This window comes from Marmota flaviventris, chromosome 4 (genome assembly GCF_047511675.1).
Source record: "Marmota flaviventris isolate mMarFla1 chromosome 4, mMarFla1.hap1, whole genome shotgun sequence".
NCBI classification, from domain to species: Eukaryota; Metazoa; Chordata; class Mammalia; order Rodentia; family Sciuridae; genus Marmota; species Marmota flaviventris.
This window is the reverse complement of record NC_092501.1, coordinates 154,152,317-154,440,674: the sequence shown is the minus strand read 5'-3', so window position 1 is coordinate 154,440,674 and position 288,358 is coordinate 154,152,317. Positions and strand designations below refer to the sequence as shown.

General features: G+C 40.8%; 2 protein-coding genes across 6 annotated transcripts; both read right to left on the bottom strand.

Moving 5' to 3' along the window:
- Nucleotides 1-60,797: 60,797 nt before the first annotated feature.
- Nucleotides 60,798-97,810, bottom strand: Rap2a (RAP2A, member of RAS oncogene family). Its single transcript, XM_027938948.2, has 2 exons — nucleotides 97,227-97,810; nucleotides 60,798-64,554 (listed from the first exon to the last, which is right to left on the bottom strand). Exons 1-2 carry the CDS (start codon nucleotides 97,538-97,540, stop codon nucleotides 64,317-64,319), a joined length of 552 nt encoding a protein of 183 aa, XP_027794749.1. The 5' UTR covers nucleotides 97,541-97,810; the 3' UTR covers nucleotides 60,798-64,316.
- Nucleotides 97,811-132,283: 34,473 nt separating this feature from the next.
- Nucleotides 132,284-283,638, bottom strand: Mbnl2 (muscleblind like splicing regulator 2). Of its 5 annotated transcripts, XM_071611598.1 has the most exons (10): nucleotides 283,398-283,638; nucleotides 235,110-235,861; nucleotides 184,027-184,191; nucleotides 176,593-176,793; nucleotides 173,524-173,787; nucleotides 166,820-166,873; nucleotides 166,022-166,175; nucleotides 159,175-159,210; nucleotides 157,821-157,915; nucleotides 134,979-135,081 (listed from the first exon to the last, which is right to left on the bottom strand). In XM_071611598.1, the coding sequence occupies exons 2-10, from the start codon at nucleotides 235,281-235,283 to the stop codon at nucleotides 135,067-135,069; spliced, it is 1,158 nt and encodes a 385-aa protein (XP_071467699.1). In that variant the 5' UTR covers nucleotides 235,284-235,861; nucleotides 283,398-283,638; the 3' UTR covers nucleotides 134,979-135,066. The 5 variants fall into 5 exon arrangements, with proteins under 5 accessions (XP_071467697.1, XP_027794676.1, XP_071467698.1 ...); XM_071611597.1 differs by lacking the exon at nucleotides 159,175-159,210 and having other exon boundaries at nucleotides 134,928-135,081; XM_071611596.1 differs by lacking the exons at nucleotides 157,821-157,915; nucleotides 159,175-159,210 and having other exon boundaries at nucleotides 132,284-135,081.
- Between the last annotated feature and the right edge of the window lie 4,720 nt (nucleotides 283,639-288,358).

Sequence of the window (288,358 nt, the reverse complement as noted above, 5' to 3'; positions counted from 1 at the left end):
GTTTTCTGGGAGTTCCCTGCTCCACGAAGAGGTGCACAGCAGGCAGCTCCAATGACGGGGACCAGTCAGAGGATGCCCCACTTGGTGGTGCACGGAGGTGCTCATAAGTCAGTGATGAGAGCAAGGACTGGGCTCCAATGAGCAGGAATGATGTAGGGACATTGATAAAGGTATAGGAACAAAGGCCAGGAAGAAATGAGCTAAGTTGAATAAGAAATTCAATTGTAGGTGGGAAAACTTAAACCCTGGACCACGGGGCCAATCTGCCTGAGCCCTGCCTGTTAGGAGTTATGTGATCCTGAGCAAGTTTAATTTCCCATGCTGTAGATTGTCTCTTCACAGGGGGAATAATAATAGGGGCTACCTTCAGAGAGTTGAACAACTTCTTATTCATCAAGTGCTTGGAATAGTGCCTTCACATCGTAAGCACTGCATGGTTAACAAGGACATGTGCGATGGCTTGAAATAAAACCCAACATCTCATTCTCTTTTGATCATGTCAGTAGCCTTCATGCTAGTATTCAGGGTGCTGCACAGTGTTTCCCTGCGTTTACAATGAGAGGGTGTACATCTTTAAGCTGTTGAGCAAAACCTTAAAAAAAAAAATGAGCAAAAGGGAAACAGCTGCTTTGCTTTGAAAAGATTTGCCAAGCTCACTTAGTTAAATTTAATGGTTGGGTGTTTTAAACCCTGGAGAACAATGTAATTTGTGTCATTACAGCTACAAAGGATGACTCTTTGGTGAGCATTTCATCTTAGTTGCCTAAAACCTATCTTGGATAAAGGAAACAAAAACAGTAATGGAAAAACGAATTTGGCTTTGAGGGGAGATTGTCCAGCTCTGTCACATCTTCACAGAGCAGGATAAAAACAACATTGATGCCACCTGCAAAGTTATCTTTCTAAGCAAATATTTTAATTTTTTAAGTAATGATTTGTGAGGAGTGCTTATGATTCTAGGAAGTGGAAGACTGATGAGAGAAGGGGGAGGAATGGAAACCAATGTTTGGGTATCTGTTCTGGGCTTTGCTAACAATATCTTTTACACTTCCCCAACTTTATAGAAGAGGTATTTTACAGTTTTATAAGACAAAACTGAGGCATAAGCAGATTAAATAACGTAGCTTTATTAGGGCTCTCTAGAGGAACCATATGTATACTGTGTATATTCATATATGTATGTGATTATAAAATATATATACAATTATTTAAAAAGGGACTTATTAGATTGGTGATTGGCTTACAGGATCAGAAACCAGATAGCCCCACAATGGCTGTCTGTAGGCTGGAGAGCTGGAGAAACCAGTAACTGCTCAGTCCAAGAAGCTGAAGCCTCAGAAGAAGAGGAACCAATGATACAGCCTCAGTCGAGACTGATGGCCTAGGTACTCCTTGGGGAGTTGCTGGTCGGTGTCCACTTTGGAAGGAGCTGGAGTCCCATAGTATTAACAGTTCCAGCATTAATTGTATATCCAAGTCCAAAGTCTCATCTGAGACTCAAGGCAAACTCTTTGCTGTGAGCACCTGTAAAAGTAAAAAACAAACAAACAAACAAACAAACAACAACAACAAAAAAAACAAGTTACATATATCCAATCTACAATGGCACAGGGTGAACATTCCCATTCCAAAAGGGAAAAATAGGGGAACAGAAAGAAGAGATGAGGGCCAGGGCAAAGGCTCATGCCTCTAATCCCTGTGACTTGGGAGGCTGAGGCAAGTTCGAGGGCAACCTTGGCAACTTAGAGAGACCCACAACAAATTAGTGAGACTCTCAGCAACTTAGCAAGACCCAACCTAAAAAAACAAAAACCCCACAGGCTGGAGATGTAGCTCAGTGGTAGAGCACCCTTGGATTCAATCCCCAGTATCCCACCCCCACATGAAAGATAAAGGAAAGATGGTAGGAAGGAAGGGAGGGAGGGAGGAAGGAAGGGAGGGAGGAAGGAAGAAAGAACCCAAAGCAAGACTGAAACTCAGCTGTGCAAATAGGTCCCCTAACTCTTCTAAGAGCATCTGGGACACATGACCATGAGACATTAGGTTCCAAAGGGCTTGCTCCTTCGGCCTTGCTGGTTGCAGATTTGCAGCACATATGGAATTTCCTTAGCCTGGCTCTCCCCACAGTGAGCAGTTTTTCCTGGCAGACAATCCACATTACTGACACCTCTTAATTACTGGGGTCTCCACTCCAGCTTTCATTCTTCACAGCTTCATGCTCACTTTCTCAGGGGCAGCCCACAGAGACTCCGACCCTGCTATGTTTTTCCTGCCTTCCTTTGGATTCTTGATGGAAGCTTCCATTATCCTTCAACTCTAGCATGTGGCATTCCTGCAGAACCAGCACCATATGGATGAGGCCGAGGTCTGCTACCAGCTCAAACAGAACCTGGGCCCTCGGGGCTCATGGCTTCAGTTGCTGCTGAATACTTACGTGGCTCAGAATGGTGAAATGACCCTCAAGGGTCCCTGTGTGAGCATGGGGCCCCCTGGAGCCTATAGGGGATATGGTCTTGCAAATTCCTGAGATGCCCTCAAGCCGTCTTTCTTTTTACATCTGTGCAAAGTACTTAGTATCTCTTTAGGGGTTGTGAACTCTTCAATGAAAACTGCTTCCTCAGCCCCAACTTTATATATGCTTTTCTGACTAAACTGTAAGTTTTTAAAGTCCTATAGGTCTGATGTGTGCTTTTGTCTTTTACAGTTAACCTGGCTAAAAGCTGCCAGTAACTTCCATGCCACTGCCTGAATGCTGTGCTGCCTTGAAATTTCCTCCATCAGAGTAATTAGTCCATCATTTTAAAATTCAGCCTCACACAAATTCTTAGGGCATGGAAAAATGTAGCCAGGTTCTTTGCTAGAATATAACACGAGTGACCTCTAGTCCAATTCCCAAGAGTCTTCACCTCCCTCTGAAACCTCAGGAGCACAGTCCACATTCCTTTCAGAAGTCTGGTCTTTTGAATTCCCAACAGAGTAGCCCATTAAGCTCTGTTTACAACATTCCAAAGCTTTTCCAGCCTGCATCTTTAAGTTTTTCAAAATTCCTTACACAAACATTTCTAAAGGCTTTTGAACCACGTGGTGAGGTCAGTCACAACACTGATCCCAATTCTTGATACCAGTTTTTGTTTTAGTTAGCTTTTGAACTGATGTGATCAAAATACCCAACAAGAAAAATTTAGAGGAGGAAATGTTTATTTGGGGCTCACAGTGCTGTCAGTCCACATGCAGCAGACTCCTTTGCTGTGGCCCAAGGTCAAAGCAGCACATCATGGGAGAGAGAGCCAGTGGAGGAAACTGCTCAGCTCATGGTGGGATCAGGAAGAGGGGGAGGGGACACAGGGAAGATGCACCTTTTCAGGGAACACCCCAGTGACCCACCTCCTCCAGTCATGCCCACCTGCCTACAGTTACCATCCATCAGTCTATTCAAACTAGGATATCCATGCATTAACAAGAGGTTTGGGGGACATCTCACATCCAAACCATAATAATAACCAAGTTCATACAATCAGTAAGTTACAGTACTAGAATTTGTGACTCTATATCTTATATCCCGCTCAAAGTTCTGGATGTTTTTAAATGGGATTAAATCATGTATATTTGAATCTCTTCCATGAGTTTCTAAGAACCAAATATTAAATGCTTGTGAAGTTCAGCTGTATCTAATGCCTTATTTTTCCTCACATAAGACAAAAATTTTGCTTCAATGTTATTCATGCATTTTGGTAGAAATCATGGAAAAGAACTTGATGATAATGGTAATGATGACAGCCACAGTGGCAATAATGACAAGAATGGCAGGTGACCACAGAGGATAAGACAACAACAAACAGCTTGCATTGGAATCTGCAATGGTCAGTCCAACAACTTCATCTTGCATTTCCACATGTTAGTACAATAAATCCAAAATCCTTGACAAAAATCAGTATCTGGTGATCAAATTCAACAGAGACAGTGATGACTAAGATTGTCACCCACTCACAAGGAGAGATAAGGCCTGTGGTACTTTTATGTAAGATAAGTAATTCTCACCAGCTGATAGCCAACTGGAAAGGGCTTGTTTAACTAGGAATATACTCTTCGTAGCATGAGTTTCCTGTTACTATTGCTCTCTAGGTCAAGAAATCACTCCAGAGAAGAAGATCCTTGACCTTCTCTAAAGAGTATCCTTGGACCCAAGGCTACGTATGCCTCTTACAGTTATTATTTCAGAGAGTTTCATGGTATATTAAAAAAGGAATTGTTCTAAGTTCAGAAAATCTGAGGAATAGCCTGATATTAACATGGTCACCCCTGCTGTGTGTCTTTGAACAAATTATTGGGAGGATGAGGTAAATTAATGCATTTGAAAATAGCTTATTAACTGAAAAAGAGCTATATAATAGCTAATGTACATAAACAGGTCGGGATGTGCAGTAGTAAATCTCCCCTGGAGTGCTTTTGTTTTTTGCTCTGTCCTTTTCCCACCAAAGCTTTTGCCATGCTTCTCCAAACACCAAGGAAAACACAGAATGAAGTTTCCTGGATAATTCGGATCTCCCTGTGGTAAATCATATCTGGATAATGGGACTAAAGTTAGTTAAATTTGCTTCAGTAGACACGTTTTTGGAGATGAAAAATGAGAAAGATGTTAGTTGGTTCGGCTGGAAATAAAATCATGACTATGCTGAATGGTGTCACCATTTGGGCTGCTCGGCTTTCTCCTCTTCCTAATGGATCCTCACAATTTCCATGAGATACCTTACAAATCCTCTCTTTTTCCCTCTAAGCTCCTTCCCTACCTCCTCAAATACATTCTCAGCAGATGCCTGGACCTCCTAGCTCTTATTGAAAATAGAAGCCATTGGATAAATGTCCCCTAACTTCCAAACAAACTGTCCTACATCCACCCATCACTTCCTTCTCAGAATAAAGATACAACGAAGAGTCCTTCTTCCTCCAAGTTTCTGGACTCCATCCTTTCACCTCCCCAAAGAACCTCCTTATAGCTGTTATTCTTCTCTCATCTCATCCTCAGCCCTTCACCCTTAACACGTCGTTTCCATCAGCATCTGGTTGTTGGGTGCTAAAAAATGTTATTGAATGGAAATGGGAAGAGTGTGCGTGTGCGTGTGCGTGTGCGTGTGTGTGTGTGTGTGTTTATTATATCTGAAAGGAAAGACAATACAATAAATCGCCCCATCGACAGCGTGATCCCCAGCAGCTGTTGCCTTAGCTCTCTCCCCTCCTTCCAGCCAAATTTCTTGGCAGGGTTGTTCTCTGCTCAGCTCTGCCACCCACACACCACCGTGCTCCGCTCTTTGGCTTCTGTTTCCAACACTCCACTAAAACTGCGCTTACTTCGGTCACTGATGTTCTTTCTGATAAGTTTCTTAGAGTATGTAAAATACTTACCTTACTTGAACCCCAGCTACTTTGGGTACCATCAGCTCCTGGTTGAAACATATCTGTCCTTGTGTTTTGTGACACTGGACTCTGTGTTTGTCTTCTACTGCTCCAGCTACCCAAGCTCAGGATCCTTTGAGGACTCAGGTCCCTCCCTTAAGCTCTTCATTCCTCACCCCCATCTCACCCAAACCCTTGGCTGCTGTTGTCATTGTCACCTGAATGGCGGTAACTCCCAGATTCTTGTGTCAAGCCCAGCTCTCTTCTGTACACCCCCTGGACCCAGCTGCTGGTGGACACTACTCAACAGGCCTGAAACAAAACTCATTCTTCTTTCCCCCAAACTGCTTCTCTATTCCCGTGACAACCCGAGCTCACTGCAGGAACGCTTCCAGTGCTGTCCGGACACTTTCAAAGTGAAACCCAGGCTCTGGGTGATTTTCCAGGAAGCTGTGGGGTCTGTGGACCTGAAGAGTCAGGCCATTGACCCTGGTGTTCCTTAAGCTGTGGCACTTGGTACTCTGGCCATTTTGACTCATTACAGTGTCCCCAGTACCTCCTTTTCTTCTTCTGTGCCTTTGCACAGGCCAGTTCTGCTGCTGGAACTCTCTTCCCAAACCCAGACTTCTTCTGTCGCATTCTCCTACTCATCCCTGGGTTTCTTCCAAGACCTGCATAGAAACCTCTTCTTGACTCTCTGAACTCTCCCTCATAAACCATCATCAACGGGGGCACTACCCGCAGTTACAGACCAGGTGTTCCCTGGCATCTTCCTCATCCCCCTCCCATTCTCCCATGCTGGACTGGGGTCTCCCCAGGCTTCTGTGGCACTTACCACATTCTACTTCATACATCCTTTGCTACTTGTCTCCATCTAGACCACGAGTGTCTGAGTCCATTTTATGTTATAGCAACTGAATAACAGACTGGGAAATTCAAACAGAAAATAAATCTGTTTGGATCACGGCTCTGTAGGCCGGAGTCCAAGGGCACGGTGCTGGCGTCCGCTCAACACCTGGCGAGCACCCTCTTGCTGTGTGGTCACACCGCGTGGCCCATCATATGGTGAGCAGACAAGAGGCAGGGAAAGAGTCCACTTTAATAACACGGCTGCTCTGTGAGCACGAGCCCACCCCTGAGTGAGACACAAGGCTGAGGATGTCTCCCTGGGTGAGCTGGTGAAGGGCCTCTGGTGCCTTGGGCACACACACTCATCTGCAGGAAAATCAGGAGTGAGTGAAGGGTGAGCAGCAAGGGGCTCACACCTAGCAGAGACTGGGCTGCAAGGCCTGGCATCAGACTGTGGCGTTGGTGTTCTGGAACTGGTGGGTCCTAGCTCTGCTTAGGGTAAGTTCTTAATCCCTGAAAGCCCAAATTTTCAGTTTTATAAAACAATGTAATGAGCATCTGTTAGTCAGCTTTTTGTTAGCATGACAAAAAAACTGAGATAATCAACTGATAAAAGAGAAAAGGTTCATTTTGGCTCACTCTGGGGATCAAGCCTTTAATACATGGGTCTTGGAGACATTTAAGATCCAAACCATAGCCAAGTGTATCTGTTTCACCGATTTATTATAAGCGTTAAATGAGATGGTGACTGAAAACACTGAGTCAGCATTATTATCATCATTTCTTTACTTCCATTGTCATTTAAGGCAGAAGACAGTTTTAAAAGAGAGGTAGGAGAATAAACAACCAGTTAAGGATGTATTGTGATGTCTAGATGAGAGGTGGCCAAGACAATGGCAGGAGAAATGATGAAGAAAAAGCTAATATGAGAAACAGGAAGCAGAGTCAATTTTTCTTAATGACTCTAAAGAGAGAAGATCAGAGGACGACTTTCACTATCTGATTTAGAAGACGGGGAGAGGGGAACCGTGTTACCATGGTAAGTAAATAAGAATGAAGGGAAAATAAATGTTTTTAAAAGGCTTGTCAGAGAAGTAATCATAACAATAACAATAGCTAACATTTTCCGCAGCCCTCACCCCTAGTGGGAGCTCCTTAGGTCACTGGGGGCATGCCCTCCAGGGGGCCATGCACTGGTTTCAGTGCTTCCCGTATAGCAACCCATTTATTGTACCTAAAACCAACTGCAGCAGGAAAGATTTGACTATTCCAATTTCCCAGTTGAGGAAATGGAAGCCCAGAAAGGCTAAGTAACATATTCCACAGCCAGTTGAGGATAGAGTGGTGTTTTGAGCACAGGCAGCTCTTTATGTTTATAATACACTAAAAATGTGGAGGAAAAGTGTTGGGCAGAGGAACTTGAGGACCCAAGAATACAGGAGAGTGCCATCGCACAGCCCAGAGGCCCCAGCCTGGGAACTTTCTTACTACTGACATTGGTAAGGGGGAAGGCAGCCAGATCCTCCATCGCCTATCAATTCTCCATCCACAGAAAGGCCCCGGGCTAGATTTGTATCATTCTCACTGAAGAAATCCACACCCATTGACCTGAGTAGGAAAAGACAATAATAAATCAGGCCAATGAATGTACAAACTTGAACAACTAGATTAAATAGGTCTTGTCAATGTAGAACTAGTGAAAAAGGAATGTTAATAAAAATATAATGAAAAGTCTTAAGGAGATAAAATAAGAGAATATAAAAAGATTTCTGGAATATTTTTTTTTTGAAAGCCAGTCAGTTTTGAAGTTTAAAGTTAAGGAAATCAACTTAAAAAGAGAGCTTTCAATTAAAATAAAATTGGTTATCTTAAATTCAAGTAGAGATGATAGCCCACAATGCAGACACAGATATGAAGTAATGGAAGCTATACGTGAAAAGAAGATAAAGAAGACATGAAAGACACAGGTAATAAGAAATTCGGAAAAAAGTCAAGACCACATAGAAGACAAGGAGTGATTAAGTAAATCATGATGAAGGTAAAGGGATGCTTTCTTTATTAAAAGAGAACTTCTGAATGCTCATAGGTTCTAGCTATATGTTGCTTTAAAATTCAACTAAAATAAAATAATAAAGAACAATGGAAAGTAATGGAATGATACGAAGATATTTTAAGCAAAATAGAAAAAGAAAGAAAAGGAAGGGCAGCCAGTCAGTATTAAATCAGAATAACACCAGATGAAGGTGCATCTGGGGTGAGAGACAGGAAAGCAACAAAAGTGCACACTGCAAGGAAGAGATAATAATAATAATAATAATATTTATATCTCCAAATAACATACAGTTAAATAAGGCACAACAAATAAAAACTGAAAATACAAAGAAAACTTATAAAAGCCCAAATCATAGCAGACTATATAATACTTTTTTCTTTCAAAAAAATCACTGAGCAAGAAGGAAGAATATAGATATTTCAAATAATAACAATCAACAAACCTGTTCTAAAGGTATGTGTGTAGATAATTTCGTGTGCCACGGACAAAAATATGTATTCTTTACTATAGCCAGCAGCCACTTGTGGAAATAAATCATTTATCTGCCTACAAAGCAGGAAAAAAAAAAGACTTCAGAAATTCCCAAAGAACATTTTTGGCCATATTTTCTGATGTAAAGCGATAAACTAGAAGTCATTTACAAACAAATAATACTATTAATTGCTTGTAAATTAATGATCAGACTTCTAAATTGGTCCAACTGGGAATAGCACTCCAGGCACCTGGAAAGAGCAAATGCAAATCCTCCGTAGAGAAATGAATCCTTAATGGAGGACCCATGAGATTTTCACACATATGATCCCAGTAAAAATGAGTTCACAACAAAAATTCTTAAAGCCCACAAGAAGTTCTGCTTCTGCCAGTGCTGACTCAACAGTTGCCTGATACTGTTATCAAAGCACATGAATTTTTGCATCTGTCTGGGTTCAGATCTTATCCTCCTTTTTAAAATATTTGAGTGGAAGTCTTATGGGGCATCAAGCTGATGCATCAAGAGTCTATAAATATCAGGAGCTAAAAATGTCAAAATGAAAAAGTAAAAGAAAAAAATACATTTCATCCCCAAAGTTAATAGTATTTAGATATGAATGCTGTTTTTGAAAATATTTTATGTCATACTTGGAGATAAAGGAAGATTCTTTTATGAACATACAAAGATCCCTCCTACTCTCTGCAACTCATTTGACAGTGTGACATGTCACAGACTTCAGTGTTTGTTCTGCTTTTCTCAATTTGGTCTCATAGACCTCCAGTCCTACGGCATGCTGTGTGTCCTCCACTGCAAAGATGCATTCATCTTAACAAAGATTATCAGGCTCAAGTCACCAAAGTTAACTTGATCCAAAGTTTTATAGACTGTAGGGACACAGAGCTCACGTGAGGGAGTCCGGGATCCATCCTATTGAACATAATTATTGGTCCATGTTTTCAGGTGTCAAATACTGAGATTAGACTCTACTTAATGTCTGTTTCTAAAATTTCCCAAACCTACTCTTATACCAAAAATGAATTCTTTTCAATGAAAGAGTCAGGTTTTTTTCCCCTACCTGGGTTGACTTCAGTCCTATAGTCACAGAGAGCATAAACACATGACATGACAGATGTGACCATAAAAGAAGCTATCTCCCTGCTGGAGACTGAATGTTTGTGTCCTCCTCCCCAAGTCCATGTGTTGAAACCCTAACCCCAAATGTGATGGTATTCAGAGATGAGGCCTTTGGATTTGGTTAGGTGGGGTCCTTAGGATGGAGTCAGTGGCCAAGATCTTCCATGGGTCCAGGAGCCACAGGTTAATAATCCCAAAACACAGAATAAAAAGGCTCAACTAAGGTTCAACGAAGTTAAATGGTTTTCCCAAGGTTGCTTAACTGGCTCATGACAAAATCCAACCATCAATCCAAAGCTTTGATGATAAAACTCAGACTCTTTAGGTAGAGTTTAACCCAACAGGAGGAGGAGGTGGACTCCCTCCTATGTACAGTTGTTTGCTGTCATTGATCTCATTATTTGCTGTGTTTTGAATCATTGCCAGGAAACTGGCAGTGACTAAGAACCAAGATTCTCTTTGACTCCCAAGCACCATGTTGGCATTACCAGAGAAGACTTAATTAGCCTCAGTTTATAATGACGACAGCAAGCAAGCAGTCACCAGAGTGCATGACACTCTGTTGAGAAAACTGTACAACTATAGAACACATATAGTGCAAAAATCCAGACAGGGAAAACTGTTATGTGATCAAACAATCACATAAGCTTGGCCTCTGAGCAGTCAGTAAAACACAGCAAGAAGCTCAAATAGATTCTCCAAGTTGCAACAGAAAAATGTGAAATACACGGGTAAGCTCTGTGAGCTGAAAAGGACCAGATTTTGGGTGAACAGAGTGTGCCAAGAAAAAAAAATTCAAACTTTAATTGAAGTCACGATTGTTACTTAAAATACCATGAAACCATTTGAAGCTCATCGAAAGTTAATTGATTTCACCTGGTAATGCATTGAAGCCTAGCAAGAGATTTGGACCCTGAGTGAACACCATGATCCAAACAAGAGGGATTTTACTTTGGGATAAACCCTTGGAACCTAAGTGAAATTTTTTAGAAACAGAAAGAAAGGCCTGAGTAGCACCAGCCAATAAATGCAGCACGTTTTCATGGAAACGGGACGAGGAGATGTGTCAGGGGACAGCGGTGCTACAAGGCCAGGTGGTTACAGACTTAAGTCATACAGGCAGAGGCAGGATAACTTGTTGTTACTGTGAAGAACTTTTCTCCAGCTTAAAGGCTAACAAAAAAATTAGGAAGGAAAAGAAAAACAAGAACTTTACGTAATTTTTGAGACAGAGATGTTAGAATCTTCTCAAGGAACAATACTGCCGTGTGAACATGAATGTGAGAATGAAGAAGGAGGTATACAGCAGGCGCCCCATGCGATGCCTCCTGCCACCTTTCACTGGGAGAAAGAGGAGGCTCACACTGTAGGCTGACGCTCTAATCCATGCCTAGGCCTCACGTCTGTTTTGGCCATATTAAGAAAATTACACCAGCTCTCTTTCAGTTTGTGTGTGTATGGCTTCTTTTCTTTTCTGTTTTTTTTTGGGGGGGGTGGGGCACCAGGGATTGAACTCGGGGGCACTCGTCCCGAGCCCTATTTTGTATTTTATTTAGAGGCAGGATCTCACTGAGTTGCTTAGCGCCTCACAGTTACTGAGGCTGGCTTTGAACTCGCTATCCTCCTGCCTCAGCCTCCTGAGCCGCTGGGATTACAGGCGTGTGCCACCGCATCTGGCTATCTGGTTTATCTCCTTCCTTCCAACCTCAATCTCTGGTGTATTTCAGAGCAACTTTTTTTTTTTTAATTTACTTTCTATTAGAACATTATAGTCAAACATGGCAATTTGATAAAATCATACATGCATGAGATTTGATTTCAATTCCTCCCCCTCCCTCCTACCCATTATCCCTCCTCTACTCTTCTGATCTTCCTTTTGCTCCTTTGTTTTTTAATTTTTGCTTTGTGCTATCTTCATATACACAAAGGTGAAATTCCCATTGGTTCGCTTATATATACCTATAACATGATTTTGTTAAAGTCACTCCATGTTTCTTTCCCTTTCCTGCCCCCCTCCTCCCTCCTCAATCTCCTCCTTCTGCTCCACTGATCTTCCCCATATCTTTGTGCTGATTCTCCTTTCCTTATTTCCCTTATTGCTCCAGCTTCCTTCCACATAGGAGGGAAACATTCGATCATTGACTTTCTGGTCTGGCTTTTTTCACTTAGCATGATGCTCTCCAGTTCCATCCATTCCAGCAAATGCCACAATGTCATTCTTCCCTGTGGCTGAGTAAACTCCACCGTGTACATAGACCACATTTTCTTTGATCCAATCACCTTTTGATGGGCATCTGGGCTGGTTCTATAATTTGACTCTTGTGAATTGTGAGCAGCTCTGCTTTATAAACACATCCTGAGAGTCCTTTGCCTTGTAACTGAAGAATTAAGTCCATTTACATTTGGTCTAGCTCCTGGATTTACAAATTAGATTGATTTTTTTTAAAACCAGTCTTTGTGTTTTTTTTTCCTCCCTATTCTATGCTTTATTTCTTCTATCTTCTCATCTTCTTTTAGACTAATTATTATTTTTTCTTCTGTTATGGAAATTATATAAATCAGTATTTTTATCCTTATCTCCTAAAGCACAGGAAACTCAGAATATTACTCACTTCGCACTTATACCCCATTGCCAACTATTTTAGTTCTAGTTTGCTCTTACAACTCCATTAAATATTTTAATTATGCTTCATTCCATCAATATTAACTTTGACTTTTTACCCACATTTGCCCATATCCTTTGTTCTTTATTCCATTGTTCACCTCAGATTTCTATCTTTTCCACTTTATTCTTCCTGAAAAATAGCCTTCCCAATTTTCCTTAATGAATAGCTAAATGTGACAAACTATCTGATTGGGGTTATTTGAAAATACCCTTTTCCTTTTCTCTCTCATTCCTGAGAGATGTTGTGTCTGGGTTTTGACTTCTACATCCAGAATTTCCCCTCAGTCCTTATCTGCTCTTTGCAGGTTTCCATGGTGGCCGTTAGGAGGTGAGCAAACCAGCCCACCATCTTGAGATGTAATGGGCCTTCCCTCCACGGGACCTGAGAATCTTCTCATAGCTCCTAGTTTTCATTTTGCTGTGTTCAAGCAAGGGATTTATTTGTACTTTTTCTACAATATATTTATGGTTGGGTTTTCTGAACCTGTAAATGAATGCTCTAAAAACTCAGTTATTCTGTCTTTGAATATTGTCTCTGCCTGGTTCTTCCTCTTTCTGAGCATTTCCCATAGTTCTTTTTCCCCAAAACCTTTTTAAGTTGGTGAATTATAATTGTACATACTGATGGGGTTTGCTGTTACATATTCATACATGTACACAATATAACCATAGAGTTTGGCCAACCCTCCCCAGCACTTCTCCCCTCCCTCCCTCCCTCCCTCCTTACCATCCCTTTCCTCTGCAGACCTCACTTTGATTTTCATTAGATATGCCCCCATCTTTATCTTTTCCTGTGTAACTTCCAGTTATGAGATAAAACATACAAACAACCTTGACCTTCTGAGTTTGACTCATTTTTCTTAACATAATGATCTCTAGCTCCATTCATTTTCCTACAAATGACATAATTTCATTTTTCTTTATGGCTGAATAAAACTCCATTGTGTTTATATGTCACTTTTTCTTTATCCATTCATCCATTTGATGGATACCTAGGCTGCTTCCATGGTTTGGCTACTGTGAAGTGCTCTGCTATAAACATGGGTATGCATGTATTACCCTAGTAAGGTAATTCTTCAGGATAGACACTGAGTGGTGGTAGAGCTGGGTCATCTAGTGGTTTCATGCCTTGGCTTTTGATGAAGTGCCATACTGATTTCCACAGTGATTGCACAAATTGACAACCCCACCAACAGTGTAAAAGTGTTCCTTTTTCTCCACCTCCTCTTCAGCATTTATTATTATTTGTATTCTTGATGACTGCCATTCTGCCTGGTGTGCGATGAAATCTCAGTATAGTTTTAATTTGCGTTTTCCTAATTGCTAATGATGTTGAATGTTTTGTCATGTATTCTTGGCCATTTGTGTCTCTTCTTTTGAGAAGTGTCTATGTAATTCATTTGCTCATTTATTAATTGAGTTATTTGACATTTTAGTGTGAAGTTTTTTGAGTGTGTTGTATATTACAGATATTAATCCTCTGTCAGAAGAATAGCTAGCAAAGATTTTCTCCCATTCTGTTGGTTCTGTCTTCACGTGTTCATTGTTTCCTTTGCTGTGCAGAAGCTCTTTAATTTCACGACAACCATTTATTAATGCTTGTTGTTATTTCCTGAGCTTTAAGGGTCCTGAACCTATTTGCTGGAGTGTTGAACCTATGTTTTATTCTAGGAGTTACATAGTTTCTGGTCTAATTCCAAGGTCTTTGCTTCACTTTCAGTTGATTTTTGTGCTAGGTGAGAGATAAGGGTCTAGTTTAATTCTATATTTGGATAATCAGTTTTTCCTGCACCTTTTATTTAAAAAGCTGTATTTTCTCTGATGTATGTTTTTGGCACCTTTGTCAAGGAGTAGATGACTCTAGATGTGTAGGTTAGTCTCTGTATCTTTTATTCTGTTCATTGGTATGTGTGTCTGTTTTTATGAAAGTATCATGCAGGTTTTGGTACTGTAGCTCTGTGGTGTACTTTGAAGTCAGGTATTGTGATGCCTACAGGATTGCTTTCTTGGCTTACAATTGCTTTGGCTATTGTGGGTCTTGTATTATTTCAAATTAATTTTGGGACTGTTTGTTCTAGTTTTGTGAAGAATGTCATTGCTATTGTGATGGGGATTGCATTGAGTCTGCATATTACTTTGGATAGTATGGCCTTTTAAACAATATTAATTCTGCCTGTCCCTGCACATGGGATGTCTTTTATTTCTTCCTTCAATGTTCTCATTTTTATTATACAGATCTTCCACCTCCTTGATTATATTTATTCCTAGGGGTAAGTAATTTTCTGAAACTCTTGAATGGAATTGTTTTTCTGATTTATTTTTCAGTAGATTTGTTGTGATATATAGAAACTTATTGATTTTTTGCATGTTGATTTTTAACCTGCTAATTTGCCAAATTTGTTATTGGTGGAGTTCTTTGGATCTTGCAGGTATAGGATCATATCATATGCCAAAAAATGATCATTTGACTTCTTCCTTTCCTATTTTTATCCATTTTATTTCCTTCTCTTACCTAATTGCTCTGGCCAGAATTTCGAGCACTATATTAAATAGCAGTGGTAAGAGTGCACCTCCTTGTCTTATTCCAGATGTTAAAGGAAATGCTTTAGCTTTTCCCCATTTAGTATGAGGTTGGTTTGGGGTTTTTCATACATAGCCCTTATGCTGTTGAGGTAGGTTCCTTCTATCCCTGGTTTCTTCAGTGTTTTTTATCATGAATGGGTGTTGAATTTTGTGGAAGGCCTTCTCTGCATCTATTGAGATGATTAAGTGATTTTTGTTTTTATTTCTGTTTATGTGATGAATCACTCTTATTGATTTGCATATATTGAACCATCCTTGTATCTCTGGAGTAAAACCAACTTGCTTGTGGTTTATAATATGTTGTTCCTAATATGTTGTTGAACACAATTTGATAATAATTTTTTTAAGTATTTTTATGTCAAACTTCATCAGGGATATTGGTCTGTAGCTTTCTTTCCTTGATGTGTTCTTATCTGGTTTTGGTATGAGTGTGATACTGGCTTGAAGGAAGGAATTTGGAAATTTTCATTCATTTTTATTTCATGGAATAATTTGAGGAGTATTGACATTAGTTCTTTAAAGGTTTTGTAGAACTCATCTCAGAATCCATCAGGTCCTGAGTTTTTTTTTTTTTTTTATTGGAAGCATTTTTATTTCTCTCTCTATCCTATTGGTATTTATTGGTCTCTGAGGTTTTCAATGTTCTCTTGATTCAGTTTTGTCAGATTGTATTTGTCTTGAAATGTATCCATTTCTTCTAGGTTATACAATTCATTGGAGTATAAATTTTCAGAATAGCTCCTAATGATCTGCTGGATGTCTGTGGTGATTTCTCTTTTAATTTTATTCATTTGCATTTTCTCTTTTTCTTCTGGTTATTTTGGCTAAGGGCTTATAAGTCTTGTTTATCTTTTCAAAGAAATAACTCTTTGTTTCATTGATTCTTTGTATTTTTTTAATTCTCAATTTTATTGATTTTGGCTCTGATCTTAATTATTTCTTTTTCTCTGTTTGTTTTGGAATTGGTTTGTTCTTTTTCAAGGGCCTTGGGGTACATCATTAATTTGTTTACTTAGGATCTTTCTGATTTTATGGATGCACTCATTGCTATGTTTTCCTTTTAGTACTACCTTCATAGTGTCCCAGATGTTTTGCTTTGCTGTATCACTATGCTCATTGAGTCAAAAATTATTAAAATTTCTTCTTTGATTTCTTTTATTACCCGTTCAGGATTCAAACGTATGTTGTTCAATATCCATGTGTCTATATAGTTTTTGTAGGGTTTTGTTGATTTCTAATTTCATGTGATTATCATCTGATAAGAGGTAAGAAGTTATATAAATTTTTCTTATATTTGCTAAGAGTAGCTTTGTGACCTAAACTTTTATTTTGGAGAAATTTCATGAGCTATTGAGAAGAAAGTATATTTAGCTCTTGTTGGATGAAATATAGATGCCTGTTAAGTCCATTTGATTTATAATATTTTGGGGGTCCAAAGAATCTTTATCAAATATATGTCTGGATGAGACATGGTGAGAGGTGTGTTGAAATCACCCAGTATTATGGTACTTGGGTATATCTGGGTCCTCAATTTTGGTAGTGTCTTTTTTATGTAATTAGTTGCACCCATGTTTGGGGCATAAATATGAATTATTTATTTGCATATATTGAACCATCCTTGTATCTCTTTTCGTGTGGCATATCTTCTTGGATTATTTCCTTTACCAGTATGAAGTTACCTTCTTTGTCTCTTATGATTAATTTTGGTTTGAAGTCTGCTTTGTCAGCTATGAGAATAGCTACTCCTGCTTGTTTGGGGGTTCCATTTGCATTTTATGTCAATTTCTATCCCTTCACTTTTAGCCTGTAGCTATCTTTGCCTAAAAGGCACATCTCTTGAAAACAACATATAGTTGGGTCTTGTTTTTTCATCCCTTCTGCCAGCTTACGTTTCTTAATTGGAAAATTGAGATTATTTACATTCAGTGTTATTACAGGTAGATGTTTATTAATTTTTATCATTTCAACTTATTTATAATGCTTAATTTGGCCCTGTTTCTTATTTGCTTAGCTACTCTTCAAATGAGATTTGTTCATTTGTGAACTCTGGGTTTGTTTTTGGTTTCCTCTGTATGGAGTATTTCATTAAGTAAATTCTGTAGTGCCAGTATAGTTGTCATGAATTATTTTAGTTTCTGCTTATCTTGGAAGGTTTTTTATTTCTCTTTCAACTTTTAATGATAGCTTTACTGGATAAAGTAGTCTTGGTTGACAGTTATTTTCTTTCAGGACTTGAAACACGTCATTCCAATCCCTTTTGGCCTTTAGAGCTTGTGCTGATAAATCAGAAGTTATTCTGATAATCTTGCCTTTAAATATGACCTCATGTTTTTCTGTTGAGGCTTTTAAAATTTCATCCTTGTTTTGAATGTTAGGCATTTTTAATTATAATATGTCATGGAGAGGTTCTTTTTTGGTGTTGCTTATTTGGGGTTCTGAATGCCTCCTGTATCTAGATGTGTATCTCATTCTCAAGGTTTGTAAATTTTTTTTGTTGATGTTGTTATTTCCCTAAAGAGGTTATCAGTTCTCTTATCCTGCTCTCACAACCCTCCTCAATTCCAGTGATTTTAAAATTTGGTCTCTTAATGTTGTCCCAGAGTACATTTCGATCATAGTTATTTATTTTCTTTTCCTTAATGCTGTCTAAATGTTCAAGGCTGTTCACTTTGTCTTCCAGGTCTCGGATTCTCTCTTCAGAATGGTCTACTCTATTAGAGAGACTTTCAACTAAACATTGTATTTTGATTTATTGTCTTTCATCTCCAAGATATCTGTTTAGCTCTTTTTCAATATTTCTATATCCTTATTGAATTTCTCATTCCTGTCCTGTACTGACTTCCTTGATTTATTTAGTTATTTTTCTGTGTTCCCTTGGAATTTATTGATCATTTTTATGATGAATATTTTGAATTCTTTTATCTGATATTTCATCCATTTCAATATCTTTGGGATCAGTTGCTGGTGGACTATGAACTTTATGAGATATTGTGTTACCTTGTTTTTTTCATATTTCTTGTATTTCTATGTTGGGTTTTATGCATCTGTTCAGAGATACTTCTCTTCTACTCTTGTGTGTGCCTTTTTAGGGGACAGTCTTTACTTGCCAAGTGTCTTAGGGTGATCTAGATTGAGACACCCTTTTAGTGTGGCATCCACAGCCTTTGTGTTCTCTGTTTTTGCTGGAACAGGGGATGCCCATAGGTGGGACCTGGGGGCCCACCCTTATTCATATACTTGGGGCCTGATCATTAATGTAAGTTTTGTATTTAAGTATAGCTGAAAATTCAGTGTCATTAGTTTGTGTGGGGAGCAAGGTGTGCTGTGCTTTGGTTGACTTTAGTTCAACAGCAGAGTCTCCACCCTGTGAGCTGTAGTGTCCCTGTAGTTTCCCAGTTCCTCACAGAGTAGGGCAAAACAAAAAATAGAAACAACTGACACAAACTATACATAGCATTAAAAGAAATACCCAGTTCCTACTATGACATCTACAACATTACCACAAAAAACAGGAAGGGTGGGGTCAGCAACTGTCAACAGTAAACAATAACCATGAACTAGATCTGGCTTTAAAGCAAACAGCACATGTCAACTGTCCTCCACAGAAGCAATAATTCATCAGGATTAATGGTATGGGCAGGAGTTCCATAAATCAATTCTAAAGGTGACAAAAACACAGTTAATTAAGAGTAAAGAAAATATGCTGGTAAGGTAGAAAAGAGTTTACAATTTCAAAAAGTGAACAGAAAGAATGCAGAAGAGATGTAGCAGGTGATGGTTATAAGGAAGAAAGCAAAAATAGGAGAAATGAAATCAAGGGAAAAGAGAGAACAATAGAATTTGACTGTTACTAGGAAAAGAGAGAAAGAAACAAATCAATGAAAACAAAACCAAAATATACAAACCCAAAAAACCTTAACCCTCAAAAGACAAAAGAAAATGTCTATATTTTTAAAAATGTAAAAATGAGAAAAAAGAAACAAATATGTATATGCATATATGTCCCTGGACCAATCAGCACATCAAGAAAACACACACATACACACACACACGAGAGAGAGAGAGAGAGAGAGAGAGAGAGAGAGAGAGAGAAGGGTTCTTAATAAAAATGACAGAATTATCTCCACTGAGGTGTTCAAAATAGTTGACAAGAATGAATGGTCACTGACTGTGCCAACTGTCTTTCTTTCCAATTCCTTTTTATTTATTTACTGAGAGCAAGAGCCAGGCCTGGGGGTTGTTAACCCTCTCCTCTTTTTGTGTGGCTCTCTGAGTTGCCAGTTGGAGCTGCCTAACACTGAAGCCAATTGAAATAATTCTCAGCTTCCGTTCTCACCAGTATGAGGTAGGACGAGGGGGGTCACTGTCAGTTGGGGTTTCGTAGGCACAGACCAGATCAGTGCACTTCCAGGGGCGGAGCTGCTACAGAGTTCTATTAGGGGAGTTCCTGTGTGTGGACAGTTGGTCTAATCAGGCCTCCAAGGCTTGGTTGGGCAGTGACTGCTCTGGAGAGATCAGATCAACACACCCCTTGGGCCTGTCAGTTGCTCATCTCTGTCAGGGGTCTGGATGTCACGAACCTCCAAAAAATTCTCGTGGGGTAGGAGAGCCATCCCCCACACCCTCTGCTGCCCAAGAATACAGCCCTCCCAGGCTTTTATTTCACACCTGTCTATTCAGATTCTGGACCCACTTCAGGTGGTCACATGAGCTGCCAGACTCAAAGGAGAAGCAAGTCATCCTCCCCTTTGCTTTTCCAACTTGAATCCCCCTGGTAAAATCTCCTCTGTGCCCTTTTCACTTATGTTAGGCTTGGTGCACCCCAGGTGCCTGCTGGGATAGAGGATGGCAGTGTTTGCTACAATCCCCTGGCTCCACAGCAGTAGGGGCAGCATGGCTGCCTCAAGATGGCTCCTGTCTCCATGGACAGGTGGGAAACAGCACTTTTCAGGCACCAGTGCACAGCGTAGCCTCTGGATCAGCTAAATTTAAGCCTATTTTTGGATCTCAGGTTTTCCATACCAAATCTGTGTTTCTCCCTGAGCTCTCCCTCCCTCTGTGATGAGCCAGCACATTGCAGCTACTGTAACTGGCTCAGCTCCAGTGTGGCCCAGCTCTTTCTTCTTTGTTTAATACACCAAAAGTTCTCAGTCTCTAAGACACTCTGACTATCCAAAATTGATTTTTAGTGAAATCCCTCTTTCACCCACGTCACTCAGGAGAAGTACTGCCGTTGCTTGAATCCCAGCCTTCCTGTATTTAAACTGCCATCTTGAATCTCCTCTAATTTTCCATGATTCTTGACCTCTCCTATTTCCTGTGTCTTTCTCTCTGTTCTTTTACTCTGAGTAGTTCAGTCAGCTTCGTCTTCAAATTCACTATTCTCTTTTTAGTCCACATCTCACCTTCTGCTTCTAAGATGAAGGTAGTTCTTCCAGAAAAGAATTATATTTGGTTTTGACACCTCACCAGTACTACCACCAGTCTGAGATCAATTTTTGGGTTAACTCTTTTTAACAATATAAGTTTGTGAATTTCATTTGCAAACCATACAAAGGTCAGTATGTGGTCACAAATTCTCAGGGAGATTTTTCCCTTTAAACTCAGTGACTCTGGGGAGCTCATATCCTTGCTGTCCCCTGTGGGAGGGGCAGAAAGCAGGTTTATTTCTAAGGTCTACCCTAAGAATATAGGTTTTGGGGTTTATGGAGGAACTTTCTATTAAATCACATCTGGATTGAGCCTGGTCCTAGTATCTTCTGAATTCTGCAAGACTTTGGACACTCAGGCTCAGTACATGGCAATTATAAATGTTGTCTCTGCTTTGATTCTGGGTGCCTGTCATCACCAAGCTTTTAATCTGAGTATTCCTTAATTGTCAGTTTATAAATGGATTTAAGACATTTTTTTTTTTTGCTTTCATTTTATCCAACATTTTAAATTAATTCCAATAAAAACTAGCCAAACCATACATATAACCCATTCTATTTCTTTAAATTGACAGGTACGATTTTTTAAAAATTCCAAAAATTTGGGCAGTGGATGAAGCTATGACAGACCCACATGTGCCTCTACTAGGATGTCTGCGGTTGCTGAGAAAGCCAGCTGAATAGCTGGCAGTCACCAAAGGAAGACACCAGGAGGAATGTTGATCAGTCGGTCATCAGGTTATGAAAACACAGGCATCTTGCATTATGATTGGCAAGTGTGTGTATATGATATCTGAAAGACCTACTCTAAATTAGAGCTGTTCAATATTTTATTCAGCATCATTTAGTAGATGTCCACACCACTTGGAGCTCCAGAACCTTGGTAAACATTCAACAAATTCTCTTGAATTTGCAGAGCTATGAGAAAACCAGCCAAGTGTATAGGCTTGATTAATTGATCACCCATGTTGTGTATTCCAAAATTTTAAAAAATGCAATAAAGTCTGACACAGCTTTAAATCATTTCTCCACACACAAGGAGGACCAAATTTGTTACAAGTTTCCATCAATCTTTGATCTTCCAAAGATGGAGCTTTTCCACTGACAGGGGATTTTTATTACCCCCGTGATTCAATTTCTTCTCTGCTTTAGCTATAAGCCGTTTTACACACTCTCCCAACAAAACATGCCACTGAGTTGTTCTTATCAATGTCAATAGGAAATATTTGGGCAGATTCAATGTCCTCCTAGATCTGAGGCGTCACAGAAGTGGGATTCCTGGTTTTGATGGTGAGCTTGGATGCCTCTGAGGATGATCTGAGTGTTGCTGTGAGTTTCTCCACTAGATCCTGAACCCAGTTGTAGAGTGTACCTGTTCTGGTGGCTTAGGCACTAGCTAGTCTGTAGGAATTGCCACCTTTCTGTTCAGATGTCTCTATATGACATTTCTTCAAGTTATCTGTCTCATGGTTTTCTTTTCAAAAGTGGTGACTGCTTCAACTTTTAGGAATTTCCCTAATGGTTCCTCCAAATGCTGACAGCCTTTAGGAATTTGTGGATGAGGATTTGTTTACTTCTTTTATGTCTCTTCCTTCCTCTTTCTTCTTTTCTCCTTTCTGACTGATTTCCTCTTCCTTCTCTCCCCCCCCCCCCCCATTTCTTCTCTTTTCCCTGTTACTATTAAAAAAATAATGACTATTTTGGTCATCCTTTAAGATTTACATCTCTTTTTCTTTGACTGAATTTTGATCTTATACACTCATCTCAATTGTTTATCTTCTGCACATAAAATCATCATTCTACATTTAAACTTCTTTAATCCAAAATGGTTGTGACCACTGAGTTTACAAAATCAACTATTTTGGCTGATTTGGTTAATGATTATAGAGTATTTTAAAAATTATTATTCATTCGGGTGCTTTTTGGTAAACGTGATGGAAGAAAGGGCAAAGATATATTTATCTGAATGAATTTATTGTTTAGTTGAATTGAACTGTAGTTTTCTGTTAATTTTTCTGGGTTTGATTGAGTTAATTTTTGTGCTTTATTTCATTTGAGGTTCTCTATTTGCCCTCTCCCTGTTGTTGACTGTCTTCTCCTTACCATGAAGTTTGATTCTAGGTCTTCATTGTTTAATGTAAATTTAAGTTACTAAATTTGCAATTCAGTTCATGGATCACACCAGCCACATTTCAAGGGCTCAGTAGCTACCTACCACACACAGATGCCCTACTTGGTAGTACAGACTACAATTCAGAAAGTTCTGTTGGAAAGCACAACTCTATATTCCTCCCAGCTCTTCCTTCTACCAAAGAGGTTAAAGTGTTAAAGCCAATGGAGACTAAAACTTCCCTGTGTACTTATCTGCACTAGTCTGTTTTTCATTACTGTAATGGAATACTTGAGGCTGGGCAACTTTATTAATAAAACTCACAGAGAGGATTAAGCTTCAATGCAGGAACCTTTGGAGGCAACCTCATATCACATCCAGAGCATCACACCATCCTATATACTCTTCTGAGATCCAAGGCAGAATGCTCTTCCTCTTGTTTTCTGTCAAAGACAATGACTTTATGCATGGAAATGCCTGCAAGATCAGATCACAGATATTAACACAGATATTAACCCACATGCCATATGATAGTAAAAAGAGCAAGAGGGACAGCACATGATGCCGAAGGCCTGGAGAGGAGCTTTATTCCCAAATCTGTCACTGATGAAAAAGCAGAGGACTGGTTAAACACTTAGGGGTTTGCCTATGGGGAGAGCCCTGGAAGCCACGGGCCAGAGCACCCATTCGCTGAGGCCCAGAGGTAGATTGACCAGTTCCTGTGTTGTGTGACGTGTGCTTCGGGTCCCAGGGACATTTCAAATTTAAGCAAAGTGGTGTATTAGTTTCATAAGGATGCCATTAAAAAATGACACAAATAAGGTGGCTTAAAACAGTAGAAATTCATCACCTGACCACTCAGTAGGATAGACATCCAAAACGAAGTCTGGAGTCAAGAGCCACGCACCCTCTAACGTCTCTGGGAAGATCCTCCGCCTGTCCTTCCAGCTTTTGGGAGTTACCAGCGTCCTTGGTCTCCCTGGCAGCTGAGTCACTCCAACCCCTGCCTCTGAGGTCACGTAACATGGTCCCTGTGTGTCGAGGAGAGAAGTCATTGGATTAAGGTCCACCCTAACTCGATATGCTTCATCTTAACTAGATTCCGTCCATAAAGATGCTGCTGGTTCTCCGTGACATAGATTGGAAGTGAAAACCACACACACATTTCATATTACACAGGACAGGCCATCAACCCCAATAAACTAAAGGGGTATTAATATAGGGCTCCGGAAGGGAGGCTGCTTCTCCCTTTAACCCACTCTGGATACTAAAATGTTAAGTATAATAAGCAGGTAGGAGCAATTCTATTAAATCTCCCAATCTCTTTCTCTGTATATTTAGATGATAGATTATAGAGATAGATAGATCTATCTAGATATGATTTATATATTTACATACACAAACAGAATTTTTAAACAGTGCTTCATGAAAATATCAAAATAATTATTTGTTTTGGAATGGGAATTACTTTATATTTAACTACGAATACATGCAGACTCACAATATAATATAAACACATATACATTTACACACACACATATAAACATATCTCTGGTTGTCATGTAGAGTTGAATTATTATATAAGCCTTCAGTGTTTATGAAGAACCTATGGAGACCTTTTACCCTGTGTTTCTTTGGGGGAAGCATCTTTATTCTGGTATAGCATGGATTTCTTTCTTTCCTTCTTTTTTTTGGGTGGTTTATATACATGAGAATAGGATCTATTTTGACATAGCATACAGATGCAAGGTGCACTCCATTACAGTTTTGATCCCATTCTTGTGGTTGAAAATGATGTGGAATAACACTTGTCATGTAATCATACACGAGCATCGGAAAGTTATTTCCAACTCATTCTACTGTTTTTTTTTTTATTCCCACCCCCTCTCTTCCCTTCATTCCCCTTTATCTAATCCAATAAACTTCTATACTTCCCCTTCATACCCTCCACTGTTATGGGTTAGCATCCACATATCAGAGAGAACCTTTGGTTTTTTGGGATTGGCTTATTTCACTTAGCATGATAGTCTCCAGTTCCACCCATTACCTACAAATTCCATATTTTATTCTTCTTTATAGCTGAGTAATATTCCATTCTGTACATACACCACATTTTCTTTATCCTTTAATCTGTTGAAGAGCACCTGAAGGTTGGTTCCAAAGATTGGCTATTGTAAATTGCGCTGCTATAAATATTGATGTGGCCATGTCACTGGAGTATGCTGATTTTAATTCATTTGGGTATGTGTCAAAGAATGGGTTAACTGGGTCAAATGGTTCTCTGGTAGGGTTTCAAGGACTATGTTGACTAGAAGTGGTGAAAGAGGGCATTCCGAGTTTTTTGAAGAATCTCCATCCTGCTTTCCAGGATGAGTGCACCAGTTTGCAGTACTACCAGCAATGTGTGAGTGAAACTTTGTTCCCCATATCTTTGCCAACATTCATCCATAGTTGTATTCTTGATAATTGACATTTTTGACTGGAGTGAGATGGAATCTCAGTGTGGTTTTAATTTATATTTCTCTAATTGCTAGAGATGTTGAATGTTTTTTCATATATTTGCTGACTGATTTTATATCTTTTCCCATGAGATGCCTGTTCAGTTTCTTTGCCCATTTATTGATTCTTTTGTGTTTGTTTTGTTTTTGAGTTCTTTCTATCCTGGAGATTAATGCTCTATCTGAGGTGTAGGTGGTAAAGGTTTTCTCCCATTCTGTAGGATCTCAGTTCATATTCTTGATGGTTTCCTTTGCTATAAAGAAGCTGCTTTTTAGTTTGATAATATCCCACTTATTGATCCTTGATTTTACTTCCTGTGCTTTAGGAGTCTTGTTGAGAAAGTCTATTCCTGAGCTGAAATGATGGAGAGTTGGGCCTACTTTTTCTTCTAGTAGGTGCAGGATCATTGGTCTAATGCCCAGGTCCTTAATTTACTTTGAGTTGAGTTTTGTGAAGGGTGAGTTATGGGGGTTCAATTTCATTCTAGTACATATGGATTTCCAGTTTTACCAGCACCATTTGTTGAAGAGGCTATCTTTTCTCCAATGTATGTTTATGGCACCTGTTTCTAGTATGAGATCAACGTATTTATGTGGTTATGTCTCTGTGTCTTGTGTTCTGTTCCATGGTCTTCAATTCTATTTTTGTGCTGTTTTTGTTACTATAGCCCTGTAGTGTAATTTTAAGTTTTGGTATTCCAATGCCTCCTGCTTCACTTTTCTTTCTGAGGATTGCTTTGGGTATTCTGGGCCTCTTATTTTTCCAAATAAATTACATGACTGCTTTTTCTATTCCTGTGAAGAACATCATTGGAATTTTAATGGGAATTGCATTAAATCTGTATAGTGCTTTTGTTAGTATGGCCATTTTGACAATATTCATTCTGCCTATCCAAGAACATGGGAGATCTTTCCATCTTCTAAGGTCTTCTTCGATTTCTTTCTTTGGTGTTCAGTAGTTTTCATTGTAGAGGTCTTTCACCTCTTTTGTTAAATTGATTCCCAAGTATGTTTGTTTGTTCGAGACTATTGTGAATGGAATAGTTTTCTTGATTTCTCTTTCAACTGATTTGTCATTGATGTATAGGAATTCAATTGATTTATGTGTGTTAATTTTATATCCTACTACTTTACTCAATTTGTTTATGAGTACAAGAAGTTTTTTGGTGGAACTTTTTGGGTCTTCTTAATATAGAATCATCTCACTGGCCAATAAGGATAATTTGAGCTCTTCTTTTCCTATTAATATCCCTTTAATTTATTTCTTTTGTATAATTGCTCTGGTAGGGTTTCAAGGACTATGTTGACTAGAAGTGGTGAAAGAGGGCCTCCCTTGTTCTATTCCAGTTTTCAGAGGGAATGCTTCCATTTTTTTCCATTTAGAATGATATTGGCCTTGGGGTTAGTGTGAGACTACTTGGGGTTACTGTTGAGATATGTTTCTATTATTCCTAGATTTTCTAGTTTTGAATATGAATGGATGCTGAATTTTATCAAATGCTTTTTCACATCTGTTGAGAAAATCATGTGGTTCTTGTCTTTAAGTGTGTTGATATAATGAATCACATTTATCAGCTTCCATTTGTTGAACCAACTTTGCCTACCTGGAATGAACTCCCTTGATCATGGTGCACTGTATTTTTAATATGTTTTTGTATGTGATGTGCCAGGATTTTATTAAGAATTTTTGCATCTATGATCATCAGGGATATTGGTCTGAGATTTTCTTTCCTTGATATGCCTTTGCCTGGTTTTGGTGTCAGGGTGATACTAGCTTCATAGAATGGGTTTGGAAGGGTTCCCTCATTTTCTATTTCATGGAATAATTTGAGGAGTATTGGTTTAAGTTCTTTGAAGTTCTGGTTGAACTTGGCTGAGAATCTGTCTTGTCTTGGGCTTTTCTTTGTTGGTAGACTTTTGATAATCTGGATATCTTTTCTTCTCGCACTATTGAAGTTCCACCAATTCTCTTTCATGGGTCTCATGACACCTTGTCTGTGTCCGTCTGCACAAGGATGGGACTTTATACATTGTAATTTGTGTGATATCAGCATGTTTAGATTTCACATAATTGAGAGCATGCAATATTTTTTTGTGCCTGTTGTGTGCTTATTTCACTTAACATAATGCTCTTCAGGTTAATCCATGTTTCCATAAATTACAGGGTTCCCTTCTTTTTATGGCTAAATAGTATTCCGTTGTTTATGTACTGGGCTTTCTTTACCCACTCATCAGTTGACTGAACACTTGGGTTGATTCCATATCTTGGCTATTATATATAGCCAAGGAGTATACATAATTTTTTCGATATAGTGATTTTATTTTCTTTGGATATATATGTAGAAGGGTGATCACTGGATCATATGGTAGTTTTTTAAAATATTTATTTATTTTTATTGGTGCCCCACCCACAGTTCTTTCTTCCACACTGCTGGTCTCCCTTCTATTTTTATTATTTTTTATTTGGGTACTAGGGATTGAACTCAACACCACTGCACCACATCCCCAGCTCTACTTTTTTTTTAATTTTGTTTAGAGACAGGGTCTAATTTGAGTTGCTTAGCACCTCACTTTTGCTGAGGCTGGCTTTGAACTTGCAATCCTCCTGCCTCAGCCTCCCAAGATGCTGGGATTATAGGCACTCGGCGATATGGTAGTTCTATTTTTTTTAAATTTTTTGAGTAATGTCTGTGTTATTTTCTATGATGGCTGTGCTAAGATACATTCCCACCAATGGTACAAAGATTCCCCTTTCTCCACACCCTTCATAACACTTGCTTTCTCCTGTGTTTGTGATAGTAGCCATTCTAACAGTGTTATCTCATTGTGCTTTGATTTGCGTTTCTGGGGACTGCTGACCAAGAAGAGCTCGATGGGTAACAAAGGCCAGAAGAGGAAGGGAGGGGAGGAGGGGGAGGTGCTGTATAGTGAGACAGGAGGGATACATTTCAAGAGTCTATCATAGGGAGATGCCTATAGTCAATGATATATTGTATTCTTGAAAAATGTAAAAGAGAGTGGTTGTTAACTGCTATCATCCTAAAGATGATAATTGAAGTAATGGATTTGTTAATTATTAGATTTAGCCATTTTACAATGTGAATTTATTTCAAAACATTGTACAATGATAAAACGTACGATGTCATCTGTTGATGTTTTCCAAATTAGGACGGTCCCCACCGAAGGAGGTTGTGATGGAGTGCACATGCCTTCCTCCACCCTCTAAAAGTGCTGTGCCTTCTATTCATATTAGTCAAAGGCATGTCACTTGGCTCTTTCCTTCGCTGTAAGTTTCTCTTTCAGGTGAGCATCAAATCTTGTTTGCGTTCTCTCTGCCGTCTCCGTCTCAGATCTGCATTCTGTACTGAGCTGGTGATAAGAACCACTTCCTGCTTTGAATGTGGGCTAAAGCATGCAGAGCTCACTTGGACCATTTCATGCTCAATTTCTTCAAGGCTACATGGGAGATATTGTTAAATGCTCTCAGACTGAGAAGGACCATCTTCTGTCACAGAGGCAGTCAGGTATGTGTTTGTCCACAACCATTCTTGTCACCAGATTCATCATTCTGAAGTTCTTTAATTCAAGGATTGTATTTTTCATTCCCATAGAAGAAACCTACTGGAACTCTGTTCCTGAGAAGAATCTCTTACTTAAACCAGCATTCCATTAAGTCCTTTAATATTAGTAGATTAGAAATAAGCTATATAGAACAAATGTTAAGAGGAAAAAAAATCATTCTTGGTGCTTCTTTTTCAGTGTAAGTCGAATTACTTGCATAGACCAGGAGAAACTTGTTTATTTCGTGGTTGCTCCCCACATTCCACTCTGGACTAATCGTCTTTTCAAGGATTTCAAAGGACTGATGTAACCTCTCCCTGAACCAAAAAGAAGTGCCACAAGTTGGTGTCTTAATTGAAGTCACAGTTAAGTTCAAAGGCTAAGGTGATAAGACCATGATCCATAGGTAGGGAATTTATAAATTCAACATTCCCCATTAATAAGAGTTTTCTTTGAATCAATCTTTGGTTTGACAAGAGTACCTTCTACGTAAGTGTGGGTTGAGTGCATGTGGTCTGATGGCTAGTTTTCAGTCAATAACATTTTTTGAAATGGTGTTTCAATCAGGTTGATTTTTCTCTCATTTTCACCAATAGGATAGAAATGAGAATGTTATATGTAATTGAGAATTATAGATGCAGCAAAGAATTTCTAAGAATTGCTCATCATTTGACATCCTAGTTCATGGACAGCACGAAAATAAACAGAATGGGAAATAAAATGTACAGTCTTAGTATCTTAGTTAAATAGCTACCTTAGTTTAATATGACTAAATTACTTCACAGAAACATGGCACCCTGAAAGAAGGAGTCTGAACTTACTGATGGAAGACTTAGGCTGCAAATCCAACTGACTCTCCCCATTTGAGATTTGATCACCAAAGTGAAAATTGGAAAATCAGCATTCAATTTTGTCAACGTGATTTGACATCTTTACTCATAGAACTTTGAGAGAACTGTGTCAGTGGAGAAATGGGATTGACAGTCCCAGACTTTATGGTATGAACCCTGAGTGACCTGAGAAGCTGGTCCACATATGGGGAAATGAAATAGAGTGACCAGAAGCCTGAAGTTTAGAGTCAGGCAAATCCACCTTCATGCTCTAGCCCTATTACTTCTTGTTAAATGGGAAGTCTTAATATTTTCTTAGTTAAACAAAATCTTCAGGTGATTTGGTTATGAGCTGGTGTCCACATTTTATGAAAGTCTTGCAACAAGGGGAAAACGATCTTACAGGCCAAGTAGGAGTCACTTTGGGTACAGAAGACAAAGTGGAGCTTATCATTGTTAAACTGATTTTCAAAAGAAAAATAAGGCATTAGGAAAGGTCACTAGACTCTGATTGATTCACCAGCATGGGGTGGGAGGTGATTTCCCAGACCAAGTCTTAATCCTGTTCATGTCAATCAGAAAACTGCTTAAAGGGGTTATCAGGAAAATCCTAATGACTTTTCTAAAGCAGGTTATAATTTATAGCACACGGAGCTGGTTCAGGACAATTTTTTTCCCATTATGACCCTATCGCCTTGTGAAAACTGAATGAGATGTCACATGAATGGTACCCTTGCCTGGTGCCTGCTCCTTAGTGCTTGGGGAATGTTTTGCTGGTGTTATTGCTTAGGAATACCTTCCCTCACTCCACTCCCATGCCCTGGACAAAGCCACACCCTGATTTTCCAATTCTGATGATTCCAGTGACAGAATCCCCAGTGGGCTCCATTGGTCTGATTTGAAGCCCGTCTCAGAATCTGATGCTGGTTTACTTGATTACTTCCTGTTTGCTACAGAAAGAGACCCTGGATAGAAAGTCTTTTGTTAAGCAGGGTCTCTTCCATGTAATTTCTGACATATTTTTAAAGGTAAGTTCTAAAGCTTACTTTGAGGAGATAGGAAATTTAGCATTAAAGAAGTACAGGGATTTTAGGATTGAAGACTGGTAGCTAGAAAAGAGAAGGGAGAGTGTTGGAGAGGTCAGAGAGGCAGGAAGGAAGGAATCTCAGGCCTGAGGGTCTATGTGGCCCTGAGAAAAGGCCTCTGCTGGAGAATGGCTGCCTAATCCTGGGAACAAATACTTGGCATCAAATATTTTGTTTGTGATTTTTGCCTGTCCTGAGTTTTTCTTGGGCAGTAATCCTCTTTTGTTATCACACAGCATGAGGGAGAGGCTGCCTCATTTACCCCGATTTGTCAGTGCATACCGCTGGACGGTGTGGCCTCTCGAGTGGCCTGGGCTGTGTGAAGCCCCGGAGAGGTGCCCCATAGCAGGACCAACACTCTCGGAGGAAAATCACTGGAGGACATCTTGAAGGACTGTCCTGTTGGGGAAGTAGGTGTGGGCTCCTGGTACGTATCGGACCTTGAATGAACCAGAGTTTTCCCAGACCCAGTGTGGAAGACATGTGTTTGCTTTTTATTTTTTTAAATAAGAGGATTTGTTTGAAAATAAAATCAATCAGTAAAGGAATGATTAATATTGTAAAAGTCCCTATTCTTCCCAATATACTCAATCCTACTTCCTAGGAAAACAGATGGGTGTCTTTTCAAATGTTTTCTGTGCCTTTGTAAACATGTGTCTATTATACATAATTCATGTGTATTTTGTATACAATGAGATTATTTACGTAGTCTTTTATACTACATTTTTGGACATTTTATTGTCACAACTGCAGCATATTAACAGCTGGAAATCTTGAGATGCACTTTTCTTTGTTTTATTGGTCAACACGTTTTTGTATTTGCCTTACTTGATTCTGAGTGAAAATCAAAATTAGAGCAGTAGACAATCAAACTTAAAACAAAGGAAACAAAAGCATGAGTGAATGTCCATCGGAGGAACAATTAGTCCCTCTGGAGTGGACCAGGAGGCAGGACTTGAAGGACAAGATAACTTTCTTAGGAAAGGAGCCAGTGGAAGAAGGTTGGAGCCCATGGAGTAGCTCATCACCATCTGGAGGCACAAGCTACGGAGGTGCTGCCCCAGCACCATTCTGAAGGGGATTCACAGTCCACCAGGATAAGCATTTGCTAGGTGACCCATGACGTCCTCACGTGATGCACAGTTTGCTTAAGGTCTCATTTAACATATTGAGTTTTCTCTACTTGTTCCTAAACTTGATCTTCAGCACATGTGAGGGTGAAGTGAACGTGGGCAGAGAATGAACTCAGGGAAGTTTCCATTGGAGGTGATTTTAATCTCTGCCAATGGTTCTGGGAGAAAGAGAGAGAGAGAGAGAGAGAGAGAGAGAGAGAGAGAGAGAGAGAGAGAGAGAGAGAGAGAGAGAGAGAGAGAAAGAAAGAAAGAAAGAAAGAAAGAAAGAAAAAGAGGAGGAGGAGGAGGAGGAGGAGGAGGAGGAGGAAAGGAAGGAAGGAAGGAAGGAAGGAAGGAAGGAAGGAAGGAAGGCCCGCCCAAAGGCATGCATATAGGAGGTTCCAAACTGAAGTATTTCAAATTTCCTCCTTTTATTCCAAAGCAATGCTGGGCTGTCAGTGACCCAATCACTTTTCCCTGGAATTTTACCTCCCGCTGAAAGCCGTGGCGATTCTCTGGCAGGAAAATCTTGACAAGCTCATCTGTTCATTCAAACATGCCTCAGCCCACCCCACCACTAAACAAATGACTTCTGTCTCCCTTATGCTGGCGCTTAATTTTTATTTCTTTTAATGTTATTTAGTTAGGCTATATTTTTCTACAACTGTGTATTTAAGGATATCTATTATACAGTAAGTTTGAATTTCATAATGGTTTTAATTGTTAGCTATTTCTTAACCTAAGTATGTGGCAACTTCCTATCATTCCACCTAACTTATTTAACTGTATTGTTTCTGGTTGATTAAAATTGAGGTTAATCAGCACATTATTTCTTACTGACTTTCTCAGCCTTTCCTTTATGGTTAATTTAAATGAATTTTAACGAACATCTTCCAAGTCTATTCCAAGTCCCTTCTTTCCACTTTATTGTTATTCAGGATCTGCCCACATCTCTGACACAGATACTGCATGAGTTTACCTGGCTTTCAGTCTCCTGAAAAACATGTTCCAGTTTTTCTTGTGGTCATTTAATCTTCCCAAAGCACCACCCTGGGTGCCCTAAAACTTAAGACCAGGCACCGAGGTTCCAGGGGAATTCTGAGTTCACTTTTGGTCCCTTAGCTACTGAGTGTGTGCTGCCTGGCGTTAGAGTACTTCCAAAAGCCTGTGGCATCTAGCAAAGTGTTCGCCGTACATGACCAGACAAGTTTTGGACTGTACAACTGTGGAATGGCCATTCTTAGGAACTGGCTCATGAACAACCCCACCCGAGAGCCGTAGGATGAGATGGCCACGTTTAGCACATACACCCAGCAGGTCCTCCATAGGTAGTCGCAGGACTCGGCTGAAACTCCGATCCAGGCATGAGAATCTTTTGAAGCTCTTAAATCTCTCTAATTTGGAATGTCACTTTGACCTCAAGTTCTGAGGAACAGGTAACACTTACAGTATCGCCACCTAGTTCAGAAAGGGTTTGCATCCTCAAGCAAACGTTGGCCACAGTCTTTCAGAGACTCGAGAATGGCGCCAGCCCTTGGCTCCTCCCGAGGAAGAGGGTTCCCTCGCTCCTCCGCTCTGCACTGGTGATCCCTTTGCTGATGTTCTGTACCATGGGGTGGCTCAAGACCTGCCCAGGGTGCCAAAGGGAAGCTGAGAACTTCAGCAGTTATTTCACTGGTTTATTCTGATGGTTGATGTGGTGATTGTTAATTAGCTAGTTATATCCTCTGACTCTGCTCCTCTTTCTCCTCCAGTAAAGAATAAATGCTATAGAACAGTTCCCTGACTGTGTGTGTGTGTGTGTGTGTGTGAACATCAGTGACTTCCTGTAGTATATTGTCCTTTGGTCCCTGTTCCCCTGGTTGTGACACTTCATGAATAACTGGGAAACATGACCTGGAAAGTAATTATTGACTTTGAAAGTGGGATGAGCTTTGTGTTGCATGGCCAGCCCTACAGGGAGCCCTTGGAACTGATGTCCAGAAAATGATTGAGTTTGAACCTAGAAGCGATTAAAACATAACGGGGTCTGATTGGTTTTTGGAGATGTTTCTTATGTGTGAAGAGGAGTCCTGGATAAGGCAATAGCTCAGATTTACCAAGCAAATGAGAAAAGGAGACGCCATTGAGCAAGCTATACAAGGAGGAAGAGGATGTGGGCCCTGCTGTTGCAGCCAAGCTGGGAGCAGAGTGCACAGAGCTGCAAACACTGGGGGAGTATCACCAGCTTTTAGGATTGCACACTTAACTGTAAAGTTTCCTGTGGGAAAAATAAGCAAATATGCAAAACATTAGAAAGAAAATGCCATGGGGAATTTCAACCCTTCTTAAATACAGCGTGTCTTGGCGGAAGTACAAGGAGAGGGCTGGAGTTACTTCAGTTCCCAAGCAGGGCAACTGCGGCCCAAATGATCCACTCAGGCAGAGGTCACATCCACACTGCGTAACGGGGGGGAGCAAGGGGGTGATTTTGTTTGTATATAACGTTAAAAATCCGAAGAGCAATCTGAGGTAGCCTGTATTTAAATCTAGAATGAGAATGAAGAGAAATGAGGAAGAAGCAAAGCTAAGAATGCAAAGACTGAGTGTGTGTGTGTGTGTGTGTGTGTGTGTGTGTGTGTACAGTGTGGGAAAGGGCAGCAGAGCCCTGAGAGGCAGCAGGAGCGTCAGGCAGTTGGATGGCTCTGAGGGTGTGCTCTGGGACCAGCTCCACCCAGGGATCTCCGTGGAGGCTGCAGGAAATTCTGCACTTACACTTGTCAGGACTGTGGGTCCAGCCTGGGGAGCCCCCACTTCCATTCCACTGTATGGAGACCGTGGCTCCCAGGCAAAAGTGGAGGCTGCAAGAAGAGGGCCATCCATTGCAGGGAAGAGGCTGTAGGAAGCACGTCTTCAGCCAGACGTCCCCCCCCCAACACTGTCGGAACCAGTTTAGCTCCATCCTGCAGAGAGTGTCCCCAGGAGCATCAGGGAACTTTCTCTGGCTCTTCCCCAGCTTCACCTCCCTCCTCGCTCAGCACACACCTGGGGAGACTGGAGAGTGGGTCCCCTGGCCCCTTCCCCCTGATGAGGAAAGTTTGGTTTCCTTTCATCAGATACTGAAAGCGCTTCTCCTTATTCAGGGGAGTGGTGTTTTGATCCTTACACCGCGTCCTCAGTCTCTGCACAATGCTTCTTAGAAGTGGTTTTGTGAATGATTTTATCTAATTGGCCAAGCCAATTAAATTAAGTGTTCAAGAGGATCACTCTCTGTGGTTTTCAGTGTGTTTAAGGCCTCGTTTCTGAACTTGGCTCGCTGGGGCTGCTGGCGTGCAAGCACATAGGTTCATATGTGACCACCCAAGTGTTCCAAAATGTCTGTTCAGAAAAATGCCTAATGTGGTGAAGACAGTGTGAAGGATAGTTCCTTGACTTGTAGAAGTTTCTAGACCTGATAAGAAACACCAGTTGGCCTCTCTCCAAATGGTCAGCCTTGGTCAATGTTTGTGTTGTATCCTTGTTTTCTTGGAGGATTGAGGTGCTATTTCTGCTTGGTCAGGTGTGTTGTATCAAAGATGCACACAGGAAGTCAGGGAAGGGGGAAGGAATGGCCTCTGTAGCAGGGCTAACAGTTTCAAACCCCAGCAAAATAGAGTGGTTTTGTTGTTGTTGTTTTTGTTTTGGTACAGGGATTGAACCCAGGGGCACCTAACCACAGAAACATTGAGCCACATCCCCAGCCCTTTTTTTTATTTTTTTATTTGAGACAGGATCTCACTAAGTTGCTTAGGGCCTTGCTTAGTTGCTGAGGCTGCCTTTGAACTTGAGATCTTCCTGCCTCAGTCTCCCAAGTCACTGGGATTACATGTGTGCACCTCGGTGCCTGGCTCCAAAGGGGAGTCTTCAATAAATGACTTTTCTCACTTTCCTCTTGACACAAGAATCAAATTGCCAATGATTTTTTCCAGGGCAACGGTGATGTAATGCTGAATCCTAAGCAAGCAAAGGCTCCTGTACCCGCTACCTTGAGAGCTGACAGGCACTCTAGATTCAGTTATCAATAGACCTTTTCAACACATGGAAGATAATCTACTTAAAATTCCCCCACATTTCCAGCCCCACACTTTTCAGCACCTGTCCATCCGACATGCTACAAGTTCAACTTCTTTTAAATAAAAACTTTGCCTTTCTTCCACACACTCACACACACACACACATGCACACACACCCCAGAATATAAGTTCACAAGAGCAGGAACTTTATTTTTGTCTCTTTTGCTCACAGCTATATCTCCCACACTTAGAAAAATGCTTGACACAGAATATGCACTTAAATATTTGTTGCATGATAATGCCTGCCTCGATCGGGTTTCCTCTGAAGTCAACATTTGACCTTCTCTCCCACCTTACCCAGCTGGAAGCAGATCACTTGCCTGGCTCGGAGATCTCACACTCTGTCCAACAAAGGCCAGGAAAGATCTGACCAATAGCATGTGCAGGGGTGAGGGCTGGGGACCACTCAGCCACCTCTGGGCAACCCCAGGCTCCTCGGAGATAGATTTCACTGGCTTATTTTGATGACTACAGGAAAAAGACAAACTAGTTGGTTATGTTTTCTGACTGGTGCACGCATCTCCCCACAAATAAAGAAAAAATGCTGTAAAATGATCCTCTGGCGTGTTCTACCTGGGGTTTTTCTATGTCAGCAACTTCTAGTTATTGTCATTGAGTCCCCATTTCCTCTTGTTGTGATGCCTCGCGTTTACCTGGGAAATGTGATGAGAAAACAGACTGGTCATAAACTTAATTTCCTTCATGCACATTGGACAGTCATCCCTTCCTTTCTCCTTTTTTTCAAACAGTTCAAATCAAAGTTTTCAACTGAAGTGAAGGAGAAAGATAAAGCCTGGAACCCCAAAGAAAGCCAGTCATGGAAAAATGCTATCAGATTCTGTGGTAAGGAAAGTTCCTTTACGGAGACGGCGGCGTTGGGTCTGACTTCCCTAAATGTGTATAGGCTCTGCACAGAAGAACGTTCACTCCTTTATTCAACAAGCACTCAGCGGCACCCATTCTGTGCCAGGCCTGTGCTAGCCACTGGGGACTGAGCTATGAACAAGACAGACCCATTGGCTGCCTTCCTAGTTTGAGCTTAGTGGTCGTTACTAACACAGTCACCTGAAGGTTACTGCACATCTCAATCCACTGTAGACATGTGCAAAGGGCCAGCTAGTAAATAAATGCTGTAGGCTTTGTGGGCCACATGGTCTTGACACAACCCAACTCTGCTGCCTTAGCCAGAGAGAAGCCATAGGCAATTCACTAGTGGATGACTGTGACTATATGCCAATTAAAACTTTATTTACAAAAACAGAAGAACAAACAGTCTTCTCTTTGCCCACCATGCTCTGCTTTGACCTGTTACATTCAGATGCTAGGGATGTGACTCAGGCAAAACTTTTTTTTTGGTCTCAAACTTCCACATAGTTTTTATCTGAAGGTTTATGAAAGTTACACTCTGTTAAGACTCTTTCAGGTAGCATTTCAATCAGGGTGAAGAGTACAGGCTATACTGCAGCTCTGTCTCTCTGATCATAAATGTCAAATCTGCGTGTTGTCCCTGTCCCGACAGAGACAGCTTTGTTCTGACTCCAGAAGTTTCCTACACACCATTTAGTACAATGACCCACTGACCCCAACCACAGACTCTTATGACCTTCGGCTTGCAGTTGTGAGATGGAGAGAGAGCAAGGCCACACTGCTGTGGTGTTTGCTCTGATGTCCCCACATCTCACTTTGAATTTCTTCCGAGTACCGCTGATGTGGGCTCTGTCTGAGCTCCATTCTATTCATATTCTTGCCCAGTGTCAGATATTTTTGGTTTCTCTCTCGGATCCCTCTCCCCCATCCCTCTGCTCTCTCCCCGGGAAGGTCGACTTGTATGGACAACATCAAAGGAATCCCAATCTCCCTTGCTTCCTTTTGGGTCTAGCTGAGGAGGATTCCTGGTAGGAGCATGGCAGGAGGGAGGATTCTGATTCTCCTCCCGTCAGGCCACCTCAGCCGGATGCATCCCCTCTCAGAAGCCTGGTGCTCCTCACAAACACCAGCTGGCTCCCGCCTTCCACACGTGGCAGCCACTCGCTCTCCTTGTTTTCTCAGGTGTAGGGTTGGCAACAGTTCGTTAGCCCCAGTTCATGTTCCTTTTACCCCTTTACTTCTCCTATACCCCATCCACATCTTTGAAATTTAGCCACTTGGTAAGCAAACCCTTCCTGGATTATTTCTGGTTTTTCTTGTGCCCTCTGTTCCTGTGGGGACCCTGACGGATACAGTGGTTTAAGTTCATGGTTGCACTATCACTGTGTCCTCTGACAGAGTACAGAAACTATGGATTGATTTCTAGAAGTTTCTCCCTAAAACTCCCTCCAACATGGCATCTTAATTGTCAAGTTATCCAAACATTGAATCTCCCCAAAGGTAGGATGTTGCTAGTGAGAGAAGAGGAGCAGAGCTTTAACCTAGATATCAGTAGATCCCTGGGGTCGGACTGATACGGCTGTGGGTGGGACTGGACCAACCAGGCCCAGAGACTCTGCCCGAGGCAGCCTCCACCAGCTTTGGCAACTCAACCTAGCTGAACCTCAGGGCCATGCACAATCCTTAAGCAACTTTGTAGACCTCAGTCACAGAAGGTAGACTGGAGAGTAGTCTCTGGACACAACAAGCAGAATTTAAAGTAGCTGGAAGAACTCTTTGTCATGCATGCTTTAGAGGTGCCTTGTGAGGTAGTTAGGGACCCTCTGTGGAGCCAGCTGTGTGATCCCACCCAGCTCTGTGTGATGTGACCTTGAAAAAAGTGACTTAACCATCCTGGGTCTCAGCATCCTCATCTCTAAAATAGGGCTAATAATAGGGCCTGCTCTGGAAATTAAATTAGCTCACATTTGCAAATATTTTGAACAGTGCTTTGTATGAAGTAGAAGAAGTATTGGCCATTTTTGAAGGAGATGCTGTACGGTCTGTTGTGCTGGATTCTGCTTGGTTGCTCTGGGAAGACCTTCCACCCCAGACAAGTTCTTCTCCTTCTCCCTTCTCTTCTTCCTCTTTTTCGGATAAAAGGACTTATTACAAGGCACAATGCCCTGGTATGCTCTGAGCTGATTTTTATATGGGCCTTAATTTCCAAAGAGGGTTTAGTCCAAGTCCCAGTCAGTAAGTGTAGAATGTGCCCCTCCTCGGTGTGTGCCGGGCATACCAGATGCAGGGGACACAGCACTGAGCCAGAAGCCCAATCCTCACCTCTGTGAAAGGGCTACAGAAAGAGACAGCTCAGGCTGGAGACATGTCATCCCAGCCACATTTAATTTAAAATCAATCCACTTGAGGAAATTCAGCTGCAAGCCTGGCCTGCTCCCATCTCCCCGAGTGCAGGCAGCAAGCTGCAGGCTGTCACTAACTCATGCTCTTCCCGTCAAGACCCTCACGTCCCACCCTAAGCTCCTTGACAGGAGCACAGGCCCCTGGCCCCGCTGTTCTAATGAGTCTTCTGGCAGCATGAACAGATTCCCAGTTTTAAGTAGTTGAAATAAAGAGAAAAAGCCTTCTTCTCACATTTTTACAATGAAAATGCTCTGTTTGGGGAGTGTAACTGATAACATTTTTAACTTTAAAGACGTTTACTTGCAATATAGAGTATCTTTGTTAAAGTCTTGACAGGTACATTATAAATAAAATACATCAGACAATAACACTAAGTTCTGAAAACAAGTGGGAGAGCACTGCTGTGTGCACCAATTAAAAACATTAAAAATCTCCAAGATAGTGTGTTAAGTGGACGAGGCAAATTACAGGATAGTGTGCACAGCAGGCTATCTTTTCTGTATAAAAAGAAGAAAATTAAAAACACACATCTGTATTTACTTCTAGATGCATTCTTAAGACTCTGAATGCTATACCTAACACTAATGGCAATATTGTTATCTGGGTGCATGTGCAGTAGGTGAGGGTACTGGGCTGTTTATATATAGGCATACATATGATTTTTGAACGATGAGAATGTATTACCTCTTCAATAAATTTAGTTAAAAAATAAGTCGGAAAATTCTGAAGCATTTGTGTTCCTTTTTTAGCTTTAAGTTAAGAAACAGGGGCCCCATGATGAAGACGTGGACCATCCCAGGCCTAACAGGCAGGTACATGGCCAGCCACACAGTAAGGACACCTTCAAGAGAGTCACATGTACCAGAAAAAAATACATTTACCTGAGAATCAACCAGTAAGACCTGCAGAAAATGCAGCTATAATTGCCTGACAGCATCCCTCTCCCCTTGCATAGAGAAAGTTAACTCAGACACTTACAATCTAGGTAAGCTTGCTTCTTTCTCCTTCAACTTTACTTTCCGGCACGAGAGAGAGTTCCTTCTTCTACTAAAGAGACTGGTGGCTCATGCTTGATTTTTCTGAATCTCCTGGGCCACCTTTTCCCCTCTTGTCCAAGGTTCTTAAAGATCATGAACCAATTAGGAATGGATTTATTTGCTAAAGCAAAACAAACAAACAAACAAAAAATTTCAGGAAAACTTAAAACTCATTTAACCAGTTAGAGCTCTAATTTTCTTGCCAGAAACCTGTGCAATGGTGGTAGGGGTTGGGGAAGCAGTTCGTGAATTTACCTCTGTATTTCAAAGGGAAAAAAAAAACAAAACAAAACAAGAGAGGGGATTTCAGCTGAGTCTGTTCCATTTCTTGAAGGAAACATAATCCCTACCCCTAAGACTTGAAGTTCATGCACTTGGCTGGCTGTAGTTTTCTAACATGGTTACCCCCTAGCTACAGTGGAGGTTAGAAAGAGAAGTTGTTGGTGGCAGTTAGATCAGCTAGTATTTATCACTGAGCTGAACAGGATTTTTTGTGGCCCTAGTCTAATCCTTTTGGTTTTAATAAATCAAATAAAATTGGTTTAAGGAATATTCATGGTCCTGTGATGGTTTCCTATTGCTATAGGTGTAGAAGTCTAGATCCTGATCTTTATCTCTATGGCCCTGAATAGTCTACCTCACACTGCCTTCCAAGTTCACCCCTGTCACCTCTGGTTTCCTGATATCCAGCCACACCCAGTTCCTCTTACCCTTAGGGTGCTTTGTGATCTTCCTCGTCTTTGCTCCTTTGCACAGGCAATTCCCTCTGTCTGGAATTCTCTGCCATCTAGATCTAGGTGTCTAGGTGTCCTAAAGCTCTCACTTCAGACCTCTTTGGGGAGACTTCTTCACTTTCTAGAGTAGAAAATATTCCCCTGATTTTACAATATCCCATGCTTTTCTTTCATTGAGCTTCTAGCAGTTATTAGGTGTGTAATTGTGTTCATGTTTGTCTCCCCTCTATGCCAGAAGCTCTGAGGGGGAGGTTACCTCATCAGATCATGAATGCAACCCAAGATCTGAGGACAGTTGTAGCCACCTCAGAAGAGCTCCAAAATATTGGCGGAATTAAGGAGGACTAAACTTACAGCAGAAAGTAAACAGTAAACATAAATGTCTGTTTCATAGTCTATTCTTACTCATCTTAGAACATTTGAGCTTGTTGTAGTTACTTCAATGCCATTAGCTGTGTGTGAATGTGTGTGCGTGTGTGTGTGTGTGTGCGCGCACACATTTAATGGATATAGGATAAATGAAGTTCTTGGTGGTCAGAAATGAAGTCTCTCTTTTTTAATGTTGAATGAACAGTCCAAGACATTATGATATAGCAGTATAAATGGGAGAGGTTACCACAATTGAGGAAATTAATTTAATGTCAAGTGGAATTAATGAAATAACACTAAATGAAATAATATTGAAGAAATAAAGACTAGAGTGTGGTAGGAGAGCCCTAGAATTGGGTTATATTCAAATGTCACAAACAGTTCATTTTGTTCATGGATTAGGTACTAGCAAGTGCTTTGCACTGGCAGTAAAGCATTTAGCAAGATCCATTTCCTGTCTCTAGGAGGCTTGCTAGCGGAAGAGATGGCTATTACAGTGGAGATAAGTGAGGGCACTGTGAGGACACAGAGGAAAGGCGAGACCCCTCTCTGTGGAGGCTTTGAGTTGAATCATGTGAGGAAGCTGCAAGAGGAACAAGAGGAGGAGGACCCACTTGCGCGCTAGGGAGATGGACGGGGCTATGCAAAGCTATGCAGACTCAAGAGCATTCCATGTTTCCTGAACCTGCAGAGTCAAGAATGACCAGAGGCCAAGTATGCAGGGGAAATTGTGGGAGACAAGAATGGACAACAGAGAGGAGCTAAGCTGAAGAGAGATGTCCTTCCAAACCTAGGAGATACGGGTTCTAGAACAGCACTGAGGACCATCCAGCAATGGAGCAATACCATCTTGTTTGCATTTTATAAATAGCCTCTGGCACAGTGTGGAGGGCACAGTGGAGCAAGGAGCAGAGTGGAGGATGAAGGAAATGACCTACTGAGCTATGGGACAGCCCCAGCGTGAGGGTGTGCAGAGAAGCACAGCGATTGGAGAACTCAGCTTAGTGGTCTAGCTGTCTCTTTGCCTTTGTGGCAGCTCTCTTTAAGCCAGAGCTATCTTTCTATAACATAGCTCTGCTCAGGCTCTCTCTTACCTACACCCTCAGCATTGACTCATATAGGAAATCTGCATCTGTTAAGAGTTCAGGCACAGGGTAGAAAGCAATCTAGCTTCTCAGGGAGCTTGGGGTTTACTAACCGTAACAAGCACCCTTGAGGTAAACTTCCAGGAAGGACACCCAAACAAGACCAAAATGGACATGCTACCATTTTTGTTATCACCAGGAGTCAGGGATTCATGGCCATGGCAGCAGCCAGGAACAAAGGATTAGGTAGCTGCCACTATGAAGGGGGTCCCAAGCCTATATGCAATGCCAACAAAATGAGTAGCTTACATACCCTCTCTCAGGGCTTCCTGAAACAGACACAGCAGAATCTGCCTCATTCCATTCAACAGATTCTCTGAGTGTGGTTATTCTGCCAAGTATGACCCCGAGATGTAAAGGGAGTCAGAAAAACAACTTTTGGTTTTCTACCTTTTTGTATGAAATAAAGCAGACTAAGTCATTCAGTGACTTCTGTTTTGGTATCCATATATACCAAAGTATGTTCCAGGGAACTTAATCACAGAGCTACATCCCCAGCCATTTTTAAAATTTGGAGACAAGTTCTCACTAAGTTGCTCAGAGCCTTGATAATTTGCTGAGGCTGGCTTTGAAAAATAGTTCAAATCTGGTGTCAACTACAGATCCATGTATCCAAGAAGCTCAACCAATTTCAAGCACAAAATTCTTGAAGGTGATTATACTAAGGCACATCATTATTGAATTGCACTAAACCAGTTAAAAAGAGAAAAATCTAAAGAAGGCAAAGGGGAATAAAATATGTTAAATATTGCTATGGATTAAATATGGTTTGTCCCCTCCAAAAGTCATCTTTAAATTGAATTCTCATTATGAGATATTAAGAGGTGAGCCCAGGTAAAACTTCAAGGGGCGATTAGGTATCTGCCTTCATGAGCAGATTAAACTATTGATACAATTAATTAATTAATGTGCTAATGGGCCAATGGGTTATCTGGAGAGTGTGTCTGCTATAAAAGCCTGATTTGCTTCAGTCTCTCAAGGGCTCCCTGTCTTTCACCATGTGACACCCTATGATGCCTCCAGATTCTGCCAGCAAGAAGGTCAACAGAAGATGTGGACCCTCAACTTTAGACAAGGACCATGAGCCAAGATAAACCTCTTTATTTCTCCAGACTGTGGCATTGTTAATAGTAACAGAAAACAGTACCAAGTACAGAAGAATAAATATAAGAATTTCAGCAGATGTCTCATCAGAAATAATGTAAGTAAGAAGACAATGGTACATCTGGGGGGAAAGATTGTCAATCTAGAATTCTTTATTCTTCTTATTATTATTTGTTCTACTTAGTTGTACATGACAACAGAATGCATTTTAATTCATCATACACAAATGGAGTGCAACATTTCAATTCTCTGGTTGTACATGGTGTAGAGACACACCATTTGTGCCATCATATGTGTACCTAGGGAAATGATGTCCATCTCATTCCACCATCTTTCCTATCCTCATGACCCTAGAATTCTTTATATAGTGACAACATCATTATTTTTAAATATTTATTTTTAAGCATACAAAAGCTGAAAAAATTTATACTCTGCAGTCCTGCATTATGAGAATGTTAAAGGAAATCCTTCAAGTGGAAGAAAAATGAGACCAGAGGGCAATATGGATCTATACCAGAAATCTGGAGAGCCAGGTAGCACCTATATGAATAACTATAAAAACCTCAAAAATAACCAGTACGATCAAAAATAATAGTGTACTAGGGGTTTATAATAATGGCAAAATAATTTAAAAAATAAAGTGAATGACAACATTTGCAGAAAGGCAGGGAGTGGAGCAAGGTACTGTGGTCAAATCTTATTTATGCTATCCCTAAATAGAGCCAAATCAAGGGCATGTTTCCCTTGGGCACAAAATTTAAGGGTAAATCTCAGTGACAAATACTGATTTGACACAGTATTTTAAAATTAGTGGATAGAATATACAAATATTATTTTAAAAACATTGTGCAGTCATTGGAGCTTGAAGCTGAAGGAAAAAATCAGTATACACTCCCCTCTGGAGTGATACATTCCAAGGTCTCAGTGGATATCAGAGTCTGCAGAAAGTATCAAATCCTACATACATTATATTTTTTCCTCTACATACATACCTATAATGAAGTTTAATTTATAAATCCGCACAGTAATAGATTTCAACAATAACTAAAATAAAATGGAACAATGAGTGCACACCTGTAATCTCAGTGGCTCAGGAGGATTGCAGGTTCAAAGCCAGCCTCAGCAACAGCAAGGCACTAAGCAACTTAGGGAGACCCTGTCTCTAAATAAAATACAAAATAGAGCTGGGGATGTGGCTCAGTGGTGAATGTCCCTGAGTTCAGTTCCTAGTATCCCCCTGCAAAAATAATTGAACAATTATAATAATATACTCTAATCATAAATTACCAGCATCACTCTTCTTGCACTTTGGGACCATTATTAAATAAAATTACAGTTACTTGAACACAAGCATTATGACATTTTCCCAGTTGATATGATAACTACTAAATGCTACTAAATGATCAATAGGCAGGTAGCGTATATGGATACAATAGACAAAGGGATGAGTCATGTCCTGGGATGACCTAGCAGTACAGCTTATTTTAGTTTACAAAAATGTGCCGTATCAGTTCCTAGTGGCCCTGCATATGCTACCTGGTGCCCAAACAACCTTTCATGAATTAGGAACATGTAATGTCCCCCATGGAATTTGGATAGATGAACAGTATATGCTTATGATAGAGAAACATTGGAGAGTTGTAAGCATTAATAAACTTGTATTTTTGAATGAACATCCTGTTTACCAGTCTGAATCAATCAATCTATCTCTATATCTAGATATCTATATCTATGAATATATTTAGTTTATGTCAAACATTTCAATCTACTGTTATCACTCTAACAAGAAAAATAATGTTTTTGATGAACAAAAAGACAAAGTGACACAAGAAGAAGAATTAAGGAAGGGGGCAGGAGATGGGGCGCCCTGGGAAGTCTGCAAGCAATCTGGTTGTAGTCCAGAGAAGGGGTTTGAGAGGGCAGAGCTGCAGGTGAGAGAGAAGGCTGTGGGCATAATCCAGGTGGGAGGCTGGCCTGCCCACCCCTCTCCCCTGTTCCCTTGGGAAAACTCTACAGACCTTTTGGATCTTAATTGCAAAGGTAGTTCTCCAAAGTATTCTTGACTGCACCCTAAGCTGAATTTGTTGTTCTAAAATTCAATAAAATTATTTCTTTCACTAATCCATGCTTACTAGCATACATTCTTTGTTTCTTCGGTTAGACCCTGAGTCTAGAGAACAGAGAGTATATTCCACTTAGTCTTTATGTACAAAGAATGTAATAAAGTCTTTGCATAGTCAATGCCAAATCAATGGTTTATAGACAAAAGGATGGATGGATGGATGATTGAGATGATATAATTTGAGGTAAGGAAAGAGTATAAAGTATTTGCTAAATTATCAGGGTGGATAAATAGGAGGATTCTGCCACTACCAATTAAAGTGGAAGGTGTAAGAAAAGCAAGATTTTGGTGGCCCACAGTTGGCTCAGTTTGGGCTGTGAAGCCCTGGGGAGTGTACAGAACATCTATGAGTCTTGGGCAGTTGTAACATGGGTTTCAGTATCCTCTTTGATAAAACCAAGGGTTTGGATAAATTGATCTCCAGTTTTTCTTCAAGTTCTATGATACTAAGTATAATACTTAAGGATAAATAAGAGTACAATTTATCAAGATTTAACATTGATTTTAAAAGGTGAGAATGCTCTAGTTGATCAAGACCACAATGGGGTGCTTGTCTTTTTTTTTTTTTTTAAGTGTTTGGTTTTCTGACAGCTTCCTCCACTTTTCAAAGTGACTCATAACATTTGAATGAAAGTGATTTCAAATAGACTCATGGTTGGCAGACAATTATTGTTTCTGGAAGTTATTCTTTTTATCCCTGCTGATGAAATCTAAGAGAGGTTGGGGGTGGCTTCAGAGACCAGGACAGGCCACAGGGGTGAGTGGCTAATTGTCACTTACCTACTAACAAGGATGAACAAGATGGTTTCTCAGTTCTCTTTCAGTCCTTAGATGCTCTGTTTTCAGTCTCCTGCTCTTTCCTTGAGCCAATATTTTCACGTCCGGGCCTAATAGTTTGCAAACCCTGAAACTCTTTCTGCCAAATCCAAATGCTTCTCTTTCCACCCTTAGTGATGAACTCATACAGCCTTGGACCAAAATACACTCCCATCTGCCAGAAGTCAATATTCTAGCTCCTCCTCTATCAAGATTGTCCCTCTGCCCTGAGCTGAAAGGTCAGGAAGATCAGTGCCAGACTGTATCATACTTTTCATATTGATTCTCCTTCTCAAAATTAAACTCTTTACAGACTCATGAATATTTTATTTGTATCATGTATTTCTTTTTCCTCTTGGGTTCTCACTTCAGCTGCTTTTCAACATTTTTAAATGGTTTAAAGACAATGGATCTGTATATATACAATACGTTCTGCTGTATTCTATTGCTTTTCCCAGCCCCAGAGATTTTTAATTTCCAAAAGTTGATGTGTGTGTGAACTTACAGCACAAATACCCACAAACAAAAATACCCACAAATAAAAATGCCACGGTACTTAATCTGTATTCACTTTTCAAGGCAACTGCTTTAAACAGAATAGCTTTAAATATTTGAGTCCTCTGTGTATATCCACACAATCACTGGGTTCAGAAACATCTGACCCAATTTGTTTCTGATCCAATATAGGAGATTCCCAATGTATTATGATTTATCTTTTCTCAATAGCTATAATTATAACAATATATTGTCACAAACTCCTATTTAGAAATGACACAGAAACCCATAAATTAACAAGAGCTTTATTTACCATGTTTTGCAAATGATGCTTCAGTGGACAACTCTGTAAAATCTTGAACTAATATTTTAATCTACAGAGATTTGGATATAATTCGTGATTTGCAATCTATGAATAGGCTTCAGAAGAAGTGCATTTTTATTAAGTTATAGCTATTTGGGAATGGGGAGGCTGTTTTTTGGCATTTATGGTAATATTGGAGAGTCAGAATATTCAGTTTACCAGAAAATTCAATTTCTAACTATCTCAGCTCTACAAGAAGAAAGAGGCAGAGCAGGGTGGGATGACCTGGGGAATCCATTAAGCTTCTGTGTAGTACAAAGACCAGCAGAGGCCAGTCTAGAAAATCTAGCTCCAAACACACTCTCTGGACTTTGAGTCCAATTTTAACCACTTGCTTTTTGTGAGCTCTGTTCTGGACTCAGTTTGTCTGTGTTGCTGTAGATTGAATTGTGTTGCTCTCTTTTCAATATAACACATTTTCAAATTGCACATTGTGTTTTAATTCTCTGTTTAAAACGTTATCCCCTAAATTTAGTTTTCTGTGGAAAAGCCTGAATTTTCCAATTCTAGCCACAGCAATGTCAGGAATAATCTTAAAACAACTCAGGATTTCACTATTTCGTAGCTGAGTAATAGCGTGGCAGAGGTAAAATAATGTGACAATATCATACAGTTAGGAAGAAAACTGGAATTTCCACCAAGATTTGCATGTCTCAAGGGCAATATTTGTTTCCTCAATAATAAACAAAATTATTCTATGTGCATAGGCACTCTATAATTTTCATTAAAGAGTCTCCATGAATAAGAATTCAAATAACTGTGATCATCAATTATTTTTAATTGAATTTCTTTTTGTAGGAGAAATATAAAAAAAAATTACAAAACAGTTACATTGTTTGCAGCAATTAAAACAAACATTTATAGATATGATTCCAGGGATAATCCTGTCATTCCCCTAAAAACACATTAGGTCTATTAGTCTATTCTTTAATATTATAAGTACTATAGAATAATTAACATTTTCAAAGAGGACTATAGGTCTTTTAAATAACCCAAATCAATGTCAAAAATATTAGTTTAAGTTGATTAAATCACATTGAGGCAGGAAGTAGACATATATTATATTTTATTTAAAAAAATGTTCATATATATATTTTTTAAATTTCTTGGTTTTTGGCAGTCTGTTTGAGATATGTTATTTTATTTTATTTTAAAATTATTTATATTTTTTTAGTTGTTGATGGACCTTTATTTTATTTATTTATTTATATGCAGTGCTGAGAATCAACCTAGTGCCTTACACATGCTAGGCAAGCACTCTACCACTGAGCCACAACCACAGCCCAAGATATGATACTTTAAGTAACATGTTTTCTACTATAAAACAAGAAATATCTTATTGTAGAATATTTGAAAATATAGGAAAGCATAAAGAAATTCAATAATCCCCAAATAATATACTATATTTTCTTTTGATCATATATAAATATCTATATGGCTTTAATTTGTAAAATTGGGATATTACAGTACATACATTCTTTATCCTTTTCTAATTATTTTACTATGTCACTTATAATTAGTTGCATAAATATCTATAGCCTAAAATACTCTGATGTGGATAGATCATGTTTTACTTAATGGTTTTCCTGTCAAATATTTGAGTTGTCATACAGCAATTAATACATTTATTCCTATCTCGTTTTTCCTTGTGTTAGATTCTTAGAAATAGGATTACTTTGTTAAGTGATAAAAACTCTTGGCAGGTATTGTTGAATTCTCTCCAGTAATTTTCAGCATTTGACACCCTAGATCACCTCAATACACCATGCCCAGAATGGGTCTTATTGCAGAATGAATTTATTAATAATATGACTTCATTGTAAATTATTTGCTTTATCGGTTTTCAAAAAAAATGTCCCTCTTTTGGCTTACGGAACTATAATTGGCACTGATTTGTGTATATTTATGTGTGTTTCTTTTTAGTTATACTAGTTTTCTAACCAACTTTCTTAGGCTTTCCAAATAATTGTGTATCTGTCTATAATATTTTAAAAAAAATTTTACTATGTCTTATCTCTATTTTGTATCTTTCTCGTTTTATTGAATTGGATAAAATTTCGCGAACAGTGTTGAATATTGACAGCATGGTAATTATAAGGGACATTCTTTTTTGTTGTTTACCATATCAGAATTATCACTAGAATTTTTCCATTAATGTGTGTGTGTGTGTGTTCACTGTTATAATTATAGGAATAAAGCAATCAGTGTAAATTCCACCTTTGCTCCGTCACTGTCGGTTTCCAGTAATGTCATGAGCATTTTAATGGGGAATTGGAAACAAGTATATGGTCCCTCAAAGTTACAGCTATTTTAACTCTGAAATTGAACACATAAATTTTAAAAAGATTTTCAACAAATGGTGCAATATATTATTGCCCAATTAACTTTAAAATTCAATTCATTTCCCTAAGCATCTCAGTCTTCTGAGATGAGATTATAATTGGCTTTTCCTAATTAGATTTATCCCACACTCCATTATTTTCCATTATACTTGCTATTTCCACCTCCCACTAGAATTTATAACATTCCTGACCAGGACCCAAGAAAGTCAAACTTGGAGTTAAGGAACAAACTCTTGAGCTGAATGCGCCACCCCTTTATGCCCTTGGCTTGGAACCCATTGATTGCTACCGTGGAACAGGAGGCCTTGACTCTGACCTTGTGTCCTGAACATGTGCTCCCTGGGTATAGAAACTTCATGCTTAAACCTAGCTAGAGGACTAAAGGGGCTGGGATTTCCTGAGGATAAAAATATATGGGCTTAGAGTGGTAGATACATGTCATTGTAGAGTTGTCAAAACCCCTGGACAACATAATGCCAAGAGCGAACCCTAACGTAAAATACGGACTTTAGGTGACAGTGACATCTACTGTGGGCCATTTGATTGTAGCAAAGGTCTTGCTTGGTGCAGGCTGCAGATAGTGGGAAGTCATGGGTACAGGACAGGGGCATATGAAAACTCATCTATTTTTGTGAACCTAAAGCTGCTCTGAAAAGTTAAGTTGACTTAAACATACACTTAGCATTAGGTTCCCAACTATTACCCTGCTTTCACCCCCAGAGAGGCCTGGGATTCGTCTCTGCTTCTGTTGAATCCGTCTAGCACCTTCCCGTGTGACACCCTTGTGTCATTGTTTAGGACCCTACCTGTTACGGGTCTAATTTCTTAGGACTGCTCTCTGCTCCCCAATCTGGCCCCCTCCCTTCCCATTTCTTTTATCGACTTGTATCCCATGCCACGTTCCCCGCAGTGAGAGATGGAGGGGTGCCCTGATGTAAAAGAACTCTGAGTCTCTTCCTCATTCTCTACATTGCAAAAAGTTCAATTACCACAGTTGATATCATCACTGGGCCTGCATCAGGAACAAACTAAAATGCTCATCTCCCTGGACTGCTCTGGTTAGCCTAACTCCGCTCCTTTACAGAAAAGTCAGAAAATCATTCTATGAACATTGAACATTGATAAGAACAGTTTAGTGAATAAATAAGTAACAGATCACAAGACTAACAACAGCACAGTCCCACTTTGTAGCCGATGGTATCATTTGCTTTGTCACACAGGGTGCCCTGCCCTCTGGGGCATCCAGCAGAACATCTACCTAGAATCTCCAGAATTCTTTATTTTTATCCCAAGAACACCATCTACACATCACTATCATAAACATACAAAGTAATAATTAACAAAAAGACTCGGGTCACAGAGTGAAACGTTAAGAGGTTACTTTGGTGTGATAGGAGGTGTTATTTACTTTCCAAATGTTCTTCAATTAACATATAATTAATAAAAATAAGCCCTTTAAAAAGAAAAAAAAAAGAACACCATCTATAGTATAGTTTTGTTTTCCTCTTGGCTTTGACTGCCAGGAAACTCAAAACCAAACATGAAGAGCTCAGTTTTCAAAAATCAGGACCATTTGGTGTGCTTTCTGTAAAATAACTTTAAGCCCTCCCCCCGCCTTTATTTTCCCACAATATATCGCCTTTGCCCTTATTTGCAAGTCAATTTACACAGAATAAATTTTTGCAAGTTCCATACCCCCCCCATATTGAAACATTAGAATTCTTTTTATATGACATTTCAGTTCTCAGCATGAGTGTCTTGGGCTTTGCAAATTTTCAGTGGTCAGTCTAAGCATGTGCTGCCTTCCTCTGCCATTTGAAACATATCTGCATCATATAAACTCAGGAAGTGCAACACTAACGCACGTGTTAGTTTAGCTCAAATATAATTGGGAATCAAAATTTTCAGAAAAGCACATCACACAATGAATTCACAAGACAGATGGAAACAACCTTGGTTATTAATTATAGCATTTTTCTAATATGATTATTATCTGCATTATTATGACTTTCTTTTTCTGATTGGAATATATTTTTGAAATATGTTCTTCTTCATAGTGTAGCCCAGGAATCAGCTGGATTTGTTGCACATATTTCTTGTTCTGTTTGAATGTGATCATGGGATCATGGAGAGTAGCCAATAAATGTTTGACGCTCGGGCTGCCTTTGGTTTAACTGTCCTCCTGTATCTGTTGTTAATGTTGGGTTAATTGCAGCACGGATTTACCAGATGGCGACAATAGGCGTGTGCCCCATAATTTTTCATTCAGACTTTTAACAGCGTCTTGTCTATAATAACGCTTCAGACCTGTTGAACGAATGGTTGCGAGAATGAAAGAATGGATGAAGAATAAGACAAATCAGATTCAAACTTAAAGATAAGCTCTGATCAGGCTGCAGAAGGGAGAGGAATTCCACTGTGGACAAGTCAGATCCACATTAGGAAGCATCTGTTAAGAGAACCTGGATCTTCCCTCAATAGAGGAGTGGCCAGGATACTGTTGTGGGCTTTTATCAATCCTGGGAACAGATGTTACTTAAAACTGAATCCCCAGTGAGGCCCTCTGTCAAACTGGCCTGAAGGATTCCAGGCACCTGAACTGCATCCTTGTGCCAACGGTTCTTCCTTATTCTCTAAAGAAAGGGCACTGGGAAAGAAGCGATGGCAGAGAGAATCCAGGAGTTCGACAGCCACGTTCCACCCCACGTGCAGGACCTGCTACATCAGTCATAATGTAGACCCATATTTGGGGTCCCTTGTTCAGATCTGAATTTCAGCATTGCAACAGTTAAATGGAATACGGCTTCCTTCTAAGCTCAGGACCACTTTGGACTGCACCTTGGCAGATCTTTAAAGCTAGCTCCAGAGGCAGATGAGTTCTTAGTCTCCTATTGTTTCTGAACAAATAAAGTTGCCGCAGTCTGGCTGGGCACAATCAGAAGCCACTTGTCAAAAGAAACTAACTTTATTTTTAGAACCAAACACGCCAAACAAAACAGCCTCTCAGGAAAAATCCTCAGAGCCTCAACTGCCACCACCGGCTTTCCACAAGCCTGTCTCTCCCCCCACAAGCTTCTTTTCACCTCCCACAATCCTCCTGCTCTTGAGGCCGATTGGCTGGGTCACGTGGGCAGAGCCAAAAAGTCCCCCAGTGAGCAGCTCCGTGGTATGAAAGGGCAGGGAAACAGTCCAATGAGCATCACAGAGGAGCCAATCAGCTAGATGTTGCTGGGGCCGCTGTGAGCCAATCATCAGCCAGCAGCTGGATTGCTGGCAGCTGGAAGTTTGCTGGGGCCCCTTCGGCTGTGGCTCTCAACAGATGAGTTCTTAGTCTCCTATTGTTTCTGAACAAATAAAGTTGAATAGCTCTGATGCACACCAATTTTTATTAGAATGTGGAATTTTTAATAGAATTTTCTGTCATGATGGAAGCAAGCTAAATCTGTGCTCTCCAATACATAGCCACTGCCTATAGCCATTGAGCTCTGGAAAATGTCTAATGGGACTTGAAATCTGGCTAGTAGTATTGAATAGTTGTATTTTAATTTCATTTTAATTAATATAAATAACTATGTGTGATGCGGCCAATGACTGCCATATTGAACAGAGCCATTTAATACTCCACAAAACTACAGACAATAAAGAAAATAGTTCCATATAGACAGAATCCATAACAAAGAAAAGCAAAAGCAAACAATACCTTTTTTGGGGGGGAGAGAGGTACCAGGGGTTGAACTCAGGAGCACTCGACCACTAGCCCCATCCCCAGCCCTATTTTGTATTTTCTTTAGAGACAGGGTCTCACTGAGTTGCTTAGCACCTTGCTTTTGCTGAGGCTGGCTTTGAACTCAGGATCCTTCTCAGCCTCCCCAGCTGCTGTGATTACAGGCTTGTGTCACAGAACCCAACAATGTCTTATGTTAATGGTTTGAGAATTGACAACAGCTAAGTTTGCATGTTCTCCTGGCAGAAAGTAGCAGAGGTGCTGAGAGCCATAGCCAAGTAGGAATGACGCATGGCAATTTCCTTGTCAGCCTACCCAATGTTGCTTAGAGGGAGGACTCTCCATTGTGGAAATGGGCTTGCCTTGGACCCAGGTCATTTGCAGTGACATTGCATGAATGTTTGAGAAAGGCGACCCTGCTCAAGGACCAGGGTGGATCTGGGTTTAGGGTGGATCCTGCTGCCTCAGGTGCCCGCTCCTTGAGTTCCCATTGAGTTCTCGCGGGATTCAGAGAGTATTTGGTATGCAGAGCCCGGTGGAGGGTGTAAATTTTCCCAGAACGTGCGTGTACAGTGCCGGTGAGAGTTCGGGAATAAAGAATTGCTGTTTGAATCTACAAGGCGGTGTGGTGGCCCGGTTATTTTGTGCCCAGCCAGACTGCGGCACAGAGCTGCTTCTAAACTCAAACAGGGGGCTGGGGATGTGGCTCAAGTGGTAGCACACTCGCCTGGCATGCGTGCGGCCCGGGTTCGATCCTCAGCACCACATACAAACAAAGATGTTGTGTCCACCAAGAACTAATAAATAAATATTTAAAAAAAAAAATAAAAAAAAAATAAATAAACTCAAACAGAACAAGAAATTTCTTTAAGGCATGAAACTATGAAACTTGGAGGAAATCCCTGCCTCTGAAATTTCCAAAGGATAGAGTTTCCATGGCAATAGACTTTAACTAAATGTAATTACAAGCAACTAACTAGGGTATCTATATTGTTCCCTTCTAGCACATTTTACCTTTAATTATATTTTTCGAAGCCACTGGTGTACTAATATGTCAGACAACATTCGTTCAGGACTGAGGCTGACAAGTCATTGTAAGGAGAAAGAAAAGAGAACGCTATCATTTTCAAGGAACATTAAGAACTTTGCAGATCGAATGGAACAAGAAGAAAAGATGTATTCTTTGACTATTAGTTGAAATTCCTATGCATAGTGAGAAAATGAGCTGTTATTTTATGTTTTCCACTTAGGATCACATTTCCTGCCAGGCCTTATCCTCAAAGGACTCTCCCCTCAGGTCCCTTCCAAGAAGTCCCTGCCCTGGCTCCCCAGTCCTTCCTGCCTGCTCTTCCCCCCTCAGCCCTCCAGCCCTAGGCCATAGCCAAGGGCAGCTTTGAGTGGTCCCAACCAGGAGTCCTGACAGACACCATGAAACAGTAACAATCATCCCAATGGTCATCCTGGCTTAAAGTCAATGCCAAGCAATTAATCAGCTTTGTTGAATATGATATTTATGGAGAAGATGGTCATTATTTAAAAAAAGATTTTGTATGATGATTACTGCTGGTATGTGTGAATAAGAATTTGAAAGCATTTTTCCCCCTGCATTTTATTTCATTTTGTTTTAGTTACAAGTCAAATGTCCCTGGGTGTTAGAGAGAAATGCAGGGGCTGGCTGAAGCCAGCTGCTCAAGTGAGCTAATTCCCCTCCCAGAAAATCTTTATTGCAAGACATCCAACCAGAGCGACCACCAGACCAGCGTCATTCTCGGTGGAGACAGAATTAATGACTTAAGGAGCAACTGAGATTAGGATGTGGAGGAAATCCAGCAGCGGGGGGCTACGTAGGGTCCTCATGACAAAGGAGCCGCAGGAAGGAATGAAAGGAGGGAAGGCGTGGGAAGGAAGAGGAAAAGGAAACCAAACTGGTGTCTACCAGTTAAGTCTTGTCTATCTTAATCTTCACTCAAGATGTCTAGGTACATTCTCCAGGTGTTTATTTGCACTTGCCTTTGTCCCAGGGACGCACTACCCTGGGCTTCTTTAGTTGGTATGGGCCACCTACAGGCCACAAAAAATCAGAAATCCTGCTAGGTGGGCAGTGAGTATCCCGAGCATCACTTGTGTTCAAGGAAAGCCCTAACTTTCCTCAGCAGGAACGAGGACAGCAGGCAGAGTCCTGGAGCAGAGAAAGATGAGCCACACAGATTTGGATGCATTCCCCTAGGAGCGGGACCCCGTTCTCTCTTTTGAGAGTCTAATATGACAGAGGTTTACCTATAATGCACGTGTGAAAGACTGGGGAGCAGGAAAAACGTTAAGAGGCATTGTTTCCATTGTTTTTTAAATAGTTGTTTAATTTGATGATACCTAGAATAGTTCCTTTTGCATCGACCATTTTGTCTTTGAACACACTGACTTTTTGAAGTATCCAAAACTATCATGTGCATTTGTCCAATTTCATCCCCATGTCTACGTTCAGGTTAAGAATGCCACACAGATGACATGGGTGCTTCCCTTTATGTCACAGAGGTGGGTTTTGTCCTGTTGTTGGCGGAGCTGGGTTGTTCACTAGGTTCAGCCAGGTCTTGCCGCTCTTTCCCTTAGCAAATAAAAAGAAGCATATGTGAAGAGACACTGAGACCATGTGACTCTTCTTTCCGCCCAGTGGTCTCAGCATTGCTGATTCCTGTCTGAATCATTTTTGTGGGGGATGTGAAACGATGACTTCTTGATTTTATCAGTCCTTCTAATCTATTAGCTAATATTCTTCTGTAAATGGCTAATCCTTAGTATGTTTTAATATCATTATGAATTCGTGGATTCAGATTTTTCTTAACCTTTTTTCTGCCAGACATTATACCTTTTTTCTTGAGATATTTACCAAACTGTGCAATAATAATCCTCTGAGGAGCCAGACAAATAATTTGGGGTATGTAATGTTTCTATCATCTCTCTTGAGATTACCTAATCCATAAGAGGCCATGGAAGACTCCAAGAACCTACTTGACTTTGTTTAACTGGGTGTCTCTCAAATTTATTTGACTGTGGAATCTTTTTTCCTATTCAACACAGACTTAGTATTTAATGAAATGCATGTGGGGAACTCTGGCCAAGAGCAAAACCTGTCAGTTAAATGTTTAAATATTTCATCAATAATATGAAACAAAGACTGTTTAATGATGATAGGTGTGTCACTGTTCAACAAATTCTATGATTAAATGAGTTATTCTACCATTATTCTCCTCACAAGGTCAACTCAGCATACCACTGGGGTCAGGAACAATCCTAAAGTAGGTATGATTTCTTAAAAAGAACACAAAAACAACTAACCATCAAAGAAAATATGAATCCATTAAAATTAAGAACTTCTTTTGATCAGAATACACTAATAGGAGCAGGAAAAGGCAAACTTCAGTCTAGGATGGTATATTTAAAAACATGCATCCAGAAGATAAATTTAAATAACTCCTACAAATATACAAGAAAAAGACCAAATAATTCTTCTTGAGTTTTTAAACTCAACTAAAAGGGCAAAAAACACAAACAGGTGCTTCACAAAAGGGGATAACCAATAACCATCAAGCAGATGAATGTTAATGACCTTAGAAAAATACAAAGTAAAATTCAATAACATGCCACTAGACAACCCCCAGCATGACTAACTTGATTGACAGCCCTAGGTGAGGGTGGGAGGTGGGGGTTCTGTGAGGCACTACCTAGAGCTCCCTCAAAGGGCGATTGTTGGCCCAGCTCCAGAGAGTGCTGGAGGATCACTCTGATCCTTTAGAGACTGCCTTGGCTACATCTTGTCCAGGTCACAGTGACAGATGGAGGAAGAGTACAAGGTCTAGCCATCTTGGCCCAACTCAGGATAATTCTGAGAGGCCATCCTAGTTCCCCCTCCCCCACTGCCAGGTTGTCATTGGCCCTACCACAGCTCAGCTTCTCCATCTGCCCAATCTCCTCTTACCACTCGCCCCAGGAGTCAGTCACAGGACTCTGTAGTGAACATTCTGCAGAGTAAGCTCCACATCAGCAGGACTGGAATTCTCACGTCTTGGAGGGTGGTTAACAACCACTCAGAGAAAACTATCCAAGTCTACTAAAACCCAACAAGCATACCTGACCCAGAAGTCTCACTCCTCAATCGATATTGACCTACAAGAGGGCAATGTCTCCACCAAATGTCACGTTTGAGAATGGTCATAGCAGCTTTCTTCATAGCAGACCTAATTGAAAACAACTCAAATGTCCACCAACTGTAGGTTGCCCCCTCCCCCCCTTCCATTCTCTCTCCCTCCCCCCTCATCCTTCACCTCCCTCTTGAGACCAGAGGGGCAGCCCTAGGCTTATTGACCCAGGTCAGCTGGACAGAGTTTCCACAGCAGGGTTTGGAGGCCAAATACCGAACAGCAGCATTTTCCAAATTTTGCTTCACAGCACATCCCTATGTCTTATCTGAAGACAACACCCTGAGGTCAGGTTAGTTTTGGAAGATCACTGGAATTTATCTCATTTTTTTTTTTTTTCAAGATGTGAGATGTACTAGACAGGGTTTCCCAAACTGACTTGATTCTAGAATCATTTTTCTGCAAAACGTCTCAAGGCATAAGGCCTCTTTAGTGCACACTTGGGATAATAACTGAGATAAACAATGTTCGCTGGCTGGAACATCTTGTTGGCAGATCTTCCCCTGGAAGCCAGATTCACAGATTCTGAGTCAAGGCTATTTCACTTTCTCACCCTGTGGGGATGACCAACAAAGGACTTTTACATGAATCCCCTAGTAGCTTTTGTTCACAAAAGTGTCATGTCTTACCTAGCCTTACTCATATTTTGGGACTCTCCATAAAAATGCCATTGTTCTTCCATTAGTAGTATTTAATTTCTTGGGTTTAGTTCTCCACCAAACAATAATTTATCTAAATTGCTGTAAATATCTGTGAAACACTCACCCCTCATTCATAAGAGGAAGTTAGAAAGCTTTCTCATCTTGACATTTTGAATTAAAATTTTCACTAAAATCTAGTGGCAAAATTTAACTGTAGACATGGATCTAGCATTTTTCTTGAAGGCAGGGTCTGACACACAGATTCCTTGTCCTTCTTCAGCTTTGCTGCTGTTCCCAAAGTGGCTCGGGGCCTTTCTCATAGATCCTATTAGCCTAAATTCTTCCTCAGGAAGTAGACCTGTAGCCCTACCCACCACTAGACACCCCAAGCTCTCAGCATGGACTAGCTCAGGTTGTGACATGATCCTTGGAAAGAAAGGGGGTATAGCAGCAGTCTTTCTATAATTAAGAAAGGTACAAGCCATTTCTTGCCAGTAGGCTAAATTTGTATCTGCCTCGAGAGACAAAGGAGAGACAGATAAGACTAGGATGTTCTTGCTCTCAGGGGTTGTATGTGCCCATGTCTGCTGCACAGGGTGGATGCAGGGGTAACCCTCCAGTAACGAGAGCTGGATGAACCTGGAAAGAGCAAATTCCATCTGCTCAAAGAATCAGCAGTGGGGAAAGGTGGTTCAGAAGCTTGGCTCTGCGCCTCACCTTCACTATGCTGACAGCTGTATCACCTCTGGATCTTAGTACTCACGGCCACTGTTTCTCCTGCGTTATCAGCAGTCCCTCTGTCCTTCTAGCCAGGTGTGTGCATCTGCACTTGCATATGTACCTATGCGCAGAAACATGCCGAGAGGGATTTGCATCCAAGGCTAAGGTGGTTGTTCTGGGGCTTTGGAAATGGGGGTGATATTTCCCTTTTTTCTGTGAGCTTTTCACTGTCTTTTTTAAAGGCTAAAAAAATAATAAAATTTGGTCATTATAAGATCATCAATGTAGAACATAATGTAGAACATAATTTTTGATACATTTTTGAAATAAGAGGGTCTTATAAGAAAATCCCCATCAACCAGACCAAGAATCATTGCTTCAATTCCTTTTCCTAATCCACTGACACCGAATAGTCTCTTTGTATTTAATCTTTCACGGCAGACTGACCTCTACCATTTCCTCTGCTGAAGAGGTCTGGAGAAGTCCTTAGACAGTAAAATGGAGACTATTTATTCTAAAAAAAACATAGAAAGAAGTAATACATCACTATACCTAGAAGAGAGGCAAATCTTTTGAAACAATACTTCACATGTGTGCAGGTGAGAACAAAAACCCTTCAGCTAATACTGAAAAAACACCATGCTCTGTATCATTAGTATTTACATGGCAATAGAGCTATCTTAAATTAAGAAATGAGGTCAAGAGCCTTTCAAGTGCTTCTGTGACAATATCTTTTGCTTCACAGGTCTTAGAGGTCAGCTGGGTTCCTAACAGGGTGACACTTCATTCTGTCAGCTACTTAGATTTTCATTCATGGAACTCTAACAAACTATAAATGTAAAACTTGAGAGAATTTCAAAATATTATTTCTCAGGCTGAGCACAGAGGCACATGCCTGTGATCCCAGGCAACTAGGAACCTGTCTCAATATAAAATGAAAAGGGTTGGGGATGTAGTTCAGTGGTAAAGTACCACTGGGTTCAATCTCTAGTATTGAAAACAAAACAAAATACTATTTTTCAGCTTTAAAGACATTTTCTCAATTGAAATTATAATTAGATAAGTTTAAAATATTATTCTTTGATAGTTATAAATACTTTATGAAAACTTCAAATGAGATTATGAAGCTAACCAGCAGATATTAACTACTAAAATAGAGGCACATTTTCTTTTAAATATCTGAGATTCTGTCTACAGTGCCTCTGTTATATTCATTCAGATTATTCTTATATTCTAAAACAATGAAGCTTCTCAACTGGTGGAATGTTGCCAGGGCATTTGACAGAGTCTGAAGGCAACATAACCAAAAGGCATCATTTAAATTGGCTGAGGGAATGAATGGGAGCCTTATCGCAGCAGCTGAAGGCCGCATACAATTAACATCTGTCAACTTTCACAGGGCCCCATATAGAACAGGCGGCCTACAGCCCTGCAGAGCCAGCAGCCCCAGCCTCTGGCCCTGCAGACCCACATGACCTGTTACAGCCTCTGGTTGTCACTAGAACACTGAAACATTTTGGTGATGTAGGCATGATCATAAACCAACTGCGAATTAATGTTAATTATCTAGAAAAATTCTGTTAACTTTAGCATTAGGCAATCATAAAAAAATCACTTATAAAGGTACATTTATATTCATTCAAAATGACTCATTTAAAAATTTTCCTCCTGTTACTTTTATTTTTCAAGGTTATAGAAATGGCCAACCATTATTTGATGAATTCTCAACTTAATTCAGCTTAAATATTTCCGTAGGAAGAGTACTAAATTCATTACATGACAAATTCGTAGTTGTTTCTGCATGAAATAAATAATTTCACTCATGAGCATGTTCAAAACAAAAAAACAAAACCAAGAGTTTCATTAAATAAATTTATTTGTTAAAATAATTTAACTCCAAATACAACTGTTGAATTTGCATTGAGTTATAACTACAATTCATGTTTTAATTGAAATGTCAAGGTTTAACAACTGACATTGTTACAAAACAATAAACTGTTGTTCAATTTTAAATGGTCAGTTGTATTAGAGTTGAACAATTAACTGTGAACTATATCTCTGGGAAACCCCAAATCAATAATGACAAGTCTGTTTTCAAAACCTACTGCAGTCATTCTTGAAACCCTGATCAAGATTTAATAGATGCACAATGACAAGTTAAAAAAAGAACAAAGAAAAAGACCCCCATAGTCTTTAACATCTGATTGGCTAAAGAGACAATTAAAGCTTAACCAGCGCTAACACAGGACTATTGATAAGAATAAAATCCAAAAAAATAAAAAATAAAAACCCAACAGCAACAGACAAAACAAAACACTTTCACATTCAGATACTGACAACATTCACACTGGAAAATCCACCCTTGAAAACAAACACCAGACGTTCTTAGGCAACATTCTTTTATACCGAAAAGCAAATATCAGTAGTTTTACCACAGAAAAAATGATGGCAACTGCAAAAGTTCAGTCCTAATCTACAAACCGAAGGGGAAAATCATCAAAGCACCTTTCAATAGTTTAAGGGAAGATTTTTATGTAATACTTCTGATCAGATGCTGGCTTGTTTTGTGTAAGCTGAACAAAATGAAAGGCATCAGTTACCATCACTATCACAGCTTAAAGGAACCCCAAAGTTGCAACATTAAAAGAAAAAGAACTTAAAAATATGCTGCCTTTGAATCAAAGTCAAAAACAAAAGAAAACCTTATCACAAGAGCTAAAGAAAAAGTGGGTCTTTGGATCAAACCATAATATTTTTAAGGCATGTTAGAAAAACTTCCACTTAAGTAGTTGCTAGTCTGATCAGGGCATAAAATAAATAGTGACCCACAGTCACCAACTCTCCTCTGTAGCCACTATTTTTTTCTTCATGTGCCAACAAGTGTAATCTTTCTGTTCTTGAGCTTTTTATTCCCATCTCAGCAAACACATTCATTCAGGCCGAGCTGGATTCCTGCCAGAGGAAGGCTGACAGGGTAGAGGAGGGACTCCCGCTCAGGGACCACTTATGCTCTGTCACTCCCACAGAGGGCTGCGTGGCAACACTGGTCAGGGAGCCGAATCAGCTTTTAGTAATATCCTTATGGTAAAAGTCCACCTGGTCTGACAAACCCTTCTCAGGAAGCCCCAAATTTTCACCTTTTCCACCTAACATGTTGCCAGACCTCTCATTTTCTCACCTATTTTTCACATCTGCATAGCAATCCATGATAGAAAACGTGGAATCTGTACAGCTGATTCTAATATGTAGTCTTAGTTATCATAAATTGCTATGAATTATGAAATTCTAAGAAAATGATCATTACTAGAAGTTAGAGGCTTCAAAACTCAACCAATTCATTAATAAATATTTCTACTTCAGTAGATAAACCATCCTTGTTGAATCTTTGATTTCTCTATGTGTTTGAGTTAAATCAATTTTTACACAGTGAAATCTGTTTCAAGAAAATTGATTAAAACTTTTTGCCCTATAAACAAGGTGCTTCACAATCGAAGGTTATAAAAAATTATACTGAAGAATGTAAATATTCACAATTCAAAGATTTCTCTAACAACCACGGCCTGGTTTCACCCACATTATTTCTTCAGTTTTCTTCTCTATGAAAAATACTATCAACCTTTATTTCTATCTGTAAGCTTAATGCCAGTTACTAAACACTCGGGGGCTACCCACGATTTCAATGATGTATAAAAGATACTTAAATAATTTCAAAGAAAAAAATGTTCTCAATACACTATATTCTGCAGTATAGATTCTCAGTATAGGCAATTATCTCCGACTTGTGCCAAATTCTTAGGAACGATAAACACACATGCACACACAAACACACACTCTTCCCTCAGTTACACACATAAGACCAGAGGTTACTTGCACAAGACTGAAACCAAGAAAATGTGGGGTGGTAGGTATATTGCAGGCTCAGTGATATTGCAGTTCTGAAGGCCAAATTTATCTCCAGAGGGCGGGCTCGAGATAATCTCTTCAGCATTTCTAACTCTGAAGTGAGGTGAAAACCCTTCTACACTTGATTGTAAAACTCCGGAATAGGTTTTTCCTGTGCCATTACTCATGCAAATGATAAATACTTCACGGCTATGGAAACCAAAAATTCAGACCTTGAGCACCTTTTCAAAACAAAATATTCACTCTAGCTTTATTTGCCACTTCAGTAATCAGGGCAAAATTGTTATAAGAAAACCTTTATAGAATTCTCCAGGCAAATTAAAGATAAAAGGCTTTTTGTCCCTAACCTTCCACTCTATAATTTATGTTCTACTTTTAAGCCCAAATTATTTCACATGGTTATTCAATTTTTTAAATGCCTGCAATAAAGCTCTGCTACAGCAAACTGGATTTCCAGAGCAGGTTAGCCAAGGTCACATCATAACCAGAGCCCTTAAAGGCAAGGAGGAATTGGCTGCTTTAACGAACGTAAAAATGCCAGATATCTGTGCTGTCCTGTGCGGTTTCTGCGAACGGGAACCTGTGGCTGCAACATGGCTTCATTTTCCTCTCGTGGTGGTGCTAGTCATCTACTCAGTGCTGCTGTTAGTAAGGCTAGGCATCTCCCCCTCAGCTGCTTCCTTCTTGTTCAGTAAGGAAAGACCAGCCCTGCTCGGGCAACGGAGGCTGGGCTGGGAGTTTTCACTCGGATCCAACCCTCGTGACGGCCTCCATTTCCGTGGCCAAGCAGGTGACTGAACGGTTTCTAGAGCCAGACTGGATTTCCACACAACCTTGTTCTGACTTTTTCTCTATCAAGGATTGATGCACGAGTTAGTTCCATGTCACAAATTAGGAGAACATCTATAATTAAGCGTCAACTTTGAGAGACAGAAACGTGTCAGCTGAGCAAGGCTTCCCTGCGACGCTGTGGGCAGGCCAGCTGTTCTCTCACTCGATGGAATTCACTGTTAGAGACTCCATCCCGATTCCTGAAATTCAGTACTCTCGTAGGAAAATATTTCTCCTTTACTTATTTTTTTTTAAAGAAGACAAAATATTTTAATTGTTAAGTGGTCGTAGGAATTCTTCTGTTTTCTCCCTCATAATTATTTTAAATTTATACAACAGGTGCTTCTGTCAACTCGGCGACAACGCCGTCAACGTTTTCAAACTAGATCACCCTGTAGATGGATGGGCTATGCCTTCAAGTTGCAGATGCACAAAGGAGACTGAGGACGATGGTGAAAACTGTAGGTACTGAACCCAAATGTACTCAGAGACATCGGCTGACAGTCACTGCTCGTTTGTGAATAGAGCTGCAGTGCACTGGAGATTCACACTATGCATCCTGCCAACTCTGTGATGGAGTAGACGAAGTTTCTATCGCCTACGATACCGGGCAAATCCTGACCAGGACAGCCAGAGTTGGATGCTATTGTATGTTACATGCAGAACAGCATGGATCATCTTTGTCAGGCTGAGCAGCATAGTTCATCTGCCTCACGATTTCTGCAAAGAGTTCGTCCACCATTGTTTTACTCTTGGCAGAAGTCTCCATAAAGGGGCAGCCCCATTCTTCCGCAAGGGCTCGGCCTTCATTGGAGGACACTTCTCTCTCACTCTCCAGGTCCACTTTATTCCCAACCAAGATGACTGGCACTTTCTCATACCTACAAAACAAACAAAACACACATAACGTAGCAGTTAGCATGAAGTTACACAGGTAGAATTAATTTTCTCTTTTCCCACCAAATTCCACCATGGTCTCTTCAGTTGCATGAAAAAGTATTTGCACTACTTGGCTTGACACCTACCTGAGGGCATTTTGAAGATGCTCTCAGAATGGATCATAAAATGAGTTTTTCAAAATGATGTTTTTAATTAATCAATTAAACATCCTTTAAAAGTCAAGTTACCTTTCCAGATATAGTTGGGAAATCATTCTCAGAATCTCAGACTAACTCCTCTTAGATTAATCTGAAATATTTTCTGTTCTAAGAGATGCTCACTCAAAATTTCAGTGATCATGTAATAATTAGCTTTAGTGAGTAAACAAACAATTTATAATTGTCAGCATTTTACTATATTCTGTAAGTATTCAAAACCAATAATGTTCTAAGAGTCCCTAAATAATAAACCAAAATAAATGGAAATCATTAAGATGAAAACCACCAAATATGACAATATCTCATCTCTTTATTAAAAGACTGTTACAAATTAGTTAATTGAAAGAGAAACAATTATGGTTCTTTTTAGACTGACAAGTATTAAACATTTCAATCATTAGCCTTATTCAATGTTATTTATCTCTTTCCTTTTTAACTAGAGTGTCTCTGAGTAACTATGTTTGGAAAAAGTTAAATTGATAAAGCTGGTGATAAGAACAAAGAAAAGAGGTCCTAAATTATTTTGAGACATAAAGATGATTATCTTTACAATGGCTGCTCCAGATGTCATAGTGTGGAAAATACCTGGTGCTGATCTGCACATTTACTGTGCATCATCTAAGAAATGCAGCTAATGTATTTTCGTAAGACCACTGTTTTCACCTTAAAGGTCATTTCAAAAGGGTTTTCTGTGTGTGTGTGCTTTTTGTGATTTCTAGTACAAATGGGGGGGGGGCACTGGGGAGGGCACGCACCCATGTGTGTTCCCCTAAGCAGAATGCATCTCTGATTTATAGGGGAATAGCAAAACTGCACACTAGTGATACCAAATGTGACCAGACACAGTTCATCTGTAAGAAGAGGAAACTACCACATAGTCAAGACTTTACTGAGGCAGGATTCATCAGTTTTCATTGTTCAGGAAACTGAATAATAGGCAGATAGTTACTGTTTGCTATAGTACTTGAACAATTTTATCATCCTATCAAGATGGTTCTGTACTCACTCTAATTTGCTAAACCAAACATATTCCCAACAGAATCTCACTTTCTCTTTGGCACTAGATCAGACTAAGAATGGCCTCAACAAGAGGGCATACTGCAGGCAGTGTGCCATTTAGCAATTTAAAACAACAACAGCTTAAAAATGAGTGGGAGTAATATCAAGGGTAAATCTCGAATTTGGATATGATCATTTTGTAGGAAATAGATCTGGACAACTCCAATTTCCAGCAAAGGACTCTGAATTTACAGTCTATCAACTGTACCTTGTGATTTCTGGTCTTAGATCATGCTGAGAGCTCTGAACACATGACACAAGGACATTGAACATCTTCTAGGACTCTTACATATAAATGATTGTGTGGACCTCTTGGCCTCTGGAAGGACAATTGGCAGAGAGAATGAAGCTGCGCTACAGAGCACCACCCATCAGCTACTCTGCAAATAAGCCCTCTTGACTGACCTGTGCTGCAGAGAAGCTGGAGGAGCTCCGCTGCAGCACCGTCACAATGTCAGTTCTCATGTGTTTACTTGCAAAGATATAACTGTATGTCCTTCTCCTATGGAAGCTCACATGGCTCAGCATGCTTTACACACTTTCCTCATCAGTGAAGTAACTTATAAACATTAATACAATAAAGGAAAATGTATTGGTTGAATTTAAGTTAAAAAATAATTTCAATTTCTGTTAATAATAATTAATAATAAAGAGGAAGGAGATATGATATTACTTTCTATTTTAGTTAAGAAACAAATACTTTAAGAAATACTTCTGGGTTGAAATGCAGTATTAGACCATGTTTTATACTGAAAGAGAAAATATTTCTTATACTCTTAGTTTAAATGCACAGGATTCATTACAATATGCAGATTGTCAAAACTTGCAAAAATATCAAATTATTAAGTTGTATGATACAACTTTAATATACAAACGTGTGTAAACACCAAGTTTTAAACCAAGATACAACTTTTTTAAACCAAGAATTTGAGTAAACTTTACCAGTAGTCTTATTCTCAAAAGGACCACCACAACATTGCAAACACAGGTCCACATAATAACATTTAATAATGTAGATGAAAACCCAGTCAGTATCAGAGAACCTGTCTATTCTATATACAACTTAGCTGTCAATGGTCTTTTCTAAAATCAAGATGCTAAAGACACTATAAAAATGCAGATTAATATCCTCAGAAGATTTTTAAAACTGAGTACAATCTTTAGGGGAAAAATTATGTAGATTTCAGAATACCAGATGGTGATAAATTTTGTCTCTCTTTCTGTTAACATTAAAATTTGGGACAGCAGAAAATATTTTAAACTATGATTTGAAGGCTCTGCTCCCAGCCCTGCCAATGAGAGGTGGCAAGACTAAGCAAATCATTTCCTCCACTTATCTGTATTCCATTTCTTCATCAATGAAAAAGGAAGGAGAGTATCTGTTCCCACTTAACACACAAGGTTACTATGAAGGTCAAATGAGATGATGCTAAGAAATGAAGTACTAGACAAAAGCAGGGTGGTGTTTCTTTCTTTCTTTCTTTTTTTTTTTTCAGGGGATGTTTCTTTACTCTCAAGAAATGAGAAATGGCAAAGGGTTAGGAAGCCAGCGAAACTGATCAAAGGTGGTAAAGTTCCTGAGGAGGAGCTAAGCAAGTCAGGGAACTGGAATGAGGTAAACTAGGCAAGAGAGACGGAGTTCAAAGCAATACCAAAGCACCTGACACTGGCCGGTCCCTTCTCTCTCACACCTGTTGAGCCTCATGGTAATGAGGAAAAAGAAGAGCAGAAAAGCATTATCAAAACACTGGGGACTTAGGAAAGACAACACTGACACTTACGGGGAGGGAGCTCAGAAGTCTTCGGGTTGGCATGACAGATAAGGTCTGGTTGGGAAGTAAGATCTGGAAGAACCTGGATCCTCCCTAAGAAAGGGGGTGAGAAGAGGCAAAGCCACCTGCTGAAACAACAGAGGAAACTGGTGTTGCTGCAGCAACATGGTGTTTCCTTAAAACCCCCAAATAAGACCAGGACCTCTAGCTCGCGCTGTGAATTTAGATTAACTTAATCTCTTGGTGCCTCAGTGTCTTACAGTCTAAAAGGAGCTGGACTAGATCCTTTCCAAGATGGGCTGAAACTCTGAGGTTAAAAATCACTACAGACATGGGGGCCACACCTACAATCAACACCTATCATTTACCAGCTTAATGGCTGAGGGCTGGGTCCTGTTCTAAGAACAACATCCAACAGGCTCATCTTTAGAAGAGATAAGTGCACAGGAGCGAAGCCAAAATTTAGGGAACCCTCCTGAGCTCTTGTGGGGCCAAAGCGTTTTCGATTCTACCAGTAAAGCAGCTGCTGCCAGGGCACTCCGACTCACAGGCAGGAGTCAGAGATGTACCAGCACCTGAGCCGCCATGCTTCCCTGACAAGGTCACTCTAACACAATTATGGGAGATGTTTATAATTAAGTGAATACCCAAGGCCACACTGAAAACTGACTGATGTGACATACCTAACTGGCGGTAAGCACTCAATGAATCATACACTTATTCTTCTATTTAACACATACCTATTTGTTAAGAGCCTACTATGTGCTAGTACCATTGTCCCCACTTACAACATGTCACACTGATTATAGTCTAGCAGAGGACACAGACACCAACAATAAACATAAGTAAATTACGGGTTTACTAAAAGGTAAAAGGAAAAAGAAAACAGAAATGCAGATCAGGGAGCATGCTGGGGGCACAGGCCCCACTGGGAATGTGGCATGTGAGTTAGGAAATGAAGGGTGTGAGAAGTAGGGACCAGGGAGAACACTCCAAGTGGGCTGTGGCTCCGACTCTGTGCGAGCTGGTGCTCATGCCTGGTGATTCAAGGAAGGGCAAACCAGCCTGTGAGATGATGTGAAGAGCCCCTCACAACTCCTGCAGGGCTCCTGTGGTATGGGAAACATGTTCAGGATGGAGGATCTGGGCACTAAAAGTGGCCTCAGAAGACAAATATGACATAGAGGGCAGGGCCTGCTCTTATTATTTAGGAAGACTGGGCACTTAGCAGCGATGGCAGTTCTTTGCACTTCATGTTCTACTTTCATTAACAAGTTTGTGGCCTGTTTTTATTTCCCTGCTCTTTCTAAACTTTCTGGAGATGAAACCGAAAATGTAAAATTCCCAAACTACTCAAATCAATGTCTTATCGATAACCTGGTCGTGAGCAGGATCCATCTTGCCTGCATATTGAGCATTAGCAGGTGTCTCAACAATGGCATATTGTCCTTGGTGGTGCCCTCAAGAGCAAGACCAGGGTCAGACAGTGGCTGTCCAAATCATGAACAAATAATTCTGTTCATGGTCTGTGGACAAACATTTGTTTTATTGACATGAATCTCTATACTGTTTATTGTATTCATGAGCATGAATAAATAAAAACAGTTCTTTTAATGGGTGCTTAACGGGTTGAATGAAACCCCACTTAGTTGTAGAACTGATGGTCCTCTCTGTGCACAGCTTTGTAAATATCAATACCTCAAAAGCATCTGATGTGTCATCAATGGACTTGATTTTCTCACATCTCATTCCTGTCCTGATGTGTGTGTGCATATGTATACTGGTAGTATCTAAACCTGGCTGATCATCAAAACAACCTAAAATTAAAGAATAATACTGATTCCTGGGCCCCACTCTGGAGTTACTAAATCTGAAGGATCAAGAAATATAATACACACATGCTCTGAAGACTGATTCTGAGCTTCAGAAAGTTTAGGAATCACTGGTCCCATCTATGACCTTGTGACCTCAAACATTGCATGTGTAAAGCTTATGGCTTTAAATTGTGGCAACTGCAGAATGGATCCCTCCTCATTCATTCACCAGTGATCAACTGTAGTCAGATGCCACCACTGTCAGCTCTCCCTTTAAAGGCATGAGACATGTTAAAAGGCTGAGGCAGAAAGCCAGCCTCAGCGAGGTGCTAAGCAACTCAGTGAGACCCTGTCTCTAAATAAAATTTAAAAAGGGCTGGGGATGAGGCTCAGTGCTTAAGTGCCCCTGGGTTCAAACCCCTGTACCAAAAAACGAAACAAAACAAAAAAAGAATGCTATCCTTCGTGAGAATTGCGTCCTGCTGCTGTATTCTTCGTCATATGCAGGCTGAAGTACAATTCTCTTTGAATTGAGAAATGAGAATCAGAAAGGCTTTTCCAAGTCCCCTTGTTCAACTTTCCACCCAGTGTTAAAACCTCAGATTAGGAGAAAAGTCAAAACGCCTGATGCTTCAATCACTTTCATGACAACCTTGCCTAAAGGCAACCTGCTTTGTCCTTTCTTCCAGTTTTGTTAAATGTTAGTAATAAAAGTCAGAGTTTCAACTTTGCCCCTGAGTAAGGAGATGTGGTCTGTGACACCCTGTCCCTGCTCATGCGTCCTAGTTCTTTTGCCCTCTAGTAGAAAACTTTTCTTTTCTTTTTTTGTGCAAGATTAAAAAAAAAAATAAGAAGAATGGTTAGAGAAGAGCCACCTGCATGGTCAGGTTTGGCCTAGACCACAGTTGAAACCTTTTCTTTACCCCAAAATAAAAACAGGTTTTCTTCTTTCTTTTCTCTGCACAAATTAAACAACATTATCATGATTAAAAAAAAAAATCCTAGCAATATTTACATAGGAAAACAATCTCAATTTCACTTTTGTGAGAATGATTGCTATAAATTTTTTGTTGTATATCCTTTCAGACTATTTTCCTACACACATCTATATAAATTCAGATATGCATTTTATAAAAAAAATATTGCAATTACTTTGATAACTTCAATTTTTACTCAATATTATGGAGTTTTCCATTTCAATAAATGGCATATACTATCTTAATGGCTGAATAGTATTCCAATTTATAGAATCCATAACTGTACCATAATTTAGTTATTCTTTCCCTTTTAGTGTCATATAAAGCTTCTCTAACCACTTTTTGTCTAATATAAACAGCAATCTGATGAACTTACCTAAAAGTATGACTTCTATCTCAAAGACATGAAAAATGTATGTGTATATATACATATATATGTAACTTCTGCATACTCTGTGAACCAGAAAAACCACATTTCTAGGTGAGTGCATCAAATTGTCCACACACACAGCTTCAGTGGACATCCAGAAATGTATACTACAACTAAGAGTGCTTAAGTTTTCAGAGCTGTTTCTCCACCTTCAGGATTGATATTTTTCAATCTTCCCAGAAAACATTATGGGAGATCTGAAGAGAGGACTGCTTCTGGCTAGCACTCGAATGCTTCTACCACAGCTTGCTAGCAGAAACATCAATACTCTTTTTAAGAGTAGAAAACATGCACTAAATAAGGCTGGCCTCTTCTTCCAAACTTGTTTTGAAGTGACTACATACTCCACTGAAATAGGGCTGTTTGAGTAACTGAATAATGGAAAGAGTCTTTTGCTCTTTCTCTTTGTTCCAGAATGCATGCTGAAGAGGAACCAAGAGAAATTTGTAAATGTTATGTAAAAATTATGTGCCAGGAGTAATAATACCAAGAAAATATTCAAAGATATTAGAGATATCACACCAGTGTAAAATAATCTGCTTTCATAGAAATTACTACAGTTGATATTGTACCAAAGCAGATTCCTACCAGTTTGATTGACATGGACCAACTGATGATAGAAATGCATCTCACAGGCACATTAAATGCTGCATTAAAAAGCCACTTGAGGTCTATGGCCAAAATGGCAGAAGTCCACTAAAGTCTTTATCTCTGGCTGATTTCAAATAAAAATTCAGAACAAAATACTAAAATCAAATAAAAAAGAAATCTGTTTTTCTGACAAATGAAACTGGGAAAGGGCTCCCTAAATTTCACAGGGTATTTTCCCCCTTCTCTTTCTCCTTCCCCTCCCCCCCATTTTGCCTAGAAGATGAGCCCACTTGTGGGACCATATGGCAGTGCAGAAAGCTAAAACTCTGAAAGAAACACCACATTTTTGGCTAGAAGGGCAGGAAAATGAGCCTCTGCGGTCTGAAGCATGTGGGAGGAATCTAAGAGAGGACAGAGGTAGAGAAAGAGATTCTTAATTCTGTGTTAATCAACATGAGCTCAAATGATTTTTGTATGAGTGGGATAGACTAAAGGGAGTATAATAAAGGTTTTGAGGACTGAACCGCAATTTAAACCACTGCTTGAGTCTCAAATTAGCTCCAGAGTGGTGCATGCACAAGACACAACAGTGAAGGTTTTGAAAACAAGACTGACACGAGAATATTCTCCTGAAGGAGAGCTTGAGTTTGCACTCTGAACTGAAGTGTGTTGGTTATCTGCTAAAAAACCCAAAATTTTCCAGAAGACTGCCACAGGACCAAGAGTCTAAGCAACATAATACTAAAAAATGTCTAATAGGATCTAAAATCACCAAACATACAAAGAACCAAGAAAACATCACTAATTCTCAAAGGTAAAGACAATCAATAGATGTGACATAACATAGAGGTTTACATCCTAGATCTTAAAGAAGCCAGTACAGTTTGAGCATCCCTAATCCAAAAATATGAAATCCAAAATTCTCTAACATTTGAAAATCTTTGGACAACAGTGGAGTATTTTTTATTTTGGGTTAGGAATGTTCAACCAGTAAAGCCTATGCAAATATTCCAAAACCAACAACAAAAACACCCTCTGAAGTGTGAAATATTTCTGGTTCCCATCATTCAGATAAGGGACACTCAACTGGAATAACTATGTTCCTTGAGGTAAAGTCAAACACTCTTGAAAGGAACAGAAAGATAAGATGTTCTCAGCAGAAAGTGTAAACAAGAACCAAATGACAATTATAAAACTGAAAATTATAGTATTTGAAATAAATCATTACTGGACGGGAGGAATGGGGTAGACAGAAAGAGCTGGTGAACTTAAAAATAGAGAATAAAAATTATCTGATTGAAAAATAGAGACAAAAGATTGAAAAATAGACAAAATGGGCAGAACATCAGGAATCTGTGGGAAAATATAAAACATTTAATACGCATGCCATTGAAGACGATAGAAAGAAATAGACTGGTTCAGGAAAAAGAAAAAAAACAATGAAAAGAAATAATGGCTGGAAACTTTTCAAACTTAGTGAAAAGGATAATTTTACAAATTATTGAAGATCAGTGAGTCCCAAACAAGATTAATTAAAAGAAAACCACTGTGAGGCACAGCATAATCAAACTACTAAAACCAAAGATAAGATAAAATCTTGAAAGCAGCCAAAGAAAAGAAATGTATTGCTTATGGAAGAACAAACAAAATAATCAAAGAGTTCTTATCAGAAACCACAGATGCCAGAAGACAGTGGAACAATACCTTTAAAATACCAAAAGAATAAACAAAAACCTTATCAACAGAATATTGTATCAGTAAAAATATTCTTCAAAACTCAAGGGAAAATAAGAACATTCTCAGATAAAGGAAAAATAAGAGAATTTATCACTAGCAAATCTGTTCTAAAATAAATGCTAAAGAAAGCTATTCAGGCTAAAAAAAAAAGTGATATCAAAGGAAAAATGAAATTTCTGAAAAAAATTAACATCATTCAGGAATGGTAAATATCTGGGTAAGTATAACATTTTTCTCCTCTTAAGTTTCTTTAAAATATGCATAAATGCTTAAAGCAAAAATGATAACATAGTCTTTTGGTGGGGGTTGATGTAGGCAGATATAAATGAAAACTACCATTCAGGGCTTTGGTCAAATTTTGTCTTTAAAATCATCCCTTATTCTCCATACTTGGTTCATTTGTCTGAGCTTAGATATATATGAGATAATTCACACATATATATTCATATACACACACATGCACACACACACACACACACACATATATACACACACACATATACACCTATCTTTTGTGGGGGCGGTGTACTGGGCACTGAACCCAAGGGCACTTTACCACTGAGCTATATCCCTAGCCATTTTTTTTTTTGATACTCCCCAGTACCAATATTGAACCCAGGGGTGCTTTATCACTGAGCCACATCCTCAGCCTTTTTTTAAAATATGTATTTCTATTTGTTGATGGGCTTTATTTTATCTGTTTATTTATATGCAGTGCTGAGACTTGAACCTGGTGCCTCACATATGCTGGGCAAACGCTTTACTACTGAGCCACAACTCTAGTCCAGAAATTATTATTTTTTTTGGTACTGTGGATTGAACTCAGGGGTACTTCATCACTGAGCCACATCCCCAGCCCTATTTTGTATTTTATTTAGAGACAGAGTCTCACTCAGTTGCTTAGCACCTCGTCATTGCTGAGTCTGGATTTGAACTCGCAATTCTTCTGTCTCAGCCTCCTGAGCCACTGGGATTACAGTGTGCGCATGCGCACAGTGCCCAGCCCAGTCCTTTTTAATTTTTTATTTTGAATAGAATCTTGCTAAGTTGCTTAGGGCCTCACTAAGTTGCTGAGGCTGGCTTTGAGCTTGCTATCCTCCTGCCTTAGTCTTCTAAGCTGCTTGGATCACAGGCATGCACTTCCATGCCCAGCTTATTCATATTTTATGTTACAAATTTGGTGTTCACGGGTTTTCATGAATTAATTTCCTAGTTCTCCATTAATCTACCAGGCAAATAATATAACTAAAGATATGGTAGTCCTTACCAAGAAAATAATGATTAATATATAGTAACATGGATAGGCCAATATTTCATGAAGTGAGCAAAAAATGATTTTTAAAGGAAGTAAATTCTAAGCAGAAACTTGAAGGTTGAGAGTTGAGTTAGCCATAGGAAAAAACTAGGGATGGACTATTTTAGACAAAAGGAAAAGCAAATGTAAAAGGAAAGGAAAGTGCTAGGTTTATTCAATAAGAAAAAGGAGAACAGCTGGGAGACAGCATGAAGAGCAAGAGAAACAGAAAGGATAATGGAAGAAAGAATGTGTAGTCTCACTGACTAAAGTAAGGCACAGATTCTGAGAACAGGAGAAAGCTACTGCAGGTCTTTAAGCACGGAAGATACATGGCATGTGTGACAAGAGGTCACTGCGGTTAATGAGAAAAAATGGATTTTAGATGCACAAGAGTAGAAGCAGTAGGACAGGCGATGATGCAGTGTTCTAGGTAAGAGATGATGGGGACTGGAATTGGCATGATGACCAATGACTGTGGAAAGAAGTACAATAGAGTCACATGTCTCTCAGTGATGGGGACTTGTTCAGAGAAATGAGTTGCTGGGTGATTTCATCACCGAATGCACCTAGATGGTACAGCTAACTACTCACTTGCGCTTTATGGTATACTCCATCCTCTATGTGGTTTATCACTGACCAAAACGTTGTTATGGGATGTGTGACCACAGATTTTGGAGGCAGCACAAAGATATGATAATGGACTGGTTAAGGGATACAGAGTAGGGAGTGGTTTAGACCACACACACACACACACACACACACACACAGAATAAAAAATGATTCATAGGTAATTATCAATTTTACAAGTATAGCTTTATCTCAGGACTAAAAATGTTAGACTACCAAGGGGAAATACTACATGCCTCTTATTACCTGCTGTTTCAAATGCACTGTGATCGTATTTGAAAACTGTATTTGTTATACAAATCACAACTTACAAAGAAATAGTGTATCATGGAGTTCTTAATAAGTACGCTAAAAATAACCTGTACTAGCTTAAACTTCACAAAATAATTACTTTCTTATAGAAGTGGCTATTTCCTTTCTTGGGTGAATAATCTATAAAAGTTTAATTTTTCACTTGTGCTAATAAATTGGTCAACTTACTTCATATAGACCTTAAGACTATTTCTGGATTTCTCCAGCTGTCTGTACTGATTATCTGGGAGTCTTTTTAAAGATGTCTGCTGTTTTAAGATAGAAACTTTTTATTGTGTAAGATAAAAATCATTTGCCGGTACAGTGGCTCACACATGTAGCTCGGCAGGTTGAGGCAGGAGGATTCCAGTAGAAGCAGTAAGACAGGCTTTTTTTTTGAAAAAAAGTCAAAGTCAGCCTCAGCAACTTAGTGAGACATCACATGAGCAGTCCCCAAAGGAGATCCTTGGGCTATAGTTTCCCATCAGGGACTGGCAAGCGCTATACCCCACTTCCAGGAGCTCGGCCCCTAAGACCAATCCTCCCACCCGATAACCTTCACCACCCTGAGGGTGGAGATATCAACAAACATCAGACAACCCACCTATTAGATAATAAAAGTAAATAATACAATAAAAAGTAAAAACGGTTTGGGATATGGCTTAGTAGTTAAGCGCTCTGGGTTCAATCCCTGATACCAAAAAAAAAAAAAAAAAAAAAAAAAAAATCATTTACTTCTCAAATTTTGTCTTGTTGAAAGCTTTTTTTTTTCCCCCACAAATTTCTACTAATAGAAAGAGAACAGGATTTTAACCTTCAACTTTTACCAAACATTTGGGCATTTCTTTCATTTCTAAAAGTTAGTTTAAAAAAATAATTAATTAATTAATAGTAAAATTAATAATAAAAAATAAATTATCTTTTTAATGTTATTTCAGAATTATTATTTTGATTAAGTCTTCAGAAATCTTGGGAAAATATTATATTGATCAACAAAGAGCCTCAAATCTTTTTTAATAGAAGGGATAATATAAGAAAATAAAAACTTCAACACTTTCTTTTTAGGCCCTCTTAAGAAAGAAAAAGTAATTATTGTGGTATATTTCACTATGGGCCCTTTCAAAATTATGTTCTCCTCAGGCCAAGCATTCAAATTTAAAAAGGAGAGTTTAGAAAATTTGGGTGTTTGAGAAGCAGGGTTCGGAAGAGGAGAGGGCAGTAAATTGGTAAGTGCAATATCATCATCCTGGTGTGAGCTAGAGAACAGGTGTTCAGTACCCTACCTGACCAAGTAGGGTTTATTTTAGGGATGCAAATCTGGTTTAAAAGAAACAAAATCAAAGAATCTACCAGATGAACAGGCTAAAGAAGAAAACTCACGATTGTATTGATTGACACTGAAAAACATGATAAAACACCATACCTGTTCACAAAGCTCTTCGAGAAATAGAATAGCAGGGAACTTCCCCAGTTTGATAAGAACATCTACTATCATTCTTAGTGGTGAAAGACCATTTTCCCCTTAAGACCAGGGACAGGGCAAGGACATGCACTAGCATCACTCTTACTCTCCACAGCATGGGGAGCCCTAGCCAATTCCACAAGCAGAAACTCAAGGAAAGAAAATAAAGACATATGAGCCAGATAAAAAAAAGTGAAACTGTATTTCCAGATGACATTGACTATCTATTTGGAAAACCCCAAGGAATCTACCACAAAACAAAAATAAAACCTCTCCTAGAACTAACATGTGAGTTCAGATTGAAATGAACACACAAAAATCAAAAATATTCTTGCAGAGTAGCAATATAAACATGTACAATGAAATTAAAAATGATACCACTGACAACAACTCCAAAATCATACAGGCATAACTCTAAACACCATGTGCTGATCTTGTATGCCAAAACTATACAATTCCTGAGAAAAGAAATTAAAGACCTAAATAAATGGAAAGACATATTATGCTCACGGACTGGAAGATCTGACATAGGAAATAAGTCAATTCTCCCACAAACTGATATATAAGCTTAACACAATTCCAACAAGGTTTTAATTTTTTTTAGATAAAAGCAAGAATTTTCTTAAATTTACATGAAAGGCAATTTTGAAAAGGAAGAATAAAATGGGTAAAATCACTACACCACTTTCAACACATTTTATATACTGCTCAGTAATCAAGACTGTGAGGTATTGGCTGAAGGACAGACATTGATCTATGAAACAGAAAAGAACCCAGAAATAAACCTATGCAAATATGAAAATTAACATTCAATAAAATTGCAAAAATAATTAAATGAAGGAAGAATAGCCTTTTCAACAAATGCATGGAACAATTAGTCAAGTTAAACTAACTATACAAATGTCAACTCAAAATGGATCATGACTTAAACATAAAATGTAAGATGATGATACTTTTGGAGAAAAACAAGAGAAAATTTTCTTGAGCTAAGGCTAGACAAAGAATTCTTACACTTGAGATTAAAAACAATCTATAAAATGAAAATCTGATAAATTTGATTTGATCAAAATCAAAACTGCTCTGAAAGAACAAGATGCAGACTGGGACAAACTATTTCAAGCTACACATCTGACAAAGGACTAATATCTAGAATACATAAAGAACTCTTAAAACTCAACAGTGAAAGCAAACAATCCAATTAGAAAATGGGAAAAAGGAATGAATAGACATTTCACTAAAGAGCAATTAAATGGAAAATAAGCTCCTAAAATATGTTAAAATATGTTAGGGAATTAGGGGAAATGTAAATTAAAAGCACAATGAGATATTTTGACCCATTGAATATGTAAAATAAAAAACAGAGACAACACCAAAATGACAGCAAGGCTGGAAAGAATGTAGACCACTCCTACATCACTGGTGGAGTGTAACAGAGAAGAGCCACTTTAGAAAACAGTCTGGCAGGTTTAAAATTAAACCTGTAATTATCATATGAATGAGAAATTATACCCCTGAGCATTTATTTCAGAAGACTTCTGTTCACATAAAATCTTTATTCATGACAGCCCCAAATCAGAAATAACCAAGGTATCCTTCAACAAGTGCAAAACTGGCAAATCCATCTGAGGAACGCTACTTGGCAATAAAAAGGGATGAACTATTAGCACATGTAACAGTTGGACAAATCTCCATGGATTTAGCTGATAGAAAAAAGCCAGTCCCTGAATGTTACATTTCTATATGATTCCAATTATAAAACTTTCTGAAATGGCAAAATTACAGAAAAGAAAAACAAATGGTTGGCAGAAGTTAAGGATGGGGAGAGGAGACAGAGCTGGGCTTGGGATGGGGTTAGAATGGCTGCAAGAGGGAAACCTGAGTGACCCTGTGGAGAAGCAAATGTCCTAGATCAATGTCAGTATTCCATGATGTTGTACTACTGTTTTGCAAAATGTTACCACTGGAGAAAATTGGGCAAATGGTACATGGAATACATTATTTCTTACAGTTGCATGTGAATCTACAATTATACAAGCTTAATTTTAAAAAGGTATGATAATCATGTAAATTATGCTTTATAATAATAAAGACTTAAGTATAAAAGGAGGAAATTTTACAATTAAGTTTCCAGTTAGTGCAAAAAGGTAAAAACAAAACAACGTGGCTATAAATTTTCTTTCTTTTAATGTGTGTGTGTGTGTGTGTGTGTGTTGCTGGACTTCGTTAAAATTAAGAATTTACTCACTAAAAGAAACCACTAAGCTGGGGCTGGGTTGTGGCTCAGTGGCAGAGCACTTGCCTCGCACATGTGAGGCACTGGGTTCGATCCTTAGCACCATATAAATAAACAACAACAACAACAACAACAACAACAAAAAATATATATATATAAAGAAACCACTAAGCAAGTGAAAAGGTAAGGTAAGCCAATGAGTGGGGAAAGGTGATTGCAATATATATACATATGCAAATACACACACACACACACACACACACACATGATAAAGGATGTATCTAGAAATATAAGGAATGTCTACAAATCATAAAAAAACACAATCCAATTTTTCAGATGGGCAAAAGATGACACCCAAATAACCATTAGCATATGAAAAGGTGCTCAACATTTTTACACCCAGGGGCAACAACATCTAAAATCACAATGAAATATCTAGAATCCCACCAGATTAGCCAAAGCTAAAAGACTGACAATATCCATGTTGGTCAGGATGTGGAGCAACTTTAACTTTTACTAGTGGGAAAGCAAACTGGTTACAACTACTTTGGAAAACCATTTAGTAGTATTTACTAATACTGGACATATGTATTTATGAACTAATAATCCTATTCCTATATATATGGCCAGAGTGTACATGCATTCACCAAAAGACATGTACTAAGATGTTCACAGCAGGTTTACTTATAGTAACCCCCATCTAGAAACTACCCAAATGCCCATCAAAGGAACAATCATAGTGCGTTCACATGAGGGGCATACCGCCCCTCAATTAAAGAAAATTAATTACCACTACTCACAACAACATGGGTAAATCTCAAAAGGAGGACTTGAAAGATAGGAGTTCAATAATAGGTAAAACTAATCTATGATGGTCTCTGCATATGAAAGTAACTGGAAGGGAACATGAGGGAGCCTGCTGTGTTGCTTGAAATGTCCTACGTCTTCATCTAGGATTTGGTTACACAGCTAGATGCACACTGTGTAACTAAATCTCAAGATTTGTGCTCCAGAGGATAAAAGTTATACCTCAATTAAAAAATTGAAAAAAAAATCAGAAAGATAAGTAAATAAAAAATTTCCTCATTTAAGCAGAATAAACTTCAAGACAAACTGGGGGCATTTACATGAGAGTAATGGTGGTTAAGCTGTGTAAGCTGCATGATCAGGCTGATCAGTTTATTACTCTCCAACAATGCCAATCAATTTTAAATTCTGACCAAGTCTTGCACTACTTAATTTATATCAAACAGTGGCTAAAGATTAAAAGCATAAAGAATACTAACATTAAAGGACAGCATGTTACTGGAAATAAAAATGATAATAATTTGAAACATTTTCACCACTTTCAGATCTATAAACTGCGTTCACAATTCCTTTCATGAGTATCAAAATACCACAGCACTCCAAAAGTCTGTTAAAAAGAGAAAATATAATGATGATTACATTTAATTTGGTCTTTTATTATTAGAAGCAAACACAACCCATGCAGAAATGTGTTATTTGTAAAGAAGTGTTTGCAACTAGAAGCCTAAAACCTTGTCATTTAGAAACCAAATGCACGAACTGTCTAAATAAACTAGCTGATAGTCTCTCTCTCTCTCTCTCTCAAAATACATAATATTTAAGATATCCAAAGTACGATGGCAGAAAGCAGTTGTTGATCTATATTTGGTACCTACATGTGTAGCTAAAATCGACATTTTAATGACTTTCAGTCACCAAATCAAAAACACATCATTTAAAAATCTGCCAACAAAGCATGCTGCTTCTTATCTAAACAGCAGGGGAAACCCAAGCTTGGGCACATACACAAGGAAGAGCAAATAGCTTTCATCTATCCAAAGGAAGAAGGTGTTCAGAAGGTGTTCAGAGTAAGACATGCATTAATCTTCAGTGAGAGCTGAAATCTGAAACCTGTGCATTCAAAAACAGGCTTGACTACTATTGAGTTATGGGTTTAGGAACATGCAAGCCATTTGAACTGTTAACCTAAATTTATATCTGGATTAGACTATAGTACATATCTTCTCAGAACCCTTCATTTCAGAATCCTTGACAAAAATGTTTATGAAAAAATTCACATGTTGGCCTGTCATGGTGGTGCATGCCTATAATCCCAATGGCTCAGAGGGCTGTGAAAGAAGGATTGCAAGTTCAAAGTCAGCCTCAGCAATTTAGCAAGACACTGTCTCAAAATTTAAAAAATAAAAAAATGGACTGGGGATGTAGTATCCCTGGGTTTAATCCTTGGTACAAAAAAGAAAAAAAGAAAATCACATGCATAGGGTACACATTTAAGATTCAATTACATTTACTTTTTTTTTTTTTTAAGCTATCCCTAAATGAAGAAGACTTAAAGATGTTTCAAAATTGGAAGAGCTAAGACTTTCAGTAACTTTTAAATTACAAACAGAAAAATATTTATCTGGGAGACTTATTGTACTGTTACAACAGAATCTCAAAATATGCATTTCCAAATCATTAAGAACAAATAGCACCAAATGAAACTCCTTAAAAAGCCTCAACATTGAATTTCTATAATACAGCTTTCTGGAAAACTAAAGTTATGACACCAATGCAGTTAACATTCTTCTTTACAGTGATAAACTCAGAAGAGGAAGAAGAGCACATCAATTTATACATGACATGTTGTACTTGGCTGGGTCACTGGCATGAGATTCACTGGTGGTGTCTATTAAAAAGGTCTTTAGACTTAAACCAGAACTATCAGGCTACAGATGGCAAAAGCAAGCAAATGCACAGGGGAGAAAGGAGAGAGTATGGCCCTTGAGGGCAGTCAAAAGAGAGTGGCAGGTTACCAATATTCTGGCACAGTTCAAGCCAACACTATAGTCAAAGAAGTTAGAAACAGTGTGGGACAAGGGAGAGTGGGTGGGAAGCCAAGGCTCCAACAGCCTCTAATCGCCATCAGGTATGTGATGGGAGAAGCTGTAAGGACAGGTCTAACTGGGCAGTGATTACAGGGGAGGGCAGAGCAGGAATTACTGGATGTGAGAAACTCTCGCTTCATTTTCAAACTCATTACAAAAAGCTTTTCATTTCCAAAATAACTCAAACCCAACGTACTGCAAGTTTTCTAACTGGTCTCATCTCCATTTCTCAACCCTCTTTCCTTATATGCCACTTTCACAATAATTATCTCAAAATACTGCTTATATGCCCCCCACCCCCACACCTACCCTGTGAAACTATGTGGTGGGTCTCCAATGCCGAGGTAAGGGCCCACCCCTAGGTCATGGCCAAAATCAAGATACAGTGCACTACAAGCCAGTGAGAACAGGATTTGGATTTGGAGAACCTAGAAGTCCCAGCTCTGCTTCCATGAGTCTGTGATCTGACCTTTGTGAGTTTCAGTCTTCTTATATTTGAAAAAAAAATATTAATATATTAAGAAAGAGGATGATAATAACATTACTAATAACAGCTAGGATATATAGAGGGCCTGGTATGTGCCAGACTCCGAGCCAACCAGTTTATATGAATTATCCATTAAAGTATTATGGATACTGTAAAATACTACAGAAATGCTAATTATTCTTTTCTAAATTTTCTCAAACCATCTGTTAGCAAGTCAGTTCTAGAATCTTAATTGTAGTGATACAAGCTATAAAAATGTACCAAAACTGTTACTTAGTATTTTATCTCCTGTATCTGGCTTCCATTCCCCAGCCAAGTATGGAAACCAAATATGAAAGCCATTAATCCCTGTGGAAGACTTGAGAAAAGAAAATAGGTAGCATTCCCCTCTAATATTATAAGTTGACAATTTATATATTCTCCAAATACAAGTCTCTCTCCTTATTCCATTGATCTTTCTGCTCCAAAAGTTGCTCAGTCACTAGATAGGAACTATAGCTGTTAAATTACTAGACAGAACCATAGCTGTAAAGTGCTAGTAAGACCATGTGGGGTAAAAAAGAGGGAAAAAATGAAAAAAAAAAAAAAAAACAAAGAAAGAAAGACAGACCGACCACCACAACTCTATACAGTATTAGGAGTTCTGAGTTTAAGTCTTATTTCTGCCATAAACAAGCTGTGCTGCCTTTTGAGTTACATCTGAGACTAAGGATGGTGAGACACATGAATGTTTCATATGTTGCTATGTCCCCATGCTGGAACTGCTTCTTGATGCTTATAGACACACAAAATAGACAGAGATAACGAGTCTTCTAGTGTGACAAGTTTTTTCATGTAGTCCACAGTGTTTCAAGTAACATGCAAAACTTATCCAAAGGTCACCAGGCCAGTGCTATCCAGAATGCTTTATTCATTTTCATTATTCCTTGCATTAGATGCTGGAATGCTCAAATTGATTTGAGGTGTAAAGAATCTCCCGAGATTTAGAGGTGGGGGGATGGTCAAAAGACAGAACCCAGTGACCTGAAGGGAACTTTGTTCATAAATTCAACAAATATTAACTGGTGTTTTCTATGTTTCAGGTGCTGAATGCCAAAATTAGAGCAGAGTATCACCAAATACATAGGTTTTTGTTGTGGTTGTTGACATAAATGGAATATGTCAACTACTTTTTTAAAAAAATTTTTTTGTAGTTGTAGATGGACAGAATGCTTTGTTTATTTTTATGTGGTGCTAAGTATCAAACCCAGTGCCTCGTACATGCTAGGTAAGTACTCTGCCACCTAGCTACAGCCCCAGCCCTGTCAACTATTGTCATAAACAATATACATAATGGGTGAAGAGGGAGAAGGCAATACAAACTATTATAAGCAGTTGCAAAGGGCATACATAACCTTAATATGTTATCTTCTTCATAAAATTAAATGTGACCTTCAAATCATAGTCGTGTGGGCAAGAGCAGAACAACATTAGATATATAAATTGCAGGGGCAGAACACAGGTGACACCTTTTAAGAGTTAAGATACATTCATTCAAGTATCACTTATTCATCTTCAACAAATATTTTTGTAAAGATCTTTAAGAGGAAATTCAGAGAGTCAATAGTACTCTTTCACCAAAACAATTTCTAAAATATCAACATGTTTACTGAAAAAATAACCCAAACTAATAAATGCTGCATTAAAAACTACCCCAAAAGCTAATGGCTTCAAATAATAATTTTTCTGTTTCATAATGTTGTGGGTCATGAATTTGGGCAGAATTTAGTTGGTCGAGTTTCTGTTCCACATCATACTAACTGGGGTCACCCAGAGGTTCAGTTAGGGGGAGTGGGGCTCCGCTGAAGGCTCAAAGTTGGCTCTACCTCAGGCTTAGCACAATGGCAGAAACATCCAGAAGGCGTCTCCCTCCCCCTAGCACGTATTCCCAGGGGAGCTGGCCTTCTTACAAGTCATCTCAGGCTTACACATAGGTGGACACTGCTAGTTCTTTTAGAGGGCAGGTCCCAAACTGGCTTCGCATCACTTCTGCCAGACTCTTTTGTTCGAAGTAGACACAAAAGAGGGAGAAAATACTTTCTGCTTCTCAATGGAAGTTGTATCACAGAACCTGTGGCCACTTTTAATCCAGCACACTTAGTGAAAGATGTTCCCTTTCAAAACTGAGCAGAATTTCCAGTTCATGAGGACTAACAAATTAACAAAAGCAGTAGAGGTTCTGACAAGGTCAAAGAAATTGTTTATTTAGACTAGTTAACACAAAATCATATGGGAAAATGAAATTTTCTGTCAAGATTCTAAAAACAGAATTTAAGGTAAGAGTAAAGAGTGAACATATAATTTTTCATCCAAAAAAAAATTATCATCCAAACTGAGATATTTTTGAGATGGAAAGGGGTACTGTAGATGCATGTGGAGGACAACAGGCATAACTCTGAACAGTCCCAAGTAAAAGAGACATACGGTTACTTTAAAGAAAAATAAACATGACACTTACTCAGGGGCCACTCGTGGGATTGTCAGAAGCCACTGGGCATGGTCTACGAAGAAAAGCTTTAGAACCAGGATATGCTGATGACAGCAACAGAAGAAACCTCCTTCCCCAAGTAAGTAGTCCCTACCTCCAAAAATATACCATATTTCTTTCAATAAAGTCAGATGATGTGCTCTTGGTGGTCTTAGGAATACGCATTTTCTGTCATCAAAAACAGCATTTAAAAATGTCATTGGGAGGCATCTGTCATAATTAAGATACTGGTTTGTTAGGCAGCACTCTGGCTGCCTCTCTTAGGGTAAATACTGTGTGGGTTCCAGAGCTCTCTGTGAGCCCACACACAGCGCCAGAGGATCCTCCAAGCCTAGAGCATCGGTAGATGACACTCCACTTACATCCTTCCTCAAAAAAGGTCACAGCACTCCAAGCCATTGAGAACAAGAGCAGATAGACAATTTACACAAATATTACTGTTCCTTAATGCCAGACTTCTGAAAACAATGGAATTACCCATTGAGAAATTCTTTTCTCATTTCCTCTTAAAAAATAAACTAAAATATTAAATCTTGTTAATTCTCTAGCTTTCATATATGTACATATTAACTTTCTAGTGAGCTTTTCTCATGTATGTATGTATATATGTATTTCTAGCTAGCTTTCAAACGTGTATATATTGAACTACTTAACAAACAGCATCTGGTCCTTCACTTTACCAAACAATATTGCTCATAGCCAAAGTTTGTTTGGATTACTGGTTCCAAAAGCAGAAAAAGAAACAGAATAAATGTTTGTTGGTCATCTGTGGAAGAGGAAAACTATATTTTGGATAGGAAGGAAAATGTACTAAATATACTACTATGTTCTGAATATTTGTCACTCCAAAATTCCTATGTTGAAACTTAATCCCAAGGACACAGAATTAAGAGGTGGGAACTTTAGGATATGATTAGGTCACAACAGTTCTGTTCTTATGAAAGAGATTAATGGTTTTATGAAAGAGGCTTGAGGGAATCATTTTGCCCCTTCCATCATAAGATGATGCAGCAATAGGTCATCTGTGATACTGAATGTGCTAGCACCTTGATTTGGACATTCCAGCATCCAGAACTGTTGGCAAAAGATTTCTATTGTTATAAATTATCCAATCTAAGGTATTTTATTACAACAGCCTGAAGAGACTAATACATATACCAAACTAAAGATCTGATTGTCATTAATCCTTTAGACTAATTTCTGACCTTCCATAATGAGTTAGAATGAATGAAAAATTCCTTAGAAAAGGTGGCCTAGAAAAGGCAGTGTCTTTGGTGGAAAAATATTTTTAATCTTAGAAATCAAATTATTTTAAAAACTGTATTTCTTACAAGTCAACATTGTCAAATATATATTCATCAATAGTACATTTTGGCATATCAAGTGGATAAAGATAGTATCTTGTACTTATTTTGTATAATGCCCAGGGCAATGTTATGCAAATGAGGTGGCTTAAACCATATTTTTTGATGTTGACAATGATGATTTTTATTCAAAAAGATAAAACTTTTTCTGAAACTGATTTATTAAAAAGCTGTCAACACTTAACTATATATAACTAGTCAGAGAGATTACTAAAATTATCTTCATTCCATGCAGTTTTTAGTATTCATAAAAGGATCTACTGCCATTATCAACTTTTTAAAAAAAGAAAAACATTTAATAAATACTAATGTGCTGATTACTTTTCTCATAGTGTTTTATATTTAAAATACATGTACTAAAAATCAGTGCCATCACATTTGATGCTAGCACTTAAAACAGAGAACAACAGAAAAAATGGAAATGTGGTGACAGGTTAGGTATATAATTTGTCTAGATACAATAAAGCTATTAAGTCTTATTCCTAAGAAATTATGTGGCAGCACAATGTTTTATATATAAAGAATCCAGTCACAGAGGTGAACGCCAGTAATCCCAACTACCCAGGAGGCTGTGGAAGGAGGATCACAAGTTTGAGGTCAGTCTGGACAATTTAGCCAGGTCCTAGTCTACAGGACACAGCTCAGTGGTAAGTCGATTTCCTAGTAAGTGCAAGGCCATGGGTTAAAATCCCATTGGGGCGTGGAGAGATAAATGCTTGTTTGTATGTTTTTTTTCTATTTCTGTAATTTTTGTTGAAACCTTATTGTTGATATTTTAGGGTTACTATGTAAAGAAACACTTTATGTTCACTATCTCATTAGTTATTATATCATACCCATATTACAGATTAGGAAATTAAAATGCAGAGAATGTTAACTTGCTTCTAATTACACAATTAATAAGTGTCAGATCTCAGCTTTAACAATATTAACACTGCCTTTAAAGATGAGACCAACATGTACAATAAAATACTGTATTAGAGAATTACATACAATAGTTGTTAAGTTCATTGGAAACCTGAAGATAGACATATTTAGAATTCTCCAATTACAGAGGAAAACACTCTAAGATTTCATTTAGAAATAGCAATAAAGACATCTAGTAAAGAAGAAAACACTAATATGTATTGAATTATTAATATGATGTAGGAATTCCACATTTGAATTATTAATTTTAAGGGGATGGAATGCATGAAAAATAACACTCCTAAATGTTTTAAGTAGAGGTTTATAATGTTTCTCTTGGGCAATTTTATGAAATGACTTTAAGATATCTATAATCATGATCTTCATTTATTTTACAGAATCAATACCATCTTGGACCAATGCACCAGACTTTCCCAATCCTCCTCACAAGTAGTTCTGATAACGGACAATCCTGCAATCACACATTTAAGCCTGGGTACTAATTACAGGTTGCATATTTCTTACCCCAAATGTTTGGGACCTGAAGTGTTTCAGATTTTTGAACTTAGCATATGGTATCCTGGGACAGAACTCAAATCTAAACATGAAATTCACTCATGTTTCATATACACCTTATACATATAGCCTGAAGGTAATTGTATATAATATTTTTAGAGCATCTGCATTTTGACTGTAATTAGTCACATGGAGTTAGGTGTGGAATTTTACACTTGTGGTGTCACATTAGTGCTTAAAAGTTTCAGATTTGGGGGCATTTCAAATTTTGGATTTTGGGGTCAGGAGTGCTCAACCTATAACCACATCCCTTAACGTTTCCACAATGTATGGGCTATTCTGAATGAACAAGATTACATGAGAAATTCATCCTCATATTTCTAATATGCACAACAAAGAACATGCTAAATGCTTCCTCAAAAGACATACTTTGTGTATCTTTAGTGATTAATTCTACCTTTCCTCTGGTACCACCTGCTAACTGATACCAGGAGCAGTTTCATTTTCAAATTCTTACATAGCATAGTAGGATATTGCAAAAGCAGGAGGGAGAAGATAAGAATTGTTCCAAAATATTAAACAACTCTATTTAGTGTTCTCCGAGGAAAAGGATACAGGATAGTAGCTTCCAAATTATGTGTGATGAGATCACTTTGATGGTAACTTAAAAACAGTGAATAAGAGGAAAATGCAATACAAGCAATATAGCAAGTTTAACTACTGTTTCATGAAACAATGGTTTCAGCTATATAGATTTATACTTGCATGAACACTGTATCACCATATCAAAAGTATTTCCCACCAAGGGCCCTGATAAGGAGATGTGAAAGCCATTGCTGAGTGGACAACACAGGTAGGCAGAGTTTTTAAAATATTTTGATTTTGACACATAACATTTAAAACATGAAAATCACCAATTAACCTATTGTCCCTAAAATATCATTTTTGTTTTAAAAATGTAAATATATTAGAGCAATCAACAAGTAAAAACTCCACATATCCAATTCTACCAGTGAATACGTTCCAGCAACATGAATAAGAATGTATAAAATTGTGCTTACTTTACCAGCTGTAATTCATTTTAAACAGCTTATTCAGAGAGTTTTCAACCATGTATGATTAGCAGTAAATTTCCAACATTAAGTAAATGTATCAAACTTCCAAAAACTTCCAATAATGATCTGCTATTAGTCTTCCCAAACCATGACTTCAATATGATAAGCCACTGATAATTCAGATACCCAATAACTTGTTCTGATCACAAGCTTAAAAATCTTATTTCGTATCATTAGCCTTCAATTTAAACTAAAATTTATTAAAAATCTGGCTAATGTGTTTTTCTAAATTTCTTTTCTTATAAGAAAAAAAACAGTGAAGTAGTTAGAATATTAGGCCCAATATTCCCAGAGAGATTTCAATCTTTTAGAAATACAAACCTAACTCTATTTAGTGTTAAGAATATACCATAAGATCTTCGCAACTTGAAACATTCTTTTTCAGATATTTTGATTTCTTTAAACTTTACCAACATACTTACACACTTTAATGAAAGGCAGTTGTCTAAAACCATAATGTTACCATTACTGATATCATTCTACCAAAGGGCTCAGTTTGATTTGGTAAAGCATTAAAAAATGTTAAGAAACTAAATCTCTCTGTGTCACACTGAGAATAATTTTTTAATGAAACAAACCACAACTGTGCCAAGTAAATACAAAGGCAAAAATATATAATAGATGGCATATATTTACACACCATTAAAATCTCATGATAGGGGTTAGGGTTGTAGCTCAGTAGTAGAGTGCTTGCCTTGCATGTGCGAGGCACTGGATTCAATCCTCAGCAACACATATAAATATATAAAGGTACTATGTCCATCTACAACTAAAGAAAATATTTTATGATAGAGATTTCCTACAAAATACTATGTCTATAGATCTATAACTATTCAGTTTCTGTAAGTTTTATCGTGTTTGAAAGTCGACTCATATTCAAACTCTAATAATTTCCCCAAAATGATTTAAAGAGTTTTTAATTTTTCATATGCTATAGGCCTGAAAAATAAATGTAAGAAACAGTAGGTAAGAATAGATAGGAACAGATAACAAGACAAAACAGAAGCAAAGAAAACCCTAGAGTGAAGTCTCACATTCTTCCCTAAGGGAATTCTGAAGATAATAACTAAAAGAAAAACTGTGAAAATAAAAAATATCCTTGAACAAATTCCCTGAAATCAAGTACAATGTAGATGGTTTTAGGTAATGATCCTTGCTTCTTAGAAATACGTGTAAATGTGTGATATATGCACTTTAATGTGTCCTACACACTTTCCTAGAAGTTCCCTACAGCAATGAAGCCACTCAGTTGTTCTGCTCCTGGGAAACAGGCAAATGAAAAGACTCCAACAGTGTGCCCTTTCTGCTGGTTGTCTCTAGGCTCTTTTTCCTTCATCAGTTCCCCTGCCTCCTACTTAATGTTTATTTCTCATCTAACTTTTCCTAAAAGAAAGCCAGAAATTCAACAGCATCCACTTGCTGGTGGCCTGAATATTTCTTTCAGTGGACAGTCAATGTCACCTTTCAAAACATCCATTTGTTCTTCTTACCAGAGGATCTATCAATATGCGGGGAGATTGATATCTTTGGTTCATGTGGGAGAATGGTTGGCTATTTTTGCTTATTTCCACTTAATGATTCCTCTGGTTATAGATTTTGTTGATAGAATTATCATTAAATCTTAACTAGGCAAGACTTGCAGGTCACAAGCTGAAAATGAATGGGGGGTCATTATTTAAGGGTTCATTTATTTAAGATTATAAACTTTACTCCTTCCCTCATAACCTCAACAAGAAGGGCTCTCACAGAATGTTAGAGCTGAAGGGAGATCATTTCCCCAATCTGCAAAGTGAAATTTTCAATATTCCAATCCTGGGATGGCAAATAGAAAACTACTAAATTATATGTGTTAATTTTATAAAGCAGCAAAATAAAAGCTCCATTTCAGAAAAAAAAAACAAACTTTGTGGACCATAAAAAGCAACTCATTGTATGAAATCTTAGTTATGCAATACAAATAAGTCCTAGGGCCCTACTGTACCATGTTAGCATGGCATGTATGGTTAACAATAGGGTACTCTGTACTTAAAAATTGCTAAGAGGATAAACCTTATGTTAAGTGTTCTTACTACAAAACACAAAAAAGAATGAATGAATAAATGATTCTATGACTACAGTGGGAGGAACATTTTGCAGGCAATGGACAGGCTCATGGTATAGATTAGGGTGATAGTTTCATGGGTGTATGCTTATCTCCAAAAAAATCATATTGCATACATTAAGCCCGAACAGTTTTGTGCATGTCAATCATAGTTCAATAAAATGGTTTTAAAGTTTATGAAAAACATCAAGCTCTTGAAATTCTTGAAACAAATTTCATTTTTGACCATGTGAATTCTTCTAGTAAAAGATGAGGAACTGAACATTCATATTCTCTCCTCTTCCTATTATTTTATTTTATATTGTCAATGTTTTAAACACGAATATTCTATTTTGTAATCACAATTGTCTTTAAATCTTAGTTCTGTATTTAGATGGATACAGCTCCTACCATTAGTCCTACCCTCTATACTCAAAATCTTGGTTATATGATTGACTGTCAGGAATTAGTCATCAATTTTTCATGGAATACATTTATTAATGCTAAAAAAGTGACTCACAGCTATTAGGTTCTGTACCTTGGAGGCTCAGCTTTGGATTAAACTTTGGTGCCTGAGGAAGGAGATGTCTATGGAAGAAAAAGGAATGGTAGCAGAGGTCCAGAAATTTCACTTACTTGGGACAAACATCATTTGATATATTCTCTGGTTTTAGCTCTCCACCCAACTGGTCGTGGGCCAACGATCTATGCGTAGCAACTGGCAACATGCTTTTGTTTTAGAGTAAGTTTTTACTATTACTCATTGTAAGAAGAAAAGTAAAATCAGCTAGATCACTTAAAAGATGTGAAAATAACAATTTTTATAAAGTAATAACTTCCTTTGGGGAGTGCGAATCAATCCCTTTCCCCTAATTTTACAACACCTCTCGCCTTCAGCCTGTGCAATATTATCAAGCCTACAGCTCTCAAGTTCTTTCCTTGACTATGCTCATTTCTCGTTTCTATTCCTAGCTATTCACTCATTTCTACTCTCTACTGAGTAGGTTTTATCTACTCTCAACTTGAACTATGTATGTGACACTGGGTCTTTATATTCATATATAATCTGATCATGGGGGCTTTCATTCAAATATTCTAACTACTTATTAGGCACAGCTATCTATATGATTATGATCACCATCTCCCAAACTGAAATAATCTCTCCCAGCTATTCCTCTCTAATCTTATTCATTCATGTTCAAAATGTCAAGGTTACTTTTGACCTTTCTTCCTCTCCCAGTTTGATTAACTCATTCTTTATAATATTACTTACATCTTCCCTTCTGATCCTTCAGACACCATGCTAATTCAGAATCTTTATACTTCAAATAGATAACCACAATATGTACAATGATTCCTCCTGTTATAAAACAGAGCTATTTCCATGAAGCCATCTATTAGATTAACTCCCTACTACTATTTCTCTAATATTTTGAGTATAGTCCTTGACAACAGGATTGAGTCTAAAGTCTTTAACCTTCTATAATTTAACTTTAAAAAATTTCCCCTTACCTCCCCTCACACTTCTATGAAAATTTCTAGTTTAGCCAATCTGGTCTATTTATCATCCAAATAACATAGTCTATGCATTTCCCGTGCCATATCTTCCATCTGGAAGACATCATGCTCCTGATTCTTGGAAGTTCACCTTAAACTTTCCTATTCCCTTGCTGCCCAACTAGAAGTACTCTCCAGGAAAGTTAGCTAAGAAAGATCAACTCCTCCAGCTGCAAAATCAACTTCAAAAAACCATCCCCTCCACCTATACCACTAAAACATTTGGGGGAAACTGAGACCAAAGGACAATACAAACACTCTTCTTTCCAAACATTCTTTTCCAACATATTTATCTTGATCGTTTCCTACATGCTAGAAGCTGTGCTAGCCACATGCACTTAAGTGTTTTGTGAGAAAGACTGACAGTATATAAATCATCACATCAGTACATAAGTAAATGTTGAGGAGTACACAAAAAAAGGTGGGGGGAGGACAGGGTGCACTGATATTTAAAGTCTGTGTGGCTGAGGGAAGGGTGAGGTGTGAAGTTAGTCTAGTGTGGGAAGACAGGAAAGGGATTAATTCAGTTTGGGAAGCAACAGAAGGCTTCTTTAAATGGGGGAACCTGTTAAGCAGGGGTGAAAAAATGATTAGGAATTAACTCTGCAAAGAGGTGGAAGAGTTCTACAGGAAGGAGAGCCAAGAGAAAGACACTTTCAAGGATAAGGTCAAGGTGCTAGAGTACAATGAAAACTGTAAGAGGTGTGGCTGCAAAGGCCAGGAGGGACAGGAGCATGCTGGGCTTTAAAGGTCCTACTGAAGGTTTCTAGGGTTTATCCTAAGAACAGCCCTTGAATAGAATGTCCCAAGATTTTAAATTAGATCCATGGCTGACCCTGGGATGAGTAATGAAGAAGTAATTCTGAACTCAGAAAGAATTCTAATTTTATTACAATTAAAACACTTTTGCACCCCATCACTCTTCTTTGTGTGTGTGATCTCACCTCAAGTCAAGTTTAAAAAGCATATGAATTTATACATATGGCCATTTTCAGCTGGTCAACCTGGCTTTGCCAAGAGATCATGTACACACACACACACACACACACGTATGTGTATGCACCTTTAATACTTAAGGAAGTGTGGGCCAGTTTTATTTTTTTAAAAGCAAAATATTCCAATTAATAACAATCCAATGAAAAGCTCCATTTCACTGTCTGGCTATGTTAAATGTTCATTCTCTTGCCTTTTTTCATAGGATCCCTCATAAGGCAATATAAGTTTTAAAGAGAATACCAACAAAATTCTTGCCAAAGATTGTTTTAATTCTAATTGTTTTTATCCTCACCTGTCTATACTGGTGAGGATTTGGAAAGAAGATTGTTTGTATTGTCCTTTGGTCTCTGTTTCCCCCAAATATTTTAGGGTATAGTAGGTGCCTGCTATTCTACATTTCAAAATGCAATTACAAGTTTAAGTTATTTCTTCTAAAATTACAATTACATCATAGAAAAAAAGTTAAAGAAGTTCGGGTAACAAAGTAAGTAACAAAAAGACAGCTAGCATTTTTTGAGCAATTTCTGTATACCAAGTAGTTTATTAAGCACCTTAGTACACATTATCTCATTTAATTCTGAGAGGTGCCTGCTATTCTACATTTCATAAACACAGAAACTGGGGCTTATAGAAATATGCAAGCATTTCTCCATAATATATATACCTTAGACTTGTGCTATGCAGACTGGCCTGTGGTCACATGAGGCAACTAAACATTTGAAAAGAGGCTAGTTTTATCAAGTTGAGCTATAAGTATCACCATATTTCAAAGACTTAGTATTTAAAGATATCTTTAATAAATTTTTGAATATTAATAATACGTTAATATCACCATATTTTGGATATAGTGTGTTAAATAAAATGATTATTAAGATTAGTTTTACCTAGGTTTTTAATCAACTACTAGAAATTTTTAGATTACCTATGTGGTTCACATTGTGTTTTTATCAAACAGTGCTGACCTAGAGACCAAAGGTTAGGAGCTGATTTGGCCAGCAGACACCAAGTTGAAAGACAAATTAACACAGAAAAGGATACATTGATTCATAAAGATACTGGTTTTAATCTCCTTTCCATCAGTGAGTGGTCTTAGACAAGTTACCAAATCTCTTGGCACTTCAGTTACATCATCTGCATTATGGTGATATTAAATGTCCTCTAACAACTACTTCATATAGTATGTAAAGCAGCTAGCTGGTACACAATGAGCAAAGGAAGCAATTACTGAATACCTACTATAGCAATTGGGAAGTTTAAAAATTGGCTCGCAAAAGAATACAAAATTCACCCATTTGAAAATCATGTTTTATTCTTTTTCAGTGAGAGGAGTTAGAGAACGCTAGCTAGCTTAATATATGCCTTACTTTTAGATTGTATTAGAATATAAATCATTTATAGCCAATCCTCTCTCCCATTAAATTGTTTCTAAGATGGGTACAGCAGCACATGCCCATAATCCCAGGGACTAGGTTGTGGGGACATGGTGCTGAAGCTTTAGGATCACAAGTTCAAAGACAACCTGGATAACTTAGGGAGAACCTGTCTCAAAATAAAAAATAAGGACTGAGGATGTAGCTCAGTGATAGAGTGCCCATGGTTCAATCTCCAGAACCCAAAAAATAAAGCTTCTAAAATGTTAGATTGAGAAGCCACAAGATGAGGTTAGGGAAGGTATAAAAAAGAGGACATAGAAGTAAGGGCCTGAGTGTTCTTGAGTATACAGTAGTTAAATTCCAGTGAAAACAGTTTTGAACTCTAATTCAGCTACTCAATGGCCTTTTAAACATAACGAACTAAGACTAGTGAGTAAAGTGGCATCTGGGAAGTAAATTTTACTCTATTTTCTTTTCCTGGATCACAGTGCAAATTATTCCAGGATACAGACTATTTCATTATTACAACTGAGAAAAGTAATTTGCGCTATATTACAAGAAACCCAAAATACAAGGACCATGCGATCTAACACTTTGCCATATTCTTTGCCCTAGGCTTCTGCCAAGTTAGCCCTGTATCCAGGTTGTACATGCACTTTATAATGTATTATGTATGCACTTAAATGTGAAGGGTGGGATAGCTAGAGCATTCACTGGGATTATTTGATATATGTATCTGGTCTAAATTGACCTGAGACAATGAATGAGACTACCTATTTTTGAGTCTGCTTTCTTTTTAATTGAGTGCTACTGGGGTAAGGGGATAATAATTAAGGATTTGAGTTACTTAAATGTAGCTCCTTTAAATCATATACATAGATACCAAAATTGTTCATCTAACTACAAAACAACTTTAAGATAATAAGACTGGAGAAATAAAAAGCTATTGGATGCACAGATTTGAAAACAAAATAGAGACCGTGAAATAGTCACTGTTTTAATTTGGAATTTAACACAAGAATTTACATACAAAATTTTAGTTTTGCTGTTAAGAGTGTATACTCAATAAGTTGCGGGTGGAGTAATGAGAAAGGACCTTCCCTTTAATCTCATATGTAGCACTATCCATCACTTGCAATGAATTGTAAGCATCCCCTGAATATGAGTGACTTGGCCCTGGCTCTTTCAAATTAATAGATTCACACTGACTTATAATGTGATTGTGTCTATAGCACACCTATCTTTCAGTAAATGTCTTCACATTTAGAACTATGGGTAGAATAAGCCAGGAAAAAAAAAAAAGACGACACTAAAATTGTTGGCAACATTAATAATGACCAGATGAAACAGTAACATGTAATTAAATAATAATTAGAAAAAAATTACCAAAACTCTACAATAATATGTTATTACATTTCTGATGCTTAAATTATAGAGAAAAATATTCAGTAAATTTAAGAGAAAACAAACATTTTAAACCATTTGGTCAACAGTATTTCCAAAACACTTTAGGAATTTAACAGGAAAGAATTTATTTGCATAAACTTTAAATTAGCTAATACTTCAGTCGCACTTTTGAAGACACTTCTATTTTGTTTTGAGAAATGCTTTTATCCCTCCATTCTGACCCTCACCCCATCCCACTGCCTGAGGATAAAAGTGAATAGATTAAATAAGGAAAAAGTTAAGATGCATTATTTTACTGTGAATGGCATATTTGTACTATCATATGCAAATAATCTCGCAACCCCACTGAGCTGTTAGGATGTCTTCAAATAATTTGATAATCTGTCTTTAAAGTTTCGCATTAAATTAGAGTTCATTTTTGCAAAACGCCTGGCAGCATTAAATCTTTTCTGAAAAGATAAAGGTCTCCTTCTTCTCGAACTGACATCATTACAGGATACATTTGTGAAAATTTTGCTGTCAAACATTGCAAAGGTAGGGGTGCGTGTGTGTGTGTGTGTGTGTGTGTGTGTGTTATCTGCAGACGTCTCACCTACACTCGCACAGCTCTCCTCTCCCCGACGCACTTACCCACCCCTCTCCCCCCCCCCCGGCAAGTTTCAAACTTTGTTTCCTTTGGGGTTCTGCACCCGCACTACCAACAACATCCAAAAGACAAAGGGCTCTGCCGTGGGTTAAAGGAATGCCAAATTTTAGTAGTGAGACAAAGCACTCAAATTTGAGCTTCAGGCGGAGCGGAGAATGCTAAAGCCCAAAGCTCGACGCCCTCTCCCTACACAGCTCCCTCCCCGCGGCCCGCGCGGGGAGCTCAGGCCGCCGGACTGCGACTCCGAGCTGCAGCCGCCAAGCCCCCAGCACCCTGTGGGGCCACCCGGCCGGCTCACCGCTTCACTCGGATGATCTGGTCCCGCATGGGCTTGATGTCCTGGAAGCTCTGCTGGTTGACCAGGCTGTACACGAGGATGAAGCCCTGGCCGTTTTTGATGTACAGGTCCCGCATGGACGCGAACTGCTCGGTGCCCGCGGTGTCCAGGATCTCCAGCACCGACGGCGACGAGTCCACCTCGATCTCCTTGCGGTAGAAGTCCTCGATCGTGGGGTCGTATTTCTCGATGAAGGTGCCGGTCACGAACTGCACGGTCAGGGCGGATTTGCCTACCCCGCCCGAGCCCAGCACCACCACTTTGTACTCGCGCATCGTCCCTCCGCGGCTGCCGCCGCCGTCGCCGCCCGCGACATAGACCTCCGCCCGCCGCGCTGCGCCCCGGACCCTGCCCCGCGGCCGGCCCCGCCGCCTTCCGCGGCCGCCCCCACCTCACGGCCGCGGCGGACCCCCGGGCCCCGGCGGCGGGCCCGCAGCTGAGAGAGCAGCGGCCCTGGGCATGGGCCGAGCCGGGCAGCGAAGCGACCCCGCGGGCGCCGGCAGAGACTGAGGGCGAGCTGGAGCGAGAGCCGCCGGAGCCGCCCGAGCCGCGGGCCCGCAGTGCCGCCCGCCCAGCCCCGCCCCTCGCGCCTCCACGCCCAGCTCCCCGCCCGCTGCCGCTTCCCCCGGCGCGCGCGCCCGAGCACAGCCGCAGCGCTGCCGGAGGCGGGGTCGGCGGCCGGGGCGGAGCCACGACACAGCCCCGCCCCCAATCCCTGTCGCCTAGGCAACCGGCCGCGCGCGCTCCCGGGAGGCCCTGCACCGCGCAGAAGCGTAGTCCCGCCCTGGAATAAACAAGCTTCACGTCCGCTCGGCAACACCCAACCCCGCACACCCGCGGCAAACCCTAGCGCCTGCGAAATGCGCGTGCGCGCTTCCCGCTTGCGGCAGGGGTAAAGTCCATTTGAGACTCCCACGCTCAGAATTTGGCAGAGAAGATGAGGTAGAGGGGCCATGGGAACTTCCAGGGTGGAAGGTGAGAAGACTAGATGCGCGATGTCCAAAGGGAGTCACTGAGTGCCCCTGCCCTATACCACCCAGAGTATTCCGGGGGTCTTCGTTCTTGTATAAACAGAACGATGTGAACCTTTGTTTAAGGAGAGAAGCGCCTCCAGGTCTCTGCCTGAGGCTGGTGAAACAATGAGCTGTAGCTTGGTTTCAAACGCCCAGACACTGAGGAAAGGAAGAGCCGGCCCTTCGGCCCTACGCCCTAGAGCTAGTCAGGGGCGCCCAGACACCACGTAAACCAGGTCCACGCCCGATGACGTCCTCCAGACCCGCCCCTTTTCGGTGCCCTCAAGTCGAGCTCTTCCCACGCCCTGACAGACATCGGCGCACGGAAAACCTGGAAAACGGAGCTCCCACCGGCAGCGGGAAGGCTCGGCGATACCTCATAGCAACAGCCTGCTGGGGGCATCTAGTAGGAAGCTGGGATTCGTTCTAACCAATTAGATCACGCCTCTGCACCCCATGGTACCACTCACAACCAATAGAGAGATGTTTGGTGCTATGTGTCCCCCCCCCACGAACCAACTTCAACCAATGGGGAAAACCCTAGTCTAGACTCAGCCAACCCACCTCCCAGAGCCTCACCAGGCTGGGCATTTGCTCTTGCGCACGCTCTGCCAACCAATCATAGGTGAGCTGATGAATGACGGAGGTTTGGGCTGAGCCAACCAGGACTCGCAATTCCCTTGCCTCCGAGGGCTGGTGGTATGGAGACCGGGCCAACGCTGGCTGAGTCTGGGAGGGGCGGAGATGGAAGGGCTCGTTGCGGTGCTCTGTTCTGGCAAAGGAACTGGGTGCGTTGGCAGGCGAGAGTGATGAATTCTGCTTTTAACGTCGTCTCCGTGGCATTCTGCCTGAAAGATGGGCATGGAAGTGGTGCTGAGGGATGTGGGCTGAATCGAGAAAACAGGGACTTTTGTCTTTAGGGTGAGAAATTTTCCGGTCCTTAGGAGGCACCGTGCTGCAGTCGCATTGGTCTTCCATGCGTGCCTTCTAAAACATTTCTTTTTTCTTTCACTACTAAAAATTTAGCACTGTGTCTTTGATATTAGAACTTAGTTGCACACCTTCTCCCATATGATCATATTTAAGAAGCTTTACATCTTCAATCATCCTCGACTGTGGGGTTTTTTTTTTTTTTGGAATCACTGATTGCTGTATTTAGCTTTTCTAAAACATTTCCTTCTCGAACAGGTCTCCCCGTGTCCATTGCTATCTCACATTTCTTGAGAACAATACATTTCTGTAGTTCTAATGTTAGATCCTAGTATACCTACCCACCATTCTTCTTTCCCACAAGGTCATCCTAGAGAGGATTTTGATCTGAGTTTCTCTAAAAAACAGATGTTCCCCACCTTTTCTATCAACTATCAAATTACTATAAAGGTGTACTCGGATTTTTCAATGTCCTCCTGCTCTGATAGCTCCATTATACGATTATGTTAGTGGATAACTAACTATGTTTGCATTACCTTGCTGTAGTATAACACGCACCAAGTTTTTGTTTAAAATAATTGAGGACAAATATCCTGTCAAACTTAAAATATAAATTGCAATTGTTCCTCAGTAAAATACAGCTGTCTCTGATACCCAGAAGATTGTTTTCAGAAAGGATACCCACACACATATCCCAAAATCTGCAGATTACATAACATGGTATATTTGCATATAATCTATACACATCTTTCTCTATACTTTGTCATTTCTAGACTGCTTATAATGCCTAATAGAATGTAAATGCTATGCAAATAATTGCTATATTGTATGGTTTAGGGCATAAAGACTAGGGGGGAAAGGCAGTACATGTTGGGTACAGATGCAGAATTTGATCTGTGATTGGTTAAATCCGTGGTTGCAGAACCCATGGATATGAGAACTGGCAGTATAATTCAGTTATTACTTCTTGGTTACATATTGACAAACTATGAGAAGTTAAATCTGAACTACCAGAATCGTGGTGAAAGCACTCAGAAAAATAAAATATCAGAAATGTTTTAAGGGAATGTAAACTGACAAGAATCATATCTCAATCTAATCTAGTAATGTAAAGAAGTAAATTTAAACATAGAGCTTACATGGATATGTCATACCTGAGCAACAATGGCTATAATTCAAGAGGATCATATAGGTAAATAAAATGTTCACCTAGCTTTATAGAAGTCTCATATTTTGTGTAAAACTGATATGTGTTTTTATGATTAGTAGCAGCTTCATTTTTCTGAGGACAGACTGTCTCTTGTAGGCTGCAAATTGTGCATCTTGATGATGAGAAGTTCCTATGCTTGCTGAGGATTAAGTTGAGTGAAGAATCATCAAACTCTGTCTGTAAAGGTCATGACAGCCCATGTTGTACCTTGCATTACAGTAGTACTGACAATTCATTCACTTTGCAAGGGATAAAGGTACCATGATGTTTCTTTTTTTGAAAATTTTGCATTGGGGTTATGGATACTCAAGGTAAATTTAGGCATCTGTTTTCATTATTCCTAGGTCCCCAAAGTTGGGAAACTCTAGATTGTAGTGCATCTAATAGCAGTTGTTACAAAAATAGTGAGGGGCAACCTAGCACCCCACTTAGAATAATAGCTTTTTGACATTCCTCAAGCTGTTTTCCCTGACCTTTCATCATGTTGACTTTTTCAATAGGGAGAAGTGTAGAAACTGCAGCCCATGGAGTGATTGTGACCATTTATGTTTCTCATATGACAGGCCTCAGTTTTCATTCCCATTCATTGCCATAAAGCAAAAGAAACACAATGGGTAGTAGCTTATTTTTTGTATCTACTTTGGCTTGGATATTGGTGGTATGGAGACCAGGCCGATGCTGGCGGAGTCTGGGACAGGCAGAGATGGAAGGGCTCCTTTGATTTGTGGCTGTATGTAGCATAGTGGTTAAAAGGTTAGCTGCTGTAAGAAGGATGTGAGGACATTTAGAGAATTTGAAGATTTGGGTGGGAGATGGGTGTCTATTTCCTGATCCCTTGATCATGTTCATTTATGTGTCTGTATAACCTTTATTCCAGGCTTGATTTTAGAAATAAAAATATATATCTTCATTTTTTTGTAGGAAAGAAAACAAAAAAGAGATAAGGTGAAAATGATTTTTTCCCCAAGAGCAGTAAATCTTTATGACAGTAGAAACTCAACACTATACACTGACACTGTGGGGTCCCTGCAGTTTCAGAAGTATGTTTCTGTGAGAAAAGAGAGGGAGAGGGAGAGAGAGAGGGAGAGGGAGAGGGAGAGGGAGAGGGAGAGGGAGAGGGAGAGAGAGAGAGAGAGAGAGAGAGAGAGAGAGAAACTTCATTTCTTTTCTCCCCACTGGATCTGAAAGGGAGTTATCTCACCTATATCCAGATACCCTCAATTGTCACACATGTGTTACCATAGAAACCTAGCTTCTTTCTTCCTTTCTGTGAAAGATGTTGGAAAAGGTGGAACAAAGTGGGAAATAAAATACACTGTGTTCTGGGACTTCCTGATGCGCACAAGAAGCAAATACATAAAGAAATTTAGTACAAATAAGTTAATAGAAGATGTTTGTAATATGACCGGTACTTATTGGCTCTAAAACCCTGATTCAAATTGCTTCCTTTTAATACGTGCATGTCTCTGATTAATCATAAAGAGAAAGGACATATAAAGTACATTCAGCACCTGTGAAGGGCTGCTGGCAATTATAAAAGGAACAGATGAAATTTTCCTAGCCTCTGAGGCTCCTAATACATTGAGAAACAAGTCCACATGAGGAGTGGAAAGGAAGGGGCAAATAAGCTTGCTCTTCTTTTGAAAATGTGACATGTCTTAGTGCTTTCGGAAAGAAAAAGAATTAGAGTACAGACACTGAATGCATATGTAAACAAGTCAATGAGGAAACTTGTTTGTTAAGAAAGCAAATGTTTCAAAAGACAACTTTAATCGGAAAACATTTCTAAAAGAAACTGCTTAATGATTAAAATGTAGGGAAGAAAACCAAAAAAACCCTGAAGAATCTAAAGAGCTCAAGGGTTCTGAGGGAAGATGGGAAGAACCTAGATCCTGGTTGAGGACATTGAACCTCAAGCCCACCCTGGAAATGCTCTCCTGTGGCTCATGGCTAAGTAAACATCCAGTGTCCTTTGCTGTAAGTCTGTATTAGATTCTCTGTACCCTGTAGTCAGATACATCTCAACTCTTACAGAAATTGGGAGGAATTCCAGACAAAATGGTGTTTTAAAAAATTCAGCAAGCATTTGTGACTACTTTCATTCTCTTGAATGAAATGATGAATGATGTGATAAAGATATTTATTAAACAGTATGTATATTTTTCTGAGTTCTGAACAGTAAATGAATAGCCAAATGAGCTTGTGTTCTAGCAGGAGAGAAATACATTAATAAACCAATCGCATTATGTAAAATTAATGCCAATAAGGGAAAATGAGAGAGTTTAAAGGGTGTGTAATAAAATATAGATAAATAATAAAAGAAAACATAATTAAAGAAGGGAACAAAATTATCGATGCAAATGCTTCCTAAGAACATGATAATATAATGTCTACTTTGTACATGAATTCCTAGAGGGCAAGAGAAACAGGAAGGAAACCTGAATGAGATAGTCAAGGAAAGCTGAGGCCAATTCATACTGGAAACACCTTTTGAAGGAGGTGGACAAAGGAAAGGCTAGATGGGACAGATGGGGGGATGCAAGGATCCAGAAGAGCAAAGGAAGAAAGCAGGGATTGAGTCGGAGCAAGATGAGGGAGATTCCAAATCACTGGATCCCTAATCCCCCTCACAGTAGCGTTACAGGGATGCCACTTGGGAAATATCAGAAGTTAGAACTCTCAACGCAAGATTATAAAAGGTGCAAAACTAATGTAAGGAAAAATAATACAGGAGAAAAAGTGGGAGTACAGAGTGCATTTGAAATTAAGGCATTATTCAAAATAATGAATAATTTGAAATGTGGGCGTCATCAAAGAATTGTCATGAGAAGTAATCATGGACTCAAGGGCACTGAGGAGCAATTCAAACTTTCACAAATAAAAGAAAAATGAAGAGTAGAAAAGAAAGTACAGACAGGTAGGATAAAAGTCTTGCTTATGGTTATTTTTTATGGTAGTGATTATTGACGTGCATTATGTAAAAATGGATTTGATTGAAAGATGCATTTCATTAGCCTAGTAATATGTAAAGGTGGTCTTTTTGGTAAATAATGTAATTTAAAGTGTTTTCCTTGGATTTTTTCTTTTTTGTAACTTGCTGTGGAAAAGTCTTTTCAGTAACAAAACCATAAAGAACAATAATTTACATGTAAGTGAAGCATTTGGGCAATAAAAAGAAAAATAATGTAGATGTGCCAGATGTAATAGTAGAGCAATAATAATAATAAATACTTGTAGTGAAAATCAGAATTTTGTTAGGCATAATGTGGTTTATGGTCGAGTATAGCTAAGAAAATTTTCTGGGGGGAAAAAAAACAAAAACAAGCTACAGTGGCCAATGAACACCTTGATGTTACTGGAGGTAGAATTTACCGTTCACATTTGTGACCCCAGGTGTCACCTGAACAGATATCGGTCTTTACACCAATAGCACATTGAGTAAATTGGACAAATCCTCTACATGATTCTGATTTGCCCTGGGGTTAAAAATCAACAATATTATTAAATATTCATTCTACATTTTCTGAAGTAAAAAATCACACTTAAAGTCAATGGTGATCCTGAAAATGTCTACGAGGATACAGAATAACAAGATTACATACTTCAAATCCAGAATTTAACTTAAATTCTTCCTCCCCATTTGTCCCTTACACATGAATTAATCTCTCACCAGATTCCCCACTTTATACCTCTCTTCTCATGCGTACCACAGTTTATCTTGTATTATATTTATCTCCATCTGTCATTTTAGCTGGTTTGGGGACCCATGAAAGTTGGGGGAGGGGGTAGAAGCTATAATGTTTCTGTCTTTCTAATCTCTATACTGCTCTAGCTAGTCAATGGTATATATTTAATAAGTATTGATTGAATTAGATTGAATATAAAATATTAAATGGCATTACAGTTATAATAAATTTCCATGTTATTGAATTATTGCATTCTGTCTATTAAAGGATATTATTTCTAGTTTCATAATACTTAAAGATCAATGCTATTTTTCAGCTTTGAACTTAAACTCTAAATGAAGGAAAACTGTAACGGTGAAATTTCAAATAGCTGTAATTCCTCAAAGAGCAGTGACATAGGCTTAATACAGAACAATTACAGCTGGGCCACATCCTTTAGTCAGTCATTTGTTTTTCTTACCAAATCCTTCTATTAAGACAAACAAATTCTGGATCTGACTGAAGAGTAGGAAATGTAGAAAGCCTTTCATTTTTATGTGAAATGAAAATAAAATTTTCATTGCATGAAATTTCATTGCATGTGAAATTACACTTTAAAATAATCACATCAACTTCTGTTTCAATAAAAAATTATTTCAATTAGATAAAAAATAACAATAATAAAACAAATCACCAAGGCAAATAACTTTTAAAAGATAAAAGTCATTGGGGTTAAAGAATATTAAGCTAATTTATAAAAACATAAACATACCCTTGCTATAGTTTTTTGTCTTGTGTCTCCTTAAAATTTCAGGAGTGTTTCTTGCTTAGAAATCAAGGATGTCTGAGTGGCAGGACTTGGACCGGCTGCGAAGGAAATATTTATGTTTTTAATTCCCTTATTAAGGATCCTGTCTTTCATTCCAGCCTCAGGCCTGGTGTAGGCAGGACAGGAAAGCTCAGAGATGGTGGGTGGGTACAGAAACTTCAAGACTAGTCAGATGCAGCAGACAGGGTGGAGCACTGAGGACACCAGCCTTGTGAGTCCCCAGTGGCTGCCTTGGTTAGGGACCCTGGGCATGATGCTTACTAACTACACAATCCAATCTACTCCCGTACAGATTTTAGAAGCACAGTTGAATGTGCTAAAATGGAATTCCTACCTACTCAGAACATTATACTTCTGTGTGCCCATATGCCCAACTTATTTCCAAATGTATTTGGGAAAAATAAAATATGGATTCCTGGTACTAAAGAGATAGAATATAGTGCATGTGACCATTTATTTTTGTAGTTTCCTTTGGGGTTTTTGTTATACTCTAGAGGACTTGTGTTGGTGGCACATGTGTTCCCTGTTCTAGGCATTGGTACATCATGCCTTGCTCATGGGCCAGTCAGGTCTGTTTCCTCTTGAATTTAGAACTGGCATCCAGAGGGATGGGCGTTCAAACTAGAAAGTATGAGAAAGCTGCACTGAGCCTTCATCATTAGAGAATGACAATCTACAGGAAATGTCAACAAAGTAGATTCTTAGAATCAAGAGAAAAGCAGTGGTGACTCACCTAGTTCAGAGGTGGTGTTTCACTTAGCTCTGGAGACCATTTCTCTTTAGGAGGAAACCAAAGTACATGTTCCACTGTTGGCATGTGAGATCCCTCCTCCATGCCAATCTTCTATGAAATTTTCCATTAAGTTGATATCAGTGGGCTTCTGCCACTCACAACTAGATTCCTCACAAAGGCAAGTTTGTTCCATTGGAATGTGTTTCCTCACACCCCCAATAGCTTTGCATTGGAAACCAATGGCATTCTATAGTCAGTGTTAATCAGGTATTATGGCCCAAGTATTTCTCAGAACCTAATTGCACATGATAATAATGGCACATGGTAATAATTGCATTGATAACAATGGCTTCTGGAACTGCTATGTGACAGTGTGTCACAGAGGGTTCTGCCAGGTAGTTTGTCCTTTCTGCAATGAAGGAAATACTTTCTCTCATGCAGATTTAATAACAAAATGCAGTGCACGAGCTACAGATAATAGCCAGGTCTTGCAATGTAAAGCCTGGGCTGCAGCCTAGCTCACAGATCCAGGCATAGAGCCCAGTGCCAGCCCTCCAAAGAGTGGGCAATCCAGGAGCATTTGAGTTTTTCCTGTAGCTATTCAACAAATACACAAGGAGGTGTTCTGCTTTGGCTTACCATTTATTGTAGTTCTTATGCAGCGATAGTTTTCTAGTTGTCTTCTGTAGAAACTGAAAAGTCATACAGAATCATTTAGTTCCTCTTTCAGACAGTACCTGACTTGCCCAGAAACAGGTGGAGCTTCTCCTATAAATACAAGGCCTTCTTTCTTGCCTTGACTGCAGTGAGGGAGATTTGGCGCTTCTGGTTGATAGTCACATTTGTAAACTTGCAGTCTTCTCTAAGATAGCTTTACACTTAAATTTCAAATCAATTGAAAATGAAACTCTTGACCATCTTTTTCATCATCTAGATTTGGATACCCTTGAGAGCAAAGAGGAATGCTATTAATAATAAAGACAGGACAACAGGCCTCGGGACTGACCCAGGCAAACTAGATGATGCTGTCAGCCTGCCCTCAGGTTCCACGCATGGTTTCTGAGTAACTTGCATACTGAGAAGCCTAAGGATTCTTGGTGTCATTTTTGACCTACCATCATTCTCAGGCTCTGGACTCTCACTGGGTCCTGTAGTCCTGTTGACAGCTTCAGCCTCAATTCATACTTTCCACTCTAGGTTTGAATTTTTTCTCTGCTTTTGTACACAGTGATTTCCCATTCTATCACATAATCTTGGCTTTGAGGTAACTACATTTGATATATTATATCCAGCATTTTATAAGTGTTTGGAATTGGACCAAGGCCCCTTCTTCATCAAATTATTTTCCAGATTTCATTATAAATGAGGATTTGACTTTCCCTGAATTTCACATACCCAGAATGCCATTTCTGATGTTTGTCATGAGCAGAATTGACACACAGGAAAGCACAGCCAAAATCTAAATCTGAGTTCATCACAAGGCAGAAAGATTGTCTAAAAAGAAAAATAAAACTGTCTTCTACCCTAAAATATTTAATATTTGAACTAAAGTCAGTCCTCTGATACTCTGATGGCAGTGTGGCTACAAGTTTTAAACTTGGGGGAGGAACTGGGATTATTTGTTTTACCATTTTTTTTCAGCCAGCTTTCTGTCACTATAAGAAAATACCAGAGAGACACAACTTAAAACAGGAAAATTTTCTTTTGTCTCATGGTTTCAGACCATAGTTGGCTGATTCCATTGCTTTTGAGCCTGTGGCAAGGCAGAATATCATGACAGGAAGCATTTGGTGGAGCAGTGGTGCTCTCCTCATGGTGGCCAGGAAGCATGAGAGAGAGAAGGGGCTGGGGTCCCAGTGTCCCTTCAAGGCCACACCTCCAGTGACCTATCTTCCTTCTACTTGTCTCCAACTCTTGACTGTCCCATCACCTTCCAATAAGTACCACAGATTGAGTACCAAGCCTTTAGCTTTAGTGACAAAAGGTTAGGTGTTATTTGTGGACTGCTCATTTTTGAGTAAGAATTTGGGGGTCACCGCATGACACTGGCCACTGAATGGAGCCTCCAGGAATGTGGAGCACGTGCCAGGAAGCTGACGTCCACATGCCTTGCAGGGGCGGGGACCGTCAGTGGGCACACTTCTCAGTTCTCAGGTTCCACTGTCTTCAAGCAAGTCTCTTACCCAGTAACCTCGGTTACAGGACTTGATGCCTTAGCTCGGAGGCTTGGTGGCAGTGCTGCAGCAGTCTGCACAGGGCTGGGCTCTGACAGGGACTGCTGAGGCCCCGGGGAGCAGGGATGTGCACAGACTCACCATGTTATTTTTTCTTTTGGCATTTGAAAAGTGTCAGATTATATTGTGGACTGATCCACACTGGAAGGTTATTAAAGTAAATAAGCAGAAGGCTGCCAAACACATAAGATAGCCTTTCTCAGGTTTCCTAAAGGAAAACTGGCTGGGGATTGTTGGAGGATGCTGGATTTACATCTCAAGAATCGAGCTCTCTCTGTTCTGCAAGTAAACCCCTCACACATGTCCACTGTCCCTTCTCACCATAACTCTCAGCACTGCTTTGTCCAAGGGCAAGTTCAAACCAATCCAAGCGTCCACCAACAGGAGAATGAATAGGCAGCATGGTGTACTGTATAACTATATGGTGAAATATTACTCAGCCATAGAAAAAAGGGCATGCTGATGCATATTACTATGTAGATAACCTGGACAATGTGGAAAGTGAAATAAGTCAATCACAATGGACAAGTTCTGCATGATTCCATTTGCATGAAATATCTAGAACAGGCAAATTCATAGACATAGAAAGTAGACTCAAGGTTACCAGGGGCTGGGGTGGAGGAGGGAGTGGGAATTAGCATTAAATGGATATAGAATTCTACTTAAGGTAATCAAAACATTCTGAGCTGCATGGTGGTGAGGTTGTGAAAGTACTTAGTGCCACTGAACTGTACACTTAACCTGGTTAACCCAGCAGATTTTATGTTACATGTACTTTAACACACACAAAAGAAAGAGGGAGAGAGAGAGACAGAAAGAGAGAGAGGCACACACTCCCACTTCTGGAGAAATGGAGTGGACATACTTTTCCCCATTTATTCTGCTAAGTACAGCGAAAGCTCTGCACATGGCAAACCCAAGAAGTGACCCACCTGTGAGTTTCCCGGGTTTTCTTTTTGCCTCTTACACCCCAGGTGTGGGGCCAAGAAGTCAGCCACCTGCAGGCAACAACAGTTGCTGGGAAGACGAAGAAGAAAGAAGCCCTGGGGCGCGGGCTTGGCACTGAAGGTGCTGGTTTCAGATTTGATGGGTGATGAAGGATCTGCCATAGGGGGAACCTGTCTTTGGGTCTGGGGATAGGGTGACCCCGTCTTTGGGTCTGGGAGCAGCTCCAGATTGGTGGATGCAAAGCTTCTGGTGGGTCTCAAAGCCACCCACAACTCCTCTAAACTCTCCAAATACAAAGCCTATGCTGGGATCTAAATGTGACCTCTTGACTCATTTCTAATCCTCACTGGAAATTTTCAAAGACCAATTGGATCCCCTAGGTGGGGTCACTTTGATTATGTAACTCATTATTGTGACTGCAGAAGCCACCCAATCTCAGGCAATTGTTTCCAAATAAACAGAGTTACTCAGGAGAACTCATGCCCAGACCTGTCATTGTTCCAACACTTTTATACAAGAACTGAGTTTCTAAAATTCAAACTCTTATCCCTAGTAAAGATTAGTTAACTGTTAATCCTGTGAGAAAAGCAAAATTTAACACAAAAAGGAACCCCAGTGGCAAGTCTCTCTGCTTCCTTGTAAACATCAAGATAAAGAGTGAGGTAAAGGCTGGAGGTGAAATTTCATTTTCATCCCTCACTTTCTTTGCTGTGCTGAAAAAAATACTCAGCAAAACTCTCTGTGCTTTTGTTTTCTTATCTGTAAAATTGGAGTAATGCTAATAATAAAGAATCTAAAAATTATTAAAAAGTTCACTGCGTACAATTTTCATCACAAATTCATAAATCTTGGAACGCAGGGACTCTCTTCATCTTTAGAACATTCCAGAAAAACCTAGTCTGCTTGCTGCCTTATAGACATGCTCAGGGAGGGCTTAACTGACCAAAGCTCTGTATCCATGGCTGAGTATTCAAGTCCGCTGGAGCTGCAGGGGACATACACAATCTCATCTTTGCATCCCTGGGGCTGAAGAACTATGTCCCGGGGGCCACAGGTCCTGTTCTGGATGGCTTAGAAATCTACCCACTTCCTAATCCTGGGCTGGAATGTCTCAGTGGCAGGGCTGATGGGTACAGTCCTTCATTAGAAGTTCTGAGAAACAGTCATCTCTCGTTTATATATCTTCCTCAGAGTTTCAGCCTTATCTTGGCTTCCTCAAATCTAACTAATCTAGCCACAAAGCTACTCGATAAAGAAGTGGAATTTTTAATTCCTAGGTTGCAAATTAAGAAACCTGTGCCTGTGGGGAGCAGGTTAAGTGGTTATGTCACTGGAAAGCATTCAATTTTTTGGTGGTGCTGGGGATTGAACCCAGGGCCTTATGCATGCCAGGCAAGCATTCTACCAACTGAGCTATATCTCCAGCCCCTAAAGCATTCAAATTTAAGTATATAAAAAGTATAAATAAAGTTCAACACTTACTTCATATTTTATCCATTTGGTTCTATTTGTCAGTCACCAAAAGAGAAGGATTTGACATTCATATCCTTTGCCTGTATTTCCTCTTCCTGAATGATCTGTGTAACTTTAATTTTCTAAATCACAAGGTGGTAGGTTAACTTTAGTGTAAGAAAAATGTAGATCTGGAGATCACTTTTTGAGAAGTCTGTCTAGATATTTAATTAAGAAAGTCTCTCATTAAGAAAACAGGTAACAGAATTTTTAAATTTTTACCTCAGTCTCAAGTAGTCAATTATTAGTTAAAATGCATTTACAGGATATCCTAAGTCAAGGGTTAATGAAATTTGTCATTTATTTCACCTTCTGTAAGAGGATTACCACAAACTTTATTCTTGGGTGTCTTGCTTATTATTTACATGAATTATTTATCTTATGTCTTGAAATTTAATACATGTCATAGAGCTGCAAATTACACGATCCATCTTGGGTTTTGTAGTTTGCTGTCTAAATGGGTAATCAATCTCAGCTATTAGTTTTATTTATTAAGCCCAGCTGGAGAAGTAGAAGTTTGACCCCATCTTACATTATGCTAAAAACAGGAATGGTTCGTCCAGAATGTTAAAGGCAGTGCAGCTAAAGGCAAAACCAATTTAAGTGAAAGGTAAATTAATAAATACTGGGCCAATCCTTTGTGTCAGGATTATAGGAGGAGATTAATATATTGTCCCTGCCAAGACAGAAACCAGAGTATGCTGGCCAACAACAACAACAACAACAAAAAAAAACAACACTGAATTATATCATGGTTTCAAGAGTCATTCTGAATCAGTAAAACAAACTTTGGAAAGTTTAAGAAATAAACTCTCAGATGGCAAGACTTACCAGTTTCCTCTTGTTTAATTTTTTTCCCATACTATTGGTCTATCCTAAGACCTTCAAGCAAATTGGATCAGAATGGTCTAAGAGCCATCTAGGAATAGTAATGCTGAGAAAAACTGATAGTGAGATCAGTTTTTCTGAGTTACTCTTTGTCTGGCTGCCTTTCATTTGAGAGTACAGAACAGAGGAAGATTTAGGCACTGTGACCAGGCCTCTCGGCTTGGGGGGTTTGAGGGGAAGGAGGATGGGTTACAGAATAAGAAACTAAACTCAAAATTTTCAGCACAAACTCTGCTATTCTCATGTTTTTTTCTTTACCTCATATTAAAACTTATATTTATCACCCAAATTCTTAACCCAGTTTTTACTTTTAGACTTTCTAAACAGCTAAATACTTAGCTTTTTTATGAACTAGAAGAGTATGCAGAATCCCAGAACTTTGGCTACTAAAAAATACTGCAGAAAGAGAATGTGGCGTGCTGTGGTCGTGATGACTGAGTCTTAAACACTGTGTGTGAATATCATTTCTCCGGCAGCGGGGTCTCTGTGAGTCCTTTTTTCTCTGCTAGAACGTTGTCCTCCCTCACCCTGCTGTGTTGTACAGGCAGCCTCTAACTCAGTGTCCCAGTTATTTGGGGGAAGTTTTCTAAGTCTTCAGAGGAACCCAGGTCCTCCTCTGTTCTGGAATCTCCTATCCTGTCCAAGGACTAACTTTGATGGCAGGAAAATTGACATTACTTGATTGGTGTCTGTCTCTCCCAAGGGAAAGGGGCCCCTGGGGTCAAGGGCCTTGCCACCTTTCCTCCTCAGTTTGCCTCCAGCTCTTAGCGCAGCACTTGGAGCTTAGCAGACCTCCATTAATACTTGTTGAATCAATGACTGAGAAGTGAGAGCATTTTGCTTTTGAATTGGTGAGAAAAGGGATGGGAAACACAACTTTTGTGCCTTCCCAAACCATCATGGAACGTGTATTCCTGAAACCACAAGGAAGGACGATTTCTCCCAGGGTTTATAAGTGCAGGTCTGACTATGTTCAGCGCTGGATGAACTGGAAATTACTAAAAATGGTGCTGAAAGCTTCTCTGTTGTGCAACAAATGTATAACTGGCTTTAAAATTGACATCGATTTTCTATCTTGCAGTGGGAAGAAGGAAGAAGGAGACAACTGAGATGAACCTCACCTGTATATTGTTGGGTCACTCCTGCTTCTCCCACTCCTGCAGCGTCTGCGCAGCTTCCGGGACATGTTTTCTTGCTCCAATTCAACAGGAGAGATCAACAACTGGACCCAGTTTGTGGAGACTGGAAAACAGGATTTCCTTTTGTTTTATGACCTCAGTTTCCACCTCCTCCACCTCTGTAGCCTCTAGTTCCTCTTTCCTTTGTCAGGGAAGGTGTCACCTATGGGTTTCCTCCTCAAAATTGCAAAGGAAATTCAAGATATAGTTCCTTTCAGTCTGCATCTTGGCTTCGTGACAAAACTCAGCTATTGTTTTGAAGAGAAATATGAAATGGAATAGTAAAAATTGAGATCTATGCAAGAAGTTCCCTCTAGTTCATTTTCATCTTGTCTTCAATTAGCTCAACAATATGTGTATTGCACATTTTGAAACAGAGGCACTGTGGTATGTGTTAGCTAATAAAAAACATTCAGTCTGTAGGTAGCGATATAAGACAGACAGTGGTAAGTATGAAAATAAAAATACCAAGACAATGCTATTGGAGGACAGAGAATTGATTGATTGATTCCAGTTTCAGTATTTAGAAGACGTTGAGAAGGTTCTGAACCTTGAAAGACAGACCTTTAATTAACGTGGAAGATTTCAATCAGAGGGAGAAGAGAGACTTCCAGGCAGAAGAAACAAGGGAAAGCTAGACAAGAGGGTGGGAGAAAAGAGATGTGCTAGAGATATTGGATAATACTATGCAGCTAGAGTTACTAATGTCTGGACAAATAATGAGAAATAAGATTATAAAGGTGGATTGCATCTGATAGAGGAGGACTCGAATGCAATGCAGGCCAGCTGGACTTTGTTTGCAGATGGGATCTGCTCAGGAAAGGTTACATTTATTTGACTTTTAGTAAGTTGTGTTTGGTGTGTTAGTAAGAAAGCTAGAATTCTATTCTGGTGAAACAGAGATTAACAGGGAGGCTATCCAAGTTTCTAGTACCCTTATGTCTTGCCCTGTTACTTCCTAGGGGTTTGGGCTTGAATCTGCTTGTGTGGAGACATGGGCTTTGTTGGCCAGAAGGGGGTTGAAAGACACTCAGTTTGCATGAAAACATACCTGCAGAAGAGGCTGGTTGCCCTGTGCCTTGCTGGTAATGACTCTGGGTCCTTAGCCTGTGGGGGACAGTGAAGGAGGGGCAGGGTGTCTTCCTGCTCCCTGCAGGCTGGCAGGAGCTCTTTCCAAGATTCCATGTGTGATTCAGTATCACCCCAGGATGTTTATGTTCATTTCAGCTTTGTGAATTTAATTGGTGGCATTTCCTCCTATATTCTGGCAATCAAGTACTTGATAGTCCTTATTTTCATTCTTTTTTCCCCTTCTTTGTGTCATATACATTTTTGTGTAAAGCTGAGGAAGGTTGAATCTTGGGCTGCTATCCAAATCATCTTAGACCACAAATAAGCACATGATATTTTGAAGTTCCTTTTGGTAATTTCATGGTACAATGATAATAGAAATAATAATAATTAAAAACTCATGAAATATTTCATGTCCATGATTATTTTAAAGTCAGGCAAGACTTAAAGAAGATTGGAAGATCATCTGGGCTACTTCTACAGTCAGATGGGGAAGGGGACAGAGGACCAGGACCTAGGCCATCCTAGTGCAAGAGAAGAGAGTTCGGACATGATAGGGCCAAAGGGTAGAATGTGTAGAGGTTTACTGTTGATTGGAGGTGATCATTGGGGGAAACGATAAATTTGCAATGTTATTCAAGTTTCTGGCTTCTGGAAGGAAGGAAGGAAGGAAGGAAGGAAGGAAGGAAGGAAGGAATCAGAGGGAAGAGCTGGAGACTGCTGAAGCCAAGGAAGGAAGGGAAAGAGAGGGAAGAAGAGTTCTTTTAGGAATGGTTGCATGAACTGGACAGAGAAATACATACTCTTTATATTTAGACACATGAAAATGGTAGTTTATTTTAAAATATACATTTTACCAAATACCTAGCAGAATTATCTGGAATACTCTATGGTTGCCAGAATGAGGAGGGAGCTCAGCTAAAAAAGTGAGCAGAAATTGACACAACAGCTATTACTATTTATCCCAAAGATGTGAATTGATTTCCTAAGGGTAAGCATGTTGAATAGGAATATGAGAGAGTCAGGGCTGCCTCAAGGCATCCATTCTGCTCTTAGGACAGGAAACACCTTAATGATTAGGGTTCCGAATCCCACCTGGAGCCAGAGTCTGGAATTCCCATGTGTACTGGGGAGCCAGGAGCCAGTAAAGCGGGTATCTTATCCCAGGAAAACTCCACCCATTATCATAAAGTGACTTTAATGGCTTCTTGTACCTTGGACACTGGGCTGGGAGAGGATCTTCTGAGTGCAGAACACAGAGATACCACAGCAGTTGGTGATGCAAGGATATGCTCAGAGGAAGAAGCCCGCTCAGAGGAAGAAGGCCCTGGGGAGACTCGCCTGCATGCAAAACACTTCAACACTAAATGACGCTGCCTCTAACGGGCTCCAAAATAAATGTTTAAGATGTTCAGAGGGATAAAAGAAGGCACAGGGTCACTACTATAAAACTTGGTTTTTGAGGGTGGAGAAAGAACATTGCAAAATTGAGAAGAAAATCAGAGAGATTTTAAGCAATGAAAATTGAAGTCATTAAAATATAGCTGGAACAATAGAGTAGATGTGGATGAAGAGGAAATGAGTGAAATGTGAAGTCTATCTGATAAAACTATATGGGAGGCACCCCAGCGAGTAGGAGAGGGGTAGAGGGAAAAAGATGAGGTGACATGGGGAGTGGACAGAGCTTCGACATCCAGCTCATAGAAGTTTCCGGAGGAGGAAGCAAGGCATCTGTCAGTGAAACGTGGAAAAGAATTACTGTAAAACATTTAGAAGTTAAAAAAAACCCTAAATTTGAGAAGGGATAAAGAATTCCAAGCAAGATAAATTAAAAAATCTGCATCAAGGAACCTTGTATTAAAATTGTGGAACCTCAAAGATAAAGGAGAAGCATAAAGGGATGGGGGATAAGGTGATGGATAAAGGAGCAAGTCAACTCGGTAGTGAACTTTTCAGGTATGTCCTCTGTGGCCATAGAGACCAGAAGACACACATCTTCAAAATGCTGAGGAAATTGTGTATCCACTTTAATGTCATGCAAGAAAAGGCAAATACTTCCATGCGTTTCTAAGAAAGATTGCTGTTCACTGACTCTTCTGGCAAGAGCTGCTAAGGAATTCAATAGACCATTCAGTAAATGGTGCTGGGGCATTTCGCTGTTCTCAGGAGGAAAGCAAAATGAAATTGGGCCCTTGCTTCCCTCTCTATATGAAAGTCAATCCTCAATGAAATAATTTGAAAGGTAAAATTTCTATAGATGAAAACATCTTTATGACCTTAGGGGAAAGAAGACTTTATTAAGCAATAAAGAAAATGTTTGATCTATTTGGTGATGTTAAAAGTTAAAAAAAAAAAAGAAAGAAAGAAAGCAAACAAGCAAGAAAGGAAGCAAGAGAAAAAGAAGAGTGGGGGAGGGGGAGAGGGAAAACTCCAAAAGGAAAAAATAATAATAAAAGGATTGATATATAAAACACCCTTCAGAAGAGAAAACTCAGATGGCCAGAAACTGGCAGGAAAGAAGCTTAATTGTACTAGTGATTAGAGAAAAGTGAATCAAATTGCAATGGACTAGCAGACTTGCAAAAATGTAAATATACAATATCACAGGTTGGAGAGGATGTGGCATATAAAACTGGAGACAGCGAATGTCCATGCACATTATTGAAAGAATATTTACAGTAGTTCCTAAACCAGAGTGTAAGTTACAGCACGCTCACACCGCAGAACTCTATGCAGCAGTGAAGATGAACAAACCTAAACTATATACCTGGGCATGGATGATTCTCTCTCACGTAATGCTGACTAAATCAAGTTTCAGAAGAATTTGTGTTCTAGGATGCCATTTAGGTAAAGTTTAAGAATTCAAAATAATATTCCATATGGCTTAAGGATACACATGTAAAATTATATACATTTTATGAAGATACACTTCATAAAGTTATGAGGCAGTTGCCTGGGAATGGTACAGTGCAAATTCAGGAGGAAGATTCATGTGATCAGGAAGCATTGGTGGGATTTTGCCTGTGTTTAAACATGTTAAAAATTGGGCTATGAGGTAGGAATTCATTTGTTGTTTTATTCTGTAAACTTTTCTGTGTCTTAAATATTGCAAAATGGTCTTCCAAACAGATCAATTTCAAGCAAGGAAATAGAGGACACCATCAGAAGCCTACCAACCAAGAAAAGCTCAGGACTGGATGGATACACAGTTGAGTTCTACAAGACCTTTAAAGAAGAACTAACACCAATACTTTTCAAACTATTTCATGAAATAGAAGAAGAGGGAACACTTCCAAACACATTCTATGAGGCCAATATCACCCTGATTCCCAAACCAGACAGAGACACATCAAAGAAAGAAAACTTCAAACCAATATCTTTAATAAATATAGATGCAAAAATTCTCAATAAAATTCTGTCAAATCAAATACAAAAACATATCAAAAAGATAGTGCACCATGATCAAGTAGGGTACATCCCAGGATGCAAGGATGGTTCAACATATGGAAATCAATAAATGTAATTCATCATATCAATAGACTCAAAGATAAAAATCATATGATCATCTCAATAGATGCAGAGAAAGCAATTGATAAAATATAGCATTGCTTTATGTTCAAAACGCTAGAAAACCTAGGGATATCAGGAACATACGTCAACATGGTAAAGGCTATCTATGAAAGAGTAAATTAGAGATGAGGAAATGGAGATGTCAAGAGAGCACTGTGCTTTCCACCTATATTTTACTGGGAAGGGAAGAAGAAAACAGAATGCATGGTATTTCTTAACTGCGCATGATTTGGAAGACTTCAAAATTTGGTGCACTTTTGTAGGTAAATCAACATTTAAAATTAGAATTATTAAACTCAATATATTTAACTTAGTGAATAATCTTTACTATTTGGATTATGCCAGACACGGGTTCTGAATCATGACACATACAATTTGGAATTCTGTTGAATCAGATCAAGAGGAAACAAAAAGCTTTAAATGACGTTTTCTTCATATTCCTTCTCATCTCTCACTAATCTCACTTTGGGGAAAGAACTGATCATATGTCTACAGAAAAGCCATCAAAGTTGAAACTATTGAATTGTCTAAAATATTTATAAGGAACATTCAAGCCAACAAGCAAAAATTTGATGATATGAAGTTTTCTTAAAACCTGAAGTCCAAGTGTAGACAGTTCGCGGTTGAATAGTTTTTTGTTTATTGTTTTCAACCCTAGTCACCAAGCTACATTTATTCACCATAAAACTTTCAAAATGAAAGTGCTCACCAACATCTATGTGTCTTGAGTGATATGGCGTAGGTATTTTTAAATGTGTTTTAACAGTTATATGCTTTAATTGTCTCCCCTTTAAAATTAGATCAGTCATTTTCTGAGTAGGGTACAGTGTGTTCTGTACTGAAGGAAAATCCCTGCTTGGAACAAAGGTGTTGCTGAATAGTTCTGCCAGAGACCTTTGAAAGGCAGAATTTTATTTCACAGGAAATGTGAATCTGAAAGTATTTTACTAGTAATTACCTTTTAAAATAGTATAAACTTATTCATTTCCTCCATTTATGCTTGGAAGCTGGACACGGAATTTGTGTGGGTTTTTTTTTTTTCTTCCTAATTTGTGTGAAGTTGTTAGGAACAGGCCATAGTCTAGCTAAGAAATAAAGATACTTTGAGTGTGGCCTTCACCTGGGGTTGTTGCCTCCAGAACATTCCTGAGGAGACAGTAAAAGCAGATGACAGGTGGACTCTAAGTGTTCTGAGTGGGGTCCGTTCCAGGATGGGCCACCCTTGCCCCTATCTACTTTCATCCTCGTCTCCAGTGTCATTTTCTTTGAATTAGTAATCATAGTGGCACTCACTAAATGTTCAATCTTATTGTCCCCATTCATGGATGGGGGCTAAGGGTCTTGCTCAGGGTTCACAGGTAAGTGGCTGGAGACAACGTTGGAGCCCAGGCACTCTAACCTTAAAGGCACTCACTTAACCACCCTGCCACTCCTCTTCCCATGTTTGAAGACACTGAACAAGAACATTGGTGTGAGTTAGTGATTGACAGAGGCAGATTGTATCACATTTCCTGTTATCACTCCTACTGCAGGTATCATTGGTAAGTTGGGGCCTAGATCTCTACCTGAGATTTCAGCCCATGTGCATACTCAGTTTTAGTAGATAATGTTGTTTTCCAAAGTGATGCTACTGATTTAAACTCCCAACAATACTATATCAGGGTCCTTCTTGTCCATCATTTAAATTTTTTGTTGATCTGGTAGGTGTGAAATGGTATTTCATTCATTGTGACTTTAAATTAGATTTTTGGGGGGTTATTAATGAAGAATTTTTCACATTTGAGGGCCATTTCTATTTTCTCTTTTATGGAATGCCTGTTCATGTTTGTCACCCATTTTATATTGGCCAATTGTCTTTTTCATATTGATTTACAGAAGTCCTTCACATAATCAAATACTAATCTTTTACATCATATGAATATATTAAGTATCTTCTCTTAGCTGGTGTCTTCTCATCTTTTATAGCCAGTAGATAACTTTCTCAATTTTAAGGGAGTTAAATGTCTCAATTTTCTTCCTTAAGAATCTGAGCTTCTTTTAAAATATTTCATATATATTGCTCTGCCTCCAAGATGTTATATAATTTGCCCTTCTCTTTTAACCCTTTAATCTAATGAGTATTGATGATTTTCCTGTATGGTAGGAGGTAGTGATCCAACTTAATATTGTTTTTATCCATTGGATGGCTAAATGCCCTGATACTGTTTATTATATAATTTCTCTACTCCCATTGGTCTTCAATGTCCATTCGTCACTGTGTTGTGAATCAAGTTTTTTTTTTTAATTGTGTGGACTGACTTTTTAATTTTGTTCCATTGGTTGACATTGTCTAACACTACATCAGTTCCACACTGCCTTATTTACTACTGTTTTATTACTGAGTCCTGAAAAGGGTTAAGAAAGTCCTTGACTTTTTTCTCCTGTAGAGGTGTTTCAGATATTTTAAGCCCTTCAATTTTCCATATACATTTTAGAATCAGTTTGTCTGGTACCATAAGTGATTTTGTTACTATTTTGATTGGATTGCATTAAAGCTATAGATCAATATGAAAAGAAGTTAGATCTCCATAACATTGTTTTATTTCCCATTTGTGTATATTTGGTTCTTTCAAAAAGTTGAAAATTTTTTCAAAGATCATTCCCACATCTTTTGTCATATTAATTCCTCGATGTGTAATACTTTCATTGCCATTGTTGTTCGTAATTTGTAAAAGAACTGATTTTTAAGTTGCTGTTAGGCATATGATTTTTGTTGATTATGTGGCAGAGACAATCTTGCTTTTCATAAGCAGCTTTCCCTTTCTCCCCAAACATATGCTTTCTTCTCAGCCTTTCTTTCAATTAGGCACCATCATGGGACTGACATCGGAAAAAGAGAAGGTGAGCCAATGTCATATCCACCACATTGAGTTCTGACTGATGAAAACCTCCTCTACAGTCCTACTCACTCCTTCCCTATATGCTGCTGGATGGTCATGCCTGAAAGCCTGTGGAGGTCACACAATGAATGAGGTACATCTCTGTCAGTTGAGTTCCCAAGTGACTTTGTGGAGGAGGGCCCCTCTTACACATTCCACCTATTAAGTTAGCCTTATCTACTGAGAAACCAATTTTTCTTTTGTTAAGTCATTGAGATGTGTCTATTATAACAAATAGGATTATCTTAATGAATGCATATTAATTTAAATTCTGGCAATTTGATAAGCACATGTTATCAATCTAATATCTGTCGATTCTTTGGTGTTTTCTGAGTAAAACATCATATCATCAAGAAATAATAAGCTTTGCATATTTTCTTTCCTATTTTTATACATTTTTTCTTGTACCACATTACTAGCTAAGAGATGCTGTGCAATACTGGATAAAAACAACTATGGTTTATAAGGTACCTTGCTTCTGATATTAAAGAAAATTCTAATACTGTTAATTGTTATGCTTGTGTAGGTATTTTTGTATATATCTTTTATGAGGATATGGAAGTTCCCTTCTTGTTACTAGTTCATAAAGAGATTTTATCATAGATGGATATTAACTTATTTAGTGACATGTCTTTGGGGAAATAATGTTTCCTCTTCCCATTATAGTGATAATGCTTTGCTGGATCTATTTTCTAGAGTGACATTGACCCATAAGTTGACTCCCCTTGCCAATGTTGCAAGTCAATAAATAGCAACATCCTATCTTTGTTTACGATTTTGTTATTTTATTCATCATGGACTTCTTCATTCATTTTGATTTTTAAAATACTGCACTAAAACTCTTTGCGTTCTGGGTTTTGGGTGCTCTCTTAAAAATTATACCAGAGACAAGCTGGTGAGCACTGACACACCCCTGCAGACAGAGTAGTCCTTTGGGGCTCAGGCTGCAGTCCCCTTCCTCTGTCAGCCTCTCTGCCCGGGACAGGCTGAATTCTTCGGTCTCTTGTGCCACACAGAGTCTCTAATTTACCAGAGTTGGGCAGATGCCACTAGGCAGAAGGTAGATTTGGTGCTAGTTTATGTTAAAGAATCACCCTTTTGTTTCCAGCCTCTGAGCATTTCTTCCTTTCTTGATAGCTCCACAGAGCATTTCAAGAGGGAGTTTTAATATTTTATCCAGCTGTCTTTGTTATTCTCCTCCGGAGACTCATTCAATGTATTTATTCCATTGTGACCCCAGAAATGGTAGTCTGGAATGTTCATTACTGTAGGACATAAATTGCTGAGCTGTCTGCTGAGCTAAGCCAGTGCCTGATGACTGGCCCCTGGTTTAGCTATTCCACTGCAAGGCAATGAGACTAGACGGTCCCGGTTCTCTTTTCCAGGAGTATTGCTGGGAGGTTGTCCTGTTTGGGAATTGACACAGAGACATTCATTTCAAATGGCAAGCCTTTGAAGTTGGATTTGTTTTTCAAAGATAGCTAATTCTATTCCAGGCACAGGTCTAGGAGCTTTATGTATAGTCACTCATTGAATTCCTGCCACTTCCCTGAGTGACGGAAGCCATTTATCATCAGCTCCTTTTGCAGAGAAGGAAGACGAGACTGGGAGCTCACTCACACAGGTGGAAGGCAGAGAGCTAGTACATGAACTCAGTAAGTTGGCCACTAAGTCCATGCCCATGACCACTATGCTACACTGCCTTCACAGGTAGCAGAATGAAGTGAGTTGGTCAGTGTCAGCACAAACCAAGGACCACCTAAGGGCTCCTATGGTAACCCATCCTGTCACCCACATGGCTCCTGTGGGTAGAAATTATAAAAGCTGCAGTTCCCATGTCCTTAGCTAGGCATCGATTCATGCCCTTGGTGTGTTAATTGATTTCTGTAAAGATTTTTACTAGAGCAAAACCACCTAATATGTGGTTTACATTCAAAACATATTGACAACTCTTGTAGGAGTTGGAGTGATCTGAACATTGATTATGTGTGTATGTTTCTTTAATTACTCCTTGCTGCTTGATGGAAGCTTTTTATCAATAGTACATATCAACTATATTCACTCTCAAGTGTGATCCATTTAAACTTGCAAATAATATGTAATTACATAGGGAACCACTTTAGTTAGCTTTGAAATGACACTGATATGTTCTTTCTGTAGACCACATTCTGGAGTTTTATAATCACTTGGATTCTACAACCAAATATGGCTCCCAGATTGTATTTAACAAATGCAATTTGTTTTAATTTTATCTGAAGATACTTGGCTTCCATAAGAACTAATTTGGTATTTTTTTTCTGGTTTCTTTTAAAAGAAACATTGATAATAGGGCTCAGCAACATAAAAGACTGAAAGTAAAAATTTGGACCGTTTTTTAACTTAAAAGTTACAAGTTCTCCTTAAAGTACACAAAAATTTGCCAATTTTTTAAATCCATAGTTAAAAAAATTCAACTTGGACTGTTGTCATTTTCCTTTTTATTCTATGATGAATTTAGTAATACCTTAGGTAAGACACACAGAGTCAAATAATTTTCTTTGCCAACAAAAAAAGAATTAAATTGTGAATTTAAATATATTTTGTGGCTCAGTTCAGAAGGAAGCCAAGTGTTTGAACAATGCGATTGGTAAATGATTGATGACTCTTTGGACACCCTGGGAAGCAGGAGATTAGTATGCAGAAAGTTTACTGAGAGGACCAGAGGACGCCTGGGACCAACCCACAAGGCAGGGAAGGAAGGAAACATGGTCAGGCCGCAGGGGAAGCTGGACTGCAGAGTCCTAACAGAGATCCCAGCATGCCCCACGGGGAACTGTCGTGACCTGATTCCTGGTAAGGCTCTAGGATGTCATACTCATCCTTCAACCAGCTGGACAGGGCCATCCTGAGGGAGGGAAAGGGAGATTTTGGACCTGGCATCTCTCTTTAGACAATGTGATTCCAAAAGAGGGCTGGGAGCCCAGGGTTGCCTGCTGTCACACTCTAGGACTCTGGGGAACAGGTGCTGCATTCTGAAGGAGGATCTGACACACATCCCAGCATCCACTATGCCACACTCTTCCCCCTGTTGAGGCTGTCTTGTAAAAGCTGGTCACTGCTCCTGTTTTTTGTTTGCCTTTCATTCCCTGAGTATAGAACCCCTGTCTATTCACCAACCTAGATGTCCTTCAGTAGATGAAACTTTGGAATATATAAGCAATGGAACATTACTCAGCATTAAGAGAGAATAAAATCATGGCATTTTCAGTAAATGGATGGAGTTGGAGAATATAATACTAAGTAAAGTTAGCCAATACCAAGAAAACAAATGCTGAATGTTTTCTTTGATATGAGGATGTTGACTCATAATGGCGATTGTGAGGGGTCATGGGAGGAATGGAGGAACTTTAGATAGGGCACAGGGGAGGGAGGGGAAAGGAAGGGGCAAGGGGGTAGGAATGATGGTGGAATGAGTCAGACATCATTACCCAAAGTACATGTATAACATATGAATGGTGTGAAAATACTTTGTGTACAGTGTCTTGAAAAATTGTGCTCTATATGTGTTATATGAAATTAATTGCATTCTGCCATCATGTATAACAAATTAGAATATTAAAAAAATGAAAAAAAGAGCTCCTGTTCATTCTAATCACCACCACCCCCCCTTCTGCATTTTTATTCCTCTTGAATCTCATGGCTCTTGCTTTGCCAAAGTCTGTGTTTACTGCTCCTAAAGCTCCATCTCCAGAAACTCCTCCAAAGAGCCTGCGTGACACCTCCCACTCTCACCATCTCCCATAGCACCCTCTGTCTGCTTAGGCATTTGGAGCATATCATGAAATACCTCATATAGATATTATATTTTGTTTTCATTTATTTTTTCTTTCTCTAAGTACCTTTTATCTAAACAATGATGATTTCAGATTGTGTAAAATATAATAAGGAAAAAGCTCTGTTTTTCATGTTTTCTAGCATTTTGTATTACACAAATTAGAAGGTCAAAAATATTTGTCAAATGAGTGAATTTCTGGTGGGCTCCTAAGCCAAGAATATGATTGGGTGTAGACAAAGGAAAAAGAAACCATTTGAGTTTCCTGTTTTTGACCTTTTTTCATGTCTGCTTCTTTTGACAACTGGTGTTTTATCCAACAAATTATTATTATTACTTTTATTATTATTGTGTGAACACTCCTATGTTCCAGACACTGTATTAAGCAAAGAGAATATAATGGTGAGAAGGACAGAGGACCTGGCATCACAGAGCTTAAATTCCAATGGGAGTTGGATCATGCCACAGAAACAGAGGTGAGCAAAATAATTACAAACCATGATGGGCGTCATGAGGCCAATCAATCCATGGTGAGATGGAATGAGCCAGGTGAGATCTGGAGGAGGTGACAGTGTCTTCAGAAGAAAACGATTCTGTCATGACCAGAGAGAAACAGGAATTTCAGGCAGCAGAAACAGGAATTCAGGAGGCAGAGAGGACTCCATGTATTTGACAAACAGAGGAAGACAGAGAAGCGGGACGCTTGTTAGCTCAGGGGAGGATGAGGTTGGAGGTGGTGTTGGCCAGGCAAAGGACCTGAATTTTATCATAGGAAACCAGTGGACAGTGAAAGTTTGTTTGTATGTTTGTTTATTTAAAATTGGGGATAGAAACAAACTTACCATGAAATTAATGAAGCCCAAGCTTCAGGACCTCCCAAGTCCTTGAGTCCTTTCAAGGAGGAACCCCAGCTATGTGTGTATTCCTGCTCACGACTTTATAAAATCTGCAATTATTTAGGACCACTCTCTTTCTACGCTGATTTTCATTCCACCATACTCCTTTTTGTGGAGTGGCATCAAAGCAGCTATGATCATTTGGGGGAATCTGGCTCCAAGGAAGTTGATCAGGGAGATCTTTACGTTGTGTTTAGTGGATCACTGTCACATGGTGCATTCCTGTGTGTGGTTAATGTGGTTGCTAACCATCCCAGTGTAAGTAGTGGCTCACTTGAAATCACATTATGAAGGTGCGGGGCCAGAGGTTTCATTGCATTGGGAGGATATTTTAGCGCTTGGCCCTGGTTAGCAGTATTGAGGAAAAAAAAGATATTGTGGTAGAAACTATGGAAAATTCCTCTAGGCATCAGATGCATAAAATTCTAAGCAGAGAATTTGTTCTTTATTAATTCCTATCTTCATGACAAGAAAGCACAAAGAATTATAAAGTCCCAATATTTATTTTTATCCTTTCCAATGGCAATTTGTACAAAATCCAACCTAGAATCTCTATTTATTTAATAATCAGTGTATATAGGTGTATGTTTGTGTGTGAAGTTGCATATTAACTCATCAATACAAAAATATGGATGTCAAAAAGCAAATTTTAACTAACCACTCTAGAAGAGCGAATTACCTTTCTGTTCTCTGTATAGAAAGCAATATTACAAAAATATTATTGGATGAGATGGTGATAAAGAATATGCATTCAAAAATGTAAACCAAACATTTTTGGGTGTGTGTCAAATGGGTGATTCATAAAATACCATGTTGTTTTTCCTATATATTTTCTTTCACATTAAATTTTTCACTGAGGGAGTCATTTTCTTTAAGAACCCTCTCTTCCTATTTTATAAGCTTCAGTCCCCATAAAACCTAGACCCACTTCTGATCACGGTCGTGCCATGATCTGATCTCTCTTTTGTGACTGCCATGTGGAGAATGGATCAAGAGGAGACAAGGTGTAAAATCAGGGAGATCACAGTTGCCTCCAGTTGCAATTCTTTTGAGTTTGGATGTTGAAGAGGGTCATCCAAATGCTCAGTGGTTTTCACGGATCTTTCTTCATTGTTTTCTAGAGTCAGAGCCTCTGACACCTTGGGCACCACTTGCTACTTCTCTGACTTTAATGTGCATATGAATCACTTGGGACCTGGTTAAAATGCAGATTCTGCTTCAGTACTTCTGGGGTGAGGCTTGGTATTCTGCATTCCTAGTCCCCAGAGAGTGAAATTGCTGGATCAAATGAGGCAGGAAAGCATTGGGTGTCTTTATCACAGCTGCGTGGGTTTGAATTCCCACTTTAGTACAAACTCTGTGACTTTGGTTATTTAACCTTTCCTCTGTTGAGAGCCACAGCCAAAGGGGCCCCAGCAAACTTCCAGCTGCCAGCTGATGATTGGCTCACAGCGGCCCAGCAAACTTCTAGCTGCCAACTTATTGGCTCCTCTGCGGTGATGCTCATTGGGCTGTTTCCCCAGCCTTTCAGACCACGGAGCTGCTCATTGGGGGACTTTTTTTTGGCTCCGCCCATGCGACCCAGCCAATCGGCCTCAAGAGCAGGAGGAGTGGGGGAGGTTGAGAGGCTTGTGGGAAGATGGTGGTGGCAGTTGGGCTCTGAGGGAATTCCTGAAGAGCTGTGTGGTGCCGTGTGTGTTCTAAAAATAAAGTTAGTTTCTTTTGACAAGTGGCTCCTGAATTGTGCCCAGCCAGACTGCGGCACTCCTCCTTAGCTGTTCTTCTATAAATGGGGATGCTCCTAATAGAATCAACCATAGTCATTATAAGGATTAAATGAGACACTTCATATTAAGAGGTTTTCACAGGATGAGAGCACACAAAACTTAGATGTGTTTATTCTTTTGCCATCAGACAGCCCACTTGACTTTCTAAGCCAGGCTTGGCTAGGACTTCTTGTGAGTGACTACTAAAATTTCTCAGGTATATTGAAAGGAAGGAAGGAAGGAAGGGAGGAAGGAAGAAAAAGAAAGGGCCTGTCTCTTCAATACAGACTGAGTAAAATTAGTCATGATAACGAATAAAGAATGAAATAAACTTACAAATAATTTTGTTGAATCTAGTTAAAAATGTGCTGGGTGTTTATGAATGACACAGTGTTGTTATCTTAATAAAAGCAAAACAGGAACACCACAAGGCTTTTCCTGAAGAATTGGAGAGATCATCATATTCCACCACGTGGGTGGTGTCTTCTTACTGAAAAGGCCAGAGAAACCCTATTATTAATACTTTGATAAGTATAGAAAACAATCTTCATTCAAACTCCCTTATTACTTGTTATGGGTTCAATTGTGTCCCTCAAAAACATGTTAAAGTCCTAACCCCTGAGAATGTGGTCTTAATTGGAAAAAGGGTCTTTGCAGATGTTATCAAGTTAAAATGAGATCATTAGGTTGGGCCTTAATCTAACATGATTGGTGTCCTCCTAAGATGATGTGAAGACAGACATAGGAGGAGAGGGCCAAGTGACCACAGAGGCAGTGGCTGGAGCGATTTAGCACCCAGCCAAGGACCACCAGGACTGAGGGCACCACTGTGAGATGGAAGTGCAAGGGGAATTCTACCCAGTCTCAGAGGGATCATGGCCTTGCTGACACCCCAATTCCAGACCTTAGTCTCCAGAGGGCTCAGATAATAATACAGCTCTGTTTTTTGAAGTCAAGTTCACTGTGGTGCTCTGTGGCAGCCCCAGGGAGCTGGCGCAATCCTCCACGTCCCCTTCTCTACTGTTCACAGGTGTATTTACCTTCTTTGGTGGTAAGCAGCTTGAGGGCAGAAAATCGGATTTTGCTCATGTTCCTGTCCCTGGGACAGCTCAGCAGTGCAGAGTCAGGACACAGTGAGCATGTGTTGAGCTCAAATAATTAGACATTTCCCCCAAATAATGCAGCTCATTACTGTTATGAATTTTCTATAATTTACACATCAGCTTTTGGCACTAATTGTCATTGAGGAAATACAAGTGCCTCTTCATTGCCAAGTGACATTTAGATAGAACCAGGAAATAAATACCTGTGGGAAAAGACAGGAGCTTATTTTGATAGTATTCTAGCAGTGGTCACTGAGGCCCACTGAACACTCGCTGAATGACAGGCGATGCTTTGTGTCCTTAGTATGTATCCCTTCTTTGAATCCTCATTATGTCACAGTGCCGGGGAGTTGACTGTTGGACCCAGCTCATTGATGAAAAATAACGATGCTTGCTTAGTGGAGTTGAGAGTTAAACTTGGGCACTGTGATCAGAAACTTTGCTCTTAACCACTAAACAATTATGGCATACAAACTCTGACCTTTTCTTTTTGTGGATCCAAAAAAAGTCCTCCATTTTGAGGTATACAAATGATAATGTGTTTGGATTGCTCTCCATATAAATATGTGTGAGAGAGTGTTGAGTGTGTATTTATTCTGAAGTATAATTGGCATTTCCATATACATCTATTCTATTTGTTCAGGCATATTTAGAAACTTTAGAGCCAGGTTTCCTAAGCTGCCATGCAACTTTGGATATGGATAAAATAAGTGCACATATTTTATGTTCAAATACATGTGTTTCCATCTCTTTACTGCAGGGCTTATTAGGGGCTCTCAGGAATGGGGAGCCCATTATAGTCAGAGAGCTATGCTGCTGTGTGCTCCTGGATCTTTCATTTGAAGGAAGTTTTCCAGCAAAAGAAAAGTTAAGCCAGGCACCATGGCACATACCTGTAATCCCAGCAACTTGACAGGTTGAGGCAGGAGGATTGAAAGTTTAAGGCTAGCCTCAGCAACTTAGTGAGGCCCTCAGCAATTTAGTGAGACCCTGTCTCAAAAGTGAAAAAAAAAAAAAAAAAATAGAAAGGTTTGGGAATGTGGTTCAGTGGTAAAAACATTTCTGAACTCAATCCCTAATAAAAAAAAAAAAAAGTTCAGTTACTCTCATTAACATCACAAGAACTGATATAAATCTCTCTCTTTTTTTCTGCTTATATAAACCAAAATCTTGGAAAGACCCACAGTAAAGTTATGAGAATGGGAAACAGCATCCAACTTCTCAGCCTTTCTAGACACAATTGCATTTTAGGGGAACTTATTCCATATGTGACCTTTATCCAGAAATTCATTCTCTCTGGCTGTTTTCCCCAGACTTTCAAATCACATCTTTTCAGGGCTGCTTTGCTGGGGCTGGCTGTATCATGACCCAATGCCATATCATTATTGGGAAAAATTCAATGATTTTCACTGTGTTTTATTTTAGGAGAACCATATGGAAGCTTGACAGAAAAAAAAAAAAAGAAAGAAAAAAGAACAAAACTGAGTAACACTGGAGAGATGGCATAATGTAACTTTTTTCCTGTTGCCTCTGGTTCTAATACAGAATTAGGCTCTGTCCTAAATCTAGAATTGTACTTTGCAGTTCCTAGCTTCAAAGTATTTTATAAGTCACATATTTTATTTTATTTTTTGCCACAGGGAAGTAAACCCATTTTTCTTAAATAACCTAGTAAAGGATTCTTATTGGAGCTTCACCTAAAACACATTACTATGATTTTTTTTTTTTTTTCGTGGTTCTGAGGATTGAACCTGGGGCACTCTACTAGTGAACTACATCCTCATACTTTGTTATTTTTTAATTTTGAGACTGTATCTCATCAAATGGCAGAGGCTGGCCTTGAACTTTCAATCCTGTCAGAGCCTACCAAGTAGCTGGGATTACATACGTGCACCACCAGGCCCAGTCTACTCTGAATTTTTAATAAAATTTTGACCTGAAGGATGTCATAATACAGCTCTTTGCAACATTACTATAGAGTTAGGACAAGCCAGGGCTTGAAGCTCTGATCTTGAAATAATTGTTTAATTTTTATGCATCTTGATTTCTCATGTGACATTAGAATAGATCCATCATGGTGCTAAAGATTTTGTAAAAGGTATGTGAACCAAACAGGTTACTTATTGTTTGCACACTATCTCATGAAATTAGCTCTATGGGTTTTCACCATACCTAAGGGGATGTCTGAAGTGGTCTTATTAAAATTTAGGTCGGTTAATACATATGAAATTTACATGGTATGTGCTGAAGGGACATCTCAAATTTTCAAAACAGCTGAAACAGAGGAAGAAAGTGAAGTTTTATGCCAGTTGATTATGCAGTCAGGATGTACCAGAGGTAGTTTCTGAGCTGAGCTGTGGCTCTAGTCACCTCTCAAGGTGAGGAGGCAGACCCTGAAGGTAGTATTGATCTAGAATCAAGATACTGCTCACAACAGAATGTGTTCATTGTACCTTGAGTAGGAATCTCTGTGGCAGTTGAGATTTACTTAGCTGTTATCACCGACACAGGATGGGCTCATTAGAAACCTGTGTAGAATATTTAGCGTGGAGTTTGGCACCTCGGTATGTCCCTGGTGAATATTCTCAATTCCACCCATTTCCATCCCTCCATCCACTTCGCCCACCAAGAGCACAGAAGGAAGTCATTTCTGTGCTTCATTCTGTCTGAATCATGTTCACAGTGACTCAGCCATTTCTATGGAGATAGACCAATCCAACAGCTATGATCTCTTAATTTTGCACATACACTAGGGTATTTGTGGGGGAAGAAGAAATCATTCTCTAGAGAATCAGTATTGTCCTCTTATAAATATCAGAATGTTGAATTTTATTTCAGATAGCCTGGCTGTTCTAAAATCTGTGGGGTTGTAAGAAAAAAAGTAGCTTTTGTATTTTCTCAGGTTAAGTTGCATTTTTTAAGTTCTATATAGTACCATAAAAAGTTAGTTTACTGATGAAAACTATATTTGAAAAATTTTAAGTACAATTTGTCTTAGATTTTTCACTTAAAATAGCAACTTGTTTTTAAAGTTGACACTTTGAACTTTCTCTATTAATTGAGTTGTTGGGGTTTTTCTGTTTTTTTGTCTTGCCTTTTTTTTTTTTTTTTGGTGTGTATAAGGAGTGATGAACACAATATCAAGTCTTCTTCCACATTACAATAAGAAAATTGCTCTTCCAAATAGCTATTTTAAAAAGTATATCTACAAAATTGTTACAAGTATTTTTGCCCTTGGAAATTCTGATGGGACAATTTAAAATCATGAGCATGTTTATTTGTATTTGCCTGATATGGTGAATGTTAATTTCCATGTTGGTAAAGGGTCTCAGAGGCACCCAGAAGGCCTGGAGCTTTCCATCAACCATGCCGAGAACATACTCTATGGTGTTCCTGCCCTGGCCCAGGTCATTTCTGGCCACCCCAGCTTGAATGCTCCTACCTGTTAGTTTGAAGATGGTTTGTCCCCTCCTGTACATATGTTGACATTGAATTTGCCAACGTAGCAGTATTGACAGAGTGCAACTTGGAAGGGGGATTAGGTCATTCAATGTGATGAATGCCTCTGGGTTAGCTCTTGGTATGTGAGGGAGATCTCGCTTTCAAAGGAAGGGATTGTTACTGTGAGGAAAAGTTGTTATAAAGTGGGGCTGCCTCTCATGTTTTGTGTTTTCCTCTCTTTTCTATTTTTGTGGTGCTAGGGATGGAACTGGGGGCCTTGCACGTGCTAGGCCAGTGCTCTGCCATGGAGCTGCACCCTAGCTGTGTGCTGTCCCCTTTACACATGCATGCTCGCTTTTCTGCTTGGTCTGCTCGGAGTTGAAGCATGAAGCTTTCACAAGCCAAGTCAATACCAGTGCCATGTTCTTGGACTTCTCAGTTCAGAACTGTTTGCCAAAACAAACCTCTATAAACCACCCAGTCTCAGGTATTGTCCTTGCAACAGAAGTGGACCATGACACCATCCAGGAGGCCAACAGCACTTCCTTGAGCAAGGCCCTTAGAGTAGGAAGGACTGAGAAAGGAAACCTGTGGCTCCTTTTGTCCACACATCAGCTCCTAGAAGGGTGGCTATTGATGGAACAGCAAGGGTCCCTGGCAGGGTACCCTTTCTTTGTTGAACATTGGTTCTTTCATGGTCCACCTGAGCAGGACCTCTGCCCAGATCAGATCCCACCTTTCTGCCTCTCTTCAACCTCAGGTCAAGTCACGTTGCCTACTTGCGCTCTTGCAGAAGGGTACCTTACAGGCTAATGGTCATTTTCTTTTCTGCTAAAGAAACTGCTCTCCTTCCCATTTAGTTTTTTTTTTTTTTAATATTTATTGTTTAGTTTTCAGCGGACACAACATCTTTGTTTGTATGTGGTGCTGAGGATCGAACCCAGGCCGCGTGCATGCCAGGCGAGCGCGCTACCACTTGAGCCACATCCCCAGCCCCATTTAGTTATTGATGCTCATGTCTCTTCATTATCAGTCAGAGTCTTGAGGAAGGCTGAGTGGTGGGATTTATTTTTACTACTACTTTTGAAGAATACTAAAAATACTTCTAAAAGTACCATTTTAAAAAATTCTGTGAAAAAGACAAAGCCCAAAGCAAAAACACTCCGTCTCCTTTTTGAAAACCAGAGTTTGGTCTTCTTTGAAGTCAACTAACAGCATTTGTGTGTATGTAAAAACCTTTTAGTTTGATTATCAGTCTGTTGGCAAAAAAAAAAAAAAAAAAGGAAGACAACGACCACAGAATCCTTTTAAATGCTTCTTTTATTTCGTTGGTTGTACATTGGGTGAGTGAACTGAATATTACAACCAAAACATAGAATTGATACAAATTAGACTCCTGTTTACACTGTAAGATAATGAATGAGGGAAATCTTTAAGTGTTACAGAAAGATTTAGTAGAAATGTTACCAGTGGTATACGGCTGAAAGAATATTTCTGTGAAGTGCTGTTATATCCTGAAAACCAAGAGTGAAATGTAGTTCCCATATAGGTGGAGAGTTAGTCTCTTAACTACAGTATTTGTTGACTTGATATCTTCATGTCTTGGATATTGGTGATTTTGTTTTTGTAATTAAACAAAGCATTTAAGATTTATTCATCATAGTCAGACTTCTGAATATAAACAAACTTTTGGCAAATAATATTTATACAGAAAAATAGTTTTAGATCCTCTCAAATCCCAGAATTATTCTATAAAATTACATTATAAATAAATAAAAAGCAAAATCTGTTGTACATATATTTGTACATCTATGCATTTGCCTTGCCTCCTCCTTATTGTAGATGGCATATTTATGACTCTTTGCATATAATCACAATTCTGGAAAATGGATATCATAGTAAAAAATACAGTCTTCTATATTTGCTCAGGGATACGGGTGATGTTTTTGATGCTCCATTATTAAAGGGCTGAAAATAGTTGTGTGCTAATAATTTTTAAAATCAAAATCATGAAAGGAAAGGAAAAAAAAGACATTGTTATAACAATTAGTCTACAAAAATATTTCAGTGATTCCCGTAATTTACCGTTTAGTAATGTATACTATGTTTTCAATGAGTTTAAATGAATTAATGAAGAAAAGAAACAGAAAAAAAAAAAGTTTGAGTGTTTAGGCAAGTTGTAGCATAACTACATTGTTATAGTTGAGAAACTTACAAATATCAATAACACATAAAGATGAAACTACCAAAGTAATACAAGTAATACAAGTTAGTTACAATATCTTTCCACAAATTAAAACAAATGTAACGATACAAGCACTATGTAAGATTACACTTAGAATGTGATTTTCCTTTGCTAGGGTTATCAGATCTACAATACAAGATAAATAGATAGTAATTAGACTCTGACCAACATGAATTAAAATCCAGATTTCTTTTTTCTCAAACAAAAAAATGATATGGTTGGTGCATCTGGTTTTTAGAACAGGCGATGATGCCCAAATTTAAAATATTTTATATTCAATCTCAAAAGTCAAAATACTTCAATCACTAAAATGTCCACAAAGAAAATGGATGTTTTAAACAATTACACATAATATCCATTTATAACAGCTGTTTTGTTTCTTAAACAATAATTTAAAAACTATGTAGGTACTGTATAGGCTATGTGCAACATATAAAATGTGAAATATGAAATATTTGGTACGATAGTGCTTAAAATAAACTTTAAAACAAACTTTCTGAACAAAATTTAATTGTATCGCTATTAACTTGAAGATCAACCAAGTATTTAAAAAAGTAAACAACATTAAAATATGTTTCATCCATATATAGTATATATATGTATGTGTATATATAATATGTATGTACTTGTATTAAAGTTTTTTATACTTTTGAGACATAAAATATGCTTTAAGGTGAAAGAATTAAAAGAACTATTTTTTCCATGCTGTAGTTAGTTACAACCCTTTAATCCAACTTTTGAAATGCAAAACAGTAATGGATTTTTTAAAAAGTGAAACTATCTACTTTTTTTGTTTACATAGTAATTTAGATTAAAGTCACAGTCCAATTTGCAGTGACTAAACTCAAACTTACTTAAATTAGAATATTATACAGATCTCCTCACCTACAGCTTCCTCGTTTGACTAGGTTTTTAGTTTAGAAGAGTTATTCTGTAACAGGCAACTGGATGGTGAGTTTGAAAGACTAATCCCTTAGATTAGACTGTTGGCATGGGCCTCGCATTCTTGTCAAGCTGGATGAAGTCTGGCAAAATCTAGGCACTTCTACAAAGTCTCTCTTATAAAACAACTTTAAAAATATACTTGTAAAATAATACCTTCAAGACTTTGTTGGGTGGGGTATGAAGCTCATACCGTGCAAAGTTTCTTTTTCATTCTATTTAATGTTATTCTAGAATCACACGATTCAATGCGGCATCTCCAGGCAAACCAAATACCACACTTTGATGTGTCCCCAGTACTTGTGCTTGAACGTCTATTCAGATTTTAGACCTGCAGGACAGGTGTCTGTTTTACTTCACTTCTCGCCTTTGCTGCGGCATTTGTCTCATCAAGAAGTGAAACTTACCCTTTGATCCAGGGAGTCAATGTAATGACAGCAGTCGGAGTTAGAATCGAACCTGCCCTCGGAATAGGAGTTTAAACTAATGCTAATCATTTATTGCTAAATTTGAGATATTCTGAGTCGAAATGAGTACATGGGCCGGACTGTTCTGCATCAGCTATAGTTATGGAGATAAGACAATATTCCTAGGACAGAAACTATGTTGAGAAACCCTTTAAAAGTAAACTTTATCCTTTATGTCTTTAAACATCACAGCTGGTCTCAGGTAGTTAACTATCTTAGGTTGGAATATACTAAGCATACCATATTTAATACTCATATATGATATAGCAGCACTAGCTCCTTAGAGTGGTGGTCTGTCCGGAAGAACTAAATCTTTATTTAGCATGCAGTTTGTGGCAATTCTATTGAGGAGGAAACAGGATAGTATGTACAGTAACAATGTTTAGTTATTCTCAATGCAGATTCTTGGCATTCCATTCCGTTTCTGCTGATTATTTCAGAATTATCTGTTAAAGAAAAAGACAGGCATGATTTAGACCTCCTTCTGCGAGGGAAAACACCGAGTTTAAGTTTTACTCTTTGCAAACAGACATTTGAAAATAGGTGCTTTCTCTAATTTCTCATCATTTTGATGTAGTTATATTCTCGCACAATCCCCACCCTCATGCTGAAAAATTTTACATTTAACCACTTTTGCTCTTTGGCCACTGTCAGGAACATTGACTTAAATGCACAGTGTTTTCTGTAAAACTGTGACAGCATATATGTGGCGTGCAGTCTATTTGGGACTCTCTCTTTTTATAATTTTTGCTTTTTATTTTTTTATTATATAGTTCATGTTACTGTTCAATTAATATTTGCTATGGGGATCAGAAATCAAATCAGAGGATTTGCTTTACTTGAAAAGTCATTTTAAGCTTAAATAGAAAAATTTTAAAATTTATAATCAATCTGGTATTAACTTATATTCAAAATCTATTAACTTATATTCAAAAATACATTCCCATCAAAAGCAATTCTGCTCCTGAGATATAACCACTAGTTTAAAATCAGGTTATGTTTAAATGTAACATATTAAAAGCATTTTAAAATACTCTTAATAAATCCAAAAGCACAGATAAAGAACAAATAAGGCTGAACTATCAAATGCAAACTACTGTCTGTCCTGTCGTTCCATCTCCAAGTTCATTTCCAACTCCATCCCTTTTCACAGGAGAGGAGTTTGGCCTGGGTGCTCTAGTCCATTAAATTGTCAAGCTTAAAAGCCAAGTTTTGAACATATTCTAACAAAAGCATCTTTGTGCAATGTTTGACTAGATTTTGTGTCATTAATAAACAAAATGCTTATTTTAAAACAGTTAAGAGTCTCTGTTTAGGAAATAATTGATAAAAATGCTTTATGGTGAGGATCAACAAACATTCCCACACCCTGGGATTCAATTCAATTCATTTCTACAAATGTAATTACTATCCATATGTCAGAGTTTATACATGTGGATCTTTCCCCAGAGTGGGTCCCCTGTAGTTTATGCACAATAGTTTCAGCACACTCAGATGGTTTCTCTCACAAAATAAACATGCACATTCTTTATTTTACTGAAACATACAGATGTGTATAAAACTGACAAAAATAGAGAAAAAACTTATTTACAGTAAATATTTATACTAAATGGAAGTTCAAGCTTTAGATATTAAGATCATTCTTTGTTTTTTTTTTAAAGTACCTAGGAATTTAAAATTGATTGGGAAAATAACATTCCTTATTTCATATACTGATAGATAATGGACAAAAATAAAGTGATTTTAAATGAAATATTATCACTGTATCTAGAATTTGAACACTATTATCATTATAATTGGGGAATAGCCAGATTCTCCAAATGGTCAATTTATAACTTCATTTTAGGTTTAGATATGTGATTATTAAATGGGAATTTTTTCTACTTCATCCTTGAGCTCCAATGCTATCTATAGCATTCCAAACAAGAATATGCCCCAGGACATCAAATCATGTCCCAGTTTTCTATTTCCTTTTCATAGTAATACATATTCTGGAATATATTTATAGTCCTGCTTACTAACTGAAATCAAAAGGCCTTATAGAATAAAATTCCAAACCACCTGGAAACAAAAGTGTTCTACAGAAAGCCTAGCAACAGGCAAAGCAGCACAGGCCAATCTGCATTACAGAAAAAGTTACGACAGTGCCTGGACCTTGAATTTGACCAAGAGACCTATGTCATGACCACTGAGGTTTAATTGGGCCATAAATCTATTTCCAAGTTAAACTACAAACAGTGACTAGGTTCACCCAGACTACTTTTCCCTCTGCCCCAGCCTACCCATAGCTGTTATATCAACAAAGACACAAATAAAAATGAGCGTCAGGGCTACCAAATTTGCAACCATTGACTGCTGCCTGCATCTGGCCAGAAAACTCTGGCTACCCTGGGCCATGTCTTTGTCTATCTTGTGGAATATATATATATATATATATATATATATATATATATATATATATATATATAGTATAAAAAATAAATTACACTCCTAGCAGCCATGAACTTCAAGAGGTTCAAGGGATTTGATCTTAGGAGTCAAGAAAGCTTTGGGCGTTTCTCCTTAGCCGTTCCGGTTTTCAGTGGCAACATTTTTCTTGAAAATACCATTTATTATTAAGTTATTTTTTTCTTTTTGAGAACTATAGCCTGCTGGTAGAGTGTGAATTAAGTGCACTCTGGGGTGAAATACACCCTAGAAATAGACACAGAATAGAAATTCAGATGAAGAACGGCTGCCGACAGATGCTTCTTATTTAACTGTTGCCCACTGGATTGCTGCTCCTGATGTTAGGGGTTTCAGGACCACACAGGCCCTAGGGAACTAGGGGAGACAGGATGGATCCTGCTGCAAAAGCATCACCAGTACAGGCTGGAGGGAAGAAGAGAGCCAAGCTCTGTGTCTCTGTGGGTGCAGGAGGTGGGGAGCTGCTTAGAGGGAAAGAAAGAGGGATCTTCTATCTGATTTTTAATACAGCTTTTCTTGATTCAGATTATGTTTTTAATTGGCAGTAAAGAAACATAATTCGAAGCTGCCTGCATATTTTAGTATAGGCACAAAACACAAAACATACTTTCTTAAAATAACAGGCTTAACCCTGGAAGACGGATCATGTATCTGATAGGGACAATCCCTCACCCTGAGCTTGTTCATTAACAAAGTGGTGAACTGAAACATAGATCATCAAAGTGAGCTCAACAGACCAAATGTCAGTGGCTTATTTCCTGCCCCACACTTGGTCCAAGTGGAGGTGGATACCCAAAGTTCCTGACACAACCCATGAGGCGTAGCAACCCACGCCTTCTTGGAAGAGGCAACTGAGAATTTTCATGATATCTCATGAGATTTACAGGAGTGTAAGTCAGGGAAACAGCCCCCATGCTAGGGCTCCTGCTACAGCTCTCTTCTCTGAAGCATCATTGTTTTTGTTTTTTAATACACATTCCCTTGATTTTTAGTAGGCCCTTAGAATTTATCTAGGGTCTGATGAGCTAGATATGTATTTTAGTCACATTTTGAAGACATGGAAAAGATAACACAGTTTTCACTGGCAAGCACAAGCCAGATGTCTGCTCAGTCTGCTCCTGGCACAGGAATCCCCTCCAGGACATGGAGGTGATTGTCTGAGATGGGACCAGAGGAAGCAATGATTTCTTGTCTAGACCTCTTCCAGTGCCAACTGAGGAGGGTGCTCAGAAGAACCCCTGTGAGCTCAGAAATCAGGGGAAGGGGAGGCCTTGGGGAAGTACCTAGAGAAAACAGAGCCTGGAACACTAGATGGGGGACAGTGGGGACTGTCTGAGGAGCCAGATGGATAGGAACTGCTGAGTGACCTGTAAGACGGCTGGGCCTGTGTGGCCAATCACATCTTGTCCATGCCCCCTCCCCATGGATGCTACAAACGTTTCTCCTCAGAGCATCAGAAACCCCGACCCAACCACAGCACCACTGCTACAGCTTCCAAGAAACCTTGGCAAGCTATGATGAGAGGACTAAAATCAAATATATTGAACATTTCTGTTTATCTCCCAGGTGGACCAGTCCCTCAAGGAAGTAGGATTTTATGTAATAGAGGACGAGGACGGGAAAAGGAGGTTAACTTCTTAAGATTCTAGCCAATTTTTTATGGCAAATCCAAATGCTGAACTGAAAGCATTATTTCAATTCCTTTTTCCCATTAAAAGGGGAACCTGCAAAAATTGAGAATAGCTGATGCCCAAAAAACCTGCCGTTCTATTTTTAAAACAGAAACACACTTGATCTCAAATCATGAGCAATTTCATGTCTTCAGTGGACCCTCTAGTTATAGCAAGAATATCTGTGATGCAAAAAAATATCAAATGGTTGCAGTAGTCTATTTTTTTTTTTTTTATAAGGACAGGAAATCAGACTAGGTGAATTCAACTATCCCCCCTAAGTGGCTTAATTCTGCTTAATAAACATCCTTGAGTCACCCCCATCTGAACCTGGTCCATGATTAATCTCATACCTATTTACCAAAGATGAAGCATGAATGGCTTCATCGAACATCAAATGAGTTGCTTTTCTATCAATGTTAGCAGCAGCCACTTAATGATTCCTGCATCCTCAATGACATCCTCCCCAATTGACAATGGGGAGCATATTAAAAAGTGGGCTGGGTGAAGTACTAAAGAGTAAGCTTGCTGGAGCCAAGTAGGAAGTGACCACCAACGAATGGGCCAGGTGGGGAGTGTGGCACAGTCACTCAGCTCCAGCCAACTGGAGCTGCAGAAACCCAGGCTTCATGTTCCTGAGCTTCCATTTTCCAAAAGAAGCTGGAAATTCAGCAATTAAGTGATGCTCCAGAAACAACTCTGTATGGGTCAAGTATATCTTGGGGTTGAATTCAGCTACGAGCTGCCATTTCATACTTTCATCAACCTCACTTTCTTGGAGGAGATATCTAAGTCTGGACTGCTGTTTCCTGAGCTGGGCATTAGCCCAGGTGACAGTAACATCAGGGGAGGTAACGCTGGTTGAGAGTGAGCAGGACCAGAAGAGAAGGTCTACTAGAGAATTAATCCTGCAACTTTCAGACACTGGCTTTCACTCTAAGGAATAGGGCACTTGACCAAGAGACAGCCTCTACCTACAAAGAAAATATTATTCCTCCCTTGACTGAGTCACCAGTTATGAAATATGCATGCTGTCTCGTCTCTTCCCTAAAGATGATGGATTTAGGCCAAGCCATTCATCATTCAGAAAAGAGCTGACCAGGATGTGAAATGCATTTGGTTAAAAGCAAAATACTCTGTTCAGAAACTGCAACACTGAACCTGAACTCCTTGGCACCGTGTACTCAACAGCTAAACTAGCCAGTCCTCACACAGGAGAGTGCGAAAGGGGACAGAACAAAGTAGGATTTGTTCAGTGTTTCAGAGGCCCCAAGTCTGAATCCTATTGAGTTTTCTACCCGATTGTCCATCTCTAGGAACTGCACATAAAATTGTAAATGGTGAGCTTCTAGATGACTGTTAGAAATGTTTACACTACTTACATGAAAGTGCTCATTGCAAAGATTCAGGGGTGTCAGATAAGTTATCTTTGAAGACGAGAGCTCACTGTTAAATTCACTAAGAACTCTTTCTGCTTTTCTTAATCCATAGGGAAAACATTTCAGTGAGAGACCAATTATCCCTATGTTCTCAAACCATGAAACAATTAGAAAAAAGGAATACAGGATATTTTAGTTAAATTCTCCTGTGAATAGCTCTCAGATATTATCTTTTAAAGCTGAATTTGAAGAGGTAAATAAAATATACTTTTAAAAAATATTTGTTGGCCTTGGTGAACTAGGAAGGGATTTCGATGGAACTATGATCAACATGGAAATCCAAGTGCACACCTCCTAGCAGTGTGTGTGTATTAACTGAGCCCATGGCAAAGCCAAGCTTCTTAAGGACAGGAGGGATGTCTCATTCATCTTTACATCCCTGGTGTCTAGGATGGGGCTGGACACGGAGATGGCATTTATTAGTTGTTGGTTGCATGAATTAACGAATAAAAAGTCACTGAGGGTTCGATGCCACAATGCTAGCATCAACAGGGGACTGTCAGACCAGTCATGGAACAGAGAGCTATTCAGGAAAAGAGCTCCTGACCCCTTGAGACCACTTAGGGATTCATAAATATCCAAGAAAAATAGACATCCTTCTCCATTCTCCCACTTCCTATTATATACGGATAAAAGGAAAAATACTCCAGGTGGGGGCTAGACTCCCTCATGGAGGAGGGACACATATCTGGCAGAGAAACACAAATCCCCCCTGAAGAAAACTTCCCATATTTAGTATATTTCTTAGAAATCTGTCCCCATGATTACAGGGCCCCTTGTCCTCAGATGGAAATTTTTAAAATATGGATGTTTAAACATTGTCTCTTTAAACAAAATTTAAAATAAATTTTAAAGTGAAAAATTGAATAGATTTTATCGGAAATATGACCAAGCTAAGGAGGATGGCGTGGGCACACCTTCCTGATCTCTTTGTATATATACATTTACTTATTTTTCCAGGGCTGGGATCGAACGCAGGGCCCTGGGCCTGCTAGCCAGTGGGCCACCACTGAGCCACGCCCCCCACTGCTCCTTATCCATGGTTTTTCCTCCTTCTTCCTCTGCACGTCTTCGGTGGTGCACCCTCCACTAGTGCTGCTTCCTCCGTCCACTCTCTGCTCTTCAGTTCCTCCTCTCTCTGCCCTGCTGCTCCACACCTCTTCCCTGTGGCAGCCCCTACTGCTGAGACTCCCTGATCTTGTCCCAAAGGCAAAAGTGGTGGAGCATCATGGTTAGAAGAAGACAGTACCGAGGCAGAGGGGCAGCCAAACACCTGGGGCTCAATATAATTTGCCATTTAATCAGAGTATGGATTACCGAAGTCAAAAGCAAATAAATGTCTTTTGTCTCTTGGTGAGCATATGGTAGCAGATTAAAAAGTAATTAATTACAGCAGTTATAATTATACATGTTAATGAACACACACTTTGAAGAACTTTCTTTGGCTGATTTTATGACTATTTATAAAACTTAATTGTATCAAAAGTTGGGAGGTAATTAGTGGAATATATAAGGACACTTTGAAAACTGGTCTTATTCATTACTTGAGGGTAATATTGTTCTGAAGGAAGGTAGTGTTGTGCCATGTTTGCCTTCTTTTCAATTTTTTTTTATTATTTGTATAGAAAAGGAAAGTGCTAGGGGCTTAGGAGAAAATATGACCGTTTCATCCTTGAGAAGAGCAAACTGAAGTTGGACGGAACATCCGTAACATGAAGTAGCACCTTAAAGACTAATTTTATCAGAATAATTATTGTTTTTCCCTCTGATGACAAAACAGAGTTCACATCCAAAGCTCTAATTTTTCTATGACATCATTTCTGTCCAGTATTTTCGAGTCTGTCATATTTGAACAGAAGATTTTTGTGTACTTTCTAATATATGAAAACATTGTCATTTAAAAGTCCTTATAATTGAGGTACACAGGAGAAGTAGACACTAGCCCCATTAAAGATTGCTGAGCGGGGTCCACACTGACAACCTAGACTGTGTGGATAAAATCCCAAGGTGGAAATTCTCCATTAAGTCAGATTCCACTGCTCACGTGAGCCCATGGCACATGTGGAAAGAGGGAGGCTCTTGAACTGCCCTTAGGCTTAGATCAGGACCTCTCCCCACCCCTGTCCAGCCTCTCTCAGCTCCAACTGCCTGAGCATCATTTCTGTTGCTTTCACTCTGAGGTAGGCCTCTAGATAATCTAAAAGTCCCCAGGTCATCCCAGAGTGACTTTTTGGTTTCTTGGGGGGGGGGGGGCGGGGTGGCAGTCAGGCAATATATTTCTGAGAGTATGTGCAGATTCCCAGACCAGATAGAATTTATCACAAAAACAAAGCAACCACCATGATGTTTACCAAAAGCCATACGAGTGAAATGACTAGACAGTTTTTTTTAAATTAATGTTATTATTTAAACTGTGCTCCTAAAATTATGTCTGTTGGTTGGGGAGTAAGGGGCTTGGATTTATCTGTAAAGGAATCTCTCGCTTTTTTGCATCAGACAAAGCCTCCCCACAGATGGCCCGTCACACGGGCTTGTTCTGCGAAGTCTTCTTGCCTGTCACTGTCAATCTCTCCTGTGGGGCTGGGGACCCACATCCTCCCCATGCACCTTCTGCCTGCCCTTCAAAGGTGGGGGTGCAGGGCTGGCCCATCCACAGAGTGCAAAGGAAGAAAGAATAATGGGGAGTTCTTTATGCTCTTCTCAGAGTTAGGACCCTCTTCTCTACCTCAGTCCCAGTTTCTTTCTATTCCCATCCCCGTGGGAGAATTCTGGGGGTCACCCACCCATGATTTTCACACTGAGATGAGAGGACTGTCCTCAGACCACCTGTCATCCCAGAGGGACTGTTTACTCCAGGTTATAAATGAGGAAGGAGGTAAAGGAATATGAGATGGAAGCTTTTGATTCCTAGTCCTGTGCCCTGGTGTTATGGAAGTGTTTAAAATAAAAATATATTTGAGAATTCGTATGTTTATTCAGAAAGAAAGGAGCTATGAGATCATGTTTGCTTAGCAGTTGCCAGAGAAAGAAAAAAGAAAACCTACGAAATCCTAGATTAGGAGGATGCTATGAGTCAAGGGGTGGGGTGGGGTGGGGGCAGGGAGACGGAACATCAGAAAGATGGCAGGCACAATTCGGTGGCCACCCGGGAGCAAATCTCAGGTTCTGTCTTCCTAGTTTTCACCTGATATTTTTGATTTCACACCTTTTTCACATTCATACTCCACAGACCTTCTCTGATTAATATGGCAGTTACAGAATTCATCATGAATGATGGAAGGCAGAGAAGAGTAAGAAACTTTCCATTAGACCCTGGGCATTTGGCTCAGGCACAGGCTCTCAACATCACTCTTGAATCCCAAAGAAATAGAGACATCCAGGAACATGGATTAATCCTACAACTTTTTGTGCTATAACAGCATTATCCATGGAAAATGTTGTGAGTGCTAAACTAACTATGTATATAGTACACTCGAAGGGCCTTCTGTGGTTATGATGCCTTTGGCAAGCACTTTGGAAACTGAACTAACCTTAAGGTTAAAAGTTTGGTTGTGCTCAATGCACCCAAGAATATCATGCAGAATTCATTCCAGTCACATTCTGATAGTGTTTTGAGGCCCCTGTATCTACTGCATCTCTAGGTGACCTGGAGATCTAGCCATTTGGACCACTGCTTTCTCTGTGGGAAGGCTGAGTTTCAAACCAGTGACCAGGGGACTTTGAACAACTTTTAAAATAAATAAAAATATATGTAAGAAAGTTAAGTTCCTCCACTATATCAAGAAACAATGTATAATATTCGTGTCATGTTATTTAAGAAAATATTTTAAATGTTTAGAATATTTACAGTAAGATGTGTAGGAAGTAAGGCAGATGTTAGGCTAATCCCATCTGAGTCCTTGCACTGAAGGAGACCTCTGGACATGAAGGTGGAATCCAAGAAAACATTTTTTATGACATTTGTTTATATATATGACATTAAGACCCACTTTGTTACATACACTAACAATATTTTTCTTAATATATCTATTATTGCTTATGATTAGTTTTGGCATAGATCTATCTTAAATTGCTTGGAGACTATGAACTGGCAACTTGGGAATGAAAAAGAAATAAAAATTAATAAATATTTAGATTTACCAGTGTCAAGAAAAACTTAGAGCAGCAATGAGTTCTTTTTTAACAGCTTATGCAGCAACTGCAAAGAAATTTCAAAAACATTCATTACAATATAGAGGGTTTTTTTTTTTTTTTTTCCATACGGGATTTTTGCCCACAATGATAAATGGAAGATTTAGGTCAAGAAATAAAAAAGGAAAAAAAAAAAGATCCTTTTAGATTTAACATAAAGTCCCCAATTCTGCTGAATGCCCAGCTTTTGTATCCACCCCCATTATGTTAGACTTAGAATCCTGGACACATTTGGCCTCAGTGTCTGTCCTAACAGTGGAGCAGAATGTGTAATTCAGTCTGCTAAGCACGGGCTTTGAAGGCACCAAAGGCAGAGAAGTAACCAAATGCTAAAATTTAGTTGAAGTAACAGATTCATGTAAGGTGCTGGACGTGGAAGAGCGTCTTTCGGTTGTAATCATCTCCCATGTACTTCCCAAAGCGGTGGGATGACGCTGCCGTCTAACACGTTTTCCAGCAGTTTTTTCTCCCTTAGTTCTTTGTGTGTGTGTGTGTGTGTGTGTGAGAGAGAGAGAGAGAGAGAGAGAGAGAGAGAGAGAGAGAGGAGGGAGGGATAGGGAGAGGGGTTAATGAACCACTCAGTTGTGTGTAAATCAGTGTGTGAAGGCACAGTCACAAGGACTCCTTGAGTGGGATTTCAGGAATTTTGTCTGTGCTTCCAAGCAGGTCTGTGGGCTCTCACTCTGATGGATTACACTAGCTCCTCTGCTGTGTAGTGGGCTGTAAGCCGGGGTCCCATCCATCCTCCCAACAGATCCCAGGAAGGGCCAGAGCGTCCTGGGTCATGGATGGCAAAGTGGAAACCAAGGAAATGGGGCAAGGCAGGCAGGGCAGCCCCTCACTCTTTTCTTTTTCACGATCACAGCTCAGGGCTGGGGCCACCCTTTCAGCATGGCTGTTGACTTTGGGGGTACTCTCTATCACATGGTAATTACCTTGCAGCCGTGTGTGTGTGTGTGTGTGTGTGTGTGTGTGTGTGTGTGTGCGCGCGCGGCCTACTCTGCTCCCTGGCTGAGGCCCATTCGTGGCTATATTCCCACAAGCCCGAGCTGTACATGGCACACGCTGGGCTCCTAATATATATATTTGTTGACAAGAGGTCGGAAGCCAAGTTGCCACGGAGTAGGAGTGGCTTTTGTGAAGGCCTCGCTCTCCAGAAGAGACTCAGCTTCTAACCTGGTCCAAGAGGAGGATTTGCACCTGTCCTCAGATACCTGCCCTATGCCGACAGAACTCGTATTAAAGGCAACGATAAGAAATTTTAAGAAGTGAGCTTTAATAGAACAAGCACTTGGTCCAACTGGACATCTTTCTTCCCACCCCTCATCCCTTCTTTTTTGGAGAAGTGTCCGTTCAGATCTCTCATTCATTTTTAAAAGTGTGGTAATATAGAAATATGGTAAAACGCATCACTTTACCCGTTTTAAGTGTCCAGTTTAGCTGCACTGCTCATTCACTCTGCTGTGCAGTTGTGGCCACCAACAACCTCCAGGCTGTTTCCCCCAAACTAAAACTGCACCCACTAAATTCTAACTACCCACTGCCCTTGCTTGCCCATTTCACTCCCTTCTTCTTTCCCTCCCTCCTGTCCTTCCTCTGATCCTTCCCACTTTGGGATTCGCATAGGGCCTTTTGTTCTATCTGTCTGTGGACCCAAGTCGTCATCCACATCCTGGGTTCACTTTCCAAGTTAGCTCTGGGGCTTTTCAGACAACCAAATTAAGCTTCTAGTCGCTGCCTCTCCCAGTGGTCTCCTGCAGACTGCCGAGGCTCTCACTCTGAATTAGGAATGTTTAGTTAACCCGAAGCTGATGTGAAGTCAGTTCTATGAGGACAGTGGGGAAAAACAGCCTGTGGTTCACGATTAAAAAACAAGAAGGCCTGGATTTGAGGATCCCCTTTGGCAGACTCTTTTCCGCTAGAATTACCTGCCATTTACCACCTTTGAAAGGGGAGGTGGTGTCCTCTTCCTTCTACACTCCAGCTCTTGTTCCCTGGACTACAATGTGATTTCCTTTGTGGATCTCATCAACCAATAATGTTTTCATTTCTGATATTGAACTTGGACTTTGAAAGTTTTTACTTCTACCAGAAGTTTCTTCTTATATGGTTAAACAATGTAAAACCATGAGGTAAACTCAGTAGTTACGAGCTTTTAAGGGAAGCCAAGTAAAGAGGCTCACCCCAATTCTACACTGACCACTCCAGTCTAATTCAAACATGGTGGAGGTACGAGAGAACAGGATCTGCAGGCAGGAGCTACTGAGGTGCAAGCCTCTCCAGCCACCTCCTACCTTCCTGAATCTTAAGCAAATCATTCTCTAAGATGTGTTCTCATCTGAAAAATGGATATGACACTTCACAGAGTTATGATGGGTATTAAATGAAATAATGCATATAAAATGTCTGACACATAATAGTGGTTTCTTGATAAATATTGGTTCCTTTTCCTTATGCTATTACTTTAGGATTCAGAATCCTAAATCCAATTAGGTTGCAGTTTCCATTTAAACAGGCATTCAAATAATGCTATTGTGAATATAAATATATGATTTATACTGCCCTCTTTATCTTGGAAATAAACTTGTGTGTGATAAGTTTAAGATTTTTTAAAAATATAAAATACATTTACTTCTCTTTCTGTACATGTATCACTTGACCTGTCATTGATGACTACTCTAGACAGCATTTCTCTGATTTTTTCTCTAAGTTTTGACTGTCAATTCATATTAATCATTTTTCAAACTAAAATACTTCATTACAAGAGCAGACTGTCACTTGTGTGTGATGATCAGTGTCCCCTGTGAAGGAAGCTAACATCCCAAGAGGCAGACTCTTCCTTTTTTGTTAGAACTGGTTCACACTCAGCTTCCAGGCTTAGTAGATGTGCAAACAAGGGTAAGTCACTCAACATCTTTGATTCTTAGATTTCCTTGTCTTTGTAATGGACTGTCTTTCCCAGTTCATAGGGCATCATAAGGATTAGATACTGGATTTAAGGAGTGTCTGGTGGTAGGAAGCACATAATAAATGCTAACATTAGTATATGGTAATATATGTTTACATTTCCTATTCTAAGACATAAAATGTGAATATTTTGAAAAGACATAGTATTTATTAGCAAGTCTTAGATTACGGTGCTTAGACTAAATGACTTTTGACACTTCTGTGAGTCCAGCCTTGTCTTATACACAACTGTCCAATTTCCAAGCCTTCGCCTCATTCACATAGTACCATCTAAGAAGCAGGAAGTTGGGGGGGGGGGCGGCTTGCCAGCCTAGGTTTCACAAACAAACAAAACCCAACCAACCCTGGGACACCTTTGTCCAAGGCAAAGGGAGATAATGAACTTTTTCTTTGCATTCTTTGCACATGTTTTGGATTTCTCTCTTTTAACTTCCTTCCTTGTTCAAGGCCATCCTTAATGTCGCAGGGGTTAGAGCAGAGTCAACAAGAGAATATGAACAATAGGAATCGATTGGTGCCATGAAGGATTCTCTCCTGAATCTTCATAACTAAAGTGCTTCTCGCCCTTTCAGTGTAACAATGGCAAATATTGAAAGAATGATTAATGGAAGAACAGTGAGGAAATTAATCCTGGAAAAAAGTACTTGGAGAAAAAGAAGGAATCAAGTTGAACTTCTCTGGCTATCTTTTTGATTCCTCAAAAAAAACTTTCTAAATTCTAAGGAGGAAGCAAAGTTATTGATTGCTCAAAAAAGAAAAAAAGAAAAAGGAAGTACCGTTAGCACATTCACGCTGAACCATGGTTGGTAGAGGGAAAGAGGCCATAAGAAGTGGGGAAGGGGTAAGGGTAGGAGACTGAGGTTCTTACCCCTCAGTCAGCTCTGAGTAAGTCACTGAACCTTCCAGGTCCTTCTCTCATTGGAAAATAAAGGATTAGGAGCTTGGAGAAAGTTATGAACCTGGTTCTGCCACTTTATAGGATGATCCTCGGTGAGTTTTTCTGCTTCTTTAACTGAGTTTCCTCATCTATGGAGTGGGATAATAACATCCCTTACAGGGTCATTTGGGGTTTATTGAGATAATTCACACAAAAGGCTGAGCGCCCTGCCTGGCACATGGTAAGCTTCATGATGCATGGTGGCTTGAGTTATGTTTGTGCTGTCCCATGCTCTGAGGTCCTCGGGGCCCTTCCATGATCATTTAAGGCTGCTGGTGAAAGGGAAAAGATTGTTCTAGGCAGGATGCATAACAGGGTTCTCCACCTGGTCTCCTTGCTGTTTATGTGAGTTAGATAAGCCACTTTGCTCACCTGGGCTACTATTCCAATTTATGATGTAACCTGCATCTTAATTTTTTAAAGATGCTGTTGTACAGGTGGTGTGATTGGGATTAATTTGCTGTTATGACTTCCTGCCTTTCATCCCTTGATTCAGTTGATGCTGGTCTTGGGTCAGACCTATAATGCCTGGTGCACCCGTGGCTGGGGGAAATGGGTGACATTTTATAATGATCAGTTTCATGATGTTCCTTCCAGAAATGTCTTGTGGTGAATAGTGAACACCGTCTGCATTTGACTGCGGGAAGCTTATCAAATAAGCTCTGAGATCTGTGATACTACAGAGCAAGGGGATTGATGGTTAGAGTAATATCATTTGACCACTGAAAACAAAACACACAGACCCAAAGGCCCAGCATATTATTCTTGATGCTGAAGCATGATGGATTCTAATTGCTAGAATAGCTATAGTTTTTCATAAGCTGATGTCAGAAAATACATTTTGTCAACAAATTTGTTCCAGTACAAGTCATTTTGTTTTCTTTTTTTTGTTCTAGTGCAAATCAAAGTGAAGACGTATAGACAAGAACCATTCTTTTTATTAAAGTCAGTGGGAGAAATGTCTCAGAGGAAGGTTCTGTGGTGGAGAGGAGGAAGGTGCTGGAATCCACCAGTGCTGTAGGGGCCACCTTGGGGTGAGCAAAGGACAAGACTTAACCTCTCTGGACTTCTGTGGTTCATGATTATTCACACCCCCACCCCCGCGCGCGCACACACACACACACACACACCTGATTTTCTCTGAATCTTGATTTCATCACTTCATCAGAGAAAGAGGTCAAAGAGATAGCTGAGAGCTTCCCTGGAGTGTCTCATTTCCAAGTGTCTCACTGAACACTTCCTGCTTGGTTCTCATGCTGCCATTGGAGGCCCTCAGGAACTCAGCCCCTCCTCACCTCTCAGTGGCACCTTCTGGGGCTGCCCACAGCATCGTCCACCTCTACTGTCCCCCTCACTGCAGCATGGGCCAAAGCAAACCACTGAGCTCACAAGCCCTGATGCCCCTGTTTGGAACTGTGGGAAGCACAGCTGCTCTGTCTGCATGTGTCAGGAGATGAAGTCCGAGACTGATCCTGAAATTCCTTTCTAAACCACACATGCTGCTACGAGAGAAATAAGGTCGGGGGGAAGCACTGACTGTTAGAGTTTGGATCTGGAATGTTCCCCAAAGGCCAGGGTGTTAACGACTTGGGCTTCAGCTTGGTGTTACTGGGAGGTGATGGAACCCAGGGGATGGAAGTTAGGTGGTGAGGAGACTGCAACCCTGGCTCTGCCTCTCTCCCTTTCACTTCCAGGTCACCATGCCATGAACACACCTCCTTCACCATGTGCTCCCGCCATGACAGCTACCTCGCCACAAGCCCCAGTGCAAATGGGCCACCCGACCATGGACTAAAGCTTGCAAACCATGAACCAAAATTAACCTTTCCTCTTTTTATGTTGCTTCCCTCGAGCATTTTGACACACTGATGGAAAGCCAACAAACAACAGACTTAAAGTCAGATGTAGGCTCTACCACTTGTTAAAGCTGTGACTAATGCTGAACTTTAGTTTCTTTACATGCAAAAGGGAAAACAGAGCCCACCTAATAGGGTTACATTCAAAAACATATGCAATGTAGGATGCTGGTGTGAGCTGCCTTTTCCTTTTACCCCAACCTCATCTCTGCTCTTTAAATTTCAAACTGTGTTTACCTATCCTTTATCTAGTTTCCACACACCTCAGAGATCCATCCCTAGCTACCTCAGGGATAAGGCCCAGAATGCAGCTTACTTCCCATGAAGCGACATTTGCATATGGACTAGTTTTTGTTTTCATTTTTCTAAATGATGTGCTCTGACCTCTGATCAACTCATATCTCTTTGGCTGAACAGAGAACCCCTGAAGGTCTTTAGCATCTCCCTCAACTAGGGGACTCTTGGACACGTCTAGCCTTGGAAGTCACTGCCTAGAGCCAAGTCCTGGAGGGAAGGGGCTCAGAGGCCAGATCTAAACCAACTGGTCTGTGGCTGGACATGGGTGGCATCGTATCTGTCAAGTGGAGTCACCTTTGGGTGTGTCTCTTTGCCCCATCACCTGCACAGAAGAGCTGGCCCCTTCCCTGACACACGGGCGGAAGTGCAGAAGGCAGTGGAAGAGTTGGGTAGGTAAAGAAACCGGGAGAAAACATGTTCCTCTGTTCATAGCAGCCCTCGTGAAGAATAAGACCCTGCTCATCAGTCAGCCCCTGAAAATGGGTCCGGATTCCCGCACTGCAGCCTCTCGCTTGCCTTACAAACCTAAAGCTGGAAATCACACACATCGGATGAACTACATATTCCCTCCACTCAAAGGAAGAAAACTAAAATTAGAGAAATGGAGCATGGTTTTACTACCATCAACAAAAGCCAACATACTACGGGGAATGTGACTTTCCATCCAAAAAAATCCCACCCCCCAATTCCATCAAAATGCAAAAGAGGATGGGATTTGAGGTATAATAAATAGGACGATCCATGAGGCAGGGAAGTTCCACAGAAGGACTCTTGACATTTTCTCTTCAGCTGCACAAAATTGGAATGATATTATGTCTTTAGGTGCTATATACAAAAGAATTCTACCCTAGCTTCTCACCATGAGGTGTAAATTATTCATGAAAAATGAAAATGTACTAGCTTGCAAAGCTTACATAACTTAGTCTTTCCTTAGAGAATCTGCAAATACATTTATTAATTGAACCTCATAGTAGACCTGCAAGGCAGCTGCTTCTGAGACAGAAAAATAAAAGGCCTATTGACCCCTTATTTTCTAACTTCTTAGAAAAAAAATCATCTACTTCTATGTTGGTCTCAGACACCTGTGTTCACCTAAGACAGGCAGAGCACCCCACCTTAAAAAAAACAAATAAACAAAAAAAACCCTCGTTTTTTTTGACCATAGGAGCAAGTCTGGGTTCCAATAACCTATTCCTGCTGCACAATGGAATTTAGACTCAAATTGCTAAGCAGGTTAGGTAGTAGCATTAACTGAGTGCAAATACTGCAATTTTTAAAAAATATTTTTCAGTTGTTGATGTACCTTTACTGTTTATTTATTTAATTATTATGTGGTGCTGAAGATCGAACCCAGTGCCTCATACATGTTGGGCAAGCACTCTACCACTGAGCCATAAGCCATAACCTCAGCCCCCAATGATGCAATTTTTATAGTTTTTAAAATAATAGTCTTCAGTCTCAATCTCCTATCTTCTGTGCACACGTGTGCATGTGCACACACACCCAATCCTGTCTTTGCCATAAAATATTTGATGGGACAGTCTGCCTCCTTTGAAGCAACCAGATCCATTCCTGAAACTGAACCCCTTCTCTAAAATCTGGATATAAGCAAAAAGTTCAAGGTGTCTCAACCAAGTTGGCAGTATAATGCTGACCGAGATGCCTCAGCCCAGAGGGCTATTTTGCAAGGGCTAGGTTCTGACAGTTGCTATATCTGCTGTTTTGGAGAACAGCCTATGTGGGGCCCAGCTGCGTTCTGTACTGTGCTCCCAGGAGCCAGCAAACTGTGAGGAAAACGTGTTTCCCAGGCTGATCATCCGCACGGAGAGGGCAGATACTTGGCTGTGTATTTCAGGAGACAAGAGCTGACAGGAGCCCACTCCTCCCACACTGCGGCCTTGCAGAACCAAGATTTTTTTCTTGTGAAACAATCACAGGCCCCCAAAATGGGTCAAGTGGTGAATAGCGGGGAATGTTGAATGCCTCCTACATTTGTCTGAATATAGTCCCAACAGATGGCATTGAATAATAGCTATTTCATAAAACTCTGAGATCCCAGAGAGATGAAGTCAAACATGACCCTACCTTTCTGCATTTCTTGGCTGACACAGGTTAACTCACGTAGCCAAGAATGTGCACACAGTAGCTTTGAGGTTTGTGTTGACATGCGTCAGTGAGGGCGAAGTGGAATGGGAAGCTTTTGAGATTTTCTCTTTGCCCTTTAGTCACTAACAGCAGGCCAGACGAAGCATAATATTGGATTCCGATTATACATAATTATTTTATTTTTTTTTCTAACAAGATTTGTTGAAATTATCATCTATAGCAAACCTGGAAAATGGAATTTTCTAATATATTTAAATATTCCAATAAATAGATGGCTATGAATGTAGGATATATTACCAACTAATTTTCTAAGCAGTTTTTAAGGCCAACTCTCTGTTGGTGGAGTTGATCTTTAGATGAGGGTTCAGAAGATGCGGCAGGCCTTGGGGTTATCATTAAGACGAAGCATCTCTTTTTGGAGATGTGATCAAGTGTCTGTTAATACATTCCCAGACACATCATCTGACTTCATCAGCTTTTAAGCTCCAGAAAGATCTCTCATCTCCAATCTGTTAGAGTTTTTCTTCCTAGTATGGACTCAAATCAGTATGACCTAGATGGACACTGTCCTCACTGTCCACAGAGCTGTCATAGAGACATGGACAGTGTGGACTCTCTCCACATCTAAAGAGATTTTCTTTCAAGAACAGGCCTGGAGACTTTGAACTTTGGTAGCATCCAGATAGGCAGTGGGAAGCCACCTGTCGAGGTGAGCATATGGGAGACATCTGACCAGAGAGGCCACCCGCAAAGTCCTGGGATCAGCTGAGTTCAGGTTCCAAGAAGCAACTACCCGTAGTCTACCTTTCAGTCCATCTGCATCTGTCTTTCTGCCACCTGTCATTTCTTTGGACAGGTTCTGCCACAGTCTGAAATCTTTCTATATTCCTCTTGTGCTAAAAGTAACACTCCCTGTGTAAATGGGCAAAGGCAAAGACAGAATGGGCCACTTGCCAGCTACCACTGCCCTGGCTCAGGTTCTTGTTAAAATCACTTAATGGTCTCTGCAGACGCTCCTGCCTCAGATCCATCTGCTCTGTCTTTTAAGATACTATTTCCATCACTATTATGGCTTGAAAACCCTTCAGCAGCCAAACAGGGGCCGAACCCTTTAGCCTGGCATTAAAGAGTCTACGGTACCTAGAGCCAGCCACTCCTGCAAGCTGCACTCTGCACCATCAGATCGCTGGTTCTCCTGGTACACTCTGCCGTCCCTCACAGCACTTGCCTTCCTTTTATCTCTTGATAATGCTTTAGAGATATCCAAAGTCACAGAATTCAGAGGGTAGAAAAAGCATTTTTAGATGAGGCAGGGGGTTCCCGGAAGACAGAGTACAGCCTCTATTTTAATTGGACCTTTCAGGATGTTACTAGAGGAACTGTATAACCTCTGTATATAAACGAGGAAGCTAAAACTTGAAATACATTCATTTGGAAATTATTTTCTACCCCTGCTTTGAAAAGGGAGAATAATTCTTGAATAAAAAATACAAAGGCATTTTATTTGGGGTTATGTATTTATAATCATGGAGAGAGACAGTAGACCATGGTAGTTAAGAGCAAGACTTTGGAGCATAATCATTCCAGTTACAGAAATTTTAATCTGCATTCTCATTTTATTAAATAAAATTTTCTATCATATGAATAAAGCTAGGTAATCCACACACTAAGCTGTTTATCTCTACCTCTTTTCATGTACACTCTTAAATCTGTTTCAATATAGGCATCTACAAATTTGCACATTCTGGTCCCTTGTTAGTGGACTGAAATTGACTAATTTACATGTTATCATCATTTTCTTTTGAGATTTTGCTTATTGCCGAGCTGCGTGTGAAGCTGGAAGAGGCTAGGAGTGGAGTCTATGACAAAAGAAACCCATGAATCTGCTTCACCAAGATTAATGACTAATTCGTTTTATCTTCTATAGAAATTATTGGTAGTTTTCACTGACTATAATATCACATAGAATTAATGGGATCAACTCTACGGTCTTTAAACATGACCTGACTATTACATAACCAGCTGGAAGACTTGCTTAAATTCAGTTAATCTCCCCAGTTTTGCTGCTTCTTAGTTTGAGCTGAATGAGCAAGGCTACTTCATTTTCCCGAAGAGTAATGGAATTCGTTGCTTCTGAGTCTCACTTGACATTTTATTTGGGGTTATGTATTTATTATCATCGAGCGAGACAGTATATACCATGGTGGTTAAGAGCAAGACCTTGGAGCCAGATTGCTTAGGCTCTGGCAAGACCCTTTCTGTGCCATTTGAGTTAATGTAGTTGACTTCTGTTTCAGTTTTACCATCCACAAAAGGTGATCTGACCTGAGGATGGGACTTATGGATTGGCCCTTCCTTGTGGCTCACTAAGGGGTGACATGGAAAGATCACTGGACATGGGAAGTGTCAGTCCAGCTTCTTTGCCCTGTGAATGGCCTCTATCTAGTTACAGGTACCTAAGAGATATGAAATACTCAATGACAATCTGAATCGGTCAAATTAACTGAAAAAAATGTCCTAATCGACTTGCGTTTCGTGTTAAAGACAGATGGCTCCAGGAAGGACAGGAGCAGGTGATGGTTGGCACATGAACTCTGCAGTGCCTGGCTCCTCCTCCCGTTCTGCCTTGTTTACTGTGTGATCTCAGAGTCAGGAATCTCGGAGGCCACAGGGTTCTACTCTTCCTTTCCCACACCAGAAAGCTGAGGTTCATTATGTTTAAAAGACATCTGTAATCACATGGACCTGGCTTGCTTTGAGTTTAAAGAGTAAAATCTTAACAGGATGATAACTTGATATTTCACACTCATTAACAATCTCAGTTTCCTATTCTTAGGTGCTAAGAGAATGTCTAAGCTCTTTTTGTAGGTGTTTTGCTCTTTGAAACTTGTTGAAAAATACATAAAGAATATCATATCTGAGAATTTATGTTTACAATGATATATTTTTCTGTGGTTTTCATGTGTAAGCAGAGCCTCATCAAGAATTGCTAAAGATGGGGGGACACACGCCTGTAATCACAGCTACTTGGGAGGCTGAGGCAGGAGGATCACAGGTTTGAGGCCACCCTGGGCAATTTAGCGAGACCCTGTCTCAAAAGTAAAATTAAAAAAGAAGGGCTGTGGAGGTAGCTCAGAGGTAGAGCAATTGCCTGGCATGTGAAAGGCCCAGGGTTTAATCCCTAGTGTGTTTGCACACACACACATGCACACACACAAAATTTGTAAAGGATTTCACTTAATCATTTAAATAAAATTGAATAGCAACTATCACATCTGACAAACTGCAAAACCAAGAATCTAGTATTCTTGAAGCTAGTGAGTATTCCTTTAATTATGATTCTTTGATTAAATTGGAAGTAAACTTATTAGTTCCTCTACCAATCACACCTTGCTTTAAAACAATACATTTTAGCTTCTAATAGTCCACAGGCTTCCCACCCCATCTCATTACACATATACAAATCTACACATGTCTCAATCTCTTTATGTCTTTTTTTCCATAAAACAAGGCAAACATATCATCAGACTACAAATCATATATGCGACACATGGCCATATATTTATAATATATAATTTATCCTGAAACTCCAAAGTATTTCCTTATGTTAGCCTCTTTTCCTAGAAAAGATCTTTAAGAGTCAGAAATAGTCAACTTGCCATAAAAGTCAAAATTTTCCGATAGCAAACACTACTTCAGTATTGTACTTCAAACCTGTTTCCTTAGGATGGTACTGTGTAATACAAATTGGGTCCAAAAGGAGGCAAGATGTAGCTTTAAAAGAAGCAGGTGTCCAGCTTCCCTAAAAAGGGCCCATGAAAAGACCTGCTTGACCCTAACAATGGATGGGTGCCAGGGTCTCCCCTACTTCTCCCATCCCCTGAATTTTAAAAAAGAAATCTTCCCAACTAAGGAAACGGATTTGCTGCTCTTTGTTCTACTGGTTTGGAAGCGGAGCTGGCCTTCCTCAAGGGACAGCTGGAATTCTGAGGTGCAAGTGGCGAGCTAAAGGACTGTCACAAGGTTTGTACCTGCCCCTGTGCGCCCCCTAGGACTCCCTTGCTCCTCCATCTCTCCTGCTTGACTGCAATGTGAGGGCACCGTGGGACTGCCACAGGCTTTGACTTTCATTCCTACCTCCCACCTCTCTTTTTAGGACGAAACCCAGAGCACTGGGATTCCAGATCCTCTCGGGCATGAGTCAGCCCTTCCAGCCTGCAGGACGCAGCCTGGATGGGCCCTTCGTGCCCTGGCGGTGGCTCTCAGGGCTCCACTTACCATTGCTCCTATTAGCCTGGCCCTCCCCTCCTGCCTACTCCTCGTATGTCCTTTTCCATCCTTAATAGCACAGTTGATTTTATTTAAAAAAACAAAACAAAACAAAACACAAAACAAAACAAAAAACCAAAATTGTTCTTCAATGAAGGGAGGGCATGCGCAATAAAGTGTTTCTCTAGGCAGGGTGAGAGTTTATGCCGGGTCATGTCACACTGTCTCCTGGTGACCAGGAGCCCATGTGTGGTAGGGTCAGGGTCGGAGATACAGCCAGCTGGGGACCACAGAACGTGGTCGGCTGGGTCTCCCTGGGAAATATCACATCCGTGGTCCTGCTGGCACATGCACTCAAACCAACAGAGTTAAACTCTCCTAATCAGTTATATCCAGCCTTTGTGAACCAGTGGCAGGTGCTCTTCTTCCAATAGGGTGTGGCTCTTACTCCAGGATCCAAATGGATTGTCAAGTGGGGAGGAGTGAGTTTCCAGACCGGTGACCAAGGTCAGACGTTGATAAGAATTATTCAGACCTCAAATTTAACATTCATGATAAAGGGAGACTTTTCTAAGAGGAGATTTTTTTTTCCTCCACCCCAGATGGTAGGGTCTGAACAAATCGAATCAAAATAGAGCCATTTTTGAAGCACCCATGGGTGTGCGTCTACCGTTTTTGTGTGGCAATTCACAAACCACTGGATAATGAATGCTGTACTAAAAGGAATTTAAGCCTGTCAGGTTAATTACACAATATTAGGTACGAAAACAAACAGTGCAACACAAAACATAGCTACATCATTATTGGCAGTAAATGTTAACTCTAAATAAGTGCAACCTGTCCGTCAATGCTTGCTATAAACTAATTAAAAAATAAAATTTGATGGATAAACATGAAAAAAAAATTCTCACCGAGAATTTTTTTTTTAAATATCAGCACTCATTTAGAGTTCGGGATTTGTGAAAGAAAGCTTTAAAAGGAGCAAACCTGATTGGCTGTGGCTGTTGCTGCGAAGGGGACACTTGTTGCAGGAGTTGTTGCTGCAGAGACAGTGGCGGACGTAGCGCTGTGCATCATGGGTACTTTCAGGAGGGGAACCATGGGAGCAATGAACAGGAGGGTGTAGCATTATGGTAATAGAAGTGGTTTTGGCATGGTGAATATCAGAGCAGCAAGCCATCATGGGTTAAACCAGCAGATGGCATGCAATCACAATGCAAAGCAAGGAAGCATGGGAGAGAAATAAAAAAGGGAAAATAGCTTATTACAAGTACAATTAAAGGAAGTTTTAAAACATAATCAGTGATTCCCAGAAAGGCCAAAGCTGATTACTTTGGTTGATGTATTTATAAACATTTGATTTCTAACAATAGATTCATTCCCAGTTCATACTATAGAGTGGAAGTGATTTAATGGCTGTTTCTAAATATTCGAGAGGTAATACCCAATGAGGTAAGAATGTATAATTATCAAACACAGAATCATCACAAATCCTGTAACATCGAAGGCTCAATATTCAGACTTAGTTTTGGATAAGGGTATTCTTTGGAGTTAATTAATTTTTTTTTCCATTTGGCATTGCCCATGTAAACTGGATTGTGGATTGTATACTATTTTGATCAATAAATGGCAGAGACAAAGTCATGGCCTTGATATAAATTCTTGGTTATACATTCACAGTTACGCTGAAAGAGCCAAATTTTGCCGATGTTTGTTTTTCTGGTCTGTGAGTGGAAATAATCCGACTGTCCTCAAGACAGACTTTTGTACCAAGGCATTCAAAGGTGTGAAGGGAGCTATCTACTTTTAAAATGTAACATCTAAGGGAATGTGGAGGTACAGAATATCATCACAAGTCAATTAACACAAAAGATCATCAAGCAGGCAGTTTAGGTATTTGATTTCAAAATACATCCATGAATAATTTTTTAAAAAATAAATTCTTCTGGGAAACTCTGATAACTCTAACACACAGCAAAGAGGAGATAAAGGCACACCACTATGAACTTTAAAACATTGATGAAATTAGCCTGCCTCTCTGTTTTTCTTATGCTATACCAGATAAACTATAAAGAGAAACAAAACACAAATCATTAAAAAAGCACACTCGTACTTGTGGTTTTAGGCCTTTGGAGTGATTGGTTCTAACACAAGAGGTCACATTTAAATCATTATTTTCTTAAATAATACATCTTTAAAAAACGTCTACATTAACTCTAAAGCCAAATAAGCCTTCAGATTTACTATTTCCTAAGCATTTCTACCATCTCTGACATAAATTTCAAGCAAGTGAAGGTACTGTACATCATATAAAAGACAAATAAAAAAGGTTGAAACCTACCAATACTGGTAGCGGGTGTCATGCACAAAACTGACCCTGATGTCATGCAATGGTGGGTGGAAAAAGTGGATAAAGGGAAAGAAACAGGTTAGCGGTTTAGAGTTAACATTCAAAGTGAGATCGAAGCACAACCAGAAATAAGTAGGGTTAGTCAACACAGTTTTTTTAGGGCCGTTCACATTGTCAGCACAGACACAAATATATCTGACTTCTTTTAAGCCAATAATATTCCAAGCTTACTCTCAGACTACTTTTCACACTTTCTATTCATACACGTTGACAGGATTCTAGTAAGAATGACATGTGATAATGCTCCAAGTATTTTACAGACATTATCAAGTTCATCCTCCAAGTTAGGAAGTGGGTATTTTACAGATGAAAAAATCTGAGGCACAGTAACCCCTCCAAGGTCATTGTGTGAGTCAAGGGCAAGGTTAGAAATAGAACTCTATTCCTGAATCCAGGCCAGGCTTGATAGTCACGAGATTACACTGCACTGATTGCATTAGAAGTTTGTTTGTTTGATTATAGCATGTTTTGTGTCAACAATGATATGAAAGTAAGAATAGTAATTAAGATTTCCTATCCTCTAAATCAAAGGCTTGCAAGGCAGAGGATTTTAGATTACTGCTTAAAAGCCAGAAACACAGGAAGACTGAGGCTCCCTCATGGAATGGTCTACATGTATATACGATCTCCCTTTTGCTATGAGGTCCACTGTGAGAAAAGATTGGCACCTGGCAATGACATCCAAATAGTGTATGGACAGAGGAGTTCAGAATTGGGGCTGATTTAGGATCCAGGCTAGGGATTTTTGTCATGGTGCTATGAGGTGATCCCTGAGGGAGGCCTTTGGTAAGACTGCTAGGAAGTCTCAGGTTGGTGTCTAGGTGGGGAGATGGGAGGAAGGGATTAGGAATAGTTGCCTTGCCTGTGGGTCTTATGGATGCATGTGATAGAAAACACTGATGGGATAGTGTGGCTTGCTGTGGAGGGCTGTAAAAGAGAGCTCTGAGGAACTATCTGCTACAAGTTCAGTTCCTTGGAATGAAAATCAAGGTAGGATATGGATTTGATAACTGAAGATTGGGCGTAGGTGTCAGAGAAGTAGCTTTTAATGAACACAAGTGTACCTACTAAAGGTTTCAGAAGTGCCTTCTGAGATATTAGCTGAAGACCATCGGATCTGCACATCCTTCTTCCCTCTGCTGAGCACGTCACACACCCATGGGGGACTTCTTGCCTGACTGGTCCACATTTTGATCAGGCTAACATGACCTCATCAGGAAAAGGGGCGATTTAATTGGGCTGTTACTGGTTTCTCCAACAATAAATGCACGTGCCAGGGCATCCAGTGTGAAACACACGCTCTCTCTCTCTCTCTCTCTCTCTCTCTCTCTCTCTCTCTCTCTCTCTCTCACACACACACACACACACACAGTCCCTTCCATGGCACCCTCTCTTCCTCTAGCTCTCCTCTCTACACTTCACAAACTTCTAGAAAGTCACCTACATGTCAATGTTCACTTTTTTGCTCCCATTTATCTTCAGTCCTCTCCAATCTGGTTTCCACTGTCTCCGCTCCACTCCAACCACAGGTGTCGGTCATCAAACTCCATGTTGCTGCAGTGGCAACTCCTAAACTTCGCCTACTGTCCTGAGTCTCAGCAGCATTTAGCACTTGGCCACTCCATGATGAACCACTGTCCTGTCTTAGAAGTTTGTTTTTTTAAAAAAAAAAATCACACACACACTTTTTGTTTTTCTTTCTGGCAACTCCCTTTGGTCCACTTGTTCCAACCTTTCCCTTCCCTGAACTCGCCATCTCCACATGCTGGGGTTTCTCAGACTCAGTGCTGGGTCCTCTTCCCCTGCTCTGTAGGTTTTCCTGGTGTGTCACTCAAGACATGGAATGAAGGAGAACTGACGAGCTCACAGCTCCCACACGGTGTGGAATCTCTGCTCTGAGCCCAGGTCCCTTTATCTCATTGCTTGCCTGATTCCAGTGCCTTCCGTCTCACAAGTATCTCCAATTTAACATGCTCAAACTCTGCCCTTTCCCACGGTCTGTGTCTCTCAAGAAAAACTCGAGGACACCACCAGTTCAGCCCCTGTTGAAAGTTGCCACTTTCCCTCACGACATGGCCAGGTCCAACTCACCAGCAGGCCAACGCAATCCTGCTCTGCAAGGTTGCTCTCACTGGCCTGCTGCCCATCCCTACTGCTGCTTCTCACGCCTTGGTCACCATTGCCTCTGATCCCAGCCGTGAGACCATGTCCTGGCTGGCCTTGTTGCTCCCCAGGAGGTCCACTCTCCCCTCTGGAAGACACATCTCCCCAGCAGGCCTACTCATCCCCTGCTGGAAGGGTTCGCTGGCTGCCAGCACTTTCAGGATGAGGACCGCGTGTGGTCCAGGCTCTGACCACCTCCCCAGGTCATCTTCCACCGGGATACAGCAGCAGCCTTTCAGTGCTTTGAACTGAACACATCACACATCTGTCCTATTTTTGAGCTGCCCACAGGCTGTCCTCTCTGTCTGGCAACATCTTTACTCTCTTTATCCTCCAGGTCTCAAGCTATGCCAGGTCTCCAGAAAACTGCTCAGCTGTTCTTTGACTTATCTCTCTATGCCATCTAGATCAGCTTTCTATTTTAATCTCATTGAATTCTTTGCTTCTTCATTCAGAGCATTCAAAAGAATTTTGATGATGAATAGACATGGGTGCCTGTTAAGCATCCATCTCTTCTGTAACTCGGGAGAGCAGAGGCGGGTGTGCCTAGCGTATGGGACACATAGATCAATTCTCAAATGTGCTAGATGAAGGTTCTCAGCCATCAGTAAGAGGTGTGCTAGGAACACATGGCTCCTAAAACTTATTGAAGCACCTATTGTGTAAATAATTTCATTTTAAATTCAACCATGGCTGGATTCAAAGTTATCCCTATACAAATTTCCCCTCACTCTCTTAAGATTCAGTGTGAACAGGGTTTCTTGAAGGGCTGTCCTGTGTCATGCATGTGAATGTCATCTGGGTTGTCAGCAATCAACAGCAGACCTATGGTCACACTGGCTTTGGTCCTGAATGAGGTGACATGTTCAACCAAATTAATTTGATAAGCCTCTCTCTCTCCCTTGGCCTGAGTGATGTGAATATTGGAAATGCATGGCTTTGGACATATGGTGGCTCTCTTACTCAATGCCAGACTCTGGTCCTGCCTTCTCTACCATCCCCACAGACCCCGTGGGTTCTTATGGACAATGTCCTTGTCTTCAAATACGCTCTTCCCATTTACCTGGGATGCTTCCCTCTCAAGTAGCTGTGCTCAATCTCCCAGCTCCTCCTCCTCCTGCTTTACATTTGAGTCTCACCTAGTTCTGAACTCCTTTGCTTTCTCATTACGGCTCTCGAACCCAGAACACATCACACATTCAAGAAGCATTTGCTGCACTGTCTGGACAAATACATTTTGTTGTGTTGATGCTGGTGTAGTTTCTACTGAACACTGTTGAATCTCTCATTAAGTCGTGTGATAACCTTATCTTATGCAACACTTATGATTTCTCATCATTAGAAAATGTTTAGGCTAAAACTTTCTCCATGTGACTTATTTTGTGCTTCCAAAGCAATGAAATAAATCAAAGAAGGATTCTGAGGGTCGCCTTTGTTCTGTCCAATTGAGGCTTTTCACTAGGGCACTCATTTTATGAGCAAAGCCTTCTTCTCGTTTCTGCTTCAGTTGCACAAATATTTCAGCTCTAGTGTCTGTGAGCAAGAACTATCTGGATAAATCCATTAATTTTATATATCGCCTTGCAGTGTACACACAGCCTCAGTTTTTCCATCTGCAAAATGCAAATAACTATGCTCGCTAGTAATAGAATGGCAACATCTTGAAGAATAATGAGATAATGTCTATAAGAACACTTACAGTAACTCAGAATAAACCTGTCAGAGAAATGCCAAGAATTATTATGCTGCTATTTTTGTAACTCTGTGTGGTTTTGCCACTTTCCTAACATAGCAAAGAAAATGTATAACTGCTTGGTTAAAATAATCCCTATCAAAAAAGGGGGGAAAAAAGGAAAAAAATCCCACCCACTACAAATGTGCCAGGACATCAACCAGGGCAATAATTATCTTAATAAAATTTTGGAGATGAATCTCATATTTTGTGTGATATTGTATATTAATATGTGTACAGCCTGGAGGCATAATTTCTAAACTCCAATTTCATATTGTGTCAATGGCAGATTGTTAGTAGTTTATCAAAAGCTTTGCTATGAATGACCTTTTGACAAAGGGTAGCCTCTAGGAGAATAAAAAATGTTTTTTGCTTCTTATTCATGATAGTTGCTTATGTAAAACATTTTTGGAAAAAATTTTCCATTTAAAAATAATAACCTACCAAGTTACAATTATTTTTGAGCACCTTACTTGACTTGTAGAGGTTTTAAAACAACCAGCTTAACAGTAAAGGATTATTATTATTATCACTTAAAAAATACTGTCGAAAATATGGTTTGTAAGAAAGAAACCCTGAAGTAAAAACTCGACCTAACATAAACACAGAATCTTCTGTTATGGATTTAAGTGGGAGAAAGATTATATAATAAAAATTAAAAGAAAATCCTTCTGATATAATTATTTTCTTGTTTATCATTTAAAAGAAATGTGAAAGTTTCTTAGAACACCACTTCAGAACATGAGATCCACAGTCTGTCCACTATGATCTTTACATCATGTAACAGATGGAAACACTTCTCATTCCCAGGATTAAATGGGCTGAGACCCACCCTTTGGCTTCCAAACCTCCCTGTGAGAAGGTTCAGGCACCTTGGAGCAGTTCCTAGAGAATCCACCAGAGGGCAGAAGTGCACAGCCACAGCTGCCAACCCCTAACATGGGTCCCTAATAGAATACCTTTTCACAAACAGAAATCAGGTGATTTTGTAAGGGACGTTATGGATTCTTGCTTTGGAAATATTTAAGTGGTTTCCAAGTGAAATATTTTAAGGTGAGAATTCTTTCAGTGATCTAACAAATCAGTCGTTACTGGACTGAAAAGTTAACATGCATGAGAGCGTGTCCTGTCTTTGGCTCCAGGGTTTCACAGGTCTCCCCAGAGACATTAATGGCTTTGTCATCCATTCTTCCAAAATAGACTTGTCCTTTTGCCTTCCCCCTCAGTATGTTATTCCTTAATTTTTTCTCTGAAAATATCTAGTGGCCAACAGGTCTATGAGACACGCTGTAGAGGGCCTCACGGTAAGCTGGCCTTCTAGTAATCACTCTGCAATTCTGCTGTTTCAGGTGGGCCACAAGTTCAAATACCACTATGCTCCAGGAGTGTGGGAGGTCACTAATTACAGTTGTAACAGGGCAAAAGTGAAGCCCTAATAGGTACTGAATTATAGATTCTTCTACAGGTCTCTGAGTTTAAGATAGGTACAGAACTAAAACAAGAAAACTAAACCTAAAAGAAAAAAAATCATTTTGCTTATCTAATTTATATTTTTTTATAATAAATACTATTGTTTACAGGTTACTAATTCATTTAAAAGTATAGATTTTTTTTCCAAAGAAAATCACAGAAATATTTATTTAACTCCCTCTAATCTTAATTCCTAATATGCTGTGGGATTTAAGGAAATGAATATAAACTGGAAAAGTCCAATCATGTGGATTAGGATCAATAATGAAATTACTATTCATCTACATTTACCTTGAAATAGCTACTAGAGGAGTTTTGACTTTGAAAAGAAAATCTCAATGGAGGGTCATCTCTCCAAGGTTTATGCCACCCCCTGCTTCTAACAGACTATGTGCTGAAAACCACAGTCAAGTTATGGTGACTGTGCTCCTTTGTGCATGGTGCATATGTGTGTCTGGCTTTGTCTCTGGTCAGGGAAGTGGGGAAAAACTGGGGAGAGCTGATGTGCATCATAACTTTGTTTTTCCTCCTTTATCTGAACCTTATGCTACTTTAAAAAAAAAAGTCTACTTGTATCTGATTTTTCAGAAGAATTCTGTGGAAGCCATATATGGAGGCTGTTTGGGTGGTGTGGTGTTATGTAAGTCGGGCTAGGCATAGGGAACTGGGTTCCGTGTCTTTTCTCAGTTGTGTCATCTTGGAAATTCACTTCTCCTTGAGGGAGGGCCTCAGTTTTCCCATCTGTAAAACTGTGAACTAGATGAGATCACTAAGAATTCTTTAAACTCTGAGATTCTATGATCATTAGAGTTGATCTCTTAGCGGAATAATAGGTTCATGCCCTTTAGCACCTCATAGAGTCAGACATTGGCTTAGAGACTGAGGTAAGAGTTTATATATTTGTGAACTTGGTGAAAGTTGAGCAGGATGGAGAAAGAGAGAGAATGGATATAAAAATATGAGTAGAGGGTTGCTTTGATTTGAATAGCCTGTTTTTTTTTTTTAGTGCTCTGAATAGAAATAGAAAAAAAAGGTTAGTACTTACTGGAATTGCTATGTTTAGATCATTCAGCGTTATGGACAAATTTCAGTTGTCACACATAAAGGGTCTTATTTACACGAATGACTTTGCAGGGCTTGTGTAAACGCAAGGAAAACTAGAAGCCCTAACTGCTCTGTTTCTCATGGGGTTCAATCTGTCCCTTGGCCCTGTCAAATATTTGGCTTTAGAATCCTAACCCTCTTTAGCTATCAAAGCAAGATCAGGACATCTAGATATCCTGCACGAGAGACATTTCAGGCTGTATCGTACCTTTAATGCAAACTAGATGCCACCAAACAGCTTAAGGAAATGAGAAGGAAGCACATGACCGAAGGGCACGAGGACACAGACTGGGACGGTCAGGGGCGTACCTGTTGGAATGAACGCGGTGTGTTGCTGCAGCTGCGCGCTGGTCAGAGCCTGCTGGTAGTGCAAGACGCTGGGATTAAAGACCGTGCTGGCACCGTTGCTTTTTTCAAGTGCTTGTCTCTTTGGTAAAGGATGAAGAGCACCAGGAGGAAAGGCCTAGAAACCAAGAATTCGATAAGAGATGTCTAACTTAAAGCAAACACACCTTGCTTGTCCACAGAGATCATCAATTGCAACATTCTTTTTTAAAAAAACGACAGCTAAGGAGATGCCTCTGCCATGCACCTTAATTTAAACAGCGGCAATGTCGAATGAGTGAGAATTTGTTATTGAGAGCAAAAGCGTGATTTCTGAAACCCAAAACGGTAGCATCTCAACTAAGGGAAAGAAAAACTATCAAGCAACAACAACGGAAAAAAAAAAAAAATGGCTTCGGCTTTTAAAATGGTTAAACTATTCTAAGGGGGAGAAAGAAGCATTGGTGTTATTAATACCTATTCTTTTCTTTAACTAAATGGCAATTTCTTGAATTTAAAGGTTAATATGAATTATAATGAGCATTTTCTGAGCCAAGTCATGTAAATTTGCTTCACTCTTTTGGAAAAGGTATTAAAATTTGTTAGGTTTAATTTATTTCACAGATTAACATATGAAAATGAGATGGCTAAACACCTTATTGAATTTTTTTTCCATTAATTAATAATAATGATTGGTTGCAACCAATATCTTACAAGTAATACAAATCTCAGATGGTTCTCTGAAAAGCTACATGCAAAGCGAAAGGTGAAAGGTCAAAGTACCAGGTCTACAGTTGCTTCGAGAGGTCGCTTCATTGCTTTGGCAGTCGACTGAGTCTTTTAATAACAGGCAGCGAGCACATGATGGCAGTGGGCCAATGGGATTCAAGCGAATTAACATACAGGTAAACAGCAAGCAGAGGTGCATCATGGGAACGGCATTGCATTGTGGATAGGTGAGAAGGAAAAAAATATTCTGAATGCAATATACAACGTACAAAACACTAGGCATGCACAACAACAAAAATGTTCTCTAAAGAAATGAATATTACACCTTAAATTAGTATCGAAGCAAAAATGCATCTACTATACCTTAGTTAAAAGCATATAAGAGAGTAAAATATAGATGTTTGAAATTCAGGAAAGTTAATTAAAACAGCAGCTTGCATACACACCATAAGCATTTTTTATATTGCTTCAGAAAAAAAAAAAAAAAAAGCAAAACTTTAAGGGCCATAGGATTCAAGAACTTCTGATAAGTTAGTTTTCAGGTACAAAACACTGAAGGTACGATCCAAGTTGAAATTTTTCATAAAAATCAGTCTTAATTCAGATCTGGCCTAACAAAATGAAGTGGCAAACTGAGACAAAAAAAATTCAGGCAAAAAAATATTCAAACACAAGATTATTTCGGCAAAACTGTTTGGGTTTGGATCTTTATTTTTTGTCTGAATCGCGTGGATAATTGTCTCAATTCTTTCCTTCACTCTGCTAGCATCTTAAAAAACTTAAATTTTGAATTTAAATCGTGAGCTTCCAAAATTCTCACTTTTCTTCCATTTTTCTGTTTCTAGGGACTAACTTATCATCCATTCTGTTTTCTATCACATTTGAAATTATAATTAATTTATCTCAAACAACTTACCGGATTAAACTTAAGAGAATACCTTTAAAAAGGTATTTAGTGTCCTTGGGTATTAAAATGATTTCTATTTGATAGTTCTATTTGTATTTTTAGGTACCATAAGTGATCAAACCAATTAATGAGAAGTGGAACTCCTGGCTAGAACAAGTACAATAAATAGCAAACAGCTAAAAATGGCAAAGAACTGCTTAAAGACTAGAAATAAAATATATTTAACTTATAACCATACTTTTGGGGAGATAGTTTCATTTAAACAACCAAAATAATAACAAATATGGACTGATTTAGACCACAATGAAAAATTTTTCCTATTCCTGGTTAGTTGTTGTTAAACAAAAAATGGAAAAATTCTAAGATGGAATTCTGTGAAAATAAATTCAAAGGAATAGCTCCAATGCAAATTAAAAAAAATGAAATATCCCTTTTCTGTGTTTAGCACAATAGGTAAATCCCTAAGATTTGTCTAATAATGAAATATTTATGTCCTAAAGTTCTGGAGGGTAGAACTATGGCATTTTAAATAAAATAATATAGTGATAGACCCTTAAAACTGGAATAACTAGTGATATTTTCCTTGGGAAAATCATTTGATGATTCAGAACAGAAAGTATGGTCCTGACAGGGGATCGGTAAAGAGCTGGGGCAGGGGATTCAAAACAGGGTGGGAAGGGCTGCAGGTCAAGGTAGATTCAGGATGGCCAAGGTTTTGGAAGGTGGTTTTGATAGAGGCCACCAAAAACTAGGAAAGCAATGTTGCGAAAGTCAAGCAGTGAATGTTACTAACCAAAGCAACCGGATGAGCTGGAAAATGACAAAACTTGTAGATATTTTTTCCTCAAATGTAAATTCAACATCAAATAATACCTACAATGCCAGTGGTGTTGTTTAAACTCTTTGGACCCTGCACAGTGTTACACTGTGAAAAAAATGCAGACTTTGCTTTGGTTTTTGAGTTTAAACGAATGTCTGTTAATTAAAGAAAGCAGCATAGCCTACTCTCATAGAGCCCTTGGGAACACGAACTGGATGTTAAACTCAAAACCATTTTCGCCTCCAGTGGTCCAGACTCAGCTGCCCCTTCACCTGCAGTCTAGCATTTTCAGAATGAATCTAGTGTTGGGAGCATCTTTTCTGACAAGAGTCTCGAAAGGCTGGGTTTAGGAACAAAATTAACAAAGCATCACTGAATGAAGTCCCCCAGTAGAATAAGAACAAAACATTTTTAATGTTTCTTTTTTAGATAGTTAGGAAGGTTAACGTGTCCCCTCCCCCCACTTTTTTTTGTTTATTGAAATCTGATTTCCATAGAAATAATTAATAATAATTAGAATAATTTAGGAATGTAAGGAAACAATGCTACAGTGAGCAGGACAGGGGTGACTTGTCTCTGTTCCACTGCATGGTGTATGTTTTCTTTATTAGATGCAGCTGTCTTCTTTGCAAGCTAACTCTGAGATCTTAGAGAGGAGGGTACAAAAATTAAGATCTTAGAGGCCCCACAATGCAAAGCTATATTGAAAGTGTGTTTTAAAACTCCTTGTGGATGTGGATGAGTAGTCATGGGACAATGTGGCTTATTTTGATGTTTTTAAACTCTCCTTTGTTTTAGTTGGTGCTGCTGACGGCTGGCTTGTGTACCTGCAATGCAGGATCTTCAGTCTCAGACCCAGCCTTAGAGACCTAGGAGCCCAGTGTGCGCTGGGAGCCTGCTTAGGTTCCCATGCAGAAAAGGTTCTATTTAATTGAGCCCCTATCATGTGCCTGGCACTTGGCATCCACTTTTGCTGGCCTCACCAGCACTTAGGTCCTCTGCTTACTCTGGACCCCTCCAGCTAGCTTATGCTGGATGAGTCAGGAGGAGGTGGCCCATGTGCAGCCAGGTTTTTCTATTTATGGGTTGATGAGCAACCTTCCTGCAGGTCAAGGTGAGCAACCAAGGGCCAGGTGTGACAGGCAAAGACCAAATCCAAGGGGTCAGGAAACCCTGGCAAAAATGACCAGAGCTACCACTTCCATGTGGGCCGAGAGGATGTGGAGGAGCAGGATGGAATTTCAAGTCCCTGTGCATGTTTCCTGCACAACTGAAACTTATCTAGCCGATGGCAGCTTGACCCGTTTCCTTTTATAAACTACTTTTCTCCTCGCATCGCCCCATTTTGGTGTATGTGAACAAAGACTGCGTACGTGAGCATCAAGCATGCTTTGTGTTAAAACTACCCAGGAGAAGCTCTGTCTAGTTTATCCTCATATTTTAAAAATTCTGGTGAAGGTGATCCTTAGTTTTTAAGAGGTATTGTAAAAGAAGAAGACTTGAAAGGAAATAAATGTCTCTCTTCCAGAGTCAAAAGCTTTAAATTCCTTTTTAAAAGGGTCTCATTAGGGCTGGGGTTGTAGCTCAGCAGTAGAGTGCTCGCCTAGCACGTGTGAGGCCCTGGGTTCGATCCTCAGCACCATATAAAAATAAATAAAATAAGGGTATTGTGTCCAACTAAAAATTAAATTAAAAAAAAAGAAAAGGGTCTCATTAATCAAAATAAGGGGGGAATCCACAGATCACAACAAAAACGGTGCTATGGAAATGCCCTGGGTTCAGATGAGGAGGCCAGGTGAATGGGACATGGACATCTGCTAACTGCAATCATCATCCCATTTGTCCTTTTAAACAAGGAAATTAAATTATAGTTTTTCTTCAGGGTACTAAGGAATCTCGCTATGAGGGTACGAAGACTTTATCCAGCTGCACCTCTGCTGGTTTCGAATGAGCGACTCACTTAAACTAAAAAGACATGACAGATTAAGTAATTTTTATGTCACTGTCAGAAAGATGCTGGCTTTTGTTCTGAAACGACATTCCTTTGGGTTGCCTCTGAAGATGCCGTGGGATCCTGTGACTTCTCAGAACTCCAAATTTGGGCACGGTGGAAAAACCAGAGAAACTATGGCAACGGACTCCGCCAGCATCCCGGGCGGCAACCTTTGCCTGTGGTGACGAGTGTTCTGTGAACACGTGTGGCAGGGCCTGAGAGAGCAGCTGTGGCTGCAGACCACCAGGGGGAGGGTGGACCTGTGCGTGTAAATGACGTTTCTGCTCCTAGCCCCATTGGCCTGGATGTCCTACTGTATGTAAGAGGTGCCCTGTCCCTTCAATCATTTGAAATAAATGTTGATGTGGACATCTAAACTGATGTTTCCAAAAAACAGGAAGAAAAAAATCAGGCCACAGTTAGAACCAGGGCTCATCCCTAGGGTCACTATTAGTACCATGTTTTTGTCGTAACAGGTACTTGAGTTGCAGGGAGTGGTGTTTTCATATTCCCGAACCTCATCTGATACCTCAGTAGTGAGAAATGGCTATTGTGACCCAGGCTAAGCCAGTAGAAGCTCTTATCCCTCTAACTACAGGAAGAGCCACCAAATGACATGTAACTAATTTTTCCCTAGAGATGGGAAACAATAGCTCTATTTATAGATTCTGTAACATTACTCATAGATACTGTTTTCTCTCTTATCAAGAGATATAAGAATGTGCCCCTCCTTCTAGAAGCTCAGAGTCATGGTCTGTGTCATGGGAGAAGCTGGACCCACAGAACGGAACTGACAAACTAGGCGGGAAAGTCCCTGCACCTGGCTTTCCTGAGTCTCGTTTTTCCTCTCCCCTCTTGGAAGGGCACTGTGACACGACAGTGAAGTCCAACTTCGTCATTTACATTACTTCAGGTGGGTGTTTGTCTCTTGCTGTCAGAGTCCTGACCAGTCCTGCTAACATCCTGAGTTTCTGGTTTGATATTTATAAGATGAATTATATGGAAAAACATGTTCTTAGTGCCCAACAATCAACACGCCGATTAGGATAAGTTGAGAGTTGGCTTGAAAAAATGACTACAATGGAAACAACAACAACAAATTCTTATAATATGAGACCTTCATTAAGTGGGTGGGAAGATGGAGTCCACCCTGGACAAAAGTGGAAAGGACTCATTTGCCCTCTAAAGCAATTTCCTTTTCGTCAACATTTTCCCATCCTTCCTTCTAGTTCTCTTCTGCTAGAACTCAAAAAGCTAACATTTCTCTATTTTTTACTGACCCTTTTGTATGGGTGTACACATCCACGTGTATACAGGAACTTAAAAAAAAATCATTGTAATGTTCAATGATATAAGAAAGCGAAGGACAAAAGGAAAGAAGACTACAGGGACAAGATCTCTTGGGGAAAAAAAAAGATGAAGGACTCACTTCTCAAGCTGTGTGGAGATGAGCTCAGATGGGAAAGACCTATATATCCACAAAGTCCACACCAATGGCGATGTTATCAGGGCAGGCTCTGTGTCCTCTGAACACAGGCCCACACCTTTAAAAGCCTTTGAGAAAAAGGTTGCATGGTGATAGACTTGTTTGTATGACAGCTACTCATCTGTTTTGGCCAGTTGTCAGTGTATGAGGCTATAGTTGTACCTAGATAATGTTTTTTAAAATGATATCTTTCATCTCCAATGTTCCCAAGAGAGGACTGGCCACAGAAGCCTTCATGTCCCTCTCACCCATCATGCATTTCTACAAGGTCACTGAAGAAATGACATTGGTACCCTCACTTACTCAATTCCAAGCGCCTTGAGGGTAAAGACACTTGCCTCCTTTATTTATTCTACCCAGAAAGTGCCTGATGCTCGGCAGGTCCCATTAGCTGTTTTGAATGAGTGAATGCACAGTGCTTATCATAGAGTAATAGACTTTCATAAGCCAGACCTCTCACTTTAAAACAAGTTAATTAAAAATGTCTGCCACCCAGTGTGGTGGTTCTCAAACTTGGATGTGCACTGGAATCACCTGGGAGCTTTAAAAGATAGGCCACTGCCAGTTCACATCAGGCAAACAACAATCTTTGGAGGAAGGGGTCAATGTCAGACCCTTTCAAAAGTCCTGGATTAATTCCAAAACGTAGCCAAGTTTGAGAAGCAGTGTTCTAGGCATGTATTTCTCTAATGTTAATGTGCATACAAAATACTGAGAAGGTTTTAAAATTCAGATCTTGATGCCAAAGATGTAGGATGAGGCCCAAGATTCTGTAGGCTCAAGAGCATCATGATGTGCTCCGGTTGCTAGGGAAGGGCTGGGCTCCTTGAGATTCTGGAGCTGTAACAGGCTCCCAAGGTGTGGATCATAATATTGCTGCTGGTCTCTAAGGGACATTGAGGCGCATCCAGGAGACAAGCCTGGGTGACAGGTCCCTGGGTTTTAGCACCATCTAGCACACTTCTGTTTTCATCTGTTCCATGAATTGCCGTTCTATATACAATTCCATGGTGGGAGGGGGGGAGCGGTGATAGGTTCTAACGTTGTGATAAGTGAAAGAAAAGGGGGGGGGGGGAATAGGAAGTGGAAAAACCCCTGACGAGGTCACTTGTTGCTAGGCATCCGGTGCAGCCACAGCTCCCCTCCCTGGCTGCTCGCAGCTTTCCAGTGCTCAGCGCCAGAGGGCCATCTTCCTTTCCTCTGCTCTGAAGCTCTGCACCCACCAGGGTCCCCACCCCACCGGGTCCCTCTCTTCAGAGGACCCCAGTTACTACAGTGCAGGCTCACGCAGAACTGGAGCCCGCAGGTCGCATTGGGTTCCCTGAACCTTAGGGATTTATTTATTGTGCTGAAGAAGGGAAGGAAAGGAGGGAAAACAAAACAAAACAAAAAGGGGAAACAACAACGAAACTTAGGCAGCGGAGCAGCGGGAATAGCAGCCTTCCACGGTCCCGACTGTCCGGGGAGCGTCTAAGTCCCCGCCCTGGAAGCCCCGCCCCCCGGCCGGGAGGGCGCGGGGCGGCGGGGCGGGGCGCGCGGGGGCCGCACTTACCATGACTGTGGCCGCGGCCGCGGCTGCCTGGGCGGCCACCGCAGCTTGGTTGGCTTGGTGCTGCGCAGCTTTGATTTTGGCCTGCAAGTGTGCAGGAGGGTGAAAATATTTGCATTTCTCCCTCATGCAACGCCCCTTTATGTAATCCATACAAACGGTTACGGTGTTGTCGTTTGTGTCGATCATGGTGCTGTCTGCCGGGTGTGCGAAGCGGCAGTCGGTCTCTCCCCGGGCGCAGTTGCCGCGCTGGAACTCCCTGCATACCTAGGACAGGAGGGAGGAGAGCGATGCGGGAGGGCGCCTGCGGGCCAGCGCCGCCCCCCCGAGGACGAAGGGGCGCCTCCCGAGCTTCTCAGGGTGGCTTTTGTGCCTGGGAGCCTAAGGCTTTCCTTATCCATCTCCCAGGTTACAGAATCTCTGACAATAATCTGACTTTTGTGTTGCCCCCTTTTTCTAGGGGGAATTTGAAGCTGAGAAAATAATCCGAAACCTGCAAATTAGCTAAAAGAACAAAGAAAAACCAGCAAAGCCTCCATCCATCGTGGCCGGTTGGAAGGTCACAGTCTCTCTGTCCCCAATCTCCTACCTGAAAACACTCTGGAGTTGCTATAGAGTTTTATTAATTGATTGGAGAGATAATGTCAGGGTGGGTCAAGCTACCATTGGGGTCCAACTCCAAAAAGTTATAGGGAAATGAGGTCCGCACTCCTTCCTCCTCCCTCTGGGTGGATGCAGGACCAGGGGGCCTGCTGCAGTCTCCCCCACCTTCTCTGCTGCTCTACAGAGAGAACTTATGCCTAGGATCATCAATAGCAAGAACTGCAATATCCGAGACACCAAAACATTCATCTTAAGATGATGACTATATTATTAGTTTTGACAACCCCAGAGATTAAAAAAAGAAACAGAAAAATATGCGCAGAGATAAAGGGTAAGACAAATGGAGGGAAGGAGAATAGAGTTAGAATGTTGGTTTTTGAAGTCTTTTTAATCCCCAATTCGCCTGAAATCTCAAGTAACTAAAATTTTCCATCCTCAGATTTTGGTGGATCAAGATTTTATTGCATAAAGAAAGATTTCTTCAGAACTCAAGTGGTTTTCTTTTTTTCCTTCCTTTCTTTTTAATGCACCTCCTGATGGGTCTTACTCAAGTGACTCATGGACAACATTAAAGAAACAGGCAGTTGGAAGTGATCTTAATTGAATTCTTTCGTTTTCTGGAAAAGTATTCTTAATTATGCTTTGGACATAGACAACTGAGATGAATAGTGTATGCATATTAATTATGAATTAATTCTTCCTTGCCTATAAATATCAGCAGGGAAGGATTAGTAGGATTGTAAGTTATTTCTCCTTAGGGTCCAGTTTCATAGTCAACATGTGTAAGTGGCGGTGGCCATGAAGGGTCACTGACAGGAAACCCAAGTCTTGTGAAAGTCAAACACACTTGGGAAATAGTGTTTCACTGACCAGTGGCCAGGTGAGATTGAAAAGTAAACAGGATAAGTCATGAGTGGTTAACCGTCTCCTCCTACTTTGGTATTAACATTCCATCTTTAGTTCAAAAAAAAATGTGCAAAGTACAGATTACTAAGCTATTAGCAGAGATTCTGAGTAAGCCTTTCTCTACAAATGGAACGATTCCTGTCTGTGACATCACAGGTGTAGACCAGCATTTGCCCAGGGTCTCTGTATACAGCTGACTTCATTCCTGATTTGAAATGAACTGAAACTGCTCTGCTCAAGTCTCTGTGAATCATTTTTACATATCATTGTCCACCAACTCTGTTGGGAGGGACTACTTGTTCCCAACTCTGCTGATTTAATTTGTTTTCTGGAACAGGCATGCACGGAACACTAAAGCTCTGTGGGCCCCAGCAGGTGGAGCCCCAATCACTTTTCCAGTACCCTAACACATCTATTCAATATTCACAGGGATAGGCTGCATCTTTTCAAAACAGGAGCGATTAGTGTTTGCATTCTCCTCATCTAGAGATCCATATACTCCAGATTGAAGCTGAGTAAAAAAATATACATCTTTAAAAATATTTACAGTTTGACATTCTGAATCCTAAATCATCCACAGGATATTAGGATGCAAACACTCTGTTGCCCTCAAGGTTTACTGGGTTAATATTTAAACAAGCACACACTGGAAGAATATTCTCTAATGATCCAACCTTCTATGTATACACAGATTACCCAACAACTTAAATCAATAATGTAATTAAAGGAGGACTTTGAAAAATTTGTCAGGATCTTTATACACCCTGCTAAAGTTCTTTGAATATCATAGGGACATTGTGGTAAGGTTAATAGATGAATTATCTAGCTCTGATTAAAGAGAAAGTTTATTTAACAAAGTGGAGAAGGATCAGTTTGATTCACAACGTGAAGATTTGTGTTTTATAAAAATATAGACTGTTTTCTTAGAATCTGTATAACACTTTAAGTTTAAAAAAAAAAAACTCAGTTAATAACTAAGTTTATCCAGCTTCCAATTCCCACTGTGCACCAGTGAAGCCACCAGAGATGATATTCTGGAACATACTAGAGCAGGTGTACTTGGTTCTTAATAATTTGAAGTATGTTCACAACAATTGGTTATTAGTCATGGTCCCGCTTGCTCCAACCCTTGTCCCTGACTGTCTCCCACTGCCCTGGTTGCTGAGCTTCTGATCAACTCCAGAATGTTCCAGGATCCAGTAAGGGTTTGTGCTGGGCAACAGGAGGAGGCTATCAGAACTCGGAGCCACTTGTATAGCTTGAATAGTGATTGATTTCATATTCTATTAGTTGAGAAATATTTTGCCCTTATGCACATAGTCCACACAGCTGATTTGTGCCTATGTTAAAGTGATTCCTTTCCCACAGACTAATTTTCTTTATACCTGGCATTCATTTCAAACCATACAATGTTGAGTGGGTGGGTTTGGGAGGAGTGTGTGTATATGTGTGCGTGGCATTTTTGCAGAACATTTTTGCAGAATGACCTCACAAGCATTTGCCTACACAGAAGTGCACTTTCTACCACAAATGCATCTCAAAACACAAACATAATTGAAGTACCTCCAGTTTGTCAGTCCTGAGAAGTTTCTGAGTTGCAGTTGATCCCGGGACAGTGACAGGTGGACTTCCGGGAACAATAACAGGTGTGGTGGGTAGAATTTCCGTTGGGACTAACCCAACTCCAGGGGTTACAGGTGCTAAGTAAGGAGCAAAGCTAATAGCCGTATTTGTCCCTATGGCGGGACCTACAGGAAAAGTGGGCTGTTAAAGGAAGACAACACAGGAAAAAGGTGAGAGTCAAACTTCAAAATCACCAGCAAGTGTCATTTGAGCAAAATTTATTCATTGTATACAATATTTTTTGTTAGTTGCATAATTCAATGCTGAATTGTAAACATTCATTAAACATCTCTTTTTTGTTTCCCTTAATATAAATGAAAACCATATAGATTTTCTTCCCCAAACCATGTACAAATATAGAAGAAGTTCATAGAAACCCATTTACAAGAAACAGAGTAGACCTTTGTTCTCATGAAAGTGTTCTCAATAAAAGGAAACGATAATTACCACTCTAAGCATTCATTGTTTCAAACGATTGAACATTATAACACTAAAGCAGTAAAGCTTATGGAATACAAACTGTCTTTGATTCTCCCACACATCTCAAACGGAGAGGAATAAAGAAAATCCAAGATTATACCTTGATTTTCAAGTTGACCAAATTTATGCATTTTCAAATAGTGTAGCTATTGGGATTTTATTTGTGCTCAGAGTTGCCAGTATATTTCCACATTCCATCTCTACATATATTCCCAAAACTCATATGCGGTTTTCAAGTAGACCTACTATGTTTTGCTGTAGCTCAAGACGCCTCATCTAACCTTCCCTTCATGAAAGGCTGGATGAAAGAGTTTGAAAATTGTCAACCAACAAATTTTTCAATGAACCATTAAGTCTTGGTTTGGTTTCCTAGATCACAAAATCAAGACAATTGTGACAAAAGTATCCCATACTTTATTAAATGTGTTCTGTGTCACTGTATTCGTGTAGGAAGTATAGAGACTCCTATACTCTTGTAAGAGGAAATACACTAGTAGGTCATGGAGATGATTTTTTAAAAAGCTCTTCCTATAAATATGTAAATAATTCTGCCTTCCAGAAAAGAAAATATGTACATGTGAGAACAATGAACCTTGATTCACTTTAAAGAACCACCATTAAAAATGTAAGATTCCAAAGATTTTTCTTAGAATAATTTTTACATTGAATTAGACCTGAATGGCTCTTGCTGTTTGTTTGTTGGTTGGTTTGGTTTTTATTTGTGGATGATTTTAACACACTTGTTTTCAGGATAAGTTTTCAGCCATTTGCAATCATATGTTAATGCAATTTTCTAACATTGAATTATGCCATTCTGTGTGTCATTTCCCTTCTCTGTTCATACATCACTGATGACCTTGTTGTCTATTTGTGAGTCTGAATGAGTTGTTCAAATGGGAAAAATAACAATCTTTGTTTAGTAAACACATTTTTCTTTACAATAGCTGAAAAATCTCTTATAAATGGTCATGTTAGAAAACAGTGAATTATTGGTGGTTGTGTAGGGATTCCCAGAGAGGCTGAAGAGCCTTTGCGCAGTGGCTGGGGCTGTGCTTCTCATGGTCTTAGATGGCGGATGCTCAGTCCTCCCTGGAGGAGCTCTTAGATCTTTATGGCTCAGGCATAAAATTCGTTGTGAGAGAAAGTGGCAACGTGAGGTCTCAACATGGAAAATAGACGGCAGTCAGGATTTTTTCCTCCTTTGACTTTCTACAAAATTTTATATATGTGTATTATGCACTTGAGTCATAATTATAACAAGTTGTGGTTTGTCATCAACTATAGCTTTTATAATTTAGTACTATTGGAAAAGAGCCAAGGGATTTAATAGTGTAAGGACTAAGTAATGTTAAGATCTTAAAAAAAATCAATTCTGAATGGTCATAAATCAAAACACATCAGTGATTCAATGTATCGGTTGTATCAGAAATGCCCGGAAGAAATTTTTAAAATAGAGTTAAACTCTGAGTACTAGGTCTAGGCAGAGACCTTAAAATGTGTATTAACTTTTTTTTTTTTCCTACATGGTCAGGTGTGTGGAGAAATTTGGGAACCAGTGTCAAAAATGAGGAATTAAAACAGGTAATAAAAACTTGTACTAAATGAGTAATTTAACTCAGAGACTAATTATCAAAGTAAACATTTAGAGCAAAGAGCTCTCTCCCATATCTCCATCTTGATTTTCTGTGGAGGCAAATTCCCAACCATCTCGTCCCATATATCAGTAGGGCAGCATAAATACAGGTTGTGCCTTGACCATCAACAGGATGTGAGGACTTCAAAACTCATCCCCCAGAACCTTTTTGGATATCAACTAATCTGTTCCAGTTAGCCAAATCTTGCCTTCAAAAACATGTCGCTTGTTCATCTGATTTTATGATCTAAAATGAATGCCCTGGTATGTTTTATTGATGATAACTAGCATGTAGTTCACAGAGAAATATGTTATTGAAAAGTAAAAATACAGATTTTAGACAGTGGGAGGTTTACATTTAAATCCAGTGCTCTGCCACTTATTCCACGGCCCCCTCCTGTCCCAACCCCAGGAAGAAAACTAACCTCTCTGAGCTTTAGTTTTCTCATCTGCAATGGGGAGGAAAAGCCACTTAGCTGAACAAGGTGCTATTTCTCGTCAACTTCCCATGGTCCAATATTAATAAATAGCCATTGTAGTAGTGTAAATGTCAGTACTAATAACATTTTTTTTTGGTCTCAAATTATCCAATGCTTTTAAAACAGAAATGTAATCAGCATAGCAATATACTAAATAGAAGTTTAAATTGGATTAAACGGTAGCAAATATCTTCTTTTTTGAAATGGGAGGTGGGAAATAAATGTTTTCTGTTATGTGAAATTAAACGTTAAAAATTCTCAGGCTTTGCAGAGATAGATTCAATTGGGTGTTTTTCTTTTATTTTATAGTGTTTTTCATTGAAGTTGATTAGTTAAAAATTACAGCAACAGTCGTTTGCTGAGATGTGCGTTCTGCGTTGTTATTATGACGGACTGTAATACTTTACATCTGTGGAAGCTTCTGGCATTCTCAAAGCCTTCCTACACATACTGTCTTCTTTAATCTCCCAACACTTACAAGAAGCAAGTGTGGGTGCAGGCATGCGCAGCCTCCAGGTGAGAGCAGGTTGGAGACACTGGAAGGAAAATCCAAGGTCGGTGCCTCCGAGAGTCAAGGCTTTCCAAGCAGCCAGGCGCCCAGTCTCAGGCTAAGTCCACTCTTCTGCATTCCCTAGACTTTTGCCATATTTCTTAAAAAAAAAAAAAAAAAAATAGAAAGGTGGGGGGGACCAATATATTGGAGGTCTGAATGCCTCTGAGCACACAGAAAGCCGTGTGTGCCCACCACCAACCTGAGCCTCCTACAGACAATAGGAGCTGCTCCCTACAGCCCTGTGGGAAACTGCTGCCTTGAGAAAGTGACTCCTAGGTCCCCTGGTGGAAGGAGACTCTGAGCTGTGCAGTCTTTGCTGACAAGGCATCCTGGTGTCTGAACTGGGTTCCCCGCAGGCAGCTAAGGGAAGAGCAGGGCGGCACCGTTAAGAGTCTGTTCCCAGAAGCGGTGGCACCCGCTCTGGCTGGGAGAATGAGCCTGCAGCTCTGCATAAGTGCTGTTGCCAGGCTGCCTGCCGGAGACAGGATCCATTTGGTCCCCGTCATCTCTCGGCGCTAACCCCCAGCTGAAAAGGCCAGAGGACAAGATCTGCAAAAAGCTTTCTGGAAGAAAATCGCTTGTGAAATGCCCGTCTTGCTGTTTCCTCCCCGTTCTCCTCTCCAAGTCCGTGTGCTTCTCGGCCCCCCTCCCACCCTCAGCTCTATTTCCCCAGCACATTACATCTGTAGTTTGGGGTTCGCCGGAATTGGCTGGGGTCCAGAACACACAATGCATTGTAGGTCAGAGTCAAGGTTAAAGGTCTAGGCTTGGTCCCCAGTGACATGGCATTGAAGGGTCTCCAGTAAGGGGGTGACAGGATCCTACGCAGGTTTTTAAAAGATTCTTCTGATTCTATACATAGGATATACTGGAAAAAGTAAGGGTGGAGGGTGACAGATGAGGAAGGAATTGCTGATGCGGGGGCTCCGACGAGGGTGCTGGGAGGGAGAGAAGAGGATGGTTTCAAAGGCAGATGTGCCAGGACCTGCTGACACACTGTGTGCCAGGGCCTGCTGGGTTGGGTTCAGGATTTCATCTCGATTGTGCCACTTACTGAAATGGGAAAGTAGTGGAATAGAGAATTTGGCTTTGAACATGTCAAGTTCGTGTGCGAAGTTTGAAGGCGAGTCCAGCAGGCAACTGGCTGCGTAAGCCTGGGTTTCAGAGGAGTGGGTTAGAACGGAAGCACACTTTGGGGGTCTCAGCCTGTAAATGACTTACATTTGGGAATTAATAAAGCCATGAGAGACAGGGTAGATAGGAAGAAACATCCAGCCTGGGAATCTCTACCTACAACAGAAGCTTGAAATGGGCACAGGAGACAGAGGCGTCAGAGAGGCCTGTTCAACATGGATCCTGTGTGCTGAGGGACACTGGGGAGAGGTCTCAGCTAATTCAGGCTGATACAACAAAAGACCATGAGCTGGGGCCTTTTAAACAACAGAAACTGATTTCTCACAGTCCTGGAGGCTGCAAAACTCATGATCAGGGCACGGAGGGCACCTTCTTTCCATAGACGGCTGCTGCTGGCTGTGTCCTCCATGCAGAAAGGCCACTGCGTCTCTTCTCCTAAGGACACTGCCACATTCAGGAGGGCTCCACCCTCATGACCTGATCATCCCCTCCCCAAAGGTCCTAACTCCAAACCCCCTCTCCTTGAGGGTCGGGACTTCGATATCTGAATTTGGGGCAGACATACACATTCAGACTGTAGCACCAATGGAGGTGAAAATGACCACTGGTTTGGTGATATGGAGGACTGGTCAGAGACTCGGTGGAACCTGTCAGGGCCCTATGAAAGGAGAAGTGGAAAGGAATATCCTTAACGCTTTAACGAACTTTAGCCCAGAAGGAGACCTAAAGGAAGAGTGGTTTCTCGTACTCTATGTTTAGCTATTTATTTGTCTAAGGCAGTTTCTGCATCTTTTAGCTGTTTGTGGCAGCTGTAGACAAATTACTTGAGGGCTTAAAATAACAGTTATTTATCTTTCCTCAGTTCTGGAGGCCAGAAGTCCAAAATTAGTTTTGCTGGGCCAAAAGCAAGGTGCTGGCAGAACTATACTCCCTTCTGACATTCCGGGGGAGGATTGTTCCTCGGCTTCTATCTTCTGGTGGCTGCTGGCATTCCTTGGCTTGTGGCCACATCAGTGTCTGCCTCTGTGGACATGTGGCCTTTCTCCTCTTCCGTCCGTGCCAACCCTCCCTCGGCCTTTCCCTTACAGGCACACTTGTGATGGCATTTAATCTGGAGGATCTCATCATCACACATCTTCAGAGACCTTGTTTCCACATAAGGTGCCCTGTATAGGATTCAGGCACTCTGAGGGCCATTATTTAGCCAAACACACCGTACTGGACAGTAATGAACTTCTGAGATTCTGAAGTGATTTGCTGGTAGAATCGATGATTTTTAGGCTTGTCACATTTTTTATTTCAATACTTCATGTGATTCAGAAACCGCCACTGAAATATTTAAATGAAATGTGCTTTTTTTTCCCCCACAGAGAAAGGGTGATTATTTAGCTTCTAATTAATATTTGAAACAAATATATAAACAAAACTTTCAAAAATCGTTCAAGTAATAGTTAAGAGTAGGAATGGAATTTTCAGAGTAATATTGCCATTGAGTCACAGGGTCAATTCTTATTAAATTCTAAATAATTAGGAAGCACATAGTTCAAATGAGTGAGATATATAAGGTACTGTTACTATATTGACCTGGCTGGTTCTAAATTCATTGCCGTAGACATTATTTAATATATATAACTATATTATTTTAGCATTTAGGTAATTTAATAAAATAATTTATATGTGTGCATCAATAAAGAGAACCATAAATTATACATGTGTGTAGTTTTAAATAGAACCACTTAAGTGCCTATTTTTGGTACTGAATGTGTTTAGAACTCTGTCCTTGTTAAGTCTGGACATCTGGGCTAGCTGTTACTTGTCCTGCGGATACACTTAATGGAGACCTTCTTCGGGCAGCTTTTCTTATCCAATCCCATTTTTTCTTGGGCCTGACTCTTCCTTCACCCTCTCAGGTATCTGTCTACCTGCAAAAGGCTGAATCTTTCTTATCTTGGAGTTGCCTTCCTCTGGCATTTAATCTTGGAGTCCCCTTCACCTGGCATTTAGTCTTGATTCCCCTGCAGAGCTGGTTCCTGGCTACTTTGTGCAGAAACCTGGAGACAAGTAGAATTGCCAACAACCTGCCCGACTCTCTCCTCCCTTCTTGGCGACCCCTACTCTCCCCAGTCCATCTCACAAGAACACAAGAAGAAAATTTAACTCCAGGGTAGCTTTTCATTTGGAGACTTTTCCTACAATAAGGATTAATTTTTGTAAATAGGCCTTTGTGCATGTATTTTTTTTTTAAAAAAAGCAAACTTAATTCACTGTGGTCATTTTTTTAAAAAAAATTAACTTGTTTTAGACAAATCCTTCACAAATGTAAATGAAGCCCACTGAAATTGGGGTACTCCTGGCCCCCAGGGCCTCATTCCTAAAACAATATCCAGACCTTTAAGGAAGTACTTTCAAACCCTGAAACCAGAGAGGAAATACTGCACAATCCATATTCACGACGTAAGTCTCTTGGGCATTTGACCTGTGGCCCTTGTCCCAGCTGCCACACCCTTTGCCCATCTGGAAGAGGCAGAAGACAAGTGATGAGGCAGTCTCCTGGCTGGGAGCTGCCTCTGACACCCGTGTTGGGGGCTGTTGTCTGGCTCCAGTTGGAGCATGCTGTCGAAGGCAATCCAGCTAAGGTGTGAGTTCAAGTCACAGCTCCACAATTCGTTAGCTGCATGACCCTGGGGAAACCCTTTACCTCCTGGGCTTTCCCACTTTCCTCATCCCTCAGGTGATGCCAAACACATCCCTGTCAGCTGCACTCCTACAAGCCTGATCGGCATCACAACCTCTTCAACACACGCATTCTCATCCACACTGTGGATAACTTCTGCTCTGGCAATGAGGAAGAGTTTGAGTGACGCAGATTTCCCAGATACCGAGTGGAAACTGTCTTTGCCCCTGATTCTACCCATTTTTTCCATTTAAATTTAAACCAACAACAACTTTTTTTTTTTTTTTTCAGCATCTACTGTGCTTCAAAGCTATTTGCTCTGATTGGAACTGAAGTGACAGAGCAGGGAGAGGCCAGGATCACCGTGGCACGCCCGCACCAACAGGTCAGCCCCAGCCCGCAGGGAGACAAGGCCACTCACCACTGGATGAAGTGGAGTTCCTGGGAACATGAACTGCATCTGCTGGGCGAGCATTGCTGCTGCTGTTTTCTGCTGGATCAAATTGTTCCTCCCATTAATTTCTAGTTGAGTTTTTAAGTGTGTCGGAGGGTGAAGATATTTGCAGTTCTCTCTTGAACAGCGGCCCTGTAAAATGCACACGTTCGGTTAGGACTGGTGTAAGCAGCCTGCAGAGCCTACATTGACCATCTCACCATCACAGCTGTGTGTGTGTGTGTGTGTGTGTAGGGATTATGTGATTATCATGGCTGCTTGAACCGTTGAGCAGAGAAGATTCATCTCTTCTCCCCCTCCCTCCATCCCATCCTTCCTCCCATCCTTCTTCCTTCCTTCCACCTTTCTGTCTCTTTCTTCTAAATCCTAACAAGAGACTCCAAATAAATGTGACTGCTGAGAGTAGAGAAAGAAAGACCTTCCAGGCAGGATGGACGGCGCAGAAGGGCCTATTTACCACGACCTGTCAAAGGAATCTTTGATCTTGCTGTACACTGGTTTGTACATGATAGAGTGAAGTCAAAATATGAAAAATTATGTGATGGATTCGTGCACTGAGGATAGGAGTGAAATTTCAAGTGTGTGTTCCAGATGAAATGAAGATATTCCTGATTTCAATCTGCTGTCACAGAGGCAGTGGCAGCACGGGAACCACATTTCTTAGTAATGGACACTTACGTGAAGAGCACAGGCATTAGCTCAGAGGGCCACCTGCAATCTATTACTCCTCCACCTCAGATCCCCACCCCACCCCATGGCAGGAATATCAAACTTAATGTCATTACACTACCTAGCAAGGTGTGCTTATGGCTACAGTAACATTTGGACACTGAATCTGGCAAAACAGAAAAAATAATTAGGTGACAGGTATGCAAACAACCACTCCTGAAGAGTAATTACATATGGAGGTGTTTATACTTCATTTCCAAGTTTTCAGATCTACCCATTGTGAGAATCACGTTGATGTGTGAATCATGCAATTTCTAGAGAAACAACAGCACACTGTGTTAGCCACTCTGATTATTATCATTCCCTAAAGAATTATCCTTTTTGCAACCAGGAAGAGAGACTATAGGTTTGCTTACCAGATACAAAAATAATTTTAAAAAGCAAGCTTTGTGGGTCTGGGGGGAATGGGCTTGTTTACCGTCCTCCTAATTCTGAACATCTGGAGTCTCCCTCTGCCTCCCACTATTTTCAACTGCTCTTGTGGCAGTTCAGGCTTCTTTGCAGGGCGGATCTCCCCTCACTGACACACAGAAGGGCGCATGTGGGTCCCCTGCTTAGTCCTGGTGGTCTGTGCCATCAACCTGTGCTGCCCCAGGGTCTACTCTCAGCAGAGGTGTCTCCATCTTAGGGAGGGTGACGAGGCCAATGATGAAGACCTCAGAAGAAACAGGATGTTCAGTGAGAGTCTGTAGCAACGGGCCATGTCAGCATGTCTCCTTAGTCTCAAGTCCGAACCGCAGATGTTTTATTCAGTTTCCAATGTACAAATGGACATCCTAGAGCAAGTTCTGGAAGGTCTACTCTAAAGATACAGATAAACCGGAACTGCTACAGCAAACCAAGTTAAACAATCTGGGAATCCTCTTTCTCCCTCGGCTTCTCTCTGCAAATCTGCTCCGTCATCGTTGCTGTTTCGATTCTAACTTTACGTGTTGCCTTGTGACTTGCCAGAGTCCCTCCTGCCCCACCAACTTGCTGCCGGCAGCTCTTACTTTATTTCTCTTTTGCCCCTCCCTTGATAATTGCCTCAGTCTCTCCGTTTGTTAAGATCAGATCTCTCAGAGAGCATTCAGGTTGGGCCCCGGAAGGTGTGTGACCAGTCTCTGAGTTGGCTGCTTTTGTGTCACACACCCAAAGCTGATGTCATCTGTGCTAGAAGGTGTTTCATGGGACACGAATCATAGCTACCACTCATCGGCTGGGGTGCAGGAGATTGAGCAGAATGGCATTTCTTATACAGAGGCTAAGCACCTTCTCTCTGTAGCAAAAAGCACTGCAGTGGGCCTCTGTCACCCAGGAAGGTTCACGCGTACACGGGCCCTCAGTCTACATACATAAACGTTCAGAGGCTCTGACAGAGGGCTGTGGGAAAGCAGAATCCACAGAATGGGCATGGAACTAGTGAGTTTCCACATTTCCACCAGCATAGCTGTGTTCACTCATATAACTGTTAATTTGATCACTACTCTTTTAATGTAATGCCTTGTAGCAGCTCAAATTTCAATTTTGTGGGAATTTTTGGTTTTCTTTTTTTAAATATTTATTTTTTTGCTGTAGTTGGACACAACACCTTTATTTCATTTATTTGTTTTTTTATGTGGTGCTGAGGATTGAACCCAGGGTCTCGCGCATGTGAGGTGAGCGTTCTACTGCTGAGACACAACCCCAGGCCCAATTTGGCTTTCTTTCTTTTTTTTTTTTTTTAAAGAGAGAGAGAGAGAGAGAGAGAGAGAGAGAGAGAGAGAGAATTTTTAATATTTATTTTTTAGTTTTCGGTGGACACAACATCTCTATTTTATTTGTATGTGGTGCTGAGGATCGAACCCAGCGCCCCGCGCATGCCAGGCGAGCGCACTACCGCTTGAGCCACATCCCCAGCCCCCCAATTTGGTTTTCTTAATCAATGATTTTATCCCTTCATATTCCTGGGATTCCTGGAGAAATATATAAATTATTTTCAGCTTAATAGAACATGGTACACAACATCAGATTCATAATTTATTGATGGGAACTTATTTTTCATGAGAATTAATGCAATTTCCTAAGTTGTCACACACTGGGAGTAAGGAGAACTATTGATAACGTTTGTGCCAGGCAATTTATGTATGGTTATCATTTTCTCCTTACAACAGCAACAATGATCCCTATTTTACAAAGCTGCTGGGATGGGATCAGTACAAGAAGCAAGTTTCCTAAGGTCATAAAACTGGTAAGTGGAACAGCTAGACTTTAAACCCAGGTCTATCTGACTCAGTTCCATCACTATGTGATGCTATTTATTAGCAACAGTTAAAATCCTGGGAAGATAAAAACTAGCACTATCCTTCACAAAACAATAGGATGCATAACAAAAATTTAAATATATTTAAGTACATGTATGAGGATTTGGGAATAGAAAAGAATTATCTGCCTGGCCTATACATTGATAAGGGGACAGGGTTCATACCTGGCTCTGTCCTTTCCTAGCTGTGTGACTTTGAGTGATTACTTGAATTTTTTCTTTCTCTGTACAATGAAAATACTTATTGTGTCTTCCTCTTAGCTCTGTTGTGCAATTCATTGAGTTAACACATGCATAAGGTTTAGGGAAATGCCTGGCACATAGTAAGCAATGAATAAATGCTATTAGCATCAGAAATATTTGTACATGATATTTTGTTTACAGGAAGTTGAGGGTCACAGATTTTATAGTACTTTGATTGGTCTCTGGTTCTTTCATACAATAAGCTGTCACATCAAAACATGATAAAGGCTACTTAATTGTACTTACTCAATTATTTATGATTTGAGTTATTTTCAATTTCAACAGGATATTTTTGCAAGTATTCATATTTAAAGAAATAGCCCTGAACCCTAGTTCAATCTGATATTAGTATTTTGAAGAATATTCGTACATGGATGTCTGAGACATACTAAATCAAGCCCTGGAAATCTCTAGGAAGCAGGATTTTATTATGAGGCCCTATAGGATTTTTTAAATCCTAAAGGAAAAGCTACTGTCAAAATCTAATGAGCTATCTGACACAGAAAACAATTTTATCAGGACATTTTCATGAAGGCATAAGATTTCTCAGGACTTATATCACTGCGTCAAAACCGTTGACTCTCAAAGCAAGTCGCCGTAACAAGAGTGAGAGACCGCTGTGTGCAGAGGTAAAGCATCTTCGTACATTATCATGAAACAAAACAGAGGGTCAAAAATACTCCCTCGCGTCGAGTCCAGGGGATGAGGACGGAAATGTCTTGGGACAATCTTCCTTGTGGTTGGTAGGATTTGTTTCTTGTTTCATTTTGACCTTTTCCTCCCTTTTATTTCAATGACCAAGTACTGTCTGCCAAGAGATAAAGGAAGGGGGGTCCAGCTCTGGGACAGGGGTCTTCTGCTGGTTGAAGGTGGGAGAGAGCCATGCTGTGGAAAGCCTTAGAGAAACAGGAAGAGGGATGGGGTGGGGTGGAGCGCAGGCCAAGGAGACGGGCTCACTCCAAGGCCTACTCTGGAGACTGTGGCTCACTGGTCACACAACCCTTAGGGGCTCAGCTCACCGGGTGGTACGTGCCAGCTGTAGAAAGGGCAGGTGGTGGTATACATCTAAGTCTCATTCCTCCATTTGTTCAACAGACATTTCTTGAGATCCTACTGTGTGGCAGGCATGGCGCTCAGTGTTACTTAAACAAAGTTGGGTAAGGGAGACACAAGACACAGTGTCTCCCTTCCTGAAGCCTGCAGGCTGGTGGTGAGGACAGAGGTTAATGAAATAATGCCACGGATCACTGTCTAATTACAAATTGCTGTACATGTTCCAGAGGGGGATGCTGAGACAAAAATGAGAGGTCAGAATTGAGACTCTTGGGTCAGGGAAGGTCCCTGGAGAAGTGACATTTAAGCTGAGACCTAAAGGATGCCTGGGAATCTGGCAAAGAAGTGGGTGGTGGTCAAAGGGTGTGTGTTTATGGTCTGTGTGTTGTGTGTGTATGGCGTGCGGTCATGTGTTGTGTGCACTGTACATGCATGGATGGGTGTGTACTGTGTGTGTTAGGGAGAAATAAAACGTGAGAACACTGAGAGGAGAATATGCCAGGGCTGTGTCCCATTTGGGAGCCTGCAAATGGCTGGAGTCCAGAGGGGTGTGGGTGGAGCTGGAGAGAGAAAGCAGAGGAGGCAGAAGCCAGAGAACTTGGAGGGCCCAGGTGAGCAGTATGGGCTTCACTGCCTTGAAGGTTTTCAGCAGGAGATGAACGCCATCAGATTTCTGCATTACAGTACATTTAAATCTTGCCTGATTATTAGATTTTATATTTCTGACTTTCTTATAGTTCATATAGTTTGAAGATCACTTGATTAAAAATAATAACAGAATTCTGACAGAGTCCACATTAGGTCTGTACAGCGTATTCTACCTCCCCAAATAACCTCCACTCCAGGAATATTTAGATGAGAGACGACGGTTAGAATCAAGTTATAATTTCAAGCTGAATTAAATTTATTAAAATAAGCCACCATGGAGGATTCCAATACAGAGTATGTGTTGATTCTCAACAGGATGAAGAAAGAAACTAAATGACTGTAATGTGTACTTGGCAGAACAACAGATCGGAGCTATCAGAGTTACATGGCCATTAAATTACATGGCACAGGATGGGGAAAAAAATACAGCTTTGGCTAAGATTTCAGAGTCAGGTTGGTGTGAGAGAGAAAAAGCATAGCAGGAAAATGAGATTTTTCTAATTGCTTATTTTTAAACAGTAATTTTTAGAATATTTTCCTAGTATACTCCTTACAGAAAAAAGCAAATTAAAATTTGTAAGCACAAACAGAACAGATTCAAACACCTCCCTCTAACAATAGGAGGTTTGGCCCATAGGAACTGCCGATGATGACTAGATCCTAAGTATCTTCCATGGGAAAAGTAATAGATGTTAAGGAGCCTGCATCTGAACAGCTATTAAGCCCCTGCTGTATGTGCTATATTACTTGGTCACACGACTCCTTAGGGGCTCAGCTCACCGGGTGGTACGTGCCAGGTGTAGAAAGGGCAGGTGGTGGTATACATTTAAGTCTCATTCCTCCATTTGTTCAACAGACTTTTCTTGAGATCCTACTGTGTGGCAGGCATGGCGCTCAGTGTTACTCAAACAAAGGTGAGTAAAACCAGGACACGGTGTCTCCCTTCCTGATGCCTGCTCCCTCTTAGATCTTCTCTTGGAGAAGCAGGTTAAAGTAAGGGTTAAAGAACAGTCTCAGAACTGGACTACTGGGACTCAAAATCCAGGTCTGCTCTGGTTGTCCTGGGTCCTTGGGCAAGTGGGACCTTTGTGGCCTCCAGCTGCCCCATCTATAAAGTCAGGAAAGTGGGGATAATAGTTTCTACCTCACAGACTTCTGATATGGATTAAAAGTTAGTTTATGCAAAGCATTTGAACAGTTCCTAGCACATAGTAGAATTCTTAAACTTTATATTATTATTACCATCATCATTATTCCTATTAACCCCTTCTTTGCATAGTGGATAAGAATACCTGATATTTAAAACAAATTCCCTATACTTGTTCAGTTTTTCTAATAATGTGCTCCAGTCTGGCGTATCTACCAAGCTCTTGACCCCTTCATTACCTTTCTTTTTTTTGGTGCTGGGGATTGAACTCAGAGGTGCTTTACCACTGAGCCACATCTCTGCCCTTTTTACTTTTTATTTCAAGACAGGGTCTCACTAAGTTGCTTAGGGCCTCGCTAAGTTGCTGAGGCTGGCCTTGAACTTGTGATCCTCCTGCTTTAGCTTCCCGAGTCACTGGGACTCGAGGCGTGCGCCCTGGCGCCTGGCAATCCTTTGTTATTCTTGTTCTCACGCCCAGTGCCAATTCTGGTCATTGATCTCTTCAAAGAGCCTCAGATCTGTTTTTCTTTGATATCTTCTCTGTTGAGACTTGCCAGAGCTATCACCATGATGTGACTCATCCAGAGGTTAAAGCAGCTGTGGATTATAGTTGGAAAATCCTTGGAATTCTGGTGGTGTTTTCATTCCACAATGGTGTGATGTGAACTTTTACGAGTCATTTATTTCAGTCTGTGCCTCAATTTTCTCATCTGAAATGGGGGTGATCCTATTTCCATATCTCCCAACAGTTGTTAGAGCCCAAAAGCAGTTGCTCAGAGAAAAATATAAATTGCCAGGCATGGATTCCACATCCATTTCCCCCTTGCAGTTCCCAATCGAGCCACATAAACCGACAGTTACAGGAAAAGGTGGCACTGGGGACGTCTGTTGGCAGTGGTCCACAAGTGTTTTCAGAATCATGAGACGTCTGTGTGGCCAGGTAAGAGGAACATCAGTGGCAACGGCAGATTCAATCAGAAAGGACTCTGTCCAGGTGGGTTCTTAAGCACCCACAGCATGCACAGCTCAGAAACAAAGAACACCATCAAATGCGCGGGAAGTGGCTTAGCAGAATCTTCTAAATGGCTCAAGTGGCTGGGTGAACTAGACATTCAAAGCCTCAGCTTCCCCAGAGTTTCAAAACCTCTCATTGAAAAATCTCAAGATTTTTGAAGGTGGTGGGTGAGGGGGGAATAAAGGCTGGGATCTGAGTAGGTGAGCCAGTTTTTATAGGTTCGTAGTTTTTATGGGTCTGAGTCAGGTTGCTAAGGCCGATGTAGCATTTGGCCTGAACCTCCTCTTCTTCCTCCAGTACATTTCCGGAAGGATATGGGCAAGTAAAAGTGTCGGGGAATAAAATGGTTATTTACATCAGAGCTTAATTTATAACATTAACTATGGGACTGAAATAGCTCCCCTCTAAGGCAAGTGACAGATGAGGCTTTTAGGCTTCTTTTGAATTTAAATAAACTAATTGAGCCACATGAGTTCTTGGTGTTATTAGTTCCAACTACATAATGTAGCAAATAAAATACAACCACATAAGGGCATTGGGATTAGAAGGAAACTATAGGTTTGGGGAACCATTAAAAGCACATGATAACCAGAACTCACATGAAAATGAATGATTTCCCATATCGACATTATGCAGGAGCCTAAAAATAGGTCCTTTCTGTTTCTTATTGGGTTCAATTTATATTACAATTCGTCTTTTATAGACTATAACGTCTTGGTAAATAGCATAAAATGTTGTACTTATTAAAGAGAGAGAAATGGGATATTTACAATCTTCCCTTCTCTGGGATGTGTTCCTTTTTCTCTGCTGCTTCATGAACAAACCGGGTAGAAAGAGACAAGGAGGCTTTGACAATGTGGACTGATGGGGAGTGAGCAAAACCCACAGGTGCTGACAGGCTGACCTGCAATCCACCGGCCGCAGATGACGGCACCTTTAGGAGTTTAGGGAGGATGAGGAAACGCGGGACTCAGGTTGCATAGGTAGTACCCAAGGATGTAGCACATATTCCCCTGAGATCCACAGAAGGCCCAGTGGCTCCTTGTGGGGCCTCACCTTGACTATGGGTGCAGCTCAGAGCTCTCCCTCCAGTGCAGGGCTTGACCCTCTTAGAGGCAGGCACAGATGCTTGCATCTTCTCATCTCTGCATTTCCGGGTAGGGCTGCTTGCAATCAGCAGGGGGTGGGGGAAACTTAGCACAGGTGTCTTGGGAATAGATCTGAGACTCATTCATGATTATGCCCTGTTCCTGTTGGCATTGGCCATTCATGCTGTGGCCATTTCAAATAAATAAAATTAACAAATGGGGAGGAAAGGCAAAGAAGGTCCATTGCTTGCAGTTTACCATTTCAAAGCATATGTAAGCCCCTCTTTTTTTTTTTTTTTAAGTGGTGTTAGGTTGCCTGGGCAATATCAGTCTCTCCTGCTACTCTGCCTTGTGATGGGGGGAAGCTGTTTATCGGTTTGAGGAAGGGGCTTACTGGTAAGGATAATTCATTCTCTTAATTTTTCATGTTAAAATTGAAAATGTGCCAGTTAAGAGAAATTGGTGAAACCAAAAATAGCCCCTCTGTCCTCCAGAGATTCAAGGAAACAAACTTCTGGGCACCAGATGCTTCATTTGGAATTTTTTTTTTCAACTAGAATATAAATGTCTGCTGAGTCACAGAGGGACATCAGTTAGTGTGGACCTTGGTAACCAAGCAGCCGACCATAGAACGGGTCTAATAGCTGTTGGACTTCATGGTATCTAGATGTTTCTGACACCACCTTCATAAATGTGTGCTTCTCTTCAAAGCCCACAGCCCCAGGACCCTCACGGTGGACACCCAGTGCTTGTCATCCAAGGATCTTTCTCTCCTCCTCTACAAAGATGTACTCACCCCTTTTCTCTATGTGCCAAACTCTGTGTCATTAAACGGAAAATTAAACCACAGAGAGATCAGCACCACGACCGGAGAAGTACAGGGCACAGTGGAAAGCCATCTTAGGGAGCTTCCCTAGTTCAGGGCCAGGGGTGACTCCAGATCTTTATCAGGTGCTTATCAGGTTATCAGATTATGTAGTTGGGGTAGACATAGGGGTGAGTAAGTGGTAGTCATTTGCAGAATTAAAACAAGCCAGGATAATTTCCAGTCACTCTATGGGATTAAATTCCTGAGGCTTCATAAAGGCCTTCTTCATATAACACCTGGAATAAAGTAAATGCTTAATAAACACGGGCTGCTGATTTTATCACATGTGTCATTAGTGATTCCAGGAACTGGCCAACTGTTTAAGTCAGTGGTATCTACAGGTATCTACTAAAAGGCCGCCACCTCACATACCAGCTGTTGTTGCCCACTCTCCCAGTCTGACTTGAAATGCTCCCTGAGAGCTGGAATTAGGACAGTGAGAGACAGTCAGACCTGTAAAGGCCGACATTTTTTTTACTGGCCACGCTCCTATAGACCTGCACCACTTATCAACACATGGGAAATACTACTGTTCCACCTAGAAAATAGCCCTGTCCCAAGCCTGGGTAAGCTCAGTGCTTCTCCCACTTTCTGGTGGCTCCAGGTCTCCCCCACATGTCAGCACCTCCCACAGTTAGAGTTAAACTTGGGGACTTCCAGGTAAACTATTTTGAATGTCACACCTGATGATAAATATACTTGTGACAAAGCCAGAGTGTAGCGTCCTGGTTGCTGGGAAAGCTTCTAGGAGGAGGTGGGAGGAGGGCTGGGTGCCAGGTGACTAGAGGCAGGAAGCCTCTAGCCAGGAAGAGGAGGAAGACTGGGAAAGATGTGGGGCAGAGAAGGCAGGCGGGTCTAAGAAGCACTGGGGGGAGATGAGACACGGGTCATCCCATCGGTGCATTCCTATGGACTCATGCAAGGACACAGTACTCCCCTGTGGCTGGTGTATGGCCTGGTCTGGGATGACCTGCAGCTGCCCCCAGAGGGGGAAGGTGTAGGGCAAAGCACCTGGGGCCTTGCATGGTCCTGATGCACCGGTGAAGGAGAAGGTGAGGGAGTTGCCCAGGAGAGGTGGGGGCTTGGCGGTGTCTCCATCCTTCCTGCATCTGACAGCTGGTTTTGGAGCATCTGCTTTATGCCAGAAACTGGGATGAAACTGCACACAGGACACGAAGCTGTGACCCTGCCCTTGATAAAAATAGCAGGGACTTACATAATACTGTAGGTATCATGTAGCAGGCAGTTTCTAAGTGCTTCTTGAAGATCAATCCCATTTAATCTTCTCTACAAGCTCCTAAAAGAGGTGCCATTAACAGTCCCATTTTATGGGATGAAACAGAGGCAGAGAAGGGGAAATAACTTCCCAAGGTCATAGAGCTAGTTAGCAGCAGAGCTGGGCTGCCTTCCAGGCAGACTGGCCCCGGACTCTGCCGTCACCCTTCCCCAGAGCCCTTTTTAAGAAACTCACAATGGAACATTCATATCACACCTTACAAAGCATTCTTCACACACAGTATCTTATTACAGCTTCACAACGTTCTTGTAATATGTTACCCCAGTTGAAAGGGAAGGAGAAGGAGGCTCACCGAGACTTAAAGGTACTTTTCAAGGTCATATTATTAAAGTCAACCAGGGTTACATTCAGGTGCTTCCTGACTAACACATTCCCCCTCTCCACTACGCCCTGGGCTCAGTGAAGGGTAGCTGAGTCACAGATTTGGGGCTCAACGTGAAAGTTTTGTTTAAAACAAAATAGGTGACCTTGCATGATAATGAACTTTAGGGAGTTGACACTGGTCAGTCAGTGTTCTGGGTTGAATTGTTTCTCCGGAAAAGACACATTGAAGTCCTAACTCCCAGTACCTCCGAAAGTGACCTTATTTGGAGACAGAGCCTTTGGGGATGTGATCAAGTTAAAATGAGGTCATTAGGGTGGCCTGATCCAATAGGACTACTGTTCTTTTCAAAAGAGGAAATTTGGACACAGGGACATGTGCTCACCCTGAAGACAATGGCCCTCCATAAGTCAAGGGCCTTCTGAGGCCACCAGAGTAAGGAGAGAGGCCAGAAAGTGACCCTTCCTAGAACTTTCAGGGAGCCTGCCCTTGCTGACGAATTGATCTGGGACCTCTAGTTTTCAGAACTGTGACAGCATAGATTCCTGTTCTTCTGCACCATCCGGTTGATGACCTAGTCACAGCAGTGCTGGGAAATGGACCCAGTCACCTGTAAGAAAAAATGCTGGAAACAGCTTTCTCATGAGATTGGAAGCTATGTCAGCAAGACACCGCAGTGTGTGTGGACCTAAGACTTGGTTCTGTGAATGTGATTCTAATTTTTTCCATGAACTTAGTACCTAGGATCCCCCTCTTTGCTGAGAAATCAACTATAACACTTTCTAATCCTTAACAAGTGCAATGAGTTCCTACCCATGAAACCAGTCAGCTTAAACGCTATCAGATTTTTCATAAGGAAGATTTAATGGGAGAGATTTATTTTAGCAAAAGACAAAATGTTTCACGGAGGAACTCATTAGTAATGCATAAAGGCCTACCGAGTCTCTGAAGATCCATTCTCCAAGAGAAATGTTGGGATAATTTTTATATTCTGATTACAGAGAATGACTTGATAAAAATTGTCCTTGATATTAAAATTGCATGGGGGAGGGAATTATTCAGTGGAGCGGGAGGGAAGTCAAAGGGAAGGGGTGAATGCAGCCAGCATTTTGAAGTCGCTCTTACAAAGGGAGCATTCTGTGGTCTCACTCACAAAGTGAGGTCACCTTTTTGGATACTGTGATACCCACAGCAATGAGGGTTGGGCCAGGGGAGACAAGAGGCCTGCTCTGTCCAGTCCGGGATGCCTCCCTCCTAACTGCCTGACCCCTTCATTCCTCTCCTGGCCACATACTGAGTACCCTTGTCCTTGCCACAGCTGGGCCTGCCCAGAGCTCCCCCACTAAGTGCAAGTTCCCTGGACAATTCCTGAACTGACCTTGGGTCTCTACCCTGCTCAGTGCCCCAGCTTTAATACTTATGTGACTTTGTTGCAAGTCTCATCTTTCTGCCTTCCAACCAAACTAGTACATCTGCTGGGTGTCCCCGGTTTCACATTTGAGGATCTCACAGAGTTTTAACCTTTGCCTCTGGAGGCCAGGTCTGAGAGCTGCCTCCCTCCAGGCTCCAATAGAAAGCCAACCAGTGGGCTAGGTCCTGTTGCCCATGTTGTGCACCTGTAGCCCATCCACAGATGTCCTGAAGTCACCACCCTGGATTTGCCCCCACCATGGTCCACCCTCAGGAGACATGGAAAACACCTGGCTCACCTTCAGCATCTGAACCTGCATCTCTTTGGCCTGGGGGCAGAAGTAACTCCTGGTCAAATCCTGCCACTCAGTGAGATATGACATCACTTCTTCTCCATTTTAAGGCTTCTCTGTAAACTGTGTATGGAAGAAGTATTTTCTCTTGGAAAATTCCAAATGTTCCCTATGTGTTGCTACTGGTTGGATACTTAAGCTCAGAATATTCCAGAAACTGCTGGTCAAATTGATTTGTAAATGGAATGGATGCACTGTTACAGTCTAGTGTTTTTTTATGGTGTGTGTGTGTGTGTGTGTGTGTGTGTGTGTGTGTAGTAATAATGCTCATTGAATGTGATTACACCAGTATTACTGTTATGGAATGCTGACTATTAGCCAAATTCAGGCATTGTGCTAAGCAAGTTGCACCCACGATCCCATACAAACCTGGGGGAGAGGGAAGGACCGCTAATACCTCCACTTGACAGACGGGAGGCCCGGGCAGACCAAGGATCTTGTCTGAGGCAACACCCAGATCTGAACCAGGACATTGTGCCCCTGAGCCTTAGCTCTTAGTCCCTGTACTTCTTTTAACACTTCATGTAATTATTTAAAAATCGCACTTACTAAATTCTCAGGATGTGTGCTAAGACTTTTAAGGAAATCATCTTTCACGTCCACGATTGGGCGTAGGTCTTATTTTGATCTCCATTTTGTGAATGTGGAAATCAAAGCACAGAAAGGCTAACTAATTACCTGGGCTCCTAGAGAGAGTAAGGGAAGGTTGCAGAGATGAACAACTCCGCCTGGCTCTAGAACCACCACCCTCTCTGAATATAAACCACGGACTCCTGCCATATGGGACTGTGCTGGGTCAAGGGGTGCACAGATGAATTGTCTCCCTCCCTGAAAAACTCCAGACACATAGACCTGTGATCCATGTACATGGAATATAAGGAGAGAAACCAGCGTGATAAGTAATATTTAAGTCTAATATTAGCTAGAAGGATCCACGTACCGTTTCATAAATCATACATCTTTGCAAATCCAATTAAAGTAATCGAGTACATTTTATAAATATGGCTGAATTTTAATGCATCAAACAAATAATTGAAGGGAATAGCCAAAGTAGGCCCTCTCAGCGCACCTCATCTATTAGGGCAAAAGGGGCAGCAGGCGCAGCCTCGGGGCTCCCGTTACTAGATCACAAGCTTCCCAAACCTGTAGAAAACGAGGCACCTGGAATCCAGACACGTAAATGATTATGCATGTATAAAACAGCGCTTTAAGTTTATGCCCAGACATTTTAGGCATCTATCAATGCTTTGCTTATTGGAAAGACCTAGAGCTTCACAGGACAGAGCTTCCCTAGCAACAGAGGTGGAGGGTGTGGAACTTCCACTTTCTCTCTTTTCCCCCATTTTGAGTCATCCAGATTCCACTCCTCCTCCTTTAGCTGCCCTTCCTCCAGGGGTAGGCTCTGGCCACTCCCCAACCATCCTTGGAAAGCTTCCTTCCCTTCTCTGCATTTCTCCCACCACCCATACCTCTGGGACAGCTCCTGACCCCGACCGCCTGCTCTTGCTATTGTTGGGATCAGTGTCAACATCAGATCCCATCTGGGGCCTGCACTGGGTGTGCAGCTGCGTGTGAGCAGAAGCTCATCCGTGCCCTCCACAGAGCCCACAGCGAGCAGCACAGGGCCCAGGAGGCAAAACCCTTTATACCTTGTGGACTATACTTAAGGGCAGATAATTATACCTTGATGGTGGCTTTAGCTGCTTTGGATGCCATTTCCTTCCCTTTGGGGGGTCTTTACATTGTACAAACACACGCTGGACTTTGCTAGAAGTATGTGTAGATGTATCTCCCCAACCCCCCACCCTCGCCCATAAGACCAAAAATACTACTGCCAAGAGTTTTAAAACAGAGTCTGTGTTTCCTAAAATGAAAATACCCACAAGGATATGATTTCCTACTTTACCAATAATGCAAATTTCTACAAATGATTTCTATAAATGAAAATAGGTTTCATTTTAATGACGGCTTTCTACATACCTCGTGCTTTCCACACTGTGACCCTGACTCTTACAACAGCTCTGGGATTTTGCATCATCACCTATATTTTACATATTGAGTGAACCGAGGCCCAGAGAAGTAACTGACCTGGGTCGAATAGCTGGTCAGTGCTCACAGAGCTGGTAGGTGGCCAAGTTTGGATTCTTTCTTAGCTCTCTTGAGAACCAAGAGCAGACTTCCTATGCCCTGTCATCTGGCCTCCTCCCTTCCCCAGAAGTCCTTAAGCACTGGAATTGCTGACCTTAGTGTCCAAGCTGTGATTATCTCAGTGGAAAGAAAATCCCACAGCAGGATGCTTCCAATGAGAGTGTCCCTGCACAGAATTCACGGCCATGCTCCATCGTTCAATGAATATTTGATATGACTCTATGGCAAATACTGTTCTCAGCAATGGAGATCAGGTGAGGCATGAACCAGGTGAAGGTCCCGCCTTCATGGGACTTATATTTTAATGGGGGAAGGGAGCCACTCAACACCATCAATCAATAAAACACACAGTGAGCACAGTGGCCATCAGTGGTAGGGAGAAAAATGGATCTGAGAAGTGATAGAAAGTGGACTCAACTTTTGATAGGGTGAAGAGAGAGGTCTCAATGAAAAGATGACACGTGAGACATGAAGAAGGCAGGAGCAAGCCTGGTAGACTCTGGGGAGAGGAGGCAGGAAGTGCAGGGGTCCTGAGGCAGCAGCATGGCCAGGGTGTTCTAGCTGGAGCAAAGTGAGCAAGGCTAAGAGCAGTAACCCAGATGGGAGAGGTGAGGACGGCGAGGGGACCGGATGGTGAAGCTTACCGGTCATTGTGAGGACTTTGGCTTTTGCTCTGATTGAGATGCAAAATCAATGCAGGGTTAATGCACTGCCGTGTATTACCCAGAGACTTGCATGTTCTTCACATATTTTTAAAATGTATTAGCAACTTTAATAAATTATGAGGAAGTGCATTATGTCAAACTTCCAATCACTAAATATTGCTGATCTCATACAGAACTCCATCTAGCAGTGTGCCCTTGTGATCAGAGAGCAGGTCGCAGCTGGGTGAGCATGAAGGGTTTAAATACAAGAAGCCCAGAGGCCGTGGGCCCCTATTTCCAGGAGGCCAGCAGTCAGTTCTTGGCTGGTGGCCTTCCCACAGCTACCCTCGCAGACTTAAGGTCCAAACATCTGGGAAGGGAGCAGGCCACCCTTGCAGTCCTGGTGTAGAGAGGGCCACCCACCCCCACTGCATCAGCTCTGGCTGCGGACATTCCTTAGCCTAAGAGCAGCAAGAGGGGAAGAGTTCTGGAGCTCAGAGCGGGGAGGAGCCTGGGCACACTCCTGCAGACCCACGTACAGCTCACAAAAGCAAGCAATCCCTCCCCCACCAGCTTCACCCCTTCAGTCCATGATATTTAACAGAGAGAACAGGGGCTGCTAGGATCTGGGTTCCTCCCTGGGCAGCAGTGGGGCTCATGGGCAGAGAGGGTAGCTGTGCCTTCAGATATGTGGAAAAGAAGAGGGAAAAACCACTGAGCACTCATCTCAGTATAGTCAGATTCGTGAATAGCTCATTTTCCATTTTCCAGATTTAAAGCTAACACATGGGACCAGCCATTAGTGGAACAAATGCTAGGCTGCAAGGAGCCATTGGGTCTTTAGAATTTAGGGGTGAGAACTCAGTGCCTCATTTTCAAGTTCAAGGTCCTGAGGTATATTGGGGCATTTACTTCTTTTTGGCACAATACAGGCAACTTCTTCTAAGAATTTTCTTGAATTTATTTTCCTTTGAGCTTATCAGTGTTTCCCACTATAGATATGGTACCACAGTCATGAGGGTTTCCCAACAGGGGCACAGAGTTGCATGCACCACCCAATGCTGCTTCTGGACAGTATAAATAGGGTCTTGCAAATAAATAAATGATAAGTTCCCAAAGCCATAAACTCTACTGTGAAGAATAAAATGCAGATTCAACCACATAATCATATCTGAGTTCACACTAACTTTTGTAAGGTGTGTTTCCAATCAACAGATAGTAACAACATTGTTAGTAGTACAGGAGCTCAGAGGAAAAAAAAAATTCAATGCTAAAAATGGAATTTTCAGTTTTCCAAAACTGACAAGTAGTGAATAATGTGATTAAAAAAAGAAAGTAAGTTGTGGGTTACTGATATTTGAATTCTACACTCAATGGCTGTGCTTAGAATAAACCATGAGTCATTGAGACCAATGGGAAGCAGCAGCCTGTGGAGGGAGTCCTGGTCTCAGATTCGCCACTGCAGACTCCTTTATCAAAGGTCTTCCCTACTCTTTCTGGACCAAGGCTATTCCAGTGAAAATAACCTGGAGATCATGAAAGCTTAGTGCCAAGGAGTTTGTCGATCAATCGCCTCCCATAAGAGAGAGAAGACGCTGGAGTAGAAAGAAAATAGGAATCATGAGAAACAGAATGTGAAAAAAAAAAAAAGTGACATCAGAAAAGAACTCAGGAAAAGGAGATGAGTGGGTGAAGTGCTGCAAGCCGATGAGGAACTTTGCTTCTGTGATCTGATCCTGAGAGGGTATTTATTGGATTTTATCAACTACTTTTTACGCATCAATTGAAATGATGTCTCTCCCCTTCCCCCCTGTTCTGTTAACGTAATGTATTGCATTGATCGGTTTTCACGTGTTTGGAAGTACTTTGCCCAACCCTGGGCCAATTTTTGACATGTGTACCTGCACTTTTCTTCTATAAATCTCTCTCTCTCTTTTTTCTCCCACTCAAGTTATTGCCTAGGCTGAATCATTTCTAAAATATTGCTACTGGCCATGGGGATTCCAAAAAGTAAAACGTGACAGTGTTTCCATGCAACATAACCAGTTAGTTCTTCCTTGGTTCATTCAAGTTAATACAAGGACTAGATGGAGAGTGGCACAGAGAATTATCTGGAAAGGAGAATGGGCAGTTATGGGAGTGGAAGAACACCAGTGCCTGGGAGTTTCCTGAAGAGACTGACCCCAGGGAATGAAGTCCAAAAGCATGATAAGGACCAGGGACCCTGGGAGCCTCAGCCACCACGAGCCCCTTCACAGGTGCTTAGTTAGCAGCTTCAGTGACCTCAAAGCCAACCAGAGGGCCCTGCAGGACACCCATGCATCCACACATTTTTAAAAACACGTCTTCCAAAAACCCAAAGCTATTTCAAAGCATTGATTAAAACACTCTTTCCAAGTAATAGAATTTCAGTTTGCTATTTTTACATTTCTGATATCTCTCTTTTTGCCTTTAATTAAAAAATGTGATCTCATAAAGCAGAGCTAGAACATAAAGCTTAAGTATATGAGCTGGCTTGTTCTCGTAAATGTAATTGTAAACATTATTAAAAATTGGGAAATGCACAGAGTGTGTGTGTGCGTGTGTGCGTCGTGTGTGCGTGCGTGTGTGTGTGTGTGTGTGTGTGTGTAGGGGGGCTTACCCTTAAGAGTCCCACCTTACCGTAATGACTACCATGTCTGAGCACTCTCTTTTAATATAGTCCATATTTTTATGTAGTTACAATCTTGATGACTGAATAATTTTATCTCCTGACTGTTCTCACTGAGCCTATCATAAACCTTGTTTCTCTCTGATGCTGGAGAGTCTTTCTGTCTACAATGCCTGCATTATATGAGCCTGAATGAACACACCACAATTAAGTTAACTATTTCCCTGTTCTGGCTCTTTACAGTTCTGCACTTTCAGAAATCATTTTGAGAAAAGCGTTTTCACACACATAGTCCTCCTTCCCTCTCTTTTTTTTATTTCCTCAGTATAAGTGGAATTATTGGATTAAAGAGTATGGATTTCTGCATGGCTCTTAATGTATCTTGAATTGCGTATTCTTAAGGGTAATCTTATCTGAGCACTCAGCCTATCTACATGTTTTTCTCAAGAACTAATCATATTACACTGATTTTTATCAGACAATAAGCACATGTTTTTCTTTTTGCCTTAACTGCCAGGAAACTCAGAGCTAAAGTTCAAATCCAATAATGAGTTCATCTCAGGTGACCTGTAATAGGTTTCTTTTCCTTTGGGTCAATTTTCTACTTTGGAAAAAAGGAGGAGGAGGAGGAGGAGAGGAGGAGCAGGAGAAGAAGAAGATTTTTAAAAGTTCTCTTAAATTCCTTTTAGAAACAGATGGACTATAAATTTCACTTATACACATACACACAGATGGACTTACAGACACGCTTTATTGGATTTAGCACGAGATTTCCCGTAATTAGCATTGTAACACCAATAAGTTCTTGCATCTGGAATCCAAGATGATCCAAGGTTGCACATGATGACCTTGGGGCATCCTCTCCTTTTATGACAGACCCAGAGGATGGAGACTGTAACTTGTGTGGGGATCTCAGAATTATTTGGCTTTGGAGCCAGAACTGACCAGAACTCAGGCTTTCCCACGCCCATTCTGAACTGTGGGCCCACTACGAGGACCAGAGGATACGCTGTTCCTCCCACCTTGACATTTCTACCGGGCCTCAGTCCTGAGCCTCTCTCTCTATGACACTTTTGGTCTCTGTCTCTCTTCGATTTCCCATTGCCACCATCCTCTGTGAGGTCCACCTTATTTCACTCCCGCCCACCCCAGGTCACCTGGCCCACTGTTGCTGTCTTGGTCGGCTCTGGCTGCCCTGGAAGCACCACTACTATCTGGGTGGCTTCAACAGCGCCGCCTCTTCTTGGTCTCTCAGTTCTGGAGGCCGGAGCCTGAGACCGCGGCGCTGATGAGGCTGGCTCTTTCTGAGGCTGTGGGGAAGGGTCTGCTCCAGGCCTCTCTCCTTGGCTTGCAGCTGGCTGTCTTCCTGCTGGGTCACATCGCCTCCCCTTTGTTCTTGTCTCTGTGTCCAAATGTCCCCTTTTAATAAGGACACAGTCGTCCTGGATTAGGGCTCACCTGAGTGACCTCATTTTAACTTGATTGCCTCTGTAAAGTGCTCGTCTCCCAATGCACCGCCTTCTGAGCTACCTGGGGTTTGGATTTAACTTCATCTTTTCAAGGGGATGCAATTCAACTTCTATTGGTCACAATGATCATTTTTCTGATTTTTTAATTCCCCCCCGCTCAAAATCTTTACTTGTGCAATTTACCAAGTAAAGTCTGATTCAAGGAATTATTGCTATTTTTTCTCCCTACACATCCCATTTTCTTCTCCGCTGCAGTCCAAATGCATTGCTCTCAGATTCCAAACACTTCCTGCCATCCCTGTGCCTCATCCATGCTCACGTGGCCCTTTCTGTCTGGTGTGAGCTCCTACCCTACCTCCGCCGGCCCACCTCCCATGCCCGGTGCTTCCTAGTCCCATTCAGGAAGAGGCTTTCTGGTCCTTTCTCCTCCTCGGGGCTTTGTTTGCCTACCTTGCTGGTCATTAGAGATTATGACCATGGTGTTTCTTCCTGCTAGATGGAACCCCCAAATCACGGCCATCCTTGTCTCTCTGTCGGTGCCCATTCTCCCCCCACAGTAATTGCTTGTCCCCTTTATGAACACACATGAAGGAGGTAAAGGAAACAGTCGGCTAGAGATCAACAATAGCTCAACTTCAGGGTCATCTGAGACAGCATCTGTCCTAAGGGTGAGCCGGCTAAATATGATGTATTTAGAATAAATAAAACAAGGGCTGATATAAACTTGAGGACTGCGGGTGTGTGGGCACAGGCAAGGCTGAATGGGGGGATCACTTTCACTAGGAAATTCCCTTTGTCCTCCTCATTTTACCTCCTAGCAGAAAATTCCATGAAGCTCATTTCTAAAGAAAAGTAAATATCCAGATGGCCAGAGGGATGACCTTTCTCTAACAGAGGGGATGGATTTGTTATCCAGCCAAATGTTTGAAATTCTTCCACTGGCATGCATAATTGAGAGAGATGTGTTAATTACCCTCACGTGACAGCTGGTACGACTTCCTGGGTAAACTCTGAGAGGAGTATTGATCATGAATTGCTGTAGGTCCCTCTACTGTGGCGACATAAAGGTGAGGCTCTCAGGACAGGTTTTGAAGGGGCAGGTCAGTGTGTGCAGGGTCCCTGTGAACTTGGGCCAGCGGTATTCTGGCAGCCTGCCAATGCTCCTCTGTCACAAAAGCACCAGTGTAGCTCTTTGCACGACAGTTTAATGAGTGACACAGGGAAAATCCCAGAGATGTAATCCCTCCTACTACAATAGCTCTACGGCTCAAAATGGGTCATTAACAAATAGGAACATAATTCCAGAAAGTAAGGGTAAGAGATTCTTCCTACCCCCTGTAGCTGTGAGTCATCAGTATCCACATCATTAACCAGTATTTAAGGGAACAAGGGCACAACTCTTTGCTCAGCATTGTGGACATTTTGAAGAGGAAGCAGAAAATATGATCCCTGCCCTAGAGGGGTCACCACCATCTTGGCACTGGGTAGAAAATAATCAAATTCTCCAAAGTCTTTTCCAGATCCGAGGTTTTGTGATTCTTTGATAAAGAGAACTATCTTATCTTTAAATAGCAAAGATGTCATGAATATTCTTTTGTCTATAAAGCAATTCATATTCACTAATATAATTCGTCATACTGCTCTATACTTAATTGTTGCATTTGTATATCACAAGTCTGTACAGGAGAGCTCTTGAATTTATTTTTCCCTTCCCTCTCCTCTTGCTGCCTAAATTTTTTTTTTTTCAACCTGGAGTCCCATGAAGGATGGGATCATTTGACTTTTCTGAAATCCAATATAACGATATTTTAGCTTCCAAAGTAACAACCCCTTTGTTGTTCATTCATACATTTCTGGAAAAACTATCTGGTTTTGGTTTAGTCTAGGGAAAATACATTAAATATTTTCCCCCTTAAAACCTGCAGAAGAAAAATATACATTTCTCCGAAACAACTGGAATCAATTTAAAGCTTTGGCACACGCAATGGAAAAATCAATGGGCGTTAAGAGTTGAAAGGCGAAGTTTGTCTCTACGAGTGTCACTAAACTTGTGTCCACTAAGAAAAATAAAAGAAGGGTCTCTGACCACCAACTGGATAGTAGGTCAAATAATCATCTGATGAGGTTTTATTGAAGATGTATTAAATGCTGGATGCTGGGAGATGGAATCTATAAGATGAAGGTTTCTTTTCTATCCTTCAAAGAAACTTTCAATTTTACTAGGGAGATAACCAGAACAAGCATAGAAATAATGATCTGTTGACAAGGATTAAGAGTTTCAAGGCCTGGGCACACAGGACCTTCTGAACATTGAAAGATTTAACCAAGATTGAGCCTCCATGACTGCCTGAAATCCTGTTGAGAATCCACCCAAATTTGCTTCCTAACCAGACAAGAACTTAGAGTCTTGTTCTTGTTGCTAGGCAACCAACATCAGGTGCTACTCAGTTTCAGGAGAACAATGTCCAAAGGTTCTCTACTTCCCATGCACACTTTTTTTTTTCCTTGTGGAAAACAAGTTAATGCGTAAGATGCTATTTCCCTCTGGCTCCCTGTCTGGTACTGGCCACCTCTTCAGATTTCTCTAGAAGTCTTTGCTCCTCTGTTCTTTGCTCAGATGAAGCAAGTTAAATGAGGATAACCAAGGAGCAAGTTTCTCATTTGTGGAATTCACACTGGTGGCCCAGCACCAGTTTCTCAATAATATATATATAAAAAAAATCTTTGCAAGCCAGGTGCGGTAGCATGTATCATACAAACTGTAATCCCAGCAACTTTGGAGACTGAGACAGGAGGATGGCAAATTTGAGGCCAGTGTCAGTAACTTAGTGAGGCCTTAAGCAACTTAGAGATCCTGCCTCAAAATAAAAAATAAAAAGAGCTGGGGATGTAGCTCAATGGAAAAGTACCCGTGGGTTCAATCCCCAGTACCAAAAAATAAAATAAAATAAAAACAATCATTGCAATATAACGTAATATGTGTCATTTAAGTAGTTACAATGGTGACAAAAAAGAGACAGACATCAGTTTGTTTCAGACATGTGTCTTTAAAGAAAGGAAAGAAAGGAGAAAGTAAGTCTTGGGGAAATGAGAATACTCAACAGTGTCAAATACTGCTAAGAGGTCCATTAAAAATAAGGGTTGCAAAAATGACCATTGAGCATGACAACTAATAGTTATTGATGATTTCATCAAAGGCAGTGTTGGCAGCAAAAATTAGACTGTCATGTGGAGAGCAAGGGCTGGGAGCTGGTAAGAAGCAAGGTTGGGCAACTCTTCCATCTGAAACATCCTATTAAATTAGGTCATTTGGTAAAGATTGTTGGGGCAAGAATAGAGAAAATGATTTGTAATGTCGCTGAAATGTCTCCATCTTTCTACCTTCCTCTGCATGAGAAGGAAAAAGGGAACACATTCAGACTAACAAGTGTAGCCACAGACGCTGCTCAGCCAGGGCACCAACAAGGAGAGAGAAGAGAGAGAGAGAGAGAGACAGAGAGAGAGAGAGAGAGAGAGAGAGAGAGAGAGAGAGAGAGAATGAATATGAACAACTTCATTTATTCTTTTTCTATCCCCTTTTCTCTCCCTTCCTTTCTTGAGTAACTTTCTATCAAATGTATTGAACTTTTCCTGAGAAACCTACTATAAGAATTCAACAAAAACACAGAAAGTCTAAATATATACAATTTGGAACTTTGAATTTGGATTTTAGCCTTTAATCAGTTCATCTGAAATTACACCAACCCTATCCTGGCTGAGCTCTGGGGACTGATGAGTTTGCTACTTTCTCCTAATATTTGCCTGATAAATGTCTTCTTAGATGTCACTCTTCTTTCCAAGTAGTAGGTTGTAATTAGCTAAGTGGAAATTCTCTCCTATTACAGCAATTTCTTAATTATGCACAGGGGTAGTAGAAAGAGAAATCGAAAATAATAGTAATCCATCTAAAACTGTACTTTAGCCACTGGTTTTAAATTCAACCAAAGAATTTAAACAGAACTTGATAAGAAGGCAAGGCAGGGAACTAACTGGGATGTTACCTTTTAAACAATTCTGTGAAGGTGACGATGAGCAGCTACTTACTTAAGGGTGGTCTGGTAATTAAAAGAAGGAAGAATGCGGGCAGAAAACCCAAGGAGACAGAGAGGAGGGACTTTCAACCTTTCTTTTTGGTATCAGGGACTGAACCCAGGGATGCTTACCCACTGAGCCACATCCTCAGCCCATTTTCATTTTTTGAGACAGGGTCTTGCTAAGCTGCTTAGGGCCTCACTAAGTTGCTGAGGCTGGCTTTGAACTTGGGATCCCCTTGTCTCAGCCTCCTAAGCCATTGTGATTACAGGAGTGTGCCACTGACCCTGGTTTAACTTTTTTTTTTTTTTTTTTAATGAAGGAGATTTCCAATGAATCCTTAGGTAGAAGATCAATACACAAATCAGAAACAAAAGTCAAATAGAGCTTTCCTAAATTAAGCAAAGCTTGTATCCCTCCAAGTTCTTCTCTTCAGGGACTGTCCTGGATGTAGGTAATACCATAGAGCTTATTATTCTAATTCTACATAATCATGCATTGTGTTCATAAGCATTTAACAGTTTGCTGAGCACCGTCCCTTTGATTTTTATAACAATTCTATGGACTAAGCAGACTACATATTGACATTTTTATTGACACTTTGTAAATAGCTCAGCTAAGGCCATCTACCTTATAAATGATAGATCTGGGATCTAAAGCAGATCTTCAGAGGTCATATAGTATGATATACAGGTAGAATATCACCTCCTTGAAATGCTTGGGACCAGATGTGTTTTGGATTTTAGATTTTGTCTGTGTGTGTGTGTTTAATATTTACATATATCTAATAAGATATTTTGGGATGGTACACAAGTCTAAACATGAAACTAATTTACGTTTCATATACAAATTACACACAGAGCCTGACTGTAATTTTATCCAATATTCTTAATGATTTTGTGCATGAAACCAAGTTTAATTTTCCACTGTGACACCCTGAGGCACTCAAAAAGTTTTGCACTTTGTTGGGGTCTGTAAACAGGTCAAGATGGCGCCTGGCATTTTGCCAGGGGGAGTGGTTTGTAAAGTAGCGCCAGTGAGCCATTGAGTGTGGAGATTCCTTGTTGGTTGGCTGCTATATCTAGTTTATGTTGATGAAGATGGGCTGTGTGTGATGTATATATACCCCTCTTGTCCTACAGTGGACGGCTCCCACTCCTGCTGTATCAATGTACACAAGTTGCTCATCACCCCCCGGTTATTTTGCTGCAGCCGGACTGCGGCAGCACTTAGGATTTTGGGATTAGGGAAGCTCAACCTGGACTGTGACATCCTTCAACATCAGATCATGACACTCCCACTCACAGTCAATGTATAGTAGAGAATTTGGATAGCCCACCAAGAGCAAATATCACCAAATTAAAAATTCAAAAATAAATAAATCTGATTTTATGTTTGACCTACATAAGTAGGTCAGTATTTCTTTTTTAATTTAACTCACACAGTGTAGCAATGATCAAGTAAACATCTTCCCCACCTGACCCCACTAAGTCAATCCGCACAAATTTTAGGGGGATAAAATAAGTGACAAAGATTTCCTCTCTGAGGCCCATAAAAGAGTGTCTTAGAAAATCTGACTTTTCAACTGAATTAATCAGAGAACTTTTTAAAAATGCAAATTCCTACCCCCTCAGCTGAAAACACAAACCAAGATGTCTGAACTGGAGCTATTCTTCAGATGCACGGTTAGGTGTGGAAAACCCTGTCATAAAACTCACACTGTGGACTCAACCTCTCCAGTTACTTCCTGAGAGTGGGCTAGAAGTTTTAGAAGAGGGCTTTTCAGGCCACCACAGTATCATTTATTCAATTATGGCATTAAATTATATCCCAGTGACCCAAAAGAGTCGGTGCATATCCAATTATGCCTAATTTATACCCTGGGATGATGTGCTGGTTCTGGCTCAGTGTAAAATCCTGGTAGAATCGCCATTTAACAGGCTTGACAGGGCATCAAAATTGCTATGTTGTCTCCAAACCTCATTAGCTGGAAGCCTGCACTTTCCTATAATGTTCACAGGGAGTATAAACTATTATTATTTCTCTATTTGTTTATGTAAGGCAAATGTTCTGCAAATACTTTATTGAAAACAATAACCAGGCAGAAGGAGCCACGGTGAAAATGGGGTCTTTGGCATCCACAGCAGTGACACTGGAGAGAGAACATACTTTGTCGTCCTTCATGGTTACAGTATTTAATGGAATAAATAAAGTTGACATGATTGAAAATATCGTGGCAGCTCACTGGCTGCCAGGTGCTTGCTTCCTGAGCCTTCTCTACGTGGCCTCCATATTGAGTACCTCTGAACATGGATGGATTCCTAGTTTTCTCTGTGATGCTAACTGTCCCTCCTCCTCTATCTCTTTTGCTGGTGCTGGTGGTTTCTCCTGGCCCCATTAGTGGCCACCCTCTGGCCCCCATTCGGCCCTTGGGCCCCTCTGACTCTAATTGCTTTCCCTTGGGGCCTCATGATATCAGCCACACTGATCTGTATTTCCGGCTCTTGCCCTTGGATGCTTGAGAAATTTCTACCTGAACAGACTTCTGCCACCTTACCCCCAACCATGTCACCACCTCTGTGACCACCGGGTGTCTTCTCCTCATCACAGTCTCCCTGACTCTGCAGATGGGACTGTGATTCCTCCCCGTACCTCAGTCACAAGTGTGGGGCCACACATGAAGCAGCGCTGTGAGGGACCCAGTGCTCTGGATGGCGAGTCACCACGCAGGACCCGGTTCCAACCCCTGCTCTGCCGCTTGGGAGCTGTGGTTATTTCTAATCTCTGAACTTGTGTTCTCCATCAAGGAATGGGTAAAATAAGAACTTTCTCTTGAGGGTGTTGAGGGGGTTGGTGGCATACCCCCAGAAATGTGCGTGCTGGGCACTCAGTAAGGGTCCACTCCACCCTTCCTCACTGTCCCTTGCAGTTCAGCCTTCCAGCCCCTCCTGGACACTCCTGCCCTTCCTTTCAGTTCTGTTCCTGAAGCCAACACAGTGTGGATCCTGATAAGTACAGACTTCTGGAAGTTTGCTCTCACTGTCACAGTAGATCTACACCTATTGTATTTGATTTGAAATTCTGTGGATTAAACTCAACTCTGCCAAGTACCAAGAAAAATGAAACTCTCCAACCTTTACTTGCCACATCCACAACCTCAGGACCGGCAGTGAGGAGTATATGAAATATGGATTTGGAGAGCTGGGCATACATCAAAACTCTATGAAGAAAGAGCAGCAAAGTAGAGTCCTTTTCTCTTCTTACGGATCTTCTGTTGCTACTAGATTATTCAAGGCAAATGTCTTTTCCTGCTCAAAGAACTCAAGAGCTTTCCTTACCAACCACACTCCACAGTCAGAATACCTTTAGGAAAAAGTATGGACCACTTCTTTTGGCATTCGGGTCTTCCATAATACTGAGTTCTCTGGTCTACCTTTCTAGAACTCTCTTTCTCTCATTTGACGAATCATAATCTAAGCCACTTGTGGAGAAAAGATCTTTTGGAAATGGCTTATGCCTTGGGTCAGAGAATAAATAGAGGGAACATAGGCAAGGAAGGAAACTTCTGTTCTGGCTGTCAGATGAGAGGACTTCATGGGGGGAAAGCAGGGAAGACGGTTGCAGCACCAGGGAGAATCAGCAACCTCCAAGTCCAAGGGTGCACACAGAAATCATGAAGAGTTTAACAGAGGGCCATCTTGGAAATCATGAAGAATGGAGTCCAACCTGCAGAACTTGGGGAGTAGCGGAGCTTATTGATCAGAGACCACATAGCTCTGGAAACTGGAAGATCTCACCTACCCTCATTTCTAGTGACCACAGATAACCAGAAGCAACTCATGCTCATGACACAGGAAGGCTGCAGGACTCCGGGGCAGCACTTGCTATGGAAGAGCTAACACACTCTGCTGGTGTGTTCTTCCAACGAAACCCTTCACCTACACTGGTTTGTTAAGTGGGCCAGGGAGCCAGACTGACTTGCAGGGTTTCTTTTCCCCTGGGGCTGGGGGAAAAGTCAAGGCCAACTGAAGCATGACACAGCACTTCCATCGAGTAACTGGATCCTGTACCAGGGTACCTGAGACACCAGGGTGACCGCAACCTAAATGACACCCAGCTACTCAGTCTGCTCTCCTACCCACCTCTCTTCAGACCAGACCTGGCACATTGCTCCTGCTTTTCCTCCTTCCTGAAAATATCTGAGGCACAGTAAGGGTAATTAGAAACCAGTCAGATCTAGATCAATCTAGAAAATAGATCTGGACTCAAATCATACCTCTTCTACCTAGGAGCTGCGTGAGCCCTCTCTGCTTCATTTTCCTTATCTGTAACATCAGGGTCCCTATTTTATTAATATATTGCAAGAATAAATGGGATTTTGCCTACAGAATGCCTGGCCCTGTGCACAGCAGAGAGCAGGCAAGTAACAAATGTTCACGCCACCCCCACACATGGGAATGTCTTTATGTTGACACAAATAGTGCCTATGCCTGAGGTGCTAATTCTGGTCTCATCTCATTAAGGAACCTTCACTGAAAACTAATCCTAGTGATGGCCTCCATTCTGAAGTCCTACTTAGCTTAATAGATTTACTACTAACTTGAGCACGACAACTGCCATTGTTACTTATCTATTCTGAGGCAGATGTCTTTTTTTGTCAATTAGATGGGTGTCTCTGGTGGGGAGGGGTGCGGAGTTAGTGTCAATGACAATTCTATCTATCTCCTACTTCCTACTGTACTCATCATTGTTAAAAATGTCCAGTATAATTATTGAGTAAACAAACAAATAAGAAAATCCCAGTGTGAGACCAAGAGGTCAGTGGTAATGTTTTTAATATAGTTATAATCCAGTTCGTGATGAGCATCAGATGTTTGAAACGTTTCAATGGAAGTTAGTGTGGAAGAGAGTGGGGTAAAGGCATTGTAGGTAAAAAGTAAAATGAAGAGAGTGGCATTCTTGGGGAAATTATGGGGATCAAGTGGGTTGCAAGGGAACTCTTACGTACTCTGAATTAGACAGGAGCTTAGGCAACTGAAGGCATGTGTCAAGATCCCTCGTACCCACATTAAGCCATGCAAAGAACACTGGTAAAGCACAGATGCCCTTGGCCATCCCTCAGCACCCTCACTTAGAACAACACTTCACATTCCCCTCCATCTTCCACTTGTGTTGGTGATGGAAGAGACAACCAGAGGTCTACCAAGTGTATTTTCTTTTACTTCTACCGTAATAGAGCTATGGTTGTATATGTGGTCATCTGTCCAGGTCTTGAATTTCCATTGCCCCTTGCTATATGGGATGGCTGTTAGGCCAAGTTTTTACCCATAGGTTAAGAGTGAACATCATGCATGCAGTCTAGAAGTTAGGAGCCTTAAGGTAGTGAGTGGACCTCTTCCACATTTTCACCTTTTCTTCAAGACCAGTTGGGAACTGGCTGCAGCAGTGACCTTAGCCTGGACCATGGTCCAACTCCTGGACCATGACAGAGCAATAATAGGAAACGAACCTGGGACCTGAATAACCATGGAACAGCCACTGCATCCTCTGGGGAGAGGTACGATAAGCTTCTTGTTCATTGGTCTATGTCATCTAGTTAAAAACCAGGCAATGTTTGGGTCTCTTGCTAAAGCTTAGCTGCTGAAATCTAATTAACATAATATATATATATATCTTATTGTAATGTATTTCTATTTCAATTACAAACACATAATAGCATACAAAATATTACAGTGAGGTTTTCATTCTTACTGAATAATATTTTGGGGGATTTTTATAAGTCTTGCGGTATGTGTTTGCTATAGGTGACAAATAACAAAAACAGATACATGATAGATAGATAGATAGATAGATAGATAGAATCATAGTTCTACCTTATTTTTGAAACACTGCATAGTCTTTCACAGTATCCAGTATCGACAAACCACTCTCTGTTTAACCAATTTCCTCCCTACATTACTTTATTGATCAGCTTTGTGGTCATTTTTACTTCTCCCTATTATCAGTGTCACTGATGAACATTCACGTCCATGTCTCTTTGTGCACAGACACAGGCGTTTCCCTGTAACAAACATCTAGAAATGAGGTGGTTGGTTTGCATAATGAGACCATTTGAGAATATAACAGATAGTTACAAGTTGTCCTTCAAAAACTCTAAATCAATTTAAACTTCTATGGCACGAGCATTGCATAATTCCTTGTAACATTGTCAATATTAGTAATCGTTAAATTTTATTCCGCTAATGGGAAAAATAGTGATTATTGCAGAAAGGATGGGGGAAAAAAACAGAAAAATGAAAGTAGCTGGAATCTAGTACTATAAGCTACCCAAACCATCAATGCCCACGCTTTGTGACATTCGGAGACACCTGAACTACTCACACAAGCACAACCATTTATAGTCCCAATCCTGCAATTCCTAACACCCCCTTGTTTTCTTCTGCCTTCCTCTAGAGCCAGCCAGGTACACTTGGAGTAACTTGCTTCACTCTACTCATTATACCGCAGGCTTGTAGGCTGCCGACACAGACCAGGTTGCCACATGACCTTGGGTGATCAAGAAGGCAAGCTTTAATGCATCAGCGAGTCTGTTTACATTGTTAAGAATCAACTGTGCAGTCTCCAGAGCTGAAGCCCTACTGCCACAGCCAGGGACAAGCAATTCATCTGCTTTTGCATTCCCAGAGGATTTTCACACAAACAGGAGGAGTAAATGTACCCATCCCTCCCCACTCAAAGAGGTATATGCTAACTATTTGCAAATGTATGCTATTGTGTAAGTCCTTCCTGGTGAGTTTTAGACCAAAAAAAAAAAAAAAAAATGCTTCTAGAATATGAGGAGGCCTGAGATAATTAGAGAGTGATTGTGGAGAGAGGGGCAGAGAGGCCAGGCTGGTGTTATGCAGAGGGAGGAGGAGCGGAAGAGCACGGGTGGACTTGTGAACAAGTCCTAAGTCTTCCCAGCTTACCTGTGATTTCTGCATAAGATACTGAATCCCCCTGGGCTCCTGCGCCTTTGTGTTTCAGGTAAGGCATTCTCAGGTAAGGCATGCTAACCATGTGGCAGCCGTCACTCCAGGTGCTTGGGAGACGTGTGAGAATAAAACCAGGTCCCTGCCCTGGAGCAGGAATGGACTCCAAAAAAAAATAGATTTATTCTTCTATTCAAGACGTAGTTATTGAACTGAATTTTTACCTGGTGCCAAATGCTGTTCCAGGAGTTGATTTTCATTTTCTTTTTTAAGTCTCCTCTTTTCCAGAATTATTTTATGGATTACATATGACACACTGAAATTGTCCACCATGTATGGTATATGAGCAGCTAATGCAGCTGGGATTGTTATTCTTACATGCTCTTCTGTTCCTTTCAAAGACGGTTTTATTCATCTATTCATTTTTGTATTTGCTTTTTTAGGTGTTTGTTTAAACTGGTCTGTTTGTTACTACTGTCGCTACTTCAGTATCTTTTCACCTGGTTTTTGGCAGTGTTGGTTTGCTGGGACTGACACACAGGGCCACCGTCATCACCTGGAACCAGAGGGCAACCACACAGAGAGGAAAGATATGTGGACTCCTTCGTCAGCCTGTAGCGGCACATTCCAGGGGTGTCTTATTCTTTAGTGCTTGACACATGGTCCTCACCAGGACAACTCCTCAGGTGGATGATGTTCTAACAGGGAGACATGGAAGAGGGAGAGGCGAAAGGATAGAGCTGGGCGGCTGAGTCGAGGAGTTGGAGAAGGCAGTCAGCAATGTCTAAAGTGTTGCTCCCTCTCACCCATTCCTACCCCCAGGCTCCTAGACAGGTCCAACAGCACCTTCTCCCCTGACTCTCCATACTCCAGGGCCCACAGACCTCCTTCCTGGCACTAATCACACTGGAGAGCAGTGACCTCGTATCATCTTGATCTCTCATCAACTCTGTGATTTGAAGACAGGAATGGCATTTCACTGCCGTGTTTTTTTATGCCAAAGCATAACCTGGTTCATATGAGACTCTTAATAAATTCCTATTTGATGAACGCAGGAAGGGAGAAAGTAGAAGAGTTAACTGGGCAAAGGCCTAGGGGTAAAGCACAGGTAGAAAATAAATCTCCAGAAGGAATGAAAAGGGAACCTTGACCTTCAAAGAGTAACTCCTATTCAGCAGTGCCATGTGGACAGGAAGGCCAGACGGACTCAGAGAGCAGGACCAGGGCCTCGGAAGGGGAATGCCCTTTCTCAACAGAAAGAAAAAAACTGGACTCGTTTTCCTTTGCCATCTACTTCTCTGTCTCTTCCTCTGGTTGATGTCCAACCATTTAATGGACCTACTGTTTTAGTGACAGAGAGCTGGGTTCAATTCCCATCTCCTCTACGGAACCTTCCTCATCTCCACGAAGCCAGACATGACACGCGGGTCAAGAAATCTGTGGGTCTAGCTTTCCTCATTTTTTACTATATTGAAATATTCAATCCAATCATCTCAACTAATGATAGTATTTTTTTCACTTTTCAGAATCTTCTGCAGCTAGCTACAAATTTAAGTGATAAAGAAAGTTTGAGAGCATCATTTCTACTATCTTACTCAACCATACTTCTGTTAATGATGAGTCACTGAAGTGCCAAGAATAGGTACCAAAAGCTTGTACAGCATATTAATATGTTCAGCAGCAAACCACCCTTCACTCCCGATATAATCTTAAGTTTCCTCTGGGAGGGGGGAAAGTGTTTCTCTGGATTCTTTTTATAAAAGCACCTTGAAAAAGCTTCTAGATATTCAAAGACATGAATCTTTTTCTGTTCCCTTGTGTATATCTGATTTAAAGGTTAATAAGTAATTAGGAAGAACACTCATCCCAAAATTACCAATTAATATGCCATCATTTTCATTAAAAATGTGATTAATTATATTGTAGCACAAATGTCTTGGACTGGCTAATAAAAAAGTTACCTAAAGCAGTTCTAAATCTTTCATGGAGAAAGAGAAATTAATCAAAATCAATCACTTTTTAAAATTACGGTTTGGGTTTGAGAGATCAAACAAAGGAGCGGAAATGAGTGTCTCCATTATTTAGTGTGGATAGAATCTGACAGGGTTCCATGGTTTATCTTAGACTCTGAGTCATTATTACTAAGAAAACCTAATAAGATATCTTGGCAGATGTTTAATATGGAAGTTTGACAAATAACAGTTCTTTGGTTCTTGTAATATAAAGCAGCCCTTTTATAAATGAGATCAAACTTTTAAAAGTATCCAGATATATTTTGTTGGTTTCCTAGGAGACTGTGAATGGAACATTATGACTAAAGTATGTTATGTATTTAAACTTTGTTCCATACCTTAAATGCTGGCATTAGTCACGTATTAAAAATTCACAGAATTCCAAAGTTGAAGAGTTCATGATTAAACTTGTACCATCACTCCAAGAACTCTGCCAGATTTAACTGTATTTAATGGTTTTACAGATCCTCAGACTGCAATTTCGCCCTCACCACCTCCTCCCGGCATCTGCCCGGTTCCAACCTCTCTTTCTATTGTGTGCGTGGAACATGGCTGAGTTGGCCGGCTGGTTTAGTGTTTGATGAAGTTTAGAACAGCACAAGAGGCAGCTCAACACCATGTGGATATGTAACAAGCTCTAATGGGAGTCCTTGTCGTGAGTGAAATGAACCAAATGTGGTGTTAGGAACTACACGATCGATTCAGACACAAACTAATGATTTTCTGATGCATCATAGATATTTATTGGTTGCTAGGCAACCAAATATTTCCACACTGACACCAGGGAAAACTTGTATTGCTCAGCTAGGATTGGCCGTGTCCGTAATTAATTCTGCATGGGACTGTCTCCCAGTGTCTCTGGCATAGAAGAAACCTAAAAAGACACTTAATCCGAAGATCAATTCCAGGCTTGCATCTATTTGAGCAGTTCCTGAGCTGGGAACTTTCATTCCTCAAGGCATGTTTGGATGCTTCTTCCTCATATTGAACAAAGATGTGTCTGCCTACAGGCCTGATGAATGTTGCTCCCATTCTTTACATAGAGCAAACTGTACTTCCTCTTCAATACTGAATATATCTGGAGAGGGCTTACACGTTTTCCCTGCATTTTTTTCCCCTCCAGAGTAAACACATCCAACTCATTGGTTCAATTCCATTTTCTCAAATACTGATTGTTCTCCACTCCCAGTGAATGACACCATAATGCTTCAACGGGCAGCAGCTTGGTTTGTTGGTGGTGGTTTAGTTTAGAGTGATAGCTAATGACTTGCAGGCTGTTGCATTGTTGGATACTGCGATTGAAACTGACACAGGAATAAGAAGTCAAAGGGTGTGAGCAGGCGCCTGATCTTTTTTTGTCCTGACTTGGAAAAAGCTATCTATGAGTTAGCATAGTTTTGTGCCTTATTCGAACCTTGTAAGACAAATGGAAACTTCCAGTATCTTCAGGGATACATAATAGATTTATGTAGCTTAAGAACAGTTTCAGATGTGATGAGATCATTTAAAGTAATGTTTTCTAAATTTGGCCACGTGTCTGAATCACTCTAGAGCTTCTAAAAATACAGATTCCTGGGATCCATCTCCAGAGCTGCTGAACGGGTAACCTCCCGAAGTCCCCAAAGGAATCGTGTCTGGCAGCCACTGACACAGGGTACACAACATACAGTGGGTCTTTCCTTTTAGCTAAATTCTACCTAGACCACAAAGCTCCGCAGCACCACATTGTTTAGCTGCCTATTGCAATTGACCCATGTAGCTCTTTTCTTAAAAAGTCTCTTCAACTTGGGTTGGGGATATGGCTCAAGCTGTAGCGCGCTCACCTGGCATGCGCGGGGTGCTGGGTTCGATCCTCAGCACCACATAAAAATAAAATAAAGATGTGTCCACCGAAAACTAAAAAATAAATATTAAAAAAACTTCTCTCTCTCTCTTTAAAAAAAAGTCTCTTCAACTAATAATTACTATTAAAGAGTTTAATATTTAGTTATTATTTTTGCATGGCTTTGTGTCTCCTTGGGTGGCTTATAAAATTCTAAAATGAAGTACTGAGTGTTAGATTCCCATGTTTATCCTAAGGAATATGGCACAATAGTGAATAGTCATGGGTTCACTGGTGAAGGGTTTTGGAGGCAGAAAGAGAGAAAAAAAGAGACAAATAAGAGGCAGATATGGGAACACAGCTGGAAATGTTGACGATTGGGGGGATTAAAGACATATATTTGGAGGAAGTTTCTTCTGCATCAAGCATGTGGCCTGCTACCAGACGGAAGAGACAGAGTTGCCAAGGGCAACTTGATCTCCCCTCCTCCAATTTCATCTTCAGAGATGCTAGACAGTAAACCACAAGACAATGCTGTATGAATATGGCCATCAGTTTATTAGTATCTGAGTTTTCAGCCCATCCAAAAAAGCCGGAGGTGAATGAATTCTACTTCTGTTAGTGCAATTCTATCACCTCTCATAATGATGTTCACCTAGATGGTCAGGCACCTAAAAAAAGCTCCCAAGTAAGGATCCAGAGATCTCTTACATAGTTACATAGAATTTTTTTCAAGATCAATTTCAATTTAAAAAATCAAATTAAAAAAAAACAAAAAACGATGCTTCCATGACATAAAAATTGATAGGATACAGCTGAAAATAAAAGAACAAGATATGTCAGGAAAACATGGAAGAAAAAAGCAAGGGTAGTGTACTCATATTAAAGAATGAATTGGACAACGGGTTAAATACATGTTGATACAAGGCCTAAAGATGCCAGGAGAGTCAGCAAACACTAAGCCCAGAATAGCATAGTATCATTCTATGGAAACAAAAATTGTTAGAAACACATGAGTACTATTAAAATTGTTTGAAATACTATAATTTTCAGACAGTTCCAGGAAACAAAAATAAATAACTGTGGACATAAAGCACTCAAGTTAATTAATGTTTGAATAAATAACTACACATTTCTCAGGTGTCATGTGCCACATACAAATACTGATCATAATCAGGACCAGAATGTATTTCAGTACATGTCTCCAGTAGAAGTTGTACAACTTCATTATTGCAGTAATAAAATGTCATTAGAAACTAATAATGGAACTTCAAAGGGTTAAAACACCCCAAATTACTTACCTGGATATTTTAGAAATAGTTGCATAAATAATGATCTAGTTAAGCAAGCTAGAACATAACATGTGTGAGAACATTATTTAACTAAAAGCTCTGAGGTACAGCCAAAGCTGTTTTACTAGTAGATTCATAACCCTAGAAGCTTTAAAGAAAAAAAAGACTTATGAGAACAGAACTAAATATTCTACTCAGAATTTAGGCAAAAAAAGACAAAGAGATAGGGAAATAAAATAATAAACATAGAAGTAAAAGATAAAAAGAAACGTTATAATGAGAGGAAATAATTTTATTTTATAGAATCCATAATTAAGATCCAGCATAGATTCCTTAAATAGAATAGGCACATCATTGGGAAATTTAATTCAAAAAATGAAAGGAAAACAATAACTTGTAAAATATCATTTAATGATATTTACAAAGAAGACTGACTTACAGAATAAAATAAATTATTCTGAGTGATAAAATTAAAAATCTTAGTGAAACAAAAATTATTTGAGAAGCTAGCCTCAGCAAAAGTGAGGCACTAAGCAACTCAGTGAGACCCTGTCTCTAAAATACAAAATAAGGCTGGGATGTGGCTCAGTAGTTGAGTGCTCCTGAGTTCAATACCCAGTACCACCCAAAAAATTGTTTAAGAAAAATGTATATCAAGATGAACTTTAAGGGGGTGATCATGAACTGAAATCTATTTTCATGAATGTCTTGAGTTTGTCAAGATGAACCCAACTACTATATATAACCATAAAGATCTAATAAAAAAAGATGAACATAATAAAAAAAACTATAGAAAAATAAAAATAAATTCAACTTCTTCTCAGGAGATTATTAGTATTTCAAGTAGAGACTTCAGAAATTAGGGGAGAATATGGGGCTCTCAGAGATGAATCTGGATCTTGACAATAATTTCTGCAACATAACTAAGGTAGAATAGTTTAGATTTTTATTTAAGATGAAAACTGGAAATAAAAATAATTCTGGAAAACAAAATGTTAAATACAACTCTCTGGCTAAATGCTAAGGACAAGTTCAATTTCAAGACTTGACCAAGGAAAACCCCAAAATAATAGGAACTTAAATTATACCAGATAGATTTTGAAGGATTTTGATACATGAGCAGTCCAGTGCCTAAGTCTGTTTAAAAAATAAACCAAGTTCTCCCTGGAGCCCTGCTTTACTAAATGGCCCTAAGTGGCCATGGAGAGAACAGCCTTTGAGAACATTAAGAATAAAGTGACCAGGGCTGTGGGGTGCAATTCAGTGCCGGAGTCCTTACCTAACAAGTGCAGGGCCCTGGGATCAATGCCCAGCACCAGAAAATAAAGATAAATAGATAGATAGATACATAGATAAATAGATAGATAGATACATAGATAAACAGATAGATAGATACATAGATTAATAAATAAAGTGGCTCACAAAATAAAAGAACCATGAGAGATGTGCTCTTAAGAGGAAAGGGCAGATTCCTCTTCAAACAATGGTCTCGATGAACTGAAGGTAAATAAGAAAGGGTATTAGCTGATCCTTTAAATAACTTGTCACAGTCCATCTTTCCTAATGAATCTGCCTCCAAAATTTATTTTAAATCTACACATGTCTCCCTATCTCTGCCACTACCACCCCAGTCAGATGTCACTACCAGGAAGCTGGAAGATACAAGGGCCAGTGGGAACTGATGTCCTGGCCATGCCACCTCCTGCAACTAAGAGGCAGAGTGGTCTTTCCACAGCACAAATGAGGGCCTGCGTCCCCTCTGCTCAAATCTTAGTGGGAAGCATCAAATGCAAATGCATGCCTTTCCTCTTAGTCACTATCTCAGGACCTGGGATTGGCCAACACATCGGGGTCCCAGCTCTGCTGTCTGCCTAAAGCCCTCCTGGATCACATGGTTTGCTACTGGAATGCCTTATTTCCTTTCTAGCCCTTCTCACAGCTGGGAAATAACTAATTTGGGGAGAGGAGGTGGGCTGTTTTGTTACCCCCATTAGAATGAAAACCCCGGGAGCTCAAGAAAACTCAATATGGAATGTTTCTATAACATATTTCCAGTGCCGAGCCCAATGTCAGTCAAGCTGTGGACACTCAATGCTTTGTGAATGACGAGTACTTTGGATAAAATATGATTATTTTATTAGTTTTTGTTAAAAAGTAAGCTGAAGCACACTTAAATTTTAAAGAATATTTGAACAAACAGTGATTCATGAGTTGGGCCGCTCCACCCTAAAAGTGGTCAGGAACTCCACGGAGGGATGGCAAGGGGACAAAGGAAGACTAGCTAACAGTCGACTGGTTATAATTATACAGCTGCCTTGTTTGGCCTACTCTGGTTATATAATTATGAGTCTGCTGGTTCATTCTGATTGGTTGAGCTTACATTCCAATTTCTTTTAAACGTAAGCATTTATGAGAAATATCTCATGCCAAGTTTTGCTTCTGTTTGCAAATCAAATTTAAAGTTACATATGAGGCCCCAACTGGCTTGTCTGTTTGGGATCCTTCAGGCCTGGTCTCTATACTAGCTTACTTTAACCCTTTGTTGCCAATGTTATTGTTTTCCTCAACTGGATTGTTCCATGAAAGTTAGGTCCTTGTGTCTTGTTGAGGCACCAAACACGGTGCTTGGCACTTAGCAAAGAGTCAGTGATTCTTTGCAGAATAACTAAATGAATAAAAGTACTTAAAGTTCTCTAGGAAGTGAAGTTTCTTTCTCCTTAGCTTTCTGTACCACCTGGAACATATTGTACCTACTGGAATTCCTCATTAACAATTCCGTTATCCCAATATTTTTCAGATATCACAGCTCCTATTAACAGTTGGGTGCCCAATGGGAACGGAAGACAGGCTGTGTGAATTAACTGTCCCAAATGAGGCTGCTACTGATTAATTTTAGATCCTGAGCATCTGGGTCAAGGCTTAGTTTCATGACAGGTGTGAAATGATCTCTTTGGTGTCATTAATGATTTTACTAAAGGCTAGGAGCACTTGAAGGATTCCTTCACAGGAGATTCAAGAAGTGAACTGAATGGACAATTTTTTTCTTTAAACCTACATGTTTTGTATTGTATTTTTCACCAAGTAAGCTTTTATCTTATGATTCCTAACGTACCTTAACAATCACATCACTCAGTCAAAAATTAGACATTATATTTGTTTAAAGAATAACAAATGTTCCAGTAAGATGAGAGTGACTTAAGTGAAATATTAACAGATCTAGCTACTTTGTTTTGCTTTAACTGTGTCAAGGTCTCTAAGTCATTTTCTTTTTTTCCTTTCCCTGGAAATATCTCATCTTCTATAGGACTGAATATTCAAGTGGGTATATGACCTCAGTACTAAGAAAGTGGTCTCATGGGTCATATCCCCAAAATGCAGGTTGGTCAGACAGATTGCTTCGGTAAGTTTGATTGCAAATAAATATGTCAACATCTACTCACTCTCCAAATCCCAAAGGTCAGTGGTCCTCAGAGTTTCAATCTTATTCTTGGTTACGACAGTGCTGAGAGAGAATAACACACACCACACTGTAATCTCTCAGCCAGAAGAAATTGAATCAAACCAAGTGGAAGGAATATGCTATTTAGTATTAGTGGGGTCAATTCATGGGGAAATTTGTGAAATAGATGAGGTTCATAGTTGGCGTATCCCCCGCAGAGCAAACCCGGTCTCCACAGCCCCAGGGTTGTGCCCCTGCCATGGTGTAGACTCTGGCATTGTGTGCCAGGTGCCCCAGGCTGCTGGGAACTTAACACTGTACACTGAAATCAACACATTCGCAGTCTCAGGTCTCTGGTTGGGCTCTTCCCTCCCCCACCCTTATTATATGATGAATCAAGCTGTCCTCATTGGCTAGCAGGGAAAGGACTGGAGAACATCCAGAGTCCTCTTAGGTAACACGTAGATTGGCAATGCCTTTCTTCCCATCCATCGTATATGACTCAAAGGAGAGGGGAGGATGGTGTGGATTTTAGTCTGAATTGTACAGACAGTGAGATCTCTGCTTTTAAATCTTAACTAAGAAGAAGAGCAAGAAACCGACAATATGGTTCCGCACTTTTTCCTCTGCTAGGTAAGGATATCAAGGAAAAAGAACCAAGTAGCTCATCTAGGACAATCCCATTATAAAAGAAAGGAATATTAGGATAACTGGAAAAATAAGAAGCAACAATCTCAGAACTAAAAATAACTATTAAACTGAATGTATTTACTTTCCCAGGAAAAACATATTTCTGAGTTCTTAGTTTACAACAGATTAGTGATATTTCTGAGTCCTTATTTTGCAACAGATTAGTGAAAACTGTCAAACACAAGCATCCATCTGTGGCCAGCTTTTCAGGAACTGTAGAGTTGCCCACAGTGGCCCAACAGCTGCCCTGTGAATTTTAATAACTTCTTGCTAACACTTGCAACAAGTCTCCATGTGACATGCCTGTTAGGCCGGCTACAAATATGAACAGGACGGATAAACACCTTTGAGTTGTAAACTGAAGACCCCCATTTGTGCAAAGCTTTTAACACTCTTGTTTTTCTGTCTATAAACTAATGGGAGAAATTGACTAATAAGTAGTCAGGGAAGTGAATTACATTTTATTGGAACAGTTACATCTTAAAGTTTAGAATTTAAGAATATATTTATTCCATGCAAAGATGACGGTGCATCCTTTAGTTGCCAGGTAGTGGGGTTCTGGCACCAGGTCCCTTCCTCAAAGCTTGACCTCCTCTCAAGGGAGGAGGTAGATGATGGAGAGACACAAAGATGGACAACATCACTCAAGGCTAAGTGCCTGGCATTTAAGTAAACTCCAGGTAAAGTGAAGAACTAAGGCCTGCAGCCACCTGGGAAGAGCATCCTGGAGGAAGGGAAAGCTGGTGCAAAGTCCCTGTAGAGCCCACAGGCCATAGAACTGGTGCACAGTGATTGTGGGAGAGTGGCAAGACTATGGGACCAGCAATACAGCAAGGGCCAGGCCAGATGGGGCTTTAAGGGTCTTTGGATCTTATGAGTGAAATGGAAACAGCTGGAAAGTTTTGAGTGAGAGAGTGGGATGCTATGACTTGTGCTTTGAAAGGCTCTCTCTGTCTGCTGAGGTAGGGGATGGCAAAAGAAGAGAGAGTTCCTATGAGAGTACACTTGTGCATCTGAGACACCGTGGTAGTCATAGAAGAAATGATGAGAACTCATCCAGTTAGGATCTATATGAAGACGGAGGAAACAGGACTATGATGGGTTGGAGATGGCAATAATGCTAATAGAAGAATCAAGCTGGGCTTCAAGGTGCTTGATTTGATCAACTGAATTAATGGTACCATCTACTGAAAATGAGAACACTGATAATAGAAGGGAGAATGGGAAATGAGGAGATTGTTAGTGGACATACTGAATTTGGTATGTCCCTTAAATATGAGTAGAGGTTTCAGGTGAGCAATGGGATACACGACCTGAGAACCAAGGGGTGGATTCAGGGATGGAGATTGAAATTAGGAAACATAAAGCAGGTAGAAAATATGTGTGGTCACTGCATCAGATGAGGTCATCCAGGGAGTCCAAGTGGGTCAGCAAGTCCAAGGGCTTTCACACAAGCATAATGAACAGGAAGCCACCCACTGTGGATGTTGGGGAGATGTAGAGATGTTCAAAGGCTGAACCTGGAGAGACTCCAGCATCTGGGGGTGGAGAGGAGGAGGGGGTTCAGGGAGAGAGACGGAGGAGGAGCCAGTGAGTCCAGGGGAAACCTAGGCAGGAGAGAAGCACCAAAGCAGCGCGAGCGAAAGGTCTCCAAGATGCCTGAGGACCGTCTGTCAACTCCCTCTGCCCTCCGTGCTCCCTAGGGATGGGAAAAGTGGTCCCACTGTCACAGTGGTGTGTTTAGAACTGCCTGTTGTGTGATCGGCATTTATTTGTTTATTTCAGAGGCTAACTGTGGCAGTCTGCTGGCTGAGCGCATCCCGTGAATGCATTTTGTTTGGACTCCAAGGTTTAAAAATATTTTAACAGATTGTCAAGATTCAGAAATTGGGGAACTTCCTATTGAAATTCAGATCTCAGACTCTTTAAAAAATCACCTGAATTATTTCACAGCGACAGCAGCTGTCTGTCCTTTGGGGGAAACTGCCCTCTTTAGAGGTGGCATGTACTCTCCTGTTATTTCTCTCCCAACAACCCCTGGGGCCTCCCCAACACTGGAAGTAAGTCACTGATTCATATTATGTTTCTGGCTCCTCTTTAGTTTGCAATTCTATTTAGCTGAAGACGGGATGGATGAGCGAATGAAGTAATAACAGAGGCATCCCTCAGTATATTTATCGGGGATTGATTTCAGGATCCCCTTCAGAGGCTAACATCCTTGGATTCTCAAGTCCCTTCTATAAAATGGCATGGTATTTTCTTATCACCTATGTTAAATCATCCCTAGATTATTTATAATTGCTAACACAATGTGAATGTTATGTACATAGTGGTTATACTATACACATCCAGTATACTGTACATTTTTCCCCAATATTTTCAATATGTCGTTTTTTGAATCCTGAATGCAAAACCCAGATACAAGGAGGGCCAACTATATTTACTGATGAGGCACCGGGAGCCCAGAGAGGTGAAAAAGATAATGCAGCAAAACCAGTGCTCAAATGCAGATTCCTAGACCAGGGCTTTTATTTAAATCTTTGCTTCCTATTGTGTCACTGTGTTCCTAAAAATTCTTAAAGTAAAAATATGTTTCAATGGAAGAGCACTGACAAAATTCCCACTTTTAGAAAAAAATATGAATATTAAAGAAATCCTTCAATATGGTATTTCTTTCTCCTTAGTCCTTCATGAGAAATAGTTCCATAGAACTGCTTCCCATACTAACAAAGGTTACATCACTGTCCAAGGCAAAGTAAGTAATAAACAAATGTAATTATTAAAAAAGTGTAATTAAAATTAAAATTGGCATTGTGTTCCATTCATTTTTAGGTGAAAATAAATTTTATCATGTTTCCCCACGAATTGTTGGTATCCGTTCTTATGTTTTAGCTGCAGCAGGCTGTGTTCACCGAAAGCCAGTTTATTACCATTCCTTCTTGTATGCAGTACCAAGACTCTGGAGGTTTTCCTGCCTCATCTCTGGGGCCTACTCCAATAATTAGGCTTGCTTTAGACCATGGGTGTTTGATTTCTAGTGTGTTTCAGGTTTATGTAATTGGGTCCTCACAAAATATACACGGAAGCCCTCAGCCCCAGCTCCTCCAAGTGTGACTCTATGTGGAAACATGGTCACTGCAGATGTACCCATTAAGATGAGGCTGTACTGGAGAAAGGTGACCCTTAACCTGAGAGATATCTGGTGTCTTTACAAGATGGAGAAATTCAGGCATGGATGCAAACAGAGGGAAGACGACGTGAAGGGAGATACGCAAGAACACAGCCCTGTGAAGAAGGGAAGAGGCTGGGGCGATGCAGCCATAAGCCAAGGAATGTAAGGGCTACCGAAGCTGCAAGTGGCCAAGACAGATCCCCATAGAGGATTCAGAGGGAGCACGGTCCTCCTGACACCTTGATTTTGAACGCTTAGCCTCCAGAACCGTGAGAGAATAAGTCTGAGATTTATTGTTTAAAGCTGCACGATTTGTTATAACATAGAAAACTAATGTAGAGGTTATCTTGCTTACCTCTCATTTTTACACTGAGCAAGAATGTAAGTATCTTACTGAGAGAAGCAGAGATCCCAGGAAAATGCAAGGTGCACCCACTGGGTGTATGTGCCATCCCCAAGCGAGACATTTAAGCCAACGCCTGATGCCCTGAGAGTCGTCTCCTTGCTCACTCGAGGCTTGATTCCAGCTCCCTGCTCCCAGCTGCCCAGCTGAAGAGTCCTCCTCCACCACACACTTCCACCCTGAGGGTCTGCCTCAGCTCAGGCCCAGGGCAATGGAGTCAGCCGACCGTGGGCTGAACCTCTGGAACCAGGATGAAGGAACCCAGGAGACGGCAGAATCAGATGGGGACTCACGGTCAGAGGAGCCAGGGCGACCTGGAGTGGAGACAGGTGCTGGTATGGACCAGAAGGTATGGACAAGCTGTGCTTGCTGCAATTTTTAATTGACTTTAAATATTGTCTAGACCCATGGAATATGTCCTCAAAAAAGATAAGCTTTTTCTATCAACACTACCTTGTAACCTCTGAAACACCTGACAAATGACCTTCACTGAAAAACTGAGATGTAAGGGAAATGATTTTTAAGGAGTTGGAAAAAATCCTAAAAATACTGAAAGAAACTCCACTTTGATAGTTTTGTGAGTGCTTTTACATTCTCACTCCATTCTAATAAAACAAGCCAGAAATCGTAGATGAACATTTGAATGGTGTTTGTGCTAGAACCTACCCATGCAGTAGTTCTAGCAGAACAGAGGAAGAAGCATCGTTAGGAGGACCACTGAGGAGAGACCAGGGAAGATGAGGAAACCAGGAGAACGGACTTTCTGCATGCAGAGAGGTCCACATTGAGATTCAATGACTCCCCTTAAATTCAGTGACATGCAGATACCAGTGACTTTAACTAGGAGACTGACAGGCGAGTGACAGGGAAAGGTGAATACAAGAATCCGTCCTATAAACAACTACAGGTACTCCAGTGTCCTTGGTAAGTATCTGGACTTCTCCGAAACTGTCCATTGAAAAAAAATCATTCATTACCATTTACCATCTATTCCTAAGAATTTTGCAAACTTCAGAATTTAAGGATATGCTTCCAGAGAGATTGGTTCTGATTTTAAACTATTCCAAATCTACTATCCATTAACTTTTCTAAAATATTTTAGAGGTTTTTGTTGTTGTTATTGTTTCCTGCCGACTTAAGGTCCACATTTCTGTCCATTTCTTTCCTCTTATACCATTTCTGCCTTTATCTTTCAATAACTTTGGTTTACCAAATATTTTATGATTTCTATGAGGTTTATCATGTAAATGTCATTAATAGATGAGATGTGATAACAATATGTTATGTAATAATGGGCTACACATTTGATATGGGTTAGAGGTGTACTTACCCTTTCTTTTTATATGAATAGATACTAACTAGCATTTGGACCTTGGGGGTTGTTATCCTTGTCTTCATAATGAACACTTGTTTCTAAGATTCATACTTGGAGATTGTGGCTCACTTACTCATAAATAAAACTTACATATGTACACAAAAAACAGACCACTTGATTCCACCTGCTCTTACACAGGGAGCAATGGTCCTCTTGTCCTGAAATTTAAATGTTGCTCCTTAGCAGAGAATATCGTGAGTGTTGGAGGAATGTGCTGCTGATCTTGGTTCTAGGAAACTTAATGAAATAACCAAATGGTACCTGTAGTGACCCTCTGGCCTTCTTGTCCCACTTTACTGGTTCAGGCTTCTTTTTAGATGAGGGTTTCCTAATCTGCAGTCTATTCATGGTTCTCAAAGGGAAACAAGAAACCCCTAAGACTTTGAGATTGTTTGAAATAACCTGTAATAATGGGTAGTTTTCTGGGTAAAGATTCCACAGCTTTGATTAACTCCTCAAGATGTTAGACATCTGCAACCAGAACAAGAAAACTACAATAGAAAGACCAAGAGTCCAGGTCATGTTCAAGTTTGGGGCCTGGGGAGCAAGGCATTGAGTAGGCAGGGTGGAGGCTGAGGTGGGGGGAGGGCGAGGAGTTGGGGTTTTGATATATTGACCTGGAGGTGACAGTGGCCATCCAGTTGGGGATGTTCAGGGGCACTTAGATCCCAGGAGGTGGCCAGAAAGGGCCTACAACCAGACTGGGATTCACTGGCAGAGGTGGGAAGTGAACATACAAACACAGATGAACTTGCAGAGCTGATGACTGGGTTTGAAAGAGGAAGGACCAGCCTCAGAGAATACACACAGCTAGGAAGCACAGGAGGGGAGCAGTGGCATTGGCGGTAAAGTCAGAGGAGAACTGAGGATGTAAAGGACAAGGAGAACCCCCTGGGAAGCAGTAGCAGGAGAGTATGTTCCAGAATCACATGGATGGACACATGGCCAAACCTCGGACCAAGGACATTTTAGCTGAAGAGATCTAGTAAGTGATGGCATAATATTTATATACAGACGTAGAAGTAAATAAATACAATTTACACATACATGCAAAAAAACCTAGTAATTACTATCAATGATGAAAAATATTTATATACAGACATAGAAACACGTGCCTTGCTTTCTCTTGCACTTTCTCTTTTTAAAATATTTGCATTTCTAAAAACCTAAACAGGTTTACTCCTGAGCCCTTCTATTTTAGAATTTTTTTGCACTTCAATATGCTAAACGTGTTAAACATGAATGTTATTAAGCTATTAGGAATTTTACAATTAATTACACCAATGATTTATTCAGTAAGAGGAGTTAGCAGGAGGGATGGATGGAGCCAGCTTTGGAGCCACACATACCTGGGGTCAGGCTCCTTCTTCACCATTACAAGTTAGATTGCTTAGATGTTTGAACCTATGTTCACATGTACTAAGTTCTACATGACTGCAGTGATTACTATCAATAATGAAAAATTTGTCTGAGATTACATTTGCACATCAGATGTGTAATTTAGAAAATATTCAAGCAATTCTGCAAGTGATTGCCACAAAATATCTCATGTATATCACTTTCAATTTTGAAATTGTCATCCACAAATACTGACTAAATTTTATTTGCCATGAGCTTATAGCCATCTTCCCATACATAAATGAGCAAAAACTTCTATTTTTCATCTTGGAAATTTAGAAACAGAGTAGGAAAAAGCAGTTTCTCCATCACATGCAGCTCAAATTACCTACCCTGCAGAGAAAATCGAATGATTTACTTGTCAATTTTTCAATGTTGCACTACACTCTGAGAGTCACACCTGTGCCTTCAAATTCCTGCACTGAGCTCCCTGGTTTTGAAATCTACTGGGATACCAACAACAGGGCCATAGCACCTTATTGCATGAGTTATGTACCATACAGCTCCAGGGGTGTTGATCACATAGAATACTGTGATAAGAAGGGCACCCCTGAAGTGCAACCCCCCCCCCCCCCGAAATCAGGAACTGCAGCCCTGAATGAGGCATGGATACTTGTCTGATGAACATGCTCTACCATTCGACCACTATTTATTAAGCACCTATTATGTGTATGACACTGACCTTGGCTCTGGATCCCAACAGGCACAATTCTGTTGACCAGGGACCAGGTGCAGCTTATATCACTTTTTGAATAAAGAATGGCAGAAAAGCTTCACTAATGTGTGGGTGTTTTTTTGTTTGTTTGTTTGTTTGTTTGTTTGTTTCATTAGAGGCCTGAAGGAAATGAGAGGACAAGCTGTTCATTTAACTGAGGCAAGAATATTCCAAGCAGAGCCAAGACCAAGTACAAATACCCAGAGGGGAAGCCTCTGGGCATATTGAGGGACAGCAAGGACCTGGGGGCCTGGAAGGGACCAGATGAGGGCAGCAGTAAAAATAAAGTCAGGTGGCTGGGGGAGGAAGCAGCTCTGTGCCAAGGGCCAAGCCAACCTTGTCCTGCTGGTCTCCGTGCGAGACAAAAAGCCACCGGAAAGATCCTCGGACAGAGACGCGACGTCATCCTGACTGAGGTGTTAAGAGAATCACACTGTCTTTCTCTGAGCTGATTTTTATTAAGAAATGTTATGTCTACATTTCTAAATAGTGTCTAAATAATTTCCCCCAAATGCACCAAGTATTTTCAACCAAAATTAGCAATCTGATTTTTAAAATGGCTTCATTTTCTTAAGCTGAGTTTGAATTTGAATGTTTAAAGCAATACATTCAAAATGAAAGTGGTAAGTAATGAAACCTTTAATCTCAATAGGCATTGAAGTTAATTCATGTGTTTCTTTCCAGATGTTTCTGTTTGCAAAATAGTCCAGATTAATTCCTATTGGTTACAAGAAAATGAATCGGGAAAGAAAAAAAAATATCAAATATTTCAACTATGAGGGGAAATGTTTTATGGACGGTAGAGGCATCTGAGATGGGTTTTCACTTGGTGGAGGCCTTGGCTACAAGAGAGTTTCTTGCTCATGAAACAATGTGCATTTTGTCAAGTTATGAGTAATGTACAAATACCACTGTAAGAACTCTTCTATGTTTCTAAATGTTCTTTTATAAAAACATTTTTAGATGCACAATTCCCTTACCAAAGACCTCAACAAAATTTTTCCAACAACCAAAATCTGTTTCAGCATGTACTCCTGGGAATTTTATTCATAGATACAAATAACCAATAACAACAAGGCAAAAGGCTCACAATTGAGTCATCCCTATATTTACAGGCCAACAGATTCTCTCCCAGTCACAAATACCAATTAATCCCTCATGGCATTCATAGAAAATATATTGTAACAAATAACAACAAAAATGGCACTTGCCTCACATCCCAGTTCTTCTAATGTTGTGAATTACTCATAGGACTGGGGGCTACCACCCATACAGTTGATTCTAAGTTTGAACATATGAAGAGGTGGACACACCTTCATTTAAAGCCAGTCATTGCAATCAGTGGCTGAACTGGGATACATTAACAAGGGAGGGACTCAACATGGCCATCCCTAACACGTTCAGCCCTGGGTTAAAACATGGGATGTGGTGGGCCAGGTAGTCCTTGAGGTAACCTTGTGAAGTGAGAATTCTATCAGTTTTACATAAGAGGAAACAGAAATTAAGGAGATAGAACAACTTATCTCAAATTATAGAGCTGGCCTGTACCAGCCAGGATTCATCAAGGTCTGTTGGACCCATTCTGACCTAGTCTGGATCCCCTGAGCAACACTATCTATTTTAATACACAGATTGAATATCCCTTACCCAAAATGCTCAGGACTAGGGGTGTTTCAGATTTGGAGTTGTCCAAGTATGGTATGTTTGCATATACACAATGAGGTACCTTAGAGATGGGACCCAAGCCTAAACACAAAATTCATTTATGCTTTTTAAACACCCATACACATGGCCTGAAGATAATGTTAGAGAATATTTAAATAAATATACATTTGAATTTCAAGTGCTACGCATAATGAGGTCACGTTTGGAAGTTTCCACATGGGGCATTCATGTTGGTGATCAAAAAGTTTCAGATTTTGGAGCATTTTGGATTGCAGATGGATGGATTAGGGATGTTCAACCTGTAATGAAGTTAAATAGCTTCACAGTTATCATCATCATTATTTTTCTTTTTGGCTACTAATTTTGGTTCTTCTAACTTGTTGGTCTGGTTGCCAGGGCTTCTGATCATATAAACAAACTTGCAGAGTGAATATGACAGTGATGCTAGCGACAACACACGCTTCAGATATTTTTGCTGGTGCATATTCTCCTCTTTGTGAAACCACCCAAGGCCCAGCAGGTGTTTATAGACTCAGGTCTGACTTACTCCTCTTCCTGTAGGCTCTTTTTACTTTTTTTTTTTTTTTCAATTTGACAACTTTAAAAATCTGTAATATCCCATTCAAATGAAGTAAGTTGAAATTCTATAGTTCTAAAAGTGACCAAGAACTTGAGGCAATGTACAACCAGGCCTCCTTCCACTCTTGAGCATGGGCCTACTGGACACTTGCCAAAATAAATTTTATGTGAATAGGGTTCAATATGCTCATGGTTTGATTCACACTTTTTATGCTGAACATGTCTGTTCACATTCCTTGCTCCAGGGATTGGACTCCTCCAACAAGTGTGCAGCTGGTGAATCCACAGAAATGTAAAGAATTATGCAGATCGAGACCTTTGTTGGAACGTTTTACCCAGTTGATATTCAAGAAATATGTGGTATTAATGGGTCAGGAATATTTTCCCAACATTCCCTACTAGATTTAAACAATAAAGAGCTTTAAGATACTAAAAAAATCATGATAGTTAATATTCAATATCCAGACAGAGAAGGTTTCAATTAATACAATGAAAGAATTATGAATGACTTGGAAAATTCATTTCTCCTCTCTGACCTGTTTCCGTATCTTGAAACTTTTGTGATTCAGCTTAAATCTACATTGCTTTTGTGGTGAATGTTCCCATTGTTGACAATCATGGAGGCAAATCAAACTGCCTTTACTTCTTTGACTAAAGGCAAAATAAATACTAATGTACAGTGAGCTTACACTGACACAGTTTATATGAATTATGATTACTCCATCTACTCGCTTTCATTTTAGTCTAGTCTAATAAGCTTTTATGATAAAAAGAGAATAGTTTCAGCTCATGATGTAGATAATATGTCTAATTTGTCAAATTTTTACCTTTAAAAGATTTCTGTCAAGCTATCGATGTATTTTTCTGCTTTTAGTATAGACAAAGTTTCCCTTTAGAAGATACATAAATATATCTTGGAAGTCTTACATTTCTAAGAGTTAGAGTTACACATTTTGATTTATAAGTCTTTTAAGACATAATTTTTGACATGAGATGAAATCCTCCAAATGCATGCCCAGTCCCTTCAATAACCAAAGAGAAGCCAAGGTCACTGTTGTATAAACTCACAGCACAGAGGTTCTCAAGTCATATATCAAGAGCATAAATAAATTTTTGTTAACTGATAGGTAAGCTTATTGAGGACTTGCAGAGATGGAAATATTAAGCTGTTTTTAAGCTGTTTATCATACTTGGTTCTATTTAGAACAACATCATTATGCCCTTAGGACAGGCTGAGATGATCTGGAATTCAAAGTACCCTAATTTTAAGGCTAAATAAACCTCGATGCTTTCTGGGCAAAATCATACCACTTCTTTCAACTAGATCTTACAGTACATAACTCAGGTGCACCAACCTCCAAAATCATCTCTTGAAATGTGGGAAGCCAGCTGTCCTCTGTGGACTCCCAGAGGAGAGTCCTCTGCTCCTCCTGTGAGGCACGTGCCTTTCTTCTTACACAGCAGTTATTTGCTGATGTACTTCCCTACCAGACATGAGCTCATCATGGGTGTCACCTGCATACCATTCATTGCTTTTGTTATGTAACTCACAGACAGATGGCGGATTCCCAAGCATTAAGTGCGTATTTAATTTCTATTAGCCATAAACTGTTTTGAAAGAGAGTAAAAGCCAGGTCGAGAAGCATTTTAGGAAGCCCTTGGTCAAGAAAGAGAACCCCAAGAATAGAAAATTCTTCCAGATGTAAGTCAGAGTAACTGGCACATGAAAGTGACACATTCAATTTCTTCACCTTTACATAACCTCCAGAAGATCAAACGTTAATAAAATATTTATCTTCAGTTGTCACAAGCCTGACTTTGATTTAAAACTCTTGGGTACATGAATGTCATGCCAGACCAGAAATAACACCATCATGTATTTTTAATTTAAACATAGATGTGTAAAAAATTTATATGTGTCTGATATGAACAAATTTGAGTGAAATCTTCCCAAAGTCACCACAGTCAAGAAAACAGAATCCAAAAGTGATTGTTCACTTTCTGTAAAAGTGCAAGATAAAGCACTCTGTTTTGGAAGCCCAATGTGGCTTTGAAACAACAAGTGAAACACATTCTCTTACCTTGAGGGAGTCAAAGCAGGCAATTACTCTTCCATTTTCAACCTGGCAGCTTTTTGGGGGGTGAGCGAATTTGCATTCTTCATCGGAGCGGGAGCAGGTTCCTCTCTGGAACTGTCTGCACACCTCTAACGTCAGCCACTTTGTATCTCTGACAGGAGCAACGTTCAAAGCCATGGTGAGAGAGTACTGTGGGCTCCGTTAGTGTCTGTTAAGTGGTGAAATCAATCCAAGTCCCAATGATTCCAAAACTACTGTTGTGAAAACTCCCACATGTAAGTCTGAAGGTAAGTGATAAATTGCTTAATGAAGTCCGATTCAGGAAATGGTGACGAGAGGACTTATCAGCAGGAGTCACTCATCAATCAAAATGCCCCACCTGAACACTGTGGGCCGCAATAAAACCACTCTCAGTGTCATCTCTGGCTCTCGTCGTCCCAGTCTCTTGATGGTTTTGCAGATACAACAGCTTTTTAATAAAGTGACTTCAATATCATGGCACTCCTTGGGAAAATAGTTAGTTCTGACACTCACAGCTGTAGATGATGCTGGAAAAGAAGCCTCTTAGGTGTTCATAATTTAGCTGGACGCCCTTTCCTTCTTCCTTTGTAAACTCTGAAATTAAACAATTGGCAAAGTCAGACAACGGAGGTATCTTCATCCACTCATAACGTCAGCGTCAAGAAATGAAAAGCTCTCCCAGGCCGCAGTTTTCAGCAAAAGGAACTTCCCACAGGCACTTTTAAATCATGAACCTGCAAAACATAATAAAAAAAACCAAATCAACTCATACCCAAACTCAATGGCATTGACCCTTGAACAAATTATTTAGCTCTTTTCTAGAAATTGTAAAAGTGCAGGTTAGAGCTTGGAGGTTTGAGTAGAGTGAGGAAAGTTGTGCATTAAAAAAAGAAGAACACGCAACTGAAACTGTATTGCAGAATGATCTAGGCAGCAGTCCAAAAGTTAGGAATGACTCAAACAGACGAGTGTGGCAGACACAATAATTAGGCCTTCTGAAACAATTCAATCTAATGTGCTTAATCGCCAAAACAGTGTATTAGAACTGTGGCTCTCAATTAATTTCACATTTAGGCCATGGGTTTTATTGTTGGGGATGCTATAAACAATTATTTGGGAAGTGCCTCTCCTACGTAATGAAGATATTGTCATTTTGGATGGAACACGGGCTCCTAATTCCTTATGCTCTTCCCGGTTTGTACAGAGATTCCAACTTCCAGATGGATGTAGGTAGGAGCCACCTGATATTTATTCTCTGCTCTCTCCCTGCTTCCTCTCCTGCTAGTACCTGTTCAATATTCATCTTCACTCGTGTTGTAGGTACTCCTAGGATAAGGACTATTCTTAGAATTTTCCTTTTCTGTATCCCAAGTCCCTTAGCTCCTGGATTCTATTAGAACCTCAAGAAATGTTTATCGACCAATTTAATGAAGACCGAATGCATGAATAAAAGTTCATTTTAGTTGAGTTCAGTTTCATTTTTAACCGAGTCACAATCTAAAAATGCTCTCTTGTATGGGATGCTGGAGTTAAACCATGTCTAGAACAGAAAATGTAATTAGTTTGGATTTCTAAAGTCAGCGCATTTTGCTTTTCTTACTTTTTTCAAGGATCATAAAAATTATTAAACATTAAAAATTTAAGATTACCAAGACAAGCATTACCAAGACAAGTAAAGTTGATGGACTTCAATAAGTGGATATGACATAAACTACCTTATATATTTGCTTGGTCTTGATATCGGAGCAAATACATAAGGCAGGTTATGTATACCACATTAATGTGTAGGTAACGAGAGCTGAGTGAAGATTGGAAGTTGATGATAGTCGTAATGACATTCCAGTCAACAGACCACACATACAGTGGTCCAATGATATTATAGTGGAGCTAAAAAATCCTGCTTAACAGTGTGGAGAATCCTTGGAAAACTGGGAATGGAACCACCATTTGACCCAACTATCCCACTCCTCGGACAATACCCAAAGGACTTAAAAACGGCATACTACAGGGACACAGCCACATCAATGTTTATAGCAGCACAACTCACAATAGCTAAACTGTGGAGCCAACCTAGATACCCTTCAGTTGATGGATGGATAAAGAAACTGTGGTATATATACACAATGGAATATTACTCAGCAATAAAAGAGGATAAAATCATGGCATTTGCAGGTAAATGGATGGAATCAGAGAATATAATGCTAAGTCAAGTTAGCCAATCCCAAAAAACCAAATGCCGAATGTTTTCTCTGATTTAAGGATGCTGATTCATAATGAGGTTGGGGGCGGGTGGAGCACGGGAGGATTAGATGAACTCTAGAAAGGGCAAAGGGGAGGGAGAGAAAGGGAAGGGGCAGGGGGTGGGAAAGACAGTGGAATGCGATGGTCATCATTACCCTAAGTACATGTATGAAGACACGAGGGATGTGACTCTACTTTGTGTACAACCAGAGATATGAAAAGCTGTGCTCTATATGTGTATTCTGAATTGTAATGCATTCTGCTGTCGCATATAACAAATTAAATTTTTAAAAAATCCTGCTTAAGACATTTCTCATGTGTTGGGGTGATGATGATGTGAACCTACTGCATACGAGCTGTAAAAGCATAGCACATATAATTATGTACAGTCATTAATACTTGATAATGATAATAAATGACGATGTTACTGTTTTATGGATTGAATATGCTATAATCATTATTTTAAAGTGTACTCCTTCAACTTATAAAAATATTTATTGTTAAACAGCATGCTGTGTTATGCCACCAGAATCCTCCAACACCTCATACTTCACACATCTCTTGATTGTATCACAAGACCACATCCAGTGATGACCTGCCCCTTCCAGGTCATTAAGGACATTCTATGACGTTTGCACAGTGATGAAGTCACCTAATGACACACTTAGAATGCATTCCATCATTAAGTGATGCATGACTGTGTCCAAGTTAGTTTAGAGAGTGATAATTCTTAAGTGGTTCTCAAGTGTTTCCTGAAAAAGGGTGGGTGGGGGGATCCCAGATCAATTAGGTTCAGTTAACTCGGGGGAAACTAAGCCAAACAGGCTTTTAATTAAAAAATTACTTATTCTTTTTAGTTATACAAGACAGTAGAATGTATTTTGGCAAATTATACATACATAGAGTATAACTCATTTTATTTAGGATCCCACTGTTGTGGTTGTACATGATGCGGATTTACCCTGGTCGTGTATTCCAATACAAGGCTAGGAAAGTTATGTCCGATTAATTCTACTGTCAAACAGGCCTTTCCCTGGCTTTCGAGCACTTCTGTGTCTCATCAGCCACCGACAGGGCAGGAACCCCTATGGTATCTCTCCAGCTTATCTGATCATGGCCTGTTTATTTAGCAAGACTTCTCCTGCTGCTGGTGGGGAAGGCTACTTCATCCCCAGTTGTTTTACTTGTTTGTAAAAGTTATAGACGTCAGTGCGCTTAAGGAAGCTGTCAGCGTTGAGAGCTGTGACGCACATCTAACTTCAATTATAAAATATCTGAGGGAGCCAGGCGGGCTCCGGCTTGTCTGCTGGGTGGTGTGTGTTCACTGCAGCAACACCAACGAGCTTAAGTCTGGGATCTTAAGAAGGTGAGTTTAATAGTCAAATTCACTCCGGCTCAGGTTTCATAGACCAGCCTGGACCTGCCTCCTCACTGCCTCACTCGCCTCCAACCCCCACGGAGAACAAAGAGGAGAGCAGTGAGCGCCAAGGAAGCGCTGTGCCTGTGTCTGGGAGATGGGCCACGAACCACATGGGGGCTTCATCCATATTTGCAAAATGCCACATAGACCCTCGGAGTCCTAGGTAGGTCATAGTACAAGCTCATCCTCAAAGACACACGTCAGGTCTACGAAGGAAGTAGGCAAACATATGCCCGGGCGGCTTGAATGGCTGCTCAGCTATTCCTAAAAACCATCCAGTCCACTAGCTTATACTCCCCCCCGCCCACCACCACCACCACACACCCAGAGAAACAGATTTCCATTTCTAGTTACAATAAAAATCCAACCATAAATTAGAGAGCCAGGCTCTATCAAGACAAATGTGCCTTTAAAAAATACTGCTTATTTAATCGACACAATACTATGTTTTTATCAAGTGTAACACAATGTTTTGAAATGAGTGTACATTGTAGATTTTCAGGCCAATGAACATATGCATTCTCTCACATTCTTGTATTTTTTTGTGGTAAGAAAACTTAAAATCTACTCTCTTAGCAATTTTCAAGGATACAATGCCTCGTTATGAACCACGGTCACCATAATACACAATAGATTCCTTGAGCTGATTCCTCCTGTCTGATATTTATGTCTTTGGACCAGCACCTGACCCCCAGGCTCGGGTAACTAACATTCTGCTCTCTGCTTCTGCAAGTTCAATATTTTTAGATTCCATGTATAAAACTTTAATATAAGCTTGCATTTAAGAACAGGGGCAACCAAGCTTTCTGACGGCCCAGTCACTTGTAAGTCAAAGTCGTCCTGGGAGGAAAAGGGTGTGCATACTGTCACACGCAAACCCATAGCTATGGTGTCCTGTCGAGCATCCACTCTTTCTCCCAGCTCATTCTCTGTTCCTGGCCTAAGGTCTGAAGCCGGTTATCAGGGGCACTGCCTCCCCCCGTGAGGTCACAAGTGAGGACAGGCAGGGAGCTATGGGGACCAGGAAGAGAGAGCAGACTTGAATTAGATGAGGGTGAGGCCTCTGAAGGAGATGAGCAAGGATAACAGATAAGAATGGGGAAGACCAAAGCCGCACATATTGTCAAGAGCGTGAGCCTAAGGAAACCCTGGCTTTGCCAGTCTGCAAGTTCCTGGGAAGAAGGGCGATGGCTCAGATGACACCGCCACCTGCTACCTGTGGCTATTCCATTAGAGGGACTAAGTAAATACAATGTAAATCTTTATTCTTCACTAATTTAAACCTGAACTTCAGTTCAGTTATCAGAAACTTTCACATATGATTGGGCCACTTTGAGTATGTAGTCTACGTTTCTATTGTAATCAATACAAAATCTAAACATGTCAAGCATTTCTAATGAAAATTTCGCATCCAAATTAACATAAGCCTTAGGTGTGAAATATACACCAAAAATCTGAAGAATGCAATGAAATCTTATTAATATCTTATGTATTGCATGGTAAATGGATGATATTTTAACTTTTAGGTGAAACCTTATTGCAATTAATCTCACTTGCTCCTTTTTACCACTAGTAAATTCAGAATTATATATGTTCACATTTATACTTCGGTTGGCGGTGATATTTTAGCCTATCAACCAATAGAGAACTTTCTGGAAAGGTAGAAAGTCCTTAAGTCCTCATTTTGCCAAGGTTCCTTGTCATTTATCCTTGGTAAGTCAACGTCTCTGAGATCTGCCTTCTTCACCTGTAAAATGTTGATAATATTCCCCGCCTACATTGGCATGGTTGCTACCATGAAGGACCAATAGGGGAACTATCTGAGTACTCTGTAAAAACTTGTCCCAATGCAAGGTGATACAAAGAGTTGCTCTATAAATATCTATTGACAGAATCTACTTTCGGGCTTCCTTCTCTCTACAGCAGTTCTGTTGGGAGGACCAGGACTCTGACTAGGGTGTACTTGTCCTCAGGAGTAAGGCAATGACTTGGAGGTCAAAGGTTTGACTGTATAGAGCCAAGGCCCCTTATCTGCCACAACCCTCTTGTCTATTCTGTGGCCCAGGGGAAGCCACAGAGAGGTTCCTAGGGCTGCAGAATAGACATTAATTCTATATTTACCAATTCGTTCTGCTTAACTCTCACTGGGTTGCTTGTGCTTCCATTTTTCTAATGTCTTTTTTATTTTTAAGAAGCTTCATTGTGTATATTTGACGTTGGTAGCTTATTTAAGGAATGCACATAGTTGGTAAGTGGTTACTATAGTGGATCATGTTATATGACAACACTTATCATCTCATGTGATTCACATAGTCCTACTGGCTTGATTCCTCCTGATGTAGTCAGATCTCTAAATGAGTTCATCCTTCAGATCTGCTACTTGGTTTCCATTGACCTTCCTCTCCTCTCTTCCTATTGACTTCTTCAGTTTTATTTCCAGCATCCCAGACCACCCTGCCCTACCTAGCCCCTTCCCATGCAGAACCTGGGAGAGATTTGGAAGTGGCTGCCCTCATTATTTCTCTGGTATTAGTTTCTCCTTTAGCCCGCCCTTCCTGCCCCCTCTGCTAGTGTTCAGAAACGTGCTGCATCCCTAAGCCCTGGCATGGGACAGGAGAGGAGCTGGCCCTTGAAGGTTGTGCTGAGTCATACCTGGCAAGCTGTCCCCCCCTGCATCCTGACTCAGCACTCCCTCCTCTGCCTGCCTTCAGCCACTTTTGATTCCTTCTCTTATATCCCATCTCTTAACACCACCTGGTAATTATTTTTAAACAGATATCATTATTCCTTAATTCACAAGGACTGTAAATATTAATTTATCCAACTGCTTTCCCCACCCCCAATGTAAACTCCTAGAGAGTTTGCTCTGTGTGTGAAACGGTTGTTATTTTTGAGTCTCCAGAGCTCAGCTCTGTGCCTGGTCTGTAGAATGCACTCCACACGTTTGTTGAGTGAACTCCTGGTCCTCTTCTAAAGAACATTCTCATTTTAATACAAACTAAATTCTAAGCTAAAGGAATAATGCTCTGAGTAGGGAATTTCAGTATTAGCTGTAGGAACCTTTTAGCATTTGCCCTTGGCTTATCCTGCTGCCTAGCAGGTTGAGGGTGAGAAGCTGCCCCAATGTGAGTGATGATGTGAGCCTCAAAAGCCAGAATGCTCAGCACATTGACTGTCAGTGCCCAGTGCTCCAGCTGGGGGTGGGTCATCCCCTGGGAGCTTGGCAGAAATGCAGATCCTTAGACTTCACCCCAGAATTTCTGCATCAGAAACTCTAGGACAGAGCCCCAGCAATCTTGTTTTTAACAGGACTCCGGGATGACTGATGCATAAATTCAAGAATCACCATAATCAGCACCCCTTGCTGCCCTGCTCTATGCCGGGCAACCTGGGCGTTGCTGGAAAAACAAAGATGGCCTCTCTGGGGTTGCCTGTAGGGTCTTCAGACACTGATGCCCACCTAAGTATTCGCAAGAAGGCTGCCAGAGGCTTCCCCTTGTGGCTGTGTCTGATCAGTAAAACAAAATAAAACCAAATGAACTGAAAGCACCTAAGGTTTGTCCCAGCTAAGACTTTTCCATAAGAATTAGAAAACAGATGATATGATGTTTCCTAACAAGTACAAAACAGATCATAGTCCTAAAGACTCCACTCAGAATGCAGCAAGCCTTTGGTGGGTGGGGCTTGGCTTTGTGAACCCCAGCCTGACAGAGGATCACTTTAAAGGAACTGATGGCCTTTGGTGACCAGCAGCTTGGTCCTCAGTCAGAGGGCTGCTTTGTAGACTGCCCATCTTCTCAGACAGAGCACACTATAAAAAATACCCAGGCTCACTGCCTTACTGTCTTTAAAGGAAAGACAGGATTGAAGTTGAAGGATAAAGAAATGAGGGGACATAGAGAAGAGCAAAATTATGGCATCTGCAGGAAAATGGAGGGCACTAGCATCCTGTTCAGTGAAAGAAGCCAGATTCAGAAAGCCAAGGGTTGTACGTTCTCTCTCTCATGTGTGGAAGCTAGAGAGAAAAAAGGAAAAATGTGATCTCATGGAAATAGAAGAGACACCAGAAAGGTAGGAAAAGGAGGTTGGCAAAGGGGGAGCGGAGACCAAAGTGAGGGACTGGGGGATGAAAGGGATCAAATTATGTTATGTGCATGTACAAGTATGTCACCATGAGTCTCACTAACGCATATAATATTAAGGCACCAATAATGATTAAGCAAACAGAAAAAGACATGAGGTTCTGTGGTAATTCCAGAAATGACAAAGGCCTGGCTACTCAACTCTGCAAAGTAATCCTGATGATTTTTAAGGTCTTTACTTACATGACACTTCATTTTTTAAAAATATATTTAAAACTCTTGTAGGTGTTAAATTTTCAGAAAGCTGTGGCTTTTGACTGTGTGAAAGATTTGCCCGCTCACATTCTTTGACAGTAGCTCAATTATGCAGCCAAGCAAGTTTGGAAGCTTTGGCTCTTCATTCTACCAGGAGAGGAGATGGCCCTCCATTCCACATCCTCAGACAAGTCCCGGCTGTGGAGCTCAGGGGTCCCATTGCACCAATACTTTGAGATTGCTTGTACATTTTTGAAGGGAAAAACATCAATCGTGTTCCATCTTGAGACTGAGACTGATCAAAATCCAAAAACCGCCTTAAGAGAACTATTTCTGCAGCGCACACACAGCTCGCCTCTCTGGGCTTACTCTTGGTCAGCTCTGGTATCTTCGCTGCCTGCCAGACATGAGCCTCCCAGAGAGCCGATTAAAGGATCTTCACAAAGCAAACCAATTCCTGTGTCAGAAAGTCAAGGACTCATTCTCCATTAAGTAATTCATAGGAGGTCTTTAATTTTATTTTGCATAAATTTAATTACAAGAAAGAACCCTTATCTCCTTGACCTCCCTACTTCTCATTTTTAGACTCTTTGGGTTTCCTATATTGATATTTAAATTCTTAAATATGAAAAATTATTCATAAACATATTTTTTAAAAAACAAATGTGCCTTCCCGGGAGGGACCTGATGTTTGAGCATCCTCACCTCTATTTCTAGAGCCCAATTTAAAATAACTCTCAATGTGCTCTCTCTGCCGATCAATGGCGTGGCCACATCCTGAGCCTATGGGAGGCAGACGCCTGGATGGAGAGGGCCCTGGCGGAGCCGCCTGCTGAAGCACTGGTGCTGAGAGCCACTTGACCTCCAGGAGTGGGGTGTAACACTGCCCTGTAATCACTAATCACAGTTGTGGAGAAGAGGTTCCTAACTGGAGCCTTCCCACAGGACCGAGAAAAATACAGTGTAGAGATTGCCCTGCAAAAGTAGTAAAGAACCTGATCAGCCTATCAATAAGAAAGAGTGAGGAGGACAACAGAAATGATATCTTCAAGAGGATTGTTCTTTCTAGACCCTTCTGTATTGGTTTCTTTTTGATTTATTGAAAAGTGACATCAAATGGTGCTTTGCAAATTCTACTGGGCTTAGGGATAAGAACCAACTTTTCAACTCTGTATTCCAGTCCCTCCTTCACCTCTGAATAGCTGTGTGAGGGTTCCTAGCCTCTCTGAGCTGCAGTTTTCTTGCTTATTATCAAGGGGATAGTCATGTCTAAGCCATAGCTATACACAATGCAACCGGAACATATTTAGTAGTAGATTACAAATGTTTTTTCTGTGGCATCTACCCGGAATAAACATTAGTTCTTCAAAGACACCTACCCCAAGTTTAATTTTTATTTCTCACAATCTGAACAGTCTTAGTATGACTGAATTTTTCAGGAACGCAACCAGTGTGTATGCTGAGGCAAGACCAGACTTTAACTTGTTAGGAACTTTATCTTAATTGTTGGACATTTGAAAAGCCGTGTCACTGGTCACCCCTGTCCATCTGGGCACACACTCACAGACACACGCATGACGGGTGGAAAAATTTTTGCTGGCTAACAGATATAATTCTCTTCAAAGTCAATGAAGGTAGTGAAAGGAAGTAGAAAAGTTCTGTCTACCAAGTCTCAAAGTCCTTTCTAGAATGCAAGTTAGAGAAACTTTAATAAATGCTCTTGTACAACCAACTCAAAATGCTCATTGCAAGAGAGGAAAGAACTACACCAGTCAATGGTGTCCCCATGTCACAGGCACTTGATTCTTCTGAACATATCTTCAAATACATTTCCATGGGGAAATAAAACACAGACACCCAAGGTCATACAATGGGAGAGAAAGGTCAATATTCCACAACAAAGGAAAACTTCCCAACTAGACATGTCTTCCCTATATCCTTTATCTTACAGTACAAGTGAAAAAAATTTAGAAAATCCAGGGCTCATTTTAATATGTGAAAAATTCCAATCTATTTTCATAACTGATTCCAGGAATGCGCAGAGATAGAAATCCCATCTTTAATTAGAAAAGAGAAATTTTCTAAATATACACTTGAAACTACAGCCAGATAGAATATATTCAGCACATATTTGTATTCAAATTATGTTTTTCCACCATGTTTGTGTTTTCTATCCGAATACTTATAAATCAGTTAGGAGACACTGTTATTAGAATAAAAGCAATTGGATTAGGCAACATTTAAGAGTGACACAGCACTTACCATTTCCTGGATGACAGTACATGACTGTGCTGCAGGCTGAAATCTAGCCCTGTGCTTCCAGAGAAATCTTTGTTAAAACTCTCATTTCCTTCACTGGCCACAGAACTGCTTCTCAGCTGAACCCTTAACACACACTCTCCCCTGCCCCCCCACCAGCCTAGTGGTGATTTCATCTGCCTGTATGCCTACAAATATCAATACTCCCTTTTTTGACAAAAATTTTATAGCAGAACTTTAATTATCACCAAATAAGAGCAATGAACAGTACAGCCAATGGACTTACATTGAAAAAAAAAATCAATGTATAGACAGCGGTAAATAATTAAGATATCAAAGGAAAACCATTTTCTAAGATAAATAATATATAGTTGAAGTTTTCAATGCTTACCCAAATATATCAGAAAACAGTATGAAGCAGTCAGAAGCTGGTGCCTATAAGGATGTGGCACTTTTGACAGGCACACATACAGTCACACAGGTGTGGCTAGCATCGTGGCTTTTCAAAATGCCCAACAATTCCTCATGACGTTCCTAACTAGTTCAATAGTCTTGCTTCAGTTTACACGTTGCTGCACTCTTAAAAATTCAACTTTATTAAGACTATTCAGAAATTATAAAAATTGGTGTAAATATGCAAAGCATATATGCAAAAATATGCAAATGTGGCCTGATCCCCATTGAGAATAGTGATGTCGGGTTTCAGGCTGCCTTAGCAGACTCTCGTGTAAAACATCAGTATAACGGGGTCCTGAAGACACTGAGTGGCATTGGAAGGGTATGGATGAGACCCCCCACTGGAGGAAGTTCCCCCTGAGAGCATCACCAGAGAGAGAGTGAGAGAGAGAGAGAGAGAGAGAGAGAGCACACAAGACAGCGAGAATGTCTGTATGTATACATATAAATCTAGGAGGGCAAAGAGGAAGACCTGGACAGGGTCAAGTTCCTTTAGTCCTTTAGAGGTGACAGAAAGAAGAATGAACCAAACCACAGGAAAAGAACAAGGAAACCTAGAAGAGCGTCTGGATGGTGCAACACCACGGAGGAAGGGCCAGTTTCAAGAGGAGGGAGTAGCCAAGAAAGCCCCTTGCTGTGAGGACATGCCCCTTAGTGGCCATGAGCTGTGTGAGGAGGAAGTCCTCATCCAGCGGGGGAAGTGATCTTCGGTGGTGGTTTCCATGGTGCGCTGCCGGGGGGTGAGGCAGGGGCAGCTGGGGGTGAGTCTGGGGTGCTTCTGTCTGGCTGTGAGGGCAGGCAGGCTCTGACCGCCCCTCCAGGACCTCAACTTGCTCATGGAGGCGCAGGGGTGCCTCATTCCTCGCCCTTCCCAGGACCCTTTCTTCTTGAATGGAGGGAGGAAGGACTAGATCCCCAGCTCCAACGGAGGCCAGAAGATAACCTGCTCATTGCCGGCTCTGGGGATGGAAAGAAGGCATGAAGGGGGCCACAGCCTGCCCTGAAGTGACACGGCAGGATATGAAGCCTGGGCAGCTCCTGTCTGAAGCCCCTGCCACCTCGATCAAGGACACTTTCTACCTGCCCAGGCACGCAGACAGGGCTGCAGCCCTGCAGAGAGTGTCTGCAACTTAGGACCTCAGGAACAGGACCCCAGAGGGAAATAAAGGCCCAGAACATCAAGTGGCCCGGAAGACTCAGCTTCCACAGAAGCTCAGGAATTTGTTCTGAAATGGATGGTTACGGCTTTGTGGCTTTCTTCAGCTACACTTGGCTAGCCGAGAGCAGGAGCAGAGCCAAGGAGATGCCCATTTCAAAGGTCAAGGCCTTGGACACGGGCCAATTAAAAAAAAAAAAACAAAGGCCAGAGGTCTGGGGAGGGCCCATGGGAGGGACTGCAGTTGAGGAGGTGGTGGAGGACGGTTCTGAATCTGCTGCCCTGTGACTCCCTGGCTCTCTTACCATGTGTGCGCATGGACAGCACTGCACAAAGTCAGAAGTGGGTCCCCACCAGGAGGACCCGGGCTGTTCACAGTCGGAATTCTCTGCACAGGGCTGAAGAGCCAGGGCTTCCCTTCTGTGGAGATGGGGGGCTGCACAGAAGGTACAGGAGGAAGTCCACACAGGTATCAGGAGAGGAAAAAGCAGGAGCTGGCCAGCGCTGGGAGAGACGGAAGGAAGAGCCAACTGACGATCACCCTGGAGTCAGCATCTTTAATGGTGAGATAAGACTCGGGGAGAGCGCAGAACAAACATTTGCTGAGAGCTCTTTGAGATAATGTTCTTAAGGTGAAAGGTAATAAAGATGAGAGCGAGCAGGGTGGCCTGGGGCCCCGTGGCCTGTGTTGACTGGGGAAGGAGGAGGTTAGCACACTGGTCGGGAGGAGGGCTGGGAAGCAGGGCTGCGGGTGGCTGGGGGTGGCTGGAATGCAGGCCGTTTGCCTCAAACCCACCTTAACCCCTCCTTTGTCCAGTTTTATGCTATGAAACCCACGCTCCTGCAGTGCTGTAGCTTCAGTGAGTGGCGACTCCAAACCTGCCCCCTTCCTTTGTTCTGATGCCCTCCCTACATCCAGGGCCCTACCTTCCTGATAGGAATCTGGCTGCTTCGTACCCCCACAAGGCCACCGTCACCTACGCCACCTTCATCCCTCCCCTGGGTTAGGCCAGCGGCCTCCCAGCCAGGCTCCCATTCCTCTCCCCCCCGCAGGCACATCTGGACAAGTTATCCCGAGGGAGCCTTGGACATGTGATCAGATCAGCTCAGCTCTCTGCCCAGGAACCTCACTGGGTGTGAAAGTCAGGAGCCTTCCCGTGGCCTATACTACGCTGACCTCTGTGGTTGGCCTCTTACCTTCTCTGACCACTTCTTTCCTTGCTTACTCCCCTTTAGCCACCCTGGACTTCAGCTGGTCCTTGGGCAGCCAGGCATGTCCCTCCTACCTTGGAGGTTTAACCTGACTGCTCTCTCCACTGGGAAAGCTCCTTTCCCAGACAGTCACATGGCTTGGATGTCGGCCTATAGGGAGGCCTTTCCTGATGTAATATTGCATCAGTCCTACCTCCCCACTCTGCCTCATCCTGCTTTCCTTTCCTCCCAACTTCTTATCATTACTCGACACTCATCCTTACTTGTCTATCTGTTCACTTTCTCCCTCAACCAGAACGTAATGTGTGTGAGTACAGAGTCTGTCGCTATCCCTGTCATCCAGAGTAACACATAACTGTGGGACTTAGTAGCCACTCAACAAATACTTGCTGAATGAGTGAGTGGATGAATGGACAAATAAATGTGTGAGTATGGTGCAAGCTCAGGGTTGGCGCCTGTCCTTACGGTTCGCTTTGTTCTGTCTTCATGATGTGACTTGAGATATTTCTCAGCCGTTGTTGTTCTTCTATTATTTCAAGCTCTCTGGGACTCCTGCTTCTTAGCTCTAAAAAGGAAGGGGTTCAGCAATTTCGAAAGCCACTTCTGTCCCTAAAGTTCTGTGATTGTAACTGTGATTGGCAAGGCTGATTTAAGAAGAAATATATTTTTAGGAACTCTTCTGGAAATCTTATCAGCTCGGCTGGGTTTGGCCTAGATTCGTTAGCAGCCTTTTGAGCTGTGGGATGGTGAGGGAGCGTCGGTACCAGGGGAGGGGGACATTTGTGGAGGCCATTTTGTTCCTGCTCCAGAGCGCACACACAGAGGGGCAGAACAAAAGTGGGTCCAGGAGGGGAGGGGTGGCCGGAGTTGTGCCTGGGGCACTCCTACCTTGAAAAGCACCCTGGAAGGGCCAGGGATGGAGGGGCTGGGTGTGGGGTGCTTCTGCCCCAGGTGCACAAAGGCCACAGGTCTGGGTGCCACGGAGGCTGAATTGTCCTTACCCACATTTTCTCTCGCACTGGCCCAGCATACAGAATGCTGCTGCTGTGCCAAGACCCTGCCTAGTCACCGCGGTGCAGGGGTGGGAGCCGCTGTGGCCCCACCCTAGTAGGAGGGTCTCCCACTTTCTGAATGGAACAGCTAAGGCTCCCGAGGTTGTCAGCAGAAACAGCTGCCCGGGGCCTGAGCGGCTATGAAGATGCTCCTTAGTAAGGCCACCCCACGGCCCTGGGTCCTCCACAAGTAGACACCCACTCTGGGTCACTTGGTCTCCCACTGCACAGAACCTCAGGGAGTTAACAGGTCTCTGCAGAGGGCCAGAGAAAACAGGCCTCCCTCTGGCCTGGTCCCCTGAGGTCTGGCCAGGGGTCTCTCCAGGTTTGTGATCAGTGACTGAGGACGTTCAGAGATGGTCTGCTGGAAGAACCTTCCAGCTCTTGGCCTGGTCCCACAGCCAGCCCCACCCCACTACCCTGCGGAACACAGGCACCCCAGCACAGAGGTGCTGTGGGACGTGGGGCTTGAAGGTGCTGAGGCTTCAGGAGACCTGGGACCCAGAAAGCCTCTAGCAGAAGACTCCCTGCCCGCAGCCCAGTATCTGACATGGCAGAAAAGCCAAGCCCAGGCTGTAGGGCCTGGAGAGGCCGGTTTATTCAAACAAGAGTTTGTTTTGTTGTGGTTTCACTCACCTTAGAAGTAAAAATAAATAAATAAATGAATAAACCGATTTCCTGCCATACCTTTCCATGGCCATGGACGAGGAGTGACTCAAGCCACAAGCACACAGTGGCCTACAGAAATGGGTCTTAGTCAACGGCTGCTCTTATCTTTCAGGAAATTGAGCTATAACTGCTAGATATCGAAATCAACAACAAATATTTATGTGTTTAAAGCCCGAGCTCCAAGCAATAAAATAACCGTGGCAACAAAGTACGGATTCTATAACTTATGATCCCAGGGACGCCCGGGCGTGGCCAGGCAACCCAATGCCACCACGGGAGGCGGCAGCAGGGCAGCCAGTCCTCCCCGCGCCCTGTGCTCCTGGAACAGCTCCTTCTGTCGCCTCTCCACCCAGACCAGGCCCTCCTCAGAGGCTAATCACCGCCCCTCTGCCTCCCTGCTGCCACCACTTGTCATTATTTCTAAGCAACGTCACCCTGTGCTGTGTCACCATGGTAACAAGGGGCCACCACTTTGAGGAGTGCAACAGAGAAACAGGGAGAAAGGAAAATCCCAGCGACAGGCTATTCTGCTGGTGGCGAGCAGACTCTGGGATGGCGAGCACGTTTCTTCCCATTTTATGGACAGGGAAACTGAGGGATGGGGCAATGCTCCCTAAATCCTGCCAAGGGAGGAGCATGATGTCAAAGCTGATGCCCATACCCCATGTAGGAGGCAAGCTCCTTATTTACATGGATTTCCATTTCCACAAACACCCTGGGCCAATGCTTTGGATTATGGAGATGGCCAAGAAACCTTTAGACATCCATTTTAGCGTGCTCAGCACAACTACCATTACTAGCTATTTTGCAGTTTGGTTTTTTTTTTTTTTTTTTTTTTTGGATGCTGTTGTTTTAAACACACAGTTCTTATTTAAATATAAGTAGCTTTGCTTCTCAGGTCACTGCCCTGTTGACTTCATTCAATTCTGTAATTCTGGTCTACCCAATGCATTTCTTTCAAAAATATATTCGTTTCCCTTTAAGTTTTTTTTTTTTTTCAAGAGGCATACTGCTGAGCTGGAAAATTAATAACCTGGCATAACCTGTGATACCACCCTCAAGACAAACTCTCAAGTTACTTGTTCATTATTTCCAAAACGATTTTATCATCCAGGTTCCCACCTGCATACTTCAATTGCTCTTCTAAGGCTGCTAGTTCTTCAAACTGGTCTGACCTCTTTCTCTAAGAGAACCAATGGCTTGAATAAAACCAACCTGACAGGATAAAATGGGGGGGGGGTGAATAGGTATAGTCTGAAAAATACCCCTTTCTGGTATGCAGATTATCACGTGGCTATTGACTTTGGAGCTTTGCATATTCTAATGGCTGAAATGTATTTTTTGTCATTAACTCTATGTATGAAAAAGCAAATTGATCATGCAATGATACATTTTGTATTTAAGCACTATTTTGCTAATACAGTCTCTTTTTCACTAAAGATGAAATGTGAAATAATTGTTATGATTAGAGTAAAAACTCTACATATGAATATAAATGACTTTTTTGGTCATTTTGCGGGGTGGGTACTAGGAATTGAACTCAGAGGCCCTTGACCACTGAGACACATCCCCAGCCCTATTTTGTATTTTTATTTAGAGACAGTGACTCACTGAGTTGCTTAGCACCTAACTTTTGTGAGGCTGGCTTTGAAATCACAATCCTCCTGCCTCAGCCTCTGGGATTACAGGCGTGTGCTACCGCGCCTAGCACATGGTAATCTAAATGCCTTACTTAGGATTTAACAAAAGTGTGTCTCTAAAGGTGAAATGGCTGCTTACTTAAATCTATAGTGCTAAGAGTCAAGAGATGCCACTTAGACAGCCTTGAACTCTTAAGCAAGCCATTGAACTTGAAACTTCAGTTGCCTGGTCTCTACTAGGTTGTTGTTGAGACTCTAGCAGTATCCTGCAGATGGAGAAAAATTGGAAGACTTCCAGCAGAGCTGGGGTTTATATCATCCTCCTTTCTGGGTTCCCTGCCAGCTGTGGTAGAAAGATTGGAACACTGATAGTGGAAATTTTGGTTAAGACCATTTTAATAATCTCTGCCACATTTGGCAGGGATAGACGTTCCTGTCTGCCTCACTTTTTCCAGTAAGAATGACTCATCAGTTGCAAATATTTATCAAGTCTAATTCCAAGCTCTTCGCCATGCCAATGGCTTTAACCAAATCCAGCCAATAGGCATGCCAAAGCTTCACTCCACTTCAAATAATGGTCCCATTTAAAAAATAAATAAATAAGAATAAACCTCCATGTCCCCCAGCTGGCCATTATAAGGACTCTGTGTGACCAGTCTTAAGCTGAGGCTTAGGCTTCCTCTGTAGCTTCCTTCAGAAAGGGAAGCATATTACAATCAAAGGTGTGGGAATGAGCATGCTGTGGGTGCATTATAGGTGCTTTATAGATCATTAACTCAGCTGACCTCTCTCTCCATCCAAGCACAGTTAGCTCATCAGGTCCTCAGCAGTTTCTAGAATGAAAGGACAAATGCATGTCTTTTTCCAAAGTGGTCAAGTGTAAGATGTCAGGGCCACAAGGCTGCCCTTTGGGAGGAGCTGGAAACAGAGAGAGAGGATAGACAGAACTGTGCTGGTTCCTGCACAGGCCCGAGCTGGCGGGGAGTGCTGGGAAGAGTCACTGTTCCTCTCCAGGCCTCACCCGCCCCCCACCCCACCCCACCCCCGCACTTAGAAGATGACCCTGGACCAAGCAGCGGTTTGAGGCGTGAGTGGCCACACAGCCCTAGAAAAACCCAGCGCCCTTTCTGGAAGCATCAATTCTACTTAAAAAGTTGATGGTGGTCAAAGAGAAAGCCCAATACTAGAGTGGTAAATAATTCAAAATTTATTTTATTTTTTACAGTAAACAAATATAATGGAGTAGAAAGGAAGATTTAGAAGACTTCTGGTGGTTAAATAAGGAGACTTCTGGTAATTCTTCTAACCCTGAAGAGTCCTCCTCCTCTGGGAAATACAGAACAATGGGGAACCAAGGCCCCCCACCTTGGACATGCTAGGAATTCTGCTCCTGGCCTGGTGGAGGGAGGCCTGAGGGTGAAGCCCAGGCCTCAGGAGGCCTGGCTTTGTTAACCTGCAGCAGAGGCACAGGGTTCATTAAGACTAATGATCTCATCTGAATCACTAACCCTCCTCGGAGAAGAAAATAATGCTCTGCAGAGCTAATCATCTGAAATGACCACAGAGTACACTTTGGATGTCGTGCCACTTTTGAGACTGGAAAATCCAATGTACTGATTTATTTACTGGAAAATACATAAATTGGCTGTTTATGTCACTGGAAAGCAGTGTTCATGCCACTGAAAATGTGTTTTTCCTCACATTGCTTTAGGAAATCCATCGACTATTAACTATTTTTTTCTTAAACATTGACACTCTGAGCGAGGATAAGACAGTCCAAAATGCAAATTGAGAATTGTAGAGGCTCTTAGATCCCTAAAACCATAAGAATCAAATATAAAGGCAGAGTGGGAGAGCCAGGTTTCAGGTCCAAGGAAGTCAAAAGGCAAGTTCCAATCAGATGTTTGGATTTTAAAAAGTTTCTTTGATTTTCAGCAAATACTTTTGAGAGATGATTTTACAGAAAAAGGATGTTAATGACAATGAGTTTTGTTTTAACTGAAAACTTTACAACCAGAATTTCCATGACTCAGTTTCATAATATTGCTGAATAGTTCCTTTTCAATCACGGTGTAACAAAGTCTTACATCACGCATCAAAAATTCAATTCAAGGGAGCAGGAATGATGGTGGAATGAGTTAGACATCATTACCCTAAGTACATGTACACGAATGATGTGAAAATACTTTGTGTACAGTCAGTGAATTGAAAAATTGTGCTCCATATGTGTTTAATATGAAGTGAATTGCTTTCTTCCCTCATGTATAACAAATTAGAATAAATAAATAATTTAATAAAAAATTCAATTCAATCATCAGAATTTTTGGTGAAAATTATCAGTTTATTTTATAAGGAGAAATCGGAAATTTTAACAAATTTGAAAATAAGTTAGTGTCATTTTAATCCAAATGTCTACATGCTTCTTACTTGGCACCATCTAATAGTTAAAGTTTTATGTGTTGGGGGAAAGAAATTACTGTAAATTCCTAAGGAAAATCTCACACATTTTCTAGAATATAAACTTCCAAAAAATCCTATATTACCATTTTTAGGACAAGTATTCATAAGTATGGTGTTATTGTCTCAAGGGAGAAACTTTGCCACTATTTTGTAAAGAAAGAATTTGCTAAAGTATTTTTTTTTTTTAATGAATCAGGAAACTACTAAGCCTGAAACATGCTGATCTCTCCGCATTGACCCATAGAGCTCCAAACTTGCCTAAAGGAGAAACCTTGACAAGAATAAAAGAAACTGGAGAGGACTTTGGTAATGAAGGAGCAGGACTCAGTCTGAGTTAGTCCCTTCAAAGGTATCTCTATCGCAAAGGATCAAGTTTTAATGCATAAGGATAGCATCTGAATATAACAAGAATTTAATAAGTACATACATTTTCACTAGACAGCATTTATTCAAGCCATGAACATTTATGGATGAAATTATGTGAACAGAACTGTGTGTCCCAAATAAGGTTAGGCTGAGGCTTTAGGGTTGGGACTATATTTGTTAAAGTCTTTGTTTTAAGCATAGGGCTCAGTATATATTTGCTAAATACGTAAATGATGAATGGATAGTTGGATGGATGGGTGGTTGAAACAAATAAAAATAAAGGTTTTGATTTTATTCCAAATTTATATGTCCAAGTCAAATTTTCTCTAAGCATGAAATTTATATGCAACCAGTCTTAAATGTACTACACTGAAGTTTTTTTTTTTAATAACACAAAACTAATACTTATGAAAGGTATAAGCGTTTCAGATTTCAGTTAGTGACATGAAAAATCTGCTGCTGGTCCCTATTATTACTTTAAAATTCTCTTGGGGAAACTTGAATTCACGACAGGATATAAAATATGGACAGACCTTCATCACAACCATTATTTTTGAGAATATTCTGAAGACAAAGCTATTCAAACTTTTCAAAAAGTCAAGAAACGGGGCAGCTGATAACATTAATATGTAATAGGAATACAGACCATAACTACTGGAAAAGAGGATAAATGTTATCATTCTCTTCAGATGATATGATTATACATCCTGAAAATTCAAGAGAATTAAATTTAATCTTCACAAGGAAAAAGTAAGCTCTGTTAAGTTGCTAGAAATGAGATAAGTGAATAAAGTTAAGTAGAACCAGTAGTTTTCTAGTAATAATCAGGTAGGATACAAAAGAGAAAAAGAGCTCATTCACAAAATAAAACAGCTATGAATAATGCTAATTTAAAATGTATTGGACAAGCTTAAATATTAATAACTTTACTTAGAGATATAAAGTAATATTTGAATAAAATTGAGATGTATGTGGAGATTGGAATCCTTCTTTTCCTCTCTGGTGCTGGGGATGGAACCCACGGCCTCAGGCATGCTGGACAGGCCTCTACCACTGACCTATACTCATGGCCCCCCATTCTGGTCATTTAAAAAATTAGTGCTTATTCAATTAATTTGTAGATTGAAAATGGGTTGTAATAAAAATCTCAAAGAGAGTTTTTTATTGTTCGGGAGGTTGATATAAGTAGAGGGAAGAAATTGAAAAATGTTTTTGACCTTTCGCTGAAAGAAGGAACAGATGAGAAGAGAGCACATGTTTTCTGGGAAAGAACCACAATATGTGAGGTTGGTCTTATGCATCTGGATGCATGTGCTGTTGGTCTGAAACAACTAAAACCGCAGTCTGTTACTGCCGAAGGAATAGACAGATAAGTCAGTGGGATGAACTAAAAATTTCTTGACAGAGGTCTCCATATGCATAGGGACTTACTTAGATGGTAAAATAACAAAAGCTCCATGTGGAGAAAGATGCTTTCTTCAGTAAGTATTATGTGCAAAGCTGGATAAAATAGAGACTAAATTAATATATAAACTCAATTTGTGCTATTGCAGTTGACTCACCAACTGATTAAAAAGACAACTCACAAAAGGACAAAAAAAAAATCTTTCACTGATAATAGTAACACATGTCCCTAAAAAAATAAGAAATAAAATGCAAAGAAGAATGACATAAAGGTCAATCTTCAAAGTCTCTAATATATTTTAAAAGTTTCTGACTTTTTGATATAATGTCAATTTGAGCAAAAGGAGCCATCGAACTTTTCCCACAAAACCCCCAGTGGAAAGAAAACTTCAAGCGATTATAGAAACAAGGAAATGTATCAGACACAAGTGTTAATATGCTTCTGGTTAAAGAAAACCTCTATACTTTGCCCAGCAGCTATATCAAATAAAAAAACCATCAATCCGAGGGTACTTCTCCCCTGTGCAGAGGAGACAGCCATAGCCAGGAGGCTTGGCTGAGCTGCATGCTGGACATCAGGCTAAGCAAAGGAAATGTTAGGTAGACAGAGGTGAGTCCTGTAAGAACAGGCAAGGACGGGACATCCGTCTGATGGACATCACAGCCAGCATTTCCTCCACGCCACCCTGACGCTACTGAACCACTGAACAAAGCCCAATTCACAACAAGGAGTCTTCTAAGCAAGGCATCACTGAGAAATTGGAAGAAAACAACAGAGTGGGCTGAGAGGGCATAAGAGAGAGTCAGAAGTAAGTGCGGTTGGTGGACATAAGAAAGAAAGGGAGGAAACCAGGGTTTCCATAGCAGAATGAAAACCTGAATTTGATTCAGTAAGATGCACTATCAGTGTTCAAAGTGGAATCGACGAGGTGGGGACTACGCCTGGGACATCCTGGTGGACGCACTAGAGAGAAGTATGGAAAGAGGTTAAAATGATCTGAGAACTACTGACAGACATGGAGGTCAGAAAACAAAGGTCCAAACTGAGAATTGTTAAGGCTCCTGGGGAGAAAAACAAACAAACAAATGAAGAAATGAAATGGAAGCAATAATCAAGAGATAAGTTATAGAAATCGTGAGAAATTCAAAAAAGAACAGAGAAAGAAGATCCAAAGAAGTTTCCAGAACTTGGGTGAAGTCACTGAGAAGTGCTGCAAAGCTGAGCCCTCCTAGCAATCCCCAAGAGCAAGGAGGATCTCCAAGAGTGGTGAGCCCTCCCCCCAAAGCAGTTAACCACACTCAAGCTGGTTGGTTTCCAGTATCTCTTTTGTAGCCCAAAGGATGAAAAGCCGACAGAAAAAAAAATCTGTGAAATTTTGAGGGAGAAACTTAATATTCCACACAATCTACTCAGTTATATTACATTTCCTACATAAAAATGAAAAATATTTCAGATCTGTAAGGGATTTAAAAAAAAACCTGCAATTCCCAAGAACTCATTTTGAGGGATTTATCCTAAAAAGGGGTACAGAGTTAGAAGTGGGATTAAATATTTTTGTGTCAAGATGCTAATCACAGCATAATTCAAAAAAAAAATAAACAATTAGAACCAATGTGAAACAAGAAATGCTGAAATAAATTATGTATCATCATATTGTCAGATCTTTAAGACTATTTTTTCTGGCTGGGGTTGTGGCTCAGTGGTAGAGCACTTGCCTAGAAAGTGCGGGGCCCTGGGTTCGATCCTCAGCACCACATAAAAATAAGTAAATAAATGTATTTAAAAAATTTTTTTAAAAATTTTCTAGCAATGTTGAATGTCAGGTCTATGTGCTTATCATCTGACATTAAATAGCATGCTTTTTTCTTAAGATAGTGAAGATTTTTATCATCATAAAATAAACTAAAACAAAAAGAGTTTAAGACAAAAATTCTAAAAATGTCCCCTGGGCTTTTATGTTTAGGAACATGTTATTTCCTCCTTTAAAACTGAACAATAGGTCAAATGTTAGTACAATCAAGGGACATGGTTCATAAATGTGTATGCACTTTCCAGAAGGAACATCCTCCAATGCGAGAAAGTACAGAAACAGGCAATCACGTTATTTTACAAAGTCTGGATGTATTTCTGTTGCTGGGGCCTGTGCTCACTGGAACATTACACGAGGCCTATTGTATCTCATGAACTGTTGTCCAAGTTGTGAATCAGAAAGGACGCGTTATTGAAAAATAACTTCCTAGGTAAGATCCAGTTTAATATTTAAACAACTTGATCACAAGTTGAACTATTCCAACTCACAGTAAGTGGGTTGTGGTGACAGAGGGCTGGCCAACTTCTAAGAAAGGAGATTAAATAAAAGAATGAATAGGGAGACAATGGCTTGCAAACTGTAGCTTTCTAATAATAGTAAAATTTGCATGACACTTTTCATAGCCTTGGCATAAAAATGTTAAATTATAACAGCTTATTATTGCTTCTAATAATAAAACATAACCTCTATAAAATTAACCAGTAAGGCACCCTAAGTGACAGTTTGCATGTTACATTAAGGCTTTTGCTCCACATTCTCTCCACCTCCTTTGATTTCATAGGATTTTAGAAGAGGGATTGTAAGAAAACACTTCTCTTAATTTTATTATTATTATTATTATTTTATTTGTGTGTGTGTGTGTGTGTGTGCGCGCGCATGTGTGTGGTTCTGGGGATTGAACCCAGGGCCTTGTGCATCCCAGGCAAGTGCTCTATTGCTGAGTTAGGACCCCAGCCTGATCTGATTATTCCCAACAGCAATACTGAGCATGGAATTTCTTTGCATGTTCTGAACAGAGATACTGGGCCACGGCTTGGTCCCTTGGAGGATGCTTAGTACGTATTTTTGGAATGGTTGGCTAAGGTTTGGGGTGAAATAAGAGTCTGTGATATCAGGGGCCTATAATCACTGTCTCAGGCTTTAACCAGCTCAGCTATTCATAACCACGCACCAAGAGCCTCAACCATGACTGTGAAATATTATGAAAAGTAAATTGTTATGCAAAGAGTAAATAATTACATGTTAAATCCAGCAGTAATAAATAGGGGAAGGAATATTTGCCAAGAAACATAGTTGCTAGTGTAGCATAAAAACACTAAACCAGAAAGAGGCCCTCTGATGGTAAATTAGTTTAAGGTTAAAACAGATGATAAAGGATTTACCCAATATGCTTTGATTCGGGCTAAATGTTTTGTGGATTTAAGTAAACCTATTCGGAGTGGTAAAATTCACAGAGTTCTTAATTAGGCTGCAGACTCCAATATGAACTGCTTATGAAGCTGTTTAACATAAAAATGATGCCACTGAACCAAAATGTGCGTTAAAATATAGTGTAAGTGACATTGTTAATTAATGCACCATTCTGCTCTTTTTGACTGCTTAATGAATAAACAGAAGAAAACATCCAGAGTTCTAAGCAGTTTTAATACCAGCCACACTGGCGCCTTCACAGCCGTGACATTTCACCCTGGAACACGTGTGCTAATGCTCTGGGCTGCATCGTTAGCTTCCATCAACAGAGAGAGGAAAGGTATGGGAGAGACAGAGCCATCTCTGAGAGCAGAGGAAGAGCGGCAGGAACGCCAGAGTTCAAAGTTAGCAGTCTCTGTCCGAGGTCTCAGAGCACCGCTCTGGTGTCCTGCTTTTAAATGGATCAAAGAACCACTTGGAATTTTAAAAATCACGGTAGCGTCCCATTTTAAAGGAAAACAAAACAAAACGAAAGAAACAAAACCTTCGTCTGTTTCCTCCAGGCTTTTATATTATACATACAGCTAGGATTAAGATGCTTGTTCCTCTCAGCACCTTGGGAAGAAAGAAATAAAGCACATTGCCTTTTAAATGAATCATCTTTCTAAAGAAACATGCTAGGCAATCTTAGAGCTCTTTTCATATCTTAATTAAAAATTTTAATGTAATTATTATTACTAATATCATCAGCTGGTATTTACGTAGAATTTCATACAGTGAATAAAGGGCTGCTAGCACGCATTATCTCCTTAAATTTCAGAGGTAGACAGTAGGTACTCAACAGATTGGTTTTGAGACCATCCGTCGGCACAGTAAGAAAGAATTCCAATTACTACTTTGATCATTTAGGCCACTCAACACTTTCTTCCCAAGATTACCAGGATTGGGTCTCATTGTGACCCCATAAGTGATTCAGATTCACGGTTGCCCCTGTGCTATTTACAGAACAGCAATAAGTATATTAAGAAAATCTGCTGGCTTTGTGACCAAGCTGACTATAACCAGCTCATAAAGCCGATATCTGTGTCCTTCAGCAGGAAGGAAAGAGCCCGTCTGGGGAGCCTGTCCCAGAGTGTGGCTCACTACAATAGGTCTCTTTTTCTGTACAGGGTCAAAAATTCAGCAAGAGAAATTAATAAAAAGCCTTCTGAGAGAGAGAAAGAGAGAGGAGAAAGCCTCTACCACCAGCCCTCTTCCCCTCTCCCACCAAAAGGCAGAGCCTGAGAATTCTAGAAACAGGAATTTATTCACAGTGGTTAACTAAGAGCAGACTTCCTCTGAGTTAGTTCAATTTACATCCTGTATGAAATGGCAGGACTATTCTGGATTCTTACACACACTGTTGGTTTTATTGAATACTTAGGTCTTTATCTTCCTATAAAATTTTCCCCTTTCTAGGTTTTAGATAATTCTTTAACATAAAGAATAGGCATTCTTTTGGAAATAAGAAGGCAAAGTGGTTTGCAATAAATGTCTGAAGCTCAGTAGGCGTTTGCCCTGTGCGTGTGTCTCTGTGTGTGTGTGTATGTGTGTGTGTGTGTGTCTGTGTGTGTGCAAGAGAAACAATAGTAGCCAACATTCCTGGAGGGCTCTTAAAATGCTAAAGTTCTTGAATTCCTATTAGTCAATACAGAAAACATCACTGCCTGAGTCCTGTTTAAAAGTTGGGACAAGTGGCATATGTTTAAATTCTAAACTCTGAAGAGAAATTTCAGCAAATTTTAGAAACTGATTCTAACTTAAGCTCCACACTGAACTAACCTCATTTTTCTTTTCCATAAAATGGGACAATGTTCCACATCTCTCAGGCAGCTGGGAGCATTACATAGGGAAAAAAAAAGTTTTTTGAAAGTAAATGTCAAAGTACCTAGAACATGATAGATGCTTCCAAGGCCTCCGCCCATTCCTCCGCCAGCGCATTATCTATTATTTTACTTCAAGATAATAATAATAACGATAATAATAATAATAATAATACTCTATGGACTTGGTCCTGCATTTCAAATTTATTTTAGTGGATGGAAATAAGTATTTATTCCTTTTAATTCAAAAACTACAGTAATAATTACATTTGAAATTGAAAGAAAATATTCAAATATTTCCATGCGACAACCCCCCCTGCCCACAGATAACTCATTTGAGAAAGAAAAGAGGTAAAATAACTTTCCTCAAACTCAGCATAAACAAAAAGGCATTTTACATAGCCACCTTTAGTAAATTCAGTTTAATATTGTTACTTAGGGACTAAATGAATTAAGACAGCTAAATGGCTACCATTCTTGTAGAACTTTGAACTGTTGGATTTTGGAGACACCTAGAAACTGTGTTACAGAAACATAGAAATCATTATTGTTTTGTAGAGGGATGAGGATGATTTGGGAGAATCCTAATTTTGTGAGGGTTTGGAAGGGCCTTTGCCAAGGGTAGCAAATGCGTGCCATCTGGTCCTCCCGGATCTTGCTACCACGGCAGGCATCACTAATTGATCCCAGTACTTTTTTCCCTGTGAGCTTAGACTTGGCACTGGAGAATTTCCCAAAAACGTTTCCAGGCAGGCAGCCACCACTAACCGATCAGAATTCCCTTCTGAGTTGAAACCACCCTCAGATTAGGCCAAAGTTTACCTTTGTGCTCTTTATGAAATGAGAGAGGGTAAGGGGCATGCTTGCTGAATAAATTGACAGTCTTAACATAATTCTAGTGGTAATATTTACCCTACTAAGGAGTCCAAACTTCTCAGGATTTTCATTACCATTCATTTAGATATAAATACTTCTGATACTACTTATAAATCCTTCTTATCTCTTCATTAATAAGAGCTTCTTAAGGGTCATTATTGGATAAAATACCCTTGGCCAGTTCAAATTGCTGTATGTCATTATAATTAATAAAACTGTACATCTTTATGAATAGTCTATAATTCAGGCTCTTTAGTAATTAGATTAAAATGAAGTTTTATTATACTTCAATTTCATTTTCTATAGTCACAGGGAAATGGAAGCCTACCCTAGTGCCGATCTGGTGTATCTCTCACCCAGAGAAGCTTCTGTTTTTACGGGCAGTGTAAAGATGTACCCAGAACTGATTTCTTCAAAACAAGCCCCGTGAAACAAATGTCTGATTCTTTGGCCAGCATGCAGCAGCAGCAAAACAAACAGGCCATTATATGAGTGGCAAAGAATGAGATTACAAAGTCAATGAGGGACAAGGCGCATTATCAGTTGGTCTACATTGTAAAACAAAGGTACAAAAGCGCCGTTAATACATGAAAAAGTCAAAGAGTTTCATGGTTTTCAGTGAACTTCGAAGGTCTGGGGAATCATCCTGCATATGAGTGGACTTTTCACTACCTGTTTCCGTATTTCTCTAAGCAGGTGACATATTTTCCTTAGCTTTTCTGATCTTGATCTATTCAGTGGTATTATCGGGCACTGGCCTAGTTTTCCCTCTATGTCCTCCAATTTGTTGCTCTCAAAATTACAGCCTGTGTGTAATCAGGACATCCACAAAAATCACAATGTTTGAAATGCAAGAAAACACAAATATGTTGCAGATATTTTATGAGTTTTTTTTAATTTAAATTTTTGAATGTTTGATACAATTTGACATAAACTAAATAGAAGAATCACTTTGGAAATTTACAAGAATTTCTATGACCTAATCCCGTAAATTAGCCTTTTAAATATGAGGAATTTTGAAACCACCCTTACTCAATGTCATGTGAGATGAATCGCTTTTTTATTCAGTCATTTTTAGCTGTCAGGGAGGGTAAAAATCTGTCCACACTGTGGCCCAGAATGAGGGCATGTTTCCCTTTTCTTTGCCTTTTTGATGCTGTGGAAGACAGAAGTGTAGGCAGAGCCTGCAGAATACATGGAGAAGTTCTACTCCACCCTTCTTTCCCTGCTGCTCCTGAAGAATGGTCTCAAAGCAAGATCCATGCTGAAGAATAAAAACTGCAGCCACCCAGCCCTTCCCATGCTGAATAAAATAGCCTTGGTTCTGCACATCCGCATTATGATATTTACTGGCAAACTGAACTGTCAATTCATGTGGTTTTCCCTCAAAGAGGAAAGGAGTAAGCCAGAAAGAAAACTGTTCAATGCTCAATTGCCTGTTAGTTTTAGTTTATAGATAACTTGATAAGCCTCAGAAGCTACTAATTAGAAAGAACATGCTAATTAGGAGACTGTGAGATTGTGACACCCTTCTCCCCTTTCTTGCTGGCTGCCATTCAGGGCAACCTCCAAGGCTCAGTTCCAATGTCTCTTCTTGGAAAATCATTCTCAACCCTGTCCCTGGACCCTTGACCCCAAAGAGCCACTGCTGCCCTCCCTGACCCTCGCGTCCTCCTATTCCACTGTCCTCACCTCCTTGAGGTTGACCTTGTGGCTGCAGTGTCTGTCAAGGGCTAGATGAGGAGCCAAGTGAGCCCAGAGCCAGGCGGATGCATCTCTGCAGCCCGGACCCAGAACAGCATTTGGTACCTGCTGGCTGTTCACTTCAGGTTTGTTGACTGACTAAATATATGAACCATAAGAAACATCGGGACCTAGACTGTTTTACTCTCCAGGGTAAACAGAAAATCCATCCACCTAAACCACAATGGAACTTGATATGCTCAAGCACGGTCTTTTGATCGGTTTTCCCTCCTGCATCCACTGTCCATGTCCATCACTGGCCACAGCTGCGGACAGTCATTTGGGGGAGGATCTGGGAGGGTGTGACTAAGATGGTGACATTGTGCCATGCCAAAGCTTGGGGGTGAGGCACAGTCAGCGGGCAAGATGGCGCCTCCTCAGCAGGAGCACTTCTTCTCAGCCTCCTTAGCCTGCTTTCCTGTTTCCTTTCCCAGCACCATATTCAGAGGTTGATGTCAGTGGAAAATGACTCTCCATCATGTATGCCAGTTTTAGTAGCATCCCCACAAGATCCAAGCTTAACTGTACTCAAACTGTCAATCAAGCAACATAAAGGAGGAAAAAAAAATCAAGTCCTGCTCAATCCAAACTTGTTTAAGACTATTAGATACCCCCAGCCCCTGAAATAAGAGCTCCAAGGACCCAGGAATTCCCCATTTCTTATTACATTAACTGGCATGTATACTCTTCTTCTGTATCTTAACATCCCTGGGGGCTGGGGATGTCTCTGTGCTTCCCATGTAGCCCAGGACAAGCAGCAGACACCAAGCAGTGCCCTGCAAAAGCCAAAGCTCATGGTCAGAGTGCTGATATTGATATTGTCCGGCTGAGGGCCTGGGAGTTAAACCCCTCAGAGCCAATCAAAGGGCCTCATCGGTTGACCTGACCCCCACCAGGGAACCTAAAAGGCTCTGCAGAGGAGTGGCCTAAAGTGCACAGGGCTAAACTCAGGGGGCTGCTGGACCCTACAAATGTCTATAAAGAGTGCAAGAGCCAAGTGCCTGCTCTCCACTCTTTCCTAGATCCAAATACCCTAAAGTACAAGGAAAAACATGAACTGCCTTTGGGGTTCCCAAGATCGTCTGTAATCAAGGTTTCTGGAAGTCTAGGAATGTTGGTATGATTTGCTAAAATCCTCCCCACTTCCTAGCAGCTAAGCCTGGGTTGAGGGAGACACCTCTGGGTTGTGGGCACAGGCCCAGCCTTTCCTTGTAGCTTCAGAGGAGGCATCGGAAGTGTCCTGAATCAGGCAATTTCCTTTCCGAGGAACCCCATGTGTGTACACAATAAGAGCTCATTTCCTTCCATTGGCTTTTGTTTGAGCAGTTTCCTTTGATAAAGGATGTACTCCACTCTCCTCCGCAGTTATCTAAATCCAGGCATCCTTCGAAATTCAATGCAAGGCCTACTCCAATTGGAGTCACACCCACCGGCCTAACTAGCATCCTCTCCCTCCTTCCCACCCTAGATTAAGCCTGAAGTGCTGACGGCCCAATACAAACAGCGTCAGTCTCAGGCTTCTCCGTTGGCTTTTGCTGTGTGAGCCTTTGTATGTGCCCGCACACGTGTGTCTGCACACGCACATGTGCGTGGGAAAGCGATATGCATATGTATGGTTTAACTTCTCCATTTGATTGCTGGCTGCCAAACATTTTTATTTTTCTTCCTTTCCACAGCATCAGGGTACTAGACACAAGATTTTAATCAATACTGTCTGAATGGAGGGGCTGAGCCATTGGAAGACGATTCACAAAGGCCTGGAAGATCTGCAGATATATTTTGATTGAGATTACAGAGTATCACACATTTCCCTTTTCCCTCCCTCCTCTATTTTTGAGTTTTTCGCTTTTCTATTCTTATTTCTCCCTGTGTGCTGATCAAACAGACTCTAGACCGCAGTTCTTTCCTCTTGTTTGTGTGTGACCCAAATCTCATGACCCAGAGCTCCAGCAAACACCTAACTTGTGAAAATATCTCTGCTGCTGATGGTTCTCAGCAGGAGAAAAAGGACAAATGATGGCGAGTCTTCCTCCAGAGGCAATGGGGTCGCCACATCCAGGAAGGAAGGAGGGTCTGGTTCCAGGAAACACCTTGAAGCATCCTTGTTTGTTTGTTCTCCTGGCAACAAAGAGGCTGACCTTCCCCGGGTCCCCAGGGCCAGAATGGACTGGCAGATGTCATGGGTAGATCTTGGCCTCAGAAGAAATTCATTTGTTCGTTTATTTTTTCATTCATTCATTTCTAGAATTTTAAGTTCAGGAGTTTGATCCCAATATGATCCTGTTACCATCTGCTTGAACAACCTAAAAACAGCCTGAGTGAGGACAGAATCAACTTTATCCGTGCCAAAACAGCTCACGGCATGGCCTACCGTGGAGCCTGTTCAAGTGCTCCGTTTTCACACATGCACTATAAGAAACTTTCCAAATGTAGCCAACCCTACTGTTTTTGAAAGCAACTGCATTCCAGTCACCCTAGAAATACTAGGATCCTTTCAGTCTGGGACAACATGCTCCAGTGTCTCACCATGTCTACCAAATGTAAACATTCCCCAAAGTCTAGCATAAAATTATTTTGTAGGATGCAAAGCTTTCTGCATTTTGCTAAAAGAACAATAAGGTCTTTGTAAGTGATGACAAACCCTTAAGAATTTGCAGAGATCCTCGTGCTGAAGTCCCTGTTCTTTCTGAAACGCCTTAGAGGACCCATAGCATTAACTGGAGACTGTTCTCCAAAAGTTTCATGTTTGCCCCAGAAAACATACCCTAACTATTATGCATTTGTATTTGTTCTGTGCAATACAACAAGTTCTTAACCTAGATGACCTTATTTAACACTGATCATCATTGGAGAAGTGGGTATTGTTGCTCCTTGTTTAAAGACGAGAAAAGTGAGGTTCAGGTAGATTTTCAAATTTGCCTCAAGTTGTGCAGTTGTGTATCTAGTTTGTAGGAAAGCCAGATCTTAAGTATTTACTTATTATATTTTGATTTCCTGCAAAACTGGGAATGGAACCCAGGGCCTTGCTCATGCTAGGCAAGTGCATCCCTACTAAGATACATCCCTAGTCTGGAAAGCCACAATTTGAGTACACAGGATTTGAATGTCTGTAAACCTATCTGCCAGGAGGTATGTAAATAATTTGTGTCTAAATCACTATTATGTTCTTACAACAAATAGTTTAATTCTTGGGCCCCACCCCAGATCTCCCAAGTCAGAACTTTGGGAGCAGGGGCCAAGAAATCTGTCTTTAGCCCAAACTTCCCAGGAGTTTGTGCAGCTAACAAAACCAACTTTTGGAGTAATTGGTAAGAGTTTTTGGAATGGATGTGGAAAACACTTCTTTCTTCTCCCAGGGTGGCAAATGGGTAAAGTGAATGTAGTACAGGCAGAAGACCTTGTCCCATTCCTGCAAAAAGTCTTTCTGGCCTTGACCATGGGTGTGCTTTTTTATTTAGTTTCCTAATGCCCCTCAAGGGCCAAGAAATAGGCCAATGTGTTTTGTGAGATGTGCTGTACAGTGTGTGCCACCTAACTTGACCAGAATCCTCTCTCCTACAGCAATTAAGCAACTAGAACTTATTTGAACTTAGGACATAGTAGATAACACCTGGTTCATGCACTTAACCCCTAGAACCCCTTAGCTTATTGTTTTCATCAGCTGAGCTTCTCTGAAGTTTAAATGAAAAAAAAAAAAAGATCATATATATACATAAAATATATAAAGGAGATATATATCTAAAAATATAAAAGAGACTTAAAATATTCCACATGTAGCATCCACAGTGGTAGATTCTATTAATTATATTTATATATAATTATATATAAACATATATATATATATATATATATATATATATATATATATATATATACTATATATACCTCATTGAAGAGGGGAGGGTTTAGCTGCTTTCTCTCCTGTAATAAAGCCCAACTTCATAGAAATGTGCACACTCCCAGGGGGAAAATGAATTCTGTTTTCATCGTAATGGAAAATTCTGGCTCTATTTGGGTGGATGATGGACCATGGATTTCTGTGAGTATGACTCATGCTAATCATCTATACAAAGGCCTGCCTCAATAATAAAACACTCCATCATTCAATTGTATCCCACAAACATTTACTGAGTATCTACTACTTTCCAGACGTTGGCCCAAGTTTAAAGTCCATGAGGATTGCTGCAATAAGGAGACTCTTAAAATATTCCACATGTAGCATCCACAGTGGTAGATTCTATTAATTAAGGGAAGAGAGCTAGGCTTATGAAGGATCTTTTGTTGAAACCCAGTGGAATGAAGCAAAAAGCTAGGGAAAATAATAAGATAACACGAGTACAACAAATAATATTGTAGCACTTTAGAAAGCAGCGGCAAGGGCTGTATTTATAGTTAAGCCTGTAATGATGCAAAGCTCGTCTTTAATTAGTTAATAGGGATGAAGGCAGGCTAAGGCCTCTCCCCACCACGGTTATTCTGAATAGCATAGAACTCAATTCAAGGCAGGGGCCCCTGGGAGCCTCCCCAGGGAAGCCTTTGGACCTCAACTTGCCACCTTGCCACAAATTTATCTAAGGTTTTCACCTTTCCTGTTGTAAGAGAATCAAACCTTTTCCTACAGAATTTCCAGAAACCATTTCTTCCCCATGGCTCCAGCCCATCCATTCCCAGTGGGTCCCACAAGCTCAAAGCTGCACCAGGTGCCATCTGCCAGCCCCACTCCACTCCCCTCAAACCTAAATGATCTTAGCCTGCTTCTTGTCTTCTCACCATCTTGTCTCCTTGGACTGCCCTAAATATCCCACACTCCCTTCTAAGCGTTTTGCTTTCTGCTCTCTGGTATCCTGCAGTTCCACTCGCCACTCTTCCAAGCGTTCTCCCAGAGGTTGGGGTGTCACCTTAGCTTCCACACATCATGGCTGAAGGCCCAGTCCCCACCTTTATTGACGTTTTAGGTTCTCGCATTAATGCCCCTTTTCACCTGGCTGTGAAACCTCATCTAGGACATCATGAATAGCACAATCTCGCATCACAGCCCAAAGGCACCGAGAGAGATCCTGAGGCTGAGACACTTGTTCCAAGGTGCTTGCTCTGAAAGTTGTCACCTTGGATTTTTAGGCCAGTGGAGTGCCTAGGAAATCCCCTTTGATGTAAGACTTTGATGAGGCCTGTCATCAGCCATTTTCTGAATTACATTTGCTTCCTTAGCCATCTCCACTCCTTTTATGATTTTAGAGATCAGTCCTCTCTGGGTCAATCCCAACCCCATCTCCAGCTCTGCACGCCATAGAGTCATTGACCGGGTGTCTCATGGCCCTCCCCTGTTCTGCTGTGTGTTCTTGTCACTGGCACTGCTGATGGTTCTGGTTCCTAAGTATGTGTCTCCAGGTCCCCTCTGGTTGGCTTCCTTTCCCTTGGCCTCGACAAGTCCTGCCCGTGCTCTTAGTCACCCCCTATGTGGACAGGTCACCTCCCACCGGATCCTCATCACCTCATCACGGCTCACCACTGTCTGCAATTCTCAGGTCTAAACCGCTCACAGACAGATCTCCCTAAAGCATGTCTGACCATCTCTCCCCTGCACACAAACACGGGGTGCTCTCTGCTGCCTGCCACACGAGGCTGGAAATCCATGCTGTGGCCTTCAATGGCAACACACAACTTAGTCCACACCACATGCTCCCTTGACATCACCTCTTGCTCCAGAGAAGCCGTGTGGGTGCATGCATTGCCACACCAAGACCACATCGAGGCCCACGGCTGGTGCTGTCTTTCCCCGGAAGCCACCTTGCCTCGCCTGGATGGTGGTCATCTACTCAAAGAACACCTCATGGCATGGATGACATTTACCACACCAATTCATCTACGTGTCCCATTGGTTAGGTTAGAGTGTAAATTTCACGGGGGAATGGAAGTGGGGAGGATTAAGAATTACTTTTCTCCTCTTCCTATACTTATCATATGGTATTTTTTTCTGCACATTTTTCTATAGCCAAGAAAAATTTTCTTAAGTAGAGCAGGTCAAGATTAAATCACCAGTGGGGACAGCCTCAGTCCGTCAACAAAAGGACCTTCACCATGGGTGAAGTGCTTTTGGTACTTTGTTTCATTAAATCTCCACAAAATTCCAGAGAACTGGACATGACCATCTCGAATGCAAAGTCCCCAGGGACCTGGGAACTCCCATGCACCCCATGGGAACCCAGGACTCAAAGCTGTACCGATGGCCCTTGAGATCTGGCCTCTTGCTCCCACCCCCCTTATCTACCAGTATTTAATTCTGAGATCTGTACTCGCTTGACTTCAGTGGACTAACCAGCACCTGGGGCTACAGGGCAAGAAAGGGCAGAAGGGCCAGGGCATTGTCATCTGTGCTTCCCACTTCCTGCTTTCCACTAATCTTGATTGCCATCTGGGAAAAAAAAAAAAAAAAAAAAACTTCTGAAGCATAACTTTCTTGAATTTGAATAAATCAAAAACAGAGAAGAAGCTGGGCTGCACTCCTGTAATCCCAGCAGCTCGGTGGGAGGCTGAGGCAGGAGAATCGTGAGTTCAAAGCCAGCCTCAGCAACTTAGTGAGGCCCTAACAACTCAGGGAGACCCTGTCTCTAAATGAAATATAAAAAAGGGTGGCTCAGTGGTAAAGCACCCCTGGGTTCAATCCTTGATATCAGAGAAAAAAAAAAAAAAGAAAGGAGATATTTTGTGCAGGATGGTAAAGTGACTAATATTGTTCTTGTCATGGTTACTGTCATTGTCATTCTTATCTAGCACTGATGACCTCCTTTCAAGTTTCAAGTCTAGAGCATTATGGTCCTATTGGTCTAGGATAGGATGACCAGATGGCTGTGGGGGCCTGCTGTGGTTCTGGTTATTGTTGGGATCACTGATGTTTCTGGTCCCAGAGAGACCCACTGCTGGACCCCCACAAGGTACGGAGAAAGATGAGGGGGGAGGGCGAGCGGGAGGGAGGGGGCAGGAGTTAGTGCAAGACAGCCAGCCACATCTTTAAAACCTTTTATTCTAGACAGAAAAGATCCTAAGTGTCCAGCTCTGGACAAAATGAGCACATCTGTGTAACCCACACCCGGTTTAAGAAATAAAATCCCTGCAGGCCCAGGAGCCCCGTGGGGTCCTCCGGATCGCACCCCTCCCCGGGGTGACCAGGCTCCTGTGGACTCCCCTGTGGCTACAAGGGGTGGCACGTGTCTCCTCCGAGAAGCTTTGCTGGCAGCAGCTGCCATTTCAAAGCAGAGGGAGAAAGTGTGTGTGAGGGAGTAATTTTGTGTGTAGGAGAAAAGTGTTTCTAATTTTCAGTCCTGAAAATGTGAGGGGGGATAGAGGAACAGGAGAAGGGGGGATGCGTCAGTCAGTCCCAGCTCTACTTCCCCGAGAGCCGGGAAGGGTTCAGCACAGGCCCTTCTGAGGAAGGAGACCAGTGGAATGGCCGCCCCTACCTTCCGGGCCTGGGCCTGGGCAGGGCGGCTCCTGTGCCTGTGACGTGCAGCTATGTGGCTAGGTTGACGCTTATTACTTAACAGCAACAGGCTTCTAGGAGCCTGATATACTGAACATAAGTTTTTGATTTTGTTTTTTGAGTCAGTGCGTGAGATGGAGTGTCACAGACCCAACTCCAGGACTTGCAGGGTCCTGCCAAACTGTAATGGGAAACTAACTCCTGTGCTGATGCTCCCTGCCTCAGCAGCTTTGGGGTCCAGGCAGGCAGGAGCCACAGAGGGCCACCACTGAAAGGCAGCTCCATGGGCCCCTCAGGTGCGGGCGGGCTCTGTGCTGTCGGCTTGATGAAGCACCAGGCTGTGCTGGCGTTTTTCCTACTAATTTATCAAACTGTAAGGAAGAGATCAGAACATCAAATAAAACTGCACAGCTGCAGAACAAGTAACTCAAGACCCAACACGTACCTGGCCGAGGGAGCTAATGCCCAGCCCAGTATTACGGGGTGTTAAGCGACAGCCGTCTCCAGGGCTACATGCTGGGCTCCTGGTTTGTCAGTCTTTCCAGAAACTATCACTCCCAGTGACTTTTTCTGATCAATTATTCAGTGTGTTCTGGGTTACACACCATAAATTTTACCCTGAGGTGGGGATTCATGCTCTTTAGGGTGCCAGCTGGATAATGGGCAGTAAATGCAAGCTTTCAGTATGGTAGAGGATGGCAAGGTTTATAGGACATTAATAAAACTAGCAGTGGAGGGAGAGAGAGAGGTAGAGTGGCATAGGGTAGGGACCTAGGGATCTTTAGGTTAAATATCAACCTGAAGATTTCCCTAAGAAACGTTGGAAAGCTTATCTGAATGCAAGCCCGACAGTCTGGAGCAGAGGGAGAAAGTGTGTGTGAGGGAGTCATTTTGTGTTCCTGCATTCCCTAGACGAACACCTGGCCACCCTGTGGGGTGACAGCTCAGCGCCCTCCTGCCCTCCCTGTTTGGCCAGGGTGCCCACTGGGCCTGGAGGAACTGGGGGAGAAAATCCTTCCTGGTCTCTCAGTCTCCAGGAAGGCAGCAGGTTAGTGCAGCCAGCTGTTGACTAGAGCTGGGATTAATTAGTCCCTTCAGTGACCTTGGCACCTACCAAGGGTAGAGTGCATCTCTAAGCTGCTAGGGACTCAGAGGAACTCAGGAGGGCCTAGGGATGCTGCCAACACCATCACTGTTTAGCTGAGCAGAAAAACTAAAACAACAAAAGGAAACCTAAACCATGCACTTTATCTCTGAAAACTGCCTTAGTGTATTATTCAAATGATGTGAAGATATGAATCTGTCTATATTCATCTAAATCTCTGACTATCTATCATCCTTAGAATAATTTTGCAATCCAGTGTCTAGCATCTTGGTGGGAACTGGAGATGGCAAGAGTCTACGGTTGGGACAGAAGATCATTTTAAAGCATTCCTTGTGGTGCGGAAGATGTCTGTCCCTCCCCACTTCACCTTTGCCTGTGGACTTTCCCCTCTGTGCTCAGGCCTGAGTGGAGCTAAGGGAAAATGGAGAGCCCCAGCCCTTTCTCCATGACTGTTGGTTCAGTATTCAAAATGGGTCAATGATGGGCCAAAGCTGCTGGAAAAGCAAAGTATCTTGGATGCATAAATAAATGTATTATACCCTGAGTAAAGGAGGCGCCATATTGGACCTGTTGGAGGAAGCCTGACTTCCTCAAAAATGTGAAGAGGCTAGCCTGCTAAGACATTTGACCTGCTTAGTGCTACTCCAGAGTCCTGAAGGAGGATGAAGATGAGGGTAAGCGGGAGTCACACTTTATTTAAGCATGAGGAGCAACTTCCCAATCAGGTGTTATGACTTGTACACATATGGGGTTGTGTTCATCCACTCGCTAGGGGAAGACGCGCAGTAGCCAGAAACACTTGGTCAGGCTGTGGTAGAGGGCAGGCATGATAATCCCTAGATAATCCCTGGCTCCTTCTCTACTTGGGATTCCCTTCTAATTTTCATCTGTGTGGTGTGCAGAGTTCTTCCACCAATTTTAACACGTTTTCCCATAGCAAACCCCAATCCTGGTCCTGGAGTCCCTGAGCAACCAGGTGGCAACTGAAGTAGTAAGTCAGGGAAGTAAAGGGTTAAAGAGACCAAAGCTCCTTGGCCCCAGCAGCCCCAGGGGCAGTAAGTCCCTTTGATCCTGTCTCTTAATTGCAGCCTAGTTGCACCGGGAACTTAAAAGAAAAGAAACAGGGAAACTCTAGAGATAGGGTTTATTTTGTTTCCTGAGGGGATGGTCTTTGTGGTGGCTGCCAGGAAGTTGATACTTTTGGGATCAAATGATGGGTTTCCTAAGGGGGAAATCAATCATGCCTTCTTCCCGCCAAGAGTCAGGCATGGAGAGAACCAGGAAATGAGAGGCCTCTCCCTGTGCCATTCACCTGAAGGGCATGTGCCATAACAGCTATTGGGGAGAAGGGAGACCACGGGTTAGGGAGGAGCAGGTGAAGGCTGCGGGCAGTGGGGAGCAGACAGCAGACAGCCCCCAGTGTCAGAGAGAGATTGAGCATCCCGGGAGGGTGAGGTGGCATGGAAACAGGAAGCACGGGCAGAGGAAGGGAAGCTGGAGGAGAGGGACTGCTAAGAGATGGCTCAGAGGGTGGCAAAGTCCCCACCGCACAGGAGCACCTCACTCTCAGCAGGTCTTGCCCTTGACAATGAGCCTTTACCTAGGGTGTCCATTTCAGTTGTTTACATAAGCTGACACTCATGGGTCCTTTGAGTTTCATTCAGTGTGTGCGCCTGCGCACACAAGAGACTCAAAAGTCACAAAAAGGCCAACTCATCACATCCAATAATGGAGACAATGGCCTCGCCACCCGGAGGAGATGCAGCAAGTGCCTCTGGGAGAGAGACTCCTGGCTAAAACTGAACACCTGCCTGCGAGAGGTGAGCCAGGAATTGGTTTTTGTTTGTTTGTTTTTCTGCTGAACTATTCAGGGAGTTCTGCTAACAGTTCAGTGTTTGTAGAAGTTTTCCTAAAGCAACTCCCCCTCTTTTTTTGCAACTGGTGGACAGGGACTGGGTGTTTGGAGTCTACCAACGTGGGTCTCGTCCTGCTCTGCCACTCAGTCTCTTTTCTTCATGAAAAGTTTTAATTGATGTCCACAAAGCTCTGAGCAGAGGGCTTGCCATCTAGTAGGCGCTCAATAAACTCAATAAACATTTGCTCCATTTCATTCCTAAAAGGTTATTGGCAAATTAAAAATGCATAAAACCACCAGCCATCTGTGTGCGGACTAAATGGGCATCTGGGCAGAGAAGACTTCCTCTAAATCAGTTTAGCTCAACTCCTGGCTCTAGGAAAGAGGGGCCACATGTGGGACACACAGAGGAGGGAAGCACCCAAGAGGGAAGACAGACGCGGCACAAGGTGTAGTTCAGAAGGAGGGACGTCTCCAACCCGGCCCGGACCTGCTTGCTGAGGCTACAACACTAGACACTTCTCCTAAAAATGTCTTCATTTTTATTCCAAGACTTTAAATCTAGCATCTTCGTTTTTTTTTTTGAGAGAGAGAAAATGTAGCGGGAAGAGCATTATCTGCATCACAAGGGAATGAATGGGTTTATCAGTTCCCAGAAGTAATTCACTGAAGGTGTGAGGACTGAAATAGACACATTAGATTTTCGGGCACCAGTTCTGTCCTACATCTAGAAAAAAAAAAAGGGCGGGGGGGAATTTAAGGCTGATTTCCAATACATTTATTTCTTAGGGAGAAAAAGTCTCTGGAGCAGATGTGTAAACACACCAGTCCTCCCTGGAGGTGGGACCCAAAGCTCCTGGGGGATGGGAGAGTCTGCATCCAGAGAGACAACAGACGGCTCAGGCTCAGGGCGACATCCATGCACGCATGGTCTGTGTGTGGCTACACGGCTGCTCAACACCGGGATGTCCCCGTCTCCTGACCTTCGCCCTAGCAATTTTGGTGTCAGTCTGGTGGCTTCAGTGGTCCAGCCTCAGCTTTGCTCTGAGCCTGAGCAGCTTGGAGAGGCCTCCTGGCACTGGCCTCCAGCCCTCCAGAGCGCTCCTCACCGGAGCCACCCAGATCTGGGGACTGCTGCCACTCATATTTATGCAAAGCAGCCATCGTATGCTAGAGCCCCCCCAGGAGCGGCTACATCTTCCTCCTCTGGGAGCTTGTTAGAAAAGTAGCACACCGGCCCCTCCCCAGACCCACTGAATCGGAATCTACATTTTTAATAAGATCCCCAGGTACTGTGCAGGCACAGGAGGTCTGACCAGTGCGGCCCTCGGTCAGTAGTTGGAGGCATCTGGCACAAGGGCATCCACCATTTGCATACTTCCAAGTGCTTTCTCATCTTGAAAGCCTGTTTCCTTCAGCACAGTCCTAATGTCTGGCTTCGATTGAAATCAGCTAGATTCAGGAAAAATGAATCCCCAGGGTCTTGGTCTCGGATGGTAGTGTCCAGTGATACTTCCAACCACTCTGCAATGATTATCCTAACCAGAAACATCCACAAATACATATTTTGAAAGGCAGTTACTAGCAAAAGTCTACTTTTTTTTTTTTTTTTTTAAAAAAAGGCAACTATAGGGCTGGGGTTGTGGCTCAGTGGCAGAGCACTTGCCTAGCATGTGTGAGGCACTGGGCTCAATCCTCAGCACCACATAAAAATAAATTAATAGAAAAAGGTATAAAAATACAATGACATTTTTAAAAGTCACCTATACATACACATATATGAAAGATACAGCTACAATGGTCCCTCATCCACTCAATAATCTGTAGCTCTGAACACGACACTGAACCAATATGTGCCTCCAAGAGGACCAGTGCCAGAGATTCACACCAGAGAGGGCAAAATATGCTGCAGGGGGGGGGGGGAGTTCTGCGCAGAAGGCTCCGCTGTTTCCCCATGTCATCACGGAGACAGAGCTATGGTACTTTAAAGTGCTACTTACTTATTTTTTGGGGGGGGGTCCATTATGGGTATTCATTTTCCTGATTCTTTATTAACTTTTAGTTCCTTCCAGGCCATTAGCTGCCTTCTGCAAGGCTCACCCTTGGTCATCTGCCTGTCTATGTTTACATTCCTTTTTTCCATGACTTCAACTATGGCTTCAATTCAGCTGTGTCTCAGGTGTACACTGGAAGTATGGGTTCTAGGCTGGTCTCTGTCCCCACCCCGTCATACGTCTATGAGATATCTCCACTCAGATCTCAGATGTTCCATCATTAGCTAAAAACACCACGCCCCCAAGCAAAGACTCACCATCTCCCTCCCTCCTCCCATCCTGTCCCCAGTGATTGATGGGTCTTTTTATCTCCCTACATGCATTTCAGTCATGGTACCATCAATACTGCTCGAGAGAAAATGATGTCATTTTGTCTCTTCCAAGTTTTCAGCAGCTTCTCTCAGGTTTCTCTCAAGGTGCCTTTGGATCTGCCCTTTCTCCTCCATCCTCATACCCAGGCTCATCCACCTCTTTCCCACATTATTCCCAGAATACCTCAAAATTTTTCTGACCAGTGGCTTCACTCATTATGAACATTGTAACCTCCAACCCTATCTTACAAGTCCCCGTTGGATCTTTATAAAGCATTAGACTTGTGTTCCAGGTAATGAGCTCTTTAGTTCTTCCCTATTCCAATTCCAGGCCTCCATCTAACCTTATCTCCCACTCCCCCCTAACACTTCATCCCTATTCTCCAAAGTCAAGTTTCCTCCTTGGCCCCCCAACCCCCCACCGTGCCATCCTTCTTCTTGAATGTCTTCTACAAACATTTGATTGTGCTTCTTTATCAGAAAAATATTTTTTAGCAGAAACAATCATCACCAGGAGAGTTACTTAGTTATAAATGGTATGACTGCATGACAAAAGTAACACGTTCCATACATTTCACCTATATGAAAATTGACATTTTAAAAGGATAAACTAAATAACAGACAAGATGGAAGTTCAATTGTTTCCTTACCAAATGAATAATCTTGTCCTGGGCCTGGGGTCTAGTAGACATTCCACATAAGAAACTAGGAGCTAGACAAAATAGATCCACTCAGACCAGAGGAAGTAGCTCTTCCTCCATGAAACCTTATCTATTACTCCAAATGGAGGTCTCCTTTCCCGAGCTCTCAGAACCTTAAAATTACACGTACTAAATCATTTATATCATGTAGGCTTCACCAATAGTTTCAGTTTGATTAACTGAAGCTTGCATTTAGGATGCCAAAAATTTATAGATTTTTAGAATAATTCAATCCCTTAATTAAAAACATTACTGTCTTCCCCAAATCGCTTGGGTTGGGCTCCATTCAACTGCACAACATACTTTACAGGAAAACTCCACGTCTGACCGCAGTGTCATTTCATTTATCTCATTAAGTGTCATATGCACGGATCCCCATGGGTTGTAGGACTAATAACTTTCCCACTTTTTGGCTAATAAAACTTTTAGCATATTGCTTAACCTCACTCAAACTCGGTTCTCATTTAATTTATAAGACGAGGTAGAGGGAGAATTGTGTGACCTTTAAAAGAGACAATGGGCACAAATACTGAAATGACATACACATGTCAGATGTTACCATCACAATTACTCATTATACTATAAGCTATATAAAGTACATCTGAGACCTCGAAAATAATTGGTCTCCTATCTCTACTTTGAGATTTTTCTTTCTTTCTGCAAATGAACTATTTTATGTTCTCAATCTGATCTGTTCAGGTGGCACCACAGTGCTGCCTACCTGTGGGGCTTGAGGGTCTCATGGGCCTGAGTCTAAGTGGAGGCTCAGCCAGGCATTAGCTGTGGGCTCCTGGGTGTGTGTGTTCCTGAGTCATTGGAGCTTTTCTTCCCGCCGCCACCTGGGAATAGCGTTAATTTTATGGAACTCTCCTGCGCTTCTCAGGCTCTGATGACACGTGTCTGTAGAGCACCTTGCTCAGAACTCATGCCCCCAAATATGAATTTCTTTCCCGTCTTTCATCAGGTGCAAGAGAACTCAGTGAGATGTTCTTGTGAAAACATGGAATACTCTGAATTTTGATTTTCTTGTTGACTTGGGTTTCTCCCAGGCCTGCGGGCCATTTACAACATTAGAGAATTGTATTTTCTAGAAACACTTTTCTGTTGTTGACTCGGGTGGGAGACAGAGCAAACAAAGGCTTTGTCCCCAATGCCTGTGTGTGCAGCCTGAGCTGGTCAGTCAACACTCTTCTTGCTCTGCCGTGGCCTCTAGGCTGCCTGTGGCCCCCAAGTCTAGAAGCATTTGGGGACAGGAAATGGAAAGGAGTTCTGTAAGATGCTTCACATGACTAAGTTTTTCCTGTGCTTCAAAATTCAAGCACTGGAAAAAAAAAAATCAACCACTAAAAGTTTTTAAAATCTGGTTTATAACTCATCTCCTTGGGGAGCTTTATCTAGCATGCCCTTGCCAGAGTGCCCTAATTCTAGGCTCCCACTTTTTAACTCCCCCATTTGAACTGTTAATTGAGATAATGCCAGCGAAAGCCTTTCAAAGTTTAAGTAGCTACACATATGTTAATTACCCTTCTGAAGGCATTTGTGTGCTTAACTATTCTTATCTTGTTTGTAAGGATCTCCTTTCCTAGCTATTGTGGATTGCAGACTGCTTAGGACAGAGACCAGCAGCATTACAGCGGGCCTCTCCTCCTCCCTCTTCCCTCCCAGGCGGCTCACCACCCCCAGAGCTGACAACCAGCTTGTCTTGGGCCTGCTCCCCAACTGCCAGGACCCAGGGCTGAAAAGAGTTCTTTTAAGTGTGGCTACATCCTCAGTCTTCTCTCTCAGCTCTTCCCCTCCCTGGGTCCTTAACCACTCAGTTTGTCTTTGCCCAAAGAATGGATAGATATTAATTCAGATATTAGGGGAACCCCCCCAACACACACACACACACACACACACACACACACACACACAACAAAACAAAAAAACAAAAGAAATAGAAAAGCTCCCAGACCACCACCAACAAAACTACTTGGTGTTTTAACAGGGAAATAAATTTTTAAAAGGAACTCCACTTTTATGAAAAAAAGAGATAAGCAGAACCCTCCAGAGCCAGGTATCAGATTTCCTTGCTGGAGATGGGGACTGGGGATGGTGAGCTCATTGCATCAGGGGCTTTGGCGAGCACCCTGTGGCTCAGAAGTGGGAGAGGGTCTAAGATTTCCTTTTGTCTATGGGCTGGTGTTTAAGACTTTCTAAATGATGTGCCTGTGGACCCCTGTTACTTCAGGGCTCAGTAGCCTCCTGTTTGGGATTGCTTGAGCTTTCTTATATGCCTACTGCTCACTTCACGTCTTCATATGCCATTTAAACAGGACTGACGCTGACAAATATAACAGAGGGGAAGAAGTCCATACCCATAGCGGTTGAAAACTCAAAATTCCTCTTGTTCCGCCCCCAAACACCAACACCGTCTCAAGACCCACATCAATTTCTCATGATTAACAATGCTGATTTCATTTAGTCAATAGCGATATTATTCAAGTCTTTCAAAGTTGCGATTTTGTACCATGCGTTTTTGTGCACACACAAAGGTGTTCTAAACACATAGCAAGAGCCAGGGAGCCCAAGAGGTGTTTAACAAACACTTGTTGACTGATTGATGGAATATACTGATGGGGGCCGCCTTAGACAATGCATTCTTTGTCAAAACACTAAGGTGCATTGTTGAGTCCGATTTTATTACTGAGCATTTTTTGCCATATTGAGAGGGAGGGACGCTGCTAGAAAACTTATCCACCAGCCTCAGAGCTCATGTCAACAAAGAACCCCTGGGGCCTTACCTTTCAACCTGTTTTCCTGCTCAGCAACTCGAGGTAGGGACTAGTCTCTGTAAACAATGCTGTGCAGTTGGAGGCCACTATGTATCACTTTGACTCCTGATTAAGACTATACCACGGCTGCAATGAACAATTTGTGCACATTTTCAAGAAGAAAACAAAAACTGAGTTGAGTAAAAAACTAGAGAAAGAAAGAAAACAAACTATGTGTAAATGGTTGCAAGCCTGGCTAAGTCTTCCTGCTTCATTCTTCCAGGAGGCCCTTCCCGAAGCATGAAATACCAAGTTCCTTGCACTAAACAGAAGTGCACATCCACGTCTGTCCAACTCGTAGAACATTCTAGAAAGGATGCCTGGGCTCATGACCCTTCTCTTCTCTTTGCAGCCTCTTCCCTTCTCTTTCTGCTGGGGCTTCTGGCTGGCTCTGGGGCAGGTTTTGTGAAAAGGGAAAAAAGTCCTCTCCCGTTTTCCTGCCATGCCCTTGGGGAGCCGTGCTCACCTGGCCTGACTTGACTGACAGTTTTCTTCAGGGGACTCATGCCTCTCTACCTTCCCATAATACCCCGCTCTTCCACTGCCCACTCGCTTCCTCTTCCTCGCTGCCAGATTTCTCTGGCTGATATGACATTGGTAAACGTTCCTGACCCAGCCAGTTCTGATGTGCAGCTATACCTGGAGATGTTAAAGGGCCCCAAACTATGTTTTCAGCAACCAGCAGGACTTAGAGTTAAATTAGAATCCTTTGCCCCTTGCAATGTCCCCCATCTATTCCAGTATTAATGCTGTTTTGCTATTTTGGAAAATGTAAACAAATCTTTATGTCTGTCTTCCCATCTTTTCCTCGTTATTCATAGCGTAGGAAGAAAGGAAGGGGGGGGCATTCAATCTTGAATGTTGAAAAATCCTTTCCTCCCTATTCTTGCTTGGAATCTTGAGTACCCGATCTTAAATTTCTATGGCGCTCCCCAAGCGCGGGACTGGCTGGTGGCCATGTGATATTGATTTGTTTTCACCATAGCAACAGCAAATTAAAACAACGAGCAGAAAGAAGGCAGGCTGTTAGGCAGTGAAACTACAGGACCAGTATATTTCACAAGCGTATTTTTCTCTGTTTTCTTTTTTATTCACTCCAGTTTCACAAATTTAATACAAAAGTCAGAGTAAAAATAGCACAAGATGCTTGGGGCACTCTGGGGCCTATCATTGGAATAGTCTGGCGTGCTCGGTTTCCAGTATGCTAGACTAGATCAATGGAGAAAATGTAAACAACCATGCTCTGATTTCCTTGGAAATTTTATTTGTGGGTCTCAGGATAAATATCAATAGAGATTTTTACAGGAGTACAGTGAAGGGCTGTATATATGACTGTGTAGGTTAATACCCCAAGGCGTTGCCAACAGTTCCTTAACACCAAGGTCTTGTCCTTTGGAACTTGAAATAGCTCATTGTGCCAAGAGACAGACAACTTTCTTTTTTGATACAAGGTCAAGGTCTCCTAAAGTGCTAGCATCAGGAAAGTACAGTAAGAATTATCCAGTTCTATTACCAGATGGAAATATTGAGGGAGGCACTTGCTTCAGGTGACATGAGTAGTGAGGAGGACACAAACTATCAGAGGGAACTCCGGCCAACTCCAGTGTGTTCCAGGCAAAATTATCTCTCTCCAGGCTTCTTAGTAAACACTACCTCCCCACCCCCCATCTCCACGACCAGGGTGCCACCTGTGACATGGTGGGGTTAACAGTCCGCAGTATTGTTCTTTCCTTCCTTCCTTTGGGCCATCTGCCCTAGGACATGGCACTTTATCTATAAAAAGCAGCTGTTCCCAACATCCCAACCAGCCTTGAACTTGGGGGTATAACCTGTATCCTAGATAATCGCTATAGGGGAACTGGCACTCCCCCTCTCCCCACAGGGGGGGGACCGTCCACACAGGTGGCAGCACTGGCCTGCACCAAGGGGAAGTTAGGCCAGAAAAAAAGCTGAGCTGTGCTCCCCACCGCTTTCCACCAGCCAAGCCAGAACCCTGCAGAAAACCTGTGCTGACCGGCAGGTAGGAGAAGATGCCCTAGTTACCAGGGGGATGGGCTTAGGGTGCACAAAGGACAGGCTGAAACGCCAAGCCCTAACTCAGGTCCTGCCAACGGGGAGTTAGAATGTTCCTGGCCAGGACGTAGAGAAATATTCCTCTCCACGAGCTCGAAGAAAAGAACACACAGCAGAAATAGTTGGGGGATGACGTCAGAAGTTCTGGGCTAGTGTCCTGCACTTCTCCTTGAAAGTAAAAACAGTGGGTCTAGAAGAATCTACGTGGCATTGCCGTTATTTAAATGAGCACTGCCGCCCCTTCAAAAGAAGCAGGAGATCTGAAGAAACTTCCTCTTACGTAAAGATTATACCATGTCCCCCAGCCTTATATATTTTTTTAACTTATTGTCCCCCAAATGCACACAGTCCCCAATTAACAAACATCTTTCCACTTAACCTTTGTCTTTTAAAGAGACAGTAACGTTTCTTGAATAAGATTCATGGTGCTTAGGCAAGTCAGATTTTTTTTTTCTTCTTCTTCTTCGCTCCAGTGCTTGCTAACTATTCTAAAAATGTTACACATTTATTGTAAACACATGCTTCCGAGGCCTAACAAAAAAGCACAGTTTCCTCATGCCTGGCAGAAATTTAAAACGGAAAAGGGCAGAAAGAATTCTTTAACAAACATATCCTTTCCTTCTCCTGGGCCAAGTGTGTTAAAAATAAATCTTCTCCATCATTTCTCACTGCTGCTTCTCAGTAAGAAAGTTGATATGGTTCGGCACAGTGAAAACACGGCTTTAAAAGCTAGCCTGCTCTCATTAAATTATTCTGCTGGCTGTGTGTTCTCATTAAAAATGCATACAGATCAGATAATTGCAGTAAGCATTATTAACCCAGCTTTACTTTTGAATATAATGGTTCCACTTTTAAGCTGGAAACAAAGGCTCAGACACGCCAGGAAAAGAAATGTAAACACTGAACTACAGTATCGAAAACTTGCCAGAAAGCTACCTCTTGCTAGGTTGTTAGAAATGTGCCTTTGAAACTCGATTAAAGCTCAACGTTGTAGAGCGAGGGAGGTCCCTCATTTCCAATAAATAGGCATATTTTTGGCCCAAACATTCCATCGATGATTATTTACCATGAAGTTTTTTTTTTTTTCCTCCCTTCATTCTTGATTGCAAGTCTGTTTTCAAATAAGATCAATGTGAACTTTATCTATTCTGGAGCTCTAGTAATAGTAGCAAAGAAATTTTTTTTTTTTATAACAAGAATATAAGATTGCTTCTAAGATTTCAAATGGTTTCTAAAATACTCATAAATGGATCTATTCTTTGAATAAAAACTCGGTTTAATGCCTCACTCCTAACCGGCGGCATCGATTCAAGCTTTGCCATTTCTTTTTCTCAAATCAAAATGTTACGTAAAACTCCAGGGTTCCCTGCAAGTATCACATTTGAATTAGTGGAATCCGGTCTCCCAGGCTTCCCGAAGCAACACACATGGAATGCAGCATACTGCAGCAAACTCTTCAAACATTCAAAAAAAAAAAAAAAAATGGGGGGGGGGGGTGTTCTCCTACCTTGTTTAGCTCTGCTTGTCCTTCCCATGTACAGTAACCCCAGGAACATCTGGCAGGATCAAGTGGCCGAGGCTTCTCCACTGCATCATGAGGAAGAAATTTCCATGCAAATGGTTCTCATTCCGTGTTTATTGTACTCTGAAAGCCGTCTGCCGTATCTGGAAAATTTTACCTTTAGATGATGAAGCAAAGACAGTCTAAACTCTGTTGCTGTAAGCTGCGGCCCTTCCTTCCGACAAACCCCGCCCCGCCGCGGCCGGCCAATCGGCGGCCAGATCGTCAGCCCTCCTCGTCTGAAGCTGGCCCTAATAGGATGACTGACACAGCAACACAGCACTTGCAGCGTCTGAAAACAGTGCATCCATACTGATGAAAGAGGAATTTCCCTCTCCGAAGAAAGCAATCATAGCACCAAGACAAAGTGGCACATAATTGGCAGAGCAGGGAGAGGGGTAGCTCAGGAAAACACGCTTGAAGACAGCCAGCCCGAAGCTCGGAGCTGCACCGTGATACTTTAGGGAACAAGAAACTCCGCAGATTCAAAAGAAATCCGGGTTGTACCTGGAACTGAAGTCGGTACAGCATTTGACAAAGCGTGTGCGTGTGCGTGTGTGTGTGTGTGTGTGTGTGTGTATTTTCTTTTCTTTCTTTTTTTTTTTTAAGAAAAACAATTCAATGTCTGCATGGAAAGTAATACCTTATGGAACGTTTACATAGGATTTCCATGATTGAGGGAGAATGTGCTAAGCCCAAGCACACATTCAAAAATCAAAACATGCCTGTTCCCTTGCACACAGTTTTCCTGCACAACGTCTGTTATTGCAGTGGTTAATTACTGTAGCCCATATATCTTTCTTCTAAGTTTTCAGACCACTGGGGACTTCAATTAGGGAATGCTGAACAATAAAAATTGATATCTACACATTACACTTTTTTTTTTTTTTTTTTTGCCAGGTACCCACGAGAGTTAGTTAGGTGTGCCTTAACTGTCTTAGGTGCCAGTTGATAAATACTGTGCATTGGCCCACATTGTCATTAATGAAATGAGGATTACAGGAAGGTGTTTATTGCTGACTACTCATGGTGTGTGATTCAAGGGACACCACCAAATACCTTGCCACAAAAGATGTTCCAGAAGGTGCTGGGGTTCTCTGAGATAAGTAAGAAAAGCAAAACAGAAGGGTTAGTTGGGTTATTTATTTATTTTTTCCAGTCAACAGCATTTCTGCATGCTTTCAAAACAAAAACAAAAACATATGGCATTCAGAAAACACAATAAGCACACATTTCCTTCCACTAAACACAACGTGTTTGAATTTTAAAAATTAAGTATGATGGTTCCATGACTCAACCAAGACAGGAACACAGCCCCTATTCATCTTAAAGGTTGAACCCGACACTATTTATTTTTTTAAACTAAGCAACTGTTTGGTGTATCTGGAATGTAATGGTTTCTTTTTATTTCACCAATTGCATCTTTAAAACACACCTTTTCATATGACTTGTGGGCTATTTTCTTTAATAGAATATCATGCTTTATTCCCTCTCGATTTTTATACTTAGAATTCTCTTTTTCATTCCCATATAAATTTGTCAAATATCATAACTTGTAGGCTTTCTCATACTATTTCTGGAAATTTAATTTAGCTCCATGATCAAACAGGTAGAAAATTATTTAAAAATATCCACATAGTTAATATTATACTTCATGCACGTAGCTGATCCGAGGCTCAAGATCCCCTCTCCCCATCTCCCTTGCATTCTGACTTTGAAACCTCTTACCCTCTAATCTTAATCCTGAAACTTTAGTCATCTTTGTCCTCCATTCTCACCTCTAAGTCTTGTTCATTTTCTTCCCACCTAGTCCAGAAAGCTGACCTATAACCTGCATGATATGAATGCTAATTAATGGCCTCTGGTAATCCAGCCTCCTCAACCCTGAGCTGAGCTCCCGTGTTGCCAGACAGGTTTTCCTATGTCATGTAAAGTCATGTTCCTTTCAAATTCAAACCTTTCCATGTATTAAATCCAAATTATAGACTTTGAAGGTCCTTTATAATTGGGCCCTTCCCTTGTTTAGCCAATTTTTTCTCTTGTTTTCCTAAAGGAACTTTCTAGTGGAAAATTCTCTTCTTTCTTCCATCACGTCTTCCCTGTCCACAGTAGCTTCTCTGAGGTTCTCCTTTGGAAGACTGTTTAAAACCCTGAACCACATGGTCTGGTGTAGGTAGTTTGTCTGGGTTGATCTTCCCTTCTCAGAGGGCAAGTCTTGTGTAATATGTTAAGATAACATATGCATCAAACATCTGTACAGTAGCTGGTACCCAATAAACAATCACCAAACGAAACCTTTCCTTAGGTATTTCTCTACTGTTCATTGCATTTAGGAAGGTGCCCTGCACAAACTTGCTGGTTTCATGATTCCTATCTCAAGAATTGACATGATACTCAATTGCACACACACCAAAACCCTGCCAGTCTTTCTGGGTCCTCCTCCCCAACCACCACTTGAAATTCATTATCAAAGTCTGTCAAGTTCAACCCCTGAATGTTTGGAAATGCCTCCCCTTGCTCTACCAGTACAGTTTTGTCCAAGCAATCATTGCCATTTTCGGTGACTATTGGAACAGTCTCTTAGCTGGTCTCCTGAGCATATTCTTGACCTGCTGCAAGCCCTTTTGCACACTTTAGCCAGAATGGAAATTCCAAAATAATCATCTTATTTTTTTCCACACTCCTTTACTTAAACTTTATGATGGGCTGAATTGTGCTTCCCCCAATACCCCCCACCTCCAGTAGAGTTTGGATGTTCAAGTCATAACCCTGAGAAGATGGTATTTGGAGAGAGGGACTTTGGAGGTAATTAGGTTTCCATGAGGTCATGAGAGTAGGGCCTTTGTGACGGGATTAGTGTCTGTGTATGAAGAGACACTGAGGGCGGTCTCTTTCCATCAGAAGGACACAGTGAGAAGGTGGCCCTCACCAGGATGGGGATACAGTCCTCACCAGAACCTGACCATTCTGACCCCACCCCAGTCTCAGATGTCCAGTCTCCAGAACTGTCAGAAAACAATTTTATGTTGTGTAAACCAACTAATGTATGGTGCAGAACATCCTTGGAATATCTTTGAGTAGCTCTTAAGGGAAAGATGACAGTTCTCCACATGGCCCACAAGGCCCTGTTCCTTCTAGTCTCTGCCTACCTCTCCAGCCTGATCAGAAGCCGTTTTTCCCAGGGAACCCTTCCTGACCCACAAGATGAACTCAGGTCCACCTTGTTCTCTTGCAGTCCGCCCCCCATATTGAAGTCTACAGCAGTGCTTCTCAAATTTTAATGTGCATGAACCCACGCCCCCACCCCCAGGGATCTTGTTAAAATGCAGATCTAATCTCAGTAGTTCCTGGGTGGAGGCTGAGATTCTGCTTTTCTAACAAGCTCCCAGGTGATACGGATGCTGCTTGTCCATGGAGTACTCTTCAAATAGCAAGATCTGATAGATGCTGTTCACTTCAGAGCACTTGTTACAGGGTATGGTTACACATTAGTTTGGTTAATTATTTACTTACGGACTACCTTTCCAACCAGCTTTCCAGCATCAGAAGTCGCCATTGTCTTCCAGCATTAATCTTCATGACCTGGCACATGGGAGATGGGAGGGGACAGTCTTTAACCAATGCATGTGAAATGAACAGCGGACGGACGCAGTGTACCTCGGGGCCAAACTGGACTTCTGTCTTTCTTTCTTCTTCTCCCCATCTTTCTCATCCTCTTCCTTTTCCTTCTTTCTTTCTTTTCGTAACTCACTGTAAGTTTCTTGAAACTCTGGAAAGCAGCTCAGTCTTTATTGAAGTTATAATATGCTACATAGGAAGAATTGTTGAGAAACAAACATAGAACGAATGTTGAGGAGATGATCAACTGTGTCTAAAGCCAAGGAGGGAGCCCGAGGAACAAAAAGACAACAACATTGGATTGGTCTAGTGACAGTCATCATTTATATTCTACAGGCTGACGGATTCCAGATCTTTCTCTTCACCTCTGGTCCCAATTCTTCACTTGAAGGTATCAGAGGTAACCCATCATCACCTGGTCTCTAACTGAAATAACTTTTTTCTTATACTGAAATGTGTTTCTCTTATATTTCCCATTCCAGAGAATGGAAACCACCATCATTGATGCCTAGCTCTGTCCCACGGTCTGTATCCAAATCCTCTGGAGTCTTCCTGTCAATCTTTTGAATCCATTCACCTTTCTTTGTCTTCACTTCTGTGTCCCTAATTCAAGCCCCCATTGGTTTTGCTCACTGCTTACCTCTCTGACCTCAGTCCAGCCCCTCAACTTCCACTCCACTCACCGTCCAGCACAGCGGGTCCCCATGATCTCCAAGGGGAATCCTCTGCCTAAGTTCCTTCTTGAGCTCCCTCCCTCCTACTGCGCGTGCAGGATGACTCAGCCAATTTTAGTCTCTGCAATGTGTCATGTCCTTACCAAGTTTGAGCCTGGATTCTCTTTTCCTGAAACATCTTCTTTTCCCTTGACACCCCTCTTGCCTCTTTCCACCCAATAATAGCCCATGTACCCACAGGGCCTCCTTCAGAGAGGCTTCCTTGACCACCACAACCCTTGATATTTGATTCACCAAAGCAGCCATCACAGAATATTATAAATGCGTCTTACTTGATGAGGTACCCCAATAGTCCCTGGGAGAAAACTGACCGCTCTTAGTCCTTATTGCATGCAGTTATGGAATAGCAGGCAACAGTTCCTTAACATGTTTCTTGGACAATTAGCTAGATAATGGCACCAGTGATAAAGGGCCAAAGACTGTCACAGGGCTCAAGCAAAAGATTGATAGTGAAGCTGTAGAAACGATGATGATGATGTGTATGTGTGTGTGTATGAGAGAGAGAGAGAGAGAGAGAGAGAGAGAGAGAGAGAGAGAGAGAGATAAGTTGGGCAA

Bases quoted from the DNA above. Each gene is read 5' to 3' on its own strand.
- Rap2a (XM_027938948.2), bottom strand. From the start codon at position 97,540: ATGCGCGAGTACAAAGTGGTGGTGCTGGGCTCGGGCGGGGTAGGCAAA. The intron at 64,555-97,226 runs GTGAGCCGGCCG...TTTGTTTTGTAG, and splicing joins CAGATCATCCGAGTGAAGCG to GTATGAGAAAGTGCCAGTCA.
- Mbnl2 (XM_071611598.1), bottom strand. From the start codon at position 235,283: ATGGCTTTGAACGTTGCTCCTGTCAGAGATACAAAGTGGCTGACGTTA. The intron at 184,192-235,109 runs GTAAGAGAATGT...TGCATTTTACAG, and splicing joins CCTGCTTTGACTCCCTCAAG to GGCCGCTGTTCAAGAGAGAA. The intron at 157,916-159,174 runs GTAGGTTTCAAC...CCCTCCTGAAAG, and splicing joins GACACCCGCTACCAGTATTG to TACCCATGATGCACAGCGCT.